General features: G+C 39.6%; 21 protein-coding genes across 31 annotated transcripts in view; 7 read left to right on the top strand and 14 right to left on the bottom strand.

The window, feature by feature from the left end:
- epor (erythropoietin receptor) overlaps nt 1-3062 on the bottom strand; it is a 5843-nt gene extending 2781 nt beyond the window's left edge. Inside the window, exons 1-4 of the mRNA XM_003966385.3 lie at nt 2542-3062; nt 2050-2185; nt 1659-1825; nt 78-229 (exon numbers count right to left, since the gene is read on the bottom strand). Of these exons, the coding sequence (XP_003966434.1) occupies nt 78-229; nt 1659-1825; nt 2050-2185; nt 2542-2644 (558 nt within the window). The 5' untranslated portion in view covers nt 2645-3062. The remainder of the gene's footprint in view (nt 1-77; nt 230-1658; nt 1826-2049; nt 2186-2541) is intronic.
- A 4323-nt stretch (nt 3063-7385) lies between these two features.
- rab3db (RAB3D, member RAS oncogene family, b) lies at nt 7386-15998 on the bottom strand. Its single transcript, XM_003966362.3, has 5 exons — nt 15738-15998; nt 13304-13540; nt 10310-10428; nt 9959-10083; nt 7386-9611 (listed from the first exon to the last, which is right to left on the bottom strand). Exons 2-5 carry the CDS (start codon nt 13538-13540, stop codon nt 9424-9426), a joined length of 669 nt encoding a protein of 222 aa, XP_003966411.1. The 5' UTR covers nt 15738-15998; the 3' UTR covers nt 7386-9423.
- A 1905-nt stretch (nt 15999-17903) lies between these two features.
- tmem205 (transmembrane protein 205) lies at nt 17904-19593 on the bottom strand. 2 transcript variants are annotated; one of them, XM_003966384.3, is made up of 4 exons: nt 19457-19593; nt 18804-18910; nt 18556-18719; nt 17904-18470 (listed from the first exon to the last, which is right to left on the bottom strand). In XM_003966384.3, exons 2-4 carry the CDS (start codon nt 18901-18903, stop codon nt 18168-18170), a joined length of 567 nt encoding a protein of 188 aa, XP_003966433.1. In that variant the 5' UTR covers nt 18904-18910; nt 19457-19593; the 3' UTR covers nt 17904-18167. The 2 variants fall into 2 exon arrangements, with proteins under 2 accessions (XP_003966433.1, XP_011604298.1); XM_011605996.2 differs by lacking the exon at nt 19457-19593 and adding an exon at nt 19294-19419.
- A 2670-nt stretch (nt 19594-22263) lies between these two features.
- Nucleotides 22264-31881, top strand: LOC101065656 (NADH-ubiquinone oxidoreductase 75 kDa subunit, mitochondrial-like). Its single transcript, XM_003966361.3, has 19 exons — nt 22264-22401; nt 23515-23591; nt 23773-23855; nt 24065-24172; nt 25196-25272; nt 25352-25433; nt 25689-25819; nt 26701-26886; nt 27015-27149; nt 27459-27573; nt 27742-27887; nt 28583-28711; nt 29735-29864; nt 29955-30115; nt 30270-30424; nt 30534-30709; nt 30781-30915; nt 31201-31273; nt 31383-31881. Exons 2-19 carry the CDS (start codon nt 23519-23521, stop codon nt 31469-31471), a joined length of 2184 nt encoding a protein of 727 aa, XP_003966410.1. The 5' UTR covers nt 22264-22401; nt 23515-23518; the 3' UTR covers nt 31472-31881.
- Nucleotides 31882-32468: 587 nt separating this feature from the next.
- Nucleotides 32469-40857, top strand: kpnb3 (karyopherin (importin) beta 3). The gene is made up of 26 exons (XM_003966360.3): nt 32469-32627; nt 33802-33882; nt 34405-34597; nt 34676-34778; nt 34882-34978; nt 35066-35170; nt 35342-35464; nt 35586-35706; nt 35829-35916; nt 35999-36105; nt 36198-36322; nt 36452-36541; nt 36717-36890; nt 37131-37349; nt 37427-37510; nt 37595-37727; nt 37808-37929; nt 38010-38106; nt 38428-38600; nt 38667-38778; nt 39026-39081; nt 39160-39282; nt 39359-39578; nt 39651-39879; nt 40001-40142; nt 40502-40857. The coding sequence occupies exons 1-26, from the start codon at nt 32550-32552 to the stop codon at nt 40586-40588; spliced, it is 3282 nt and encodes a 1093-aa protein (XP_003966409.1). The 5' UTR covers nt 32469-32549; the 3' UTR covers nt 40589-40857.
- A 196-nt stretch (nt 40858-41053) lies between these two features.
- Nucleotides 41054-48373, bottom strand: atg13 (ATG13 autophagy related 13 homolog (S. cerevisiae)). Of its 3 annotated transcripts, none has more exons than XM_011605995.2 (18): nt 48203-48373; nt 47590-47670; nt 47423-47503; nt 47207-47326; nt 46969-47015; nt 46346-46486; nt 46234-46274; nt 45990-46086; nt 45788-45895; nt 45617-45707; nt 45394-45492; nt 44746-44829; nt 44112-44215; nt 43914-44037; nt 43721-43798; nt 43469-43576; nt 43181-43309; nt 41054-43101 (listed from the first exon to the last, which is right to left on the bottom strand). In XM_011605995.2, the coding sequence occupies exons 2-18, from the start codon at nt 47656-47658 to the stop codon at nt 43024-43026; spliced, it is 1599 nt and encodes a 532-aa protein (XP_011604297.1). In that variant the 5' UTR covers nt 47659-47670; nt 48203-48373; the 3' UTR covers nt 41054-43023. The 3 variants fall into 3 exon arrangements, with proteins under 3 accessions (XP_011604297.1, XP_011604296.1, XP_003966432.1); XM_011605994.2 differs by having other exon boundaries at nt 43893-44037; nt 48203-48372; XM_003966383.3 differs by lacking the exon at nt 45394-45492 and having other exon boundaries at nt 43893-44037; nt 48203-48372.
- A 153-nt stretch (nt 48374-48526) lies between these two features.
- Nucleotides 48527-51563, top strand: harbi1 (harbinger transposase derived 1). The gene is made up of 7 exons (XM_003966382.3): nt 48527-48596; nt 49016-49187; nt 49272-49474; nt 49933-50020; nt 50106-50313; nt 50385-50560; nt 51306-51563. The coding sequence occupies exons 2-7, from the start codon at nt 49023-49025 to the stop codon at nt 51504-51506; spliced, it is 1041 nt and encodes a 346-aa protein (XP_003966431.1). The 5' UTR covers nt 48527-48596; nt 49016-49022; the 3' UTR covers nt 51507-51563.
- Nucleotides 51564-51565: 2 nt separating this feature from the next.
- On the bottom strand, nt 51566-81431 carry creb3l1 (cAMP responsive element binding protein 3-like 1). The gene is made up of 13 exons (XM_011606027.2): nt 81079-81431; nt 72601-72733; nt 70211-70297; nt 61987-62141; nt 61843-61912; nt 61533-61726; nt 60083-60229; nt 59916-59974; nt 59063-59131; nt 56668-56770; nt 56427-56577; nt 53537-53711; nt 51566-53472 (listed from the first exon to the last, which is right to left on the bottom strand). The coding sequence occupies exons 1-13, from the start codon at nt 81187-81189 to the stop codon at nt 53436-53438; spliced, it is 1491 nt and encodes a 496-aa protein (XP_011604329.1). The 5' UTR covers nt 81190-81431; the 3' UTR covers nt 51566-53435.
- Nucleotides 81432-83021: 1590 nt separating this feature from the next.
- On the bottom strand, nt 83022-86914 carry LOC101070201 (ras-related and estrogen-regulated growth inhibitor). Of its 3 annotated transcripts, none has more exons than XM_029840444.1 (8): nt 86788-86914; nt 86598-86696; nt 85997-86053; nt 85842-85897; nt 85600-85738; nt 85109-85202; nt 84176-84247; nt 83022-83677 (listed from the first exon to the last, which is right to left on the bottom strand). In XM_029840444.1, the coding sequence occupies exons 2-8, from the start codon at nt 86647-86649 to the stop codon at nt 83569-83571; spliced, it is 579 nt and encodes a 192-aa protein (XP_029696304.1). In that variant the 5' UTR covers nt 86650-86696; nt 86788-86914; the 3' UTR covers nt 83022-83568. The 3 variants fall into 3 exon arrangements, with proteins under 3 accessions (XP_029696304.1, XP_003966429.1, XP_029696305.1); XM_003966380.2 differs by having other exon boundaries at nt 85837-85910; XM_029840445.1 differs by lacking the exon at nt 85997-86053.
- A 3475-nt stretch (nt 86915-90389) lies between these two features.
- On the top strand, nt 90390-109520 carry cacnb4b (calcium channel, voltage-dependent, beta 4b subunit). 5 transcript variants are annotated; one of them, XM_029839517.1, is made up of 14 exons: nt 90390-90629; nt 91468-91551; nt 98389-98559; nt 98650-98772; nt 98882-99009; nt 100552-100628; nt 101099-101118; nt 102761-102841; nt 103563-103621; nt 103765-103874; nt 103999-104150; nt 106163-106258; nt 107477-107662; nt 107816-109520. In XM_029839517.1, the coding sequence occupies exons 1-14, from the start codon at nt 90567-90569 to the stop codon at nt 108077-108079; spliced, it is 1614 nt and encodes a 537-aa protein (XP_029695377.1). In that variant the 5' UTR covers nt 90390-90566; the 3' UTR covers nt 108080-109520. The 5 variants fall into 5 exon arrangements, with proteins under 5 accessions (XP_029695377.1, XP_011604279.1, XP_029695378.1 ...); XM_011605977.2 differs by having other exon boundaries at nt 90391-90629; nt 107819-109520; XM_029839518.1 differs by lacking the exon at nt 100552-100628 and having other exon boundaries at nt 90391-90629; nt 101100-101118.
- Nucleotides 109521-112200: 2680 nt separating this feature from the next.
- Nucleotides 112201-119842, bottom strand: LOC101069974 (ETS translocation variant 5-like). 2 transcript variants are annotated; one of them, XM_011605993.2, is made up of 13 exons: nt 119736-119842; nt 117674-117739; nt 117506-117590; nt 117154-117201; nt 116838-116888; nt 115648-115738; nt 115297-115557; nt 114929-115191; nt 114481-114546; nt 114331-114399; nt 114093-114244; nt 113801-113902; nt 112201-113505 (listed from the first exon to the last, which is right to left on the bottom strand). In XM_011605993.2, the coding sequence occupies exons 2-13, from the start codon at nt 117719-117721 to the stop codon at nt 113278-113280; spliced, it is 1464 nt and encodes a 487-aa protein (XP_011604295.2). In that variant the 5' UTR covers nt 117722-117739; nt 119736-119842; the 3' UTR covers nt 112201-113277. The 2 variants fall into 2 exon arrangements, with proteins under 2 accessions (XP_011604295.2, XP_029695811.1); XM_029839951.1 differs by having other exon boundaries at nt 114093-114247.
- Nucleotides 119843-121537: 1695 nt separating this feature from the next.
- Nucleotides 121538-122856, bottom strand: LOC101069745 (gamma-crystallin S-1-like). Its single transcript, XM_011605992.2, has 3 exons — nt 122396-122856; nt 122075-122317; nt 121538-121879 (listed from the first exon to the last, which is right to left on the bottom strand). The coding sequence occupies exons 1-3, from the start codon at nt 122402-122404 to the stop codon at nt 121607-121609; spliced, it is 525 nt and encodes a 174-aa protein (XP_011604294.2). The 5' UTR covers nt 122405-122856; the 3' UTR covers nt 121538-121606.
- A 1390-nt stretch (nt 122857-124246) lies between these two features.
- LOC101069516 (gamma-crystallin S-like) lies at nt 124247-125351 on the bottom strand. Its single transcript, XM_029840960.1, has 3 exons — nt 125315-125351; nt 124840-125111; nt 124247-124577 (listed from the first exon to the last, which is right to left on the bottom strand). The coding sequence occupies exons 1-3, from the start codon at nt 125349-125351 to the stop codon at nt 124302-124304; spliced, it is 585 nt and encodes a 194-aa protein (XP_029696820.1). The 3' UTR covers nt 124247-124301.
- Nucleotides 125352-126317: 966 nt separating this feature from the next.
- On the bottom strand, nt 126318-127625 carry LOC101064696 (gamma-crystallin M3-like). Its single transcript, XM_003966356.3, has 3 exons — nt 127474-127625; nt 127136-127384; nt 126318-126634 (listed from the first exon to the last, which is right to left on the bottom strand). The coding sequence occupies exons 1-3, from the start codon at nt 127486-127488 to the stop codon at nt 126356-126358; spliced, it is 543 nt and encodes a 180-aa protein (XP_003966405.1). The 5' UTR covers nt 127489-127625; the 3' UTR covers nt 126318-126355.
- Nucleotides 127626-127966: 341 nt separating this feature from the next.
- Nucleotides 127967-128907, top strand: LOC101064474 (gamma-crystallin M3-like). The gene is made up of 3 exons (XM_003966355.3): nt 127967-128105; nt 128200-128466; nt 128603-128907. The coding sequence occupies exons 1-3, from the start codon at nt 128097-128099 to the stop codon at nt 128879-128881; spliced, it is 555 nt and encodes a 184-aa protein (XP_003966404.1). The 5' UTR covers nt 127967-128096; the 3' UTR covers nt 128882-128907.
- A 1659-nt stretch (nt 128908-130566) lies between these two features.
- On the top strand, nt 130567-131535 carry LOC101069283 (gamma-crystallin S-1-like). Its single transcript, XM_003966377.3, has 3 exons — nt 130567-130684; nt 130890-131132; nt 131203-131535. Exons 1-3 carry the CDS (start codon nt 130676-130678, stop codon nt 131494-131496), a joined length of 546 nt encoding a protein of 181 aa, XP_003966426.1. The 5' UTR covers nt 130567-130675; the 3' UTR covers nt 131497-131535.
- A 207-nt stretch (nt 131536-131742) lies between these two features.
- LOC105416747 (gamma-crystallin M2-like) lies at nt 131743-132832 on the bottom strand. The gene is made up of 3 exons (XM_011605987.2): nt 132480-132832; nt 132166-132408; nt 131743-132075 (listed from the first exon to the last, which is right to left on the bottom strand). Exons 1-3 carry the CDS (start codon nt 132486-132488, stop codon nt 131800-131802), a joined length of 528 nt encoding a protein of 175 aa, XP_011604289.1. The 5' UTR covers nt 132489-132832; the 3' UTR covers nt 131743-131799.
- Nucleotides 132833-133391: 559 nt separating this feature from the next.
- Nucleotides 133392-138910, bottom strand: LOC101069052 (protein boule-like). The gene is made up of 10 exons (XM_011605989.2): nt 138373-138910; nt 137657-137788; nt 137229-137320; nt 137107-137161; nt 136933-137002; nt 136467-136642; nt 136018-136089; nt 135382-135489; nt 134666-134745; nt 133392-134261 (listed from the first exon to the last, which is right to left on the bottom strand). Exons 1-9 carry the CDS (start codon nt 138394-138396, stop codon nt 134692-134694), a joined length of 783 nt encoding a protein of 260 aa, XP_011604291.2. The 5' UTR covers nt 138397-138910; the 3' UTR covers nt 133392-134261; nt 134666-134691.
- A 7977-nt stretch (nt 138911-146887) lies between these two features.
- LOC101068826 (DNA-binding protein SATB2-like) lies at nt 146888-166462 on the bottom strand. The gene is made up of 12 exons (XM_029840702.1): nt 166329-166462; nt 161514-161740; nt 159141-159326; nt 156679-156805; nt 156185-156308; nt 154380-154482; nt 154188-154238; nt 153345-153853; nt 153064-153270; nt 152217-152366; nt 150537-150725; nt 146888-149310 (listed from the first exon to the last, which is right to left on the bottom strand). Exons 2-12 carry the CDS (start codon nt 161713-161715, stop codon nt 148717-148719), a joined length of 2442 nt encoding a protein of 813 aa, XP_029696562.1. The 5' UTR covers nt 161716-161740; nt 166329-166462; the 3' UTR covers nt 146888-148716.
- Nucleotides 166463-168034: 1572 nt separating this feature from the next.
- Nucleotides 168035-180247, bottom strand: sonb (SON DNA and RNA binding protein b). The gene is made up of 20 exons (XM_011605986.2): nt 180129-180247; nt 179341-179532; nt 178060-178094; nt 177705-177901; nt 177334-177509; nt 176802-176989; nt 174761-175037; nt 174328-174551; nt 173804-173956; nt 173338-173513; nt 173047-173181; nt 172730-172816; nt 171947-172165; nt 171591-171701; nt 170952-171068; nt 170512-170659; nt 170204-170272; nt 169791-169906; nt 169235-169336; nt 168035-168627 (listed from the first exon to the last, which is right to left on the bottom strand). Exons 1-20 carry the CDS (start codon nt 180209-180211, stop codon nt 168550-168552), a joined length of 2883 nt encoding a protein of 960 aa, XP_011604288.2. The 5' UTR covers nt 180212-180247; the 3' UTR covers nt 168035-168549.
- A 5005-nt stretch (nt 180248-185252) lies between these two features.
- Nucleotides 185253-210164, top strand: chrm4a (cholinergic receptor, muscarinic 4a). Its single transcript, XM_003966374.2, has 7 exons — nt 185253-185741; nt 198028-198623; nt 201341-201495; nt 202338-202539; nt 202617-202703; nt 205282-205551; nt 206865-210164. The coding sequence occupies exons 1-7, from the start codon at nt 185687-185689 to the stop codon at nt 207108-207110; spliced, it is 1611 nt and encodes a 536-aa protein (XP_003966423.2). The 5' UTR covers nt 185253-185686; the 3' UTR covers nt 207111-210164.
- The last annotated feature ends 11043 nt before the right edge of the window (nt 210165-221207 follow it).

The following is a 221207-nucleotide window of genomic DNA, read 5'->3' on the forward strand; positions in this document are numbered from 1 at the left end:
ATTAATAATTATGATACTTTAGATTTAAATGTAAAATATTACCATTATTGTATAAAAGGAATAAATTAACATTATACCTGCCACATGTGACTGTCCACTGTGCTGTAGCTGACCTCATACACCATGCTGTCATCCATATATTTCAGAGGTGGCGGCACCCAGGTCACATTCAACTGACCTTGCTTTGTAGTGCTGGTCACTGTCACATTTGCTGGAGGATCTAAAAGAACTTTAGAGGAGATAGACACAATTTAAAAGAAATCCAAGAAAAAGTTGTCTGCTAGCTCGCAAGAAGTGACTGATACCATTTTAAACAGTTTCCTGGCTATAATCAGTCATTATATTCAAATTATACTTTTTTAAAAAAACAGTAGAAAAGTTGATGTGACTACAAGAGTGGACTTGCTCTGTTATCTGAAAATTTAGAGCTTTATAATATGCTTGATATTTTTCCCACACATGGCCTTAATCCTCTTTCCTACAATAATGCTCCATTAGCCTTTTATGCTATGTTGCAAAGACAATTTAATTATATCATAAACACAAATTGACAGATTTCTGTTGCGTTGATGATGTACTAGTTCTAGCAAGGCTATGCAAACAGGCTGGAGAACTCCCATGAGTAGAAGTGCCTTGGACTACCCAACTGCCTCAGCAGCATTGTTCTCTACAGTGACAGGGCCCTGAGTTCAAGTGTGCCAAGGCTGGACATGTTCCTGATTCCTGGGACCCTGTAGTGAGAAATGCCACTTCTACTCTGGTGACTGGGGCCAACTTATTTCCTATAAGTTGACCCCAGTCACCAGAGTAGAAGTTGCCACAGCTGTGCTGGAGGACCAGGCTGCTCTCCTCCATCATCAAGTAGTCGGCCACATCCAGCAAGGTAGGGGAGGGTTTGGCCATGGAACACCACTCTGGCAAAAGGCATCAACAACTGAGCAATAAAACATGGTGGTAGAGGAGGTGCGCCAACAGGAGGAAGCAGCCAGATGTTCCAAAACCATAGCACAAGCAAGTAGGGCTGCTGGATCAAGTGCGAAGGTGTTGAGAAGAAGAAACTCTGGAGCATCAAACCAACAGACTGAGCTTCATCATCGAGCCAGGTAAGATGTGCTGCCCTCTCTGGTATATCTTCAGCAATGGCTTGGAAAGGATCAATCTTGCCCCTGTGTGCAACCCCAGCAACACTCAAGCACATATTGTTTGGCTGCAGGACCAGCCTCACTCAAGGCAGATACACGGGGAGACACATTGGCTTCGTAGCCAATACAACAGCAAAGCAAAGGAGGGTGGAATCAGGACCTTCTTCAAGAACTCCCTGGGAAATTGGGAGTGGTGCAAACACTCTTTCTTTCAACGAATCACTGAACTGAAGAATCTTAATTGAATTGAGCTTACATAACACATAATAAATTTGTTGTGATGACATATGAACAATGTTAGAGCCGTTGTCGTCTCAGCAAGAAGGTGCAGATTTTAATTCCCTGGGGACCAGAGGGTGGCTCCCTTCCACAGCCCAAAGCCACGCATTTGGGGCAAAGGCATATTGGCTGCTCTAAATTGACCTGGGTATAAATGTGTCAGTGGTTGTTTGTCTTTGTATGTTCCATGCACCTCTCAGCAGGCATTATAGCAGAGTTTACAGTCGAAGAACTTACAGACCATCTCTACAAGGAGGCTGCGATTGTAAATCAGCATTCCCTTGCGATGAACTTGCATGTCCATTTGGACAAACATCTTTGGTTGGTTCAGATGGCAGATGAACAGTCGTTTACCATGTGCTGCAGGGATGCTTCTCAGTGGGCATCTACTGCTATTTTCATTCCTGCGTAAAGAGACAAACACAAATGCTGAAGGGTCACAGAGGGCCATTTTATATATATTTAGGCTGATAGAGCATAATAATTTTTGACTCAAACTATTAGGACTCTGATATTAAGAAATTATGGTGTTTGATATTTGCAAATGAAAGGCAAAGAAAAATATACAGTAGACTTTGAAAAGATTTCTACAGATGTTAAACACTATCCTAAGGGAAATGGGACTTACTGGTAAGTGTATTTGAAGGAGTACTGATCCAGTGATTCAGCTCTCTCCTCATCCTCCTCCCAGAAACATGTGAAGTCTTTTCTGCCTTCAGCAAAACATTTTGGAGTTTTAGGGTCTTCTTTCAGCATTATGGACACTGAGGAGATGAGAGCAACAGAATATGACAGCCGATAAGCTTTTCTTTTTTCTTTTTTTTACCTGGACTCGTCAAATATGTTAAATATTAATTACAATCTTCCATACTGGGTATTTTATGGACACATACGTATTTATTGGCATAGAAACATAGTCTCATTCTGTCCTGTGACAGCATATGTACTGTGGGTATAAGGATAATTTCTTTTTTCAATTCTACAAGAACTCAAAAATTAAGTATACAATATGTAATTTCAGAACAGTTAATAAAATAATAATAGTTTAAATCCCTGATTGTTTACCACATCAAAATATCTGGATTAAGTTCCCTGGCATGACTGCAGTTTCAGACTTTACCCTTTTTGCTGAAGTCTCGCGCTCCTTGGACGCTGGCAGATGTTTGCGTGGCGCTGAATATGACGGTGAGGAGCAACAACTGGTTCAGGTGATGGGTTATCATCCTTTTGTCTTCTCCGTGAATACACTCTGGTCCGCCGTTGTCTACAGGTATAACAGCAGGACCGTTGTCCGTCGCTCTCCTTGTTTTGTTTTGTTTGTTCAGATAGCAGAAGAGCGCAGAGCGGTCTCACCGCCTGCTGCTGAGTGATAAGGTGAGCACAACGCGAACTGGATACCGTCTCACGAGGTGGTCCAGGCTGAGGTGGCACGAGATACGTCTGACAAAGTTTGACTTGCGATAGGCGGGAAACACGCGCTCATCGCTGTTTACCACTTGTTTATGATGTTGGACTCATTAACAGCACAGTTAGTGTGTATTTAAATGTGCGTCAATATCGGCGGAAAAAGCATTATTTAACAATACTTAATATTCAAATAAATCAAATAGGAATTACAAAACCTATCTACCTTTATAGTTACCTTTTTTCATTTAGCTTCCTTTCTTTCATATTTCGAATGAAACAAATCTATTTTGGAATTTCTGAGAAAAAAAGAAGAATATTAAAACTGCAGTTGTAATGTGAGCTTAAAAACGCAAACAAATTTTCAAATATGTTGTTAACTCAAATACTCAGTTAAACATTACTTAAATTTGTTTGCCAATTTGTAAATGCTTTGTGTATTCATCCATCTATCCATCAAATTAATCCCAGGAATGAGTTCACAGGGGCCTAAAGCCACTGGGAGAACATGCAAACTCCACACAGAAAAGCCCTTTTTCACAATCCCCGCTTTTCAGGGGGGGAAAAAGCACCTTTAGTCTGTATTAAAGATTCTCAATAAAGTGCAATCACAAATACACAACACGATTACAACACACTGCTAATATATAAAAAGAACTTACAGAAAGAATGATATTTCACTACATTCACAGTCACAAAAATTAGAATAAAATGACAGTGTATAAAGAGAATCACAAACAAGAATCACAAACGTGATAGCAGCAGACACCAGTTTGGTTCCTGCATGTATCAGAGAAACAGAAGCCAACGAGTAAAGGCAAATCCCACACCCACAAGAAGTTGACCATTTCTTATCTATTTGCTGCACTTGTATGTTTTTCTTCATCCATGCCTCATTATCAGAGCTGCAGATGTTCCAAATTTCTTTAACCTTGATAAATAACTATCAAGGGGACTGGTGAGGAGGAGCCCATTCCTATATCTTAATATGCAATCAAACCCATTTTTGCATCATTAGTGATGTGCAGAGGTAGGGGTGTTTGGGGGTTAGTCCACCCATATCACTTAAAATTGCAGTCCAGACCTTCTTTGCATCATTATTGACTGTGAAGAACAGTCTGATAATGCAAAAAATCCAACCAAGAAAACAAATATTTTAACTTATGCTTTCAAAATGTACATGTCCTCATGTGAGAAAAGTAATCATCTTTTTTTTTGCTTCTCATTTTAATAAACCAATTTTAAAAGTACTGATTCAGTTCACTTTTGCATTCTCACATTCTCAACAAACCAGAAAACCATTTAGTGAGACAAAAAATAAATTTAAAAAGAGAAAGAAATCCAAATACAGAGAATTTTCTAAAATAAGGAGTCGTTTGGGTGGGCCTCCCCATGTAATATATACAAACTCCTCCAGCTGCATTCATTGATTCACCCAATAGGTAACAACATGAGCTGCTGTAGCTGAGGTGAGTATTTCACCATTGCAACAGCACATCACCCAGTAAAGATGCTGAAGCCCAAAAAGGTTCATTTAACTGCATCGTGGGTGTGTGAATCTTAATTGGTTATTCATGTGAGTTGATCTCTGCTATCAATGTACAAATGCAGCTATGTGGTCATGCACTCTGCACTATATAAATGCAGTCAATCAAAATCTCCAATAATTATAAAAATTTATGTGTGGGACAATATGAGGCAAAAAAGAAAGAACTATTAACACACGATAGCTACTGCAAATGTAGTTCGAAACAGGCTTTTGGAGTGAAAACTGAAAGCAGAGCTATGTTCAGTTTAAAATGCACCACAAAAGGAAGAATCCTGCACGTGACTGACCTCAGTGCAGGAAGAGGAGGATGTGAAATGTTTTCAAGAACAATGGCAGAGTGTGGTTTCTCTGGTTCCTCAGATAATATGAAAAAAGGCTGGAGATGAATGTTTTGGGGTTAGGAAGTCCTCACCACGTTCATGTGACTGCATGGTGAAAAGGATTGCAATGACACTTCCTTTTTTAAATGACTGATTACATCTATCAGTGGAACATTTCTCTTAACCCTCCATTATTACCATCCTTCACAAACATATAAATAGACATACTGTAGGTTTTATTTGCCAGTCAGATATACACATATACATCTGTTATTTTCAAATTTACAATCTGATAGATGGAGGAAAAAGCTATTCTGCAATCTGGTGGTCCTGCGTCCTGATCCTCTTCCGGGAGGGTGAACACTCTCTGATGGGTAATAACTGATGATTGCTCAGGTCATGCAGTACTTCAATGCAATAACCTGAATGAGGGAAAAAGAAGGGGGAGAGAAGTCCTTGTGATCTCTCCACTGTCCTCTCCATGTTCCTCCAGCCAGAGGCCCTGCAGTCTCTACACCAAACAGAGATACAGCTGCAGTGAGGATACTCTCTATGGTACTCTTGTTGAAGGTGATGAGGATGGATGGGGGCAGGCGGGATCTCTTCATTCGCCACAGGAGATGCAGATGTGGCTATGCCCACTTCAATAATGATGCACTGTTTATAGGCCAGGTGAGGGTGACTGTGATGTACAGAAAATTGGTGCTGTTGGCCACCTTCACAGCCCTGTTGTTGATAAGGAGAGGAGCGTGGCTGGGGTGGTTTATCCTGAGTCGACAATGATCTCTTTTTAATTGTCCATTATCAGATTCAGGTTTTCTCCCTGCACTAATCTAGTAGCTGCTCCAACTCCTTTCTGTAGGCCATGTTGTTGTTGTCCTTATGACACTCACCACTGTTTTTGTCCACAAACTTCACAATGTGGCTTGTAGCAGAGCTGGAGTTGCAGTTTTGTGTTACACATATATGCCAATAATCATAAGGAACCATTTTACATTTTGGAGGGTATGTGAAATCAAGTTTTAGACCAAATGTGAAATCTTTAGCTTTTAAAGCGCACTTATTAATTATAAGTTAAGCATGCATAATTATTGACAGGAAATACTCTTAAACAGTAGAATTACCTTTACATTGCTAGTCTGGTCATTACAGAAAAAAGAAGACTTTTTCCAATTAAAAAAAGAGGGCCAATGTTTTTTCTTAAATGTATAATGTAACCATCACTGTTACCCCAGATGAAGTGAATTCTGACCACACATATCTGGAAGCTTTCTGCAAATGTTAACAAAATACTAATTAAATGATAACAGTGTGCAACAACGGACACCTATTTTTTTGTCTTTATTCAACCCAGTCCTACTGAGGTGCAAAGGCCTGTTTTTCAAAGGAAGTCTCACTCACTCACTTTCTACCGCTTGTTCCTCCACTGAGGGTCGCGGGGGGACTGGAGCCTATCCCAGCACAATGGGCGGAGGCAGGGTACACCCTGGACTGGACGCCAGTCAATCGCAGGGCTAACACATACTGTATAGACAAACAACTATTCTCTCTCACACTCACGGGCAATTTTTAGAGTTTCCAATTAGCCTAATCCCCAATCATGCATGTCTTTGGACTGTGGGAGGAAGCCGGAGTACCCTGAGAGAACCCACGCAGGCACAGGGAGAACATGCAAACTCCACACAGAAAGTCCCTAGCACAACCGGGGATCGAACCCAGGGCATCCTTGCTGTGAGGCAACAGTGCTAACCACCACACCACCGTGCCACCCACTCAAAGGAAGTCTCATCAAGACAATGTCTTAAAGTACAACTAGTTGCAACAAATTAAATCAGACAATACAAAACATACAATAATAAAATGCATAAAATACACAATAAAAAAAAGATCTAAAATGTGTGCTAATTCAGAGCAATAAAAATTAGGTATTGTTATTTGAAACAAGAGCGTGTGTGTTAAGATTCTAAAGCAAGTTTCTTTTCTTTCTTCATTTCTTTCAGGTCCAGAGGAACTCTGGAGCAAGTCTTAGGTGCCAAATGCTCGAGAGAGAACTTTTCAAATTCAGTGCCAGCTATTTAATAGATATGGGCTTTGGGATGTTAAAAATAGAAACTCTGGAATCTAAAAATTAAATACACAAGGATTGATGGTAGGCCAAGGACGCTCTTAGTTTTATTTTTTTGAGCAAATTTTCTATATGGTGTAGTTTATCATATGATATATGTAGTTTATCGTAGTAGTAAAATTTTGCACTGGGGACATTTATCCCAAGGGCATTTAGATTACTACTGAATTTAAACTGAGTGCTAGAATGCACCAGATGAAATATCTGTTCTAGCAGACATCAAATCAAATAATCAATCAATCTTTATTTATATAGCGTCTGTTACAATCAAAATTGTTTCTAGGCGCTTTACAGAATCCCAGGGCCTAACCCCCAACAAGCAACAATGGCAAGGAAAAACCCCCCTTTAACAGGAAGAAACCTTGAGCAGGACCAGGCTCATGTAGGGTGACCCTCCTGCTGATGGCCGGCTGGGTAGAGAGAGAGAAGGGGGGAGGACAGGTAGAGGATAGAATAGGCAGAGACCAACAGACTAATGTTCAATAATCGTAGCTTCAATATATAATAGTCGACTGTTTCTATTTTAAATTATGTCTGAATTTTAAAAAAACAAAAAGGGTTTGACATGCCATTCACACGCAGGAATGCTGAATATTCTTTATTTTCACAAACCTTGACAAATTTTGTTATACTGATACATTTTCCCCAAATTATTTAATCCAACACCATCAAAGCCAAAAATGGTTCTTACCACTAATCAAATGTGATGATTTTTAAGGTTCAGGAAAGTGAAAACTGTCATACTTGCCTGTAATAAAGCACCAATTTCAGGTGGCAGGTACACATTGGTTAAATGCTTAGTAACAATTAACATGTTACCGGAGATGGGGAGGGGGCAGCAGCAGCCATACTTTCACCTTAGCTAAATCTAACTTTGATATCTGATTATTGATCCATCATAATATTCTATCTAAGGTCATTATGGTTTAAACAAAAACTAAAATGTAAAAACTGTAAAATTAAAATAGTGTTATGAGTTGGTTACTGTGTTAATTGTGGTGCCATATACATTGATATATGCTATCAGATATTGCAAAAACTATCAGATTTAAGCAGCACATGCTGGTATGAAAGCTAAGGGATAACAACCGAAAAAGAAGCGACAGTCAGTCGTAAACCCCTATTGCCACGGCATCCAGTTATGGAATAGCAAGCGGTACTGGTTGATACCAGGTAAAGGGCAGTAGTGAGCAGGTGGACAGAAATCAGTTAAGTGGCAATGTATAGAAAATAAAAGCTAGACTTGAGTTTCATTTTTCATGAAGAGAGAGATTCATGAGATTCAATGGCTCTTTCTATTCCAGTTTCGTTGACCATGACATAGTTTTCAGCAGATATGACACAGAAACATTAATATTAACTACTGTGCAGCTTAAAAGGCAAAGAAGATGGGGTGGGGTAGTGGGGCAGAGATGGGGTGTCAAATGAGGAAGGCTTGTTTGGTATGGAATTCAGCTGGTCAACATTTTAGGGTATTAGGTTTTGTTTTTATAATAAACCACTGAACACTAGCCCTGTAAGCACTCAGTCATGCAGTCACCACGATCTATGCAAAGTACAGTTTGATATATATAAGCCAAATAAATAGCAAGAAAAAGATAACATAGTAAAAAAAAAAAAAGGTTTTCTCTGAAAAAGACAGGTGGAAACCTATATTGTTCCACAATCTGTTTCATTCAGCATTAATGACATGATCATAAATGTGTTAGTCATTTGTAATATTAACTACGTGCTGATTATTCCCCTTACCCTCGTAACCCTGAAGGATGCAGTCATGATTTTCACACTTTCACACAAATATTTTATAACCTTTTTAGTGATATAATGATAGAATTAACTCCATTTTCAATGCTGTCAGGTGGCCTAAAGAGTTCAGTGATAGATCATGGCTTTAAAATGTTAAGCAATGTTAATTAAGACACATTACATAACATACATAAATTAATTATTTCTCATCAATAAGACCACAGCAAACACATTCCTCTCTGAACCATTATTTTGGCAGCTGCCTTCAGAATTTCCACATCCAGTCACTGAAGAGACACTGTGTCAGGCTGCGTTTGAGTCTGCAGTTCAATCCTTTTAATAGCTGTTAGTGCCAAAACTTACAACACAAGTAAGTGTTTGCTAACACTCGTCCTCCATGGTTGAGTTTATGGGTAAATTTAATTTAAAAAATAAACTATAAAGTAACTTTAGCAAATGTACACTATATGGATGCCAATGCTTGAGCCCTTGAAAGAGACTTTTTGACAGAAGCTTTTTATTTGTCACCAAAAATGTAAAAGAAATTTATGAGCAAGATGTTATAACCACTTTTTAAAATTGTGACAAACAGACAGAGAGGTCAAGTGAAGTAATATCGGCTTCACTGCACTGGGTTGAAACTACAGACACTCTGCCAAGTTCAAGTTGAGCTGGACTGACACTAAGGAAGAGTTGCAGTCTGCAGCAATATATCTATATCTATATAAACACACACACACACACATATGTATGTATGTATGTGTGTATGTGTGTGTGTGTGTGTATGTGTGCGTGCGTGCGTGTCAGAAAGACCGACCGACCGACCGACCGACCGACCGACCGACCGACAGAAATGGCTTAACAAGCACAGCCCCCAGAGCTCTCTGAAGGCGAGTCTTTAAGGCTTTGCTTCCCTTGGCTGGACAGGAAATTGTTGTCTCCTTCCATACTCTCGCTCATTTTGTCACAGATGATGTCAACAAGACGTTCAAATACTTGTTTTACATTGATGTTGTCTTTTGCACTGGCTTCAAAGAACTGAAAACCTGTGGTTCACAAAAACAGGATTTTACTAAATCGACTTTAAAGAAAAAACAGAAAAATGCCAGCTAAAATAATACTTCAGTAAAGATAAGTTAAACATGCTATTACACATAAAGGTCACCCAAATGTATTTGATATTAAATTCACTTAAAATGATTCTGAATTCTGAAAAAAACTAGTTTGAATCAAATACTACTCTGGTATTTTTTGCAGCAAACATGTTACGAAGAAATTACCGTACACATTGCACAAATATGAATAACACCATTCAAGTATTTCTCTTAACGTATAATGTACGAGGGGCAAAAATTTAGCTTTAAATAAACAAATAAAAGAGAATTGGTTTTACCGAGTTCCTCCGCTAGTCGTTGGCCATCCTCTGTAGGCACCAGTCTATCGTCCTCCAGGTCACACTTGTTACCCACTAGGATCACCTGAGCATTGTCCCATGAGTATGTCTTGATTTGTGTGGCCCTGTAAAACAAAATTTAGCATTCCGTATTACGAAATGTAATTGGAAAAACAACAAAAACAGATAATATGGGTTAAACAAAGAGTCCAGGAAAGGATTGCCTTTACACCTCAGAATCACTGAACAAAAGAACTTCATGACAGACAAGGATGAACAAAGTAACTTAACTAGTTAATGTGTAACTACCCAGATTGCTGAAAAAATAGACATTAAAATTCTGAGACTCACCAGTCCTGAACCGCTTTGAATGAGTCCTGGTTAGTGATGTCATACATGAGCAAGAAGCCCATGGCTCCTCTGTAATAGGCTGTGGTTATAGTGCGATATCGCTCCTGTCCTGCTGTGTCCTATATCAACAAAAACACATGCAGTCGTTTCCGCTTTGAATTTAGTAGGCTCTACCAAGCACCAAAATAAGATCTCCAACAACACACACACACACACACACGCACACACACGCACACACACGCACACACACACACACACACACACACACACACACACACACACACACACACACACACACACACACACACACACACACACACACACACACACACGTATCTATTGATAAGGTATGTGCTGTTTTCCCCTCAGACAGGAGCAGGATGAGGATGAGGCCATGGTTTGGGTTGTCCAGCTAACTTAAGACCATTGACAGTAATGGATGTACCATTCCACCAAGCAGCCAGCCCAATCACTTTATCAAGGAAGAGAGAACCTCCTTGTACAAGATGTTTATCTTATATATGCTCTCTTTGTATATAGCAGTGTCAAATATTACAGTTGTATCTTTAGCTCATACTAAAAGGTCAACATGTGTATTTGCTGCATACTGGGACATACAGTATATCTGTGCTCTAGCCAGTAAAACATGGGCTCCCTACTGTGTGATGTAGATCTTTATATGACAACAAACAGGGAGGGATCCCTGACGTCATTGGACCCTCAACTTAAGCATCGTTTGTTTCTATTCAGGGCATACACAGAGTGTCATCTCCTGGTCTACAAAGCACAACATGTGTGGCTGTGTGCAAAAGGTGAGTTTGTTTGTTTTAGGATTAGAAAATAGGTTTCTGTGAAACAAAAAGTACTGATGTAAACAGTGTGTGCACACTAAATGAGTAATGAGACGAGTCCGCTTTTCACTGTTCACGGGCCTTGTAGTGCCTTATCAGGATGGTCAGTTTTGATGACCCACAATGAGTTATGGGCAGCTAGACAAGTGTATCTCAAAGACCATTAAAAATGGTTAAAAAAAAAACCCTAACATTTCTGCAGCTCAATCAAAAATGAATGTTTGATTTACCTATCGATAGATGATCAATAGAGAGACAGATATAGGTAGATATTTATATCCATCCATCCATCACTGACCATAGAGAATGAATCAGAAAAAGTAAGAGTTAAAGAAGCTGGCTGTTCCCAGTATCCAAACACATCCATCGAACACTGATTGTAAGAAAAATGTGATTGGAAAGGTACACAAGCTACAGGAAAGACTGCATCTTTGAGCATTCACATGGAGTGACCAGACCACACAAGGTTAGGGGTGTTTTACCGAGGCCCAGAAATAAACTTGACAGTCTTTCAGTGAAAGCAAATGTTCCATTTAATTTGGAGTCTGGAGGACGAGTAGAGATGCACAAAAATGAAAGCTGCGTAAAATCCATTGGAAAACTTCCAAAGTCACTGCTCTCATTTGGAGAGCTGTGTCATCTTCTGGTGTTGGTCGACTGTATTTCATCAAGACCAAGGACAAACGCGACAGCATAAGAGCGGAAACAGCCAAGCTGACAAAAGGCAGTTTGTGCATCTTAAACTACTAGACTCAAGTAGTAGGTAAGGACCTCAGGTTGTGCAAGGGTTGATAGGAGCAGGTCAGAGGGTAGGTAAGAAGGCCCAAGAGGATTAAGACATTTAAAAACAAATAAAAGGACACAAAAATCAACCATGAAGTGCACAGGGAGGCTATAGTAACTGAATGCTGCCTCCACACCCCGCCGCCATTTTGAAAGAGACTCCTGTCTGATTAAAACAATTCACCATGTATAACAGTCATTCCTCAAAAAAAAAAAAAAAAACTTTAAAAATGTTTTTTAAAATGGTGTGGGAATTGGGTCTAAAAGCCAGGTGGACCAAGTGTCCTCACATAAACTGGGGCAAAACTCTTGTTTTTCCTCGAGTAAAATCAATGATTCAGTTATGTCAACATTCTTTTTTCGAGATTGTGCTTATTAATTGGTATAAATTGCAAAAAAAATTAATTTGTTGTTGGAAGTAGGTGTGTCAAAACCCAGGCCTTAGAAGGCAGCTAGACAACTTCCCACCTGGGTTCCCACTTGCCTTGGTGGGAGCCTCGAGGACTGATTTAGGATACCCATGACGGAATCAATTACAGATTCACTGTCTGTTAAAAATCTATTGTTACCATTAACTCCATGGAGATGGACAAGAACAATCTGTAATGACCTTAAAATAAGTGTAAGACCTGCAAACATTAACAAAAAATAATGGTGCTAACAGAGGAATACATACTAGAATACATAGGACATACATACTCGTCCCACCCTGTAACTACACTGTTACAACAGTGCTCCACTATATTCTTAATACAAATGCTGATATGGAGACTTCCTCTGTTTCCTGAGTCGTGGAAAATCCAGGTCTTATAATTCTACTTTGTCAAAAGCGCTATCGGCAATTGGACTGGGCACAAACACCATGTTCTCCCTTTCAAGCCCCAGATAATGATACTATTATAGTCATGATCAATCCTGCTCTTCTGCCATCACAGACATGTTCTATCAGCTAGCTTACTGTGTGTTTTGGTGTGTGTTCCTCTGCCGTTGAGTCATTGCAGTTGCCATTTATGCGTTACATGTAGGCTTACTAACTGTTTATTCACATGAATCATCAGTTGAATTGTCTTTTCATTGCATATGGATAGAATTTAAACATACAAGCCATGGTTTTAGCCTTTTAAAATACAACCATAGCATGTTCACGTTGCAATTTTCCAACCTTTTAGCAAAGTGAACAGAATTCAAATTAGATAAAAAATATTAACATTTTTTTGCTCTCTGTCAGATTTTGATAGAAGAAAATATCCACTCTTCTGGAAATGTTGCCAGTCTAAACTAACAATAAATAGAAATATGAATATAATACTTTGTAATATCACAAATGAAATCCATGACTATGTTTCACATTTCCACTCACCCATATCTGCAACTTGATTCTCTTGTCATTACGGAAAACTGTCTTCACCTTGAAGTCAATCCCCACGGTGCTAACAAAGGCAGATGTAAAGGAGTCATCTGCATAGCGGAAAAGGAAGGAGGTTTTGCCCACGCTGCTGTTGCCGATGATAAGCAGCTTGAACATGTAATCAAAGTTCTGGTCTGCTGCATCCTTCTGTGAGGACTGTTGCTGGAGCCTTGAATCAGTTGATGCCATCTAGGAAGGAATTTACAAATGGTTAAGGAGAGAATTATTTAATACAGGATGAATAATACAAATATTAATACTGTGGCTAAGAATTTCATTGTCTCTACAAGATTTTTTTTTCCTTTCTCTCGCTCTCCCTTAATCACTGCTGTTTCTCATGACATCTACTTTAGCTTCACTTTAATCAGTTGTACAGATATATCCTGAGCACTTCATATATAAACAATCAGGTTGGAATCAAGAAAAGGAAGGAGGCCATTGCTTATACTCCTGCAGCAGCGCACTAAAGCCTTAGTGGATCCACAGGCACCTCCTTGAACATGAAGCAAACAGGACACACAAAACACATTAAAGTACATTTTCTGTTTACTGCAACTAATTCCTCATCAGTGTCAGTGGAGGTGCTGGATTGTAGAGAGTATCACACCCAGGACATGTCACCAGTCGCTGTTCACTCCAGGCCAGCTATTAGATTATCTGCCATTAAAACCTTTAGTCTGTACACAGAGTGTGTATCAGCACTGCCTCATCTCCATGGAGATAGGCCTCTGCTACCAGGAGGAACCATCACTTGTCGAAGCAACCAGCACCTTCAGCATTTATTGGGTCATATGGAGATTATTGGAGCAGACAGCACACAAGCACCAAGGCCTATGGCAAAACCAGATGAGTGGAGATGAAAGAATGAAGGACCTGCTCGGAAACACTCGCACGGAGCCATGTTTGGTGATGTTCCAATCAGATCAATCTCACATTTTTGACCTTGCATGTCCATGTGATATTGTTATATGTAATTAAAATGCACTGAAATTAACAGTGCCTCTAAAACTGCCATGTATTTAACAACATTCAGGCCATTTTAACAAAAGTGTTCCTCAAAAGCATTAGTGGTGTATTAAAAAATGTAAAGTTTTATGTAAAAAATCCTAAATAGGCTACTAACCTGAGATTAATTGGTGTGTGTTCAGTATTGGAATTGGATCTACTTTGACATTGAAAAATACCTTTTTTGCACAAGTCTGTGCAATTTTGTGGTCGTTTAAGAAATATCACTTTTTGTACTTTTTCAGGGTGGAAAACAACACAATGCTCTTTCACAATGTCACTGGTCATTCTGCACCAAGGCACATGTGCTTAAACACAGTTTCTGAGAATTACACAAAGGCCTCATTTCCAGGTTCTTTAATCTTTCCAAAACAAAATCTTCAATCACATGATGCATCTGCAGAGTCAGGCTAACAGCCAATATATTCCTGACACCACCACCTGATCAAAAAGTCATTTACATATAGAAACTTCATGAGCACAGCTCCTACGCCTCAGGTAAAACTAGTCGATGTCTTACATGTATTCCCCAACCCATGATGGCTCAAGGCAAACAAGCCAAATTTCATGAATTTTATTAAATGTGGAAAAACCAAAAATCCTCTCTCACTTTTGTATGTATAATAGAAATATTTCCAATGCTTAGTGATCCCAACATGGATTCCAGGATATACTCCTTTAAAGTTCAAAATATATCAAAACATATGGAGACATTTTAAATGTCACACCAAAAAACTCAAACCTGCAATCTACCAACAATATATATATATATAATATAATATAATCTATACCTGAAGATGGTCTGCAGATTAATTGTTTCATAGTTTAATATAACATTTTCCAAATTCTTCAAAACAGCACTTAACATAGAGAATATCACTCTTGCAAGGGCACTATTATCCATTCAAAGCAATATAAAAGACTAATTAGAGAGCCACCTTCACTCGGGAGTTAAAAAGAAGGGCAACAATAGACAGCAAAAAGCCACAGATCTTGAGTGAAAAGAAGCAATCGCCCGAGCAAACCAAATAAAGGACATCTGAGTGAATGATTGTAACGCTAGAAAAGACTGCTGTGCTATCTTGCATTGTTTGCTCATCTGGGAAGCAGCAGCTTGCTGCCCAGCCCGCAGGAAATGACCGGGTACGTATTGATTAGTTTCCAGCTGTCACATCATTGGGGAAGTGGCCGAAGCGCAAACGTTGGCGATAACCCATGAGATTATTCATTCCCACCGCTCCAAATATGCTCACAACAGCAGCCAATGCTAAAGTCAATTAGATGAGGAAAACCTGTTAGCGGACATGGAAAGAAACTTTCTTTTCCGCACCAGACGAAAGCGGAAAAATCATTTAAGCGCATAAAACTTAAACAAACTTACATCCTCGAGGAAGAAAGCAAATATCCAAACTGGTTGTTTTGCGACAGCGATACTGATGCCGGAAAAGCGCAGAGCAAACACCTGAAATATCCTTCCCAGCTCCGGCTCCAGACCGCCTCCTCTGCTCTCTGGTGTACCGGATATTCGCTCGCAGACTCGGGAAGTCTGGCTACGCAGGGCTGCAGCTGGGTCCCTGCGGAGAAGCGACCGCGTCCACGCGCTCGGAAAAAACCGGAACAACCTCGAGCGCTCGAGGACTGGCTGATCAACCGGCCCGCGCGCGCACGCACGCGCTCTCACAGCACCGGCGAACACACCCAGCAGCAGGTGTGTGCGTGCGCGCGCCAGTGCTGACGTCACGTTAATTAGAATATGTGTGGCCAATACATTTCCAGTTTTTATACATGTAGGACAGGGCCCCGCTCCTGTTTGTCTCATTTTATAGTATTATGGACATCAAAATACTATAAAATGAGACAAACAGGGCCCCGCTCCTGTTTGCCCCATTTCATAGTATTATGGACATAAAAACTTTATTTGAAAAAAGTATTGCTGCATTTAAATGTAACAAAACAAAGAAACAAGCAGTAAGTGATTAGCCTAACATAACAGAAATATCAAAACAAGAAAATCCAGCATGGCCCTAGTACAAAACAGCCTTCAGGCAGCACCTTCTTATTGTTTCTCTTTTAACTGTGGCTCTACTGTTCATGTTCGCTTGGAGTCACACCACAAACCTCATCTGCTGCTTTTTTTCTGACTTATACATCCCGCCACTGAAAAGAAAAATGCATATTGCACTGCCTTCAATACTGTACTGTAGGTAGGTTCTTATTAATCTGTGTCTGAGTCACTCTATACTGGTATTTCATATATATTTGTATTTTACATATACTGTACATAGCCAATGAGTGAGTGAGAAATGGCATTTCCATTCTTCTGCATGTCTCTGCACAGAAAAATTGACTATAACAATCCTTTGAATCCCTAAACAGGTGTGAGTAGAAAGTTGCTTGGTGAAAGTTCCTCACACCTTTTATTCTACTTCCTCATGTTTTACTCTTCACAGGAGGAATTTTGTTTTTTCGTGCTCACAGGCCAGATCCAGCCGGAGATATGTTTAATGGTATACAGAGTCCATTTAGCCTCTCTCGCACTATAAGCAGTTGACCTAACCTTTCAGACAGAAAAAGGTAAACACTTAAAAATATTTAAAACCACCACTGAGAATGCATTAATTAGGTTAAAATTGTTATTTCTTTATTAAACATTATGATGGTTAAAGAACATCTCCTGTGCTGTTTCTCAAATGAGTAACTGAAGTAGATTAATAGTTAGATCTTTACACTTATTTAAATTATAATACACATCCTGAGGACTTTCTATGACTCTGTGGTGGGATCAGCCATCTTCTACGGGATAGTCTGCTGGTCCAGTAGCATCACAGACAGGGACAGGAAGAGGATGGACAGACTGGTAAGGAGGGCCAGCTCTGTCCTGGGATGTCCCCTGGACTCAGTGGAGGTGGTGGGAAATGGGAGGATGATGGCTAAGCTGTCATCCATGTTGAACAACACGTCCCACCCCCTACAGGACACCCTGGCAGCACTGGGCAGCTCCTTCAGTGAGCGGCTGCTCCACCCTCGCTGTGTGAAGGAGAGGTATCGCAGATCTTTCCTGCCAGCTGCTGTCAGACTGCACAATAAACATAACACCCGCTAACACAATCTGAATATTATATATTCTGATATGTATATTGTATTCACCCTCTGTACTATGTACAGGTACACAGAGGCCGAGTATCCATTTATCTGGATTATTGTAAATATCCACCCTCTTTGTATATTCCATTTGATTCTATCTTATTTTTTCCCCTGAGTGCTCTTGTTGCTGTTGTTGCACTGTAAATTTCCCCGTGTGGGACAATAAAGGATCTGAATCTGAATCTGAAATATTAGTATTTATTTGTTAATGAGAATTGTTACTTTCAATACTTTTCAAACAAATGAATGCTTGATTAGCACTATCCTTCCAATCTGCAGATAATTTTAAGATGATATTTTATATACTCTAGTAATGAACGGTGCCACAAATTTCATAATTTACTTGTTATAAAACCCACTGCTGGTGGTACAAGACAATTGCTCACAAATGATGATGAACAACTTGGATAAAACTTATTTATTATCACAAAATTGTATTCTCGATATAGAGTATAGTCAGATATTACTTAAAAATAAAAACTAAGTGTAAAAAAAAGGAAAAAAAAGGATTTTGCTTACTGAAATTCTGAGAATTCTGTTAAACCTCATTGTCAGTGATTAATAATAACACTCGTACTGACAGATTTTTTTTCTGCACACATACACACAATTTAGACATATTTTGCCATTTAATTCAAAATGTAAAGATACAAGCAGATCATCTTAGCTAAATATTAGAAAGATTAAGCGCTAGATAAACCAAATTAGTTGTGGTGCACAAGAAGCCGACCAAGTTGCAAAGGCTAGACAGGCCATGGTAACGGCCAAATGAGTTCCTATACCCACGGTACTTGGGATCTTGCTCTCTGAGCTTAGCATAAGCTTCCCTCTGGCTTTTCCAGCCAATCTGATTGCCCAGGCCATGACTCTTCTCTATCTCCATCTTTTGTAGCATCAGTTCAGTGACTGATGGGCCAAACCACTGGGCATTCAGAAAAGCCATGATCAGGGCCACAAAGTATAAAGCCATCTGAAAGAAAATAAAAATTATGGTCATGATTTGATTGTAAATATTAATTTTAAGTAGATTAAAATGTGCACGATAGGGCCCCAACCTGTACACTTTCATGGCCATTGAGCAGCTCTCTAGGATGGTACACAGCGTACAAAGCCAGGCTGATGACGCTGCTGCCCATCTGACAGTAGAAATAAACAGGGAAGAGTTTACTCTGCACTAGGCCAAAGGTGTGTAACGTAACCTGCTGGACCAGCACGAAACCTAAAAGCACACATAATCAGAGATCAGGAAGGAGTGATCAGGAAGGTAAACTGAATCTCATGCAGACATGATTTTAGTCTGTACCTGCGATGAAGGTAACCCAGACCTGCGTTCCCCAGGAGAATGAGAGCACTAGAAGATGAAGCACTTTAGCTGCGGCTGTGGGGTCTCCTTCTGTCACCATTTTGGTGCTGTGTAAAACAGAAATATGACTGATTGATTCTGTATTTTTGTATAGCTAAATCAAAACCTTTTAAGAACAAGTACAATGTACAGCACATTTCATGACAGCGACACATTTCAATGCTACAACTGTAATGTAATTTATAGCTTGTAAATGTTGACAAATGAAGAAATAAAAGATAAATAATGGGAAAATCTATAAATTATGGAGTTTGAGAATTTGTTTTTCTACAGATCAAAAGCAAAAAAATGTTACATTTTCAGTCATAAACAGAAATAACAACAGAATCGGAACCCAAATTAAGGTCTCGTATCTATTCTTTTGCAGCAGCCTATATTCAATGATGACATTCTTGTAGAGAAAAATAAAATAAAAATCCTGCAGCAGCACCTCGATAATATGGTGTGACCGAGGAAAACACACAGTCCAACACTGCATGTTAGCAAGCTAATAAAGAGCTTCGTGGTATATTACGCTTCTCCAACTACTACAAAGTATTCAGACGATTTGTTGCTATTTTATAACTAAGGCAACTTCGCAAATCCGCACTTGCCTTTCTTTTCTTCTGTCGGTACCACAGGAAAAAGTCGCGTAATATTTATTAATATTTATTATTACTAGTCCAACGTTCACTCGCGCCACTTCCGCTCAAGTCTTAAACCACGCCCCTCGAAGAAAGACAGACCAATGGCATCTTTGAAGGCGTTCCTGGCCTTAAACTTAAGATAACAATTCTCCACTTTGGCCTTTTTAGTAATCCTTTAAAATGTCTTATTAAATTAACACTTTCCACTTTACAAATAAGGTGGACCTCATTGTTGATGGTTAAAAACCGACCTAAAAATGACTCCAGCTAGATGTGCAGCAAAAAGCCGACCTTGCCACAACAACCTGAATGAAGGCCTAGATAGGATTCACACCAGAAAAATACATTTCCAGCAATGCCGATGCCAGAGAGAATGGAGTGAAGGATATGGTGGTCATCTATATCAAATATAGCGAATAAATTGAGCAAAACCAGAACCAAGATGTGAGCAACTGCTTCGGCAAAATAAAATCATAGACAAATGTTCAAATTCAGTGGAACAGCCACTCTTGGGACCATATTGGTTTTCTAACAGGATCTTGGTGAACTGCTTCAAAACTAATCTTTCAATGGTCTAGTAAAATGGAGACCAAGTGATAATTTCTCACTTCAATTGGATTGAGGGAGGGCTTCTTGAGTCACCTGCACCCCTTTAAATGTGGATGGAAAGGTGCAAGTGCTGAGGGATGAGTTGGTCATGTGAGTGATTGTTCAGTACCCATCAACTGTGGTTCTGGATGAAAACGTTACAGATTAATGTCGTGTTAATCTGGAATAATCACCAGTCTGCTAATAAATATAGACAGACCTTCATAATCTCAATGAAACCTAAACTCTGTCATGGGTAGAAGCAGGACCCAGAAGCAGCACAGCAGCAATGGTGGAGCACTTAGAGGGAGTTCTTATTTTATTAGGAAACAGTTTCAGTTCACCAAGGAATACAGCATCCAAGTAATCCAGGAAATAATTCCATGGAAGAACTCAGGCAAATGGTAAGAGGCAGGGATCAGGCATGCAGACATGTTCAAATGGAAGAAAGCAGTTTACCAGCACGGGAACAGGACAGGAGAAGTCTTACACACCACTTGGTTCTACCAAGACCTCATCAGATGCTTTACTCACTATTGACCACATAGTTTACTAGACAATTTGTATGTAATGTTTGATGACTTGTTCATCACCCATACTCCTATTAAAAAAAAAAGACCTAATTTTGAAAAGTACTTGGCCTCCATCTAGGAGTCCCAGGAAATAGTGACAGCAGACACCAGAGAATTTTATAATGTGTAGAAAAAATATATTGTGGCTGACAGAGGCAAATGCACTGCAAAAGAGTAAACGTGCTGCAAACACAGGAAGGATGCAAAGACTGATAAAACAAACGCAAGAGGAAAATGTTGCAATCGCAGACATGAAGCAAAGCAAAAACTTGCAAACCCACAAAACAAACGTGATAGAGAAATGCTGCAAATACGAAAACGCATTAAAATTGGTGGTGGTAGCTGTTGGGAACTGGGCTGAGAAGCAGAGGGTTCTCAGTTCAAGACCCAGGTGTAGTAGGTGAAGGTGCCAGAACACCTTCAGCGTACTGCTGAGGTACCCTTGAGCAATGCACCAAACCCACAAATGCTCATTTACCACATTTTTCTGTTACATTTGTTTTCTGTGTTTTTGCAGCATTCCTGTGTTTGCAGCGTCTGGCTGTGTGCAGCTCGTTTGCCCTGGTCGGCCACTATAGGTTCCTATTCTAAGATATATGAGACCATCCTGGAAAAACCTAATAAATACTCATTAGGGATCACAACATTAACAAATTTCTTTCAACATTTAATACGCTTTAAACTTTAATTTGAGGAAGAACAAAACAAATAAACAAACAAAGCAAAAAAAGTCAAAAATGAGATGGTTGTCATGATTGTCCACAATGTTTTGACAGTACACAGATTATATTTAGGGTGAACTTGCTCAATTTAGTCCATAATATAGTTTGCCATCGCCAAGATAAGGCCATAGAACTTGATTAGTAAGAAAAAAGTTAGTAACAAACAAGTTATTACTACAAGATGTCTTCTGCACCTCCAAATCCGAGGCCATGGTTCTCAACCAGGAAAAGGTGGAGTGCCTTCTCCGGGTCAAGGAGGAGATCCTGCCCCAAGTGGAGGAGTTCAAGTACCTCGGGGTCTTGTTCACGAGTGAAGGAAGAATGGAGCAGGAGATCGACAGGCAGATCGGTGCGGTGTCTGCAGTAACGGGGACTCTGCCCCGGTCCGTAGTGGTGAAGAGAGAGCTGAGCCGAAAGGCGAAGCTCACGATTTATCGGTCGATCTTCGTTCCTACCCTCACCTATGGTCATGACTGAAAGAACAAGATCACGGGTACAAGCGGCCGAAATGAGCTTCCTCCGTAGGAAGGCTGGGCTCTCCCTTAGAGATAGGGTGAGAAGCTCTGCCACTGCTCCTCTGCGTTGAGAGGAGCCAGATGAGGTGGCTTGGCCCCTAGTTAGGGTGCCCCCTGGGCACCTCCCTGGTGAGGTGTTCAGGGCATGTCCCTCCGGTAGGAGACCTCTGGGAAGACCCAGGACACGTTAGAGAGACTATGTCTCTCGACTGGCCTGGGGATCCCCCCGGATGAGCTGGAAGAAGTAGCTGGGGAGAGGGAAGTCTGGGCTTCTCTTCTTAGGCTGCTGCCCCTGCGACCCGACCCCGAATAAGCGGTAGAGGATGGATGGATGGATGGATGGATCAATCAATCAAGTACTGTGAAATTGGAATTTTAAAATGTGAGGTTATAACGTTTTAAACCTGAGGGGGCAGTGTTGTAACTATAAGTGTTTTGGCTTCCATACAATTCCCACGAAGAAGTACTACTTACCAGCGTTCTCATAGGTTGTAGAAAAATATCTATAGTCAAAGGTAAGAACGTAAAATACGTATTATACTTACAACTATTTGTAATAATGTGTCATCTAATTTCAAATCCACCCTTAAAGGAGCTTTAGACCTTTGCGACTTCTCTAACATCTCTCACATAACATTGCAGTCCCCGTGCCCTTGAGTAACAGTTAATAGCTCTTAGCTAACCCTGTTAGCCTGGAATCAAAGATCCTCAATTAAAAGGCTTATGTGCGACAACCGCATCTTGAAGCGTCTACAGTCGTTACTTGCAGTAATGACCAGCGCAAATCTTTCATTATAATTGGTTTGACCGCTTTTTAGGTAAATTTAGGGTCTGTACAACACGGGAGTTGCTACGTAGCATCAGATTTAGAATAGTTTATTTAGTAGCAGAAGGTACACACTATGTGTAAGAAATAAGAATTTTATTTTATAGCAATGTTCAGAAATATAGTGTGAAAAAATAGAATTACACGAACAAATAGAAGTCCTAATTGCATAAGTAACAGCTCTGTTCACAATTCCAGAATGTCCAAATACGTAGTAGGAAAATGCATAAAATTATCAGTGTGTCTAATAATATGCAACATTAGGTAGACAGTGTGTAGCAACAAGAAAAATATGTTCAGTGTGTGTGACAATAAATCCAGTCGTTGGACAGATCAGACATGCACAAACTAGTTGAGTTCATGCATCATAACGCAATTTTAATACGAAAAACCTAATAATATTCTGAGGTATTGCACGAGATTATAAAAGGAACCAGAAGCAAATCTAAAATACAATGCATTACTTTAAAATCAGGATTCTGCCACTATTTTACTCTGCTGGTACTTTGCTGTAGCCTACGCTGGACTGAACAATAAACATGAATGTCTCAATTCTAGATTCTCAACCCTTGTTTCTTACTATATGATCAAATGTTTCGTGCAATTTTAATGGCTGCTGATGGAATTTCTCCAGAATTTTAAACTTGCATGTTATGATAATTGCATATTTTTGACAGCTAAATACACTGCAGAACAACAGAAAAATTGAAACAAAAGAATACAAGTAATCATTCATCAGTACTCAAACTCATCAGTAATTGTAAGCTGTCAAAATCTATTTGATCTGCTTTCCTACTTGCAGAGTTATGTTGCGACTGCCGCATGTAGGCCGCACTGTGGCCAGGGCAGCAAAAGGCAGCTTGGCTCCCTTCACTACTGGTAATGTTCATCCCAGTTTTAATTTTTCAGTTCTACATTTACTGTATATTTCTTCATATTGTAATAGATATTGTCTTTATCCTGCTTTTGAGAACAGTGTTTACAATAGTGCTGAATCAATTTATCAGGGTTCCCTTAATTGTCTAAAATATTCTTTGTGTAATATGTTTTGTTTCCACAGGAGTGCGGGCTGCCAGCAATATGGTGGAAGTGTTTGTGGATGGGAAACCTGTGGAGGTAGAGCCTGGAACCACGGTGCTGCAGGTAAGAAAACAGTGCATTATTTTAGCAATGTTATGGTTCTATTGCTTTATGCTGCTTGCTGTAAATTTTAAGTTGCAAGATAATATTGAACTCATTTAAGGGTTTTTCTCAACTATATTATTAATAAATGGCTATTAACAGAAGACTGATGGATGTTGCAAATAAAACTCTACATTGTTTATGTTTCCTGTTGTCTGTTTGTTCCCCAGGCGTGTGAAAAGGCAGGAATCCAAATCCCCAGGTTCTGCTACCATGAGCGCCTATCAGTGGCAGGAAATTGCCGCATGTGTTTGGTGGAGATTGAAAAAGCTCCCAAGGTAACAGTGAAATATTTATTCTCTGTGTAGATTGTAAATGATTATATGTAATATAGTTTTATATTATATTTATTTTAATGAAGATAGCCGTAAAGTGTCGCCAGTGCAACGCCTCGTAAATTGTGAATTTTATCACTATCATGACATGCTTTGGGTTTTTTTGCCGTTACTTAGATTCTTGATGGTGATGGTCATTGTGTTCACTTAGTATAATGAAGAAAGAGTACTGTGTCATGTAAATGTGGCTAGTAAGTCTTCCACTCCAATCTAAACCAAATTGTCAAGAGCTTTAACAAAAAAAATCAAGAGTTGTTGGCAATTTTACATAATTACATGTTGTCCATTAGAACCATTTTCAAACAAAGATTTACTCTTGTGTATTGATAATGACACTACTGAGGCCAGCACACAAGCACTGCACTTTATGTGTTTTATTGTGTTGTGCACGTGGACATAAACTCAGTCATGTAGTTCATGCATTGTTCATCTTAACCTCAGGTTTGAATAGGATTTCTTATCCTGACAAATGTTACAATGACTAATAATGAAAAAATTAAATTGCACTAATATTGCAGATATTACATTTTCCCAGTCTTTAACAAGCAATATTTATTATTTATTTATTTCCTTGCATTGCTCCCCTGTAAAATTCATTAATTCACGTCTATATTTACTGCACTTATTCTGCCCAGATTCTGCGCAATTAGCAGGTTTCAAAAAGGTCTATAAAAGTAGACTAGAAGCCAGCAAGTCTTATCCAGCTCCTCTTTTGATGACCTGTTTTCAGTTTTTCAGGGAGTACTTGAAACCAACCCTTGACAATTTCTTTGTTAATGATACAATGGGGATGTCAGTTGGAAAGGAAAGTATGCAATAGCCTGAACAGTACTTTATATAGCCTATTATTTATAACTAGGTTTTAGTTGCACTTACCTGCAATGCATAATATTTAAGCTTGCCATAGGCAAAATGCTGACAATGCATGTAATTATTGTTAAATGGTTGTTGTCTTGTTTTCCAAAGCCTGTGGCAGCCTGTGCCATGCCTGTCATGAAGGGGTGGAACATTCTCACTGACTCAGAGAAGACACGTAAAGCCAGGTAAAATAAACCTTTCTAAATGTGCTTTGAAAATGATTTATGACATTGCTTAAAACTGCATTTTGACTGTTTATATTAGAGAGGGAGTGATGGAGTTCCTGTTGGCCAATCACCCACTGGATTGTCCCATTTGTGACCAGGGAGGAGAATGTGATCTTCAGGTAGAATGTTGACCTTCAAGCCCAGCTTCATAATCATCGTTCCTCCATGCTAGTGCTCAAGGCATCATGTTAAGTAGAATACAAGACTGTACTCAGTTTCTTTCCCCCTGTCTGGACACAGACACCCCCTGAGTGTTTTTAGATGCTTTTCAGGGATGAATATGAGCAAATTCATGAGGATTTTGCACAATTGATAAATGTTTCTTTGCCTAATAGGTATTGGTTTTCAATGTATTAATTTATTTCTTTATTCAGGATCAATCCATGCAGTTTGGGTCTGACCGCAGCCGTTTATCAGAGGACAAAAGAGCAGTAGAGGACAAAAACATTGGGCCGCTCATCAAAACCATTATGACACGTTGCATCCAGTGCACTCGCTGTGTTCGGTGAGAATATAACAGACATTCATATCTCAGCAACAGTATTAGGTCTAAATAACAATACGGAACATTTTATTCTGACTCTTGACCGGTAATGGTCATCAATTATTCAGAGAGGAGACTGCCATGTACACAGGATGTGCCAGTGTTGCTGTGGTTCACTAAAGAAATTGTGCAATTATTATTATATTATCACATTATTAACATGCCATTTAGTAATACAAATAAATGGTAAATTGTTCATTTAGTTATAAAGCTAAAAAGATGATCGATCATGATCTTAAATGTTTTTTCACAGTTTATATAGATATTAATATTAGAACATAGTAGTAGAGATGGTCATGAGGTCATGATTGATAACTGAAAGATAGTTTGGTGATGCACTAAATATGATAATATACTGCCGGCCTCAAGAAAGTTTGACCAGTGGGAAAACAACTTTCCATTTAGCTTATTCCTGATAAATTCAGCAAAAAAAACCCAAGTTGCACTTGTAATATGCAGAAACTATGTGGAACATTACTACATTCACAGGCATCTGCGTGAAAGAGAAATGGCTTAAAACTAGCAAGGTAATCTTATAATATGTTTAATAGATATTAAACATATTATATTGCAATATTTTTTTATAATCCTCATAAATACAAACATAAGGCACTGTTTCAGAAAGTTAGTTGAATGATGTTCTCCAAGCCATTAGGGATAAAGGCATTTAAGTCCTTAGAAGCCTATGATGACTGACATTTCCCACATCTGAAAAAACAAAAGGGGAAAACCCCCCAATATTTGTCACTTGAGTTGATTGCAACTCAAGTTAATTCAGTAAAATAAACAAGTGGAGAGACCCTTTTACTGAGTTAGTTCCGTTACTGATTTTGTTTTTGAAGGTTTGCCAGTGAGATAGCTGGTGTTGAAGACTTGGGAACAACTGGAAGAGGAAACAACCTGCAGATTGGCACATATGTAGAGAAGATGTTCATGTCGGAGCTTTCGGGAAATGTTATTGACGTATGTCCTGTGGGAGCACTGACCTCTAAACCATATGCCTTCACAGCACGCCCATGGGAGACCAGGTGGACAATATTTGACTTATTCCGCACTGTTACCACAAGGAATCAGTTGCATTAATTATTAGGTTAACTATAGTTTTAGTTTGATATCCTTCTGTTGATGTCATTATTTCTAACTTCCGTTGTTGCAGGAAAACTTCAACAATTGATGTGTTGGATGCTGTAGGCAGTAACATTGTGGTGAGCACGAGAGGTGGGGAGGTGATGAGGGTATTGCCCAGGCTGAATGAAGATGTCAATGAAGAATGGATTTCTGACAAGACCAGGTAAATAGTGCAAGATAAGTGGATCATTTCTTTAACTTTGCAGACGTGCAATATTGAGCTACGACAGGACTTTACAGGCCACCTCTTAGGGAAATTAGATAATGGCGAGTTTACTGTACAGTACGAGCTGCTATCCTTGTGTGACCTTTGCTTATGCAAGATGGCTTGTCAGATGTGTCATGTCAAAATCTACATTTGACACATTCTGTCTCATTTCTTCAAGAGTGACTGACATCTGTGTGGAAACCTACTGGTGTTTGACTAAAATGTGTCCTAGTTTAATTGATTAAAAATGCTTTATGTTATCAGGTTTGCATATGATGGTCTGAAGAGACAGAGACTAACTCAACCATTGGTCAAAGATGCTTCAGGTCAGCTGACCCCTGCAACCTGGGAGGATGCTCTTATTCGTGTTGCTGGAGCAGTAAGTCCAAATCTGTCAGTATGTGTCTGTGTTCCAATTGTGATGACTATTCATTTGGTTTTCTAAAAATGCGATGAAAGGAGGTTATGTGTGACTGCTTTGATTCTTCTGCAGATCACCGGCTGTACTTCTCATATTTAAGGGTTTTGTCCTGTGCTCTTTGTGTAGCTGCAGGGTGTGCAGGGCAATGAAGTAGCAGCCATTGCAGGAGGGATGGTTGATGCCGAATCTCTGGTCTGCCTCAAAGATCTCCTCAACAGACTTGACTCAGAAAACTTCTGCACTGAGGAACTCTTCCCAATGGCGGGTGCAGGGTAAATTTAGAATGGAATAGAATGGGATTCAGTCACTTTATTCTTTAGAGAGACACATGCACAATAATGAAAAAAAAAATTTAAAAATTGGCTGATTAAACACTACACATCAACCACATAAGCTATGACTAGTCAACTCATCTGCTCTAGTGTATATTCCCCTCTTCTGTTTTATGTGTCCGATTGTCTGTTTAAATTGTCCTGTCTGTTTAATTTCCTGTTGGCTGCCCAAAAGGATGGCTCATGTTTGCAAATGTAAACATTTTTACCTGTTTTCATCAGAGTTCAGTAGAGTTAGGTTTTTATATGCTGCATGGTAACCCTGCTAATTACTGAAAGCAAATGCAACAAACACTGGTTGCAGCTGCATCAACAGCACAAATAATTGCAGAATGGCTCGCACACAAAAAAAAAGCAATCCAAATCATTTTTAGAACACTTCACAAGCAACGTGACACACATGTTGACTCATACATTGGCAGTGGATGGCACTGAGTTAGCACACATTGGTTTAGGGATTGTCAACAATCGCAAAATCAGAATTTTGCGATTGTTGACAATAATTTTTCTTTAAAATTCTAATGCTGAATAGGAGAAGACCTGATGGCACAGGTCATAAAATGCACACAATGAATTCTGATTAGAATATTGACTTTGAAACTATTCAGGTAAAAGCATTCATGATCTTTTTGCAGCACTGACCTGCGGTCCAACTACCTCCTGAACTCGCGTATTGCTGGTATTGAGGATTGTGACCTGTTGCTGCTTATTGGAACGAACCCACGTTACGAAGCTCCGCTCTTCAACGCCCGAATCCGCAAGAGGTAATTTTGTGTCCACCCCTGCACACTAGAACATATTATTGTTTTTAGCAGTACACAATGGCCATACACCGGGTTTGCACTGGACACAGTGCCATGAGTACCAAGAAGCGAGGGAGTTTCCTTACGGCTCCCATGTTAACAGATTCATGCCATGAGGCGGACATTTTCGCATCTGGTCTATTTTGTGTGCGAATGATCGGATCAAGCTGGCATCAAGTCAAACCAAGGAAAAAAAACGAAGGAGTCCAGTCAATATTCATAATGAAACTATTTTCAAAATAAAAGACAGGGAGCAACAAATGCGATGATATATTAGTGTGCTTACTCTTCCTGCACTTCAGTGTAAGTGATGTTACTGACTTGAGATCAGTAAGCTTTCTTTATATATGTACATTTGATTTAATTATGGACTCAAGTTAAATTGTAGCTAAGTTGTCTTTTATATGAATTTAGGCATCATTTGGCCTTATTGTAACATAAGCCTAACTTATAAAAAAGAAACCAAGGTAGTTTTCTCTGTCAACTTTACTGTTTTTCTTCTGTTGAAGATGTTTCACCTTCTATCCAGAAGGTTTCTTCAGTTCTGAGGTTCTCCAGAACTGAAATTCTCCAGTTCTCCAAAAGGCGAAACGTCTTCAAGAGAAGAAAAACAGTCCAGTAGACACAGAAAACTACCTTGGATAACTAGGACCTGGATGATTGAGAATCTACACAGACATAAGAAGGAAACATTTATGTATAATGAATCTGATATTGTTTATTATAATACGGACCTTGAACAAATAATTGCATACTAAAGAGCAGTATTATGTCCAGCGGGAGTTTTTGGCATGTGCCATGCCCTCAATGTTGATTACACATCTGTCCATAGCTAAAGAACAGCTTAAGGCAGAAGGAAGGTGTGCAGGAATGTTCTGTAAAACTTGCCGATTACAAGTAGCACAGGTAGTGATGCAAGATTAAAACAAATGAAAAGATAAAATGTAAGATTCATTTTAATGACCTTTCTGTATTTTCTGTCAGCTGGCTTCACAATGAGCTGAATGTCGCTGTGATTGGTCATAAGGTTGATCTGAGCTACTCTTACGACCATCTCGGTGAGGATGTGTCTATACTGAAGGAGTTGGCAAATGGCACACACCCTTTCTGTAAGGTAAAGAAACACATGCAGGATGGATACGTCTGAGAAGGAATTTTGGCACGCTTTGGTTGTACTTGAATTTTTTCTTTTACCTGCCTTCAGGCCCTCTTGGCTGCAAAACGTCCAGTTGTGGTCGTAGGCAGTAGCAGCCTCCAGAGAGAAGATGGAGCTGCGATTTTAAGTGTTGTTTCTACTATTGCTCAGAATGCCAGAAGCAGTGGTAATGTGGAACAAGGGTGGAAAGTCCTTAACATCTTGCAGAGGTATAACCTGACCTCAATTGATATTTTACCGGTTCTCATTTTTTTTCTTTCTTTTGCCACATAAATTTTTTTCTAAAAGGAATTTGACGCATCATTTTTTGTTTATTTTTAAACAGCATTTGAATTTTTAGACTCATATTTTCTATGTGAATAGAGTGGCCAGCCAGGTAGCAGCATTGGACCTGGGCTACAAGGCTGGTGTTGAAGCTATCAGGAAAACCCCCCCGAAAATCCTCTTTCTGCTGGGAGCTGATGGGGGTTGCATTACCAGAGCTGACCTGCCTAAAAACAGCTTCATTATCTACCAAGGTACACGTAGCAAAAAACAGCTTGTATATGTATACAATGCTTGTATGCAAGTGTGTTTACAGGCTATAACCAATTATCAGTTTAACTTCACCCTCCCATTCCGCCCCAGGTCACCATGGAGATGTCGGCGCTCCGATGGCCGATGTAGTCCTACCTGGTGCTGCATACACTGAAAAATGTGGCACATATGTCAACACCGAGGGCAGGAGTCAACATACACGGGTTGCCGTTACCGCCCCTGGAATTGCCAGAGATGACTGGAAGATTATCAGAGCCATCTCTGAGGCAAGCCATGACAAAAGCACTTGGCGCCATACTAGTCATTCATTTTTGATAACACTATTTGCCTATTGCAGCTGGCTGGTGTGACACTTCCGTATGACTCTCTGGAAGAGGTTCAAACCAGACTGGCTGAAGTGTCCCCTAATCTGGTCCGGTACGATGATGTAGAAGAGGCAAACTACTTCAAACAAGCAAATGAACTTGCCAAGGTACTTATGCAGTCATTATTACATTATAACTTGGTCAATAACATTATTACAACACAGTTTTAAAATAGAAATCTCCAATTGGAGGCTTTCTCAGACTAGTTGAAGTCGTAGAAAAATAATTTGTCTTTAAATACCATCAGTAAATAATGAGTATGCCTTATTATCTTGACTCTACACATTGTGTTGACACAATAGTTATAGTTTGAAATGTGTGGAATGATTCTGAACCCTGATATTGCGAAGAGTTTGGCTGCTAGAAGTATATGGTTCATATCTTTGTCACAGGCAGTGCAGCAGGACCTGTTGGTGACTCCCCTGGTTCCACCTCAACTCACAATAAAGGACTTCTACATGACAGGTAGGCTTATCGTGGTTTTAATGAAATGTAGAACAAATCATGTCACTGTAAACGATAAGAGTCCAATCTGACTAATCTCTTTTTCCTTCTTCATTCTGTCTGTTTACAGATTCTATCAGCAGGGCTTCCCAGACAATGGCCAAATGTGTCAAAGCTGCATCAGAAGAAAAATTTGTTGATGACCTTTCGATTTGCTAGAAGAAAAATCAACCTCAAACATTATCACCTTTGGTCGAAAATCCTCTGCCAAAACCCATTAATTTAAAGTTGTTCTTGACGGTTGTCATACAGTTTTATCATTTTCACTTCTGAGGATGGTCTTTATTTAATAAGATGAGAAACATCAACTTAAGAATAAAATGTTAAAGGAGGTTTTACGCTGTGTGATTTTGAAACATCAACTCCTATTGGTATCATGTATTGGTAAAAGGTTCAAATATATAAATGTTACTTGTAATCCAATCACATTAAAACAGAAGATTAAGATTATTCTAACAATTATGCACTACACTATAAAATTACCTGTTTTAAAACTATAGAGGAAAGGGATGAAGGGTTTCAAAGTTTTTGTCCCAGAAGAGGTGTTTTGAATAAAAACATTTCCAGTATCACAATCTAAATTCTGATTCACTTTTGGGAAAATAATTATTATGCACACATTTTAAGTTATGCAGTACCAATCAATAAAAAAAATAGGGTACTAAATGTAGAAATGCCATAAAATAAATGTGTAATTCCAATAATATTGTGAATAACACATACAATACCCACAAAGGTCATTAAATGTACATGTATATGTATAATATACATGTTAAATAGGCTCTAATCAACTGATAGAATAATTGCTGAGGTAGAAGAATCAAATACACAAATGCCTCTAATCTATCCAGCGCTAAAATCTGGCTGGTTATGGGTGGGGAAAGTTACCAACCAGCTATTATGATGCATTAAGACTTAATGCATCATAATTAATAATTAAGTGTTTAAATATCATCAACAGTACTCAAATCTATCAAGTCCCTTCGCACTACAGCCAAGGCTCATGGACATTGTTTCTATTTTTGTAAACCATCAGTAAATTCCCGCGCATTAGCAATTTGCCATTGGGCGATACAGCTGTGACGTACGTTTTGGTCCGGATCTGGTCCAATCAGCAGCCGGATAAGTTAGTAAATCCAGCCAATGGGACGTCAGAAGCAGTGTGTGACCGAGTAAGTGTCTAGCGGGCTCAACTCGAGGCTCGTCCCCTTGGCTGGTCTTTCTGGATCTCACTGCAATGGCGGAACAGCAGCAGTTCTACCTTTTGCTGGGTAACCTGATGAGCCCTGACAACAATGTCAGGAAACACTCAGAGGTGAGAGAGGGGAAATACGGCCGTTTATTTAGGTGGCAACTGGGACGATTATGCTAAAAAGCTAATAGCATCGCTACCCAGTCTTAGCGCGCGCTGTGCATTCGCATCAAGCCCACGTGCATTGTGAAGCCGATGACGAGCTGTAGCCGGCTAATTCTAGCTGCTTCCTCCATGTTGCAGTGATATTTCTTCCCGCTGTGTTTCATGTGATTGCCAACGCAGTTGTCACACTCGTACATTCGTCAAAATCGAAAACCAAACATTGTAGTTGATCTTAATGCAAAATGAGTACTTATGAGACGTGTAGTTGGTTCGCTTAGTTACCAGGAAGTAGCTGGAAGCTAAATAGCTACAATAGTCTTGCTCGTTTTATTAGCTAGCAACGCAAGAAGAGAATGGATTGCGAAAACAATCAAACAGGGTCCTCTACTTTCTTACCGGTCGTAATATCGCCAAGGCAACACAAATTTGTGTGTGATGTCGCCATTTAGATTACTATAAGTGCAGTCAGCAGGCGTTAACGTGTTAGCGTTGATATGTGGTGGCCTTTAGTCACTTCGTTTTTACATGACCGCTAACTCCGTTTTATGGGTGCACAAAAAGGAAAGTTTCTCAATTCCAGGCTTGTCTCACACGGATTGGTATCGGACCATGGCCTTTGGCCGGGCCAGTTGTTCTTAGAAATGGTTTTGTGTGGCGCTCAGTCAGACTTGCCTATTCACTTTACCCACCATGTTTTGTCTAGGCTAACTATTGTTGTTAAGGCCAGCTTAAGCATCCGACTTTCGGATGAGGCGTTTCCTATCACGCTGGCCAGTCAGCGGTTTCCTTTAGAAAGAGTCTGGCTCTTTTATGAGGGGCTGCTCATCGGGACTCAGCGGTAATTCCTGACTCACGCAGGGCACCAACTGGGCTGTCCTCGCTATTATGGAGCATTTCAAACTATTATGTTTTACTGATGCAAAACAGGAAGTCATAAGCTATCAATTAAACCTTTTATCACCTGCAGCAGAACCCCTTTGCTTGTGGTTTTGCTGTATTTTGTGTTGTCTCAGATGTATACGAGAATGCATTTCTTTGTTTGTGGTTTCTCCCAGAAATGCATCCTTATTATCCTTAAATATCTTTTCAATGTTTAGTTTCTTAACTTTTCCACTCTTCATTCTATTTTCAGGAGACCTATGACAGTATTCCAGGTCAGAACAAGATTACATTCTTGCTGCAAGCCATCAGAGATGCATCAGCTGCAGAGGAGGTTTGTTCATTAGCATTTGTGGAGAACCTGTGTTGCCTAAAGACCTTTTTAAGAAGGTGCCACATTGAAGGCATTTCATGTAGTCAATGGTCTTAAGTCATCATGTGTGTACAACCCAGTCTGCATAGTACATAGTTGTGTTAATGGGGATGAAGCTTGCCCATCAAAATTCATATTCTGTCCTAGACGCGTCACATTTATGGGTAGTTTTGTTAAGTTACCAAACATGATCTCTGTGGCATCTCTTCTTTTTCTGTTCCTCAAGGTTGATATTTTTAGTGCCGTTATTTTTAGAGGTGGGGGGACTCAAAGGTTCCTTTGTGATTTATTGACTAGTTTTGTCAGTAGTTAAGTAGCCTATTTAAGTTTATTCCGCTAATGTGTTTCACATTCAATGTCACCTATTTTCAAACCACTGAATTAAACAAGAACTTTTTATTAAGAAAGAACTTTCATCATACTTGAAGACAAAGGGGTTGTCTGTGAATTGTCTCTCTGAAACCAGTGATTTTGTGCAACCAGGTCAGACAAATGGCAGCAGTACTACTGCGCCGACTGTTATCGTCATCCTTCGAGGAAATCTACCCCGGCCTGACGATTTCATTACAAGCAGCCATAAAGACAGAGCTAGTGACCATCATCCAGACGGAAAACGCTCCAAACATTCGCAAGAAGGTCTGCGATGTTGCCGCTGAGCTTTCCCGCAACCTTGTTGGTATGATCAGATGTCTGGAAAAGATAACTGCTTATTGTAATGGAGATTTCTTTAAAATGCTCCTTTTGCTTTACCTAGATGATGATGGTAATAACCAGTGGCCAGAGCTGCTTAAATTTCTTTTTGATGCTGTGAATTCTTCCAATGTCGGCCTGCGTGAAGCTGCTCTGCATATATTCTGGTGAGTCTCTTCTGACATTCTTGGTTGTCCTGGTTTTCATGCATGGCTTGGAGGATCAATTGTATTTAGACGGACGGCAGCTAACCCTTGTTGGCTTTATCAGGAACTTCCCAGGAATCTTTGGCAACCAGCAGCAGCACTACATGGAAGTCATCAAACGTATGCTTGTTCAGTGCATGCAGGACCAGGCCAACCCACAGGTGAGTTTTGATTTTAGGATTTTAGATGATGCTGGGCCGATTTTAGTCACTATTACATTGCTATATATTTCATTCTTGACCTTTCAGATACGTACCCTGGCCGCTCGAGCAGCAGCGTCCTTTGTTCTTACAAATGAAAGGAACACAACCCTGTTGAAGCAATTCTCTGACCTGCTTCCTGGGATCCTGCAGGTACACAATGAACCTTTTCACGTGTACATAAATGTTCACTCAAATTTGGCGATGTCTCCATAGTTGGCACTAGCTTTATTTGAACGTGATTCGTCAGTGCAAACATTCTACTTGCTCATGTTGTGCTGCGACATTTGCACCTGTAAGTAATGTATGGATGTTTTTACACAGGCAGTGAATGAGTCCTGCTATCAGGGAGATGACTCCGTGCTCAAGTCCTTAGTGGAGATCGCTGACACGGCACCCAAGTACCTCAGGCCCAACCTGGAGGCTACACTGCAGCTTTGTCTGAAGGTGAATCAGACTAGTTGATTTATTTCACACGTGAATCCTGTTTGCATAAAGTCAGACACTTGGGCTGTTATTTTTGTTATCTATGAATTGTATTTGACCACTACCTTGCTTACCCCTTTAGCTATGTGCTGACACCAACCTGGCAAACATGCAGAGGCAGTTGGCTCTGGAGGTCATCATCACTCTATCGGAGACTGCTGCCGCCATGCTGAGGAAGCACACAGCAATTGTGGCCCAGTGTGGTGAGATTTCAGTTTACCATTTATTTCTCACTTTTCTCTTCATAGTTTAGAGCCAGATAACATGGGTAGAGTATGTAGATAAATAAAATAAGTATATACATTTCTTAAATGATTATTTTCAGTGCCCCAGATGCTGGCCATGATGGTCGACCTTGAAGATGATGATGAATGGGCCATGGCTGATGAGCTGGAGGATGATGATTTTGACAGGTTCAGCCTTATGACCATCACCAGGAACTGACCCTTGGCCCTATGCACGTTTATTCATTTTGAGTTTTTATTGTTTGTCTAGTAATGCGGTTGCTGGGGAGAGTGCGCTGGACAGAATTGCCTGTGGCCTGGGAGGAAAAATCATCTTACCCATGATTAAACAGCACATCATGCAGATGCTGCAGAACAGTGAGTAAATACACCTTTTTTTTTAAAGGTACAGATTTTAGTTTTAGTTGTGAGTAGTGTCACCATATAATGAATCTTGTGTTCGCCTCCAGCGGACTGGAAGTACCGCCATGCTGGGCTGATGGCACTGTCAGCCATTGGTGAGGGCTGCCACCAACAGATGGAGGCCATCCTCCAGGAGATTGTCAGCTTTGTTCTCCTCTTCTGTGCTGATACTGTAAGAAATCCTGGATAATATGTATGTTTTGCCCTGGTTGTCTTACATTGTCGTTAGAGGACATTGTGAAAAATGAACTGGTGTATATATCTTTAAAAAAGAGATTGAAGTTGTGTTTCTCATGTTCAGCACCCAAGGGTCCGTTATGCTGCCTGCAATGCCATTGGGCAAATGGCCACAGACTTTGCCCCAACCTTCCAGAAAAAATTTCATGATAAGGTGAGTCACGGAACAGAAATGAAACATTTCTTTTTGGGGGGGGGGGGGGGTATTAAATCGAGTATTAAATCCACCCAACAACTCGCAAATCAAGATGAACCATTTTGATGGATTGTTGTAGAATACAGTCACCTCTAAAAAGGTCCCATGTTTCAATAATTCACCCCCATTTTAGGTGATTTCCACTCTGCTTGAAACAATGAAAGACCAGAGTAACCCACGGGTGCAGGCGCATGCAGCTGCTGCTCTCATCAACTTCACAGAGGACTGTCCCAAATCTCTGCTGGTCCCATATTTGGACAGCTTGGTGCATCATCTTCACATCATCATGGAAACCAAGCTACAGGAGGTACATTGTGTTTCAATACAGGAATGGCACTATTGCGCCAAAAAAATCAAAGCCTTGAAGGGTTTCCATTTGATTTGTGTCTAGGATATGTGTGAGACTAAGCTAAACCTATTATGTTAACTACATCTTGCATGAAACGTATGTATTGTATATCACCTGTCAACGAAAAAACAAAACCAAGATGGGATTTTTGGTCTGACTTGCCCAGCCTGAATTGCAAGCATCTTCTTCCCACTCTAGTTGATCCAGAAGGGCACCAAACTTGTCCTGGAGCAGGTGGTGACATCCATTGCCTCAGTGGCGGACACGGCAGAGGAGAAGTTTGTGCCATACTACAACCTGTTCATGCCATCACTGAAACACATAGTGGAGAACGCTGTGCAGAAGGAGCTTCGGCTGCTGCGTGGCAAGACCATAGAGTGCATTAGTCTGATTGGCCTGGCTGTAGGCAAGGAAAAGGTACACTGGACTATTGGCTGCATTTTAAATGGAAATGCCTGCCAAACTGCATATTTGACCTGAATGTCTCCGTCTAGTTCATGCCTGATGCCTCGGCAGTTATGCAGCTCCTCCTGAAAACTCAAACCGACTTCAATGACCTGGAAGACGATGATCCTCAAGTACAGACTTGACTGACTTTAAGCAGTATGTGTATATTGAGCAGATCTTCTCTAGTGTCCATTTTGGTTCTTTTTGTGGTTTAGATCTCATACATGATCTCAGCTTGGGCCAGAATGTGCAAGATCTTGGGCAAAGAGTTTCAGCAATACCTGCCCGTAGTGATGGGCCCCCTGATGAAGACGGCCTCCATTAAACCAGAGGTGGCACTGCTGGACAGTGAGTGACTGAAAGGATGTCTCAATGGCATGTTTCGCGTACCTGCTGTCGTCTCATTCAAATGTGTGTGTTCTTTACAGCCCAGGACATGGAGAACATTTCAGAGGAGGATGGCTGGGAATTTGTCAACCTGGGAGACCAACAGAGTTTTGGCATTAAGACGGCTGGGCTGGAGGAGAAGGCCACTGCCTGTCAAATGCTGGTGAGTGGTCTGATTAAGACTGACAGTGGCTTCACATGAATACATCTATGTAGAAGGTGATGAATTGTGTGGTATTCCAGGTGTGTTATGCCAAAGAGCTGAAGGAGGGTTTTGTGGAGTATACGGAGCAGGTGGTGAAGCTGATGGTTCCTCTTCTAAAGTTTTACTTCCATGATGATATCCTTTATTATGCTGTGCAAAAAAAAAAAAGCACTTAGAGAGCGGACCTTTTGCCAAGGCTACATAATTTGGTTGGTTGATTCGTCAAATTCCATCTGGAATTTGAAACTTCACCAAAACTTAATGAAATTTTCACAGGACAGCATTAAGTCAATCCTAATGTTTTGGTTTATTTTGCTAAAAATCAGAAAAACGCCAGCTATCACATTGCCTTCTTGGTGAAGTAATGAATACAAGGACATGACGGGAAAAAATCTTTTATAGCTGTTGTTCAGAACAAAATGGTATTTTATTTTTTTTGTCCTGAACTTTTTCCACGCGTGCGTGTCGCGGCAGCCGAGTCGATGCCCCTCCTGCTGGAATGTGCACAGGTCCGAGGCCCAGAGTACCTAACCCAAATGTGGCACTTCATGTGCGACGCTCTCATAAAGTCAATTGGAACGGAGCCTGATTCGGACGTCCTGTCTGAAATCATGCACTCCTTTGCTAAGGTGAGTCGATCAGGGAAAACACGCAGGTACCCTTTGGGATTTCATTGACATCATGTTCTTTTGAAGTGCATAGAGTTGATGGGAGATGGCTGCTTGAACAACGAACACTTTGAAGAACTGGGCGGGATTTTAAAAGGAAAACTGGAAGAGCATTTTAAAAACCAGCAGCTCAGACAGGGTGAGTTTTCATTAAAACACTGATAAATTGAAATGTTTCTGCAATTTTTGCTCTGACTTATGTTTAGGAATTGAATATAAAGCTGATAATGTCCCAAACCTTTAAGCCACCTTCTATACAGCATCACTCCTTTTGTACAAATACAATACTACATATCATCACAATTGAAATTTGAGAGGTTGGTTCATTTTTTATTTTCTTGCATTACTTTATTTTTTGTAAAATGAGTTCTTTTTGTCCTTCATAGCCAAGAGAGAGGATGAAGACTATGATGAGCAGGTTGAAGAAGTACTACAAGATGAGGTAAATATTTTATCCTTTGTAAATGTCAAAGCCTTGCAAAAATGGGGGAAAGTAAAATGGGTTTGTTCCGTCCCCCAGGATGAGAATGATGTGTACATTCTCACCAAGGTGTCAGATGTTCTACACTCGGTGTTCAGTAGCTACAAAGAGAAGGTGCTGCCTTGGTTTGAGCAGCTGTTGCCACTAATTGTCCAGCTGATAGTAAGTGTTGCCTGTTTTGGTATTGGCTGCTACGCTAATCCAGCCTCTAACCCCCACCAACTGAACTTGTGTCTAGTGCCCCAACAGGCCTTGGGCTGACAGACAATGGGGTCTGTGTATCTTCGATGACATAGTTGAGCACTGCAGCCCTTCCTCGTTCAAGTATGCCGAGTACTTTGTACAGAGGATGTTGCAATCACTGGGCGATTCGAGCCCTGAGGTTCGGCAGGCCGCTGCCTATGGCGTTGGTGTGATGGCTCAGTACGGAGGAGAAAACTACCGCTCATTCTGTACAGGTATGAAATGACTGTTTTCTGCAGTTCCCCGCTTGGTTTATTCTTCAGTTTGAATGTCTGTCTGTCCACCAGATGCTATCCCTTTGCTTGTTGGAGTCATTCATGCAGCTGATGCCCGCTCCAAGGAGAATGTCAACGCCACAGAGAACTGCATTTCTGCTGTTGGAAAGGTCATGAGGTTCCAATCAGAGTGTGTAAACCTCAACCTAGTCCTTCCCCACTGGCTCAGCTGGTTGCCACTCAATGAGGACAAAGAAGAAGCAGTTCACACATTTGACTTTCTGTGTGACCTAATTGAAAGGTAGACCCTAAATAACTATTGTGCCAGTTCACATTCTTCTGACAAACTCCTAGAATCCATGACAAACCTACCCCAATAGCATTGGAATGATTTGGAACCTTACTGTTCGTCTTCTTCACAGCAACAATCCAATTGTCCTTGGACCAGAGAACTCCAATCTGCCTAAAATCTTCCTCATCATCGCAGATGGAGTGGCCAATGAATCAATTAAAAGTGAAGATGCGTGCAGCAAACGGTTGGCCAACGTCATTCGCCAAGTGCAGGTAAGCTCTTGGTGCTTAAAAACTGGAAATTAGAGGGAAGACCCACCGTTGGAGTAGAAATTGGATGTTTTAATGTGACTCGGGAAAGCAGGATTTGAAAACAGTCATTTGGCATTTTGCTACTAGAGGTAACTCTTGTTGAAATATTAAAATACTTTTTAGATAACTGCTCAGTTGCATCAGCAGAGTACAATAGTTCTGTGAAAGGTGGAATTGTAGTCACAGCCTAGTGTGATTTATAATAAATATATTTGGAAGATATTAGTTAAAAATCATCATCTGCCAGCACTGTCAATGGGTAACACTCTTGTCACCAATCATTTGATACATTTTTCTTCTTCCCATCTGATTCTTTCCAGATGTCAGCAGGTTTGTGGACGCAGTGTGTGACGACCCTCAATGAGACCCAGCAGAAAGCCATACAGGACCTCCTCAACACTGCCTGAGCCTGAAGCCCACCTGGATCCCCACTCTTTAGAAAACCTATAAAGACAAGTTGAACTTCTAGATCTCTTCCATCCACTGTGGGCACTGGCCTCAATCCACCCTACTGTTCAGCGCCATCTCTATTCAACCAAACCGAGGAGCAGGTTGGTCATTTCTGATTGGAGGACATTGGAACACCCCACTACAGACTATTTGCCCTCTATCCAAGGAAGTGGGGAAATCAGTGGCCCCTCCATCCAGGCTCACTGAAGACCGCCCCCCCCCCCCCCCCCCCAAAAAAAAAGGCTGTTAAACATTATTTGTCTGTGTCCAAACGTACCAAACTCATTTAAAGGGTGGGCTTGGATAGAGTGCAGTAAGAGGTTAGGGACTGGACATTCTCATGAACTGAGCAATTGAATGTGGAAAGGAACACTAGGTGACTGCTGCCTGTCTCTTGGGCTTTTTTCCTTTCTTGTTGTTCTGGGGGGGGGGGGTGGAAGGACATGCTGGAACTAAAAAGGAAAGGTCCTGTGCCACATTTTAGAGGGTATGCTTCCAAAGTAATGGCATGTTAAGTGGCTGTCTTTAGCAATTTTGAAATGTTGGGACATTTTCTATTGTCTCGAAGAGGGACTGATTAAAGCTGCTTTCCAGACTTATTGGTCATAGGAGTACAAGAGATGTTGAATAATTTTCAACCCTAAAGGTAGCAGACAAATGGAGCAATAACCTGTAGATGGGAATCTGAAAGAACATTGCCTGTTAAATTGTAGAGTGTCTGTAAAATGTGTGCTACCGCGCTCTTAACTTTATGGTTTTGACCCTTTGCAGTCCTGCAGCTGTATTGAAAATGACAATAAAATTCCATTTGAGAATTAACAAGTTTTCTCTTGATTAGCAAGTGATGAGGGCTGCTTTTTAACATTCGGGATGCAAAGTCGTGTTTTTGTAAATTGATTTCCCAAATCTTAAAATCATTTGCCTATAACAAAGCAAGCAGGAGCAACTCGTCTATATGCAGATTTTTGGTCGTATTCAGAAATTCTATCTAAATGTCCTCATGCTGGGTCACCTTGCAGGCCTTTAGTAATGACTACAGTGGACCTTTTAGAGGCTGAATTGCAGGTTCTGGACACACAAGTTGGTCAAGCTCATGACACTTTGACTCAAAATTGACTAATGGAAATGATTTCCCCCCTCTCCCTTGCCAATACACGTTCTTTATCACGTTCCAGCTTGTTTTTACTTTCTAATTCTTCATGAATACCTGGCCAAACACTGCTTTTGTTGTGTTTCTGCATGAGTGGTTTCTAGGTGATCTGGTTTAGCCATAGGTCCGTGAAGGGAGCATCAAGAAATAATGCAGAATAAGTGTACCTCTTTTGTGAGGATATATGGTCTGAGGGTTCTAAAGCAATGTGTGATGAACGTTACAGAAGGAGTTATGTGCTCTTTGACTCTACAACAATCTGCCATTTCCCTCAACTCAAGATTCTGAAGTTGAATAAATATGGCATTGTTAAATCTACACGATGACCAAAGGCAATGGTTACTACTTTGGACTAATTAACTAATTTCAGTTTAAAGTGCAGCAGTTTGTGATCTTTGAATATTTGACATAAAATGGAACACATTTGTCATTGTATCATTCGCCTATGTCACATGCTTTATAACACACCAATTTAAAGAATTTGGCTCCCACAAATCAAGCAGTTGAAGAGATCAGTCATGCTTTATTAGGACATCTACCCTAGCAGCAGCAAAACATTTAAATTAAAGCCAACCCAATTAAACAGTAATTACAAGTCCTGTGACTCTAGACCACAGCTTTACAAAATTACTAAATATACACGAACGTGTGTATAGCCTGGCAGCAGTGCTTAACTTCATGAATAGTACATACTGTATTGTTTTAGGTGATTAAATCTGTAGGCTGTCCTTAGTCAAACAGGCTCGTCTGAGCAATGTAGGGAGGTTACTTTCACGGATGTTGGTTTACTATCCGAACATTTAACACCCCTTCAGCTTGTCAGACTCTGACTTTAAGTCCTTCACTCTTCTGTGGGGTTACAAACTGCCAACTAAGTGGCCCTGCAACAGTTTTGTGCTGACCAATTTTCCAACATTAAAGTTCAAATCCTAACAAGCTCCATCTAATCAAAGATTCAAGGGTTAATTTTTTTCTTAAGATTTGGATCTGTCGCACTGATGTACAGAGAGCATGAAGAGTGAGAAGGAAAACTGCGTGATGAAAATGATAGGGAAATTGCATTTGTGACTAAACACTGGGAGCCACACGAGTTAACAAACATCGGACAAATTGTCATATTTGGCATACAAAGTATTTACAGAAGTGACTGTCAGGTGGTTTCATGTGACAGAAAGTGTGACCCTCAACTACTGTGTCCAGTCTCAATCTCTCCTCAAACTGCCCCAAATCAGCAGTTCTCATCTACTGGAGTGTATCCACAAAAGCATCAAACTCATCGATGTTTTTCTCATACACCGCCAGTTTTTCCGGAAGCGAGTCCTGCAGATAGGAAAAACAAAATCCAGTCTTGGCAATGGTTCTTTAAATGCTCATTTTAAAAAGCAAAAAGCTTGTTTACCAGGTCATCAGCCATTGATTGGGAACTAATGTCCAGCGTGAGACTAGCTAGTTGCGGGGGATTCTGAAACTCTCTGTAGAAAGTACCGAGATCCATTGGCAACAGATCATCTTTTGAAAAAGCTGGTCGCTAAGGAGACAAAATGTTTAAAATGAACACACTCATTTTTAGGTACATCAAACTTAATGTTACAAATCTTTAAGACTGCAGTATGAAGCCTTTACTGTGCAGTCCGCAGAAACAATTTAAAGGTTACCGGTATATGCTCACAGAGCAGCTGACACTTACAAAGTCCACCATGACAAAGTCATCGTGTGGTCCAGAGCCCTCTGAGCCCTGAGAATGAAGGCTGCGCTGGAGGGGGGATGTGCAAAGTGGAGAGTCTGGCGGCTGCACCTGCGCACAGAATGTCCAAATCACAGTAATAAGCAGCGCGATCTAGTGTTAATCATTAGAAAATAATGGTGTCAATAACTCAAATAAAAAATTGGTAATATTAAAAGACAAACTAAAGTGTCTCATTACAGTAAATCCTGTTACCATAGGATCATTCTCCTCTGAGTCCAGGCCTCGAGGAGCAAACTCAGAGAAGGGCAGGTCCAGATTGGCTGTCAGTGTCTAGACACACAAAACAAATCACATCTCAGAACTACTCTAGAGACACTGTAGCAAATATTCTGGAATAAAGATTCATGATCAACGAATGAAGTACTTGTGTGCTGGGTTTATTTACAAAGGCCCCCGTCTTTCTCGTGAAGGCGTTTATTGCCTGGACAGGGTCAGAGGTGGGGGAACTCCGGCACCTCCCTTCTTCCCTCTTGCCTTCCCCACTTTGCAAGAGGCCGTCATCCTCACCACTGAGAGCAGAGACAAATGTTTCCGTACACACCTCACTGGTTCTGTTGTTATTCTAAAAAATGCGGCTACAAACCTGCTTCCAGGTGTGTTTGTTACATTCTCAAAATGCGCATCGGCTCCATGAGAAGGCTGGGCCGGAACCAGCACCACTCCACCCTCCTTCCCAGCATGCAACATCTGAGGAAGAGCAACAATGCCATGTTAGGTGTGTTCATTGGGAAAGATCACAAAGGTGGGTTCCCCGGGTAAGTTCCTGTCACTGGCTGAGTGGAGGCGCCGGTCAGGAATATACGACAGTGGTCTGCCGTTATTTTTCAACCTTGAAACCTTTCTTCTTTTATTATAATCTTCCAGGAAAAGTCTTGCAATGTTTAGAAGTTGGTGGGCTGGGCTCCTTCCACCTAAGACACTTTTGGATGTCATTTTTTAAAATGCAACTTTAACCCCATTCCTCTTTAAAAGTAATTGGTTAGCGTTATGCAAGAATTGTTCTAAAACGTGATTAGATGCAGGATAAGAAAAAAATAATGTAAGCACACATTGATAATACATTGATATTTAAAAAAATATAAAGGCATGTCATTTCATAATGTAACATTCTTAGAATATGTTTTCATTTTTATATAATACTGCTGCATAATCACACCAAAATAACTGCACTGCATTCACTAGGTGTCAAGGTGCATAGAAATGTGAGGTGAGCTCACCGGGTTTGGATTGGCAGCAGGCTGACAAAGGTCTGCTGTTCCTGCCACGGCAGAAGGCTGGTATAATAATCTGGATGAGTACAGCTGGACAGACAGAAAACATGGAAGTGTTTACATGTCACTGTAATCTCTGGGTGTCGCTGCTGAGCACGGGTGTGATGGAAGTGCTAAAATAGGTCTGCTGCTGTAAACAGGCTCCAGTGGAGAAAGATCTCATCTGAATCAATATAATATTACAGGGAATGGGCGGATGCATCACAATTCCTGTTGCATTTACAGAGCAGTGGAAATGAAGTAGTGCAAGACAAGAGAGCATGTTTTAGGCAGATCAGCTGTAAAGCCCATGTTACAGCCATAGAAAATCTGTTTCAATCCAATGTTTCAGCGGCAGCTTTTGTTGCAATCACACATTAAGATCAATAATCCATTAAAACATCCATTAAGCCGGATTTTTACTGTTTGTGAAAGTGTCTTCCATGTTCTCTGCAATGCAAATTGGGTTATTACTCTCACATTTACAGATCAGCAGAAGAACTCGTCATTCTGACAAGAAAAGGTCAAATCAGCAATTGAGATGCCCCACAGACTAGATAAAAAGCCTTGGTGATGAATGATTGGTTCAGTTATCAGTGGCCAGTATAGACTCACAGTGTGAGTGACAAATCCAGGAGCCAATGGAAGCTGAAGACTATCCAAGGGGGTGGGCTTAGACTGTTTAGAGGGCGAAGGGCTCAGTGTGCACACACACTGAGGTGACAGACAAAGAAAATGAAAATGGAGAAAAAGGGGGAAAATTGAAAGAGGTTGGAAATTGAAGAAAAGTCACACAATATGCAGAGAATCTTTGAGAGGGGATGGAAGTTGATCCAACCTGAGATGGAGGAGAGGTTGAGAAGGAGGTGGTGCAGACCTCCTGTGAATCCTGAACCCCTGCAAATGCTCCTCTGTCCTCCTCTGGAGCTCTAGACACAGACACACTTAGCCCAGTTTCTATATTATAGCGAGCTGCTTATTGTCAAAGGATCAACATTTCCATACATACTTGTAGTTGCAGGGCTGTCCAAAGTTTACTGGACGCTGGTTGCTACAGGGGGGGTCCACAAAGTGATCTACAATGATTCCCATGATGGGGGCTAAACGCTCAAACTGCCTGCATGTTTCAAGAAGTTGGACAATGATGAAATTGAGGTGAAGGCAACCAAAGATTACGTGACTGAAAGCACAATCTGGACCATTTTAAATACCTGTTGGACATGAATGCAAGGTTGGTGCGGTAAGCACATGACAGCGTGACCGTGCCAACTGGGGTACCAACAACACCAACACGCACTGTCTGGAAACCTTAGCACAAACACCATGCACAGCATAACAATTTAACAAGACTGTCTTTTTAACTGCTCGATTCATGAAGAAAGTTTCATTTCAAACAATCAAACATTAGACAAATATCAGTGTTAACTAAATATAAGCAAACTTAGTTTTTGTTACCTTCACCTAATCCACCGAGCTGCACTTCCCCAAAATAAATCCTAAAGCGGACAGACACAAGTGAGTGAAAGAGCACAACACCTACATAATCAGACAGGAAATGTCAACTTGCCTATAGAGTATGACATAGTCATGTCCCTGCTTTCTGGACAGTTTGTACGCAGGTGTTACTCTTGTGATAGCCAGCAGAGATTTCAGAAGGACAGACAGACGATTGTAGACTGTATACGACACTTTAATGTCTTTATCACACCTATGGTGAGGAACAGAACACAGAAACTTGTTACAAATCAGCAGCTTGTGAGTCTCAGCTAGTACCCAGCAAACCTAAGTACACCATGCAGCCACTGCAATCCTAATGAGACATTTTCTGTCTCCTTATTTAATGGCCTCTTAAATCAAATCACATATTGCATTGAGTTATTCCTGTGTGCAGCAATTCTGAATGGTATATAGTTCCAACATCCTTAAGGATTTTGCAACAACTTGTAAAAAGTTATGTTTGAAAGCTTGATGCTCCATTACGAGAAACTCCAAATTTTATGAACAATAACAATGCCATTGAACAATAATGGCATTAACAAACAGAGGCATGCACACAATACAGCAATGACTGCAATAAGTTATGGGACCCATTGTTATTATATCGGTCCCATAACTTTATCCAGTTAATTAGTATTGCACCTCTATATCAAACACAATTCAAAGAAGAAAATAAGTAAAAAATGCACGCACTTTTCATTCATTTCCAGGCACCACGTCTCCAACTCCATGGAGTCTCCCTGATGGAAAGGCAGTGAAAGTGGTCACAGCAATATAAAAATGATATACATTTTAGCAACCTTGAGCATTAAACATGTACTGGACTGAGTAAGCCATGGTCAACAGTAAGCACACACCTGTCCTTTATAAATCATGTGCTGAGTATTTTTTGAATAAAAAATTATTTACAAAGGGAAAATGGAATTTTTACCTCTGATGTTTTCAAGGAGATCTCCACACACATGGAGCGACCTATGCCTGGAAGTTGCCCAGCTAGTGCCTTTTTAGCTTCATGAGTGACCTCTGGAATGTCTTTAATGGCCAGGTTAAACTAAAAAAACAAAACACTGTGATCAAAGCCTGGACAACACTATAAACCAGGCAAAAACTCTATAACACACACAGAATCATGCAAAACCTAGTTTACCCAGTCAGAGCCAGTGGGTGACGAGGAAGAGCATGTGCAGATCTTCTCTCCAAGACGAGCTTGTACAATCACCTGGAAGGTCTACAAATGAGATGAGACCAACTTCAGTTGCACTGAAAAAGGCTTTTACACTCCTCATCACTTGTTGGGAACAAAAGCATTCTTACCTTCAAGGCGAAAAACTTGATGAACTTGTCCAAATCTTTTTTATCTTGAGGACTCAAGCCACTCTCCATGTTGTTATGATCCTTCGGTCAGACAAAACACCACTCAGTGTTGTCATGTGTTCATTTCTTTGTGTAGAATGCGTTATTTTTAGCTATTTAGCTATTTATCCGGCATTTACTTAATAATCAAATCTGGACACAGTACCTCACAGTAACACATTCAAATATCAAATGTAAATACCCGCTGGGAAAAACAATTGGGATGAAATGCGGGGATTACGATTCTGGTGAAAAATTATTTTAATTATTTGTCCATTGCTATATATATATATAAATAGCTACTCCTCCAAACATGAACTGCCATAGGTTGGCCATTGAGGCCTCAATGCTTTCATAATTACCAGGAGGTCACAATAAGCTATCCATAAGCAAAGTACAGAATGCATTGTTAAGAGAAAACAGTGTAGTGTATAAAATGTCATCATCGACGCTAACTGTTCTGTTTCAATAAAGGACAAAAATCGACCTATTAGCGAGCGCACATTAGCCCGTGGCTAATATCTGCTGGCTGGACACCTATAACGCACTTTCAGGTTCTATCAGAAAAACTTACATTCGTCTGTTCCTTAATGCCACAGCTTCTATGAAGTATTCGTGCATTTACAAAGGTCAAGATGAAGCACAGAATTCTCAAACTCGTATAACTTGTAGACACAATATCTACACTGAACTATTTCCCGTTTATCTACTCCATGTTTACATGTTTGGATAACTGCAGTTTCAAAAATACATTTTCGTCATATTTTTCAGTCTACAAATGTTACAAGTTAATCAATAAAAATGCATTTCACACAGTACATCTGTCAATGAAGCTGTAATTTTATTTAATGTTGATTTTATATTTAAACAACGGAAATGAATTACGCTTTTTTGGTGTATCGAATCGGCACAAGCAAGTGGTCAGTTGTGTGTTCCTAAATCTTTGTTGACAAAATGTTACCGTAAAGGTGAGGTAGCTTTCCTTAACATTGCAAAGAAATATTAATCATATATCGATTGTTTTGCATTTACTTAATTATTATTATTGAATACAGGACAAAGTGTCGACCCTAAAATCACACAAAGTTACGTTTTGGAGGGTAATTCGTGCAGCATTTAGTTAGCTACTTAAAGGCTGAACGAAAATCATTGAAATTGATTAAAAAAATGTATCGTTTAATGGAATGTTATTTACTACAGTAGTTTTTCCATTTATTAACAAAACAAAAGCAAACATAGTTACGCCTCAACATTTGAAAATAGAATTACAGTATATCTTGCAAGATAGCGTGTATCTGATTGTAGAGGGTTCTCCTATGAGATAAACCTAATGCATCCGTTACCGTACAAACATTGTGTGAAAGTCAATTAATTAATGCATGTTTAGCCATAGAATGGCAATCCCAATAGCTATCCTGGACTGTGATCTACTTCTACATGGACGTGGTCACAAGACCTTGGACCGCTTCGACTTGGAGTCTGTTTCAGACAGTTTCCTGCTTTCACAATTTGGCTTCCCCAGACAGTTCATCCTGTATCTGATAGAGCTGCTACAAGAGGTGAGTTTTGACCTAATTTATACTTTTTTCTTCTTCAAAAGGAGCAAATACACGACTGTATCACGATAACTTTCTGTGTTTTAGGCTCTCTGTAGACGCACACAACGATCTAGAGCCATCAGCCCAGAGGTGCAGGTGTTGGCTGCTTTGGGATTCTATACATCAGGCTCTTTCCAGACATCTATGGGCACTACTATAGGCATCAGCCAGGCGTCCATGTCAAGATGTGTGTCTGATGTGACCAGAGCTCTGGTAGAGAAAGCTCCACAGTTTATCACATTTGACCTGTAAGTTGCAAAGCTCCTTTGCTACGTGAGGGTCACAAGTAGTCAAGATGGCTCTCTCAGTTCCAGGCCTGATGTTTGTGTGTCTCCTAAAAACATGATTTTTCCTGTTGCTGAGCTTGGGCCAATGTTAAATCTTGTCTTTTTTTACACTTATAGTTCAGACCTGCATTGCATCACAGTATATAGCTATGGTTATGGTTAGAATTATGTTTGTTGTTCATATTGATTTTTTTTACCAGAAAATTGACTTCATTTGGATACAAATTACCTCAACAGTAAATCCTTTGTAAATATATTTGCATCATGTTTTGCATCACCCATCTATTGTGGCATTGTATATATTGACAAAGTATCATGATAATGTAATGTAAAGTCAGCATGTCGGTGTCCAGTTGATGTCCTTAGTGCTGGTACATAATGTTTCTAGTAACCTGTCATACCTCATGGTTTACAAATAGAGATCCTTTGAGCAGAGAGCAGTCCTTTCAAGAGTTTCAGAGGGTGGCAGGATTACCTGGAGTTCTGGGGGTCTTGGACTGTGTTCAGGTATATTTTAGAATGTGTTAAAAATATACAAATATTATTGGTCAGAGCCGTATTGATCTTCTGTTTCTGTTTCTTTTGGCTTTAGGTGACCATCAAGGCTCCAACCATTGAAGACTTATCATATGTGAACAAGAAGGGATTTCACTCTGTTGGCTGTCAGTTGGTCTGTAATGCCCAAGGACTGTTGCTCAGTGCAGAGACTAATTGGCCAGGGGGTCTAAAGGACACTGATATTCTACAGAGCTCCAACCTCAGCAAACAAATGCAATATACTGAGGAAGGATGGCTGCTGGGTGAGGTGTAGATTTTATATTTTCCCAAAAAGGAACACATTAAGAAAACCTTTTTGCATCATGTCTTCCAGGTGATCACCGGTACCCTCTGAGAAAGTGGATGATGACTCCGGTTGACAGCCCAGAATCTTCAGCAGAGCTTCAGTATAATTTGGCCCATGCTGCTACGTGTGAGATTGTAGACAGAACCTTCAGAGCAATTCAGAGCAGATTTAAATGTTTGGACGGCTCCAAAGGATATCTGCAGGTATTGTTTCGCTGTTCACTAAACTTGGATTAAAATCAAACATTTTATTCACATTGCAAAATTAAATGTATCAACAAACATGCAGTTTAGTGTTTCAAACTCCACTGTATATCCCATTAACTATGTATTTTTAAGCCATTGAATCTTGTGCTATATAAGGTATATGCACTCAAATGACTATAGGACCAACTAGCATTCCATTCTTTCTTTGCAATATTATATACATTGCCTCATGAAATGATTAAATTACAAGTATGGTGGATGAAGTATAGCTGTCCTGGCAGGGCTTTTGACGCTTAAGAACTTAAAATGAAGTGACCATCAGCACTTTAGGTCTGATAACTTTGATAAGTTATCTGAGAACTCAAATCTCCTGGCGTTCACATTCTTTCCCTCTTTTTTTCTCTAAAGTTGTACAAAACCAAAATAATACACTGATAGTGTGCCGGGAATATTGAAAGGTGTTTAACTTTGTAACTTTCATCAGAACAGAAATTTTGACGAAGCCTTCGCAGATAAAGTGTGGATAAGTGTAGAAACAGATTAAGGGTTAACAATGTTGCCATTTGTTTTAGACCTGTGTAAATACATCTATTGTGCAAGAAGTTAGATTCAAACTAATATTGAGCTCAATCTGGAGTTGTGAAAAGTATCAGATACATTTTAATGTGGCGTATCCAGCAGGTGGTTGCTAACACTAAGTTACACCATTGATAACAAAGCACCATCATCTGCTTGTCTGCAGTACTCTCCAGAGAGGAGTTCGGCAATCCTGTTGGCCTGCTGCGTTCTCCACAATGCCTTTCTGCAGTCGGGATTTGATGCTTGGGCAGTGGAGAGAGTGGCTCCTGTTGAGCAGCCCGATAGCACGGAAGAGAGAACTGAGGTTAATGACAGCCAAGCAGAAGAAATCCGACGAAGTCTCATACTCAAACATTTTAGCTGAGGATTGAATAAAGCATGGAAGCACAACTGTCTTATTAAAATCAAGCCTGAAGACAAAGGTTTGCTGATGCAGTTTTTTAATATTTTGCTGGTTTCTACTCTACTGACTACACTAAGATAACATAGTTAGATATGGAGGAACATGCAAGACACTATACAACAAGAAAATATGATGCAAAAACACTTTTCAAATGACAATGGAATGTGCTTCAATATTCACGGAGAACACTGAATCATCACCCCATTGTGTTTCATTCAAATTCAAGCATTTCTTATCTTCCCCACAAAGTTCACTGGAATTGTCCTGTTTTTATTATTTTTTTCCTTCTTGAATGTGCATTTTTAATCTTAAATGTCCACAATACAAAACAAGGCCCTTATTTACAACACAAATGCACAACAGGGCATCATTTATGTACAGTAAGACATTCTGACTGTTGACGGGGGTGTATATTTTGAAGTATTGCAGTTTTGTTTTGTTGATAAGTGGAAAATACAAATATTGTTGAGAGCTATTTCTGTGAAGGTGTTAGTTTCAGCTCTGACAAATCAATTATTTTGGTGACGCTAGTCATGTTTGACTTCTGGAATGTATTAATCCTCTGATTTCATCAATATATACACACTTTCTACAAACAGGAATAAATACAAAACACACACTGCTGTCACACAAGCAAATTTTGTTTTAATGGGACTGATGGTAGATTTGTGATGATTGTCTGACTTCTGGGGGCTACAATTTACCCTAGATATTTTATTTTGTTTGTTTAACACTTTGGGAAGAGGACACTGGGAGGATTACATGTGACAGCAGTGAGATTAAAAAAAGAAAAAATTAAAAAAAGACATTGACATAAATCACCTAAAACTTAGAAGCCAAAAGACATTCAGTTTCAAAACCAAGATACATTTTCAATAGGATTTTTTTTCTCTATACTCTGAATATTTAATTGTACTCTTATGTTTTAATGGATTTAGAAAAATCAGAAACTAATCTTGAGAACAAGTTAAATTTTTCTTAGCATAAAATAAATATGCTGATTTTTATGTTTTAAATATATTACTAATTTCAGTTTCATAAAAATACCTTTTTGTCATATAAACCTATCTTCCATAGGACCTAGTTGACGCTGTATATGAATATGTATTATTTCCTGATGTAGAAATTACACTCGAAAGTGATGTATTCACGATTAACCTGTGAATAAATCGCAAACATTTTCGAAGCTAGCCAAACCAAGGACACATCGCTGCAAGTTTTTTTTCGGTCAATTCTCTACTTTTATGGCCTCGTTCCTTTAAATGTAGTGTATTATAGCGTAGATTTGTATGGGCATAAGGCATAAAGGCCAGGCACCTCTAAGTTGCCAGTGAAAATGTGCTAGGTAAACTGATGTGATGTGTTTCTGCTACACTGCCTGGCTAATAAAACTGCTCAGTCTGTTGGGCTTTTTCTAGATGTAAATAATAGACTAAAGGTGCATTTTCCTAAAAAGCAATAGTAATAATAATAATAAGAATGGTCCAGTGTGTATTTAGTGGCATGTAGTGGTGAGTTTGGACCACAATTTTCTGTAAAGGTTTTGGGTTACCACATAACTCTTTGCTCTCTCTTGATTGATAGAAAGTGAGGTCAACAGCAACAGCACACCTCTTCAACCTCTTCTTAGTTGAAATGGTTCTAATTCTGCTTAAATTTTGAGTTACTTTGCACGACCTGTGGTTCCTATATTTTTAAAAAATCATCTCCACCAAAATAATAGCTATCTAATGTGATGAAACGTCCTCTAAGGCATCCCGGCAGGCTGTTGCAGGAGAGAAGTGAAGTAGCAGCAGCACGATGAGGCAGGACAGGACAAGTGCACTGACTGGAGTTCACCAAAAGAAATGGCGAAGGTTAAGTTCTTTTAGGCCCAGTGTCACGATTGCGTCAGAAGAATTCCGATGCTGCATCTTCTGTTGTTTCTCTGTGGGCAGAAGCAGCGTTCAGCTCATGTTGCTTTGCTTTTATTATTGTTGTATTCTATCTACCTGTGGTTTGATTTGGGTGCAGTTGTCAGGTTGCTGCTCATGTCTGCTGTGTATCGCCTTGTCTGGATGTGAGTGTGACGCTGTGCCACCGGACTCTCTCCTTCACCCTCTGATGTCAGTAAACTCTGTTCCAGCGGGGAGTCTTCGTTAAAAAAGAGCAGGCTGCGGGAACGAACTGTAACATAGACACACGTGCTGCATTTCTCTTGGCTCAGTGAGTCATTACAGAGTAAAATTCACATAATTGTCATTTTGCTTCTGTGAACTTTTATTATTTCAATTTTCTGGTTTGTTTTTTACTCTCTTAAAGAAACTGAAGCCATCATAGTTTTCTCTTCTTTGACCAAATATGTATTTTATTCCAGTACCACTGGTGGGGCCATTACTGCAACCAAACTATTTGTGAATGTGTGAAACAATCTGCAAATGCACGTAGAAAAAAGAAATCCGTAATTTAGCCATTGCTAACATGCAAAAACAATTCATTAATCTGTGTTATGATCGTAAACAGCAGTGAGATTTGTTAATACGGGCAAAAAAATGCACACGTTTTTAATAAAGAACTAAATTGGAAAAAAAAATATTAACATTGAGAGATTGTGACGTAACACAAGCTACAGCTGAATGGTGAATCCTTGTAGCAGTAGTGGCAAATGCAAATTCTCCCAACATATTTGCAGTGATTGTGGGCAATTTGGGGATGTACCGCAGAAGAAGTGCAACAAAATTCACACTTAAAATCAACTGATCCTATTAAGAGGCTTCTGGAACTTTAAATGATGCTTCATCTGTAGTAGTTAGATTTTACCACAGAAAACTTTTACATTTAACATTTTCAGACACTTTTGTCCAAAAAGACAGCAAGAGACACAAACAACAGAAAATAATGTAACTAAGATCTACCTTACGGTCGTAAACTACCCAGTATAGGTGCTACTATCACCCAACGGTGCACAACTGTGGTAGGGGAGTGAAGAGCGATAAACAAGAGAGAAGGAGTAAGGAGGTGAGTAAAGATAGGAGAAAGTTAAGTGCTGGTAGGAGGACAGCTGATCTCCGAAGACCTGTGTCTTCAAGAAGGACGAGAGTGTTGCCCCTGGGCTGATAGAGCCTGGGAGGTTGTGCCACCATTGGGGAACAAAGTATGAGAATATTGCTGTGCGGAATGCGCCAGAAGGGCAGCATGGGCTCGAGGAAGATTGTGCACGGAAGAGGGAGCAGATTCAGCGAGTACTCTGTAGGGCAGCATAAGTGCCGTGAATCTAATGTGGGCAGCTACAGGTAGCCAGTGGAGCTCTTATCAGCAGTGGGCTGACGTGGGTCCACTTCAGGTGGTTGAAGACTGGATGCTGGTCAAAGTGTTTGTGTATACGTACAGTTCAATGTGCACATCTGTGGATTTTACTGTATTTCTTTTGCACATCTCCATCTGTGCTCACACTGTAAATGCTTCAGCTACAATAGCAAACAGTGGTAACGTATCAGCTGTTCAGAAATGTGACTTAAATCTCTGAATGCATCCATCCAGCCATGTTTCATAACAGTTATCAGTCATATAATTCCCAATAATAAAGACATTAGGGCTAATCCATGAGCTTGCTGATGTGAACATTTCTAACACAAAGTATTCTGGACCAATTTAATGGATACAATTTTCATGTGAATCATGGAATCATTTGTTACAATTTGTTGATGGTTCTTCACAAAAAAAGATGCTCCTTTTATTAACAGATATCACCAGAGTGGATGTATAAAGTCTACAGGTCCATTTATTACCAGGTTAATAAAGAAAACCCCCTTTTCTACCCATAATGAGCTATTTAATGTGAACAGTTCAAATGAAGAACAAACTGGAATCTTTTAGTCCTTTTTTTAAACCACCCCTGGACTTGATGACGGTACTTGCTTGGTAAACGTCTGTTAACAAGGCACATCTCGACTTGACACTATATAAACACTCTTCTTGCAAAACTGCTGTGAACCTGTCGGAGTGCTGCGAGGGCATTTCCTCTGCACAGCCCTCTGTTCATCCGGAAGTAGGATTGGGTCATTTTGTTAAAACACCATGTATCTTTTTGGAAAATTTAGCCAGGCTTCAATGCTTTTCTTGATTAAAAAAGAGCTTCCATTTGCACCCACTAGCCCAAATATATGAAGAATATGGGAGTTTGCTGTCACAAATATTACATTACACCGCCAGTATATGCTAGAAATCCCTCCAGGTCCTTTAATGGTAATATTCCCATCTATTTATCAATTTTAGGGAATCGGGTTCCAGTTCTTTGTTGTGCCATATTTCCTCAACTTGATGATGACCTAATGCCTTGGGAATTCTTTTGTAACATCTTGACTGATATATTTCAACAATAATATCTTTCTGGTGCTCAAGAAGGCCTTTGTGGACCATGGCTTTTGCTGTGAGATACAACCAAGAACATGTAACTAAATCCCTGATAGAAAAGTTGCACTTTATCTGAGATTAATCAGTCACGTTCAATGATGGCAGGGGTTTTAACAGGAGTTTGAGTGTAATTGGTTACTTCTGAAATCAGCCACATTCACACCAAAGGTGCACGCTTTGCTCATGTTAGCGGTGGAAAAAGCATCTGGCATGTAGCTTTTTATACTCACTATAACTCTTAATAAACTGCATTTTTACTGGATTAAAAATTAAGATTAGGGCATGTGTGTTAAAAAAAACCATGAAGCCATTCTACACTGTTGGGTAGTGTCATATTAATTGTACACTGATTGTGTCAAAATACCTACCTACCTTACCTAGTAACTCAAAAATTAGTCTAAAAAGTCATATGTATTTTTTGTGTTAATCCTGATAAGCATTCACATCATTGAACAAATTAGTATTGACAAAGAATGGTTGTGGACCTACCTTGAGTGGTATAGAGGTCTGCTGATGGCAAAGGTTTAGGGGAGGAGGGACGGGAGGTCGAGGCCAAAGGAGAGGTGTCGGTGGGGAAGGACAGCGGTGAAAGGCAGGACGAGAAGGAGCCCAGTACCAGAACGAAGCACAAAGCCATCATCTGCCAGAACAGACATTTGTCAATGTCCAGGACACGGTTTGTCTTCATTAATGTGCATTAGAAGCAGCCCACCAACCAGGACACACTCACCATCAGACATGTCCCTGTTTGAGTTGAGGCAATTTTACATGAATGGGGAACAACTTTCCCTGAAATCAATGTCTGCAACTTCTGGAGCTGCTGTAGGAGAGATCTAAACACAGAAAATGCACGCAGGACAAACACACAGAGCCAGAAATGAGAGGATGAATGAAAAATTCTCATGTGTCAGAAACATCAAATGCCTCTACGCATGTTAAAAATAATTGTCAGCTGCATATTGATTTTCAAACACGACGGGCAACCATTCAACAGCGACCCTTTCCAGGGTCTTAAAAATGCACCTGGATCTCCGTAGCCCTGGCAGGTTGAAGAGATAGAAGCACTTTGCATATAGTTTCTAACCCCCTCAAACCAGAGATGAAACTCTACACTCCTTTCACATACTGTTTTGTTTCAGGTCCACTGTCCACTGGGATACACCGGCAAACTATGGACTCCAAGTATCATCTGGAGACCAGGGCTCTAGTGGTACGAGTCATCACGAGATGTGACAACACAGTCTTACCACTCAGTGGAGACAGAGAGCTGCTTCCAGCTGTACACGTCTTACATAGGAATTTGGATTTAAGCAGGAGCAGGAGGATGCAACTCAAAGCAAAAGTAGTGAGAATTAGTGTTAGGAGTTCTCATTTTAATGTGGCTGTCTATTGCATACAGGAGCACAGCATGTGAGTGCCAGTCATTTTATCAACGGTGTGTCTCCCCCAAGACCTCTTGCTTTTGAGGTTTACCTCTGATTTCACAGCTGTTGTGAAACTATACAAAAATCATTTATCTTTTCATCTAATTTTAGTTATAAAAGCACATGAACCCCTGTGGAAACTTAGGTATTGGTCAAGTTTTTCAGTCTGGTGCTACAGAAGCACAAAATCACGCGTATTTCTTTTTGTAGACTTAATTTACAGTGTATTTTTGGTAGGTTTTTCTCATTTTCCTGTTGAGAACAAACCAGAATGTTCCAACTAACTACATCACCATGACAACAGACACTTTCATCCACACGTCAGGGCACTATTTGATGTTAGATAATCTAAATCAGTATTAAAGTAATGAGTAATGCAGTATTAAAACATGTGGCTTTTGAAGAGGATATTTTTCCAAGCGCGAGTGGACGTATAATGCCACGAAAACCTTAAAATAAAATAACAACTACATTGCAGCCATGTTTAGGAGGGAAGGGGCTAAATGTGTTTGACTTATTAAAAAAGATTTAGACTTGAGAGACGTTTGTGACGAGTGTGAAGGCTGACTCATGTCTGCCAGTTGGTGCTACTTCATTGTTCCTGCTGGTGGTTTAACATACTTGTGTGTGCATGGGTGGTAACAGAGGGGGTTGTGTTCCTAAATGAAAGCTGCTGTTAAGCTGCAGCTTTAATAAAAGACTGAGGCTGCCACAGACAGCCAGACAGACAGACAGCTTCTCACCCCTTATGTACCACATGCTACCACACCTACCCACTTAGCCCCTGCAGGATAATGGCACATTGGTTATTGTAATAACTGGGTGAGCTTTGAGACTCTGCATTTTGCTTATGAAGTAGCCAGATTTCTGTAATTCTGTCATTGTAACAGACACAACCGTGTATGTCTACACCCAGTCATGGAATGTCACTATGTATATTTGAGGAGTTGAAATTGAGTCGATGTTTGAGGTGCTTGTACCTTTTTGCTGAGTATTACCAGATGTTTTTCTAACTTAAATGTTGTTTTTTAAAATAATTTTTAACTGTGCAAAATTTAAAAGTGATAAAGTGGTCAATAAAATAAAAAGAAACATTAATTTAATGAATCAATATCTAGTGATTCATACTCGTGTCCCTGTATTTATATATGACAAACATGTCCCTGAAGTATGCTACATTATTTATCTGTTACTGCTAAATGCAACATTTACTTCTATTTTAGGGATAAGATTCATGGCTTATTTTTCAAAACATTTTTCCTTTGTTGGACCACATAAAGACTTGTCAACTCTACACATTTAGTGAAAAGCATGAAAATAGATGAAAACAAGAATTCAATATTTAACTTGAGGAAGGATATTGAAGAAAAATTCAATTTAATGATGATAATGAAACTATTTGCATCTTAAGAAATGATACCTGTAAAAGACTGGCATAAAATATGCAGAATGAAATTTCAATTTCTGACAGACTTTAGATAATATTTGAATTTCAGAACTTTCATAACAAAAAGAATATGTGTAGACACTAATAAAGTAAGAGAAAACAAACAGAGCAGACTAGTATATAGTCAATATAATAATTTACGTGTGCGCTTATTCGTGAACAGGCTACATTGAATCTGAATGTGTTTCAATTAGGAAATGAGGACAAATCTGTGTGTGTGTGTGTGTGTGCGTGTGTGTGTGTGTGTGCTTCACCTGTTTGCAGTCTCAAGATTTTCTACTTTTCTCCATAGGTCACTGTTCTCTGAAGTGTAACTCTCCACCCTGTAAAAAATATACAGACATCTGAGCATTAGGTGAACGATGATTTAAAGTAAAATAAAAAAGCAGACGGATTTATAGGGAAAAGTTGGTTTAGCTGTCAGTTGAATTACGAAGGGAGCTCTCAGGTCTGTTACTGTAACATTTCAGTAGTATGTGTATTTGAGAGCATTCAGAAATGTCTATTTTCACCATTTTCGATCACCATGGTGACCTACGCAGGACACATGAATGAGGTTTCTGTTACAAATCCTAATTTTCAACAGTTATAGATTACAGCTGATGAGTAAAACTAATACAGATTAACATTTATACTTTTCTGTTTGTCTATTTTTAGGAAACATCATGGAGTTTTGTTTTAATCTAAAAGCCCAGACTATATGTAATACTTCCTTAATATAAAATAAAGAAAAGTGATTTTGATCTGTACATAACTGTCTTTTCTTCTACTAATCCTATTGATTCCTAACATAAAGCATGACCACGGTGCTGTTGTTCTTGGAGTACAGCACTACTGCTCAGTCATCCCGCTGCTTGATCCTCCAGTAATCCTGTCCTCAGGCCCCAAATAGAAGAACTCATCCTCTCTAACCTAACTGATAAAATATCAACATCAAACAAGCAAACCCAGAAATGACAGGAAAGAATATTCTCTTTATTTTAATTTGGGGTTTTATAAGAATTAGGAGGTTGAGTATTACAGCCAGGTATATGCCGAATATTCTTAATTAGCGTCTGTTTTGACAGACAGAGACTAAAGATACATATAATTTATTTAAAGACTTACTTTTTCTCCAGACATTCCACATATTCTTTCTTTTTCCGCCGACTTTCCTGAGCTGAGATCTGAGCCGAGCACATCAGGTAAGATTAGACTTTCAGTGTACCGCATTTATTTCCGAAGTAATTTGTCTCATTGGTAATTCATCTGCTTATACTTTTTTTTAAGTTTACCTTGTTTTTGATCTTCCGCCGGACTCTCTTCAGTGCCTTCTCTTCACTCTTTGTTAGGGGAAGTTTATTTGGGATGGGATAACCCTCAGCAACCAGAGTCCTCTTCTCTTCCTCTGTGAGCATGAGGGGTCCCGAACCCTGCAACTTCTGTACAATCAAACAATAATTATGCTGAGTTTTCAACATTTTCTCATTTAGGACAAATCACATTTGTCATTTCATTTAACGCCGATGCACAATTGCAAGCTATGACTTCAAAAGCACCTTATTTATACTATTGCATATAAGAAGTTCTATCTGACCATTTAAACTGTTGTGCTTCTGTAATTTTCTGCACTCTGAACACTAAACTTGTTTTCAAACAGGCTGTTCCTGTTTGAGTTCCACAAGTCTGCACTTGACTCTTTCTTTGGATTTTGGTGTCAAAATGCTATATACGTATAGGGTCTGGCTTTGGCCCGTGTATCTAGTCCTGTTCTGCTGGATGGTATACAAATGTTTATATAAAATAATTATTTCTTGAAATTCATTAGAATACACTTATTCAAATCTTTGTTAAAGGTGTTGCATTAAAAAACACAAAAGAGGAAAAGAATAAAATGAAATCCTGATTGCAATGGCATGTTCTGAGTGGAAAAAATGTGCTATCAATTTGAAATATCTCTTTTGAATAAAGGCAAGAAGATAACATAATAAAGGCACGCTTTCACCAAACTCCAAATTAAGTCTTTTATTACATGACTAAATTATTTTTGCTGAGTGTGACCTTGTCAAAAATTGTCAAAAGGCTGCTCCTGACTGGCAGCTGGTTTACACATGTTGTCCACATGGTCCATCATTACCAGATGCATAAAGAAAACACTACCGTCCAGCAAATGGGTTATTAGAAACATCTCATATTCATAAGTATCAATTTGAAAAAGTTACTTCACGCTAATCTCGAGCCATTTGAATGGAACTTAACTAAAAGTAAAATATTAAATGTTCTCAGTAAATTGTCTGGCAAAAATGTCTGGCTACCAAGATCGCTCTATTTCCTGAATTTGAGAGGGAAATACGGTATATCTTCTCTTCCATAGAAAGAAACTGCGCTATTAATTTTAATGTAGGAAGAAGAGCATCAAGCACCTGACAACTTACTGTAATATAGATCTTAAATTTATATTTACATTCCTCCTTGTGACCCCAAAAGGATAAAGAAGCCAGGAAAAAGAAAAAAAAGGTTTTAAATGTACATATTAATATGCATTTCTTGTTGTGGTTTCTGGTTTTATTGAAAACTTCATTTAATAATCTTTTTACTGAACTTACTGAAATTCTGGTATACAGATGAGATAATTGCAACAAATAAATAAATAGTCACATGTGGTACATTCATCTAACTAAAGCCATTTTGTTTCTTCAGTCTACCGCTGCGACATGGCGAGCTGAACAGTGGTGTTGCACTCACGTGTGGTGCAGTGAGAAGAGGTGAAGATGAGATGGCTGAGGAGGAGAAAGAGGATGAGGCACGGCCTCCTGGCCTGTGCTGTGCCTGAGGAGAAGACTGTGGCAGGGGTAGATGAGGAGAGGAGGGAGGAAGGGAACCGTCGCTGTCGCCGTGGTTACTGGTGGGAGGGGTGGGCGGGAGCTGGACAGTGTCATCTAAAGAAGAGGCCACTGTAGATTGAGTGCTTCTCCTTGCTCTAACAAGAGCATTTTCACAAGAGAAAACTTGTAATCATGCAATCTGTGATGGTGGGTGATTGGTTTTTATTTACCACTGGGCAGGTTAAGGTACTGTCCGATCTCTCTGGGTTCATCTTTTATTGACACCGGCTTCACTTCATCCTACGGAAACAGGAGCAGCAGTCAGGCAGAGGAAAGGATCAGAGATATCACAGTGTCCGCTCGCGCACGCTGACCGTGTGTCTCCATGGTAAGGCTTTCCGTGGGGGGGCGGGGCTTAATACAAGAGACGGGCCTTCAAGTGACTGAGGATCTAACCTTGGACCCCCATCAGGTTCCTCCTGCTTCACCAAAATAGCTGACAGGTCCTGATGGAAGTTCCACTCGAATTCTGGGGAAAACAAATCAACAAAAAATCACACAGATGAATGTTACATTTTACAGGATTCACTTTTGACAAGTTTAAACTGTGAACTAAAATTAATCTATGTACTCAACAACAAAGCATTATAAGTGATATAACAGCTATTAAAGTTGTCATATTTAAACTTTTATTCATAATTGAACCATATTTCAAGTGTTGATTCTCCTTCCTCTTTTCCGTGACCTGAAACCAGTAGAAATCACCTGTTCAAGTTAGTTTTTTAATTACACGTTTCAGCAACTAGGGGATGGTATGGATACCAGAAAAGAGAGGAATTACATTAAAGGCAAATTAATAAAATATAAAATAATGACTGATAAACTGTGTGGATTTCATTTGGAAAGCATTACAGCAGACACAGTGGGAAAAAGAAACACCTTCAGGTACTGAGAACATCGATGTAAAGTTATTTAAACCTGTAGCAGATCACATTGATTGGCCTATTTCTTAAATTAATAATTAAAGGTTAAAAATGTGTTTGTCCTTCAGACTGGAAAACTGCCAAGATTAATCAATTACCCAAAGTACAGAAATATTCTCTGGAAAACCTAAGCTTACCACCGGCCTTGAGTAAGAGACTCATGTATGAACCAATCCAAGTGTATCGTTGTACAAATAAAGTAAACACTGTATGGATATAAAACGGGGCACACCACAACTACAGCACTAACTCTGTTGACAGATGGCTGGTGGAAAAGATGCAAAATAATTGTACTATACTATTAGATATTATAGTAGTAATAGTAATAGTATAGTACAATTATTTTGCATCTTTTCCACCAGCCATCTGTCAACAGAGTTAGTGCTGTATCTACTATCTACTATTAGATATTACCCCTCCTGGGCTACCACCTTATCGTGGTGGAGGGGTTTGCGTGTCCCAATGATCCTAGGAGCTCCGTTGTCTGGGGCTATATGCCCCTGGTAGGGCCACCCATGGCAAACAGGTCCTAGGTGAGGGATCAGACAAAGCGTAGCCCAGGATCCCCTAATGAAGATAAATAACATTGGTCTCAAGTTTCCCTTGCCCGGATGTGGGTCACCGGGGCCCCCTCCTGGAGCCAGGCCTGGGGGTGGGGCACGTTGGCGAGCGCCTGGTGGCCAGACCTCTGCCCATGGAGTCCGGCCGGGCACAGCCCGAAGAGGCAACATGAGAACCCCTTCCTGTGGGCTCACCACCTGCAGGAGGGGCCAAGGGGGTCGGGTGCATTGTGTGTTGGGTAGCGGCCGAAGGCAGGGACCTTGGCGGTCTGATTCCCGGCTGCATAAACTGGCTCTAGGGACATGGAATGTCACCTTTCTGGTGGGAAAGGAGCCTGAGCTGGTGCGCGAGGTTGAGAAGTTCCGACTAGACATAGTCGGCCTCACCTCGACGCACAGCAAGGGCTCTGGAACCAGTCTTCTCAAGAGGGGTTGGACTCTCTACCACTCTGGAGTTGCCAATGGTGAGAGGCAACGGGCAGGAGTGGCAATTCTGGTTGCTCCCCAGCTCAGTGCCTGTATATTGGAGTTTACCCCGGTGGATGAGAGGGTAGCCTCCCTTCGCCTTCGGGTGGGGGGACGGATCCTGACTGTTGTTTGTGCCTATGGTCCAAACAGCAGTTCAGCGTATCCACCCTTTTTGGAGTCCTTAGAGGGAGTGCTGGAGAGTGCTCCTTCTGGGGGCTCCCTCGTCCTCCTGGGTGACTTCAATGCTCACGTTGGCAATGACAGTGTGACCTGGAGAGACCTGTGATTGGGAAGAACGGCCCCCCTGATCTGAACCCGAGTGGTGTTTTGTTATTGGACTTCTGTGCTCGTCTCAGATTGTCCATAACAAACACCTTGTTCAGGCATAAAGGCATCCACATGTGCACTTGGCACCAGGACGCCTTAGGCCGCAGATCGATGATCGACTTTGTGGTTGTGTCATCGGATTTGCGGCCGCATGTTCTGGACACTCGGGTGAAGAGAGGCGCGGAGCTGTCAACTGATCACCACCTGGTGGTGAGTTGGCTCCGATGGTGGGGGGGGGGGAATGCCGGACAGACCCGGCCGACCCAAACGTATTGTGAGGGTCTGCTGGGAACGCCTGGCAGAGTCTCCCGTCAGAAGGAGCTTCAACTCACATCTCCGGGAGAGCTTCGACCATGTCCCGGGGGAGGCGGGGGACATTGAGTCCGAGTGGACCATGTTCCGTGCCTCCATTGTTGAGGCGGCTGACCAGTGCTGCGGCCGCAAGGTGGTTGGTGCCAGTCGTGGCGGCAATGCCCGAACCCGCTGGTGGACACCAGCCAGTAATGCACCACCAGTAATGCACTGGTCCGTAGTGGTGAAGAGAGAGCTGAGCCAAAAGGCGAAGCTCTCGATTTACCGGTCGATCTTTGTTCCTACCCTCACCTATGGTCATGAGCTTTGGGTCATGACCGAAAGAACAAGATCACGGGTACAAGCGGCCGAAATGAGCTTCCTCCGTAGGGTGGCTGGGCTCTCCCTTAGAGATAGGGTGAGAAGCTCTGCCATCCAGGAGGAGCTCGGAGTAGAGCCGCTGCTCCTCCGCATTGAGAGGAGCCAGATGAGGTGGCTCGGGCATCTAGTTAGGATGCCCTCTGGACGCCTCCCTGGTGAGGTGTTCAGGGCATGTCCCTCTGGTAGGAGACCCCAGGAAGACCCAGGACACGTTGGAGAGACTATGTCTCTCGACTGGCCTGGGAACGCCTGGGGATCCCCCCGGATGAGCTGGAAGAAGTAGCTGGGGAGAGGGAAGTCTGGGCTTCTCTTCTTAGGCTGCTGCACCCGGGACCCGACCCCGGATAAGCGGTAGAGGATGGATTGATGGATATTAGATATTAGAACAGCCTTCGACATACACACCTGACACATCATTCCCAAATTACTGAATAAGTTAAATTGGTTAACAAACAGCAAGTATTCAGTTTATTTTAATTGTAGTTACGCTGAAATGAATGTGGTGGGTTGGTGGGTGCTGCAAGACAGCTGTCTTGGGCCTCTTTTATTTTCTATTTTGACAAAGGAACTTCCATTTGCATTGAATTCTGCCACCATGGTTACGTACTCTGACGACTCCAAAGTATGTGCACAATAGGAGAGTTGAATGAGGTGTCAGTGTAGGTTCCAGGAACTAGATTATCCCTTAATATGAAAAAATAAATAAATCTATGGTTTTAGGTTCAAAATATAGGCTGAGAGCTGCACTAAACCGGACCCAAAATAGAGGAAATAAACATATGGAACAAAAGACAGAGGTGAAGTTATTGGGATTAATTATTGATGACAGACTGTTATGGAACAGTTACATTGATCAAGGGTGATAAAGACTGCCAGAGTCATGGCAGCAATAAGATACAGAAAAATCTATACTAAGCTTCCTGTTTAAACACCTAATTTAGGTGCGAGGTCTATCAAATCTTGTTAAACGTGCAGACATCTGGTCAAATACAACACAAAGTAATTTGCATAACCTCCAAATAGTCCAAAATAAAGCAGCTCGTATAGATCTGAATTGTCCATAGAAGTGGCACAAAGTCCAATGAGTGGCAGATCAATGCATAATGAACTTATTTTATTGACTATTAAAAGTAAATGACATTACTCACTTGTATCCCAGAAATACTCTATAATGAATTAATATTCTTTTCCATTGAACATCAGTACTGTACTCGGCGCTCGTTTTTTATCATTTCAAAGAGTAACAGAAGTTACTTTAACAAAAAAATTTAAAATATTTTTGTTTACATATGGGATACCTTGAAGACAATAGTGAATTTAAATCATGATCCCAAAATGGAAGGAGAGTTCTGTTTTTGTCTCTTCACTTTACTTTCTGTACTTGTTCTTGTTTTGGGTTTTTTTTTTCCCCAGCCAAAGAGTAAATAATAGAGCTACTGCCTGAAAGGACTGTTAATAGGAATGTTAGGGCACTGTACTGCCTGTATTTGTTCAAGATGAAAATACTGTTTGAAAATGTAAAGAGAGCACCCCAGTTAAGAACATACAAATAAACAAATGAATCCAACTTTAAGGCTGTGCTGAAGGTTTTTTGCATTGAGTGACACCCTGAACACAATATCTGCTAAAACAAGTCAATACAGACTGCTGGATGACATCAACTGTGGTGCATCATTTGTCTACGGTCCCTGGAATGATCCATACTGAAAACAAAAAAGACCACTTGTCATCCTCCATGAGAATAAATCGCTCTATGTAGTAAACAAGTCTAAGTAAATGTGCAGTAATAAGGATAGACGGATTTCTTAGAGCAGCTCTAACTATCATTACTCATTGTTTAGTCTACTGCATCATTAAGTATCTTTAGGAACAGAAACTTCAGGGTTGGTTAAAGAACTCTTGGTTACAGCTGTTTAAAGTGGCCAGTAAGGAGAAAACATTACAGTCCTGTGGACCAGCTTCATTCATCTGCTTGGAAAATCTGAGGAAAACATGGTTATTCACACCCCCGTATACCAAGTCTTGTTTGATCTATTCAATCACCCCCCAAAAAAATATAACTTTAAAAAAAACCCAGGTAAGGGAGAAAGCGGAAAGAGATGGTGGAGTGGAACAAATGGCGTGACATACACAGCTTAAGCTTTCCTTCTTTCCCATCTGTGTCACTGAGACTCAACCTAACAAGACCCTGAGAGCTGTATGTAAGTTAGGTGTTTTGATAGTTTCAAATGTCCCGTTGCTAGCTGACCACCTGAGACTCATTAAGCTTCCCATCTTTATTAAGGCAAATTTAGAAGGGAAGCCCATTTTTAATGAACACCAGACAGTAAGATGAGTGTAGGCAGGTTGTGCTGCCCATATAACTGAAAAGTGGTTATTTAATGACAACAGGGTCTTTATAATGTCATTCCCCTAAACTGAACACATACCAGAAGAAGCAGCAGTCAAGTAGTAGCAGTTTAACAGAAGGGCTCAGAGTTTGCTTGCTGGTTGAATGTTTGCTGTATTCCACATATAGGATATGGATTATCAAGAAAGTGTTGGAGGACCTTTCACCATTTCAGTATCTTCATCTGGTTATGAATCTAATGTGATATGAAGAAAGGTACTGCAGTAAAACCCACAGAGGTTAAAAAAAGTGGCAGCCAAAGAAACCAGCAGTCAAATACGTTGGCAGCAAAGACGTTTCTTTCTAAAAGAGAAACAGTCAGTTTGTATTCAGAAACTTGCTGTAGCAGTTGTGACAGTAATGAGCAATTTTCTTTATTTCTGAGCGAATTATCTCTTTCATCAAAGCGAGTGTGAGCAAACACAAAAGAGACCCGGTGACCTTGGAACTCACCCAGGAGCTTTAAAACTAAACTAGGTGCTGACTTTCTTTGATCTCTGTGGGACAACGGGAATATTAAAATAATGATTGGAGCAGCACAGTAGGAACAGTAGTAAAAAAACAAGAACAAGATCTAAGAGCAAAACCAAAAGTGGAACAGGAATGTTCAAAACTTGCCGCTGACTACAATAATACAAGATAGCAAGCTATCACAAACGCTATAGCTGTCACCGTCAGCCAGTCCTACTTGTTCGTGTTTGTGTTTTTACATTTAATCGTTTGTCTAGTATCTTGTTTTCTAAGAAGAGTGCAGAAAAATGAATATGTTTGCTTAATCATACATCTAACTTTGCATTTTGAGACAATTTGCACAATTTCTGTTTTCTGGTGATGTATTTCTTTGCAAATGAAATCATTGATATTGGAAAAAGTTAAACTTATCACTGCTACATATAATACAACATCATTTAAAACAAGGAAACACATTAAACAAACCAAGAAATTGTGTGTATAAACCTGTATATGTCCACATGAAGGACATACAATTCCACCAAATGCTGCAATCAACACAGTTCTCTCACATAGTAGTGTACTGTAGATTAAAGCTATGCTAATTTGTTTTATTTTGTGATATAGCAAGTAGTTGCCTAGTACTTTATCATATCTTTTACTGTCAAATTATATGTATCTCCTAAGTCTAATTTCAGTTGTCTGCTGTATTAGTTGGAGTGATGTATTGTCTTATCTTTGTCAAGGTAACAGCATACTAATATTCTGTGTACAAAACTGATAAATTTGTGTGACTTGACTGGTTTTTATTTTATTGTAATTTTTTGCAATACGGGCTACCTGATAGGCAAAAAAAAGGGGACTAAACAGATTTAAAATGGAAAGAAAAAACAACAAAGATAGGAAACAGAGACATGAACCAAATGAGAAAGAGGGAGGTTTTGCAGGCTTTGGCTGAAGCCACTGACTGAAAACCATATGCTTGTCATACTCTTGCTCTCACTCTGTGTGAGTGTGTGCGTGCATGTGTGTGTGTGTGAGTGTGTGTGATAGGGTGTCAGGGTTTCGCTGGAGGAACAACTACTCAGCCTGGGATCCTGCTGGGATCCCCAGGTCAAATGGAGAAGAGACAGACAGGTACTGACAGACAGGGAGGAAAACATATTTCTGTGTCATATTGCAGCTGACACCTTTATCTAGCTCGGCCGCTTAGTTTAGACCATCTGGACAAGTTGCAGAATGTCGCTGATTCCAAAGGATGAGAGTTGTTGGTACACTTGATTCAGAGTGACACCGGTCAGTTTGGATTTGTTTGCTAGCATTAATCAAACTGGGTGGAAGGAAGGCTGCCATTCAGTCTGACTAATGAGTCTGTTCAGTCCAGAGGTCTGTGATGCAGCACGTTAAAACATGCACACACCGGTACTTGGAATGGTACAATCGAAAATTTGTCAATTTACACTTCTTCACTATATATTTGCAGTTTCATATATCCACCACTATCTAATCACTACCACTATCTATGCAATTCTCCAGGATAGGTGCATTTCCTGTATTTAAAGACCTGGTTAACATTCATCTTCAATATAATTTCCACACTCACTATCTCCATTCTCCCAGGCTGGTGCCGCTGACTTCACTAAGTGGTGCAACAGCACCCAAAGTTCAACAAGGAATGACACCAAATTCCTCCTGATTCATTTCAGGTTTGTAATAGTTCATAGTTTTGGAATTTCTGAGCGCACCATTGAGGTGATACTAAAAATCCTACTTGTTACCAACAGAAAGAGTCATGGTACTTGGGGCTCTGCTGCCTGTACTCATTAATATTAGAACCAAAGACACATGGAATTTACCGGCCTAAAGTGCTTTATTTTGTGTAATGTGTACATTTTGCAGATACCGGTACTACACCCCCCCACAGTAACATGTTCACCACCCACGTGGTCAATGTTTTAATGGTTGTTCTTACTCACTCCTGTGAATCTCTGGGAAAAGGTCATTAACTAGCTTTTTTCCCCAGAATGCTGCTGAACTCTGATGACCGAGCAGAAAGCCAGTTTAACAAGTCTGATACAGCTTTTTCCAGGATTTACAAAAAATTCTACTACTTCTAAGAAATGTATATAAAGCGTTAGTTTTAACAGCAATAAATCTACAGTACGTCTGCCTGTTCTATAATTTTACAATTGTTAGTTGCACTGCTATAGTTATTTGAATAACTTGCATTTAACTTCTTCAACTTCTGTTTTGACCGTCCTCTACACATTACATTTATATTCACATGCTCTTTTTACTATGGGTTACTGTGGGTTTCTCTAGTTTATTTTAGATGTATTATTCATTAAAGCCACACCATCTGGTGCCTGCCTGGACCAGTTACCTCACAAAATACCACTTGTTTTTGTGATTTATATTTGTATTGTTTGTAACATGCCAGCAAATGTCTCTGTCAAGGTTTTTTAAACTAGTGATAAAACATGTCTGATGTGGATACTAATTATGCCAAGAACTGATATTTTATTCCATGAAGGTTTTATGAGGTTGAAATGCACCTTTTGCAGCGAACCAAACTGGATCTTTCTCAACTCTGTCTTCTACCTTCCACACTCCTCATTTAAATCTAACTCTGTCTCTGCTGAACATTTTTCATCTGGTGTGTTATGTTATCATGTAAATGGATTTATTTTCAGTCCTGTGTGGTGCATGTTGAATTGAGTGAAGGCTATTAAAGAACAGGATGACCTACCAGACTCTTGGTCCATTTTGATTGAGAGTGCTGGGCTCTGGGGGGCGGAGTCTTCGCTCAGAGAGTAGCTGTGTTCTGCTTGAATATCTGTAGGATTCAAAATCCATTATGGAAATATGGCTGCATAATCTGCTTTAGAGATGAATGCAAATAGTTGGTTTTTCTTCCACTGTTAACCCCTGTGAATGAAATCAAATTAGTGTTATGAAGCGGATTTAATGTTCTGATTCTTAAAACAATAGAAAATAAATCTAAAAATGTTGAGTTTTGGAATTTTACAAACTACAACTGCTGTGATTGTCAAGGAAGTCAGCTCTTTCATTATATCTTTGTTTAATTTCCAATTACTTTTGGGACAGAGGGAATTCAGAGGGAATTCAGGAGGACGTATTCATCCATCCTAATAAATCCTTCCAAGTGAATCCCATCGGTCTTGTGTTGGCACATCTTTTCAAGCTTGGACTCAACTGAATCGAGCACAATGCTATAAAGAACACTAATACATTTTTAAAACCACACAACTGCTGGATGAATCCTTTCAAAACTTGTTTTATTTGATTTGATTTGACCAGGGGCAGCTCTGATTATTTCCATTTAAATCCAGCACTAACCAAAACAAGTTGTTTACCTACTCTCTAATATCAGCATGACCTTCTCACCCACAACTCCCAGCTGCATCTCATCTTACAGGCAAATTCAGTATAAGGAGTTTGTTCAACTTACAACAGACAAAGCTCATGTTAGAACTGATTTCTGATGCACACTGTCTGATTCGGATCACCCTGCCTTTCTGCCAGTTAATGCTTCAGCCAGAGCACTGACTGCCCCCCCCCCCCCCCCACCCCTGTTCTTAGCTGCTACCTCATGTCTACCTGCATTGTATTTTGAATTCCATGTTTCACGAGGCTCCTCTGACCACAACAATCACTACAACCATCATCAGGAAGGTCCATCACCTGGTCCCACTCAAGGTTTCTCACTGATAATGGGAATTTTTCCTTGCTTGTTAGGTTTCTATAAAGGGCCTAGAGACAATTTTAATCATAAGAGATACTTTTTAAATAAAGATGATATGAACTAAAGGCCTCAGGCTCCAGGAGAGGTGCCTACTGGGGATAGCTGCATGTAGATCAAATCCAAGATGTTACGGCCTACTGCTAAACTGCAGCCTAAGCTTCCATATCTCAAATCTAAACCTACCGGTAATCTGAAAGCCCAAATAATGCTTTCTGGTCCTTTTTGCTTCAGTGGGATGCAGTCCAAAAGAGTTGTTACGTCCTGTACAGTCTCATTGGTGCTAGCAACACACAAACAACCGAGTAGGACCTTGGCAGGTTCCATAATCACCAATTTTTCTACTAAGCACACCAGGACCATTCTCATAGCTGTTATACGGCTCTGGCTTCTCTGTGGAGGACTTTCCATGGCTGATAGCACTGGCTGGAATGTTATAACCACATACAGTTGGTGTTTGAATCATGCCAAATATAAGATTTACTATTTTCCTATGAGATATTAGCTGAAGCTGAGGATTAGCTGGGTCCTTTGACTAAATTACGTCTACTAAGTGTTGTTTAACTGCCATAGCTTTTCAAAAGCTAGGCAGCTGTTATTAATAACTAGAATAGTTTTACTGGAAACGTATTTCTCCATGTGTGACAGTGAGTGTGATAACTGTTAAGTATTTTACTGCGCCAGAATCTATGAGCAAACGAAGTATTTGCTTGCGTTCAAGCTGATAAAAAGTAGGTGTGATGGTACCTGATAAAAATCAGGCTGATCATGAGCAGCTTCTGTAAAACAAAATGCTTTAATGGAATTAGATATGTGGGTGCCGCTGCCACTTGCTGACAAGAGGCTTTTGAAGAATTTGAAGAACAAATATGAAAATTATGCGCATAAAGGCCAAACAAGGAATACAACTCTGGGTCTCTTATAGACTATCAAATAACAAAAGATGATGCTCCATTTCTTATACTTGAGAGCACTTAATAGTGGGTCATAATCAATATATTTTGTTGTTTAAGTTTGCATACCCCATGTAAAAAAAAATAAAAAATCGAATCCATTTTCTTTAAATATGATGCGTTGTGTTGTGTGGATTGATGTGGCACTGAGGAAAGAACAGAAAGAAGAGCAGGAAAGATGGAAATGTCACCATTCTCTTTGGGAGTAATAAGGATGAACAGGATTGATCCTGTTCATCCTTATTACAGAATAAGAACTAAGTTCTTATTCTTAAGAATAAGAACTTAGTAAGATGTTTTGTAGATTAAACCAAAGAGACCGGATTCACTCATGCAGTCATGAGTAACATATTTATTCTTTTAATATCATATGTGAAAAAATCCTCTGCCCTCTTAATATAATAATATAAAAGTGGAGCGTACCTGGGCTGCTCTCTATATCCATGTGTAAAAAAGAGGTTCTCTCTCCGAGCTGGGGCCGTTCCACTAGATGGTCATCAAAGAAACTGCTGAATAACTCATTGCTGAAGTCCTCCATCTGGTCACCTGAGAAAGGCTGGAAGGTATGAACGGGGTTTATTAGAACACCTCACACTCCGGCGACAGCAGTTTATTCAGCATAATTTCAGAACAAATAATAAAAGTGGTTTTAAGTAACAAGTGAAGAAGTGAAGTAACAGAAGTGAAGTTCACCCTTCTGAGAAATAAGTGACATCATAAGGCTAATTTCACAAAAGGATACTTTTTGTGTATTATAAATGTCCTTATTTAAAACATCCCACCTGCTTTTGTTGCAATTAATTTGTCAGTACACCTCTTGCTAAATAGCCTGCTTTGACTAAAACGAATGTAAAGCTGTTAGCTGGAAGATATACAGTCCAATATGCAAAAGCTGTTGAGAGACTGATGACTGTTTAGACTGAAGCCATTCTTCAGCCCTGGAAGGCACTCAGCGATGATTATCTAAACACTTTATGTTGTTCAGCCATGAAATATTAGACAATGACAGGAATGCACAGTTTTCAGAACAAAACTTGTTGTTTATTTTGTGACTCAATTAAACCCAGTAAACATATGAGGTTGATCTGATGCCCGAAAGATTCTGTAACAGAAATGGCTGGATTTGCCTGGATGAATGACTCACTGCACAGAAAGCTGATGTTCTGGAAGCCTGGGACAGCGTGGTGCTCTGATTTCAGTGCTTCATACACACACATGCACATCATGAGTCACCCTGCTCTTGAGCAAACATGCACACATTACTACAAAACTGCAGAGAGAGAGGGAGGGAGAGAGAGGGAGAGAGAGTGAAGGAGAGAGAGGGGGGAGAGAGGGAGGGAGAGAGGGAGAGAGAGGGGGGGAGAGAGGGAGAGAGAGAGAGAGGTTTCTTGGAACCAATCAACCGCAGACAGACACTGTGACAGAAATAACTTCATTTAATTAACAAAAACTATCCTTTTTTGTTTTTGTTAAAATGAGCTGAAATTCCTTTTCAAAGTAAATCTGCCACCAGTCAGTGAATAAATGTTCATTCAATAAAGTGCAAAGACCGCTGCTGAGAAAACTGCTGGACTGTTGATAATATTTCACAATATTCCCCATGGTACAAAACAATCTTAAGCCTTTGTATTAAGAAGCAAATGTCAACATTTCTACCACATGTCGTCTTCATCTTTAGTGCTGTAAACATGGCACTAAACGCATGCGTCACATGGATGAGTGAGACGACAGGGATTGGTTACAATGGTTGAAAAGCTGCGGTAATGTGCACGGGGGAATAATGGAATAACAATGATCAACGCAGCCAATGAACACTTTCTCCATATATTTTCCAAGCACTAACACGTATTCCCTTGATTGCTTTCATGCAAGGCGAAGCAGTGCACTGTCAACACTGTGTATAGTGGTGATGGTGTGCTGCTGACCTCAACTTGGGATGTTGTGGATCGGTGGAAGGAATAATTCGAAAACCTCCTTAATCCCACCAACGCGCCTCCCAATGAGGAAGTAGGGCCTGGGGACCTGGGGACAGGCTCTCGTATCTCCAGGGCTGAAGTTGCCGAGTTAGTCAGACCGGGGTGGTAGTCCCTCTTTTTAAGAAGGGGGACCGGAGGGTGTGTTCCAACTATAGGGCGATCACACTCCTCAACCTCCCTGGTAAGGTCTACTCAGGGGTACTGGAGAGGAGGGTCCGCCGGATAGTTGAACCTCGGGTTCAGGAGGAGCAATGTGGTTTTCGTCCTGGGCGTGGAACAGTGGACCAGCTCTACACCCTCAGCAGGGTCTTCGAGGGTGCATGGGAGATTGCCCAACCAGTCCACATGTGTTTTGTGGACTTGGAGAAGGCATTTGACCGTGTCCCTCGGGGGGTCCTGTGGGGGGTTCTCCGAGAGTATGGGCTGTCGGGCCCCCTGATACGGGCCGTCTGCTCCCTGTACGATCGGTGCCAGAGTTTGGTCCGCATTGCTGCAGTAAGTCGAACTCGTTTCCGGTGAGGGTTGGTCTCCGCCCTTTGTCACCGATTCTGTTCATAACTTTTATGGACAGAATTTCTAGGTGCAGTCATGGTGTTGAGGGGGTCCGGTTTGGTGACCTCAAGATCGGGTCTCTGCTTTTTGCGGATGATGTGGTCCTGTTGGCGTCATCGGCCCGTGACCTCCAACAATCACTGGATCTGTTCGCCGTCGCATGTGAAGCGGCTGGGATGAAAATCAGCACCTCCAAATCCGAGGCCATGGTTCTCAACCGGAAAAAAAGGTGGAGTGCCTTCTCCGGGTCAAGGAGGAGATCCTGCCCCAAGTGGAGGAGTTCAAGTACCTCGGAGTCTTGTTCATGAGTGGGGGAAGAATGGAGCGGGAGATCGACAGGCAGATCAGTGCGGCAGTAATGCGGACTCTGCACCGGTACGTAGTGGTGAAGAGATTTACCGGTCGATCTTCGTTCCTACCCTCACCTATGGTCATGAGCTTTGGATAATGACTGAAAGAACAAGATCACGGGTACAAGCTGCCGAAATGAGCTTCCTCTGTAGGGTGGCTGGGCTCTCCCTTAGAGATAGGGTGAGAAGCTCTGCCATCCAGGAGGAGCTCGGAGTAGAGCCACTGCTCCAGGGGGCATCTAGTTAGGATGCCCCCTGGACGCCTCCCAGGTGAGGTGTTCAGGGCATGTCCCTCCAGTAGGAGGCCCCCAGGAAGACCCAGGACACACTGGAGAGACTATGTCTCTCGACTGGTCTGGGAACACCTGGGGATCCCCTCGGACGAGTTGGAAGAAGTAGCTGGGGAGAGGGAAGTCTGGGCCTCTCTGCTTAGGCTGCTGCCCCCGTGACCCCGACCCGGATAAGCGGTAGAGGATGGATGTATGGATGTATGGATGTATGGATGGATGGATGGATGGATGGCTTTCATGCTTTTCATTCAAATGTTTCATTTTTTCTGTTTTGAATTTCAATGTCCACTGGCAATACAAATCTCTCCTTTTGCACTAAACTGTGGAATCACATTCCTTTAAATAACTCTGGCACCAGACACAGGGGAATATGTGTCACATTTAAACTGGGCTACTTAAAATAAATAGAGAATGAAATTTCACATGTGGACTAATGTGGGTTAAATTGTGTTGGAAGCAGTGCGGGGAATTTTAAATTGTTTTCAAGTCTTCCCTGGGTCTTGGTCATTGTTCTGCATTTAGTTTGAGCAAATATACCACAGTGCTGGCCTGTTTTGGCGAGTATTATTACAGACAGTTGTCTCTGATGCCTGTGATTGCTCCCACCACCTATCAGCACAGCAATGTTTGGGGAAAATATTTTCCAGATTCCAGAGGAATGCCATTTCTCTCTACCTGATGCCTTTCACAACTTTTGCTTAACAAAGACATGTGCAAAAGACCACATTATTTTAAATGATATTTTCTTTTGATCTTGGAAGTAATTTCAGATGGGGAGGGGGGATAAAATCTTCATTCAGACCACCTGACTCACTCTGCCCTCCTGTCTCCCCGTTTGTCTCTCTTCTTCTCTAGCATATCTGTTAAAGCCATCTTATGTCTATTAGCGTCATCTCATCAGCAGCATTGGTCAGAGATGACACACACACACACACACACACACACACACACACACACACACACATAGTCATATGTGTTTGTGTGTATATATATATATATATATATATATATATATATATATATATATATATATATGGGTACTGGAGGTACTTGCCCTTTATCCATGTTGTGACATTTGAAGTGAAACTTATATCAAGTCTGGTCTGTCTGCATCACATGTGCTATGGAGAATAAAACCATACACTCTCAGACCTTTCTTCCTTTTTGTGGCACTGCCATTCCAAAAGTGATGGTAAGTCATCCAGAACCTGCTTCCCTGTTCTCCTTTGTTCTCCTCTGCCATTCTCACATCAACCTCCCTGTCACCTAAAATTGGTTGTTGACAACCAAGACAAAATGGCAAACAGAGCATTATCATTTACATCAGCATTCTCATCCCAAGTCACAGGGTACACACTGCAGCATGTGTCACATAGCTGATCACAAATATAGTTTGATATGTCAGTTGTCTCTCTTGGTGTCTGAAAGGCTGCTGACGTGACCTATTTTCTGGGCTGTGATATTTACCAATTTTCATCATGCAGCCGTTTAGACCCTGGCCCAGGAAATGGCTTTTCACACTTCACACAATTGTTACCATGTCATCTGCTTCACCTGCCACCTTGGATTCTTTTTATATTCCTGAAGCATAAAATTGATCAGTTCCTGTGTCTCTGGAGCGTGATTCTGGTGGAACTGTTCTTGCAGGAAAAGGAAACTTATTCTGACAGACTCTGAAGACATCGTGTCATTATGTTACAATCCCGTCTGACCCTGTTAAGAAAATTACAATGAACAGGATTTGACCTCATGATCATGTGGCTACAGAGGTTTGGGACAGTTAAGCTCATGTGAAAAACTGAGTGTTTGTGTGTCTGCCTGTCTGCCAGTTCACTACAGCGACCAGTTATCAAAAGCAATATTTCTCAGTAAAAATCGGAATAAAGCTTTTTTCTTGGCTATAGTCTTTCTCATTCTCTCTCTTGCTAACACACATGCACACTTATACACACACCCCACACAAACACACACTGTTTCTTGTTTCCTTATGCGTGCTCACATTCCATTTCGGCAGCTCAGCAGCCAATCAGCAACGAGCATGCAAATGAGGTGGGTGTTTCCTTTTAAAACTGGAGTACAGGGTATGAATGGAGAGTAGAACAGAATAAAATAGAACTACAGGAACAGATTATAAAAGAACAGTGTATGAAAACTTGGTCACGGCATAAAGAGAGGAGAATAGAGAAAAGAGAATATAAAATAGGGCCTGTCAATATAGAGCTGGAGATTAATTTTTTTCTTTTTGTATCAGATATCAAGTGCAGTATTGTGATGTACTATCTATCTATCTATCTATCTATCTATCTATCTATCTATCTATCTATCTATCTATCTATCTATCTATCTATCTATCTATCTATCTATCTATCTATCTATCTATCTATCTATCTATCTATCTATCTATCTATCTATCTATCTATCTATCTTTTCGAGGTGCAAGAGCTGTCAATGCATATCAGAGCAATAAATGCGCTACAAGGTCAGAAGAACTGTCTCTCCAGCACAGTGGTAGCTTTATATTTTGGTTTGGGGAAAGCTTAAAAAAATCGGCTACATTAAAGTGACTCAATTACTAGAACCCAGTGGTCACTCAAACTAAGCTCTACAGCTCCTGAGCACTGACAGGAGAAAGTACCAAAAGTGAACTATCTCTGCGGCACTCCATCAATCTTTATAGCAGAGTTGCTAAATAAATGCTCTTCAGCTGTAAAAATCACATGATCCCATATGGAGATTGCATAAAAGCACCTAAAGATACCCATCAAGTTCAGAGGAAACTAGGCACAGCTCATCACCTGCCCTATCACCCTATACCACCCCTGCGCTGAAGCATAGTGGTGGGGGGGCACCCAGGAGAATATCCATGTGTGCACAGTTTGTGGCATCACAGAAAAGAAGACTGGGGGTGTAATCGCTGCAATACATCTCAATACACAAAAGACTAAATTTAAATAGCTGTCTTATAAAGTTCAGATATGATGCTAAGCTTATCTAAACAAATGAATACCTGCTATTCACATCTGCAAACCTTCAACAACATCGGTCCTCTGTAGTTTGCATACAGAAAATCAATTAATGCAGAAAGACCAAAACCCTGGAGTGATGCTGAAAATCAAAGATGAGTGCAGTAATTCAGCAACACACTGAAATCAGACACTTGTTGCTGTCTTTCCTTCACCTCCACCACCCATTCTAGTGGCTTGGCTGCCTTCTTCAGCAAAGGGACTAAGAGCCAACAAACCACAAGAAGACTGCCGAGCTGACTCGCTGCCGAGAATGGAGATCTGCTTAAAACCCTGGGAGTCACTGCTAAAAAGAACAGCTTACAAATATCGCAAGGTCTGGAAATGACGGATGGATCAGTTTTTATCTTTGCTGTTGTGTTTGTGTACACACATGTATACATCCAAATATTCAATGGAAAGGGTTTTTTCCTTCAATTTCCTTGAAACAGAAGAATTTTGACAGCGATGAGTTTGTACTATTTAACTGATTAAATAAAAGACAGAAATACAAGTGCTTTTTTTTTCATGAGTACAATTTGAGTTGTCTAATGTCAAAAAAGAAGAAATGCACATTTGTATAAAATCTTGTATCCTAAGAAAACCTCCTACAGTGATCAGTGATACCCAAGATGAAGAACACAACAATGCTCCCCTATCAGAGCTTGATAGGATGGACTCCCGAGGGTCCAACAAAAAAATAAGCTATTTGTTGCTGGTTGGTGAATAATGTGGCCAGCTAAGTGGTGTAACAGGCTATCTTGTAAAAAGAAAAAAAGGATGTTATTTGAAGGGTTCTACATCTACACCTTTACTCTGTATGTGACATACAACAAAACATTTGTACTTAAAATGTTTTGCTTTTCCCCTTCATTTATTCATGTTATTAAAGAGTGACTGGTAGTTTTATGCTTCCTTAGGAGGGATACTGCAGACTGACACTCAATCAGCAATCCGCTTCTATGTTTCATTCGGTTCCTAGTAGATCTGGTACGCATGTTGTCATCTTTTGTTAAAGATGTTAACTTTATTTTTTTTAATTAATTAACTAAGAGTGAATTACCACTGATAACTACCTCTGCTTTAGAGGCTGTTGGTCATGTCGGAGGCATCATTCTGGTGAAGCCTTAAATAGCTTATCCAGCATAAATCAGGACAGATTATCAGAATGACTTTATCAAAAAATGACAAAGTGGTTAATATCAGTGAACAGTGCTTCATTTCAGTTTTTTTAATTGCAGCCAATTGTTTTTTTAATGGTATGCTATCCTCTTGTTTGTGCATCGTGCCATTAGATTATTCTTAGCAACATTAGATAAAACACAATGGTATGAAAATATTTTTGTAGAATTATACAGTGTGCTCATCATATAATTGAGCATTATGTTCTGATTATGATAAGTGTTGCATTTTTTAGCTTTTCTTTTTCAGAAATATCCCTCAAGCGGATCTATAGCGGTTATAAATAAGTGAGATTGTTCACAAGCACATTTTTTACCATGATTTATGAATCTGGCTCATCATGAGATTGCATCATTAGTGATCTACACAAGAAAAGCAGATGTCTACTGTCATACATCAAGTAAATAATGTTGGCCTATTGAATAATGGTATTTTTACATTTGTGATATGCACCAAATGATGTAATCGTTTAGTCAATTAAATCAATGGTTGATTCCACCATGACAGCTGGTATATATATAACAGGCTATCTTGTAAAAAAAAATATATATATTACCGATAAAAAAATTAAGACAAAAGGGTGAAGACAGTTACAACACTGAGTTTCAATTATCACAATTGTGCTATTTTTGAGTAATGTAGACAACAATGATGTGTATTTAAGCTATTTTGACACCAGGAACACCAGGGATCCAAGATTAGGACTTGTATTCAGACAATGATGTTTTGACTTGATGGCTAAACTGCCATGATGATGCTCGCACATGTCACACTAGCCTCAAAGAGCAAAGGATACAAGTACAGCTATAACAGTTGGTGTCCCCAACACTTGTGGCTAAGCTTCTTGTCCATCAGCTCCTGCAGTGATGCACACTTCAGGTGCAAAATGGCTACGTCACAACACAAGGAGATACATATAGAACTGTTACCTGGGTGTGACCCAAGGAACCGTTAACTAAAAAGTAAATGGACAGATGTTTCACAGGGCATCTTATGTGTTCATTTTAACAGTTTGAGTAAATGCAACACTGAATTAAGATTTCCTGATTTAACTTTAACTTATAAACCTATAGTTTACTTTCATAAAATTGTAAGATTGCTCTATTCATTACATTATTACGTCTTGCCTTCTATGCTGGGTAGTGCAATACATGCAATACCCCCCCCCCCCCCCACACACACACACACATAAAAACACACGGACATTAATGCGTGCACGATCAACGTGTGTGGTGGTGACAGTGCTAGATACTGGTTTGCACAATTTGGTGGTCAAACTGGATGAAAGGCCCGGATATCACTCAGGATCTGATATTTGCACCGCCCCTCCTAAGGTCCGGCTCCTGGCGGAACAGGCTGTAAGGGTGCGTTTGATTTAAGCTACTCTCGTTTCTCGCAATCGAGCTACAAAACCCCCCCCAAAATCAACAAGAACAACAACAAAAAAAACACACAAACACAAACCAAAAAAAGACATATGTGTTTAAAGGCCAAAGTGATGGTGACGAAAGTGAAAAAAAATAAATAAAAGGAACGTGCATGAACTTACCACGCTGGAAAGGAAATCTCCGTCGCTGAGTTCCTCCAGGTCCAACAGGTTGGTGCCTCCGGATGGATAGAGTTTTTCTGATGCTAAACTGTCAAAGATAGACTCCATCATGACTGTGTGTCTGTCCCACTGGACAGATGTTGAACAGCTGTCAGAACTGTCTTAGCCCCGGCTCATTAAAACCACGCAGTCTGCACTTGATAGTATGACGACACCTGCAGAAAAGACGTCGAAAAGAGTACAGTCGCCTCAGAGAATAAGAACTTCACATGTTTCTAAGTGGCTCTCGCTGCTACTGAGGCTATTGGCATCATTCCGTGCACGCTGCACTGCCTCTCCGCTCCAGAGTATTGTATCCTGTGGACGCTGAATATTGAGACAGACCACGCCCCGTGACGCCACCGATAGACACGCCCACAACCACCTGACTGACATCTTTGCTTGTGCTGCATCTGAGCCTTTTAACCCGTGTATAGTCCCCTCAAACCTCACTATGAGGTTCTGACTCACCAAAATCCCTTTACACAAGTCTTACCATGTTTAACTTTCAACACGTTTCGTATGTGGAAAACCCTGTTTGCTGAAAAAAATCTAATTTCATACATTTTGACTGTGTCAATTATTTTTGTTTTGACTGTCTGACAAAAGCTAAAATCCTGACAGTGAGTGAGAGACTTGTTGAAACTAAGTTAGTGCTAACCAGTTTCTACAAGAAACAAAGTGAAAAAAATTCAAAGTAGTTAGTGGTTAACAGATATCGGGGTAGATTCTCAATTGTCCAGGTCATAGACAAGGTAGTTTTCTTTGTCTACTGGACTGTTTTTCTTCTCTTTTGGAGACGTTTCTCCTTCTATCCAGAAGGCTTCTTCAGTTCTGAACTCACTGGGGACAGAGCTTGAAAATATATTTATTAACAGATAAATGGTGAGATGCTGCCACGGCAGGCAGAACGATCTAGCATTCAGCAGAGTGTTTCAACCCATCAGATGATGAGACTGGAGGAAGACTGGAACTTCAATTAACCTGAAAGGGATTTATTATAACTTTTATTTGATCCTACAATATTGACATTAAAGCTATCTATATAGTAGACAATTACATGCTTTTGATGGATCTAGGGAGACTTCAAGGCCCGCTGGCCCCCCACCACTCACTGGAGGTGCCAAGAATGTGTGTATGACAGAGGTTTCTGATGGAAATGCTCTGGCTGCCGGGGTCCAGAAACATGATTCTGGATTCTGGAAAGCGCCTTGAAACAATTTTGATTGTAAAAGACGCTATATAAGATTGATTTGAGTTGATTTTGATTTGATTTGATTTGATGGAGCAGCTCAACATGTAAGGACAGCATTATTCCTGCCTCCACCACCTCTTCATATTTATTTAGTCATTCAGTCATTTTGCAGAACGATTCTTTAGGTTCATTCTGCTGAGAGGACTTCTTGCTTTTAAATGTTATAGGTCAAAAGAATGTGGATTTCTTTTAGATGATGATATAGAATGTCATATGATTCTTCCAGTAGATTTGCTTTACACAATGCAGACTTCATCGTGGCCCATTTGCTTTTTCTGACTTCCATAGATGTATTCTTCCCTGAGATAATAAAGCAGACCTTATACGTAATATAAAGAACACATTTTACTACCACAGTGAAAACAAAAATCAATTTGTATTATTTAAAAACAATCCAGAGGACAATTGAACAACTTACTGACAAACCCTGCAGGTTTCAAATAAAATAAATTTCCCTGTATATAAAGCCAATACTACGTTGTAGTGGTAATCCAGCTAATTATAGGTATTTATGATGATGAAGATGATGATGATAATGATGATGATAATTGTTAATAAATTATGAGAATAACCATTTTTAAAAAAAACAACAACTATTTATTAACAATGATATGATGAAATGAAATGATAGATTTTATTTCTTGTAATTGTTTTATTGTTTAACAATACTGCCATCTACTGACTAATTAGACACTCATAAGGAAAAGTCTTGTATTTTATTTGTAGTATATTTATTTTAGTAGATCAATCAGAATATAATCTTGACATTATGAACAAAATTAAAACAAAAAATCCTGATCTATTCTAGCATTCTAGCAATAGTAAGCAGTATAATGACTAACCAAGGTTCCAGCTGGTTGTCGCCATTGTGGTTGTGTTTTTATTTATTAGTGGTGATTCCATTGTAAAAAAAAAAAAAAAAAAAAAAAAAAAAAAATCAATACATTAAAAGCGTTGCAATGTGTACTTTATGGGCAATACGAATGTTTTACTTAAAACCACGTGCAATATATTTAAATAAATAAATGTTTCATTTAAAAAAAAATGTTTTTAATTTATGTATATCTAAAAGGTATTTGTAAAGCCCTGTCGAGGCCGATCGAGGTGTTGAAAGTATATACCAAACATGAATGTGGAAATGGCTGCTATTGAGTCGCATTCACTTGACTCAAGAGCCAAGGTAACAGCTTTATTCCTCACCACTGCATTGTTTTAGACCGCGTCAGTTTCCTGGTGAGCGCATGACGAACAGTCAGCATGTAGGAGCGACGGTCCGGCAGAGGGCGCTGTTGATCCAAGACCATCCTGTCAGACAGCAGGAGTAACTATCTACAATAGTGGTATCACTGTGGTATCAATGGCACATAAAAATGAAGTCTTTGCCATACATTTGAATATAACTCTGAAGTTGACTATAACTCTCCAACTTGATTGGCTGGAAGTTAAATGAATTGGCACAAGGATCGAGGAATTGGCTCAATGGTAAGTCGAATATCCGCGACAAAATTTTTGTGACGGATTTTTTTCAGTCTTCTCGATTTAAAAAAACAAACAAAAAACAACAAAAACCCCAAAACCTGAAATACTGAACATGCAAAAAAAGGTAAAATCTTGAGTTGTTTTAAATTGAAAGTCACATATTACAAAAAAAGAATTCATTGTTTAAAATTCATATTCAGATGGCACAAGTTTACTTCCATAAGCACAGCTATAGCTTAAGAATTCTGAGTTATATGTCACAGTTGTTGATAGACCACACATTGTAAATATGCTGACAAAAAGCTCAATCCTGCTGAGTCAAACCTGATGAGCTGAATCACAGCTGCTTCCACAGCCAAAACAGCTTCTGCCACTGACAGCTCCTTGAAACTGCACCTACACACACGCGCGCGCGCGCGCGCGCGCGCACACACACACACACACACACACACAAACACACACGCGTGCATGCAATTTTTTTATTTGTATTTTTGTCAATAGTAAACAAACTAACTAAACAGGGTGTCCATTGTCATGTGATTGATCTCAGAGCATTTCCGAAGTATTTTGAAAGTGTGAGGCTAAATACTGCTAATTATATCCCAGATTACTTTGATCAGGAGTGTAGTCTGCAACTGTAATGCAACATTTTTGATTGATGCTTTCACAGGAATCTTGATAAACAAGCAGACATACTGGGAGGAGTGCTTTGCTTTATCTTACAACCGACTGGATTTAAACTTTAGGACCTGCAGTGTGCCTGGATCTTGTGGCACCAAAATGTTGAATGATTGGTCTACCAGCATTTTAAATCAACAGGGGTGCGGACTGGAATGGGTTCTTTAAGCCTATAATTCAATTCAGCATACTAAAAAAAAATGTAATGACAGGCACTTATGCACCTCAAAAACACAAACAGTCTCTCGGTTCTTTCATTTATTCTCACACACTGAAATCTTATTTCACTTTTGTTGCACAGGATTGGCAACTATTCATAGCAGTGCTTTGTGGTACTACTGTAATGCTTAAAACAATAAAGAGTCCAGAATAAGTACAGTACTTAGCTCTGTTTTGGGCCTAAAAGACTCAAATCAAAGGTTCAAAATAAAAAAGTAATTCCTCGGGTTTGAAAACTTAAATCATTTACAGGGGTTAGCATGGAAATACTGTTGCCTTGACAGTTTTTTTCTTTTACAGTGTAGCTAGGAAACACACACACACACACACACACACACACACACACAAACACACACACACCTTAAGTCCTCGGCCAGTTTCTGTCCTTCCTCTGTTGTCACCTCCCTGCCAATTTCCAAGTCCGCCTTATTGCCGACCAGCACTGTAGGAACAACTGACACACCGAGCATTTCTAAGCAGACTCATATCTAAATATCACAGCTCATGTCTATAAATGCTATATGTCCTATTTTGCCATTTTAGTCCTCAGCGCCAGCTCACTACTGTTTTATTTCTCTTTGTTCTACAGTGTGGTGTCTACTATCAATGTATCCGTGGCAACACAACATAAGCTTTTACCAAATCAAATGTGGCTTTTACTTGGCTGGAATCTAAAACACAAACTCTTTCCCTAAGTAGCAGACACTTTCAGTGTGTAAATAGTATTGAAATTCTATGTATATGCCATTATATTTCCTACAGTGATCTGTTACAGGCAACTCAAAACATAACAGTTCAAACCAGAGGACTTTTGGACAAATTCTGTTTGGGTTCCCATATTATTGTCTTACCTAGACTTTTTTTGGTTTGGTCAATGAGCCTCTTGAGTCCAGGGATCTCCAGAAAACTCAATCTTTGTGTGATAGAGTACAGGAGAAGGAAACCATCTGCCCAGAGGATTGATGACTCCAACAAAGACACAGAATTTTCCTGGAGGTAAGAATATGCCTCACAAGTTAGGAAATGCTAAATATAAAAACAGAAAGCACTTCAAGGTCACATAAACAAAAACTGTTAGTCAAATATACCTTACAAGGTATATCCAAAATCTCCACTTCCACAGTTTCCTGGTCCACCATTCGACTGCATCTGTAGGTCACATCTGTTTTTAAACACAGTTACAATGAATCCAAGGATAATGTGGACAATTGTAATTCTCAATTTAAAAAATGTTCACTGTTGTCTCACCCTTTTTATTGTCATAATCTCCAATAAAGCGCTTGGTCATAAAACGCACACACAGCGCTGGAGACATGGAACAGACAGCAAAGCATTGAAACAAATACACACTTTAGCTTCCACCAAGTGGAAGAGTTTATTGCAGCTCAGTTTTGGAGAATTTGGAAAGATAAACCATGGTTATAGTTGCATTTCCTACTCATAATGGTGATGTGATGTGATGGTGAAAGCTCAACAAAGAACTGCTTCATATGTGTGTTTGTGCATATCACCATACCATCGCACCCAAGTAAATAACCAAAGTTAAAAATTAAACAAATTTCTTCTTGATTAGGCATACAACAAGTGAATAGCACTGAAAAGGTGACCCTTAAGCCTGTGCCCAGTTAATATTAGCTTTACATTGCAAGGAATTGATGATGTTCATCACCTAATCAGCTGCGTCACTGTTTATGTGCAATTCAAAAAGGGCTGCAAATTTTTGAGTTTTATTCTCTATTTTGGGTGAAATATAGGCAAATAATTGCAAAATATAACAAATTCTAATGTACGATGCTAGCAACTCCCATAAATGATACATTTACATAATTACAGAACTGAAGTTTAACACCTGTTTTTCCAGTCTTTTGACTTCCCAGAATGAGGATTTTAACCGGTACCATTTTCCTCTTAGGTTTGTTCTTATCCTCTTTATATCTGCATTGAAACCCTACAAAGCAGAACAAAGATGTCCGCATTCAGTCTTACAAAAAAGAATCAACATTTTAAAAGAGCACACAATAGACTGCAATACTACTGACCTTTGGGTGAGAATAGGATCCTGATATACAGAGGACCAGAATAATAGCATGTTCAGTGTCAGTCTCTAAACAGAACAAGGAAAAGAAATGGGGTTGTCTTCGCTTCTTTACTTGTGTTTGGTTCAAACACATTTCCCTCCTCTCTCTGTTAGGGAACAGAAAGTGACATGAGTTATTGGCTATTTATCTGAGTACAACCTTGGGCACCAGTGTCCTGGTCTGGATATGTTCAAGACATATAAACATTTTTTTTTTTTTTTAAACTAAACCGTTGATACACTTCTTATGTGTTATATATAATATTCAGGTGAAGTTTTTTCAAACTGCAGCCAGCTTGGTTGACAAAATAATTTGACTTCAGTCATATCAGTCATATACTGTATGTCAAATTAATCTTTTGTGTGAAGGAGCAAGCAAAACATTCTCTGATTTGACTGGTTGATCCATGTAGTATTTTGATCATAGTTTTTTGTTTATAACTGGCAACATAACCAACTTTTGAGTATGGATAGATTCCTGAAGTGGAGAATAGGCAGAAGGTCTGCCCTATATAGTCCTTTGAGATGGAACTGTCTTCTGTCATTTGCTTCTGTTTGGTTGTATCTGAGCAGTCCCCCTCTTTCTGAGGGAACGCAAGGTGACATGAGTTTTTTTCTATTTAACACCAGATGTGTGTGTGTGTGCGTGTGTGTGTGTGTGTGTGTGTGTGCTACGCTTATTGGATATTCTTCTCATATTCTTCATTTTTTTCTTCATTCTGGTAAACGCTTTATATAAAAGTTGATGAAAAAGTTTTTTTTTCAAAGAATGGTCCGTATTGTCTATTTATGAATGGCAGAGAAGGTAAGCTAGCGAGCAGACCGAGATGCACCATCAGTCCATTTGCCAAGAATTTGCTTTATCAATCAAAATGCATGTACAAGATGAAAAGGATTGGTCCAAGTACTGAACCTTGTGGGACTCCATGGCTAACCCTACTGTATCATGGCCTGTGTGTTTTTGTGCCACTTGTTTGTGTTTTGTTTTCCTGGTTCTCTCTCTAGCGGGCTGGGTGCATTCCCCTTAGTACCATTCACTGGTGACCGTCACACCTGCAGCTGGTTATCAATCAGCATTCTTCAAAATCCGCTGCCTTCTGATTACCAGCGTCTGATCATTTCGTCTGCTCTGTGTTAAACGTGGTAAATGAGATCTTTCTTGATTTGTGCCGTAGAATTAACCTTCTGCATTTTCTCACGTTTCCGCCTCTCACTCAGAGGAGCAATCAGCTCTTCATGCACACTTTTCACTACTCTGTGCACAACTGTCGTGGTTAATTAAAGTCTTGTTCAAACACCTTCAGCTGTTGTTTGTCCTGTCTGAACCACATTCTAACATTACTATATGAAAAGGGAACATCGTGGACATGAGCAAACTTTTGTCATAAATACGATCTAAACCAGTGCTGTCCCTTTAATGCCAATCACATGCTCCAGTCTCCGTAACAGGATGCTGTGATCAACTGTATTGAAAGCAGCACTTTTGAGATTTTTGAGATAAAAAGAAAGTTGGATATAGGCCTTTAATTTGCTAACACATCTCGTCAAGCTAGAACTGCTAATCAGTGCTAATACACCCTTCATTAACTGTGTGTTGGGATGGGATCTAAAAAATGTGGTGGACTTAGATCTTTGAATTAACAAAGACAACTCAGAAAATTATATAGGGGTAAAGGAGTTTAAGGGCTTGTTGGAGATCCTGTATGTTCCTTCAGTCAACATGTGTGGTGATGGTCTAGCATAGAAAATTTATATGTGAATGATGGTGTAACAGGTGGCCAGGGAGTGCCCCTAGAACAGGGGTCGAAAACCCAAAATGTTGAAAGAGCCATATTGGACCAAAAAAACAAAAACAAATCTGTCTGGAGCAGCAGAAAATGAAAAGCCTTATACTGTATAAGCCTTATAATAAAGGCAACACATGCTGTAAGGGTCTGTATTAGCTATATTAGCCTACTATCGAAATGGTAAGTAGGGTACAAATACATAATGAGCATTCATGATTAAATCCTCTCTTTCTCTTTTTCCCTTTGGTATCCATGGCCCATGACACACCCGCCTGTTTTTTAGCAACAGCCACCTGTCTGGCACCATGCTGAGCTGAAAGAAATGTATAATCTTTGTTGACAGAGATGTTGAAATTAAATATTTATTATACACATTTTAACAGCATTGGAAAACTTTAAGAATTTTTGTCATTTTTTTTCTCTTACAGAAATATTAACACAAAAATATATATTCACACCATCTTTTTCCATTTTCATATTTTTGAAAAAGCTCCAAGGGCCACTAGGGCGGCGCTAAAGAGCCGCATGAGGCTCCAGAGCCGCGGGTTGCCGACCCCTGTACTAGAAGAAAAGCACTGATGTTGTGCATATGGATGGATTGAGCCCTTTGCTGTGAACCACCAGTGTCCAGCCTTGTAAAAGCAAAGTTACATTTACAGAAACATTTGATCTCTGCCTTTATTCTATGTTATACTACATACCAATAAAATTAAGATGCTTTGCAAAAAACAAATTGAATTATTATTATCATTACTATTATTGATGCTGTAATTACAGAGCCTAAACTTGAAGGCCTCTTAGTTTTTGTTTGCTTTTCTTAGTGCCATTTCTATTTTGTCGTAAAATAGCGTCTCTGTTTTTCTTAATTGATATCCTTTTTAGCCCATTGAGCAGTGGTGGCCGTGTTAGCCAGATCGTAACCTGTTGGGTTTTGGGTGGAGGCAGATTAGCACAGCAGAGGTGTGGAGGTCCTATTAAACTTATGTAGGTTTTCCTTGTTTCGTGGTTTCTCTACCCAGCTGTACCCCTGAAGGGCTATTGTGAGGCTGGACTAGACATCCATTTCTTTTCTTTTTGAATGATAATGGCTGTTCATTTTAAACACATAGGAACTATTTTTATCAATTGTTTAATAAAGGTTAATTCACTGTTCATTGTGCCTGTATTCATCTGTGCATTTATGTGTGCGCAAGTGGTCATTGGGAAATCGCCAAGGAGATAACTGTTAAATCTTTAGGTGAAAGTCCTGAGGTGGCATTGTGGACATTTTTGGTTTGGTCCAATCTGCCAGACGAGTTCCACACAAACTCCGTCGCATCAGACCTGCATATTATTAAACAGGAAAGTTACTTATAAAGTGACTATAAACATATCAGTCTGAATTACTTTTGGGACAGAATAACCTCAGTATCAACATACAACACAAGTGCACTAGAAAAACAGATATGCAATTCTCATAGAATCATCTACAACATTTTTTCCACAATCCAATTGCACGTTTTTAAAGCAATTAAAAGTTCGCCTATATTTCAAATAATAAAAAGGTTATTTGATATTATTTATCATTAGAATCAAAAGTCTTACATACGTACATATATCCACGACGTATAGTGTTAATTCTGAACTTATAACATGTTTAATGTGTTTGTGGGCGCGCGAGTGCGCGCGCGCGTGTGCTGGTTGCGTCATCCGCTTTGACTACATCCACCAGATATTTAATTCCATCCATATTGGCGGAAGCTTAAAATAGTTCCGTCCGTCATACCACCGGTGCGCACGTGCCACTGCAAAGCGCGAGCGGTGGTCGTGTGCGTGACGGGATTCCCAGCACGCGCTTGTAGGAAGAGCAGGATCGAAGCTGAGCGTGAAGCTGGAGCACGCAGCCCGCAACCCGACACCCCACCGCTGGGCCGGACCCGAACAGCCCGCCCTCTGGACCGATGTCTTGGCCGAAATGTCCCGACACATCTACATCCGCAACAAGCTCGGCGAGGGGATCCAGGCGCCAATCTTCCAGGTACCGTGTTCACTTAGAAACTAATGAGCTGAAAAGTTTACTAAGCAAGGCCAAAAGTTATATTTTTAAAAAGTGAGGAATTCTAGTGCTATTTCTTTAATAAGATACTCAGCAGTAATTACTGAGTTGAGCCTGGAAATGATGATTAGAGATGATTACAATGACGTAAATAACAAATAAAAAAATTAATTAGTATTAATATAATGAGGTGCTTGTTTCTCAATTATGGATTGAGTGTTCTGTCATTGTATTTTAATAGTTTAGAATATATGGACACAATTAAGTAATAAGTGATCAGCTCGGGATATAGAGATTAGTTTATTAAACATTTAGTGTAATGTCAAAAATGACTGCATAACTCACACAGATGCTATTCATATCTGCATATAGATTTAACCAATTGGTTGATATTTTAATTTCTAAGGAGCTACAGTCCTGGATGATTGCTGGATGAACTGGATAAATTAATGTTACACTGATTATCTCCTAAGTTTTAACCCTCACATCTTTTGGTGGTTTGCAGACAGATGTGGTAGACCATGACCCACATTAGTGGCCCTCTTTTATAAATTTAGGGAAGTAGGTCCTGTCCTTTTAATGTGACATTGTCTTTAACTCCAGAGACCTTGAAAGAAATGGAGCAGATCCCTGGCAGATAATTAATTTTGATCCTCTGAGACCGTTATATTTAGAAAAGAGAGAGAGAAAAAAGGACTCTGTTTATCTGCTCTAATTCTCTGTTTGTATTATAAAACACTTGCATATAAATGTCACATCTTAAAAGGCTCATCACTATATATGCCACAACAGGTCATTTAATTTTATTTTTTCCATGTAGGTGAATCGAGGGACTTATTCCAGGAGGAGCCGACTGAAGAGGTCTGATGGCAGCACCACGTCCACCAGTTTTATTCTTCGACAGGTACAAGCAAAGTAATCTGATTACTCTGTTGTATGTGTTTGTTATGTATGTTTACGTTGATCAAATTTTCTGAATAAAATAGGGGGAAAAAATGCCAATTCTGAATAAAACTGCATTAACGGTCAATCTGATCAAAGTAGTAATACTGTAGTCCTACTGTGCTCTCCCAGACTCTGTCTGACCTTCTTCTCCTTTTGACCTTCATCCATTGGTTCCTGGTTTTTGGTGGTAGGGGCACAATTAACTGTTGAGGGGCCTGTTATCATGTGAGGGTCCTGCTGTAACCAACACCGTCGGGGAGATCACAGTTTAAGTGTAAACTGCTGCGCTTGCAGCTTAGTTAAAGAGAGAAGCAGAATCAAAATTAATGTTTGCAGCAAATGATCTATTGTAGGTCCATGTTGATCAGAGGAGGCAACAGGCTCGTAGAGGAGAGAAGGACAGCATAGGGAGAGGGGCAGGCCAAGGAGCTATTTTACAATGTTTTTTGATCGAAGGTAAAAGCCTCTTCTTTACTGTTTTCAGCAAATTTAAGGGAGAAAGTGTACTACGCTTGTCACAATGAATTGATTCTGATTACCACTATTTAGCATTCATGTAAACAGTGATGAACGATTGTAATCAGACTGTGCAAGAAATGAACGTGTAAATGTGGCTAATGATGGCTTCTTAAAAAAGTTACAACCAACCCAATTCACCTGGGATATTTAATTCCTTTTTGTTGTGTGTGGAGTGGGAATATTTTATTTTAGTCCCAAACATACCAAATGAGCCATATGTTCCTTTTTGAGTATAGAAGTGTACAAATTGCATTGCATTTATGTTTATATTGTTGCCCATATTCATAAAGTTGAGCAGTCACGACAGTAACAAGGCATAGTTCCGTCATGTTATCAGGATTTCTAATACGTACTATTACACCTAACACAAACATAAAGTTACAACCAAATATACACAAAGGAAGCAGTTTGGGAGGTTCAGCCCAAAGAAAACAAAAGTAAAAGCATTTCAAACTAAAAGATGGTTAATAGAAAGGTACAACCTAAAGTCCAGGGTCTACACACAAAATTTAAGAAAACAAATACATGAATGCAAAAAAGTTTGTTCAGGACAATGTGAAAGTGGGTTAAGGCCAGAGGAGACATCTTCTTGGTTAACTGTCCTGACTACATTACCTGTGTACGGCCTACAGAGGGAGTTATTGTGTTGCCAGGAAATGTTAGCAGAAGTCGTTTTAAAAATGGCTTGAATTGTGGTGGAATATAATCCTAGCCAAGGAAGACTGGAGGCAAACACATTCCACATTTTGCAAATAAAATCAACATATGGACAAATCATATGGACTATTAGGTCACTGGTGCAGCTATGGACATCAGAGACATCTCTAGGTTTTAATGGAAGCAGAGGGTTAGCACCCAAAAGATGCATAGGATGTAAACAAGCATAGCACGAGCACAACATTTCATTAAGATAAAAAATATTCTTCTTTTTATTATTATATTAGTTAGTTATGTCATTTATATTACCCACTGATGCTAATCATGCACGAATGACCTCGGTCCCTGTTTCATGGTGTGCATCCAGGCACTAACTGAGACACACAGTTGATGCTCCAGAAGGTAGTGACCCCAAAGAGAGAGGATGGTAAAAAACAGTGCACACTTGATCAACAACCAGGACCTTCACAATACATTTCAGCCTAACAAGCTAGCTAAGTAGCAATGTTCTTTTAGAGCTGGACTGTAGAAGTGTGCAGAAGTGTGCAAGCCAGGTTTGTTTTTTTGAAACAGGGAGCATTTGGGTCATTAATTCCATGGGACTTTCTACTATTAGCTGGGGGCTGGAACTAACAAATTGTTACTACCAGCAGGGATGAATACTTATTTTCTTCTAGTGTGCTTCAAAGGTACACACACGCTTCAGGTACCAGATGCAAATGAAAAGGAACTCTCTTGATCTGACATTGTGAAGTGAAAGGAAATAGATTTTAGCGAGACAGATTTTAGATCATATTTAAGTGAATAATTGTAATTTAAGTGAATAATAAGGTTGTGTGATTGTTCATTTGGACTCATATTCCCACCACCTCTTATTGAATTTGCATGTTTGTGTAAAAAAAATAATTAAACACTAAATTTTTTTAAGGTCTCCTCTAAAACAGAGCTGATGACACCACTGATGGACAGGTTAAAAGTTTTAAGTGGATTTCATTGACATATTTTAATACATATTTTAATAAGGAAAAAGCCCTGATGTGTGATTCTGTTTTCAGGTGATGGATTTCTAAAAGTTAAATAAAAGTAGCTGTTTATTGTTTTTGCATATAATAAATTGTTAGGAATATTGTGTAGGCTTTGATAAATGCAGTTTTTATCCACAAATTTTCAATGACTACTCATTTAGAGCAAAGCTAAGCGTGAGTGAGGGCTATATGTGTAATTATTGTCAAGAGAGCAGCTCATCAAATTATTGTCAAGAGAGCAGCTCATCAAAGAAAAAGCACCAAACTGAATCTTAAATCCCTTTCAAATATGAGACTTATCTTAAGAAGTATTTAGTAACTAATTTTTCATTTCATTTAAATGCTGTTCTTGTTGGATATATTTAATATTTGACATATGTATGAGTGTACTTCATTTCATTTTTATCAATCTAAAGCTAAATTTGGAAGCAGGAAATAACATTTTTTAGTATGTATGGTGCAAAGCTGTTTCTATCTATCTATCTATCTATCTATCTATCTATCTATCTATCTATCTATCTATCTATCTATCTATCTATCTATCTATCTATCTATCTATCTATCTATCTATCTATCTATCAACACACATGCTTGCACACACAAATGCATGCACATAAAGACATGTGCACATTTGGAGCTCCAGTTAATTGAAACATTTGGTGTGTTTGCAAGCCTTGGCTGAATAATCTATGCATAATATAAAGGCAGAAAAATGGAGGATGCCTCTTTCTCTCTCTTTCTCACCCTCCCCCGATCCTTGCTACATCTCTTTACCAAAAAAAAAAATCAAGGAGAGTGTTCATCCAAGCTGAGTGGACAGCTCGGCAGCCAATCAGCTCCTTGTATACTGGCTGTGTCATCAGGCTTGGATATTGAGGAAGGCTCCACTGCTCCACTGCTGTCGTTCCTTCTGTGTATGTATATGTGTGTGTGTCTGCGGGTGAGCAGAAAACCTGATGAAAGGAAATGCCAGGATTGGCCGATCTCTATGGGGAACCTCTCCATCCTCTAATGTAAGGCATCCAACAGCACTGTGGGATCAGGGAAAAGCTGCATCCATCAGGGCCTGCAGGAGAACCAGGAGTGATCTGACGGCAGAGAACATCTCAACAAAAAATATACCTCTCCGCTGTGGAGAGAACGAATTGTCATCACCCCCCACCCCCATCTTTTCTATTCTTTCTCTTTCGCTCTCTCTCTCTCTCTCTCTCTGGTGCCTCCTCCTTTTTTCCCCACCTCCACTTTGATTTCTCCCCTCATTCATCTCGAGGCGCTTGCTGGAATATCAAACCTCCATGTATGACAATTTGTACCTGCATGGATTTGAAGACTCGGAGGTGGTGAGTGTTTGAATGTGTGATTATGCATTTTTGCTCTGTGTGGCTTATTAGAAGTAGCTATACACACACCCACATGCATGCACGTACGCACACACGCACGCACGCACACACACACACACAGACACACACCAACAACCCAACCCCCTTCAAGCCACCATCATGCTACTGTAAGGAAGGCCTTGTCTGTATTCTGTGTGAGGTTGGCCTCTCGTTGCCTATCATGTGGGAAGACGGGTGATTTCCAGAGGGAGAGAAAAACACGTTGATTACCATTTTACCGACACATTACGCAGTTACATTCATTGTCACGTGTCACAAAGACAAATATGCAGGCGCGTGTTTGTCGTCGGAGCCCGAGAGTGCACGTTGTGTAGGCTCAGTTGAAACACGCGTGATGTCATTAAGGGGATTGTGATGTTGATGAGTCATATGCTGAAGCTAGCCGATTGGATAAGACCTAAGACGCAGTAGTGACATCTCAGAGTATTCAGACAAATAGATGAAATGATTATCCAAGGCTCTGAAGGCTTGAAAGAACAAGGACAAAATGGTTGGGACATTTGCACATCGTGTACTGTGGGTGTGTAATGGTATACACATATCGATCTATCAGGGATATATAGTTCAAGTTATGTTAATATTGATTCTGCGTTTTCACAAAACTGGTAGAGCTGCATGATGCTGCAGCCTATAAAATAGTTTTCGTTTCTGTACACCAGCTAAACCACCCAAAAGAAAGCATTTCAATGTTTCTGATTGGATGCGACACCATTCCTGCTTTACAAAAGTGTGTACTTTGATGGCAACGCTTGAGCGGTCTTATGGAAATTAATTAAAATATTAATTAGCATTAGATGCATTTAAATAAAATACGTTTCAAATTAAATTAAGTAAATTCTGTCCAATTTAAATCTAATCAGACGACAGAAGCAAAGGCCAGTGTGACCCAGTGACCCAACCATGACATGAAAAAGAGTAAAGAAACCTTCCACTGGATCATGTCGGTGCAGGCCAGACTCACAGCAGCTAGAGTTTAAATGACCCAGTTCTAACTATATTATTATTATCATTACTATAATATAAAGACTTTGCTGTGATTAAATGTTTTTAAGATTCTATAAAGTAAACCAGCCCTCTGTGAGTACTCTGTACACTATTGGGATGATATGGTGCTAGTAGGTCAGCTTGTCAGGGCCTCATTGGTTTGGAAAGGTCTTTCAAAAACTGGTTCTGGAATTTACAGGCAACCAATGAAGAGAGGCCAATATTCAAGACATATAATCGCTCTTACTAATTCTTGTCAGCACTCTAGCGGCGCCATTTTGTGCTCCAAAGCTGAGAAAGCTAAATGCTTTTAAGGAACCTGTTTAATACGATGATAAAAATGAATTACAGTCCAGCCTAGAAATACCAGATTTTTAAGCATCGCTCTGAGACAGTATGTTTCTAATCTTGACAACATTTTTTTAAAAGCAGTCCTAGAAACCTTTTTGAATAAATACAATAACATAATTTCTTTCTAAGTAAATAAGAAAGAATGCCAAGGTCATTGAAGTCCCTTTAACAGTAAAACACACAAAGATACTAAAAACAAATCAAATATGGTGAGTGAAGCTATGCAGCTGTTCTTCTGCAGGTGGTTGTGTAATTCTGAAAACCTTGATGAAGTGACTGAGATTGTAGTGGTTTAAGGGCTCATCAGAGCTTCCTGGCATTTCTAGTGCAAATGCAACAGTTATAATTTTATTCGTAAAGTGTCTCATGAAGTCTTCACCACAAAGAAAAGAGGGCATACATGACTGCACAGCTATGGTGCTGGGGAAGAGAGACTTGGGTGGTTTACGTTTTCTTCAATTCAAGGAGAATAAAAGGCAGTTTTAGCCTTTCAGAGGACCTTTTTAGAAGCCATCATTGTGTTCTTCTCGGCTAGATGGCGTTCTTTTAGCCTGAACGAAAATTTCCTTGCGATAGATTGCTTGAGTTGTACCAAGGCAACATCCTATAAGTTGCTACTTTCTTTTTGAAAGCATCAGAAGTACCCAGAGCAGTGAGGCTGCTGCGCCTTGGACAAGAGACATCAGCTCTAATTGATTGAGGGATGACCCAATACAATGAAATAGTCCTTTCATGGTAGTCATTCTAATACTAACACCCTGTGTTGTGGTGAATTATCAGGAAGGCTATTAGGAAGGTTATTAGGAAGGTTATTAGGAAGTCACAAGGAGTTATGGGGAAAATAATGCTCATAAACCTATTTGTTACCTTAAATGTATTCATCATCACATCTGAACATGCAACCATGGCAAGGAAAAAAACCCTTTTAACAGGAAGAAAGTTTGAGCAGGACCAGATTATTAAATTCAAAAGGAGAGACGTGGCAGATAGAGGAGAGAAGATACACATGCATCATACATGTAAATGCATTCAGAGAAAACAAAGCTAGGAATCACAGTGATAGAAGAGGAGAGGAGAGGAGGGGGGAGGAGGGGAGAAGAGAAGACAGGAGAGGAGAAGAGAAGGCAGGAGAGGAGAGGGGAGGGGAGAGGAGAGGAGAGGAGAAGAGAAGACAGGATAGGAGAAGAGAAGACAGGAGAGGAGAGGGGAGGGGAGAGGAGAGAAGACAGGAGAGGAAAGGAGAGGAGGGGAGAGGAGATAAGACAGGAGAGCAGAGGAGAGGAGAGGAGGGGAGAGGAGAGGAGAAGACAGGAGAGGAGAGGAGAGGAAAAGACAGGAGAGGGGAGGAGAGGAGAGGAAAAGACAGGAGAGGGGAGGAGAGGAGAGGAGAAGACAGGAGAGGGGAGGAGAGGAGAGGAGAGAGGAGGGGAGAGGAGAGAAGACAGGAGAGCAGAGGAGAGGAGGGGAGAAGACAGGAGAGGGGAGGAGAGGAGAGGAAAAGACAGGAGAATATTTTCAGTCGTGCTCTCGGAGTTTTGATATGAGCGAGTGGAGAAACTCCACTTTGGGTTAATGATGGACATGAGCTGATTTATTCACCTCACCTCTTCTGAATTTAGAGGGTGAAGCCACATCAGTGTAACCTCATGCCAAAATAGGGGGAAAAAACCCATTGTAATTTATTATAATTTTATTATTTATTGTTTTATTATTATAATTCAAATTTGAAATATTGTCCCCTGATAATAGAGAGAGTGATCTTTCATATGCCTGCATCAGTTCACTTGCCCGATAGATTTTCCATATTTGTATCTAGTTGTGAGTTTATATCCAATAAACCTGTGTGCGATCTGCTCACAGGGCTCAGCTGACTCATACACTAGCAGACCATCAGACTCAGATGTCTCTCTGGAGGAGGAGCGCGAGGTGCAGGCCCAGGTCCAGAGCCAGAGCCCCAGCCAGAGCCAGGGACCGGGACAGAATCGACAGGAGAGGGAGCAGCTGGCCACCATTCAGCTAGAGAGAGCTAAGGTAGCCAAGCTGGCAGGCGAAAAAATCTGTGGAAGGAATCTTTCTGACTCCGAAAGAGCTGAATTCACTTCCTGTGCTTCCACCCCACAGACCAAACCTGTGGCGTTTGCTGTGAGGACAAATGTCAGCTACTGTGGCGCGCTGGATGAAGATGTTCCAGTCCCCGCCACAGCCATCTCCTTTGACGCGAAGGATTTCCTCCACATAAAAGAGGTTCGTCTTCTCTTTTTCAACATGACAAACACTTCAAAAACCGATTTCAGCTAACATTAAAAAAAAAAAGTTCCTGAATTCTTTTTGATTTTTCTGTTTTTTGGCACAGAAGTTTAACAACGACTGGTGGATCGGTCGGTTAGTGAAAGAGGGCTGTGAGATTGGGTTCATCCCCAGTCCTCTGAAGCTCGAGAATATTCGACTCCAGCAAGAGCAAAAGAGAGGACGAGTCCAAGGGTAAGTAGGGGAGGCTCATGGTCACAGCATTCAGCAGCTATGGAACATCCCTATAATGGCTTAGCCCATATAGATTCTTACTGGACAGCAGTTTTCATCGCTATTAGAGTGAAGAATGGCTCCCATCACTAAAATCAAATATGCCTGCCAGTCAGAAGTTGCAAGAGTCTTTCAACGATCAACAGGGCCTCATGGACCAGATCTTATCTGGAATCTGTTCTTTGATACAGAAAAAATCTATAAGCTGAGCGGTTCTTTTGCGCACTTCTACATTGTTTTCTTTTCATTTGACGGCAGAAATTATAATAGCTATATAATAGTAATGTCCTCTCGCAGTCACTACTATTTATCATAGTCATCGTTGGTCAGCATCGTGCAACCATGCTGTTTTTCCATAGACTGTGGCAAAAGGGATGAGGGGACTCCCCTCACACACCTGTCTGAGTGTGCTGACTCAGCATATCCTTCATGTGGGATTATGATTTGCTGTTACATGTTATTACTCACTGTAACACACACACTTCTGTCTTTCTTTCTTTTTATACTGATAATAACAACAGTAATACTAGTATATGATCCATTGAAGCTAATCAGAATTAATATTAATAACAGCTGAAGACATCAGGCAGGAGCAGGGTAATCGATTCGACTGGGGGTCACAGCAGCCTACAGAGCTGAGCACAGAGGCTCCAGAGATGAAAGGTTAGGACGTGGGAATTAGCAGGAGAGGAGGGAGATATTTAGTTCTTCAGGCAAAGTCACTGAGGAACAACCTGAAGAACAGGAGGGCGAGAGGAGAGGAGCGTGATAACTGAAATCCCACAGAGAAAGAACAAGTGGGATGATTTGTTGCAGTCATTGTCCTGAGAAAAATGGGATTTTTGAATTGTTACAAAACAAGTGGTAGCATACAGTCCATAAACTGTCCATAAACTGTTTTATACAGGACCTGAAACACAACTGATGCCATCGTAAGCTAAAGTTTGCAGAGATTCTGGAGACATTTCATGAATTTAGCATGCTGCTTTGGGATTATCATTTTTATTTGTATGTGAAACAGCTCGGGCACCTAGCTAGAGACATGTCTTGAACAAGCTTTATGACCCAGTCAGATGCTCTACAGTGAGTAACTAATAGATCTTTCAAATGAAAAAGATGTTTAGTTTTAGTTTATATGAAATAAACATTCATTCTGGCATCCCCATAAAAATACAGTGGACCATCAAGACACTATGTGACACGCAATCATAATAGGTAGGAGCTTAATATTGTTTCAGAGACTTTTTTTATTCTAATTTATAAAACTCCTTTGGGCTGCGAGCTATTCTGTTCCGAAAAGGTTGAAAAGGACCTGTCCACTTTGTTCCATTCATTTTTCTTTCAGCAGTTTTTGCGTGCACATAAGGTGCTCAGGTAAACCCTGTAGCAGCAGTGGCTCCACACAGTGTTTGTTCTGCATGTTTGGTTTTTGTTGACGTGATATTTGTCACATTAATACAAAGGTGTGTTTGTGTCTTTTATTATCCCCTCTTGTCTTTTCAGTAAGTCTGGAGGGAACTCTTCTTCCAGTGTAGAGGATGAGGTGTCTGCCTCTATCCGACCCCTCATATCCTCAGCAGGTGAGAGCATCAGACAGGGGGAGGGGCCCCTTAATAGCACAGGGCCAGACTTCCTAAATATCAATTACTTAGAGGGAATAACAACAAAAGATAGAGAAAATCAGAGGAAAAGACTTCCCATGTCTCTGCATAGAGCTTAAGTTCACTGAGTAGATTTGTTGGTACATTTTTCCATGATCCTCCTCTTCCTCCAGTTGAGGACTGCAGGCGTTCTGAGACTGGGGCTTACCACAGTGTGCACCCACCGTCAAGACTATGAACCCCCCCTGAACTGCACTCATGTGACTTTGTGAATATAACTTTAGGAAAATAGAAGTACTTTTAATACATGTATCATGCTTGATAGGTTTCACTGGCTAACAAATGTGATGGAGCGTCTCTGAGCATGTTTGAGTGTTAATGCTGATGAGGCCACCTCCCGTGGAGCAGTGTCTGACATCGCTATTTCTGTCTTCTCTCTTCCTCCACAGGAAAGCAGAAACAGAAAGTGGTAAGTTTGGTGATGGTAATAACCCTCTCTGGCACCGTTCAAGACTTGTGTTGCTGACAAAAGGTCAACGCTGTTAGCAGAAGTGATTCTATTTGACAGATTAGAGTTAAACATAGAGTGAGCATATCACTGTTGCTATTAGCTAATAGCCCTCCTGCATACAAAAACAACTCTATGTGTCAGTTTGAACCTATTAATTCCTTATAATGAAAAAGAAAAGGCGCATCAGTGTCACTTATTGTACAATTACTGATGAAAAGTAGGGATATTATCTAAATCCTTCAGATTACTTCATATTAATATTACTACCTTACACTTTATCACAGTTTTTAATGTATTTTTCATATTGGGTGTGAATGGTTGTGTCCTACACATAGCTTTATTTGAGATACTATGTAGGGAAGCAATAAGGACTATATGAGTTAAAGCATTCAGATTAATAATTTTGTCCTTTTTTCCTCATTTGTTCCAGTTCAAAGTCACCATGTGTCTATCACCTCTGTGTATTTGCAGCTATCTTGATTCTGGAACACTGTAGTCATTATGTTTTTTATATTGCAGCAACATTTATGTCGCTTTCAAAAAAATCTTCTCTGATCGGTCTAGTGTCAAAACCCCAGAATGACAAAGTGAAAACTAAACCTTGTACTGACAAGCACCTTTACTCAGCACCTTTTGCCCAATGCAACCTTCGTTCATCGTGCCACAAGCTCTGCACACCTGGATTCCAGGTGATCTCCTTGCCAGATCCTCTCAAGACGGTTTGTTGACAGCCATTTCAGTGGGTTCATGCCTGACGTCTCTTTGGCTTTTTATTCTTTATTCAGATTTGGATCAACCCTGACCGGTCTCCCTATCTCAACTGTTAAACCCCCCCCATCCCACAGACTGACCCCCTTCCTCCCAGCATGCTTCACTGTAGGGACAGTACTGGGCAGGGCCTGGTGGCCTCCCTACCTGATCCTTAAACCTTGGTGTGGCGCCTTCTGGCTGCCTGAGTTGGGATGAGTGTGTTGCCCTGTGTGTGGTCTGTGTGTGTAAAGGTTTAGGTGTCTATCAATGTGACTTAATGTGTATCTGTGTGCATATATGTCAGTGGTGATCAACGGAAATCATGAAAACAGAGCTGAAATCAAATTAAAGGCTCTCTAGTTATGTCTATTTTATTATTTAAACAAATATGCAGAAAAGACTATATTTCAGTTTGTCATTTTGGGGTTTGGACTGAAGATTTATTGTAGGATTTTTTTTCCAATTACTTTTTATTTGTTGCCTGTGAAAGGCTGTGAGGCACTCTTGCATATATGTAAAAAATTGCCATATTGATTTTTTTAAATAATCTTTTTTGTGATGTGTTCATTTCTTTTATGTGTAATTATTCTCAAAGAAACATGTGAGAATTTTCTTCAAAAATGTAAAAAAAAAAAAGAAGTAATGGCAGCACCAGTTAAGCAATTAAAACAAGACATTCTGCTGAAAATTGGCATTGATCAGGCATTTTACCTTATATATTTAGTGACATGGCTCAACACAGCAGTACAGCTCTCAACATATACTCTATTCTCAACTGACTCAGAATTCTGTGCAGCTGGCTCACCTGTGAAGACACAAATTGGTGCTTATTAACCTTTTGTGTCTTCAGACCGAGCACATCCCACCATATGATGTGGTTCCTTCCATGAGGCCTGTGGTGCTGGTGGGCCCTTCACTCAAAGGTTATGAGGTGAGGTTCTGATCCTTGTTCTTGAAAATATGGTGTTAAGGATGCCTTCTCCAGCCAGTATGTTAGTTTATTCTTAACTAATTTTAGCATTTTACATGGCATGTAAAAAGTACTCGCTCTGTCCAACCTGTGCTACTGGGATCAAACTTTACATGTTTGTATTGTCTATGAAGAAAACCTTAACTCATGTCAATGGACAAGGATCAGTATTTGTTAATACTATTTTTCTGTAAACTATGAATTTAGCCTAGCTTTTAAACACATTTATGATTTAAGGTACATATTTAATTCAATTTACAGTGTCCTCTCAGCAAAAAGGAAATGGTTCAACATAATAAACATGCTAAATGATAATTGCAGCATTAGTTAGCTATTTGTTGTAAAGTCTATATTAGCTAGCCTGGCTAGTCATGTTTTCCAGCTGGACCTAGTAGGTTAGATTACTTTACAATTGTTACTTTACAATTTATTTTTCTTTATTTTTAAGTTCAGCATTTCTTTTCATGCAGGCGTTCTTCATTATTTTGGACTGCATTATGACCAATACATTCACATTTTGGTCGTCTGCATTTGGGTAGTGAATCAATTTTCACTCTTCTCTGATTCGAAAACTAGTGACAGATGTTTTTAGGATTGAATATTTGCCCATTTTACAATGTAGTCGAGTGGTAGTGAAAAATCAAGCAATTTTGACAATATTTTAATTTGCGTTTGTATGCAGGTAACAGACATGATGCAGAAAGCGCTCTTTGACTTCCTCAAGCACAGATTTGATGGCCGGTAAGATAAATTAATTCTGCTCTATAGTGAATGATCAAACCTGGTGGGGGGATTCACACTAAATCACAATAAACTACAGCTGAAGAGAAGGTGATTAGTGATCATTTAGTAACATGTTTGTGTATTTTTAAATGATTTTTCAGGATCTCTATCACACGAGTGACTGCAGATATATCATTAGCCAAAAGGTCTGTTCTGAACAACCCCAGTAAGAGGGCCATTATAGAACGGTCCAACACTCGCTCCAGCCTGGGTAAGAATGCTTCCTCACATATTGTATGTACATTGTGAGGCCTAAATCAGTGTTCAACTTTCTTTTACGTTGTCTTGAATAAAGACTAAATCCTTTTATTATGATTTTTGTTTTGTCTCATCAGCTGAGGTGCAAAGTGAGATTGAGCGAATCTTTGAGTTGGCCCGCTCTCTGCAGTTAGTGGTGCTGGATGCGGACACCATCAACCACCCAGCACAGCTCCTCAAGACCTCACTGGCCCCAATTATTGTCCATGTTAAAGTCTCCTCACCAAAGGTAGACAATATAAAGAAATTAAAATCTATATGTCTGTGAGTGTTCCAGTATTTTATATTCCAGTATAGTCTATCTTTTCCAACCCTGAGACTTGCATTAAATCTGTGGGTTAAACTTTTAACCACTTGATGGGTAGCATTATGGGAGAGATAAAGGAGACTTATTGCTGATTTCAACTGCTTACAGGATAGTTTTTTGGGGGGGAATCAGGCTTAGTATGTGACCTCCATATTAAGTTGGAAATAAATAGCAAGAGCAGCTACATATGTTGAAGGTAACAGACTCTGTGTGTGGTTGATATAAAGGATCTTGCCCAAGCACAAGTTTTAAAGCCTCTGACTGAAATGTGACGTCAGCACCAGTTATTTGCACAACAGCACCACCGCATGGAAGAATAAGTGTACTGCACATGTAACCACTCAAAAAAAAATGTACTTTCACAGAATTTAGGAAGTAGTTGCAAACATATATAATTTAGAAAGATTAGTTTAAATCCAATTTAAGTTGTGGTTTATTTTAATGTCAGCATTTTATCATTAAACAGCAAAATGCACAGGAGCACACAACTTTTTCCCATTGCTGCAGTGCAGTTATCTTATTTGCAATACTGCCACAACCATTATATATATTGTTTAGTCACAGTATTAAAATTAGGGAATGTTTAATTGGTATTGGTATGTACTGTAGTTGTTTTGAAGCAGATTACATCGACCTGAGTTGCTCAGCCTGTTAGCTGATGTAGCCTCCAGTATATGTAATATTAATGGAGTTCTGTTAGTTGACTCATAGCACCTGAACTGTTTAAGTTCCATGAAGATGTTTCACCTCTAATCCAAGGCTCTTTATCAGCTCTAACTGGCTGTTGGGGAGTTCCAGATACTTATGAGCATGAGTCAACTTGAACTGATGAAGCCTCTCAGATGAGAACTTCTTCACGGAACTTAAACAGTCCAGTTGCTATGATTCAACTACCAGGATTACCATGACCTGGACAATAATAATGGTGCTTTTTTTCCTCTCCTAGGAATGTTTTACATATACTTGCTGTATTTGCAGAACAAGACTTGCATTATTTTTGCCTTTGTTGGTTTATTTGTATCCTTATGATAATGATGATGAAGTAGGACTTGTTCTATCTTTGAGAAGATTATGTGTGTGAGGTGCTTTAGAATGAGTTCTTCCTGCAACTATGCAATATAAAAAAATCACTCAGCAAATGACAAAAGGTGTGGGAGCTTCTTCAGCCTGCTCCAGTAACCACGGATGAGCGCACGAGATCATGAGCATTATGGAAGGGCATCCAGCACTATTGATGCTTGCAGCTATGGGATGAAATTAAAATGCAGGCAAATGATGATCACATGTTTATTTAGAAAAGTGACTGAAATATTTCCTTTTTTATTAATCAGCAGATGTTAACATGTTAAAGAATATACACACGCGAGCGCGCACACACGCACACACGCACACACACACACACGCACACACGCACACACACACAATTCAGTGTTTGTGGGTGCTTTGGTTTTTGAAATAAAGGCGCACTTCAGTGAATGATGATGAAGCACATCTGTTGCTTGGTGGTAGTTTTCAATTTTGCTTCCTGCTTTATTTTCTTTAATATGTAAAGCACCTTTAGCCCCCACATGTGAACATATCAGTGACATCTAAGAAAAGAACTGCAGCATCTTGGCCATTAATATTGGAGCTGGTCTCCTAGTGTTCCGTTATGTCAAATGTTATGTTATGCTATGTTATGTTAAAAGCAAATTCTTTCTATATGCCTGCAAATAAGAATGATACAGTAAAGACCAAGGTTTGCTCCACACTGTGTTTATACTGTATATGCATTCTGCATCTGTTAATGCACAATGCTAACACATGCACACAACTTCAGCTGTTGTGACAGCATAGGCAACTCACTTTAGACTATGTTTTATAACATTCTTCAAAAATTACTAGTTGACTACTAAAGATAACTAGTTGACTCTGTGTTCTGTCTTGTGATCTAGGTTTTGCAGAGGCTGGTCAAGTCCAGAGGGAAGTCCCAGAGCAAACACCTGAATGTGCAGCTTGTGGCAGCTGACAAATTGGCCCAGTGTCCTCCAGTAAGAAGCCTTTTTAATACATTTAAAAATGAAATACTAATAGGTGCAACATGCTAAGTTTTATCCTTTTGACAAAATTAATTAAAAAGAGGTTATCGCAGAAACTATCATGTAAATGTGTATTTTAATATGAAAATGCGAGTGCCTTGAACCAAAATCTCCATGTTAACACACCTGCAGGGAAGGATCCACCACCCACCCCCCAGGGAAAGGGCCTGTGTGTGAGAAATGTATTTAAAGTAATCATAAAATGTCCCTGATATGTTAACAAACATTAGGTATTCATGTTAGTTTCAATTACTTATATCACTGACAAGGGTAGTCCAGCCAGAATATTCTCATTTCAAAGGCAAAGTGGCAGCCCAACAAGTCATGTAGATGATTACATTTCTTACTTTTGGCATCCAGGTTGCCAGTTACCACTGAATGTTCGGCATCACCAATGTCTGAGGTTACTAAAGGCCTCATTATGGTTCCCAAATACATCATGACAAAGTTAGAAAAATAAAGGATCTGGGTTCATTTGAAAGGTGGAGGTGGCTGAAAGCTTAAGTTTCTCATTTTCTCCTGGATGGGTAAGATTCAGCTTAGTTTTGCTAACTTAATTTTAGTTCAAATTGCCCACATTTCAAATGTTCTCTACAAGCAAATAAAGTTATTCAAATTTGTTCATAGTGCACTCACACAGGTGGATCATCGAATTGACTAGTTAATAAACTGTTTGAGACATAAAAACGGCGACCTGTCAACTGACAACCTCTCCTGGGGGGTATTCAGTGCCAGTTTGGGCCGGATTTGTCTCTCAGAATCCTGATATGGGGGTTGTAATCTGAAATCCTCACAATGAAAATTAAATTTTGATAGCTTTGGATAAAATGTTTATGCAAGTCTAAAGGATTAAGGTTAAAGTTTGACATAGGTTTCTGAATTTAAACTAAAACTAGTGTTACACACACATACACACACACACACACACACACACACACACACACACACACACACCTTAATTGAATTACCCACTTGTAAACCCTTCTCTATTGTCAGACTATTTTTGCTGTAATTACAGTAAAGGACAAACTATGTTAATTTTAATCGCAGCAGCTCAGTGATGTAACAGTCCATAATTAGAGAACAGGTAGTCACCTCCAGTGTCAGCATGGAGACCTCATTATGAGCTTCACAGCAACATTTCGCTCTCTCACCATCTGCTGAAAACAGGAAATGTTTGACGTAATCCTGGATGAGAACCAGCTGGAGGATGCCTGTGAGCATCTTGCTGAATACCTCGAGGCCTACTGGAAAGCGACCCACACTTCAATGGCCACACCATTAAACCCCCTGCTGGGACGCAACCTGGGCCCTACCATCCTCACCCCGTACCCGAGCACCATCTCTGGATTGCAGGTACACACCTATCAGTCATAAATGACACCATAGAGTATCATACTGCTGTGTGAATGAAAATAAGAACTGTACAAACTAGAACTAACATCATCCATTTTTCAATACTGATGTTTTTCTTTGTCTGTTTGTCTTTTCTGTGTTCATGTCAATAAGCAGAGCCAAAGAATGCGACAGAGCAACCACACAGGTGACCATTCTACTTCCAACGAGCGGCGCAACCTGATGACATCGGAGGAAAATTTCCACAATGAGCGGGCGCACAAGGGACGCAACCGCATGTCCTCTGGCTCGCAGCATAGCCGAGAGCATCAGGACCCCTACCAGGACTACCAGGATCCCTATCAGGATGCATACAAGCCGCACCGCAACAGAAGTTCACCTGGCAGCTACAGCCACGACTCCCGACATCGGCTCTGAGCCCAGCTCCATTGAACAGCCAGAACCTAGAAGGCCCAGATTCTACCCACATTCTATGCTGCAGCAAAGTCAAGACGTTCCCTGATTGTACATTTTTTTAGGTTGGCATTGTGGTTTGTTGCCCTACTGGTTTCCTCTTTAAAAACGCTTAATTTATTTATTTTAAAGTCAGCTTCTCCACTCATAAAAAAACAGCGGGTGCAGGATGTCAGTTGTAACTAATGATTGAAGCGAGCTTCTTCGTGGGATTGTGCTGACACAGCGTTCAGCCAACTGTGCTCATTGCTAGTGTCAACCAGCCTGCTATACCATCAGATGGTGATAGGTCGCACGTTGCCACCGGACGGACGGAGAAAGTTCCCCACGCACAGACTGAGCTGACCCAGGGCTTTGTAAATCCTCTCTCTTGTAAATCCAACTGCATGCTGATAGATGATCACCTTTGGCGTCGATTTCACTAATTTTGTACTATAGTGTTCTGGACTCTCCAGTGATGAGGTGTGAGATACAAAGGTCCAATTTTCTACGTCACTGGTAGATTGAGAGCATATGTGGCACGCAGACAACACCCTGGCTACTAAAACTGGTGCTTCACATTTCCATATTGGTTGTTTTTTCACAAGGGTAGCAGATGGTGCTGGGATCAGACCTCGATCCCTGTACAAGATGGCAATATGGCTTTTGTTCTTAACAAAAGTTAGCACTTAGAGAAGGTAATGGTCAGAAAAATCTTATCATGAGTGGCTTCTGAGGACCATGTTTACCTGCACAAAGAAAACCTTAAGCTAGGAGAAAAGGCTGCTGAGGGTGTTCTGTGTGGGATACGTTTGCTGTTCAACAGTATCTGCTGCTCACACTACAGTCTAGTTAGGAATAACCTGTCTAAAATTTGTATAGTGTTAAATCATCTTGATTTTATCACACAGCCACCGAATTTCCATTCGAGGTTCAGTATCCTGGATACATCTGCAATTTTCACAATTTTTGAAAATCTTACAGACCGAATGACCCAGTTAAAAGTCGCATATGGACTTTTCAATGGACACAACAGTCACAGCCTTAATACAAATCATGAGAGCAGTCTGGTTGTTACTTGTTGCCATGACAACAACATTGTGGCCAACGACCAATGAAAAGATCCTGAGTAACTTCAAAATTCAGTGTTCCAACAGGAACAACGTTTTAGAACAACATTTGTCCATCAGCCATTAAATAACAACCTGTAGCTGAAGATGCATATCGCTTCTTTTGCCCGCATTTATTATCTAAAAAGAAGGAAAAAACAAACAAAAAAAATGTTTTCTGTCTGTTGGGTCCGTAAAGCACCAAGAATGTGACATGTTGGAATCAGCTGCATTATATACTCTGTATAGCTGCTGCATGTAGTCCTGACTGCAGAGCATGTTCCCTGTAAGTAAAATAGAATTCTGCTGCAATTGATTTTTGTAAAAGGCTCGGGCATGATTCTCCAAGAAAAAACCAAACCGGAGAAGACAAAGTGAATGGTAGGTGAATGATGTCTGGAAGATTTTACCGCAATGCAGGAGAAAACTCTTCCTCATCCAGTGAATTCTTGGTGTTTGAGCATTTCATGACAAAAACAACGTCCTCTAATTCATATCATAATTTGGAGGGTGAACAGAAAACGTCTTTAGTAAAGCAAGAAGGCTGCTTGCTAGAAAGAACCTGTTGAATTGCTAATCATGCTCTCATGGTTTCAACAATCTACATCCCTTTTGATATTGAATATGGATATGGAATGCCTGTGAATAAGATTTTTTTATTTAGAAAATACCACATTAAGTTTAAAACAACACCAAGCGTGTATCCAAGAGGGTTTTTGGACTGTCTGTGACTATCATACATTTGACAGGGAGCTCTTGCTAAAATGAAGTAAAGTGTACCATCTGGTTTACCTGGAAATTTGTCTTTGATTTTAATAAACCATTCTATAAAATCAATCAATCAATCAATCAATCAATCAATCAATCTTTATTTATATAGCATCTGTTACAATCAAAATTGTTTCTAGGCGCTTTCCAGAATCCAAGGGCCTGACCCCAAACAAGCAACAGTGGCAAGAAAAATCTCCCCTTTAACAGGAAGAAACCTTGAGCAGGACCAGGCTCATGTAGGGGGACCCTCCTGCTAATGGGGGGGGGGGGGGTAAAGAGAGAGGAGAGGAGAGGAGAGGAGAGGAGAGGGGAGGGGAGGGGAGGGGAGGGGAGGGGAGAATAGGTAAAGCATAGAAATACATACAGAAATACATTATATTAAGTAAAGTAAGCTAATTAATTAAATTGCAATTAATAGTGTGTATGAAAAGGACAGGGTGAAAACAACAGACCATAGAAATGAATTAATAAATGAATGTCTGTCTTTTGACTGTGAATCCAATATGCAAAATTACTAACTTGAAGTTCCAGTGCTGTTAATCAACAGTAAACAAGCTCGCCTCTGTTTGAATTTTGTAATATTCTTAACCGAAAATGTAATTTGATAACAGTAACTGATAGCTGAACTACTGAAAGGTAAGTTGCTAAAATAATGATATTCAGTATTATAAAAACTGTATGCACAATCTAGAGTGGTATCTATATTCCCTCTTGAAATTAATTACTATATTACTGGTATAGTTTACAGTATATCACTATTGATTCTATATAATTTAAATTTGTTAGGTAAAAATCACTTGCTTTATTCAAATTACCAAATTTTACTACCTCGCTACCCAGCCCCCCATCAGCAGGAGGGTCCCCCTACATGAGCCTGGTCCTGCTCAAGGTTTCTTCCTGTTAAAGGGGAGTTTTTCCTTGCCACTGTTGCTTGTTTGGGGGTCAGGCCCTGGGATTCTGGAAAGCGCCTAGAAACAATTTGGATTGTAACAGACGCTATACTGTTGTGTACTGACCTGTGGCCCCACTGACCCCTCAGTTCAAATATACTGTACATCTTCAGGATAACAAACCTGTATTTCCATCCATGATGCATGTGGCTGTTCTCCCCTTTCTGTCCTCTCCTTCATTGCTCCCTTCTCCTCCTTTACTTGCACACTTTGGGCTTTGTGGTTAGCAGTGCGATGGTTACCAAACACAGTTTGAATTCCTTGGGGAGTGTGCAAGTTCTCCCTGTGTCTGTGTGGGTTCTCCATCTTCCTCACACTGCCATGTTTTGAGGGATAGGAGACCTTTAAATTGTTGTTCTTCTTTGGACGGTAGCCTTTTGCTGACCTGGTGTATCCCACCTCTCACTTGAATGCTGTTGGAACAGTCACCATTCACTGATGAAGCAACCAAACAACCAGACTAGTAAACATTAACACCACATTAAAATGTATCTTTAGAGTTTGGTATATTCTTTAGGGCAATGCATACCTATGATCCAAACAAATAGTGCATTTAGAGATGCAGCATGGTATTGCAACCCAACCCTGAATGGAAATTAACCTCCTCATTTTTAGACCACAAACTGAGAAGAAACTTTGGTTTTATAAGCATTTTGTAACCAGTAAAGGAAAAAAAGGTTTTCCACAACATGTACCGGTAGTAACACATGAAGATTTGCTTGCAGAATAACCACAACATTTTAAACTGCAGCATTTTCAAGTCTGTCCCTTTTAATTATGATGATTAATACTTACTGCCTTCTTTAGTCAGTTCTCATTAGGACAATTACACTCAAACAGTGTGTGGCCAGGAGAAATACAGTACATATTAGTACAAAAAAGCCCTCCGGCTTAACTGCTCTTCCTAACTTTCTAAATTAATCTTCCATTTTCTTTAGTGAAATCTTCTTAAAGATTGCTTTTTCAAATTTTAGTCTATTATAATGCTATAATATTGGTTTTGTGAATTCATTTTGTCTGTAGTAGTTTATTAATGTCATTAATAACGAAGAGGATTGTGATAATTGTAATGGCGATCCCACTCAGCAGTAAAAGGCCAAGTTTCATGTAGAGCCATTCATTCTTGTTTTCAGACTTTTATTGGTGGTATTAATTTCTTCATTAAAAAAACTTTTAATTGTTGTCTGAATCATGTTTAAAGTTTGAAACAAAACTCTTTTTCCGTAAAACATTGCAGCCACAACATCTGCAAAACTATTTAAGAAGGGAAAAAAAATAAAGAAGTAAAATAGTTTTATTACATCAGTAAAGATCAACAGAAGGCACACATAAACTGGCATTTGTCATGGTGTCTTCATTCATACCACCGTCTGATCTTATGACATACAACACCATTACACCATCCACTGAACTGGCATGATCGCAAGTCAGTACGTCGTTCTACAGAGACTGAAAATGATACAATTTGTAGTACACACAAAGCAAATGCAGCCATTTGAAAAAATATATCCGTATATAATTATACACCTTTTCTATATATTGAAGCAAATCAACTATACAAAAGGCATAAAGTCCATGCTTCTTATTAGCATCATAAATGGCAGTGTCACAAAAATCAAAAATAGGAGTAGTACCTTTGTCAGTTTAGAAAAAAACATACAAGCTTATATAATGCCAAAAATATTAGCTTTTAAAGAAGGGAAACTTTACTATACATATTTAGAGGAGGACCGTTACATTTGAATCTTTCAAAGAGTAAGATTCCCCAAACTAATTACCGTGGTAAAAGTATGACATGGCTTTGAGAGATTTTTGGTTGGACTACAAATCCCAGAGTTCATGTCAAGACTACAGCAACAGCCATGCAACTACATTTGGGTCACTGGGGTCACAATGATAAAGGACCAAAAAACCCATAAACATATTCGCAGCTTGATCAATAAAATCTGTAGAACGCTAAAAAGCAATAACATGAGCCTTAATATCAGAAATACAAGAAAGTTGTAAATTTACAAAAGATGCTCTGTTGTGTGCCAAATTGCAATATCATTGTCATCACTTGTTTAATGCTATGACATAATAGTGATAAATTGTAATCTTATATTTGTTATGACATTATGATTGTTTGGTTATAAAAATAAAATGTATTTTTGAAAAGGCAAAACTTTGGAAAATGCTAAAGAACTGTGTTTTGCTAGTTTAAGCCTTGGGCCGAATCTTTTTTATTTAAACTAAACTTTTAGAACAAAACTTCCAGTAGACTTAAAAAATAATAATTTATCTATTCTGTGGCATATATAATGCAGGCGTACATCTCATATGCAGTTCTGCCCAGTAATTAAGGCCGTGGGATCTAGTAAGGATAGCTGTCGGGAAAAGACTGGATGAACTGTTCTCCTCCTTCGGTCAGATACGGACCCTCTTCCTCATAAGTAGGTATGGGGAAGCCATCGTCCTCACTCGGAGGCAGGATTGCATCCACGTCACTCTTCAGACTTGGCCTCTGGTTGTCTGGGAAAGCCATGGAGAAAAGTGCCTCCAGATTACAGACGAACTTGTAGACGTACCGTTCACCAGCAACCTGCAGGATGATAGGAAGCACAGACATTAACTAACAATATTCATCGAATAAATCGGAACGATTGTGAGGCAATCTTTAATCCGCATTATAAAATGTAAAACTGCTGCAGAGTGATGTTAACAAAGCCCTTAATGAGACCCAAGCACGGCCTCAAACCCAGGGAATGTTTCAAGTTGGGAATTCATTTTTTTATTTCATCTTCTTGAACGCTTGATCCCTTTTAGGGCCACATGAAAATTAGACCTGTAAATCAGACAACAGCTCTAATCCAGTAAATATCTTTATCCGCCATTACCTTCTGCATTATGCCCTTTTCGTAGTAATATCGCAGCGATCGGCTCAGCTTGTCATAGTTCATGGCCGGTCGATTCTTTTGGACACCCCAGAGCCGAGCCACCTTAATAAATGGCATTAATAAAAAGCATACATTTACACATCTGCAAAAGAAATTTCATCAATTTTTAAGACGTTATTGGAATTCAAATCTATTTCACATTGATACATTCATCTTTAAAGCTGCTGTTCTTCTCTGTTAGTCCGGAATCCCTGTTCTACATAATTTAATACGGTCAAGTTCATTCTCTCACCTCTTCGGGATCAATGAGTTTAAACTCCATGTTTCGCCCAGTCCAAATGATCAGGTGCCCATTTGAAGGGTTGTCCAGAAGGGTGAGCAAGAACTGCCAGAGCTGCAAGGAGCCCCGGCGCTGGTATGGCAAACAGTCCTGCTTCCCTTTACCTGCTGACACATACAACACATTGAGTCCACAGTGCTACAGTATGTCCCCCATTCCCACCCTTTAAAACCTTCATTGGATGATTTACCTTCCAATCTTTCTGGCACAACACAAGCATCATCATACATCAAACAAGGATCCCTGTCAGGACGAAAGCCTGTGGAGGTTTAAAGGAAGGTAATTAGAAAAGATCATGTTTTTCCCATTAAAACAGGCTCAAAGGCCAACAAGGACTCACCCCTGCTGTTATTCTGGTACAAGACTGGAGACTTCCCGAATGATGATGACTGGCAGGTGTGAACCTCTAGAAAATATAGACAACCAACTGTAAAGAAGGTCTTCATGAATTCAACCAAATGGAGCTTCCTTTCTAAAACCTCGCCTTGGAAAAATATTGACATTGAAGAGGAAAAGTCATAATATCAGTAAAGAACCTGGGGGCAAGACATGCCAGACTCAGTGGCATATTTAGCCAGCCATGAATCATCATTTTGTTTTGGCATTATCCATGTTTAAGGAATGTAACTCATTTTAGCTGCCTTGTACAATTTTGTATCTCTAAAAGCAGACGTTATCTTCAGCAGGTTTTCATGTTATACATCACGCACACCCACCAGTGCACTACTATCTTTGAATGACCTTCCACAGACATAATGCAATACCCTAACACATTCCCAGCCACTCACCTGAGTCAAAAGTAAAGTCTTGGGGCTCTTTTTTGATCGAGACCAGGTGCTGGGACACACTGGGGGCTGGCAGACCGGCATCAGGATAGCGTGGATCTATGAGCTCCTGCTTTAAAACTGGTTGTCCGTGTGGAACCAAAGGCTCTGAAAGGTGGCGCTGGTATGTAGGCCTCTTCTCGTGACTAGCTGGCCCATATGAGACTGTCCCCCTGTTCTCTGGGGTAAGAAACGTCAGGCATGGCTCTGACAGCTGCCGATGGAACCTGGAGGTTGAACAACCGGTAGAGATTGGAGAAAGAGGAACATGAGAGGGCTCATGAGGACACTGCACTGATTATCTGCAGTCAGCAGAAATAATCAGAACCCACCTGGGTTCTCCAGTGAAAGATACAGGAGGACAGCTCATGGGGGGTCGCGGCACAGCAAACTGCTGGCTCCGACTGGTTAGGTGGAGAGCGTGGCGGTAGGAGGGGTTCAGAGCTGGAATGTGGCCTTGGGGGCAGCTACTGTTCAACTGGGGGGCGGAAGGCTGCAGCTGCCTCTGTAGCGGTGGTGGACCTGCAGGATGGGTGGACCCACATTGTGCATGTGGTGGAGCTTTAAGCCCTGCTGGTTTATTGTGATGGGAACTGGGGATAGAAGACAAACCCAGAAGTAATCATTACACACAAAAACGCAACACACAATGTGACACTAGTTTGATTAGAAGCTATATTTACCTGTAAAGGCACGCATTAACATGAGAGGTTGTGCAGGAAGACGCACTGAACTCTTGCTTCACTTTATTGACAGGCGGTCCATGAAACATCACTGCCAATATATTATTAATAATTACATCTTTGCACTAGAAAAATTCATTTTTGTGTTCTAGCTGTTGATTACATGTCAGATGACTTGTGCACATGAAATCTAAATTCTGTTTCTACATAAAACTTCCAACATCAAGCTCTGTAGTTTTCCTCAAGTAGGAGGTGATGAAAAGAGACGTGGCTGTTACGTTTATGGCTCCGTACTGGTGACGAGCAGAGCATCAAAGAACAAACAAAGGCTTCTTATCTGTCCTTTACACTGAAGAAAGGATGAAGGGATTTTTCATAAGGGGTCAGAGGTCATATGTTAAAGTAAATACAGCTGTGCATCTATCCCAGGCACATGTGAGCAGAGAAGCTCGGAATGGTCTTGATCTTATCCCTATAAAATACTTCAATAAATACAAAATAAATAAAATGCATTTTGGCAGAAAGAGAAACCCTAACCCTGAACAGAGAGAGTGGTCTCAAAAAAGTCTGCAGAAATGTGGAATGTAAGTGGGAGTTTTATAATATTTGGAACAAACCTGATTTTCATGAAAACTCCTTTCGCTAATACCTTTGTAGACTGACATTTAAAGATCTCTTGTTGACTCTAATGCACACTCCACCACTGCTTATGGGAACTTACTCTTTTCATCCAGTAAATTTATTCAGTAACTAATAACATTGGGCCATATTGAGTTCTGATCTTAAAGCCCCAACCACAGCAGCGTTAACTGTAAATGTCCTTCCATGAACATCTATGACGTCGATGCATTATAAATCCAACATTTACCTGCCACCAGTGGTGTGGCTCATATCTTTATATGGCTGCCAGTCAAACACTGTGACCTGGTAATGTACGCACTCGATATCAGAGTTGTTGTTGGGGACATGTGATGTATTTAAGCACTGTGCTTCGAAATATTTGGTTCTTTGCTGTCACTTATTGCAGCATACATTTAATTTAGTCAAAATATATAGCAGCACAGCATAGCCAGATTTTAGGGTTGTACATTTAACCAGGAGAAAAACCTGGAAATTGGAAACATTACTTTACAAATTACAGTGGTTTTTAGTTACAATGAAGAATTTACACAACTTTGCTTACTACTTACAGTTGTTGGACTGAAAATCTGGGACAAACTGCTCATCATCAGGAACTTGAGCTGTGAGAAGGAAAAAAAGAACTTTTTAAAATCGTGGTGCAGCCAAACAATCTCCCAACTGGCCCTTTAGCACTCTGGTCACTTGGCTACTGAATTTTGAGGCTTTACTTGAGAAGCGTGTCAACAAGTTTGCTGTTGGGTTACCCAGAGGCCACATTTGGTACTGCAACATTTCCACAGACACCAACAATATCATTCCTGCCAGTGGGCCTACAGAGAAGACTAAAACTAACATGTAAATGCTGTTTTATTCAGCAAAATTCACCTTCTGCTATCCAGATTTCTTGAAGCTGACTTAAATCTTGAAAGAGCTCTGCAAAACAGTGATGAAACGACATTAAGATTTAAGCTGTACAAGAGTCATTTTTAAAACACACGTCATCAGAAATACCATTCTTGGCCTTAATTTCGGTGAATCTATCACAGTGACGTCCATCATTATCCTAATTCATTTTGAAATCAGGTTGTATTCAATTACAGCCAAAAAAATAATTGTCCCAGTGTCTTTTTTCCATCTGGGTGGTATCACATGCTATAACCACATTGGTACTTCAGTTATTAACTGGCATCTATTGCATTGTATCATTGTTTCATGTCATCATAGATGGTGCAGCTACCTTCCGTGTCCTGGGCCAACTCTGTGTCCATGAACTTCCTCTTCCGCTCGCTGAGACATTTCTCAGCAACTTCTGAGGGCCATTTCTACAGTTTGAAGAGCGAAAACTGGTCACACAATCAGCCTCTTTTCCAAGATTGCATATGTGCTTGAAATCTTTGAAACTCACACTCTCCGAAGCTACAAATGGAACCTGCTGGTCATAGAAGCCATCCATATCGTAGGAGTCTTCACCCTACAAAAATATCTGTATGTTTAATCTATTACCATGATTTCTGGGAATTCCCAGGCTATGATGTGTTTTGTGTATCTTGCTGTTTGTATTTCTAAAACCCCACAAAAGGCATTACAGTGGCTATAAAAACTCTGACATCAATCACAGCATTACGCAACGTCTTGACTTGAATACGAGCTGCAGGAGCACTTTCATTTCTTGAGAAGAGAAGCCAGTACAGATGGCATCCATGCTGTGTGGATATGCAGAACAAAAAGTAGCTCCATTAGCTCCATTTTGTTGTTTTAGATATGCTCTCTAATTTTCCAGTTTTACTTCCTTTCCTTTTACATGTCTGCAGCACACCTCTCCCATCCGAGCTCAGGGATCTGCTCTGAATGATGTCATTTTCCAGATCATTGATTGGTCAGTAGGCAGTGCTGTCTCCCTGAACTAATAATGCATGAAACCAGTTAGCAGTAATGGTACAATGATTTTTTTTTCTGTACTGCCAAACAAATTCCACCAAAACTAATTCATACTATTAGATGCTCGAGCTAAAAAGTTCTGTAAAACATTGTTGCCCATGTTTTCAACAAAACCCATTCTGAGATTTATGAAAATTCTCTACATTATGCTGCCACGCCGATAATTAGAAATCTACAGAGCTTATTAGTGACTATTTTCAATACTCCTTTTTTTTGGCTTATTTGGGCTTCTAGTTGCATGAAGCTAAAAATCGTGAAACTATGCAACTGTGATAAACTTTACTGTGTGTGACTGATTTGTATACAAAGAATGTTCTTGTTTGTTGTTGACAGTCAAAAGCATTAAAGACAAAAAGTGCAATAATACAACAAAGAGCACAGTTTTATGCACAACATACACATAGCAGTATTTTATGTTACTGGTAGATAGGCCACCTGGAGATAATACTGTCAGCTGTATTATGCCTTAATTTGTTCTATCCAACTATAGAATTTTGTTATTCCTGGTTTCCTTATATTCTATCAATTAATCTATGTATCAATATCATTAGTACATTTCAAACCTCTTTCTTATTATAAGCAACCATTTTAGCCACAGTTGAATTATAACCAGTCCCTCTTTTTAAATAGATTTAGCACCAACATTTGCACCCAATTCTCCACAGTTCGTGGTGATGAAGTATGTAAATATAATTAACAAATTTTCCTTCCACGCTAAAAATACAATCGCAAATGTACCTGTTGTGCCGTGGTATGCTGCCGTCATGCTAACCTACACATCTACACTGCCACCAACCTGTCCATCTTAAAAATAAAACCTTGCTGACATTTGAATCATCAGCTACCAGTTCCAGTATTAGTGGAGTTATTTTAGGTTTTGACCCAAACTGGTTGCTTTCACTAACCATTCTTTCCAGTTCCATTTAATGTTAAGGAATACCATTTAAGGACTTCATTTCAAATGTTAGTGTTTACGGCAAGCTGTTATGAAACACCGATATAAAATGTTAACTTTAAGGTAAAACTGTCGTCAGTTAGTGCAGATGACACAAGTTTGATGGAAAGCCTCATTTACTTTAAGTCTGCTCTATTTCTAATTAACAGTTGATAATTCCACTGTAACTTTGCTATGAGCAAATAAAGCAATAAACAGATTACATTAAAAAAAATAATAAAGAACGGTGACGCACAGAGGTGGAGAGCACCTCGAGACCTCCTTGTTTTTCTCATTGAAGAGAAACTTGATCCCCAGCGAAAGAAGAGTGGGTGGGGCTTTGTACCATTGAGAAATTAGCCACCTAGCAAATACAAAGAGTCTGGATGCTAAGAAACCTGCTAACGTCGCCCTGCAGCGCAGGCAGACGCACGGGAAAATGGACGCAATGTTGACTTTGATATCCAGAAAATGGCGTTCATCTCTTCCCTGACTAACAGCAACAGCAAGAACATCGCAGCAGTGATGCAATAAAACGGAGAGAAGCGTGCATTCCTTCGTGTGTTATTGTCGTGCGAGAAGAATAGCAACTCACTTCACAGGTAAAGTTTCTTAGTGGTGGGAGAAATTGGACTTGACGCTGGTTTCCTCACGCACATCCCCTGTCGCTCCTCCAGAAACTCTCCCGTGGTTTTTTTCTCAATGAACAAATCGGTTCGCTGACCGGGGTTAAACCGAGCCTTTTGCTGTGCGCCCATTGGTTAGAACACAATGTCAATCAAAAAGTGGCCCAATCACCATCAATGCTGGTCTGACGTCCGTCCCTTGTGGATTTTATGAATGGCTACGTTTTCATTCATGGATTCACTTCTTTCTTAAAGGACCAAAACAGCTGTTGTGTTTTAAAGAAACAAAGTAAACAACATTCTTCCAACCTTCTCAGCTGGAAATATGTATGTTTGTGTTTGTGTGTGTGTCTTTTTGGCCAGTTTAATGTGAAACTAGTTTATATGATACTAGTGGAGGAGACTAATGTTGGCTAATAATGGCCATAAAGTAGTATCAGTCAAAATTAGTGGAGGACACTCAGATGCTAAAATGATAACTGATTAATCTGTTATAATTGTTGTTTAATCTAGTATTTTAAGAGTATGATATGCACATTGTATACTGTTACTATAAGAAAAAATCTCTTCACAATGCAAAGAAGAGTCCAAAGAAGTGAAGTATTTAGATTTTACACTAGTGTAAACGTCCAACCTCTTTGAATAACTCAAGTTGAAGAGGATCTCATGCAACACAGAAACTGCTTGCTCAGCATAACGGGAAGCAGAAGAGACTGGTGTGCTCTAAAAGTTCATCATCTGCTGAAGCCAGCAGCTCTGTTACTCATTTGCAAATCACATGTATACTACTGTCTTCTAATCACATCGGTGCTTTCTATCCCCCCATCACAGCCTATCACACCCTGACACAATGTTGAAGCCAAATTTGCATACATTAGAAATCTGGATGTATTAGCTTATGCTATCTTTACAGGCATTTTTTTTACAGGCACTTTCCCCCACCATCAAAAGCAGGTGAGGTTAATCAGCAAAGGCGGTGAGGCCAAAGCTGCAGTGGCTCACAATTTCAATGACAGTAAAGTATTCTTCTTAAAAGGGAACATAAATGGACATTTTATAGATTTATGACAGTACATCTATAACAGTGTACACACTCCAGGGAATTTTCATAAAGGTATTTTATGGCTTCACACACACATATATATACAGTATAGATAGATAGATAGATAGATAGATAGATAGATAGATAGATAGATAGATAGATAGATAGATAGATAGATAGAGCTATATCGCTCATGTGTTGTGTTACTGACACGTAGAAAACAGTAGAGGTCGTAGTACTGCAACCACTTAAGCGTTTTACATAGACACAAATCACAAGTTAACCCAATGTAGGACGTTATTAAATTTCTATCTAGTAACAATATTTACAAACACATGTTCAAATATAGATGTAGCTTTGATGATAGACAATATTAGATTATTTAAGTACACTATACAAAGACCTCACAATAACTCACAATTCCTCAATCTTTTCCCTTCAGAGGTTGCCATGGTGAACAATTCTCCTCTGTCTTCCCCTTTGTCTCAAACCATCTATTTAACCAGTTTTAACCTTCGGCATCCTTCTACTGTGGTCCTTTAAATGTTTGGTGGCCAGCCAGCCAGCCAGCCAGCCAGCCAGCCAGCCAGCCAGCCAGCCAGCCAGCCAGCCAGCCAGCCAGCCAGCCAGCCAGCCAGCCAGCCAGCCAGCCAGCCACATTTTATTCATGATTCATGAATGATTCAACTAGAGGAACAAATTGAGCAATGAAACCATGTAAAAGTGATCATTTGTGCCATGAATTTATTTTGGAGATGCTCACTTTACACTTTTACATTTTCCTCAGAACCTTTACCATTAATGTTCTGCAACCCGGTGAATGGATCCAACAGCTGGCTGCACACCACCCCAGTCAGAGTAGCGCCGGTACTCGCCTCGCTCCAGCAGGTACTGCCTACCCTTGTAGTTGGGATGCTCATAGAAGACCCAGGCACCTTCAAACACTTTGCAGGAGTGGACGTCACGGCTGTGCCAGCGCTCGTGGAAAGCAGGCATGTTGTCCGCTACCTCCATGGACTGACCTTCAAAGTTTGGCCTCTCCCAAACCTTCAGCCTCCATGAATTTCCCACCTGCAAGAAAATGATGATTATTGCAAATATTTGAAGTTGCAATGCAGAGCTTTAACCACCAGGGGTTTATCAATACTGATGCAACTGAAACAAAGTAATGGATTAGGAAGAAAAATCCACTAGAAAGTCTTTTGAAACCAAACATAATTTTAAAAAAAATGTTAATAATGGAACAATTTGACTTTTATAACTTACATTCCGGATGACGCGACAAGACCGGACAGTGTCATCGATACCCAGCCAGCACTGGTAGTCTGGGTACTCTCCGGGACTTAGCACATACTGGTAGCCCATGTAATTTGGTTTCTCATAGATTACCCAGAATCCTCCTTCCACTCTGATAGAGTTGCAGCGATTGAGATACCCCTGAAGGTCACTGGAGTCATTGTTGGACTCATAGAAACGGCCCTGGAAGTTTTTGTCCTCGTAAAACACAATCTGGAAAATTGAAGAATGGAAAAACTTTAAAGTATCTGTTACAAGCTTGTACCAAATATTAATTTAACTGAAAACTACCTTGTCCATAGTTAATCAACTTTGATATGGTCTAATATCAAACATTAAAGTGGCCACTTCCAATGTTCTCTTTATACAGAACAAGAACAATCAACCAAGCACATGGTTTGCTTTCTGTGAACTGGATCATTCAATCAGCAGTTCAAATATTTATCCAGGCTTATCACATTGTTCTGAAGCAGTCAATCCTGTTTCCCACAACAATGCAAATGCAAAGCATCCTAAAGCCACTGGGTGCAGCGTGGTGTGCTGACCAAAACAAGGCCACTGCAGGACATTTGGTTTGATATTAAATGATTTGAGCTGAGTCAGTTACTGTGAAACCACCGGACTTTATACATCAAACTGCTAAAATGTAACTAAGTGCAATTAGTCTGTACTTGTATTTCCCTTTTATGCATATTTGCATTTCAGCTCCACCACATTTTGGAAATAGTGAGCTTTGTTGACTCTGCAAAACTTATTTGGCAATCGTTTTCCTCGAAAACCTTACAGATTACATAATGCAGGAGGGGTTTTTTTTGTTTTTTTTTTACAGTAATGGCTCACCGCACTGCTGAGTCAGTAATAGCACATGTTTTACATTGAAACTCAACTCGAAAGTGCTTCTTTTTTGCTTATTTTACAGTTTCAGTATTTCAATGCCTTATTTTAGGTGTTTTATGCGTCTTAGGGTTAGGGTTAGGGTTAGGGTTAGGGTTAGGGTTAGGTTGGTGGTTCCACTTGTCACGAAGAATGACCAGAGGCTGTTTAAATATAAAGGGATAGTCTCATTTGGAAAGATCTTCAAGGAATGCTTCCCTTCATGAACACACATGCATATGTGATGCATTGAAGTTTTCTTTTACAGTTTTGTAGGCAGTGTTAACCTGGAAAAGGTTAACACTGTGATTGTTGTTTGGAATATTTGACCCATCGTTACAGCCCATTTAACCTCCTCTATATTATTAGTGTGACAGTTTGGGTCACATGGTTGGTTATAAGTCAGGCTTGTTTCCCATTAGAGAGTCACACGTATTTTTTTTAATGAATTCCGTGTTTTATGGTTGCCGAGTGGCAGAAGTGTCCGGTGCATTTTTGAATTTAGAGATGAATTTATTTGTTTTGTTTTTTAAGTCTTTTCTGTTGGAAATGTACAGTGACCTTCAGGTCGTGCTGATCCGTGCAGCCAAGGGCGAAGATGCTGGGGAGAAGATCAGTGCCTCTAAATCCGATCCATGGGTGTCAGAAAAGGTGAGATTGCTCACTATTATACCCAAATGGTTGGGGTAACTGTTGTCCAAGCAGGGATCCATATCTAAAATTTGTCTTATTGAAACACTGATCCATAAAACATATACAACACCTGAAATGTACATATTGAAGGTTCGTATCAATGGTGTTTACAACAACAAAGACATTAACTAAAGTAAATTGAATCTAAATACAAAGCCTGCACACACAGGAGGATATAAACAGTCTTGGTCTGTCCGCGTCAGAGTCATTGACCTCAGTAGGTAAACTGACTTATAGCTGGGGTGTGCAGGAGGGGTTCTACTGTTCTTCCAATCATCAATATTGTGTTTATTTGAAGACTCTTAATTAAAAACTAGATTCACTAATAACAAACCCATAGGACAGATACATTTATTTATTGACATTCTGTCTGTGTATGAAATGTTAAATTGCATTGATTTAAATTTACAAACTTTTGTAGATAATAGCCTTGAATTAAAAATGATGGCAAATTGTTGGAGAAAAAGTGTTGCCCACCACACTTTACCTGTAAAGATTCCTCTGTCTTGCAAAGTAGTGCTTTAGCACGAGGCGTGTGTACTGAACATCCGTGACAAAAATTCATGATTTGCTTATGATTTATTGTTGTTTTTTAAGTACAGATATCATTTTGTTTAAAGCTAGAGCTTGGTCAAAACTCAGTGATCCTGCGGAAGGAGCCAACACCAGGTGAAGATGCCCCCCAGTCTACATGCTGCCGATACTCTCCCCTCTCCAGCAGATACTGGCGCCCCCTGTAGTTGGGGAGGTCGTAAAAGATCCAGACCCCATCAGTCACCGCACAGGAGTACACCTCGCGCAGCTTGTAGGTGTCATAGACCGAGGAACAATCATCAGAACATTCCACCATCTGTCCACCGAAGTCTGGCCTCTCATACAACCTCAGCTTCCATGCGTTTCCATAAATCTATGAACAAAGCAGCATGTTATTCTCTACACTAATAAGGGCATAAAACCAACCGAGTAATCATGTTTTTGTTTCACGCCATTCCCTTAACCATGGCATAGTAGTTAGGTACAAATCTGGATAGTCATGTAACGTGAATGACCAAAAAACAGCCTAAAATTACCAAAAACAACGTTATAGAATACGTAAACATACAGCAAAAACAAAGTAAAGCTGCAGACATGAATGCCAAAACATCTCTGCCAGTGTGTAGACTTCTTACATTCTTTACAGTGCGACAGGATTTGACATTGTCATTGAATGCCATCCACTGCTGGTTGTCTGCATACTCCCCTGGGCTGAGAATGTACTGGAAGCCCTTGTAGTTGGGTCTTTCGTAGATCACCCACACGCCACTCTCTACCCTGATAGAGTTGCAGCGGCCGAAGTAAGTGTGCAGATCTGCACAGTCACTGCTGCAGTTGTAGCAGCGGCCCTGGAATTTCTTCTCCTCAAAAAATGTGATCTGTGTCAGACGCCGGGGAAAAAAAGGAGCTGTTAAATATATTTAAAACTAGAATAAACGTACCGATGCCTCCTGGTTTGCCCAGGTTTTGGACTTACCTTTCCCATTTTGTTGCTCTGTAAACCTGCAGCTCCATCAAAGTATTTATCGATAAACAAAATGTGCAGAGTGGGGAGAGTCTTTGATACCCAAATGAGCTAGATTTACATATCAGCGAAAGGGTTTGATTTGCCTTTGTTGCAGGCAGATGATGACTCTCTCAGCCACATGCCGGAACAGTGAGGGTAGAGGTGGTCAGCTGGGTCAAGAAATCACACAATAAATTCAATTCTGCATTCCCAGTGCAGATATTTTACTTCATATCTATCTATCTATCTATCTATCTATCTATCTATCTATCTATCTATCTATCTATCTATCTATCTATCTATCTATCTATCTATCTATCTATCTATCTATCTATCTATCTATCTATCTATCTATCTGTCTATCTATCTATCTATCTATCTATCTATCTATCTATCTATCTATCTATCTATCTATCTATCTATCTATCTATCTATCTAATTCTCTTTAGATAACTACACAATTTTAAGGTTGTATTTTCTTGTATTTGTAATACTTTTCCACATCTGTGTGGCATCACTGTCCAATAATAAATTCCTCACTTTCATTTCTAAATTCATTGCCCAAATGTTGTTTTTTTTTCCAAAAGTGTTTTTGTTCAGTCCTCTGCTTGTAAGTGGATTTATTATTTTATTACTAAGTGCCAGTTTTTGAGATTTTGCAAATGTTTTTCCTGCAACTCAGTTGGTAACTTTCATTAAGGAAAAGTTTAGAAATATGAAGTGCTTCTGCAACAAAACAGTGAACAATTGGCATATTTGACTAAAATATGCAAAGTAAAACACTACATAACTGCAGCGGTCTGATTAAATCTCAGTCATTTCTCTGCCCTGCCAAAGTGTACAAAGCATCTCAACTTCAGTTATCAGGCCATTATATGAAAGCTTTTGCATTTAAATACCATCAGGTTTAGCAAATTAGAGTTGTGTTCCATAACAGTCAGGAAACCACTATAGGCCTATTCTGACCCACAGTATCTATTCTCTGGGTAAAATATATGAAACGCTCAAAATTATGTGATCTGTAGGGAAAATCGCTGAGCTCAGCAGTACTGGTAATTTATTTGACAATTGTTCTGTTAAGCTACGATAAAAGGGAGCAATCAGAAATGCTGTGTTTCAATTTACTTTATTTCCATCTCACAGTTTTAACAAGAATCTGTTATGCGTTTGATAGAGCTGATTCTGGACAGATTGCTCATTTCTAGGTCTCGGAGATCTCTGTACTCTCCAGGCCTGACGTAAAGCATCCGTCCTCTGAAGTTTGGCTGCTCGAACATCAGCCAGTGGCCATCCATCACGTGGCAGGACTGGCAGTCGGACATACGGAAACGTTCCATCATATTCTCACAGTCATCCGTGAGCTCGTGCATCTGGCCTCCGAAGTTCTCCCTCTCATAGATCCTCATTCGGAAGGGTCCCCTGTGCTGTAGGGAAAGAATTAATGAAAGAATAAATGACTTAAGGACATACCATGTCAGAAAGATTTCAAGATACAACTATTACTAAATAAACTGTGTGTGCAGGTGTTTAATTAACTCAACATAAAGCATTTGGTTCCTGTAAGATAAAGATCCATTAGTAATAAAGTTATAATAAAACACTGCTCTTTCGTCCGAACAGGCGCCACTGAAAGATATAAATAAAAATACAGATTCAAGTATTTGGCATTGATGCGACAGGGTTTATAGAATGTTAAACACACAGCTTTCACTCCTCTTTTGCCAAAGTTCTACTATGTAGTTACAATGATATAACAAGCTGCAAGAGTTCAACTCTAAACGTGTTGCCAATTGTTTGTATTGGACCCCATCGTTGAGGATGGTCTTGTTTCAGTTACAGAACTTGTTTTTCAGGACAAATTTGTATCTGATTATAGAATCTACACTTCTGCTATGGATAATCCTTCATGGGGCTGGAGAACCTACCGAGGGGATCATGCGGCTGGACCTGATACAGTCACTCATGCTCATTCCCATCAGGTGCTGGTTGTCTGGATACTCTCCCCGCCTCACCAGCATCTGATGACCCATGAAGTTGGGCTTCTCATAGACCATGAAAAGGCCACTCTCCACCCTGCAGGAGTTACAGCGGCTCAGATAAGAAGTGAGCTCTGGGCAGTCGCTGCTGGTTTCATAGGATCGGCCCTGGAAGTTCCGGTCCTCGTAGAAGATAATCTGCAATCACAATTCAAAACTTTAACTCTTTCTTTAAAACAACTGTGAATCTTTGCCTAACATCAGATGAGTTGTAAAAGTTCACTTACCCTCCCCATGGTCATGTTATTGCTGAGCTATTGTCAGATGTAGTTTCAACATTGGCCTGATTCCCTATTTATACATTAGACAACCATAGTGCGTCCACATGGCTTTTACAAGAACACATGCATCATCACTCTATATTGTGACCCACAGGCGCACTATATGGTGGAAGAGTTAACTGTATTTCAGAATCTGCAATAACTATTGTGATGTGAATCACTCAAACAGGAGCCAGCTGCAACATCACTTGGGTTATTCATTTGCCGTCTGACAAAGATACAAAAACGATGCTCAAATATTGAGTCACACTGAAGAAATTAAACTCATATAAAGAACAATCCAAAAACTCTGGCCTATGGAGCGTTAGAAAAAGTTTAAACAGTGAACAATTTATTGAAAAGAACCCCAACAACAAATCACTTTGTTCTGGCTCCACCCAGATGTGACCTTTGACAGCCTCATTCAATATACAATAACCGCTGAGGTGCCGTTAAAGGCAAAAGCAAATCCAGTGATGTGCATGATGAGTCATGAGTTTGCATTTTGACCCGCGCTGGCCAATGTGTCACTCATCCTATATAAATGTTCAGACGGACAGGCATCATTTGTAACAGCACAATCTGTCAACATGGGAAGGGTAATTTACAATGTTGATGTCAAGTCTTTTTAAAATAGTGTATACAGACAATTGATTCCTTCTCCTTCTTCATTCTCATTCGTCTTTCCTGCAGATTACCTTCTACGAGGAGAAGAACTTCCAGGGTCGGTCCTATGAGTGCAGCACCGACTGCTCTGACATCCACATGCACCTGAACCGCTGCAATTCCTGCAGGGTGGACAATGGTTGCTTTGTGGTGTACGACCGCCCAAACTTCTTGGGGAACCAGGTCTTCTTGAGACGGGGGGACTACCCTGACTTTCAGCGCATGGGAAGCATGACTGGCATGATGGGCATGGCGATGATGGACAACATCCGCTCCTGTCGCATGATCCCCATGGTAAGATTTCATATTTGACGGTTTCTCCTTTGGGTATTTTATTTATTAAGATAAAAAACAAACTGATTGAAATGGATTGGTAAACACAGAGTTTACACAGTTGGAAGGAGTAAAAATATATCTTTTACTCCTGCAGCACAGGGGACAGTTCAGAATGAAGATCTATGAGAGGGACAACTTTGGAGGACAGACCCACGAGCTGATGGACGACTGTGAATCCATCCAGGATCGCTACTACATGTCTGACTGCCAGTCTTGCAATGTGCTGGAAGGCCACTGGCTGATGTTCGAGCAGCCCAACTTCAGAGGCCGGATGCTGTATGTGAGGCCAGGCGAGCACAGGAACCTTCGGGACGTCACGATGAGCAACCTAACAAGAATCAGCTCCATCAGACGTGTTATGGATTTATGCTGAGATTTTGTGAATAAAGTTCGTATTTAGAAGTATCTTTGACTTTTTATTCTCTCGTTTTACAATTTTTGTCCCACACATTTACATACTTACTGTTATAGTCCACAAAAGCAGCTTAATTGTTTTAATGTTGTAGAGCTGATAAAATCAAATTTTAGTTGTGGGCTCTTGTATTACACTTTAAGACATCAAAATTAATATATTATGTCATATGTGACAAAAATAAGATGCCATTCTATCTGACAAGTTAAAAAAATGTTTAACAGGAAGTAAAATTAGATACAAAATGTATCTTCTTGGTCAAGTAATTATTCATACACCAATAAGGGGGTGCTTGGGAAAAATATGAGTAAAATTGTTTCAGAAATTTAAATGCATTTATAAAAACATTATACATTTTTTGAATACTAAGAATAAAACACCAATAAAATGTCACCAAAGTTATTAGAAATATGTTGCAGCGCAAATACATTTGGCTTCTGCAAGGAGAGGTGGTTTAAAGCAGCAGTAGTAGAAAGTATGAAGAAGTGCAGCACCACAGCTAAAGTTAGCTGAAGATGGTGTTTGCATTAAAAGGGTTGACAGTCTACAGTGGGGACTGTAGACAAAACTAAAGAAATCTTTCTTTTCTGACTCTTTAAACCACAAATCAAGCAACCAAGCCTCTTTGACAGGGCAGCAGGCGACCAGTGCGAGGGTTTAGCTGGTGATTTTTTATTGTAAATATAGCTCTTGGTCTTAATTTGAAAGACATAGCTTCAGATGGTTGAATAAAAACATCCCACAATTAAACTAATTTTTACAGGTCTTCACAATATGAAATTTCTCTTCTGTCATTCTGATTCTGAACTTGCTATGTTAAATTCAAGTCAAAATCAAAAATAAATAAATCAAAGTAAGGCAGAGCATCAGATATTCCCCCTAACTCTCAGCATTCACATTTTCCTCTTAGGTCACTTTTACACAATCAATAACTTGATGATCCACAGTTTAAATTATGGAGATTACTTCAAAATAATGGATTTTGGAATGTTTTTTACAATCGGTTTGATTTTTGTAATGAATAAAACAAGAGCTTAATTAAAAGTAAATTCCTTGACTTCAGCTGTATACTATAGAGGCAACCTAAGACAGTTTTGGTTAAACAGTTTTGCATTACTCTTTAAAAAAATGAGCACGCTGATGTTTAAACTCTTTTCTTCCAACTCTTCAGATGCTGATTTTTGGACAGCGTTTTTGTAAAAAGCCACAGGCAGACTAAATTGAAAGTATAAACTAGAGTTAATCCATTGAAGGTATTAAGGTTTTGAGGCAATCAAAGGCAAACAAAAGCAAGAGAGAATGCACTAGTGACTCCAAACATTTATGCTGACAAGCTAGTCATTAAAAAAGGTCCTGCACAGAGTATTCAGACAATTATATACAGCAACGTATTTTAGTGTACAAACACAAAAATGTGTGAGATATATAAAACAGCTGACATCATTAAATTGTATTTTTGCAGTTTGTTTCTTGTTTCAAATATATGAATTTCAAACAAAATGTTTACAGACTGGCTTTATTGAACACTGTATTTTGGATGTAGATTTTCTGGTCAAAGAAAACGCGCAGTCTGAGCTCTGCTCAAAAGAATTCGATGTGTTGAGCACACAAAAATAGAACCAAAGATTGTTCCGTGTGAAAAAGCTGACAAGTCCAACCTTTGTTGGGAAACACAATGGCACAGGTCAACCACGGGTTATAAAGGTAGCACGGGGTCCCTGGCTGTTTCTGCTGTGACAAAGGGTAACCAACACAATGGGGAAGGTGAGGGGAACTTTGGGCTGTGCGAAATTTCCAGAAGTTTCTATCTATCTATCTATCTATCTATCTATCTATCTATCTATCTATCTATCTATCTATCTATCTATCTATCTATCTATCTATCTATCTGTCTGTCTATCTGTCTATCTGTCTGTCTGTCTGTCTGTCTGTCTTCAGACAGCTTCAAGACTTGTGGTCCCTTCTTTAGATCACCTTCTACGAGGACAGAAACTTCAAGGGCCGCTCCTACGAGTGCAGCAGCGAATGCTCAGACCTGCATTCCCACTTCAGTCGCTGCAACTCCATCAGAGTTGACAGTGGGGACTGGATTGTTTATGAGAAACCCAATTTCATGGGCTACCAGTACTTCTTGAGGAAGGGGGAATATCCGGACTACCAACGCTGGATGGGTTTCAACGACTGCGTGAGGTCCTGCCGTATGATTCCCACGGTAAGCCTTTTTAAGTCGCTCTCACTATATATTTTTTAATTTACTACAGACTACTGACATTTTTCCTCAGAGCAAAGTTGCTCACAAGATGATGCTGTACGAGCGGCCTGAGTTTGGAGGAAAAGTGATGGAGCTGACTGAAGACGTTCCCTCCCTGTATGAATACTTCAATTCAACTGAGGTCCACTCCTGTAACGTGATTGGTGGCCATTGGATCTTCTACGAGCATCCACAGTACCGAGGGCGCCAGTTTCTGATAAGCCCTAGTCAGTACAGGAGGTTTAATGAGTGGGGGAGCCCGAGTCCTCGGGTGGGATCCATCAAACGTATCATGTGTGATAACCTTTACCAACACACTGTTTAAGCAGTCAGTGAAGTCAATAAAACCAGCCAAATGCTATAATCAGTGTCTTGTTGATGTCTTATTTTTTACAATGATCTATTGAATGGTTTTCAAATTTTAAGGGTGCAATCTGTTTTGTGGGGTTTTTTTTGGCCAACAAATAGAATCATTTTGCTAACTTAATGGACTGGAACATAATGGAACAACATCCCCCCAGCCCCCCCCCCCCCCAAAAAAAAAGAAAAGAAAAACAGCAGACACAAACACAGTTTAAGCCCAGCATGTTTATTGCCAACAAATAAAGGAATCAAGGTCAGAAGTCAGTTAGTTGAAGTCAGTGATCCGCCTGAGGGAACCAATCCTTGGACTGGCGCCGCCCCAGTCACTGTATCTGCGGTACTCTCCAGGCCGCAGGTAGTAGGTTCTTCCCTTGTAGTTGGGCTGGTCATACAAGAGCCAGTGGCCATCCACCACATTGCAGGAGTTAATGTCGGACATGCGCAGGCGGTCTTGGACGTTGGGGCAGTCGTCGCTGACCTCCTGCATTTGGCCGGCCATGTCTGGTCGCTCGTACAGCCGGATTTTGTAGGAACCACGGTGCTGCAGAAAGAACAGAATCAAGAGTGCGTTTGAGATTCAGAGTCTGACATAAATGATTCCACCCCTCCCCCACGCCCGTGTCACGCTCACCACTGGAATCATACGACAGGATCGGATGCAGTCGTTGATACCAATCATGCGCTGGTTGTCAGAGTACTCCCCCCTGCGCAAGAAGTACTGGTGGCCCAGGTAGTGGGACCTCTCATAGACCATAAAGCAGCCACTCTCCACTCGGATAGAGTTGCAGCGGTTGAAGTAGGGGTGAAGGTCAGCACAGTCGCTCATGCACTCATGATGCCGACCTTGGAAATTTCTGTCTTCGTAGAATATGATCTAAAAGAAATGTGAGATTAGCATCAAAATCATTTTCAACCCCCGTTTCCAGTAACATTTCATCAACTTACCTTTCCCATTGTTATATTGGTGGGGGCCAGACTGATGGTTAATAGATGCGCTCTGCGATGCTCTCCTTTTATATTAAGTAGCCGTGTGATGGCACAGCAAAAGGTATTGTCATCCAAATAGGTTTTATAAGTACAGATCTGATTATGTATAGCAGTGCGCCGCTGTGGTTACATATTGTTGCCTGTTTTTCACCTGTTCATCACTATTGATCAAAACACCATAGTGCGCCACAGACACTGGGGGGTCACGGCTCCCGTGTATCAGCAAAACAACCGGCCGTTTGTTTTTCATTCACGAGCGAAGCACCGCACTGACGGCAGCAGTGAAAGTACCAGTGCAGGAACAAGAAATAAAATGAAAGCAGTTTCATTCATCCGCCGCCATGTAGAATTTTTGAGAAAAATGTTTTCACTCTTGGAAATTCGACAGGTATTAGCACGAGGCTCATGGGTCAAAGTGAAGTATTTAGTATTGTGAGACAACTTTCCGCAGAGTTTCACCAAATATGTGTATCGGAAATCGGACTGACAATGAATTTGGATTAACAAACAAAAAAAAAAAATCTGAATTGTATGACTTTACTGAGGTGAAAAACTGAAAAAAAAAGATTATGTATGTATTATTGTTTGTGTATTAATTTCCACAACTTCAAAATAAGACAACTTTTCAGGAATGTGAAATGAGATCTTCCGTTAAAAGTAATGTCCAATTACCCCAGTAGTTTAAAATCAACCAAGTTCTAATGTTTCACACAAAAGTGAGGAGTAAAATGCAGCCCTAAATGATACAAAACGATACTTATTCATACTATTAACACGAGTGATGGAAAATGAGAAACGTTCGCATTCATCTTATAAAAGACAAATTGATAGCGTCTTTCTAAATACCTGAACTTGACAAAATCAGATCGGTTCATGAATGTTGCAAATTTTATTAAAGAATAAAGAAAAACGTATTTTCATTAAATTCAATTCAAATTGTCTTTGGAGACCCACCCAGGCCTTCATCACACATGGAAACATATTTGTTCATCAACTGGTGCACTGGAGGTGTTTGTGTATTATAGTTACCATTTATGAGTAGAATCCACAGCTGTTCCACCAAAGAACATATTTATTTTCATCTTCTAATAACGCGTACAGCAGATGAGAACATTGAACATTGGAAGTGAAAACCATCTTCAGGAATTGTTCAACAAATTCCTGGAACAAGGACTTCTATTATATATACACAAACTATATATCTGTGACGCTATTAGCTAACTGTAAAGTAAAACCTTTGTAAAAAATATTAACAAAGTGATATTTGTATAAGGTCCAGTAAGTTATTAAACTTAACAGTAATTACAAATAAAAGCAAAACTCTATAACGACAACTGTCTTTGGACATGGCTGAATCCCATTTTTTAATCAAAGTGCAATGATGGTTGACCTGTGGCTGCAAGTACAAAGCATGTTCATTAACAAAGAATTGAGATAAATGGAAAATATTGTGCCTAAGTTTATTCCAAGTTCTATCTCCCAACACTGTAAAATGAGCTTTCATCATCTCACTGAAACCAAAAAGCACAGTTTTAGGATAGTAAAAAAAAAAACTTTATAAAATATGGAGAGATAATGAACTTTAGGAGAGGCTGTGATGATGTTCCACCGACACTCTGTCAATGTTAGGCTATGAATGTAACCTCAGAGGGATCTGGCAACTAATTTTTCAGACTTTGGCTGAGCTGCTGATGACTGGATCAATACTTATTTGGCTTCAAACATCAAAGACACCTGATTCTGTAGAAAGAAATATAACTTTAGGATTAAGAAAAGTCATCTGGCTACAGACCACAAAATGCTTGTTTGCATGTTAACATATTTTGTAAGGGTCATGTACAATATTGTATCACTAAACTCCGATAAAAATGTTATATATTTTAAAAAAATTAAAGCTCTTTTGTCTTTTATGGATCACTTCTAGACCTTCAATCTGCTAAACCGTTTTAAATTTTTTTACCAAAAATCCATCTAAACCTCTGTGCTCCGGTAATAGAGCAATGATTTGGGACACAATAAACAAGTGTTGCAGTAGTTCTGGTGAATCCTGCCAAATTTCAGAAAACATCTAACCCAGCTAGTCAAGACAAATTAAATTCAGCTTTGACAATGAAAAGTGTGATTTCAATGATTACACCCCCTACCTTTTCAAGCTCCAGATATTGTTGCTTCAGTGTTCTGACATCACAGTCGAAGAACCTGTCGCAACACTGGGCTCCACAAACTGTAGAAATGTGCAGGAATACAGACATTAGAAAATGTGTAATTACCTATTTAAAATAGTAGAACAGAATGTTTCTTAAAGCCCAGCCAGAGACGGAAGTTGTTAAAAGCTCAATGGCACCACCTTGTGGTAAAACTGAATATGACCAGGTCAGAGGTCAGCATCAGTAACACCAGCTACACCACAGATTGCAAATCACGTGGTACAACCGTGGAGTTCAGTATGGGTAGTGAACAGGTTCTTGGATCTTTCAAGTGCTGGTTTATCAAACTTGTAACAGTCAACTAATCAAAAATAATCAAAGGGAAACCAATACAGAAAAGTCTGGAATTTACAAAGCATTCCTGTTAACTCATCCAAAATTATAAAATTATTATTAATGCATTATCAGACTGAAAGACTGAACATAAACTGTTATGTATAGGCCAGTTCTATCCATTGAGTTGCATATTTTTATTCAACTACAGTAGTCAAAGTAGGCATCTGCAGTAACATCAGTGCACTTTAACTTTTAATTCTGACTTTGATACTGCCACAATGTCACTGCAATAAAACCAAAATTTGCAGCAACTGTCATGGCTTACTCCAAAAAAACATGTAAATGCTGATCCATATTGTTTCACCGCTCACTCATACCTCTTCTGCGGTGTCCTCCATGGGGTGAACAGGCTGGGGGGGGCCTTCGTAAGCAGGCAGGTAGTAGTGTTCTGATGGCTCTGAGTAGAACGCAGGATCAAACTGCATCTGCAGAAAAAAACAACATTCTCAACCGTTAGACTATTGGCAAAATCACCCCAGGGTTTAGAAAGAATTGCATATATGTTTATATGTTTGGAGGAAACTGAAGGGAAAGAAACTACAAAACTACAATCAGGCCATCGAGCTCTTAACAGAAATGAACTATGATCGCTTGTGCCATCCCTGGAAAAGGGATGTGCCAAAGTTAATCAAATAAAATATAGTCTGCAAACCTTTGTATACAATGGCATTCAAGTTTTTCCACTCCGTTAAACTTTTAATTAATGGAAACACTTGAGCCAGTGGAAGATGAAAGGATCTCCACAAAAGGCATAAAGGAATAAAAGGAAACAATCTTTTCCGATATAATAATAAGTAATGTCATTAAAAAGTGAAAGCTGCAGCCTGCAACAGGATGGGAAATCTCTGAGGTCTCTGGCAATAAAAGGTTCTGTGAGGGTGATGGCTTGCTAACAATCAGGTAAGCTGATATATACACACAACCAAAAGCAGGGTAGGAGGCCTAAAACACACCTGGTATGGTGGGTAGTCTAGTGTCTGGTACTGAGGCTGATAGCACTGAGGAAGCACTTGTGACGGACTGATCTGTTGCAGAAAAAAGGGGATCACAAATTAGCCAAGGATCTTAATCAGCTTGTGAGTACTTGTAATCTCTGTAACCTGACATGAACAGAAACCCAAACTATACTAAAGGATGAGTAAGCAATTTAACTGGAGCTAATGGTAGAAGGCATAAAAACAACTAGTGTGATGCAATTCAACTTTCAATCTGAAGAGAAGCCAACCAACATGGCACGGAGATGGCTGACTGTGCTTTTGGATCTTATGCATCAGTCCTGCAGAGATCCTCCTACTCACTCAGATTATTTGGCAGCTGTATCTAAAAAACCATTACACAGATTCCCTGAACCATGCAACCCTAAAATCTGCTAACGCAACGTGTAAAAGGTCAAGCACATTACTTGGTGATGTAGTATGTGGTAACATGAAGGCCACTGGTAGGGAGAATAGGTCATGCGGGGGCAGTAAATGTGTGGCCGTCCACCTTGGCTAATGTAAGGAGTGCACGAAAGGGAATTCTGCTGCAGGGCCCCACAGCAGGCAGGTAAAAGAACAGCAAAGCCGGAGTCACAGCTCGCTGGTAAAAGAGGACAACACAAAATGACACATTACATTGGTATCTGAGACATACCAATGAGCCAATACCTTTTATCTAAACTCAATGACTGCTGCAGCTGTAAATACCTGATTTTAAAGCTAATTAAATAAAAGAGAAATACCCTCAGGGATATATGCATTTTGAGGAGAAAAACTTGTGAAGAAGTGGCATTAACATAATTGTTATTTAGCTAAAACAAAACCAGAAATGTCACTGATAATAGGTCAAATTAACACCAAGCCAGATGCAAATGCAGAGGTGTTACTTACTCCGAGATAGATGTTTGCGGAAAGCCTGACCAACAGTGAGTTTCTTGTCTTTAAAACTGATGTTGTCGCCCTTTTAAAAGGGTTGTCAAGGAATCATTATTAATGCGAAGAAAACCACAACATTATCACTGGATGCAAGCTGAAATATACAACACAATTCATGGCACAACTTACATCCTGAAGGATTTTCTGCACATCCTCTTGGTGTTCAAATGTGACAAACCCATATCTGTCCAAAGGTAACATCTTTTGTCAGGGGCAAAAACTCCATGAGTGAATTGTCCCTATTAACTCACCCCATTGATATTCCTGAGCGACCTGTCACAATCTTTACATTTTTCACTGTACCATGCCGAGAGAAAACCTCACGCAGGTCACTGTCTTTAACCTGGAGACACAGTTTAAGCCATTTAAGTTTGAAATGGAAGAAGGAATTAAAAAAAAAGGTCATACCGATGTGACCCGCAGGTCTCCACGAGGCTGCAAATGTATACTTGGAATGACGTTAGTACAGCTGGACTAGCAGTCGAGCAGTGTAGATCCGTTTAATCAAGTGATCCGTTATTGGTAATTGCCTGGTATAAATAGTATATGCTAGAGCTTTTTAGATAACAAGATCCTGCCTAATTCTTGCTTTTCTCAGTGTAATACTGACAGCTCGATGTCACTAAAGCCCATTTAAATGAAATCTGTCACTATTTGAAAACATGTGGCGAAGTCTCACCGTGGAGCCAAATCCCCCAACAAAAATCCGATTAGGGATCACTTTGAAGGACAGGTGAAAAGTGTGGTGGCTCCTTTGTTGGTCCTTCTGGTGATAAAGTGGTATCACAGCGGGGGTGTCATTGCTGTCATTCTGAGAGAGGATCACAATATGAGCTTCAACAAAGGCAAATCTGTTCTAGCTGCAGTCAAAGCATCTGACATTCACTGACCTTTCCTTTGCAATCATCTACTTTAAAATGAAAAGATCTTAAAAGATAAATTAGCCCTAGCTCTTTTTCTTGATCTACAAAACTCCAAGAAAAGATCCTGGACCATGACCCATGTGAATCTCATGGAATGGCAAAGAAAACGTATCAAGGCTGGTTTGAAGTCCGAACCTAACAACTGGATCTGTGTGCACTCTTAATTCTGTCGCACAGCTCTAAATCCATGGATCTGATCCTGATTCTGTGCACCTCTGGTTTTGTCATTTTAAAAGATACATAGCAAACGTGGTCGTGGCTCCTGATTAACTCCTTGTCAAGGGGCCGTGAAAAACTCAACAGATTGGCGACAGAAATTATCTTAGTTTATAGCTGATGTATTTGTCAGAAATTAGCCAATCTCAGGACGTTTCATTTAAAACGTGTAACTGGGCTGTGACAGGAGCTAAAAGCCGAATTAGCTTCTAGCTAGTTCCTGGTGGGATCTTTGGCCTTCTGGTACTGAACTCACCGTTATATCGCCTTCAGACTCCATCCTCTCCAACGTCCTGCTTCTATTTCCAAATGAAGTTTGTTATTTGGAGTCGTTATTTATTTCTATAGTAGGAATACGTTTAATTGCGGAAGGTCCTCCAGCAGAGGTCGAGTCCCGATCGACGGCGCCGTCTCAGGCCAATTATCACATGGCAGAAACAAACGTCTAATTAAGTTAAATGAAATTAAAGACCTGCCTCTAATCTGTGCAATCAACCATTGTAACGTTCTGCCCAAGACCCATCGTTAACCAGTTGTCTGCAGAATTAACTGTCTTAAGTGCCTAACTGGTAAAACAGCACCGCTAATTATTCAAATAAATTCGATCCAACTTTATTTACAAAGCGTCTGTTACAATTAAGATTGTTTCTTGATACTTTCCACCCTCGAACAAATAACTGTCGAAGACAAACTCCCTTTTAATTACGAGTCTGGAGCAGGACTGAGTAAAAGAGGAGAGATAAGGAGGATAGAAAGAGGAACAGAAACAGAGAGCAGAGCACACGCACGCCATGATGGCTTCCCCCCCTGGAAGCCATCATGCCATCAAAATCAATAACAACAACAATGAGGTTCTAAAAACACAAATGAGTGCGAATAATTAGTAGTTATTGTAAAACGTGCAGCGCTCATGCATTAATTTAAGTTGTCCACACAGTGGGGCAATTACTCTGTGAACCAGAGGGTAGGAACGTCTGAGAGCCTGCTGTGTTCCTCTTCTGCCCAAAACTTAGAGAGAAAGACAGACAGAAAGGAAGGAAGGAAGAAAGAAAGCAAGAAAAAATTTCCCCGAAATTTTAAGCTGTTTTAAAATCACTGATAATTATTGGTGTGAATCAATTAGGTCATAAATATATGGATTGCATATGTTGGCTTTGTTTTTGCTGTTACTAAGAAGGTTGCACATTTTTAAAAGTGTAATGTTTTTTATTCTCCTGCTTGGTTGCTTCTAAAGATGACACCAAATGACACCAAATGTATAAACTGTATCACTGTGCTGCTGGTTTTAAACTACAATTGTCTCTCCCGTGAGAACAATTTTGTCTCAGAGGTCGGACGACCAAAATGCATATTACCAAAAATATGTCCGTCTTGAGAGAGAAGAATCTGATATGGGACAAGTGGAGGTCAAATATCAAGTCTCAGTGAGGAGTTGGTCAGTCAGTCAGACTGTTGTGGAGACAGAGGTTGATGAAAAAATGAGCCATAACAGAAGGGTTTGACTCCTGCTCTGTAATTACTATACAAATCTCTGATTTCCCCTCCTTCATCTTCACACTATTTATAGCTGTTGCATTCCTGTCAGAGAATAAAATCATCTCTTAGAGACAGTACAATGCCAGAAATAACAGGTTTGGACAAACATTTGCTGAGGCGTGGTGGGCCGAGCTGACCATTACTGAGTTCCACTGTGGTTTCAGTCGCCTGTTTTTCCCCATGGTTCATTTATTCATCTGTTATTCTGAATGCCATCGGGTTGCTGGGTGAATAGAAGTGACGGAAAATGTGATGGTTCAGCAAAAGATCCTGTTAAAAGTCAAGGTCAACCATTTCTTGCCATGTCGCAGTGTTCGTAGAGCATACATAAAACCCAGGGCTCCGAGCTCCCTCTGTGCTACACGCTGTTTATGTGGCAACCAGAGGACAAATATAATCACCTCAGGCTCATGTGATGAACACACAATGTCACACGTGTGGCTCTCTGTGTGAACAGGTTTTACATCTGCATCATTAAAAAAGAAGAAAAATCCAAGATAGCCCTCATTCAAATGCACTTTATTTTTCCAGTGTCTTTAGGACTGTTTGGCATGAAGTTTCCATGTACTGTTCCTCTATCTCTCAAATACACCATTTTAGAGTGAAAAAAAGGACTCTTACTGAATATGGATCTGTTTCATAATACATATTAAACATTAAAGCACCATGAAAAAGTTTGTGGATCTGATTAAACATGCGACATTACTCCATCATCAGGTAGGCTTACAAATGTAAATGTCAATTTCATTAGATCAGAAGGTGATTTTTTTGCCTTCAGTGCAGGGCAATGTTTTGTCATCAAGAGTGGATGTTTTATGAATTGTTCTTTTCCGATTAATCAAGTTATAACTGCACGAGATTACCTTGAATGTTGCTGACAGGTGTAATAATCATGAAGTTCATTTATTTTATAAACTCTTTAATGAGGAACATTCTATGAAAGCCTTGGTAGTCGCTCTATACTGGGTCTTTTCTTTTTTCTTTCCTTTTTTAAAGAGGTTGTTTGTGCTTTTCTCAAAAGCCTCAACAAAATGGGCTCGCATTCCTCCCCGACACTCATTGATTTCTATAAATGTAGACATATTATTTATGGTTTTATACGCCGGGGCCTGTAGCCATAGTTAGTGGGTGTGTACACACAGGCAAACAATAAAGACAATGAACATAGCTTTGCTCTGAGCTGTGTCCCTGCTCTTTCTTTTCCATCCTTTCTGATGTTCTTAAATGACACAACTACAAATCTTACGTTGCTTCATTCAAATGCATCTTATTTTATACTCTTCCAAATTCTGAACCTAAAACATGCCGCGCAAATATCAAAGACAGGCAGTTACCGGAAGTCTTGTCATTAATAACCAACAAAATGAGGCCTTGATTGACATCTTTGTAGTGAGTGAAGAAATGTACCTCACAAGTTCTTTAATCATAAAAAGAGGACTCTATACTAACACACCTTTAAGGTGTTAAGGGCAGCATGAGTTCACGCACCTTTGAACATGTTACATTACATTAAATACGCTAAAAAGTGTGCCGTAAACTGTCAACAATCAATACCTGAGACAGTCACTTTCTAATAGATTTGAATTAAGAACAATTGAAGAATTGGAATAAACCAAGCTGTGCTTATTTACATGTTTCTACTGGCATTTTGAATAAAGGACGGTTCATGAGGGATAGTGACATTGAGCAAAGGGATTACATGTCTAGTTGTACTGTGATCACTTTAGATGTTGAATCATGAATTATTTGGCAGGGTGCTAACACTATTTTTGCATTAGATTCATGGCTCAGTGCACCAGCTGATTTTTTAAAATTTTCTCCAAAGCATAAACACGCGCACATTTGTTACACTGTTCCTCCTGACACCTTGTTGTTTGTGTATAAAAAATGTGGGTCAGAAATGTGTGTTTGTGTTGCTGTCTGTGCATGTTAACTGTTTGTGGCAGTGGATGCACTGTGTGGAATAGAAGTCTCTTGACACACAAACAGATATGAATATCTGTACACACACACACACGCACACACACACACACATACACCCACGCACACACACAGAGTTATCCAGCAGTAGGTCAGTTTAATATTTCATTTGGCTGATGGACGGCGTCTGCTGCTCTGTGAGCCAAATATCATTACGACACACTAAGTGACTTAACTCTAATTAGAGCTGAAAATCACATTAAAGCTGCTCTGTGATACAGAAAGTAGCTCACCTTTTCCGATCACTGCAAGTTTGGACTTTATTATTAAATAGAGCTAAAGTGTTAAGCGCCCCCAGGTCAAAATAATGAGGAGAGTTGATAGCGTATATGTGCTGGCATTATCATAAAAAGCAGCTTTTCAGCAATACAAGAGTTACTCTTTGCAACATACATGGTGGCATTGGTTTTAGCTAAGATTACTTTCCAAACAGGTTGAACCAACTAAACTCTAAAGTCATCCCAGTCATTTGACCCCTTGTAAGCGCAAAATAGGTTAATAAATGCTGAAGCTGACAATTTTTCACAATGTCTGTGTCAGTATGGCTCCAAGGAAAAGGCTAGACTGAAAACTTTAATACTTTATACTAATATTGGGACTCTGGACATCATAGAAATAACACTATACTGATATATTTCTGTCAGTAAACCTGCATCTGCGGGCATGATTTACAAATGATAAGTATGTTAATAGCTTCCATTTTGGCAACACTGTTTTGCACTTTGTGTCTGTAGGTCAGATTTCTGATGAGCCATTCATTCATTTCTTTCTTTCTTTCTTTCTTTCTTTCTTTCTTTCTTTCTTTCTTTCTTTCTTTCTTTCTTTCTTTCTTTCTTTCTTTCTTTCTTTCTTTCCTTCTTTCTTTCTAGCTATCAATGTTTAAAGCAGCTAGGATGAACTGTATCATGAGAAAGACCCTTGAAGTTAGGTTACATTGTTAATTATTATAATAAACGTAGGACAGTGGGATCCCAAAGTCTGGATTCCACAGTATGGTGGATTACATTGAAAGTCAGTGCAAGTGAACCCACAGTTTTACCTTATTTATCTAAAAAGGTTTATGAAATGAAGCAATGGTTTAGAAGCAAACTTCAAAAAACATCCACTTTTCTTCCACCCCATTTGCTTCCTGCACAGCGTCAGAAATGTCCTTGTTTTCTCCTCCATCCCTCCACTCATCCCTTGCTGTGCTTGTGCTGAACAGATGCATCCACTCGGTAAAGTCCTCTCTGGAGGGGCTGCCAGCTGCATATTGGTTCATAATTAATGAAATTAGGACCTTTGTCTGCCAAGAAGGCTTGTGTCCCATTGTAGGGTGGATTGTTGCCTGCCAAGAAGACCTACTGTACAACAGAAGAGGTCACTGAAGAAATAAAGAAGAGCAAAGGACAGATATGGTTGTTCATTGACAAGGCCATTGTGATTTCCACAGGCAAACCTTAAAAAAAAGGTGAACAAACTAGTAGGAGCCATCTCAGTCGAGCCATCAGCAACAGTACAAGGCCTGTTGTTCACCTGAGTTTGAGTTCATAGATAGATCGCTAATAATTCATTTATATGCGGTCTGAGAAAGAAAGAAAAAAGCTCTCCAGACTGCAGGATGTCTCTGTTTGCAAAGCATGCTGCTTTAAAAACATAGATCCAAATGAAATATTGATATTGAAATGAATAATTTGGTATATTTGAATGAAATATTCAACATTGTTTTGTGCAGATAATCTGACATTTATCAGCTCAGATCCCTGGTTTTGCTGGAAAATATATATATATATAAAGATTAAATAAAGATTAAAGATTAAAAAAGGACCAATAAGATTATTTCTCAGGAGAATCACATTTGTGATTAATAATTTATTCATTTTTTCTATTTGAAAAAGGTGTCATATTACCTAATACCCTATTTGGGTATGACAAATTCACTTTTGGATTGAGGTCGGAGCTGCCTAGAAGATAAATACTCAGCCAAGCCGTAGTTGCCCCGCACAGTAAATCAGATTGGCCTCCAACATTTCTTCTTTTACAAGCATTCCAGGACCCACTGAGGAGAATAATCGTTGCAACCTGACAACATGCGCTGTGGAGGGGATTGTTTGTAGCGCTGCGCAGAATATGGCGCCTGCCAAACACAGCCTGATGACCAAAAAGCTGCACAATCCCATTGTGGCAAATAACATTCTTTTGACCCAATTTCATTTGACAGATATGGGGACGAAAGGTTTTACAGCGTCCCTCATCTTTTTCAATTGTTTGTAATAATAAGCTCAGTGCAAATTAAGACATATATTGCATTGATCTGGGCTCAGTGGATTGTATAGTGACTTTCTCTTGGCTTATTTAAACTGCTTCCCATCCCTTCTGTTTATAGTTATTGTCCAGCCACTGTTGGTGGTTGGTGGAAATCTGATTGTGGTCTTGATTCTAACAGACGAGTTAAATTTGATATTTAGGATTTCTTTTACAGAACTCTATACTCACTTTTAATAATAAAGCTGTTTCTAAAGAGTCAAGTGCAACTTTAAGACCAATAAATGTATTATAACATTCATTTATCGCGCTGCAACACTGCAGAGAAAGAGAGGGAAGAAAAATCTTGCCAGTTTTTGCATCTCCTCAGCAAGCTATGCTGCAGACCTGACTCTAATTTATCGTGTTGATAAGGCATCTTGTTTGTCTCAAAACTCAGTGTTATGACATTTATAGTGAATCACATTATAAACAGGCAATCTGGCTGACCAATGCTGAACCACTAATTGGTGTAATTGTTAACAGTTGTCTGGAATGTTTGGCCTTAAGAATGTGCCTGTGTGCATGTGTGTTTGTGTTTGTGTGTGTGTCTGTTTGTGTGTGATATACAATATACATATGTATGTTTTGTGGTTACTGCTGAATAGCAGGCTTCATCTATATGTTTACATCCCAGTTAGCCTTCAGCCATGACAGGATATCAGAAAGTCAGTGAGGTGCAAGGAAAGAAAAGAGCATAAAAGATAAAGAATATACCCATTTTGTATTTTATTTAATGTCAATATGTTTGAGTGAGTAAAAGATTAAGATGACTTTTTAATTTAAAATATTGCTCATTTAAAATATTTTTAAAAAAAAACTAATTTCCATCCACATATAAAAATTTGCCGGTGATTGTGTTCCCACTGACATCAGAGCTGAACTGAATATCACTAGTTGCTCCCTTAGAACGCCATTTACAACAGATTTAATATAAGCAATGATAAACAAAATACCTCCAAAGAAATGTGAATATGATTTAATGTAAATGTAGTATTTAATATTATTTTATATTAGAGTAGTTGGTCACATGTCTTGGCAAACAATCCTAATCATGTTCATGCTCATAAACAATGTGTAACTATTTTAAGAATTTTCAGAAGTGACTTCAGAGGTATTTGTTCAAATAAGACAGTGAATCAGACCAGAAAATCTGAGCTATAGGGCCTTTGGTTGCATTGTGACCAACAGTCGGCATTAATTCAACCTAGCAACGATTCAGCAGGCTGCACTGGGAAACAGCAGAGGAGGAAGGAGTGGGAAATCCCCAACTGGTGGCTTTCTCTGCAGCTGGTGTTGAGAACAGGGGGCCAGCTGCGTCTCCTCAGTGGTTGCAGCAGTTTGAAAGGATGATGTTGCAGGAACAGCTTAATGTATCCTTGGTGGATTCAGAAGCCATTGACTCTCGTCACAGGTCTCTTGTGAAGGGATACGCAGTATAGCTAAGCACAGCCGCTCCACACTTTTGGGTTTACTTTAGGTAGTTTCATACAACATTGCTTTAATTTATTACTACAGCTACTAGTTAAGCTGAGCCTAAGGAGCACATTTTAAAATGTCTCTTTCTGAAAAAATGTTGACCAACTGGATTTTGTTTAAGTATTTTTATTACTGCCTGGATTATGTGTAGTGTCTTCTGTAGGCTTTAAAGCTCTCCTTGATCAATATGGTATGTAAAAAGAGTATGGCCAAATGAGCGAATTGCGCAATGACCACATTATATCCACAGCATGAATCAAGCTTCTTCTTCCTCACATCTTCAGCAAATTCTAATCGATGCCCAGTGTGATGCAATTGTACTGCCGGCCATACAGCTTGTGATAGTGTCACAAAATAATAAACCTTTGGTGTGGGGTGTTACTCACTACAAAGAATGTTTACGTAGCCAAACAAAGGTGGCAAAGTGTGTTTGAAAGGGGCTTTGGAGTAGACTTTTACTTATCTTGCATGGCTCCCTTGCCTCTTTTTCCTACTCTGGACATATTCCAACAACAGACTGTGAGCTTTGTCAGCACTACTGTGGATTGTATTCAGCGGTGTGTAAAGTGCTGCCCATGCGAATATTAGCCTGTTTATCAGAGTGTGTATTAACGTGCTACAGAGTGCGTGCAAAAATGCCAGCAGGGGATCACAGGTGTGTTTGCCAGTTCCACAGAGAGCATTGCCTCCAACTCCCCCACACCCTGTGCATCCTGGGTAATATCAACCCAAGGAGCACCTGCGCCCATATGCACCCCCCCCCCCTTCATGGCCACACACAGACACATCCTACACAGCATAATCCTCCTCTATGCCTGGGACAGCCAGCTGCGTGAGCAGAACTCCAATGAGCTGTAGTGTCAATTGTAGTGTTATTTATTGATAATGAACGCAAACAGCTTAATAGGGTCAGTTGGTTAGAGAAGAATATTTCTCAGAGATATACATTTTCTGTGTCAATCTGTTGTGGATAATCAGTTGGTGTATCTTTCACTTCCACTGACCTCTAAATGATCAAGCCTCCCAAATGAGCCAGGTTATTCGAATATCTGAAATACAGAAAGGCATACAACAATTCGCACCCAAGTTCAATGTAGAATAGCCACTTCACCTATAATGTCACCCAAATAATGTCTTTGGACTGTGAGGGGCAATACCCAGAGAAAATACACACAGGCAATGGCTGGAAAACTCCACAAAGAAAAGCTCCAGGCCCTCCCAGGGAATGAAAACCCAGAACTTTCTGGCTGTGAGGCACCAGTACTTACCACTGCACCACCGAGCCACTCCACAAAAAAGTTATTGTGGCATAAAGTAAAAACTAAGGAGAAATACACTTATATGTTCACAGGAAAATACAATTAATCAGCTGTTGAGGTTTGTGGGCATCATGAATCTCAGGGCATAATTCTCCTTGCTTTATTTTTTTAAGTGTAATTAAGTACTAAAGAAAAAAAAACATTCTAATGGAAGTGTTTTGAGATAATAATTCATGCTTGAACGGGTTGGTGTATATGAGACTTAATTTATAGTCCACAAAGATGGTAACAGAACCTCACAAAGTAGTTTTAATATATTTATCAGGGTTTTCATTTCAGATCAGTTTTCAAAGTGGAACAAATCAGAAAATGAAACTGGTACACAGTGTTGAGTGACAGTGGTGACATTTCATACGATAAACTCAACATGTACATGACAAAGCATTTAAATATGTAAAAAAAATCCTTTTGGATCTATATATGTCTGATTTACAAATATCAGCACAAATGTATTGAACATGGACTTAGACTGACTTGCCATTTTTGGTATATTTCCATTTTTGTTCAAATAAAAACATATAATCATGAAAATGATAATGAGATTCAAAAGACTGTAGAAATAAATATTAAAGTCAGAGTAGCTTTGAAATGATCCTGAGCTTTTTTGGCTCAGATATTTTAGTGTGGAGGTAATATAGGGACTTAAAGTCCGACCTACTATCACCTCTACATTTTGATTGTACACAATGAAGAGAGTCAATTAAAGATTGCGTGAGGTGATCTTTGCAAATACTGTAAACTATAAACTTCTTAAATTGGTATCGATTATTTCACCTGTAAACATAAAACCACACAAAAAAAATCTCTCAATTTAGCATTTCCCAGAAAGGAAAGTGTATATTACCCAGTTTGGGGTTTTGGAAAAGTAGCCATCCGAGGTTGAGATGTTCTTTAGGTCTTTTTCATGGTTGAGGGGAAAAGAAGAATTAGAGACTGACAGGTAGATCAGTTAATATGAACTATATAGCATTTAGATGTGGGCTGAAAATAAAGCTGAACAGGAAGGCTCAGTTTCCTGTCCGCTCCATATTCTCACTCATATCTATGGTTGTGAGCCTCAGATTTTGACTAAAAGAATGATATTTTGAATAAATGGAGCTGAAATATGTGTTGTCTGAAATAAACTGAAGGATTGGACATTTTGGAAGAGCCACAAGCACAGCTGAGGCTCCTCTGAATAGAGAGGAACTAGCTAAAGTTTAGCCATCGGAGGTGAAACGGAGCCCAAAGCAGACCTCCGTTATGCTGTGGCGGTGAAATTACATCACGCATCTGTCTGGAAAACACCTCAGAATCCTCACACACAACCTAGTGATAAGGAAACGGTCATGAGAGGATGATCTGAGGTGTCTCTGCTGAAAATGCCTGCTGAACCAGTTTTAGATGCTGATTTTCTAATCTGATCAAATCTTTTATAAATACACATTAAAAAAATAGTTTCTGTTTAAAGAATGATATTGTAAGAGCTTCATTCTCATTCAAATTCAAATTTGGGATCCCCTGATACGTGGATTCATGAAATTGTATACGGAGGTTCCAGCCATAAAATTCATACATTGCAGCGTGAAGTTATTCAAATCATATAGATTCCATAAGTTTTATATGGCTCAAAAAGTAACTGTATGGCTATCATCTCAAAAAACAAAGGCCGGAAGTTCTGGTTGAAAGAACTGGACCCTATGCTAGGTGCCAAATTGAATTCTTAGATTTCACTGTTGAGATGTTGGAGTTCTGCTAGAAAGGTCCAGCTTCTCCTCATGTGGCGAAAAACTGTCGAACACAATGTTTACTTAAAAAAACAACCTGAAACTGTTTTTCTTGGCATATTTTACTATTATTTAGTTGACTGAAATATGTGGAGGGAAAAAAAGAGGTCCCATGTTCATCAGCAAACATATTGCCTTATCAGTCCTGACTTATTTCTGATTTTCCCTGCCATTAATAATGTAAACAGGTCTCATTGTGTCTGGGCTTAAGGGTTCGTGTCCTCCGTTTCTGTGGTATTATCTCTGTTGGGGACTGTCCATGCTGCTGTAGGGAGACATGGATGCTGGTCCGGAGCCTTTTTCAATATCATCTTCCTTGTCCATCTCCATTATCACATCTCCTTCTTCTACATCTCCTCCCTCGGTTTGCAACGCTGCACATGATTCTCGCCTGTCCTTACTCGGCTCTTCACCAGCGGAGAGAGGCTCCTCCCCACGGATATCTGCGGCATCCTCACTGAGGCTCGAGCTCTCTTGATCATCCTCCCTGAGGGTCCCCTCTCTGGCTTGACTGTGATGTTTGACGTTGTAGCGCTGGTTCTGGAAGAACTTCACAATTGTGTGCTTAGGTAGATCTAGTTGGGCTGACAGCGTGTGAATGGCTTCCTGGTCAGGGTACAGCCCCACATCACCGATGAAGCTCTGCAGAATTCTCAGAGCCTCAAGTGAAATCCGAGTCCGCGAGCGAGACTTTTTTGGACCAGCGCCTCCACTCCCAGGACTCATCCTCCGCTGAAGATGATCTTCTGAGCCATGCAAAGGGATGGGCTGTGGGTCTTCAAGAAGTGTAGGGGGGGCAGTCAACGATGGTGGGTGCTGTCTTTGGTGTGCCTGATAAAAAAAAGTAAAGTTGTTGTTACACGGATTTTAAATTAAGTGAACGTATATAACAATTATCTTTTCATTTTGATCACTCAAAGCATTTCACCCTATGCTCCACAGAACCCTCCTGCCATGTTACAGTAACATATCCCATAACTGCCTATTGTGCGGTTGAGATATTTATCCCTTGTATCCATCAAGTTTTTTCACAATTTCTTAAGGATTATTTTGTTTGATGACTTTACATAGGAAGTTAAAACCAAAGCATTCAGCGCACAGCTCTACAACTTAGAATTGAAATGTGTTCTGTGACACACACGTGCTATTCTGTTTTTGGCAGAATGTGTGAGCTGCATTATCAAGGTCGGTGCGTCTTACAGTCTATGCTTATTAGATATTTATAGAGGTCTTTCAAAATGCATGTGGCCTGGGTGGCTCTGTGCAGCAAAATAAATCATCGCATGAGGGCTCCAGGTGGACCTCAAATTAGGATGAATAAGTCAGATATTTTCTCAACTAATTCTGTAAATTTCACAAGAACGTGCCAAGGCTGATCTCAAAACATACGGTTGTATTTTTTGGGGGGAAAATAGAAACATGTCCTGATTACTGTCTTGTGTATTTCTATCAGAAGACAAATCAAACATTTAAATTGGGAGGCTCAGAAGCATCTATAACCTACTATAGTTGCCCCTATGCAGTGTCATCAACACCACACATACACACACACACACACACACACACACACACACTTCCCATTCTACTTAAGCTCATTAACAGGGTGGGGTAGTCTGTACAGCTAAACACAGGAGTTCCTGAGACCATCAATCTGTGACCCATCAAAATGAAAGAACCTAAATCAAGATTAAATCAAATCCTCTCCTCTGCATCAATAATTACAGGCCATATTCTAAATATTCTAGGTTGGAAAGCAAGAGTGAGGGTGGTACATTATCAGGAAATGTGTGGGCTGTTCATTTGACTTGTGGGACACCGATATGACAGTGTAGGACCATGAAGGACAGCAGGTGGTGGGAGCAGAGACTTGAAACTTTCTCAGTCTTGTTGCAACACTTCTAGGAGTTATGTTAAATGTCTTTATAAACTGTCTTCTTTTGCTTAACAGTTACAAAGACAGATTTGAAGACACAGTTCAGCCAAAGTTTCAGAATCACTTCATATCTGCTTATCAAACTTGATGCTTATTAACTGAAAGGTTGGGCTGTTTGTACCACCTGGTCTGGGATGTGAAGCACACTGTGGAGCCGGTCACTGTGCTGTTGTCTCGACTCTTCCTCATACACCTGGTCTCTGTCGGCCTGCGGTAACTCCAGGAATCTTCTGATGGTGCACAGGTTCTCCCAAAGTGTACGGTTCTCAGGGTTTGGGCCTTCTTTCCATCTGAGCAGCTCGCACAGCCAACCCTGAAGAAGAAGATAATCAATTTTCTTATCTCCAGCTAACACAGCATTAGCATTAGGCTTTAATCTGGTCCCTGGTGGACTGTTCTGGGGTTAGTGTTAGGGTTTGTTGTTTTTAGAAGTGGAATCATAAACAGTCACGTGATTCTGGGATAAAGATTATCCCTTAAAACCAGTTTTCTGTCTTCTACCTGGTTGCCAACACAACTTCACTTTAAAGTTTCTTTAAGAACCACTCAAGAGAAATAATTAGAAACTATGAGCCATGTTTTTTTAAATTACTTTTCATACGTCGTCATTGCCATTGTGGCAATAGACTAAACTGTCATACCAGAACCTCTCCCCACCCCTGAGTTTTCAAACCACATTAAACGAATAATCTGTCCAAAATTTTCTGTCTGTTCTTAAGTGGTCTTACAATATTATTTGTGAAAAAAAGGTTTTATCTTGGACAGATTAGACAACCAGCTGTTTGTTGACGAAGCCACACTGCTGTGACCTAAGCTATTCAATAGTATCAAATAGCAGGAGGACCTATCGGAAGTTTACTTTAACACAGAAAAAAAGCATTACCAGCATTATTTGTGTCAAGTAATGTGCTTTATTCTTTACCTATGCTCTTTATTATTGGACCACACTGCAATCTATATGTAATTCTCAATGAACATTTACTTTTTAACTTTGTTACAAAGTAAATAAACTGCTATTGAGTTTACCAGATGCACTACATTGTATTTTTATTTGCTTTTACTGTAAATCATGATTGTAGCCATTGCTGTTATTTGTTCCACTGCATATCACAGCATCCTTTTTTATTAAAAAAAAAAGTTGTATTGATTAAAGTATTGAGTTTATATGCATGTGTGCACATATAGCAAATCATAATTTGTGGTTTATTTAATCAACAATAATAATTTAAGAGTGTATATATTATCATTCCACTGTCCAAAACAACTTTTTTTTAAAAAAAAGAAGAAATGTGAGACAAATACCCACATGATCTTAAAATGCCTGCATGCAAGTGTGCACATGTGCAAATGTGCATGTGTCTAAGAGTGCATGCACCCATGTCTGCATTAAGATTTGATTATTTCTGCCTGACTGACAAAGGATGTGCCACCAGCTGTTGTTTATGCCGAGCCTTCATTCTGAAAATGGCTGCGGTAATAATGTTATCATCCCTCCATCATCGTGCCTCACTTTTCCTCTATCATGTATCCTTCTGTTGTTCCATCTCCAGTGGATCTCTCACTTAGTTATAGTCAGTACATTTACTTCTAACCCTTAGAGCCATATGAAGAGACATCTGTCTTCTCAAACAAACAAATAAATAAATAGAATCAACAAGAACAGAGACATTGCTTTTCAGTTTTTACCAGAGAAATGCAGATGTCCCTAAAACATGTATTTCTATAACCTGCCCACTTAGACTTTGCAAATTAATACACGCCGCGTGTCACTATTTCTTTGCTAAATTGTCAGAATGGAACTGACCTGACTTTTATTGGCTGCCACCTTGGCAAACAGAGCCTGGGACACTTTTGCTCTCTTCATCTCCTGCTGGATATCCTCATAAATTCCTGATGTAATGGTTGCCAGTGAGTCAAACGTCAGTGACAGTTCAGCCCCAGACATGACACACTTCTAAACAGGAAAGGGCACAAAACACCAGAGAAAAATTAGTACTTTGCATAAAAGTTCAACTAAATCTAGTGTCAAAATGTGACTATGTTTTTAAGAAAATCCTACCCAAACAAATGGGATGAAGCTAATTAAATAATACAAGAACAATTGGTAGGCAGGGTAGCCAAAATTGTTGTTTTTTTTCTGCAACCAAAGTGAAATATTTTCATCTTAAGTCTTACAAATGAAACTATACTTTAACAAGCAACTTGTTCTGCTCCTGTTATTGGCCTGCCTCATGACTTCTACACAACATAATGCACAGTTTTGAATACCAGTATATGTTTTGGTGGCAAAATAGGTACCGGTAATATAATATTATACTCACATCATTTAATCACTCAGAGTTATGATGTACTAACTTAATATGTAACTTAGACTTAAAACTAGCTTACATGACCTAAATATTCACCCTAGCTCCCCAACTATAACTAGGTCTCTGATATCGCTTCTTGTCTTTTCCATTTTACATGGAATTTTGGCATGACTGATTGAGGGAAATCTAGTTAAGAAGTCCAAGGTAGTTTTCTCTGTCAAATGGACTGGGTTTCTTCTCTTGAAGACGTTTCACCTTCTATCCAGAAGGCTTCTTCAGTTCTGAAATCGCTGGGGAGAGAGCTTGAAAATATATAGCCCAGTTAAGAAGTGTGTGTTTTACCTGAGCCGGTCTCTGTATGTTGGTGATGAGGTTGCTGGAATGATTGTGGTTGGCGCTCAGACTCCTCTCTCTCTCCTCCTGGTAGATGCGGTCTCGCTCCCCCTCTGGCAAGTTCAAGAAGCTCTGCATGGCCTTCAAGTTGACCAACAGGGACTGTGAAGCCGAGCGAGGATCCTCTTCCTTCCTGAGGATCTCTGACAGCAACCCCTACAGGCACACGCAGACATCAACAGTCTATTTAAAAAGACACAGATTATTTAGTGTTGTTTATTTAGGGTTACCTGGGTGCGGTTGAACGCCACACGGGCAAACACGGCCTGGGACACACTGGCTCGCTTGAGTTCATTCCGGACCTTCTGGTAAATGTCAAAGGAGACTTCAGTCCCTGAGCAGTTGATGCCCAACTCAGCATTGATGCCAGAGCCCTTGCAGGTACGTGAAATTGGAGGGTGATTAAGGAACTGCTGGTTAACTCCTGGGGGGTGCTGGTGGGTGAAAAAGCGGCTCACGGCCAGCTGCTGGTTAATAAGGTGCGCCATTGCGAGCTGTTGATGCATGAGCCGAGGGTGCAGCTGAGGGGACAGAAGTCTGCTGTGACCCAGGAGCGATGTAGGAGCCGTCGGACACAGAGGAGGGCTGGCATGATGAGGCAGACAATGAGGCTGGGTGGGCATCTGAGAGTCTCCATGGGGCAGAGCCGCAGTGCTGCCCATGGTGCCCAAATGGGTCGGAGATGGTAACAGTGAAAAAGGACGCTGGTGGAGGACATTAGAGTCCAAATCCCTCTCCACTGTGTTAACACACAAACAACACATGAGCCACTGTACAAGAATTCGATATTGACAAAGCGTAGAACCTTTATATTAAATGTTTTTAGCAATATTTTTTATACAATATAATTGGATAATAAATGTAAAACATAGATTTGATTTGTGCCATCTTCCTCTAGTCGTAGCATGGTCTTATTCTTTTTAATGTTTATTTTTTAAGTCTATTTCTAAGCAATGCATTTTTTGGCTGCGGTAATTTTGCTTCCAAATAACGGTGCCTAAAACATTTTTGTAACACCATATTTGTCCTGCTCTTCATTAACAACTGTTTTCATGACAAGGAGTCAAACATACCTTTGATATCTGACTTGTCGTGCACCGACCACATCTTTTCGATGCATTCACCTTGCGGAAAAATGAAAAGAAATCAGAGTATAACGCTGAGACCAAGATCAAGCCCAAAACTGTGTGTAAGTGTGATTAGAGAGGATGATGATGAATGTGTTTTATTGCATCAAGAAATATTGACAATTAGCGAACACTTACCTTTGCTGCGTTTGTACTTCCTGTACCAGTGTCCAAACTCCTGGCATTTGGAGGTGGAGACGTTGACGTAGTAAGAACTGTTCACTATCGCTGAGATCGTGCTCTAATAAAAACAGATGTTTATAGAACGTGAAAATAAGATTCACCCATCGTATCCACTCACCTCTACTGTAAGGCAGAGAAAAGTTTTGTCCGTTGGACTCCAAGCTCAATTGGGAATAAAAAACATTGCTTTAAGATATTAAAACTCTTTCAACTCTTAAGACACTCACTTAGGAACAAGCAAAATACAAAACAAAATTGAATCATCAGAATATCTGCTCTATGAAAATACACTTTATTTCGCAACCTGCCCACACGACAACGACTCCCAAAAAACTTACCATGGGAAAAGCAGAGGATTAAACTCACATGAGTCAGGCTGCAATCACACACCACCCACACACTTCCCCTAATCACTAATTACATTATGACTAAGTCCTGTGTATAAATCACAAGTCCAAATGACACACTAAGTGTAATGAATGCAGGGTGTGTGAGCAACATAATTGAGGTGTGTGTGTTTGCATCCTCTCTCATGGCATCAACAATTATATGTGTGAGAGATGCTTGGCAGTCTAAGTGTGTGGTGAACTGCAGATGAAACCTCAAATTCTTAGCTGTCTTTGCTGTCTGTACGCGCTTGTGTGTGGGTGTGTTTGTGAGATATTGCTACAAAAAGAACTTACAAAACATTCCTTATTGATCAAATTTCCGTGCATCGTTTCTCCATCAAACCCACTAAAGCATTTTCATCAGTTTAAAACGACCTCAAATAAACTCAGACATCTGAGTAAACTACTAAGTAGTAACTAAACACAAAGTGATTGTAACATTTGATTTAAACAAAAAATCCCCCAGACAGACTTGAATTCAACATGTATTTGCTTCACCTGAATGGACTATATTTCGATTTCTTTAAGTTTTTTTTCACCAAAAATAAATATATTATATCTTGCAAACAGGGAGGTCTTCGATTATGGGAGTGTTATGGGAGTGGTTTTCAAATTAGTTTATTTTGATAATCCTCTACATGCACCTAAATTTACCAAATAATCAGCCTGAGCAACAACAGCCTTAACAGACCTTATGGCCTTTTTGTTATTTTGTTAGGAATGCCCCAGTTCAACAACATTTGGAAGCTAATTCAAAAGGTTCATATCTAATAAAGGTTCATACCCACTCAACCGGCAGCTTATTCAATATTCAATATAATGTATTTTTGTATGTATTTCTCCTCTCCTCTCCTCTCCTCTCCTCTCCTCTCCTCTCCTCTCCTCTCTCCTCTCTCTTTACCCCCCCACCCCCATCAGCAGGAGGGTCCCCCTACATGAGCCTGGTCCTGCTCAAGGTTTCTTCCTGTTAAAGAGGAGTTTTTCCTTGCCGCTGTTGCTTGTCTGGGGTCAGGCCCTGGGATTCTGGAAAGCGCCTTGAAACAATTTTTGATTGTAAAAGATGCTATATAAATAAAGATTGATTTGATTTGATTTAAAATCTTTTTTTTCCCCACCAAAAATAAATATATTATATCTTGCAAACAGGGAGGTCTTCGATTATGTATGTATGTGTTGATTATGGCAGAGGAACACAAGGACGTCCCTGTCTGAAGGTGGGAGGACAGGGACGATGTTGTCTTGTGATGGGTCAAAAAGACAACTACAAAACTGTACTCCATATATTCTACAAAGCCATCATGTTTGTACTAGTGAGGAACCAACAAGCGGCTTTGGAACAGACTTTCTGGCATCAGCACTTGGATGTGTTACCTGAGACAAAGGACACTCCTTAGCAAGCGTGCTCTGGTTGGTCTCTCGGAGGAGTTCTTTTAGAGCGTTCCGCACTGTGCTGTGGCTCCACTGCTCTGACGGCAGCTCCTCAAGCCTCCCAAAGCTGCACATTGGAGGAAAAACTTTAACTTTTTGTTGTCATTTTTAAATTGATTGTCATATGAACTGCCCCAACAAAGGAAGCATAGGCTGGTCACAGTCTGCCCATAATTGTCAGAAGAATGCTTTTAAAATGAACAAATTCAAATTAACTAAAATATTTTTTTATTGTTGATGTTTTTATTGATTCTGAAAATTAAATCTATTTATTAAAGTGCAGCAGACCGCACACTTCAATAGAGACAATAACATTCACAAGAAACCAGTGTTTGGAAATTGTGTTTAGTTGAATAACAGCATTGATATAAATGAAAAATAGTAACAGTGAAGCTAAATTATGCCATGCAAATGACCAGCAGCAGGAATAAACACACCTGTGTAGCAGAATTTGCAGCGTAACCATGTGGTACACATCCAGCAGCATGTCGGCCACTGTTGCCTCTGGAGCATCTGTTAAAAAGTGGATGGGCATCGGCTTCCAGCGGCCCACTTTAATGATCCCTGGGTCAAACGCAAAACGAGTACACAAGTTAAGCATATTTTAGGAGGCATTTTGAACTATCTGGTCAGCATCATCATCATCCTCGTCTTCCTTATCCTGTACAAACGCAGCGACCTTCTGACAGCTATTGCTTTAAGTGAAAATCTAAACAGATCTAGTCACGTTTGTGATTGACATAATCATCTACTACAGGCTACTACAATTCAACTTCCCTACGGGGATGAATAGAGTAAATCTTGAATCAAAGCCAGACACCTCATGGCCTTGGTCTACCAGACGCGATCATTTAAGTATCCAGGACACAAGGAGGCAGCACCCCAATGCCCCCCTCAAGACTCTTCAGCTAAATGATGAGAAGAAAATATCAAGTCTGATCAATACCAAATTGTTAAGTCATTCTATATACTGATTGACCTCATCATTTCTGAGCTTAGCTTGTCACATATGAGTGGTACATATTCATGGATTGTGCATTAACACACCCAGACCTGTAGATCATCAGCTGGAAAGTTGCTGTATAACAGAGATTGGACTTGGTGGTGTCACAGGTCCACCATGCAGGTTCTGAATCACGAGAGGATTTTCAACAGCTACACAGAAAACGTGTCTCTTAGACCCGTTTACATGCATGGTATGTTTATTTACTAGGGCAATAGCACAGTAAACATCCCAAAATGTAACCTACTTTACATTTTATACTATTTTTTTATTCAACATTTTATTCAAATCCACAAATTAGTAACTGTGTAAAAATAAGAAATTGCCGTTTTTAATAGGCCATAATGTGCAAGTGAAATAAGAAAAGGGTCCTCTGGTCCAGCCAAAATTATGCAAGAGGCAGTTCAGCTGGAGAAGAAAATAGTCTCTGTATAATTTTGGTCGTGACCACAGTGCAGAAAAAATGCACGACTCTAGCCAAAAATTATTTATTTGAAAAGAAAAAGGCTTAGTTCTCAGAACAAAACCTAGCCATTTGGGAAAGGTGGGGGGGGGGGGGGTCACAGGGCGTCATCCACTTGGTTAAACTGGCCTGTGTTTACGGGACACACCACAAAATGTCAGCTACCCTGCTCTGTGTATTCTTGTTTTAATAGAACGGTTCTGATAGTGCTGCAACAAGCACCGACACAGATTTAGTTCTGGTTTAACCTTCACGGGGAGTTTCATCATCAAAATTATAATTCAATGTGTCCTCTCAAAGTGAGGTTAATCTGTCATTACCTTTTATGTAAAGTACAGCATAACACAGTTACATTCTATTTTACTTTGGTTTTCAGAACAACCATTTAAATCTAAGGTCATGGGGCGTGTAGAGTAGGCTGCCAATACAAATTTGAACCTGCAACATTATAATTTTTTTTTTCAGGAAACAAACACATTTCTAGGCCATGTTAGCAATGTAATAAAACCATATTATCTGCCATCTGCTTTGTGTTTTGCATCATATTTGTTTGATTGTTTTAATTACTTAAACCAAGAAATGAAATAGAGCACTTTTACATTTATATATAATTGATCACTCTCAGTTTTATTCACTTTTATTGCTGTGCAGATGACACCCATGCTAAGTTTTAATTAAAACCATGTGAAGTTAAGTTAAGAGAGTTGTGTCCCAATAAAAATAACACAAGTATGAGCTCAAAATTCTTGCTACTGAGAGACTATGATGCACTGAACATCTCTAATGCTCTTGTCCCTCCATTTCATCACATCAATGCTTTATAATCCCTTTCCCTGCATCTTCGTGCTCTCTATCAATCTAACAGCTACTGATTGACTATGGCCTGATCAGCTGAAATGTGCCCACCTAAAGAGATGTGAACATTGTGGGTCACCTGAACACCAGTAAAGTGTCTGGCCACAATGATGCTAATATGACAAGGAGGATGAGGTGTGGTGTACTGACGTTGGATGACAATTCCTGCATTTTATAGTATTAGATATTATACAAAACTTGGTGCCATAGACTCAAGTGCTTAAATAGTGTGGGGCTATTTTGTAGAGGGTAGTTGATTAGCCTTATTGGGGCAGACATTAGCTACTTGCTGTAGCTAGTGTAAAGTTGTGCGACTTCTGTTTTCATTGCTTTCTCTTTCTCTCTTCCAATCCCTCCCAAGGTTTTGATTTTGCTTCTTTTTTTTAAAAAAAAACTGAGGTTTCCCCCTGCCACTGACTCTCCTGAGGGGTGTTGGGTTGCTACTTTTGAATGAAAACTTCACAAAACACCCAAGAGTTTGGTGAAGTGAATTAATACAATAAGAATTAGATTGAACTTGCTTGAATACGCCTTTGTCAAAACAAAATCTTTTTCGAACTATACACAGTGTTCCTCACCGCTGGCCTGTACCGCTGAGCTGCGTGAGTATCCAAGGGCGACCAGTGCTGTCTCCACAAGCTGCGTGAAGAGGACATCTCTCCGCACCAGCACAAACTCGGCATGACGGTCCCTTTGGCTGTCAAAGTCACCAGCAATGCCTGCATCTGCATGCTCCACCACGCAGTAGACTGGGATCATCAACCCTGTCCAGGAAACACAGAGGCACTTCATTAGACTTGTGTTTAAACAATGCACCCTGATTATGTCAATCAATCAATCAATCAATCAATCAATCAATCAATCAATCTTGATTTATATAGCGTCTTTTACAATCCAAATTGTTTCAAGGCGCTTTCCAGAATCCCAGGGCCTGACCCCAGACAAGCAACAGTGGCAAGGAAAAACTCCCCTTTAACAGGAAGAAACCTTGAGCAGGACCAGGCTCATGTAGGAGGACCCTCCTGCTGATGGCCGGCTGGGTAGAGAGAGAGGAGAGGAGAGGAGAGGAGAGGAGAGGAGAGGAGAGGAGAGGAGAGGAGAGGAGAGGAGAGGAGAGGAGAGGAGAGGAGAGGAGAGGAGAGGAGAGGAGAGGAGAGGAGAGGAGAGGAGAGGCATAGAGGAGAGGAGAGGAGAGGAGAGGAGAGGAGAGGAGAGGAGAGGAGAGGAGAGGAGAGGAGAGGAGAGGAGAGGCATAGAGCATAGAAATACATACAAAAATACATTACCGTATATTGAATTGAATTATGTTCACCAACTCCTTTATTTTTGTTGGATTTAAATAATGATTGCAAGGTTCCTACAATATGACTTTGTCTACACAAGATGGCAGCAGCTTTCACTGAACTTGCGTTAAGGTCATTAATGCTGCTGTAGTAGCCAGATGCTTGTTAGAGTTGCAGCAATTATTTGTCTGTGCATGAGAAATTAAAACCAACAGAGGATACAAATTGTTTCCAGAAACCTCTTCATCATATTATCTGTACCATTTAACACTGGTGGTGAGACTGATTCCTTTCGGTCTGTTCTATATCGGGCAAACACAGAGAGATCCAGTCTGGAAGCATTCACACCCTGCTCCATCCCACAGGAACTGCTAATTAACCAGCAATATATCCATCTGAAGAGGCAGCGACACATCAGGCAGAGCCAAAGGGCATGCTAAGAATCAAACAGCCACGCAGTCGGAGGATGTGGGAGACAAATGAATGTGATTATTAATTTGTGTCTGCATACTCTTCAAGTGTTTCTGTCGTGCATACAAATTTATGAGGGAATGCTGTGGGTTGAAGATGCTGCTCTTTTTGTGTGTGTCTACTCCCTCTGTGTGGTCCGACCAACTTTGCTGGTCGGTAACATCCTCGTTACAAGTTACACTGAAGACTAGTTAGGGGTAAATTCAGTGGTGAGGAAAGAACTAATATGAAGATAAAGGTACCGGTAGGTAAGTAGCTACAGATTTAAGTAAAGCCCCCCACAAAGTAGCTGTAGCTGCTATGTTACACTGAAACTGTCCTGGCTTAGTTCAGCTAGTGCACCTGGACTATTCCTCCAGGAATCAAACATGACAAATTGAAATCATACGACACACACATGATGCTTTCGGACTTGAATATCACCTCTAGAATCATAGTAAAATGTTGATCTATGCACTGCTGTGCTGCTCAGCAGATTACATGTAACTGCAATGATAGCAGCTCCAGCATCCTGATGTGATGTGGGTTTTTTTTACCCCCAATAATTCTTTGGGAGTGCTATTTAACAAAGGGAGTGTGATTAAACGATGTATTAGGATGCCAAATAAAAATAACACATCCATAAAGAGTAATTAGTGCTGCAAAGCAATATTTGTTATTTGTTGTCACGTTATTGTGCCTATAATAATCCACATGGTAGTCAAATATAATCAACACACAGTTGGATAGAATTAGCCACACACGAATGGAGAGACATTTACATATTTTACATGTAAACACATTATTCAATTATATTTAGCAACTTACAATTTAGGTTCATTTTCTACATTTTTTGCCTCAATAGAGAGATTTCAAAAAAGGTTTGTTTGATATTTTATATGTACAAATTGAATATCGCATATTGTTAATATTTATCATTTCATAACCTTTAAGGAGACATTGTTTGTTTTGCATTTTGAGAGATTAAAGGTTGCAGAACTACACACCCATCACAAGTCTATCCTGATGCATTTTAACCCTGTTTATCATAATTACGTTACATTGAATTACAAATGCATCCAGACTAGGGTGATGTTTTCATTAATAATGTGACAACAGATCATTTTGTTCACGTGAATCAGAAGTTTCAACCTGTTTCACATTAAAGAACTAATATCTCTCCAAAAACCACATTTATTTTATGACTATGCCCCCCACCTCCAAGCGGTTTCAGTGGTGTGCCGTTCTGTCTATTTCCTGGAGCTGCGGGGCTGCCATTGAGTTCCAGACGGGAGGATTTGCTCAGCAGGGCTCCACTGTATAACAGGCTTTCCCCTCGCTCCTCTCTTTCCCGTGGGCTGATGCGGTCCTGATGCCCGGGGCTCTCTGTTCCCCTCACTGCACCTCGGAGCTGCTCCATCCCTCTGGAAATGCTGAGAGGAGCCCTGGGCACAGCGTTTGAAGCAGAAAACAAAAATAGAATATTATCTTTGGTCATTCTTGACAAGAATTCGGTAATTTCACATCAAGATCACAACAACATGCATCTCAACTGCAAACCATTGAAAAAGGCCAGAAAACTGTATGTATATTCAGAAACTCCTGATCTATATATGCACACATTATACATGTATATTTCTATTTAAGGCTAAGTTTATTTATTTAGTTCACTGACCAGATCAGTGAAAAACTAAAGATGAACACCTCTCATGTAGCTCTTAACGGGTAAATACAGATTTCTTTGCTATACACATAAGGAGAGGTGGGTACAACCACAACAGAGAGCTGAAGCATCTGGGACGAATCACAGGTCAACAACTGCTGTTCACTCAGACTAAACACAACCCAGCAAATTATTCTCTGTTTAGACACATAGGCCTAAACAACATGCAATAAAGAGACGTGTGAGGTTGGACGATGATGCGCACTTTGTATTATAAGGAAGAATAAGTTGTCTGGATTTTGTTGCGCTGATTAGAGAAATATTTCACACGTTTTATCAAATGTGTCACGCTCATCCTGAGTAGATTGATGTGGCCCCAGTCAGTTATGGGAAGGGGAGGTTTTATGCCATATTTACAGTTGGCATCCTTAGTAACGGTCCATAGTAGCTTTCCAGTGACTTAAACTGTCAATATGAGAGCATATGTGGAAGATATGGTCTGTGGACCAGACTAAACCTGCTAAACATCTTAGGTTGTCAACGCTTTATGAATTTTGCAGGATTTCTTCATTCAGAACTGTTTTTTCTTGCGAGTTCATCTCTGCCAGTGGTGAGTGAATAAGTGATGTACAGCGCTGTGGCCAAAGATGACACCACAGATACTGTACATGTAATGTATAGAAAGGTGATAGTAGTGTGCACAATATTAAGTCTTTATTAGGTGGGACAGGATGAAAGGATGTGATGCAACTGGGGGGGAATGCTCCTCAAAAGCTCCATTTCCACCAGTTGCTTGAGGTCTGCCAGTTCAGTGTAAATCTCTCTCTCTCTCTGACTTTCTGTGTCTCTCTCTCAGCCCTTGTTCCTGTTGCTGTTGCTGCCCCACAGCTTCACTATCAACATATAGCCAGATCAACCTCATGTGGTGAAAGCAGCAACTGAACACATTTGAATGTATTCTTCACATGAGAATAACATGTGAAACAGTTCATGTTTGGTTTCAGCCATGTGTTGCTCAAAGCTGCTTCATTTCCATTCAAAACACCACTTTAAAGGACTACGTAATTTGTCCTGTGTCAAAAATAAATTCCCAAATTCTCAAAATCTGCATTCATGCCCGACTCCAGAAACCCTGCGGAGTATACTCGGGACATTGACTGTTCCCTAGTTTGTGTATTTCTTCACCCTGTGGTTTTTCACTGGTACGATAATAAAGTCAGCAGCAAAGCAAACAAACAACATTTTTTTAAAAAGAAAAAAGAATAGGAACCCAAAAGAAACACAATAAGATGCGTGTGCAACATTAAAGACTATTGAATAGGCCAACGCAGAGAAGCAACCGAGACATAAGTATGAAAGACAATGGAGCTTTGTTTAAACCAATTTAAAGGGAAATAAAATAAGGCTTAACTCCATTTAGTCTGTGATGAATGTGCTACCCCAGACCCAATAGGCAGACAAGGTGTCTGGTTCTATTCCACCACAGTTCCTATCAAATCACTCTCTCATTGTAAAAAAGTAGTTTTGTGTCATTTTGTCTTTTTTTATTTTTATGTTTCGGTAAAAAAAAAAAATGGTTGTGTAAATTTCATCAACACTGATTTAATACACCACCCAGCCTTCGTGCTGAATCAATGATGCAATTTTAGCAAAATAAACTTAACTTTGGATGAACTTTGACCATTAGTGCCTACATGAACCGTTTAGTGAACTAGATCTGTATCGGGTGAAGAGAAATACTGATTGGTTTGTTAATGTGGATTTATATATATTTTATGAAAATTCAGATGAGAAATATTTTGCATCAAAAACACTTTTTGGATGTTTTTTTTTGACTGCCATGACTAATTTGTAATGTAAAAAACAAATAGATTTTGCAATCAAATAATGCATTTCTATTATTCAAATGCTAAAAACAACCCTCACAAAATACATATGTTATTTTCTAGCTGTCGTTTCTTCTTTGTGCACCAGTAACACAACATTATGGAGTTAAAATAATTGAACCGATTCTCTGATTTCCATATCTCTGCTCTTCTGAAACCCTTATAAGAATGAAAAGGCATGAAAGACAAAAACAGTGCAGGAGCTTCTCACTTATAGCTGGGTGTCAGATGTCTCTCTGCCGCCTTCAAACACGAAAACCCTTTAAGCCTCATGTTCGTAGGTCTGGAAGCCAGGAGACCACACACTCCTGACACGCAGATGGAGGCCAAATGTTTCATTTGGTGGCCCCTGACAAATCACACTGAGCCTCCACTGGCTGCAAACACTACAGCTGGTTATTGTAGACAGGCTCTAATTTAGAGGGTTTTAATAGCTTTTAAAGTGTTCACTCAAATTAAACTCAAGTCTCGAGATACTCCCCTGAGAACCTTGAAGCTAGGATGGAGTAAATATCAGGAGAGAACTGTTCTGAATGCCACAGAAAAGCTTTCATATGACACCGAGGAGCTTTATGGTATATCACACACACAGTCTGTGGAGTTATTTCACTGATTCAAGATGCAGGTTCAAGAAATGTTGTGCCGTTGATATTTTTACTCGTGATCTTTATTTTCTCTGGAATTTTGTGTAATACTTTATATGTAGAGTCGCAGCATTTTATTTTAGAGATTTTAAGAAAATGTGTTGGGGAGAATGAACTGACACTGTAGGACCCCCACCCCTACACACACACACACACACACACCTTAAAGTGACCTGGATGAATATTACCCACGTGTTGCTTTTGTTGTAAAAAGTTTAGGTCTGTCTCTCAGTGAAATCTATCACATACAACAGCCTTTTGTACGTGACTTTATGCAGTTCTTGTACTCCTAATAAAACTTTTATGAACTGTTTTGCAACTTCAGTTGGAAATAGATTAAACAAAAAACAGATTATTTTCATATTTCCAAATGTAAAACATACACATTCTCACATTTCCAGATATTCAACATAATCTATATTTTAAATATGTACCTACGACTCCTGATGTATGCAAATTTAAGGAGGCGTAAACTTGATAATGTCGCCCCCTGCTGTCATTTGTGTGTGTGTCTAATATAATTGATGGCCTAACTAAAACACTTGAGCAATTCCTTGAACTCATTCTTCCCTTCCAGCTACTCAAACCCCTGTCCAGCCATTTCAAAAGTGGGACTATGAATCAGCAACAATCCCATGTTTAAACACAACCAGCCAATCAGGGACCGTTCAGCAGTTGTTGATTGAAAATTTACCTGCAAAACCAAAGTACCGCCATCTGAAAGATGCCAGTACACAACAAACAACAGTAATGTAGCAGTGGTTATAAAATCCACTTGCAGACTTTCTATGTAAAGTACCATAGATACAGCAGTAAATACATCCTATCACCATGACTACAACAGCACAGGCGACAGTCCAACTGAAAGCTCATTGGGAAGTCATTTGTCCACTTTTAAGTATTTATTTAATACTAATTTGAGCAGATGTACATAGAACACGAAAACCCAGTTCTACTGGATATTTTGTCTGATTATTTACACTCAGGTGTGAGTCTAAGCTTCTGGCAAAATGATGGATATTTTCCTTTTTTCCACCTGACATGTCACAGCAGGACAAACACAGGTGCAGATAATACAATCAGGCCAATGGTGGCTTCAGATGGTCCCACATGAGGTGCTGCTGATAATGGAGGCACTGATCTGAAAAGTGTCAGCAGCTGTTTGGTAGCATGTGCACATCACTCATTCGCTGCTTTGGTAATAAAAGCAGCATTATTATTAGCAATTATTGTTATTTGCTGTTATTGGTAGGAGTGGCAGTTGTAGCATGTTATCCGCATGACCATGAAAATAGAACAGGATTCATTAGCATTAATAAAGTGATTATTGAAATCGCCTTAACTGCTCCAGTGCAAAAATCTGAACGGTAATAGGGGAAGAGTTTCAGGGTAGACCTTTAAACTTCAACAAAGTTCAAATATCATCAAATGGTCATACGTGATAACGGTCTTAACATTTAAAAGTTAACTTTTAAATAAAAAAGGGACCCAACAATCTAAATAAAAGACTACACAAACCTGTGTTGCAATGACATATTTCTTGACAATAATAAGCATTTTTATCTTAAACATAAATCAATGAATGAAACTTAGCCTATTTTCAGCCAAGAGCATGTGGGAAATTTTGAGCATTCAAATATTATTTGGAATTAATCAATTTATAAAATTTAAAGAAACTTTTTGGACACAAAACAGTTGTATAAAATTTGCAGTGAATTTACTTCACTAATTCCACAAAGTCAAGTGTCATTAATCTATCAATATTTCCACTTGTGGTTTCATTTTCTCTATGAAATCATTGTTACTCTATTACAGTCCTTAAAAGTGGAAGTTCACTCACTTTTTAAGAAGTCACCGTTCTTGCAGGCTGATAAACTCCATCCATTGATTTAAAAAAAACCGAATGATTCCAGTCTTAAAGAATATAATTTTCCTGACCTTTCTCTTTGGTGGCAAAATATAAAGCTGCAGAGCTGTACATGGAGATCTAAAGAGGAGGAGTGATGGGGCAGAATGCTGCCGCCACAGAAAAGAGCTGTAAAATGACACATGAACAGAGGGAGGGAGGGGGCGGAAGACCCGGAGACAGATTGGCACATATTAAAAATAGACAGAATTATTTCTGGCTGCAGATCTTGCAAGGTGAAACAATACAAATCATCAATAGCCAGATTTTATAGAATTTTATTTTAATAGGAACGGCGGGGGCAGGATGTGAGTGGAAATAATTGTGTTCGCAGCTTAACATTGAAGAAGCAATGCAGGATGGATGGATGACAAAGATGAGGAGAGGTGGAAGGAAATAAAGGAGGGAAAATAGATGATTTCTATCCGTTTTTTCCACACTGGGTGCTTTCGTGCCACTCAAAAGAAGTCTGGGATGTTAAAGTTGCTAAACATTAAAATAGAGATGAGCGATAAGATGACTAGGCTGCCCTCTGATGGACAGAAATCCAGATGAATCAGCCCAAAAGGGTTGCTTTTGGAATGGCCGTTTGCGTTGAATCATCCTATTTAGTTTGCATAATGAAAAGAAGAGAACTGTAGATCAAAGAGGTTGATGCACCTCTGGTCACAGGTCAGCTTTGTTGGGTTGATTACATTTTTTCCAATTTAATATTGTTAGTTATCGGGGGGTTTTTTTATCTAAAAGATATATACAGAGAGAAAGAGTGTGTGTGTGTGTTCTATGTAATATCAGAGAATATTAACTTTCTTTGATATGACACATGCGGACCTGCAGACGCTACTGTCCTAAAAGCTGAATGGTCCCCTGAAGTGTTGCAGTTCCCGTTGCTTGTTGGTATGTAGTCTCCTGCTCCCACCTAGTGGCGAATATGAAAATTACACTGCCGTAATATCAAATTATCTGTTGGTCTGTGTAAATTCTCAGTCATCCAGGTCATTGTATCCAAGGTAGTTTTCTCTGTCAACTGGACTGGGTTTCTTCTCTTGAAGACGTTTCGCCTTCTATCCAGAAGGCTTCTTCATTCATCAAATTATCTGTTGTAATCCAAATTAATCCACTTTATCCACTTATTCACTACTTTCTGGTGAATACAAACGACATCTTATGTTTATACTTTAAAGAACCGCGGGTCCTACGTGACACTATGTCCAGCTGATGGTGGCAATTGCAATGGTTAGCTGGGGCATTTAGGTTCCATCCCATATGCAGACTAGTGCTACACACTGAATATGCTCCCAGCGTGTGACTGGCACGTCACTCTGTCAGCTGGAGGCACTATAATATAATTCATGACATTCTGACGTCACACTATGCACCACTATATCGTAACTCCTTTCTATCAAATCTCTTAATGTAACCTACATTGTATAGACCTCTTCTGAGAAAATAATAAAAACTTTTTTTTGGTTTATTTATATTTAACATTTTTAACATATTTAACATTCTTACTGAAAAAATGTGTACTGTAGAATTTCAACAAAATCTCATTTTGTGTTGAGAAAGTGATGAATGCAGACTTAAGTAGAAAACATTTGTAACATTTTCATTTTAAAAATAAACATGCTTGGTTTCCCCCCTATTTAACATAAATAAAATATTTATTTCTATACATTTCCAGGTGTTTTATCTTCTCACTTGGGAGAAATATTCAAAATGCTGAAAATGTAGTAACAGGACAATAATAATCCAACAAAACATATATATTTTTTAAATTAACGGACAACCATAGCTTGAATTTCCTGGGACTGAAGAAAACTTCCTTTTACAGTCTTTTAAAGATTTTTTTAAAGACCTCATCCGTTAATACTCTCTCTATGAGGTTGAAAAGGTTACAGTTACATACATATCACCATAGGTACATACCTTTTTTACATTAAGAATTTTTACTGATTGAAATAATTTACCACCCAGTTGAGATAAAACTGTATTTAAGGGGTTAAAAAAATATCAGCCACATATCACCTCAATAAAAAGTGTCTTCTGATAGAGTCTCAATGGTGCTTGTGATCCAAAAGTATTGTTTCTATCAATAATTTGCCATGATGGCAGCGGGTGTCCAGAAATATGCTGAGTGTATCAGATGCCAGTATGGTTACGTGGAGAACAGAGGGCCAGTGGAAGCAGCAGTGAAGACAGGGCCAGTGTAAAGTCCCGGTCCATCAACAGGGACCTGTAAGCAACAAATGTAAATATGTCAATTGAATGGCAAAAATTCAAAGTTTTCTGATAAGATAATTTCAAACTTCCTAAGCATCTTTCATCAGAAATATCACATGATGTGACTGTTGATAAAATGGGTCCAATATGAGAAGCTGTGGAACAAATTCATATTTCTTAGCTTCAGAATACAATGGTGGACAAAAGTATTAGAATCCTCTGCATGGGACATTTAAGGAGTCTGCAGAAACACTGAAAATGAGTCCAGATTTCTACCACATTGTGCAAATATGGGACAAGTTAAAAAGAAATCCACAGATCCGCTGCATGTTCAAATAAAAGCTTTGGGCTAACAACATGTTGAAGTTGTGAGGAGACACACGAGTGCTATGCACATGTGCAGCCGTCATCGCTGCAGAGGACGGACATACTAAATATTTAATTACAAGGTGAACAAAAACAGCAACCATCTGCATTTTTCATAAACATAAAGAAATTAAATCATGATGATTTAAGCAACTTTCAAATTGAAAGGCTACAAGACATCAGAAATAAATATTGCTGATGTTCCAAAGACAGCAGGGATAGTGGGCATTCTTTTAAATCAGTTCTTCTGTTACCTCTCCCAGAGCTTGCAGGGCGACCGTAGCAGCCATGGCCTTGGCGTGCTTCTTATTTGGACTCGGTGCCTGTGGTTGGTAATCCACACCATTTACTGTGACCTAGATAGATAAAAAACAAAAAGAATACAGATATTCAAGAAAAATCATCTACTCTGTCATATTTGTATTACTCTGGCCTCCAGTAATCTTCCCTGCATTATTTCCATCATGACAGGTTTATAGTCATTTTTAAAACAATAATAACCACAATGTGTTTTTTTGTGTTTAATAAAAAAACATAAACAAATCTTTACGATTTTCCAAAGGGAAACAAAAGACTGAGGTTGTGTAATTTTAAAAATGTTTGTATGAGACATGTTTCCACAATATCAACAATAAAAAAAGAAACCTTATGTCCTTGAGGGTGAGAACTCCATTACCCATAATCCTCAAAAATGACCCATATCTCTATGTGACACAGTGTAATCTTTGTATTTAAAAGTGTTACAAATAGGTTACCTAAAACAAATATATAGTAAGAAAAGAAAAGGCTGAAGAAAAGAAGCTAAGTGACCTTAAAGAGGAAATTCTTGCGGTGGTCTGGACCACTATGGTGAACCATGACAAATTCTGGCTGCAATATCCGCTGTTTGTTACACAGTTCAATGAGAGCAGAAACAGGATGCTTCCCTGCACGGGAGGAAAAACATGAGAAGAGGACGCATTATTGAACAGTAATATAGTAATCGTAATATAGAGTGAATAGTAATATAGAGTGCAATTTAATGACTAGCTCATAATATTACCTCTGTCAAACAGCTCAAAGGGATTTCAGTGCTATTTTAAATGGATCTGAGATGACTGTTGAAACCCTAATGCTGCATCCTACTTTTTTGATGTACAGAATATTGTTTTGCAACATGACAGTGTCAGCGGACTATAAAACTCCATTTTTCCATGGTACATAATGTGCATGCTGTATGTTACCCATTAGATCCTTGGTTACGACCAGTCCCCCTGTTTGCTTTTGCGCCTTTTCTCCCTCAGCAACTAATCCTAAAACACAAAAAATCAAATAAATAAATCCTAATCAGCTGCAGTAGCATATGCATCATTTAGCCAACAATGATTGTAATAAAGTATCCTATTTCAGTTATTATTTTAAAGACATCACATTTTAGAGCAGAAATAAATATTAAAATATTATACAACAGGTGAGCCGAATTTTTCTCCTCATGAGATGCGTCTAAACAACCACAAGAGAGAGTTATTGGTTCGGGGTTCTTGCTTCACACCTTTGCGATCCACTTTGAAGTCAATAATGATGGGCTCCACAGTACCCTCGCGGTTCCTCCCCAGGCCCTCCCCTGTCCTCCAGCCCATTTTTCTCATGAGGAGCTCCCCCACACCTCCAGACACTGGAGCTGCCCTGAGAAATTGATCCTAACCAAAACACAAACACAATGGGACAGAGTCAGAAGGAGGTTTTTTCCAAACTATTAACATTTTATCATATAGTTGTGTTCTCCAAGCAATTTACTGTTTACATCACGTCTATTGTGATTTTCTTGTCTCCATTATAATCTGACTGTAAGGTCAATGGATATCCACAACACTCTATAACCAAAAGAACATACTTTGTGGTTGTTTTGTAGTCAAAAGATGTGGTTTTATTGTCACATGTATCAGCTCAACGTTAGGAGCTGGCCTCTAAACCCTTGAGGTAACCTTTTACCTTCTTCAGCCATGCTTGTGGTCCACTGTTGGAAAGTTCTTCCGAGCTGAGGACCTGAGCACCAGTTGATCCAGTGAACAGACCAGGAACAGTGTTGGACTGAGCCCACGCATCCACCTATCACACAAACCCATTGCATTAGCACAACAGACAATCTATTTGAAGACAGCGCATATAAACTACCCAAGAAAAAGTCCGTAGATACTACCACAATCTATATAGGTGTGTCAGGCTTTACCCTTGTTGCATCATATCTTTTTTCACAATGAGAGGTTACGAAACTCAGCCCTAGTAAGAGCTTCAGATTAAATAATCAGTTTCATTTCACATGGCTTTTTTGTATTTTCAGCAAGATGCTTGGTGGACGAAGCACAATTAGTCATCTAGATCACAGAACAGGCACGTTAATAGATCAACATTCTTCCACATTTCAGCTTTAAAAATGAGGTTGGAGGTGGCGGCAACTTTTAGTAAAAGTTTAAATTATGGCAAAAAGCCAAAATAGTTCATAAATGCTATCTAGTATTTCACGATGTATGATGATTAAAATAATCTACTCATAATCATCATACAGAGTGGAAGTTGAAATCATTGAAGCTATGAACTGTGACAGACGAGGTAACAAAGTTGTGTACTGACCTGCTCTTGTGCACGGCTCAGCATGCAGATGGCATGGACATCGTAAGGGTTCTCAGCCAATAACCGCTGAGCTTTTATTCTCTCAGTGACAGCCTGAGAGATATCTACCGGCTGCAGATTAACAAACTTTGTGTCAGTTTACATTTAAACTGTTTTTGCATTCACATACAAATTACAAATCCCAAACTCCATCGTAGGAAACATCACATACATAGTAAACATCCAGATAAATAGATTTTAGAGTCCCAAGAGTAAATAACAATTATAAATCCTATCTAGGATTATACTATTATGCTTTAATAATAGCACATAAAGACATACAGATATAATTATGAATAGGAGACTGTTGTTTTCACCTGCAGTATGGGATCTGGAAAGACACTGTCAGCGTCGGCCACACAGACTGGCTTTATTTCAACAACCTCAGCTACAGCTGCTGTCATGGTTTCATTTGTTGATGTACTGGTGGACACCGTAGCAAAAGAAGCTTGGAACTTTCGGGGATCGGCCCCATCTTTGTCTGATGTTTTCTCAACAGGAACCCATTCTCCATACGGATCGAGAACTTCACCCTCCTAGGAATCAGAACAAATTTACTGTCACAGAATGGAAGTGGAAATTAAGTAATGTTAGCACTTTTACGGCAAATGAGCAACGTGCAATGATATTTCTGATTACAGGACACTGGAACCAATCTGTTTGTGAGTCAAACATTCATTTTCCAATGACTCTGGAAACTAATCGTGTCAATTAGTGTCGAGAGAAGACCTTCTACGATCAATGTCTGACCTTATATCAAAAAGGAAGAAATTATGTCTATAGTCTTTACATAGCAAATATTCAAGTGTAAACAGCTAAGTGTGGGGGTTTCAAAATCAACATGAGATTATTTATTTCTGGAAATAATGGGAATATCTAAATGGATATATATATCATTTGTCATCACATTCCCACAGGAATGAGGAGAAAACTTGCTGAACTTTCGGAACTGTGAATTGTCTCATTATAAAATGTAATGACCAGACAGTCCTAGCTTATTAGTACTTATCCACCATCAACATTAGTTGAGTATGGATGCAATTAAAATGAGGATATTAAGATTTTACCTAAGTCAACAACATGTCTACCGCATATCTGACCTTCTTACGATGTTGGGATCCTGAGGACACGGGGAATTCCTTGGCAATGCCAGCATCACTTCTTCCAGTGGGACGAACTGTAGTGTTCTAAGAAAAATAAATGGAATGTGCTTTTCAGCAAGAAGTCTAAATTCTTACACCTTATTTAAATACTGGTGCAAAACTGTGCTTGAAAACACAGCAAGGGTAAATACATAACACATGTATTAATAGACAAAAGCAGTGTTAAATGCATAGAAGTATAATCCATGTGTAGTAACAAAGCTGAATAAAACAGAAATATGTAATTATTATGATCTTTTTCTGTATGGTTTTACATTGATACTGAAGCTGATGGCTTTTGGTTCCCGAAGAGCTGATCCTCCAAAGGGGTTTCCATTATCCTCCTCATCGGATACATGAGGCAACGCCACTGGCAGTTCTCCCTTACTGTCTACAATCATCTTGCATTTCTACATAAACACAGACACATAAACATACAACAGAAATGTCTTTATCCCATCCTGAAACAATTAACATCTCATTTTTAAGGATCTTTTTTGTAGTCAATTTAAAATGTGCAACATATGGTTAAAAAAATCCAACTACTATTATTTATGTAATCTTACATCGGTAAACTCCTTGATGCTGATGCTGTTTGCCTGTTTGGCTACCATCCTTTTGGCCTCCTCCAGAGAAGACACAATTGGTTGGGATATGGCAGGTGGTGGCTTGTTGGTGATGGAGGGCAGTGGGAGCAGTGTCGACAGAGGGCCCATATTAGATAAGGCTGCTGTCATGGTGGCTATGAAATGAGAGAGATCCAAACAGGAGCCCATTAGGTAGCAGGTAATTATCTGGGCTAGGTAGAGTTAATGGAGATCAAGACTCAGTCTTTGTTAGGATAAAGTGATCAACACGTTGTTGTGGAGGTGTTTGCTGTGTTTTTATAGGTGCACACTACAGGTTCATTGGTTGATTTTGGTTTTCACTGTCAGGTGCTACACAAATGATACAATACACAAAAGGGAGGATTTTTTTTGTTGTTGCTCGTGAGAAGCAGTTTTTAAAATAAAAATAAAATTCAAATAGTACCTGCAGTCATACTCGCCATGGCAGCATTCATGGCCATGCTCGGCAAAGCAAAGGGAAGTGCCGATGTCCTCAGGCTAGCAGGGATGGGCATACCTGCTTTGGCACACATGGCAGCAGCATTTGCCTTGGCTATTTCCAACAACTGCTCCTTGTCTGAGAAAATAAAATTCATTAAATCTTGAATGAGTTGAGTTATTATTATGATAATTGTAATAGTTATTACAGTTGTTCATTGTATATATGTATATATATATATATGTATATATATATAGTTTTCTCAGTTATTGTGATGTAGATTAGTGCTGAATAATAAAATGCCAATTGTGAACATCGATACTCCAAAGAGCTCATATGTGACAGATTTTCAGGCTGTCTAAAGAACTTTGGAGAAACATATTATGGCTGGTTTTGTGTTACTGTACTCTGAATACAATGTAAAACAGATTTAGTGCCATACTGTTTTACAATTCTATGATGCAGTAAATACCGGTAATTCAAATGACATGATTGAATTATTTTCTGACCTAGTTCACTGATGCGTTGAGGGCTCTTGCTCAAGGTAGAGTGTTTCCGGGTTGGGGATCTATTTTTGCGGAGGACGAGTATAGGGGAGTGACTAGGCTCTCGTTTCCAACGGTCTCTCTGGCTGTATGCTGCCCTCCTCCGACTCCGTGACACTGATCGTGAGTGTGAGCGTGAGCGCGAGCACGAGCGCGAGCGAGACCTCCTTGATCTCCATCCACGTGACCTTAAAGATAACAAGACAAATGCCAGAACAGGAGCAATCATTAAATCATATCTGCAAAAGTGTTGATACTCCCCCAAATCAAGTTTTAATTAATTCCCTTTCTCTATACTTTTTAAATAGATAGACATAAAGTAAAATACTTTTTTATGTTTTCCAAAGGGTTTATCTGAGGCTTAGAGTCAAAAAAAAGGCACAACAGGTTACTCTACCTCGATCTGGACCTCCTCTTCTTTGAGCTGGTCCTGGATCTTGATCTTCTTTTGTGCTTCCGACTCGATGAGCGGGATCGTTTGTGTCTCTTTGATGGCTCAGATTGTTTTTTCCTTTGTGGAGACTTTGAGGGTTTCCTTTTCTTGACTGGGGATGATCTTACAACACTGGCTAAGGAACTGAGGTATTCTGCACTGCTCTGTGGCAAGTTGGTGTGTTCAGTCTTGGTTAGTATGGACTGGTCCAGCACCGACTCAAAAGTATCAAAAGATGCATCTTTAAATGACAAAAAAGAAAATTTTGACACAATATAGATTTGATTCTGAGTAAAAGATAGTTACACATATAATGTCTCTAAACAACAACACAAAGAAATGTCTGACCCTTCAGCAATAACCTGGTGAGGCATCATTCATATAAGCATGTTCTTGAAAAGTAAACTCCATAAGGTTGGTTGTTTTTAATGAATGAAATGTACAAATTAATTTATTTAACAAGACTCCAGGTACTCTAACATTCTAAGACTCGGCTCCAATTAGCTTTACTCAACAATATTAACTCAAGGATTCACATATTTGCCTTACTAGCATTAAGATATCTTATGGTTGTTCAAACATGAACATATAAAAATCAAAAATGTTTGCGTTATAATTTTAGGTATATTATGTTAGTTGATACCTTCCATTTAAACTCAATGACAGTGTTATTAGGTTGCCTTTTTTGCCCTTTTGCCTTCAGAACTGCATTAATACTTTGTGGCATAATATCACCAGTGTGTTGAAACATTCCTTTAGAGATTTGCGTCCATGTCGTATTGGCTTTGTGACATTTTTCTGCTGGAAGCAGCCATCAGAAGATGGTCCACTGGGGTCATAAAGGGATGGAAGTGGTCAGCATCAATACTCAGGTAGGCTGCAGAGCTTAGACCATGCTCGGTTGGTACTAAGGGGCCCAAAGTGGGCCGAGAAAGTCTCCCCCACACCTTTATACCAGCAGCAGCCTGAACCGTTGATACAAGGCAGGATGGATCCATGCTGGCAGCTTGTTTATGCCAAATTCTGCCTCAATCATCTGAATGTTACAAGAATACACAGACCAGGTAATATTTTTACAGTCTTCTATTGTCCAGTTTGGTGAGTCTGTGCCAATTGTAGCTTCATTTTCCTGTTCTTTGCTGACAACAGCGGAAGCCAGAGTGGTCTTCTGATGCTGTAGCCCATCTTCTTCAAGGTTTCACGTGTTCTGTGTTCAGAGAGGCTATTCTGCATGGCTTGGTTATAACAATCTGAGTAACTGCTGCCTTTCTATCATCTCCAACCAGTCTGGCCATTCTCCTCTGACCTCTCACATCAACAAGGGCTTTTCATCAAAGCTCACTGGATATTTTCCCTTTTTGGGACCATTCTCTGTAACCCCTAGAGAGGTTGGTGTGGAAATCCCAGTAGACCAGCAGTTTCTGAAATACTCAGAAAAACAACTGTGCCTCATTCAAAGTCATTTAAATCCCCTTTCTTCACCATTCTGATGCTCTGTTGAAACATCAGCAAGTCTTGACCACATCTACATGCCTAAATGCATTGAGTTAAAGCCATTTAATTGGCTGATGATCTATTTGTGTTAAGCAATTGAAACAGCGCAATTAATAAAATGGCCAGTGAGTGTAGATGAGGTTTATACATTTAATGTCAATTAATGCATAAAACATGAAATTACAAAAGGCTTGCATGCCTTTGTGAAGCATTGATGTTTGAATGTTATTATCATAGGATCATTACAATTGATCAATTAAAGAATTCCCAAAGAAACATAGAAACATTGCTGAACGTGTCTGGCCTATTTCCAGATTTAAAATAAATCCTATTGTTCTGTATTTTTGTACACTGCCCACCCATCCACTGATCCTATTTAAAAGCACCTTGCACTTGATTTTTAAGACAGCACTAAAATGGTTATAAATGTTTTTTTCCTCACACACACTGTACAAGTACAGCTAGCTATATACTGTATAGTGTAAGTACAAAATCAATGAAAACGCCCTACTGTGTTTTGATGTCATTCCCTCTTCCTTTGTCTCCGGCGGTTTTTCACCCTGCAGTTCTGTGTCTGATGCTGTCTGGTTCTCAGCTCTGAGAGGAGGACTGGAGATCGATTCACATGGCTGGAGATTTCTGGATATATCTCGATTCTTCTTTGAGGAGTCATCCAAGACTTTCATTGCCTCAGAGGAACTTCAGATAGACAGATCATGGAGATATTAGAGATAAGACTTGTGCCAAGTCGGTGGGTGAGATGTGAGTGAATAACAGAACAACGGTATTCCCAACTCCCTTGGGTTAATATGGACTGTGTGAGCTGGTGCCTGAAAAACATCACTAAAGCAAGGCTGTCAGAGGCCGGCTGCTTAAAAAGGTAAGTGCAGCTGCATCTACACAAAATCACCAAAACACTACATTAGGAGACTTTATGCAAACGAAAGAATGTGCAATACTACTGCAATCACAACTGTTTGGAGTAATTACACAAACATGAAATGGAGTGGTATTCAAGAAATCAGGACTGTTGGTCTGCATACCTGCATTCTATTCCTGCAGGATGTGACCTTGATAGGGAGCAACTCCTGGACCTGAAATGGTGTTGGCTACACCTCACTGAAGTGTTTCTCCTCTCTGAGGTGGAATGTGAAGGCAATTGGGAATGTGGAGGTGAAATGTTGCTTTCTTCATCTCTTCTTGCTTTATTGGAGCTGTCCTGTTCAGAAAAAAATTAATAGAAATTGTTGGTTTTAGAAGAGTTTTTCCTGTCTGCCACCTTTAAATTTTATCCCACAGGATCATTAAGACAACAGTAACATGCATACTTTACAGGCTCCCATTAATTCAAATCAATCAGAGAAAACTTATATGTGATATCAAACAGTTTGACCTTGTTTTTGTATGAGTTCACCTGTTTTGGGATGATGTCAGGCAACTCCACTACCAGCCTTGGTGATAATCTCTGACCTAATTTACTGTCTCTCTGTGTTGATGCACATTCTGTGTCAGAATCTGAAGAATCTTCAGCTTTTCTTCTCCTCTTTTTCTTTTTCCTTTTTCCTGATGTGTGGTACTTGTCAGATTTGAACTTCTTTTCGCTATCATCACCTGGAAAAAACAAAGTGTAGCAATGTTGGGGCAATTCTACAAATTATGCGCATCAACAGTTCTGTCAAGAGAAATACTCTGATTTCAACAGGAAATAAATGAAATAATGTTTCCATTAAATGACACATTGTACTGTATTAAGAAAACTAAAAACATACCTTGTTCTGTATCTCTTTCTGTTGATGTTCCTCTTCTATGAATCAAAGATAAAACCTGAGTTAGGCACAGTTAAAAAGCAGACATTAATAGTACTATATATTGATAGTATGTGTTACTGAATGTTTAAAGGCGTCTATGCAAAACATAAAGAGCACAATATGGTCTCTTCAAATATGCAGACTGACTCAGTGGAATAACACAGCACCCTGCAGGTGCACTTACAGTAGGAACAGAGGAATTCAAAGCATTTGGTGTACGGCCTCATTTTTAGACAGGTGAAGGCCTCATGTGTTACTGCTCTGCTCTCTGAATTGTAAATCCCTTAGGAAAATCAAAATTACTTTTCTTTTACTTTCAAAGTTACTAGCAACTGAGGACTGATGTCTGACCTTCCTGCTTTAAGTATCACTGAAGTGTAATTCATCCATAGTTTTGATAGACATAGCATTAGTTATTTTGCGATAAACAGGCATGAAATGAAGATTATTACTTTATCAATAGAAATGGCCCAGTTATTTTCCTGTGCACTCTAACCAAGCTAAATCTGATTCCACTTATATGTGACTTCCTTAAGATTAAAATAGGTAGAAAGCAAAATCAAATACATTTTAAAATAAACTCTTGCAATCAAGAGATTAATTCCATGACCAAGTACATCAACATTGTTTATAAACCCAGAGGTGATCACTTTTTCTGTCTATAAAAGAAAAACTGACAGGCAGTAAAACCCAGTTAAAGCAGTCTTTTCTTCATGTTGGTATTATGTGTTGTACTAAACAAATATGTGTTGTAGCAAATTTTCTTCCTAAAAAATAGGGATAAAAAATCTAAAGACTATTAAAATATTATAAGACTACTTCAAATAATAATGCTTGCACTGTATTAGTTAATCACAGCAGTGTTTGTTATGCATATTGTGGGTGGGAAAGGAAGTGTGTTACTCAAAAAGAAATAGTGTTCTTTCTCATGAAACCTTTACAAATGCTTAACTGATATAGTTTGGTAGTAAAAAGATGCTCGACTTCCACCATTGTGATTTAGCCACTGACTACCACTGTATTGTATACAATTGCAGAAAACACTCAAGGTAAACGGAGGTAATTACGGTATGTAAAACTGCAACATTAATCATTTACTTGAGCTCATACCTCCTACATACCTATACCCTGTACCCTAAGTACAGGGTATAAGCTTTGTTTTTATCAGGAAAATACTGCAGACAGATGTTAAATATGTTCTATAATATGTTAATAAAAATGTGTAACTTATTCAAGGTTTACCTTAACCGATGTTGGGTTCCTCTCTCACAACCTGAACTTATTTCCTTCTCTCTATCTTGGTTTCTCTTCTTCTTCTTCTTCTTCTTCTTACTTTTATGTTTTTTGTGCTTCTTGTGTTTCTTCTGTGAACTAGTGGTTACATCTTCTTGTTTTCCCCTCTCTGAAGCAGGTTCCACAACTCCAGGTGTTTCACTTTCAACACACAAATAAAACCACTTCCTATTATATAATTGCAAAATGAATTTTATGTCATGAAAAAGGTAATATATTTCCCAATTAAAGGCTGACCCCACCATGATACACATGTAACTCTTAACAGGGCTAATTGCTGCATGATTGTTCGTGTCTACGTTTCCTTCTTACACTTAACACAAAAATAATTTACGCAGCGCCGACGATAACAGTCAATATATGGTCTAATCAACCGATAGCCTACAACCTAAATTCTACGATTAAATGTTATAACTGATGTAAATCTAAACACATTTGTCTATTCACCTCGCGTAAGGAAATACGATGAAACAGATCTCCATCAAAACATTCTCAGTATGTGCAAATGCGACACTATCATCTGTTTACTACAGTTGAAAAACATTAATAACCAAAACTATTTGCATCCTGAAGCATAGAACCGCATAATTGCATAGCTAACATTATCTTTTATGATGCATTGGTTAACAAGAACGAAAACTAGGTACAACAACTATCGGATTTTGCATCGTATTCTCGACCTCAATAAGCGTAATTCACTTTCAGTAGTAGGAATACCAAACAAAGGAGTGACATACGTTTTGTCGTCATTTTGGACTTCAATTTCTCTGATTTTATTCAATATAAATTCTTGGAAAATTTGGTCAATGTTGGCTGCCATTTTGAATGTACAGCTCTTGTAGGTCCGTGTAGAAACTGATAGTCGACAACTTTGGTTCCTCTTTGAGAAAAGCGTGTAAAAAAAAAATCTAAAGACTACTTAAAATATTATGAGACTACTTCAAATAATAATGCTTGCACTGTATTAGTTAATCACAGCAGTGTCTGTTATGCATATTGTGGGTGGGACTATATATATATATATATATATATACTGTATGTGTGTGTGTGTGTGTGTGTGTGTGTGTGTGTATATGTATATGTATATGTATATGTATATATGAAAAGAGGCTCAAGACACACCTTCTTAATCAGGCCTTTAATTGATTTTCCTTTGTGAGGCACTTTGTGCTACCTAGTGTATGAAAAGTGCCATATAAATAAAGATTGAATTGAATTGAATTGAATTGAATTGAATTGAATCGAATTGAATATGTATATGTATATATGTGTATATATGTAGATATGCGCGACTGGATAGGCCAGTGGTTTACGCCGCTGACTTTGGTGCGGAAGGTTGTCGGTTCGAATCCAGGCGAGCCCTTAGGCAAGGCTCCTTACGCATGTATGTAGCGGCACACCAACCTGTGCACTGCCTGGATTGATTACAAGAAAGCCTATGACTCAATGCCGCACACGTGGATATTAAAGCTGTATAACATCAACAATATAAAAAAATCTCTTCCTCGCCCTCCTGGGTGCCTCCTTCCTTCAGACTTGGGTCCTCTACCAGAGGCCTGGGAGTCTGAGAGTTCTGCGCAGGATCTTAGCTGTTCCTACGCTAGGCGGCTCCACAGCAGCTAGCTTCTCCTGAGCGGCATAACCTGCACTGAATATGAACTGGAGGTGAATATGAACTGGAGGTCCCATGGTCCAGATCCAGACTGACAAGATGGTGGTCGCCAACCAGCCTGACATAGTGGTGGTGAATAAACACCGGAAGATATATGTAGCAACACCGGTGATATATGTAGCAATCCCGAGTGATAGCAACATCAGGAAGAAGGAACACGAGAAGCTGGAGAAGTACCAAGGGCTGATGGAGAGGATGTGGGGGATGAAGGCAACAGTGGTCCCAGTGGTGATCGGGACACTAGGGGCAGTAACAGGCACCTGAGAAGATGGCTCCAACAGATACCAGGAACCACACCAGAGATCTGTCCAGAAGAGCGCAGTCCTAGGAACAGCTAAGATCCTGCGCAGAACCCTCAGACTCCCAGGCCTCTGGTAGAGGACCCGAGTCTGAAGGAAGGAGGCACCGCCCAGGAGGGCGAGGAAGAGATTTTTTTATATTGTTGATGTTATACAGCTTTAGGCACTCTAGTATCCATGTGTGCGGCATTGAGTCATAGGCTTTCTTGTAATCAATCCAGGCAGTGCACAGGTTGGTGTGCCACATCCTACAGTCCTGGGCGATTGCCCTGTCGACCAGTAGCTGGTGCTTGGCATCCTGTGGGACTTCCAGATCCAGCGGCCATTTGCTCCTTATGGCTATTCATGCTCTTCACTACCGTTGGATTCGAACCGACAACGAAGCGATGACATGCGGCTAAACATCTCATCGCTGGCCAGATTGGGGAGGGGACCAGAGAATGCTACGGAGTCCGACATCGTTTTTGCGTAGTTGCACACTGACTCTATGTTAATTTTGGTGACCTCTGACTGACGAAGCCGGGTGTCGTTGGCTCCGACGTGAATAATAACTTTACCAAATTTACGTTTATGTCTCGCCAGCAGCCGTAAGTTTGCTTCTATGTCGCCCACTCTGGCCCCCGGAATGCACTTGACTATGGTCGCTGAAGTCGGCTTCACGTAGCGCAAAACAGAGTCGCCAATTACCAGGGTCGGTTTCTCAGCGGGTGGGGAAAAACGATTAGCCACGGGAAGCGGTTGGTGGTGCACCGTGGGCCTTTGTTTTGGGCTCCGCTTCCTGCGAACCATCACCCAGCCGCCCTGGCTAGCCGGCTGCTGCCGGGGGACCGCTAGCTGAAGCTACGCTAGGCGGCTCCACAGCAGCTAGCTTCTCCTGTCTACTCCAGCAACTCCAGCTAACTCCAAGCTGCGGAACCGCGTCTCAAGCTCGCTAAGTCTCGCCTCCAACATTTCACATGCTGAACAGACAAAGACACCGGGTGAAACAGACGGTGAGGCCATGCTAATGCTAATAGTCGGCGAAGCCCTGTATTTGTTTAATATGGGTTGTTTCTCACTGTTGTTATCAGGTGACTAGAATGTCCCAAGTGTTTAAATTTTAAGTAAAGTGAATACAACACACCAAGTGTTCAATATTAAGTAAAGTGAATACAACACCCCGTGCACAGTGCAACCAACGAACGATTGAGAAGACAGGAAGTGACGCAATACGTTACCAGCAGGGAACAAAGGTGAGCGAGAGGGGAATGCATGGGGGTGCATAGTTTGCATGGGGAAGCAAACTAGCAAATCTACCCTGGAGAGAGACTATTCAAATTTCCTTTTTGCTGGTCTCATCCATCCATTCTTTACACATGCTTTTTCTTTGTGGAGAAGAAAGACAAACCTCTGTATCTGGGCATGGATTATCGGGTCCTACCGGGACATATCTGTTAAGAATGAATATGCTCTCTATCTTATTGCTTTTGCATTTGGAACTCTGCACCAAATTAGACTTGTGCAACACTTACTATCTAGTCTGCATCAACAAGGGAGATAAATGGAAAATGCCTAACCTTCTCTTGGGGCAATTGGAATACCTGTTCATGCCATTTGGTTTGATGAATTTCCCTGTTCTTGTTCAGGCCTTAGTAAACAACTTGTTAAGAAACATGCTTGATGGGTTAGTTTTGCTTTAGTTTATTCTTTTTTTTTCTAGGAATCTGAATGAACACACTCACCATGTCAGATTAGTATTATTATGGGGGAGGGGGCAATCAATCAATCAATCATTGATAATATTTGCAGGGCACCTTTCACCCAATATATAGCACAAAGAGGAGGTTATGTGAAAATTGGTTTGTTTGACCAATATAAAAATACTTTATTAATAGTTTTACATTTTTTGGATATGTTGATACATTTTAGTGATATTCTTGATTCTGGAGGGGATTTTGATACACATACAGCAGCCTGTATAACCGTGTATACCATCACTACTACCTTCAGCCTATAGTAGACAATTAAGTCTGACAAATGTTATATAAAACATTTCTTTGAGCCTACTGACTGCATCACACTGCAATTTTGGTTAAGACCATAATCAAAACCCCTCAGCAAAGATGCTATTATTAAAAAAAAGATAAAAGAAGCTTTATTGCAGAGTGAAATCTTGGTTGTCTAAAATATAGTAAAAAAAAAAAACTAACAAAAAGAACAGAGAGTCTGTAGTTTATTTATAGTTATAGATAAATGATTGTAGCTGCATCTTAAACGTTTTTTCATCCTTGTTACAATATATTTTATAATACTGTAATACAATCTATTTATTGTAATAGCGAGGTATTAACCGCTAGAGGGCACAAGCTTAACAGGTTTAACACAACTGACGTGTGTAATTCAAATGGAAAATTTGATGGTTACCTATTGATACAAACACATAAACAAGATTAGGTTATCATGTGACTGTCACGGGAAGTACAGTCGAATCCATGTCTGCGCTGTAAATCATTATATTAAAGACGGTCAAATTTAGGAGATATTTGATGGGGGGAAAAAGAGAAAATTATATTGGCTGGTTCAGAATTAGACACTTCATGATAAAGTTGCACGGCCCTGTTGACAGAAGTGGAGGACAATAGAGCACGTTTTTAAAAGTGTGCAGTTTTAGTAATAGCTACAAATTGATTAACACAAATGATCAAGTGGTTTCTGTTTTTGCATGTCTCACTCACTCTCTCTCTCACTCACTCACTCACTCAATCACTCACTCACTCACTCACTCACTCACAGACAGACAAACAGACGGACGGACGAAGAGGGGAAGGTGGAGAGACAGAAACAGAGGAGAGAGTGAGAGAGGCAGAAAGAGTCTCTTCTCTGTAGTGGGTTGTATAAGATAATGACTGAGCCAGAATCAACGGCTTCAGCCTATAATGCACAGGGTGCGTGTCCATGCACGTGTGCAGGTAAGGTTTGCAGCTCAACCATATAAATAAAGTGTAATGCCCCCACTCTTCTTTTTCTCATTCCTTTTCTGTTTGAAGAATCAATATTCTTCACACACACGTTTTTGTTTTCTTATACATCAATTAAATAACTTTTTTCCTTTTTAGTTTGTGATTCATTGCTGGAATAGTTACAGGGGTGCTGATTTGTAAGCTGTCATACGATCCCCTTTCCCACCATACAGTAATTTCTAAATAGGATCCTTGGTCCTAAAAATGGTGATGCAATGCATGACAGTCACCACGGTAAATCTGTTACTATCAAGCTAATTTCTCAGATTCACAGAAAGTCAAGTGAAGTTTCCCATCAGCTCCATTCTTTCAACCTCTCTTTTTTCCCTGTTTTTAAGAATTTTGTGATTTACAGCAATGACTAAAAACAATCAGACCCCAGCTGTTTGTCAAGGTGGACTCTTTAACTCGAACAGAAATGAACAGAAATGAGGTGGAAGACACAGAGAACAACCACGTCGATGCAAATTGTTGCCTTCTGTGTGAGTGCAACATTTCCCCTGCAGTTCTGAAGGGTCAGCCATGGTAGCACAGCAGGGGTCCCCCTACCAAGCCGCAGTCTGCACGGTGCCACAGTGCTTCTTTTCTCAGTAGGGAAAAAGGCTATTTTTGACAAACAACGGATACAGAAGAGACAGAAAACATGCTGTGAAAACATGGAATTCGTGTTGACACCGAAATCACATCCACAGATGATATTCAAATGATGGCTTTTTTGAAGCAGAGGAAAATGACATCACAATGCATCTCTCTCTCTCTCTGCCTTGATAAATCTCTCTCACTCTCACTTTCTCTCGGAATAAGCAACTGTTATTCCCCCTCTCTCTCTCCATCTCTCTCTCCCTCTGTCTATCTCTCTCCATCTCTCTCTCCCTCCCTCTCTCTGTCTCTCTCTCTTCCTCTCTGTCTTTCTGAAAGAACGACGCGCTCTGATGCCCGAGAAAAACGTGCCATGCAAGCTCTTTTAACATTATCTGACTGAATCGATAAGTATACTTGATAACCAGCCACTGGTCATTTGCGACGTGTTTTACACGGTCGGAACAGAAAACAACCAGATTGAGGCGCAGGAAAATGAATGCAATAAACAGGTGAATGTGATTTGAGGAACAGCGCTAGAAGACACTCCAGTAGACGGAGGAATAACCAACCCCCACCCCCACCCCACACACACACACACAGACACGCATATACACGCACATAAACAGTCAATTGGAATTATTGAAGAAGAGCGCGGACGCATTTTTGGTGTGGAAAACTTGAAGAAAGGACTCCGGTGGAGGGGAAAAGCGGAGAACTAAGTCGGAGGTGTTTCAACATGCAACATGAGTAATGACAGTAACGGAGTTGAGGGGCTTCAGTCCCTCTGGAACTTAAATGGTGAGTGAACGCATCATTTCCGAAGCTGTTATTCATTCAATCAATGTTAGACTTTTTATTGCAATTAGAATGGGATGGGATTGTAACGTGGTGGCGCGCCTGGTTTGAACTGGTTGGTTTTGGGTTTTTTTTATCTTTAAATCTTCTCTTAAAAGTTTAATTTGGTGTCAGGTGTCTAACAGTTAGAATCTTACAAACATGTACGTAAACGAAATACGTTTTAAAAAATAAAAAACAATTTCAACAACGTGATCAAAGTAGTGGTGGTGGTGATGGTGGTGGTGGTGGTGTGTGTGTGTGTGTGTGTGTGTGTGTGTGTGTGTGTGTGTGTGTGTGTGTGTGTGTGTGTGTGTGGAGGGGAAGGGGGAGCACAAGTGTCAAAAAAGGAAACAACTGTGAGAGAAGAACAAAAACACATCAAAGCCTGCTTAAACTCCCTGTCTACTGTCTCGAGCATTCATTTATGAATATTTCTGGAAATATTACTGCTTCTTATATTTCTCATCTTTTTCTTTGAGTCAGTTAAATATACTTATGTAAATGTGCTGAGCGAATGAGAAATTTGCCTCAAAAACACGATTTGATGTTGGAGAGTCTATATTGTGGTTTTTATTGATTTATTTTTTGCTGGGTGCGTTATTTGTTCCTGATAATAGAATAAATATGCATTTTGCTCATACAAAACATACATACCAGCAAAAAAGACAGACGTTTTCTGCATTGACTGGACATTGTATAGATAATGCCAATATTTAAAGGGATTTTCTAGCTTTTTTAAAAAATTCATCTTCCCTTCTTCAGTAACCCTCCTGTTTTATACACTTTTAGAATTTTATTCTATTTTGTCTCCTCCAATCTACCACCAGCTAGAAAACTTTCAATGTGTTCAATGACAGAAAGACTTAAACACATCATATACATATGATCTTTGAGGAACAGGCTGTCATAAAGAACCCTTTCCTGGTGCTTCCTCCTTCAGTATATTACAAAACACATCCACCCATCATAATAATCCCAAAATAATAACTAAATGTTATTACAATCCAATTACTCACCCTACCATATATTGACAATTGTTCCTAATCAGGGTCGTGGGGTTCTGAAGTCCATCCCATCAGTCACCAGATGAGAGGCCACCCTAGACATTAATTCACACACTCACACCGAGGGGTCGGTCTCCAATCATACTTAAGTGTGTTTTTCTGGATTGTGGGGTAGACAGAGACAATCTAGACAGGCACAGGGACAAGATGTACGCTCTGTCTAACCACAGGTTCACGATGGAGTAACAGCGATATCTTGAACTGATTACAGACCAAAAATGGTGGGCCGTTTAACTGGAACGTGGCAGTGGCTCAATCTTTTGGGGGGTCAGGATGTTTCTGGCTTCAGTGTTGATTATGGAGCCCATAATCAACACTGAAGCCAGAAATGGGGAGGACCTACTCATTTTAGCCCATCTAAAGTTCATAGAACAAAACGACTGTTAAAAAATGTACTGGTTCAGATAATTGCTGATGGATGCTGCAAAATAGTCTTCACAAAAATCTTTAAAATAATCACAAGAATTGATTTATTATCTCAGGGCTTTCTTTTGGTATAGGCTATCATGGGTGCTAGGCAACCGAGGAGACGATAGCAATTTGCTACCCCGAGTGAGTAAACATTGTAGCACATTTGGTTCTATTTTTTTTAAAAGGCAGCTGCCTTTGCTCTCACCAGGAAACAGCGCGCCAGGCATGGATTTCATACACCTAATGTAGATGTTCCCATACACACTCCTAACACATACTTCATTTCTTTTTCTTTTTCTCAAAGCTGAAATTCATTTGAAAATGATGACGGTAGATTGTCACTGCTGCAATCTTGTGAACAGCAGATATTTTTACAAAGTCGATCAGGAGAAGCAAGTATTTCTCTGGCTAGAATAACGAAGGATTCACTTCTTAAGCTGGTCAGCAGGGCGGCGGCTGCCCTCTGAACAGTCCTGCAGTGTGGACTGGACCTTCAGTAGCCACAAATCATAACTGTATAATCAATCCTAAATACATATGTCTGAGCCAATGAAGTCGTATATATAATTTAATCTATTTTCTGTTCTGATGTAATCAACCCAGATGGTGAAACAGTGTTGTGCTCCAAGCTTTACGCAATTTAAAGCCAAACGTCCGATTCTTTGTGCAACATGTTTTCTTACGGGATGTGTTTTTCTAAATTAATACAGTCCTTAATTACATTAACAGATTGTTTAATGAAGGGAGCCAGAAGGGAGCCAATATGCTACTTACACATGTCGTCACTGACAACATATTTAAGGGCCCTTGAATAGACTCCCAATGACGGGGGCGTATCCTGCCTTCACCCATATGCAGCTGGGATAGACTTCTGCCTCCTCCAATTGACCTCGAAAGGGATAAAACTGCCACGAAAACAACAACAAAAAAGTATAAAAGACTGTTGAGTTGGGTGTGCACATTAAATATCTAATGAATTTTGTGTGTATTTAATCACTGGTATACAGTATTTGACAGCAAATACTGGTAAAACAGTTCTGCTGGGAAGAGGTTGGGTTTTTTTTTTTTTTGCCAGACATACACATGAAATGAATGTAAAGGAGAATGAACACAGTAAGTTAGAAGCTGCTGTAAAAATGTGCGTAATACTGCATGTCATATTCATTTCAGGAAAATGTACATGTTAATTTATGTTAACGTGTGCCACCATTTTTTCCAAAGTTGTAGTTAAGTCCAGTGTTTGAAATATTCTTTCATATTTTTTAGCAAAGTGGTGTAATTGGGGTTGAAAAGCTCTGACAGCCTTGGGGGGAAATTAATGCTTAAATATTTAATATCACCAGTGTGAATTGGGAGGCTGAGATCTTTAGACTGCAGAATCCCAGGCATCTTCAGACAGCATTAATGAAGCTAGCCTGCAAGCCAGTGTAGGCAGTCAACTGGAGGGGTGCTGTCACATTCTACTGCAGCCATTTTCCTTCATATAACTGTACATGAACACACACACGCATACAGTAAATATATATATATAGATTAAAACTGTGCAGCATTAAATGGTGAAAGGCTTTGAACGTCAAATGACCTTTAAAATGCTGTGCAACTGTTAACACAAACTCGCACCATTTAGTAGATAAGTCGTTTTAGTCTGGACAGTTTTAATTGCATCTTCTTTATTCAAATGTTATTTGAGCAATGCTACATATTCCTTTTGTTATGCTTAATTAATTATTTTTTTTTAAATGATAATATACATTTGTTTAGCTTTGGATTTGTAACGTTTATCATTTCCATATTTAATTAACAGTCTCTATGATTACTAAGTCTAATCCTGAGATACATTCTGACCACAGAAGTCAATGATCCCAATATATTTGATAATCAAGTAATAGTAATTTATGCAGCCACAAAAACTGGGTGGAACCTTTAATTGGTCTTGCATTGTGAATAGAAATCCAATATAAATGATTAATATTTACATTATTTATGTCCTGGTTATATTATTTATTATTTATTGCCATTTAATAATATGAAACTGACGTACTTTGGCATTGTTATAGCCATGCTCCTTTAACCCATTGAAATACATATTGTATATTGTCTCTGTCATGATCTGTGGTGTATAATTATCTGTGCACGTGTGGTATGTTGGGTTTGAGAGCCTGAGCCCAGCAATTAGCCTGATGTTGTGGTTTGTTTAATGGGACCTGTGGGCTTAGTCAGGCTTTCCTTTAGTCTGAAGTTTCAATAACAAAACAGCAGGAGGCCCATGGGGAACTGTTGAATCGAAGGACTATTCTGAAATTGTGCCTATTCTTATTTATTTATTTATTTTAAAAATTCTTTTGCTTTGGTTTTACTACATAATAAAGGCTTGCTGCATTATGAAGGGACAGCGAGTGTTAAAAGACCACCAAAGGGAAGAAAATGAAATTAAGCATTAAAATGAAGTTGCATCAAACAATGGGATACATTTCTAAAATAGTTAATAAACCATCTTGCTATAAAAACATGAGAACAAATCAAAGACAGACTGCCAATTGGCTGCTCTGAACATCGCACCAAATGAACAAGTTCATGAATTTGCAAGGCTGTTCACAAAAAAAGTGATATTATGGAAAAAACAATTAAAATTTGAAGTGTTTTGTTGTATCGCTAAAAAGCAAAGCATATTCTTTTATACCCTGTTCCAGAATGCCTTTTGACATGGTCTCATTAGAGATGCTACATTACATCATAGCGATAGCGGCGCCGGTGAGAGCTTCTTCTTTCCAACGTGCCTGTTCCTCTCCATCTTTAGTCAAAACTGTTTTCATTTTTCTTCAGTTTTAGGGTGTTTTAAATATACAAAGTGCTATGCCCCGTGAGCCAAAATTCCAGCGCTCCGAAGGCACCACGAGTCAGGGAAGCATCAATGACTTTGTTGAAACACAGAAAGAATTAATGTTACATCTAGCCCCCCCACTTCTCAAAAGTAGAACAAATTCTGGGATTCCAAACATCGTAACATCTTTTGATTTCTCACTTTTATGCCTGCTGCGTTATTTGTGTGATGGTGAGCTTTATATGACTATAACTGACATTGCACGATGTGGGATTCTGGATACCTTCTGGAATATGTAGATGTTATTTCTGACATGTGAAAACCTTCTTAATATAGAAAACAAAGTGCACCGCAACTGATGACATTAAAAATGAAAACTGATCAAATTAAACTTGATTGCCAATTTCAATGTTTTGTTTTCAGTAACTCGAAATGACTTACCAAAGTCCCAATAAATTAAATACAGTATAAAACAGAATGGAACATTGACAGTTGTATAATTCAGCATACTTCTAATTCCAGATGAATATTTTAACTGCACACTGGCCACTAACTGGCTGTGGAGTATGCAAATACACGCGCATGTTAGCGAGACTTTAAATGTTGCAGCAGCAGCAGGGAGCTTAAAGTCTTGTTGCTGACAGTGTTGCATATGATGATGATGACGATGACGATGGCAATGACGATGATGATGATGATGATGATGATGATGATGTTGATGAAATCAGTAGCAATGTGTATCATGTCTGTCTATGTTCTGAATTTCACAGAATATCCAAATCAGTTCTTTACAGAGCTTTTATTTTTATTTGTTTTTACCTTTTTGGCTTTAAAGTTTACATTCAAACGTAAAACTCACAACAGTAGTACTTCAAAATATGCCCCAAACAAGAAACTTATTTGTCAGTCTGGAGACCAGGTACAGTGTCAACATCAGTAAACAAATAAATAAATGATTGATGAAAGATTTATGAAATATCATGTCTCATCGTGATCATCTGAATATTTCAAAAGAAACAGTTTCTTAGGATATTTGGAAAATGTCAGAATTCCTCTGCCTCTCTGGCTTTGCACATCGGACATCACGTTACACTTAAATACATTAAAGACGCCACATGTACAATGCGACCATTAATGTGTGCTGTACAGCTCAAACATGCCTAAAACCTCTGACAGTTGTTACGTTCCTGCCATTAAAGCTCCAGAGCAGATATGGGTGGAGTGGGCGAGCAGGAAGGCCTGAAAACAAACAGAGGTTTGAAGGACAGTCCAACGTTTCCTGCAAACAAATGGCCAATAGAATAACTCGCTCTCAGATGTCTGCTAGGCTTGAACAGCACCGCAACATATGTTATGAGTGATTGAAATTGAAGATGTGATGATGACAGAAGAAAGCAGAGTTGCGTAAGAGTTTCTGTGTGTGTGCGTGTGTGCGTGTGTACAAAAGAATGAATTCATTTACCATTAAATTATGGTGTTTATACAACATTGCACATGGGTTCCTTGCCTACCATGCAGTATAGTGCTCAGGTCTGACCAACACATGGACATGATAAAGATGTTCAGCTGACCCATTTTGCATCATCCATGTTCAGTCTCAGACGTTAAAGATGCACATTAAAGATGAATGCAATGGGAAGCATTCTACCAGTGCATTCCAGTTCATTATTTATTTTTTGCATGCAAATGCAAGTTAATGGTATGAATACTCAGTAATGTTGCACACATCACATTTGCCGCCTGCAGGGCTCTGCATACATGCTCCAGACACAGATGTGTGCATGTGTTCCCGGTATTTGTTAACTGTTCTTCTATAATGACTCTTTGACTGTTGTTTCCCAACAGTCTGTGCAAAACTTGCACCGTATAAGTCAGACTTGAACCAGACCAAAATGTCCTGCTGCTGTTGTGTTTGTTTGGTTCAAAGTTATGACATAAAACTCAGTTAAATTGTTGAATTTTACATGTAGCTGGGAAATGCTGATAAAAGAAATGTAGAAATTTTCAAGCACCAAATAGAAACATTGAGGCAGGGGTGAGGTAGCCACTGATATTGCTTTTTAGATTGTACTGAACAGGGACGATCGGCTTCACTACCACTCTGTAGGAATACATTAATATTATGCATTTTCTCTGCCATACCTTAGCATGTGTAACCACCCAGAGTTCAAATAAGAAACAATTACTTTCAATCTTCTTGATAACCCTGTTATGACAAGGAGCAGAATTAGTTTAAATTGATCCAACACAAATATTGCATCAACTGGGTGAAAATGTCGACATGCTCAGCATTACCCTCCATTATACTGACACTGGAACTCTACAATAAACACACGCTGTCAGCCATTAGCTTCTCATTTGCCCAATGTGCACATATCCTCTGGTGCTTGGTACAAATTGAAACATGCCAACGAGGCACCAGGGAGACAGGACAACATTGGATTTCAAATTCCTGAGCATGAATTTTTGTAAATGGTCCAGAAAAGTGATACAATGAGCTATACAAGTCTGTGAATCATAGTAGGTGAAAGGTATAAGATAGAGAAACGAGCAATTCAACCTCCAAATTACTACAAAATGAAAAAAAAAATGCTACAATCACGTTAATGTCAACACCACTATCTTATAAGCATAACCTTTTTGCATTTGATCACTTGTCATTGAATTTTATTATTGTATGTTTATCTGTCTAATGGAGATGTGTCTTTTTAAAAGAGATCTTTAAAATAATGTTTCAATTGTTAATTTTCTTTAAACATTCCTCCTGGTTTTTAGGAAAATATAGTTACAAGGATAACAACAGTAACCAAGTGTAATTGTAATTACATATACACATATTTACATATTTAATTGTAATTAAATATACACAGCTACATATTTCAAGCTTGTGTCATTTCATGTGAATTATTTGTGTGACTTCATCTGGTCACTCATCAAAAAGGTGTGCATGCTGGTGTTATCTTTCTATATGCATTATTGTGCTCATGGAATTGACCATATCCCACTTGTCTCCCTAATGTGAAGGCTGGAACTGCCTGCCTATGGCAAATTGGAGGGGAAAGTATCTACACATTGTCTTTGCGGCCATCCTAATTACTCACAGGGCTTCAGATTTAAAGTCTGTATCCATTCACATTCACTTCATATATTGGTGCACAAAAATTAGCTCATCGGTATGTTTTGAATATATACAGTATAAATGCTGTGTAACTCTGAATGAAGAAATCATTGTAAAGGGATGGATGGATGGATGGATGGATGATGAGTGGTTATGGCTGGTGTTATGCACAAAAACTAAACATTAGGGTAAGTTCTTACATTGCTGATGAAATTATGTTTTTGCATTAATATTTAGTTAGTCAGCCATGTAGTAGATTCCACACTCCTCCTCAATGCTGTTATGCCAATTTGATATTTGAGACAGTTGATCATTTCTTAACCAACCAGAACAAAGCTGAGTAATCAGGTTTTTGCGAAAGTATATCTTTATCTGACTGTTTTTATATAGATTTAGTTTACAAATGTGAGCGCACGTGTTCTGTATTTTATAATGTTCCAGATTACATGGTGTACAGTGATCCCTCGTTTATCGCGGGAGTTGCGTTCCAAAAATAACACGCGAAAAGTGAAATCCGTGAAGTAGTCAGCTTTATTTTTTATTTTTATTTTACAATGCAATACTGAACTATAGAATGAAACCAATCAAAACCTGTTTTAAAGCCCAAAATTTGTTTAAAACAATAATTTTAATCTAGTAATACAAGGTTGGAAACATTGTCACTCGCGTATTTCACAGTCCCAGCTGTGCCTCTTCGCCCTGACTCCGCTCCGCTGGAGCGTCTGTTTCTACTGAAGGCGCAGGAGTCTTTCTCCGAGAGAAGAACATTGTTATGGGTAGTTGTTGGCGCTCTTTCTTTTTCTGAGCAAGAAGATTTTTATAAACGGATATGCCACCTTCGATTATATTTGAGAACTGCAATGAACGACTCGCAAAAAAAATCCGTGAAGCAGCGAAGCCGTGAAAGATGAAAAGCGATATAGCGAGGGATCACTGTAATAGAATTTTCATTGATCAGGAAAACCTTCTAAATGTATTTATTTTAAATACTGTATCATACCATCAGGATTATATATAAATACAACAGAATGATATAAATAATAAAATCACCGGTGCTTTGGTGAAAAGTGGCATAAATTTGACGGGAGTATAGTCATTAGCTGTGATTATTTATTACATTTTCTTTGTGTATTGGAGCCAAACTCACAATTTTAGAATTAGAATGAGATCTTTTTGTGGCTCTGTTTTCCCTGTCTGTTGTGTAAAGACAAGCTGACACGGTGATTGTTGCATGTAGTGACACTGTCAGTCACACTATCATCATACTAGCAATTCAGCGCTAGCTGTGGTCCTGATGGAACAGGAGATGGATGGATGGATGGATGGATGGATGGATGGATGGATGGATGGATGGATGGATGGATGGATGGATGGATGGATGGATTTTGCAGAAGATTTTATTGTCTCTTTCCAAGAGAAAAGCAACAACAATAAAAGAAGACTGAGTAGTAAAAAGAAACCTTGAATGCTTCAAACTGTCAACACATAAGCTTGCAGTTGTGAATACAAATCCATTTATAACAGCTCCAGCTAATTACTGGAGTCCACTTTTGCTTGTGCTGTTTGGGGGTTTGTTTGTAGCTCACATTTAGTGGAATTTCAAGGTCTCAGACTCAAGGAACAAGGTAACTGTTTCACAGATGGCAGTATTGTAAGCAATGATCAAGGTTAGCTGCTGTGCCCAAGCATCTGAATAAACCTCCAGGTTTGCTCATTTCCCATGGGATGATGTGCAGCAAATTGGATTTGCGCTCAGGATTTTCCTTCTGCATAGTGTATTCACTGTAAAACTGAACTATAAGATAACATAATCTACATGTGCGTGTATGTATGTATGTATGTATGGATGGATGTATGTATGTATGGATGGATGGATGGATGGATGGATGGATGGATAGATAGATAGATAGATAGATAGATAGATAGATAGATAGATAGATAGATAGATAGATAGATAGATAGATAGATAGATAGATAGATAGATAGATAGATAGATAGATAGATAGATAGATAGATAGATAGATAGCCTCCCACACCTCTTCTGCATGGACCACAACCCTTGAGCGAGATCATCACTGAGGGTGGCTCTCAGTGTTGAAGTGTAATGGCGTCCTCTCCTAGGATGTATGGATGGGATAAAAGCTGTCCACCAACACTGAGGGACATTTTGAGTCACTGATCTGCATCCACAGAAACTACTGCAGTGACACTATGATGCCATTGGGTGTAAATGCAGTCAAACAGGTGTTGAAAAGAGCAACTGAAAGGAATGAAGTAGCGGAACTAGGCAGGATAAGGCTATTGAAATAATTTCAGAAAGTATTATTATATATTCCTACATTTGCTCATCATGGTCTCTCAGTCTGAGCATGAAGAAATGTTTGTTGCCTGGAATGCAGCAGTTCTGAAGGTCCTTAGGCTTTGTATTGAGACAATAAGGCTCTTTGGGTACATTGGGAAGACCGGAAAGAGCTTATAAGATCTGCATGTTATGTAATGTTGGACACAGGGATGGACGAGTGTGACAGAACAGCCAATGAAAAAGCTACCTCTGTCTATAATAAAATACTGCCTCTTCAGTTTGTTCAGGGCGCTCTCCTTCACTTCACTTCCTGGAAGGTATTGTTGTCTCTTAATCACAATAATATATCTTACGCTTCTATTTCTTGGTTTTCTGTCATTATAGAATGTCTTTGCATGTTTTCAGAGTTCAATTTCCATGTTAAACATGTGCTATTTAGAGATAAATGAGGCGGCTGATGAAAATCAACTGTACAAGAGCAAAGTTGCCCTGGATACAGTCCAGCATGTAAGAGCTGGTTGTAGGAGGCACCGTTAAGAACAGGCACATAGAGTATGTGGTGAGGACAGAATGGAAACAATTATTCCATAATTGTTGGAGAATTGAATGAACTGAGGTTCTGGACAACTATAAACTAAAGTCTTATAGAACGAGTCGATTCAGACCAACAGAATAATGGATGCTTAAAAATATAAAAAAGGGCTGATGAAGGAGTAAGAGAACAAGTGGAGGTGATCACATCAAAGGTTTTACCAAATCTAAGCTTGTGCACACGTAATCAGCTCGAACTACATACAGAAATGGAATTTGAAAATAAAATAAAATGGAATAAACAATTGAATTGAATGTGGGACGTTTGCGGTAAGATTAAAATGAAAATATTCTTGCCTGTATAAAGATTAGACATAAACACAGTATGTGATGTCAGACAATTGCAGGGATGGGCCAGAAGGCCAGGAGACTGGCCAGGAGACTGTCACACACTCCCAAAATAAAACATTGAACACTGAACAAAAATCTTAGTTATTACAAACTAAGAGTGCCTGACAGCAATGCCAAGAGCAGGGAGGCTGTCCTGGGGAGTCCAGCTGTCCCTGAAAGACCAGGAGGCTCACGGGCTTCTGGGATTGGGGTGTTCTCCTTGACACCACTTCCTGTGAGTGTGTGCGTGTGTGAGAGTGGTTATTTCAGTGTGCAATTACGGAGGAGGGGAGGGAGGGCTTGTCCTTTTCTGCTCAAAATGTTTTGCTATTTTGTGCTGCTTGTTTTATCTCTATAAATCACTTTCTGTGGTTTGTTATACAAAAGTTACTGTACAAGTAAAGTGTTTGATTTGAGTGCTTGATGGCTTTTAAAAATTATAATTATTATAATTATTATAATTATTATTAAAAATTATTTTTTTTAAATTATTTCGTTGTCTTATTTGGCTCAGTACCGGTGGTATTTGATTTGACTAAACATTACTCTCAGCCCAAACTCCCAATGCAGGTTATTTATAACAATGTATTAATGCCTCCCCACCATGTGATCCTTTTTTTGAATAATAACAGAAACTGTGCAGAAGAATCTTTTGTCAGTATTTTGTGTATTGATGTGAGCAGTCTGAGATCAAGCCTGAGGAAACCCGATTTCCAACTGTGGGAAGTTTCTTTGAAAATCCCAAATTCAGTCTTGCCTTTCTAAAGATACAAGGATTTTACTCTTGCTTTCGACTCTCCCAATATTGGCCCAGTTGCAAAGACAAGTCAGATTGCCTCTAGGAGTTTTAAACAAACACAGAATCTGACCTTTAAAAGAGCAGTTTCAGGCAAAGAGCAGATGGATGAGTAGGCGACGATAAAATAAGACATTTACTTTGCTGCATAAGGTCTTTGCTGTGAAAGCAGTTTCACAAAAAGGAGTTCTGCTAAACGACTTCCTCAAATCACATCCATCAATTACGTATTATGCTGAACATCAGAAATGAAGGCACACATCTCTTTTCTCAATTATTAAAAAAAAAAAATTATAGTTATCATGTAAGTGAACATCAAAGTTATGGTCAATTCAAATTTACTCCAAATGTCTTAATGCTTTTGTTTGAATGCCGCTGCTACTGGAGACAAGGTTGCTCGTTCTCACTGAAACCAGTTTGCTGCACTGAACAACGTCAAATCCTTTAAATCAGGTCCAACCTTAGATAGCAGACTTAATAAAACTCCATGTCTCTGACAGAGGAATCAGCCAAACAAGGACTTTGAAAAATCTTATTTAAACTAACAGCACAAAATAAGGAGCAAAATCTGGTTAATATGTTTTGTTGTTTATGAATAACATTGCTAGAATCCTGTTGTTTGTGGTCATTTAAATCTAAACTCAGATGAATTACTTTTCAGTCTACATTTTTATTACTATTTAACTAACCCCCAAATGCTGCCCCCGTACAGGGTTGCTGCCCACTGCTACTCAGGGAACTAATTTCACCATCCAGTTTTTAAAGATAACTTATAACTTCTGACCAAGTAATTATGATATCATCTCGTTTCCAGGGTCGTCTGTCACAACCGACCTGTTCTCCAACGCATCATGCAACGTGTCCACCAATGACTCAACAACATCATGTTTCCGTGTGGAGGACAGAATGGGGAGAGCAAGTCCATACAAAGCCCTGGAGATGTTTTTTATTGCACTTGTTACAGGATCTCTGAGTTTTGTGACTGTTACAGGAAACATTTTAGTCATGCTCTCTATCAAAGTAAACCGCCACCTACAAACTGTCAATAACTATTTCTTATTTTCATTAGCCTGTGCTGACTTGATCATCGGCGTGTTTAGCATGAATTTGTACACAGTCTATATCATAGTGGGCTACTGGCCCCTCGGTCCTGTCGTCTGTGACTTATGGCTAGCACTAGATTATGTTGTGTCAAACGCTTCAGTGATGAACTTACTAATCATCAGTTTTGATCGCTATTTCTGTGTGACCAAGCCCTTAACATATCCAACACGAAGGACAACAAAGATGGCAGGATTAATGATTGCAGCTGCCTGGATCTTGTCCTTCATCTTGTGGGCTCCTGCCATTTTGTTCTGGCAGTTCATCGTTGGAGAGCGAACGGTCCTACCTGGAGAATGTTATATTCAGGTACTGGAGTTTTCAGATTTCACTGCTTGTCAACTTAACTAACATTCTTAAAGTACTGATTAACAAAAAAACTCAACATTAAAGACATTAAATAACATTTAGGGAGCTACTTCTGCTACATTTCCACTCCATTCCATACACGGACAGCTCATGTATTCTACTTTTACTTAATCCCATTTATTGCTAATTGCTTTGCAGGTGCATGCTGCATTAGAGCCAATGTACTACATCTATTTGAATAAAAAGTCATGCAGCGGTGCACTCGGACCCCAGAATGGGTTGGTAGGCTCCCTGGGGGCTGCTAAATGAAGAAATTTATTTATTTATTTATTTAATTTATTGAACTTTGCAATTCTATGCTGACCCACCACATTGTGTTCATCATGAGATGTTGTTTTTATAGCAGAGGAATACTGTAAGTAGAGGCGGTAGTGAAGTTACCGTAATCATTCGTAGCGTGAAAGTTGATGGTGTGATCACATAAAAAAAGAACATTCTAATATTTGATGCCAGAACAGATTTTAATAGCATCCATGCAAAATCATGATGACACAATTATAACATTGATCCCCAACTTATGACATGTCTTTTAAATAAAATGTAGTAAAATTAAAGGCTATAAAAAGATCTTAATAAATATAGACACCATTAAACACTGTTAAGCCATGCACAAGATTCAGTCCTACCATTTTTGAATGTTATATCTGGAGACAATGTACTTATTTCATGTAGACTAATATTAGAATAAAATTCCTTTTTGACCTGGGCGTGTTTCTTAGGTTACGGATGTTTCATATGATTTGAATTTCTTCCTAAGAGCTGCTGGTGTGCCAATAATTGGTTTATTGTAATTATAAGTCACTATATGCAAACAAAAATACAATTATTGCAAAAACACATTTGGAAAATTACTGGCCTATGTCATACAGTGTGTAGGAAAAAATATTGTGAAATATCTTCTTGGATTTCACTGTCGTTCATTTTGAGTTGATAGCATATAAAGTCAATTATCAACGGTCTATTATGTGGAGCACCATTTTCTACCATAATTACAAAGAATCTATTCTTCACAAAGCTTAGTACAGCCATTGCGTGAAAATTGAATGCATTTCAATAGATTACAAGACCTGATTTTTCTATATGTGTGACCATTGCAGTCTTTATTAATGTTTTTTCCCTGTAATCCTGCCCATGGCCTTCCATATGTGTGTTTCAGAGTGTGTGCATGTATCCCTCTTCCTACATTAAGCAGAGCCAGATGCAAATATAATAGCTATGAAACGAACGTCAATTTAAACTTAAATAGCGAAGGATGGCACTGAAATGGTGCAATTATGTGATTATGTGAGAAAAGGGCTGCATGTTTTGTTTTTCTTTACGTCTCCTCACAAGGAACTGTCTGGCATCATCTTCCCAGCAGGGAAGGCAATTTTCTTAAGTATCTTGTGTTGAGGCATGACAGAGTCTGTCCTCTGAATGACCACATGGTCACATCTTTGCAATGAGAGAAGGTGCCTGGAGTGCCTGACTGGGACATGCTGCCCAGCTTTTCCGAGTAGCTCCAGAGACACCTTCTGTCAACGTATATGGATCTAAGTTACTCAGTTTCTTTGAGATCACACTTGAGAAAATGTCACGTGCGTTACAAGAGCAGACAATTCATCCTTGTTATATCTTCATCCTTGTCTTGGTGTTTGGCTGATTGTCAAGTCCACTGACTTACAATAAGTAATTGCCATTAATCAAAGCAATCTTAATTCAGTAAGGAATTCCAGGTGTTCGACAGTGTAAAGTGGTTGAAGACGTGGCAAGAACATGTTTCAAAACCCAACATCTCGCATTTACTGAGCAGCCTCAGTGTTACTGGCCCAAGTGCTTCTCCAAAACCATCAAAGTCTCAAACACATGTTTATGAAGTTGAACAAAATCAGACTTTCCAGGAAGATCCAAGCCACAATTCTGTCACAGAGTGATTTTTTGCCGGGCATACATAGATTGCATTGGCTTCTCCACCGAAATGGTGCAGAAAAAGATATCATATCATGTATAATATATATTTCCACCCCCTATTCCACATACACATTTTTATTTTGATATGTGCGCTGGAACTGCACTTTATGACAAAAGCTTCATGACTTTGAGGTGCCTGGAGCTCTCAGTAATGGATACACATTCACATTTCCCACACTGAAAACCATCTGCATTTAAGTTCTTCAGCTACCTTTTGAAAGCGACAAGTAATGAAGAGGTGTTTTTTTTATTTCAGAATGATTGCATACACTGAGTGAAGCGCTGTAAAACATTCCTCTGAAATGCTGTTCCAAATGCTGATCCAGACAGTCATTGCCAGAATCTGAAATTTTAATTATTCTCAGCCTAATCTCAGGGTAAAATGCTACCTCTCCTACTCTTAAAGGCTCCATAACCTATCAAAATAGTCTCAGATCTGTATTTCGCTTGCCTTTCCCTGACACTCTTTCCAGACAATATGATGTTTATTGCTTGTGCAAGTTTACAACTAATTAGTGGAAGTAATCAAAGCCATTTGTTGCATAAGCAACACTAAAAACATTTTTAAAAAGTATTTTGGGTTTTAATGATTTTTGAACTTTGCTATACAAAAGTGTAGCTAATTAAAAATGAAATATGTCTGTAGTATACTGTAAAAACAATTGCCTGCCGGTACCCAACTGATCTATGTCTCTTTTTTTATTTAGTTCCTTTCTAACCCTGCAGTGACATTTGGGACAGCTATAGCAGCATTCTATCTTCCAGTCATCATCATGACAGTCCTGTACATCAACATTTCTCTGGCCTCCAGAAGTAGAGTTTCCAAACACAGGGAAGAGAAGAAAGAGAAGAAAGGGATAAAGTAAGGTCATCAGTGACACTAAATTAATCTCTCTCCCCCTCTCTCTCTCTCTCTATCTGTCCACACTAACTTTATGTCTTTGTGTCTGCTTTGAAATGTATTTAAATTAAAAATATAGATTTGTAAAAATGTTTTCAAAACGCTTTTAAAAAACCATTGTCATTGCTTTTTTTAAGAACTGTTAATTACCCAGAAATTCCTTCAAGCTGTTTTCAGAGAACATGACCGACATACCCATAAGCTCATCAGCAATAAGGAGAGAAAACCTAATCCTAATTAGTTTCCTGAAAGCTTTTCAGCTGATTTCTTTTTCACTCTTTTCGGCCAGTTTTTAGGACAGAGGTGGTTTCACAGTCACATTTTCTGGGGGTCGGGAGGACGACTCCAGTAGTTACAGTTACTAGTCCAGGGGGAAAACTGATGATCTTTTGAGAAGAAATGTTTCAAACATTGATTGATTGATTGATTGATTGATTGATTGATTGATTGATTGAGTTTTCTCATATATCTGCATGGTGTCATGTTACAATCTAAAGTTGATTAGAATATTTAACAGTTTTGACTATAAAAATAGTATTATAGTAAGCAACAAAGCAATGATAGTAACAATCGTAACAATAATGGCATAGGAATGCATTATTATTATTATTTTCCTGTAGTAATCATTGTACTGTTACTTGCCAAATGAGATTTAAAGTCATTTTTGGATTTATTTCAGCTGCAGATGCTACATGTACACAACAGGCATTATTTGTTCCAAAAAATAGTGACCAAAAAAAATGAAAGTTTTGGTAGTTTGTTTGCAAAATTTTGTAATCAATGTGTTATTTGTGCTTTTCTAGAACTCCCAACTTGATTAAAAGTCACCTGTTAAAGCAGAACAACAATAATGAAACCAGCCCTCATGCCAGTCCACGCTCCAGTCCCAAATTAAGTCTAGACTCCACAATGACCGCAGTAGACACTGTAAAGAATGGTAAAGTTGACGAACCAAAACCAGTTCAACAGCAGCCTCCAGCACAACCCAGCCCAGGGCTTACACAGGTACTGACTCCTACAGCCTCAATAAATAGCAACGCACTCATTGTTTTTATGGCTCACGGCTTATCCAATCTATCCAGGAAAAAGAGAGCTCCAACGACTCATCCACAGCTTTTATCACCCCCACAGAACCAAAGGACAACAACAAAAATGATGGGGTACCTCAGGTTAGTAGTTTATTTTGACATTTCCTGCTTTTAAAAACATTATTAAAATGCTTTTGAAGTCATCGTATAACGCTAAATATGACATTTTTTCACAGACTTTAGAACAAGCGTTTATCCCTCTTGTGTATAGACTGATTTTGTGTGTAGCCAAGCCATCCTCCTTTAATTCCGTGTTAATTTATTCTTATGAACTTGTAAACAGCCTTTTTTTCAAAGACAGCATACAGTGAACTGTTTTGATGTAATTTCAGCTTTATCCCTTTATTCTCTTAAATTTTTCTCTTATGATCTTGCACCCCTACTCATAATCACTGATGTTTTGTGGTCTGACCACAACGTTTATGTATAATATCTGGGCAAGCCAATCTATTTCCATGCTATAGAAACAACATGCAAATTTTTAAAAGAGAACACATAATCATCACATCACTAGCTCCAAGTCAATGATATTTTGGACAACCTTCAGTTTCACCTGTTTTTGTTCAAATGGGACAAACAAATGGATGTAACGGTTAGTTAGGCAGTTATTAAAGTGCAGCTTCTCCAGAATGGCTGTGGCCATATGTCCCTGGACAGGCCATTTTCTGTGTATCCCAGCATAGTCTCAAGCACACAGATAAGATATCAGTGGACAGACAAGTACAACAGGAGAGGTCGAGGGGTCATAGGAATGCAACATCCCAGCATCAGGATCGCTTTTTGCTCCCTTGTGTCCAAGTTTCTGCCCAAACTGCCAGAAACAGACTCCATGAGTGAGGGCCTTGCTCACGGCCTGGCAACAGCACACTGGGTTCCTGCTTGTGCGCGACAATTTATGTCAGCAGCTGCTGGCTGACGAAGGCATTGACGTTATTAAGTGGCCTGCCCATTTTCGGCATTCAGTCTAGCACATCTGTCAACCCTGGACTGTCCAGAAGCTTACTGATGCTCTAATTAAGGTCAGGGGGGCGTTTCCCTCCCCCAGAGATCAACTGTCGTCTCAGAAGCATGCCCATACATTATAGGGAGTGTTTGGATCATTCTGTGATCTTATATTTCCTTTGATTTTGACTGTGAATCCAGCCGTCAGCCTAGTTAATGATTGGGGATTTAAAGGAGCATAGATCCGCATGTTAAATTTGTTAAAATCAAAGGACCAAATTATGGTAGTTATTTTTCATCACATGCTGGCACTTTTGCCTACTTAAAGCACTGTGTGTGTTTACACTGGCGGTGTCCTTCAAGTATAGACGTTCTTGATACGCCTGAATTTTCAAGTCTTTTTGACATGCCACGTTTTCGAGACTATGAAAAGGAGACTTACTTTACAGGACATTTATTGTTGTTGAACTCACCAGTGGATTCTATCTCTTGGATAGATTTAGGGTTAGGGTTAGGGTTAGGGTTAGGGTTAGGGTTAGGGAAAAGTATGCTTTTCATTTTTATTCTGATGAAAAGCATACTTGACTTCATTGAAAATGTATCACCATGAACAATAGGTCCCACGGGTCGTTTCAAAACTTTTTAACTCCTTCGTTTCTTGAAGTAACAAGAGAACAGGACACAATGTGCCCAACTGGGTGTGCTTCAGGCTGGGGATTAATGAGCATGACAGCCTTATTTTAGGACGAGACACAAAAGATCAAGGAATATACCGGAATGTTGGCCCCTGGTGATAAAACCTCAGGCAGCAGAAATCCAGTGCAACAGCAGTGAAGATTTGATGGAAATACTGCAATAAGTGTCATTTTGATTAGGAAAAATAAAGGTCAAAGGCATTGTAAATAATAAATACTAGTGCTACACGGTGTCGTATATGGACCACAGAAGTCTAAATAATAAATATTTTAATTAATGATTGCTTTCTTTTAGACATTTGTACATGAACAACTTCAAAACTAAGAAACTGTGTAATAAAAAAGTTTCTTCACGGAGGAGGAAGAAAAATGGGTCATGAGTAGCCCCTGCAAGGTACCAATATAAATCTCCTTGACATTGCCAACCCGTATTTACTCTTACACTCATCGAATTATTAAGCTGGGTCAAGAATCAGCCTCCCCCAACCTTTTTCATAGGCACTCTTTCAGCTGCTCTCTGAATGACATATGCATGTATGGCAGAGGTGGATGCATGATAAGTACAGAAGTAGTTCAGCCCCTGTCAGAGTCCTAGATTGCTGGAATGTTGGTGTTCACTTTCTTCTCTTCTAGGACACAATAACCAGTACGTTCAGTCGTTATTAACTTTTAAAGATAAAAAAAAAAGCCTGGCAACAACAACTACGCAGTGTTGTATCTGTCCACCCTGATACTTTTAATAATAGACCCTGAACTACAAAACATAGTCTATTAATCAACTTATCAAATTGACCCAGTATCCAAACACTAAACCAGTCTATTTACAAACTAAGGAACTGGTTACAATGCAGAGATTTCCAATGTCTTAATCAATTTGGTGGGACTTAAATTCTACTTTCTTTAAGTACATAAAGACTTAATATTTTATGCTACAGCAGCATTACTCTAAAGGTTTTAGTAGTGTTTATGTTTTTGAAAACTTGTGTTGTATTAACGAGAGATCGCTTTTGGATTTTGTACAGGTGGCAACACATTCCAACCCAGTTGCTACAGCAACAGTGAATCCTGCTGAACCGAAGATCAGCTCCAATTCAAAGTGGTCAAAGATAAAGATTGTAACGAAGAGGGCTGGAGATGAATGCATCACTGCTTTGGAGATCGTTCCTCCTGTAGAGGGAGCTGAGAGACATTCAATCCCCATCAGTCGTCCAAGAACTGTGGCAAGAAAATTTGCGAGCATTGCGAGAAGCCAAGTGAAGAGAAAAAGACAGATGGCTGCCAGAGAAAAGAAAGTATGTAAATATCTTCTGTGGATATATAGCCGATATAAACAAATCACTGGAAAGCAACAAATGGTTTCACATTATATGAACTGACTGTGAACAAACAAACGTGAATCTTCATAATTGACTGAGACATTATTTTACACTCTTACACATGGCGGGCCCCAGCAGGTTACCAGGGACAAGGGCCAAAAGGCCAGTCCCTTTGTGATCAGGACTTTCCAAATGCGAGAGGGTCCAGCACCTATCCTTGGTAGGGGATCTGGTGCTTTCTGGATTAAGAAACAGGCGAGTTATGGAATAAGGCCTTTCTGGTGGAGAAGGATGCTGAGCTAGTTTAGGAGTCTAAGAGATAAAAACTGGTCAGATTTAGGCTTACCTCATCATAGAGTTTTCGCTTTTAAACCAATCTCCTCCTGAGGGGCTGGACAATTGTTTTTGCAGGAGTTGTGCTCATGCATGAAACGGGAGTTCAGGATAAGCAATCATTTTGGATAGCCTTGAGCAGGTGTTGGAAAGCACCAATATAAGCAAGTTTATGGTCTTTTGGAGGATTCAATTTGATTGAGTGGATTATTTTTCCCAAACCGACCGACGACTATATGTTTTGAACATTCAGTAGTCCAGGTTTGATGCCCTTGCAATTCCCTGCCAGTTTTTGCAAGTTATAAGCACTAACCTTCAACTACTGTTGCGATTTGCAGCTCAAGTGAGTAGGATGAATATTTTTGGAAGTACTCATCATTTCCCCCAAACACGTGAGCTATCACTGGAAATGCCAAGGTGCACTTTATTAAGCACAACAAGAGTTAGTGGGGTAGCTCAAACGAGTCAAAAGATGTAGAGTGTCCTGAGAGTCAATCTTTTAAGGAGGACTAAATCAAGGCCAACCCAGTCCTTCAAAAGTCACAATCCAGCAGGGATTCATGACATAGCAGGTTAAACAACTGGTGTCACCTGTCCTACCTGAGCTAGCTTAATACAAAACAGAGGCACCCAAAAAATGATATACCACAAAGACATAGGTGACATGGAAGGCAAAGGTCCTAAATCACTAGTCGCAAATACAAACATCTAAAGTTTCCTTCAGAGGTCACTGGGCTTGGCAAGCGTTGGATGGATCATGTTGCTAATCTTGCCCTGAAAGCCTTGGCATTCTTACCAAGGAGCTGCAAGAGGCAGCTGGGATGAGGATGGTCTGGAAAGGATGGTCCGAGGTTATATGGAGCTTTTACCTGTATACAGTAGCATGTCCTGATTAATCAAGAATTGGTTTTATTTTTTAACCCTCCTTGTCATACTTTTCCTATCTGATGTTACAGGTGACCAAGACCATCTTTGCCATCCTGTTGGCTTTCATCATTACGTGGACACCGTATAACGTCATGGTGTTGATCTCAACCTTCTGCCAGTCCTGTGTGCCAGACACTGTGTGGGCAATTGGATATTGGCTGTGTTATGTCAACTCTACTATAAACCCGGCTTGTTACGCACTGTGCAATGCCACGTTCAAAAAGACATTCAAGAATCTCTTGCTCTGCCAGTATAAAAACATAGGTACGAGATGAAATGGGAAAAAGATGAAAATGGAAAATGAAAGGGAAGGGAAGGGGTGTTCAGTTCAGAGGACATGGGACTCGTGAGAGGAAAGAAAGCTGGAAGGTGAGAGATAGAATCGAGGGTAAAATAAGTGACTAGTTCTTCTAAAAAGAGGCAACTGCTGGGTATAAGCGACTATATTATTCTGCAAACGGATGATACACATCCCCATTGGTCGATGAAATTCCCAAAACCAGGAATTCTGCCCAGGAAAATAAATGAATTAGTAAATCAAGCAGTAAAGCAAGCTGTCAGTACTGAAGTAGAAAAAAGTTAAATACAATTTTAGATTCACTAAATGGATGGATGGATGGATGGATGGATGGATGGATGGATGGATGGATGGATGGATGGATGGATGGATGGATGGATGGATGGATGGATGGATGGATGGATGGATGGATGGATGGATGGATGGATGATCATATTACAGTGTTTCAAGCATATTGGTCGGTTTTTCTATGCCCTCAATTATTTTTAGTACTATTTTCTAGATGGGTTCTACTGCTAATACATGCTATTCAGATTATAGGTCACATGGTCTAAAAGCCAAAAAAAAGTTAAATGATTTTACAGATGTTCTGAAATGAACAGATGCTGATCACATGAGAGAAATAAGTGCAAAGTGTGTGAAGACAAATCATCATTTTGTTGTCATCAAAATTACACCATTTCCAATATATTTGGCATCTATTCCAGAATATTTTAAAACCTGACTTTATAATTCTAAGGCTTTGGCCAGCATTGATTCTCTGACAGTGTGTGGGCTCCTGGCTGTGTGGCCTAGCTTGATCTAAACCCTACTGTGCAACACCACATATCAGAAGCAACAACCTGCTGTTGTGCCAATATTTTGCACTGTATGCAGAGTGATGAAAGAAAGGCCTTTGGGGCTTTGGCAAGAAAAGGAGACGGGGGAATGTATTTTACAGATCGTAATCGAGTTTAAAAACCTGGGAGACCTCAGATATCGAACTACAACTGGTTTTGACATTATTATCCTCTGAAACTCTAGACCGTGTGGACCGACCTCAATATCACACACGTGCTATTGCGGGTCGCAGCCCTATCTGGAATCGATCTGGAATATCAGAGATGGTGTGGGGCTGCCTTCGACTCCATCACACATCTTAAAATCATTAGCTGTGTTGCCAGCTTAATTATGTTTACAGTAAATGAGGAGGGGATTTCCTTAGTTCCTCTAAGATAGAATGAATAGTTTCTTCCTCTGTCTGTCTGTTTTAAGTTTACAATTTTACCTTAGGCCATCTTAAATGATTTATGGATAAAAACGATCTATTGCCATGTTAGGTCGACTTATGATATTTTCTTTCTAGAAATGACTTTCCACAAGTGCGATACATTTAGAAAAGCAGATCTACCACTATGAAATTATTTTGGGTAGTATCTGAGCCGAGGAAACAGATGGAGCCTCACAAAGAGAAAATCAAAGATGCAGAAGAGGCAGCAGCTGGATGGGAGCACACGTCACAGTGATAGAATGGGGGTGAGGGAATTAGGAAAAGTGTACTTTACAGGAGATTAAAAAAACATGAACAGAGTAAATAGAAAATAACTAGTTACAGACAATATAGGAATTTCTTGTTTAGTCCTAATCCCTAAACTTTAGGATTTAATAATACTAATAATCATTTTTGAAATAATGATTTTGGTAGTTTTTTTTAAAAGAAACATACAATATTTTTGTTACTTCCATGTAGATGACACATTAATCTCCATCTGATATTAGAAGATCAGAGTTTAAGAAAAAAAAGTAATGTGAGCCTTTTTCTCCTGGTCTACTTGACTCATATAATCGGCACCAAAAGAAAAAAAACGAGGCCCATTTTAACATAGTCCTTACCTCAGAGACATGAAACATCTGTTAGTCCACCACCAAGTGCTAAAAGAAGTCCTTGGTGACTCAGCGACTTGTGTGTTGGATTTGGTCTACTTATAATGTGACTGTCAGCTTAGCATGGCTCAGGCACTTGTCAACTTATTGCTTACACTAGAGGAGAAAAATAGAGAAAAAAATGAAATTGTGACTCCCTGTTCATGTACCCTGAGACTGGGAAATACTCGCTCCAATGCATGACTCAGGCTGTTTTTTTTCCCCCCTTCGGTTGAATGGCACAAAATCAGTTGGTAGTAAGAGAGAAATTGAGGATAGTGCACATTTATTCTGATCTAATGTTTACTCTTTGTCTGTATACCCGCCTTTTACTATCTTAAAAATATATCCAAGACTTGATACAGTATTAGCACTTCTGATAAATTTGAAGTTTAAAGTTGAAAGGACCACACAGAATTCAGGAGAAAAGTGCATGTAATTAAACTAAGCTGTGTGGGTGACTCAGCTCTGGATGACTAGAACAGCGCTTCCATTTCAGGGGCAATTTCCTACAGCCTTTACACTCATCCACTTAAACGACCTAAACTGGATATGAAAAGTTCACGTTTAAATATGTTTCATCAGCATCTCCTCCCTTCAGCTTAACAACCTTTGCATAGCTAGGAAAAAAGCACCCAGAGAGTGCAGACCTCTGCCAAACAAGCACGGGGACAGAGAGATTTAAGGCTGTCTTCCGTCAATGGAGGTTATTCAACTTTAAAATTAGTTGATCAGCACTAGTATAGCATAAGCAGTAGCATAATGGGCTGTCCAGGCAGAGACTGACGCACATGCTATGTCAGTATAAAGGGGCGTTTATTAAAAACTCAGCATGATGGTAAATCCAGAAGCTAAACCACCAAACAATAAGTGCTGGAAACTCCAGGGAGAGCAAAAACCTAAAAACTGCTGCAAGGGCAGGTAACAATCTCTTTAAGAGAGGCACCAAAAAAAGAGAAACCACAGGTGACGGGTTCTTTAAACTGACTGGAACGCCCAACAACCATGCTGCAGCTGGCACAGACCAAAACATGCTGAACTATCTGGAACTAGACCAAAGCCCTGGCCAGTCTTTTAAAGAGAGATGATGGTTGCAGCTGGGTCAGGTGAGGCTAATGAGAGTGACAAAGAAGGGGAGAGAACAAAAACAAGGCACTGGAGCTAAAGGAAACCCAGGACCATGACACACAATAACACAAGGTTTCATAACAGGATTTGCTTTAGGATCAAAAGCCCTTCGCTTTGATCTTCATAAGGTCAAAATCCCTCTGAGAACATCACCTAAATTTAATAACCTGTTCCTTCACCCGTTATTAATGCTTCTTGAAAATTCCACTAAAGTCCATTCATAACTTTTTGTTATTTTGCTAACTAACAACTGTCTCAAGGTTAAGCTAAGTAAGGACTGGAGATGCCTTAGCCCCAGACTTCAAAGACCTGGCTTTGACCTTTTAACTCCTTCTTTAGAAAGGATCAGCACTTTTGTTTAGAACCCCCACAAACTATACAATTATTAATTGCCAACCTTTGGAAAACTGATTACATTTATGTGTGAAATGCAGTGGTTAGAAACCACAAGTTACTATGTGTATCAACTGTCTCTGACAATCATATTCTTTGGTGAGATACCAGATTACTGGTCTTATAAAGCAGGAATTCCATCAAAAGCTATCACTGAATGTTTGCTTTTTGAAAATTTTATATGAACTTTTCTTTGCAAATGTGATCCCAACCTGTTGATAGTTCACAGTATATCTCTAATTAGAAAGCTCATGTTTTATTATTTATATCAACCACAGGAAACAAGTGAAGCAGATGCCTTCAAGGATGTTTAAACTGGCTAACTAATTAATGTATGAACCTTTCTTTTTGATGAAAAATGAATATATAACTTAATGGGAATATAAAATAGGGAGGAAGAGAATAGTCAGATTTTTCTAATATTTGATTTTCTGTAAATACGCAACAATGAATATTCAAGGTTAAATTAATCCAAAGAGAAGAGAAGTCCTTGTGTTCTTTCAAAGTATATGAAATATATTTACCTCCTAATGTACAAAGCATGTACTTTGTAGTGATAAAAGATATTGTGAAATGTACTTTTACCTTTTGTCAAAGTATTGATATTAACGGATTATTGCAACGGCATCTTTTAAGTGAAAATGCCACATTTACACTGTATTGAGGAGTGACTGCATCATGTCATTTTTTATGTTAAGAGTACAACCAAAACTTTGGCAACATGTTTTATAATTAAAGCTTGAAATCTGTTATAATAAACACACATACAGGGCTGTATCTTACACTGTTAACGTGGTAGTGATACAGAAAGCTTCGATGTAGATCATAAGGTTGATACAAGGGTGGGACAAGATCCCCCTTCTGCCTTCAGCTGATTATTTGGACTCTAATATCTAAAGAAAGCATTTTCAACTTTCTAACTTAAGTGTAAGATAGGGCCCATATTGTCTTAGTAGTGTTTCCCTGCTATTGTTGCTAATCACCCATATATGTATTGTGGATGCTATAATAAATCTCCCACACTAGAGCTTGAGTTCCCAAAGGCACATGTGATTACAACAAAAACACTCTTTAAAGAGTAAATCAACAGCTAATGTAGCACAAGTTTTCTGTAATTGGCCAACACAGGGTACAAGACTGCTTATGTCCAGCGTTTATGGGTTTTCCTTTTCATTTATTGTCCACGGAGTCTACAGTGTTTACACTCTGCAGTATTTAGACTGCGTTCACACAGCAGGGAGAAAACAGTTCAGCTCATTTTACAATTTGCAAGCGCAGAATATAGCACAAAAAACCCCACTATTGCAAAGAGCAGCAAGTCCAATCATAGTGGTAATAGCAAATGAGTTCATCTTTTGGCCAATTTCATTTGTCAGGTACAGAGATGAAAAATTAGAGACATCTAAAATCTCCAAGAAAAATAATCAATACAGATGCATAAATGAATTTTAACAAACAATTTTTTATGTCATTTAAATGTCATTCTCACAATTAAACTTTATATTTTATGCATCGCATATTTATGTTATATCTAGTTTAAAAAAGGTTTGCATTTCATTGTTGATGTATATACAGTATTTTGTAATATCCAACATTTTTATACATAATGTTCGAAAATAATTTTTAAAGTACTGCAAACTATAATTTCCCACTTTGGCCATTTGTTGAGGAGCTTATTGTCCTGGAGAAACCATGGTTGATTTACTCTTTAAACCCTGAGTGCCATCATCGTAAGGTGCTTCCTTTGTTTCATCTTCCAGTGGTGGCTTTGGGAAATGCCACTGCACGCCACAGTAGCGTTTTCCCTATGTAACGCTTTACAGCTGCTATACGTTATGTCATGTGTGATCATGTAAACTTCTATTTCAATAGATGCATATTTTTCAAACATAGAGCATTGCCTGGCATAATGTTATTACTCATTCTTAAATGACATGGTTAAATAACATGTGTTCAAGATAAATTTGATGTTAATGCAAACCTGTTGCTTATGCTAATAAAGACTTGTCAAAAGGTTTTATGTGCGTTGTGTTGTATTCTTAATGATATTTTATCATCATTATTAGATACATGTTTTGCAACTGTATTACTATGATGGATGGATGGATGGATGGATGGATGGATGGATGGATGATGGATGGATGGATGGATGATGGATGGATGGATGGATGATGGATGGATGGATGGATGGACAGACATGTTCATACTTCTGCTGGATCACTCCTTATGTGCTGTCAGTTCTGCTTCACTCTCTTGAATCACAGGCTACAGATCTTCAGCCTTCTTCAGGTCAGTCCACCATGCTTCCATTTATGTTTTTGAACAATACTCTGCAGCCTCTGAAACAAAGAGCCCCTCAGCTGGCAGGCTCGGGGTTAGATGGTTGGATATCAGGTCAGAGGAATTACTAGTGAGAGATTGTTTATTTTTTCTGTCACCTTGACAGAGAAGGTGCTCTGTGCTGTTTGTAGTAACTATATTAACAAAGCAATCAAAAGATGAACTAACCCCCGTTTTGAAAAAATTTAAAATCAATTAGTCCTCTGACGCTTCAATAAAAACTTGTTATTTTGAGCTTTTCATCTAATGTTACATCCACAAACTTAGCTAGTTCTGGTTTCTGCTGAGTCAGCTGGCCCTTCAATCACCTGTTCTCCAGAAACCCATCGCTCCCCCACTACCCTATGGGGTATGACCATTTTGATTGATCAGTATCTCAGACTGTTTTATTCAGTTCATCCTGTCTCCTAGTGGCTTTCACCCTTCATCAAAGTAACTGTGGGTTGGTCCTTGGGACCAGACACCAGTTTTAAACCAGTGGAGAAAGAATTCATCCCTAAACTGATGAAGAAACCGCTATGACACATAATTTGTGCTAGTTTTCACATCACACTTGGCATTATTTCACGATCTTTGGGAAGGAAGAGTCTCAAAGTGGATCAAATCAAGCAAAAATAATCCATGAGAAATAATTATAAACACAAAAGTATTGAATAGGAGATATACAGACATCCATAAAGCTGTGATTATTCTCAGCAGTGATGGTGGCAACATGGGGTCATTAGGATCTCATCTGTGTCTAGCTATGGAAAAAAATGTCTCAAGCAGACAGAGACCAGGCTTTACCCATCTGGAGGAAAGACTATACACATACATGCACATGGAAGAGAAGATAAGTGGGAGCATACGGAGAGCAGGAAAAATAACAAGCCTGATCCAAGGACCCTCACAGCACTGACCTCTGCAGCTGTGGACAAACAGGTCCTTGTACGCGGAACATGGTGTCCGAGTAAATAAGCTAAAGCAGAAGCTGATGTTTGCTGATTAGGAGATTTCATGTGATTTTCAGGTTTAAATAAGCTTAAAAAAGACCACATAGAAGCGCTTCTTTCAATTTGATAGGATTATGTATGTATGCATGTGTGCGCGCGTGTGTGTGTGTGTGTGTGTGTGTGTGTGTGCATGCGTGTGCGTGCGTGTGTGTGTGTGAGTGTGAGGATTTTAATTTAGGCAGGTATTTGTGTAAAAGGCAGAAACAGCTCCACTCCTCTTACTTTGCAACTGTCTAATGCCATCACACTACCACACTATAACCATAGCAACACAGAAAGCACCCACCAGAGTCGATTGAAAACGAAACAGAGATCAGAGCATCAGAGCTGACCTACATTGGGAGGAGCAGCTTATTAAAAGTCGACATTTGAGAAATGAATCAGTGGCAAAAATGAGCAGAAGTTGATTGGGGGACTTCTATTTTTTACGGGAAACATTTCTTTTTTTTCCAGCAGCGGCGAGAAAAGCTATATTTTGTGAGGCTTTAAGCAGTTTGAATACTTTTAATGGTATTAAAAGAAATGGCTGTGTTGCCATGGTGAAGCAGTGCGGATAACAGTAGTCGTGAGACACGTCTCTCTCATGCATGCAGACACAGACACACCAAACAACGTGGAAGAGATCATGGGGAAAACATTAAATAATACATTTGCTGTTTCTATTTTTGGACCTTTTGTGGGACTTGAGTTCAGGGGTGGGGGGGTGGGGCGCATGTTTGGGCTTATGTTTTTCAATGTTCTTAGTACTTGCTAAACGCCCTCTGAACGTTCACTGCTGTTCAAGATTCCTCCTTATTTAAGGTGCCCTTTCATGTATAAAAATCAACATTATTCCTACACTGAAATATAAGATAAGCAGTCTGACCACCTGGGGAACACAAAACACTTTCATCTGGATTCCTACAGTCTGTTTCTCCAAAACAATTGTCTAGAGTCGAGACATTGTGTTCATGGATAACATCTGACTGATATATTACTGATTCCAGAGCCTTGAATGGGAAGTTGCTCAAAATTAAAAGAAAGAATATCTTTGTATAGTGTGATTAGTGTACAGTTCAAAAAGATTTTAAAAGCCTGTCTTATGCTACAATGTAAGTGCCAAGTAGTAGAGGTGGTTTCTCTAAGTCTATTTGATTGATATGTTAATGTAAAAGTGAGTTTATCTTTAGCAAATGTTGATAATGTGCCAAGGAGTTGATTACATTTTGGTGGTGTCCAGATTCTAGAGGGACACCTCCAAAATATCAAAGACCAAAGGCCAAGATCAAAGGGGTCTGCATTGAGTGCACCGATGTGTTTTTAGAACTTATTAAGACCCCTGACATAAGTCAGGGCAGAACCGTACCGGCTGGTTTACGTCCTGATAAAGAGACTCCATATGTGGTCCAGTCCAGATATCTGAATTAAGAGCGAATCCTCTTTGTTTATCTCTGCATGCAGCACGGAATCTAAAATAAAAACCACTGCAAACCAAAATAAAAACCACGTATTCAATGAAAAGAAAGAATACATTTTGTTGTCAGCAAGATTTACATTGTGGAGAAAAAATAGGCCCGTTGGACTTTTTGTGAGAGTGTAATAACGGTGATAAAGTAAAACCTGATATTTTGATGCATTGCATTAAAGTTCTTGTTTTATCTCTATAATTTAACATCCTTGACCCAATGGGGACCCGAGACTGGGGGCCATTGATGCCACACGGACCAGCCTACAGACTGAGATCCTTGGATGGGTACTATGAAGTACCATAATAATACTAATACTATTACTACTACTACTACTACTACTACTACTACTAATAATAATAATAATAATAATAATAATAATAATAATAATAATAATAATAGCCTTGGATTTAAGAATAATAACCCACAGCTCTTATGAAATAACTGTCACAGGATTATTATAGCTGGTTAACCATTAAGGACAGGTCGTTATTTGAGTTATTTCATGTTAAATCATTATCTTATCCTAAAATCACCACACTGACACCCTATAATAACCCGATAGGGGAGCTATTAACATTGGTTGCCACGCAAGGAAACTGAAGCATTATTTTATTTTGATAAATCCACTGTCACTGCCTGCTGTTCTGCTCTCGTGCTGAGGTGGAACACTCCACTCACTCTGCCACGCCCCTCCTCCACACTCACCTGACCAGCCTTCATCATGTTCACCTGTTGCTCCATCTTAGGCCTATTTAAGCCACTGCTGGACATTAAGGCCTTATCGGGTTGTTATTGCTCCATGCCCGACTCTCCAGCACGTAGTTTGATTGGACTTATTGGTTTTGACCCTGCCTGCCTTGGACTTTTCCTCTGCGTCTCCCGTAAATCTGGCAACCTTCTGTTCCCGACTAAGAGTTTTGTTGTGTGTTTATTCGGACCATTGTCCGCCCGGAACCGTGGCGTGTTTAATCCATTCCATGGAGGTCTGTGCTTACTTGTGTGCTGTTACCCTCAAGTACTCAATAAAGCCGTTTATTAAAACTGTCTGGATCTGCCGTATGTATGTATATAAGTATGTATACTTTACATTATATCAGAAGTATCTACGTATAAAATGATACATAAAACACATTTTTGACCTTTGGACCACAGTTTCTTTTTATATTTGGTTATGTAGCATTCAGCGTCATTGCTGATAATTTCTTAGGGGTTCTTAAGCTGTAGTTCACTAATAACAATATTTCCATTTAACATCTTGTGGTGGGATAATTCCATCATCTACCTACAACCCTTCTCCTGCTTCAGCCTCTGAACATCTTGCTCTTAGGCAGGGCTAGATGACAACTGTAATCCCTCCAGCATCTCCTGAGTCTGCCTCCGGTTCTCCTCCCAGCTGGAAATGCATAAAACACGTCCGAAGGGAGATGTCCAGGAGGTATCCTGAATAATGGCAACGTAGACGCCAATAAAAAAGCCCTCTAAGCACCAACAGAGCAGAGGATTAATGCAGAAAATAATACACACCGTGGAAACTAACCATTCTGCTGTGTTAGCTGGAGAAATGGGACCTTCCTCTGTGATATACTGTGAGGTCCTCAGATCACGTTGTGTTGCTTCTGAGTTCCATCAGTGTTACACTCGTGCATTGAGATAAGCTGCTGTAAAACCAGTATGAGAAGGATGGGTTTAAGGTTGTTTGTGCAAAGTTGCAAAAGTCTAAAATGACAAGGTCATTGTAAAACCCAGTAGGGATTTTTTGTTTTTGAAAAAATCGTGCATTTATCCAGTCCTGCAGCCTGTTTACTGGCAGACACAGCCTAATCCCCAGCACACTACATACCTGCTGACTCCCTCTACGACTCTTTTATTCTTATCTACAACATACCCAACACTCCTAAGACAACCATGTGATGCAGATAATGAAGTCTTCAAAAAATATCTTGTAATTGCAATGATGCATAAGCACATCTGACCAAAAATGTAGTGTTTAACTTGAATTTAAGGTCCAGAAGAGGAATAAATAACCACTGCTGGTGCTGCAAACAGCCTATAGCTATTAAAATGTAGTTCATGCCTCTGGGGTTCTTGCTTCATTGATCTAGAGCTACAAGCCTGCTGCATATCATATTTTGCTATTTTAAAAGGCCCAAGAAAAAGATGGATGCCAGAAATATTTTTCATTTCAAAAAAGTTATTTTATCCTTCAGGAAACTCTGAGGTTTAATGCATATATTTGATAGCTGACAGACAGGATGAACGCAGAGTTCATCACCATCAGTCTCAGGGTTGAGTGCTTTGATCATTCATTTTTTAATAACATTTGTCTTGCGTATGAAGAAATATCAAGCAAATAAATGTTCACATATGTTTATTAACACATTTTTAAAAGGAAAACGGAACAGGCATTAAGTAATCCCAATTTATATAATGTTTAATGAGCTTCAACTATTGCACCCGAGTAAGTCAAGATGAAACCTTTAACAATCTTTCTCAGACTTCAAAATTGTTCTGCTAAAAGTGTTAAGGTGCAGCAAAGCTATCAGAGCGTGGTGGAGTCAAGGGTCCACACACTGAGCAGACAGCAATTATGCACTACAGTCCTATTAACGTGTCCAGAGGTTTGGGCTGAAAGGCACCGTCCTGTCATCCTATGAGCAGAAACGCACCAAGGCTTTCCTGTAAGTAGCAGAGGAGGAAGAAGAACAAGCCTCAGCTTAAAGGTTAATTATTACCTCATCCACCTTATCAAAGACAAAAACACGTCTCCATATCAAAGAAATCATGACAATGGTTTGTTTGGGGCTTTTTGGGGGGTGTTTTGGTGAACATGTTTCACTCTGACCCGGGGCTGGAAGGGCTACGGAAGGTGTGATACTCCTGACTGTTGGCTAAAAAAGCTCATTTTACTGTAGCTACTAACAAGAACACCCGGAATTCAAAGAAACAAAAAGATACTCTACCCATTTAGAGAGTACTGACGCACTGAAATAATGATTTAGAAGATGAGTGAACGGATGAATGAATGAATCTACTGGGTTTTAAAGACACTGAATCCTTATTCATGACAGGAAAGTAGAAGTGAACTTTGAATTAAGATGCTGTCAGTAGAGATCCTGTTAATAAATGGAGAACAAGTGATGCACATTATTTCGCAAAATCAAAATCTGTATTAATACATGCATCATTTGAAGATTTGAACAATTTGTTCTAGATAACAAGGAGGAAGCACGATCAGCCGCTGATTTCCCCACATGGGAGTCACACTGTAATTCCTATCTGTCGGCAGCAGAAACTGTTGTTACAACAGTCTAAAGCGGGCCTGCTTTCCACGTTTTATTGTCTCTGCTCTGATTATCTGTGTCACCGCCAAGAGGTCCATCTGCTGAAAGAGACAACATAAAAGCACCAAATCCATCCTAAAAACCGCATTGTAGCATTCTTCTGAACATGAAAGCGGGGAGAGATCTCTTCAGGCTCATTTCAGAGTGGAATGATTGAGGAAGAGAAGGAAAAAGAATGAATGCTTTCCTTCCTCTCCGCTGCTTTAAGTGTTTACAGTGATGCTGTGGAGTCATGAGAGATTTACTCTTGAAAGTGTCTGTCTGTCTGTCTGTCTGTCTGTCTGTCTGTCTGTCTGTCTGTCTGTCTGTCTGTCAGTCAGTCAGTCAGTCACAGGGTTACATAACGTAGAATGTTGCTTTGTGATCAAAGCCCCTTCACTTTGAAAGATGAAAGCTCCTCCAGGTCATCACCACTTCCTTGGTTCGTTAATGTTTCCTGAAAATGTCACTAAAATCGTTTCGTAACAGGGAGACACAGACGTAACCTCGTGGCAGAAACCATTTCTATATAATGGTTCGAAACTAGCATTTGCTTACAAAATGGTTTAGAGTGAATCATAATTGGGTAGATTAAAGAACTGTGGGGTTTTTTTGTACTGGTGTAGAACAAAAGTAAGAAACGACCCTGGGAAGAAGAAAAATGAAACGGTTTCAAACGTACTCAAGACATTGTACATCCAGAATAACGCAGACACACATACACACACATACACACACACACACACACACACACAACTGCGCTGGCCAAAATGGTCCGGCTAGTAAAATTAATTATTGTGTTCAATCAGCACTAATCCTTTCTTCACAATGTTTGATAGTTTCCATGGTTACCGTGTGTGGCTTTTCTCTCCAGTGTGAAGAGAAGGTTTACAGCCTTCTGCCTTCTTCAACAGTTTCAAAACTCAAAACTTTGGGGAAAAAAGTAATTTACTGAGGAAAAAAATGTGACTCCAGACCTACACAAGCAAATTTAAAAAGCACAATTAAAAAAAAGCCTTCAGTAAACATTCTGTCGTAACTTTCTAAGGATGAAAGCTATGATTTAACAAAAAAATGACATTCTGTTTTTGAGTTTGGATTCCAACATTTAAAAAAAAAAAGAGGTTGTAGAGAGCTGTTGATTTGTCAGTGTGTGTTTTAAAGCTCGCTCTAACAGCCAGGCAACTCAACACACATGATCTGTCCGCCTTGAATCTGGAATTAGGGATTTTGAAAGGAGGCCAAGCTGAAGTGTCCCTGTGTGCCCGATTAACAACAGCAGAGAGGCAGAGCCACTGAAGGAAGCCTGAGGAGCGCCATACGTATGTGTACATCCACATTATATCACGGTCACTGCAGGTTTCGTGTGCTATTCAGACGGCAGAATAAATTCGCTAATATGTTAATAGATTGTGTTGTGTAGAATAAAAGACACAAATCATTAAAACACACTGATTTAAAGGTTCTCTCTTTTTGTTGTTGGGAAAATAACCAACAATTTTCCCTGTGCTTCCTTGTGCCTGCCAGTGCTCGCTGTTCTTGACAGCTCACTCTTATTCTTAGACACAAATAGTCTTAATTAAATGTTTTAATATTCTACAATAGCAAAACTATAATGCCTGCACAGTTTCCTTCATTTAGCACACACAACCACACACACACACACTTGAACATAAAGTGTGTGTATAGCGGAAAGCCGTCCTTGAAAGTTTGTGGGGAATGTTCTGGAATCTAAGTGGAACAATTACCAGAAGGCCAGCAGGAAGGCCATGATAAGTATGAAACTAGAGGATTATCAAAACAGCAAATGTGTTTCATATAAATGTGAAACATTAGCTTCTTTATGAACCTGCACATGAACACAAACTCATTTGGAGTCTCGTTACTAAGCAGAGGCCATTTGGAAGTTTGATTTGGCTTTGTAATTTACATCATTCTCTGTGTAACTGCACTTTCAAATAGTTCATATTCAGTGTTGCTGAAAAACTAAAGAAGTGTTTGGTTTGTTGATTTTTCCTGAGGATTCCTCCCCAGCTGATCCAAGCGTTTCCGCCCTAACTTTGATCATCATGCATCTTGCGTGATAAGATTCACGGAGTTTACGCCTCCGCTTTCATCTGACGGATATCATCCGAAATTGATCTACATCTAGACATTCCAAAGCCATACTATAGGAGTGGAGCGATAACAGCAGAGAAACACGCGGATGAACAGCTTTGATGATGTGTGAGTAGGCCGAGAGGCATCAGCAACGCACCAAGGAGAGTGACCTGAGTCAGTAACGCTTTTCTTCCACTTACCTTGAGAGTAGACACGTAAGAATCAATTGAAAAAGTTCACTTTCCAGTGTTGTGCACAGTGTTTGATCATTTTGCCTGAGAAATAAAGCTCAGGCTTCCCAAACATTACATAAACCCAGCTGACAGCGACCCGCACCTCTGATCAAAGACGCTGAAATAAAGTCTGAATTAACGCTTTCATTATTCATGAGAAATGAACTTGTGCTTGTCAATGGAAAAATGGATCCAGATTTCTTGGGGACCAGAGCAGC

Source organism: Takifugu rubripes, chromosome 8, assembly GCF_901000725.2.
Source record: "Takifugu rubripes chromosome 8, fTakRub1.2, whole genome shotgun sequence".
In the NCBI taxonomy this organism is placed as follows: Eukaryota; Metazoa; Chordata; class Actinopteri; order Tetraodontiformes; family Tetraodontidae; genus Takifugu; species Takifugu rubripes.

Coding starts and splice junctions, on each gene's coding strand:
- creb3l1 (XM_011606027.2), bottom strand. CDS start 81,189: ATGATGGAGTCTATCTTTGACAGTTTAGCATCAGAAAAACTCTATCCA. Junction 61,913..61,986: donor CCTTACCATGGAGACACACG/GTCAGCGTGCGC, acceptor CTGTTTCCGTAG/GATGAAGTGAAGCCGGTGTC. Junction 60,230..61,532: donor CTCTTCTCACTGCACCACAC/GTGAGTGCAACA, acceptor TTGATTGTACAG/AAGTTGCAGGGTTCGGGACC.
- LOC101065656 (XM_003966361.3), top strand. CDS start 23,519: ATGTTGCGACTGCCGCATGTAGGCCGCACTGTGGCCAGGGCAGCAAAA. Junction 27,150..27,458: donor TGGATTTCTGACAAGACCAG/GTAAATAGTGCA, acceptor TTATGTTATCAG/GTTTGCATATGATGGTCTGA. Junction 31,274..31,382: donor AAAGGACTTCTACATGACAG/GTAGGCTTATCG, acceptor GTCTGTTTACAG/ATTCTATCAGCAGGGCTTCC.
- LOC101069516 (XM_029840960.1), bottom strand. CDS start 125,351: ATGTGGCTGAGAGAGTCATCATCTGCCTGCAACAAAG. Junction 125,112..125,314: donor ATCATCTGCCTGCAACAAAG/GCAAATCAAACC, acceptor TATATTTAACAG/CTCCTTTTTTTCCCCGGCGT. Junction 124,578..124,839: donor CCTGTCGCACTGTAAAGAAT/GTAAGAAGTCTA, acceptor CTTTGTTCATAG/ATTTATGGAAACGCATGGAA.
- LOC101064696 (XM_003966356.3), bottom strand. Junction 126,635..127,135: donor CCAGCCGCATGATCCCCTCG/GTAGGTTCTCCA, acceptor CTTTCCCTACAG/CACAGGGGACCCTTCCGAAT.
- LOC101069283 (XM_003966377.3), top strand. Junction 131,133..131,202: donor CCTGCCGTATGATTCCCACG/GTAAGCCTTTTT, acceptor ATTTTTCCTCAG/AGCAAAGTTGCTCACAAGAT.
- sonb (XM_011605986.2), bottom strand. CDS start 180,211: ATGGCAGCCAACATTGACCAAATTTTCCAAGAATTTATATTGAATAAA. Junction 177,510..177,704: donor CTGACATCATCCCAAAACAG/GTGAACTCATAC, acceptor TTTTCTGAACAG/GACAGCTCCAATAAAGCAAG. Junction 173,514..173,803: donor CATGGCGAGTATGACTGCAG/GTACTATTTGAA, acceptor CTCATTTCATAG/CCACCATGACAGCAGCCTTA.
- LOC101064474 (XM_003966355.3), top strand. Junction 128,467..128,602: donor CCTGTCGCATGATCCCCATG/GTAAGATTTCAT, acceptor TTACTCCTGCAG/CACAGGGGACAGTTCAGAAT.
- LOC105416747 (XM_011605987.2), bottom strand. Junction 132,076..132,165: donor CCTGTCGTATGATTCCAGTG/GTGAGCGTGACA, acceptor TTCTTTCTGCAG/CACCGTGGTTCCTACAAAAT.
- LOC101069052 (XM_011605989.2), bottom strand. CDS start 138,396: ATGGAGTCTGAAGGCGATATAACG. Junction 137,789..138,372: donor AGTCTGAAGGCGATATAACG/GTGAGTTCAGTA, acceptor ATCCTCTCTCAG/AATGACAGCAATGACACCCC. Junction 135,490..136,017: donor TAGACTACCCACCATACCAG/GTGTGTTTTAGG, acceptor TTTTTTCTGCAG/ATGCAGTTTGATCCTGCGTT.
- LOC101070201 (XM_003966380.2), bottom strand. CDS start 86,649: ATGGTACCGGTTAAAATCCTCATTCTGGGAAGTCAAAAGACTGGAAAA. Junction 85,203..85,599: donor CCAAACCAAAAAAAGTCTAG/GTAAGACAATAA, acceptor TCGGTGTGTCAG/TTGTTCCTACAGTGCTGGTC. Junction 84,248..85,108: donor AAACTGGCCGAGGACTTAAG/GTGTGTGTGTGT, acceptor GCGTGTGTGTAG/GTGCAGTTTCAAGGAGCTGT.
- kpnb3 (XM_003966360.3), top strand. CDS start 32,550: ATGGCGGAACAGCAGCAGTTCTACCTTTTGCTGGGTAACCTGATGAGC. Junction 33,883..34,404: donor ATGCATCAGCTGCAGAGGAG/GTTTGTTCATTA, acceptor TTGTGCAACCAG/GTCAGACAAATGGCAGCAGT. Junction 39,283..39,358: donor CACTAATTGTCCAGCTGATA/GTAAGTGTTGCC, acceptor ACTTGTGTCTAG/TGCCCCAACAGGCCTTGGGC.
- chrm4a (XM_003966374.2), top strand. CDS start 185,687: ATGAGTAATGACAGTAACGGAGTTGAGGGGCTTCAGTCCCTCTGGAAC. Junction 198,624..201,340: donor CTGGAGAATGTTATATTCAG/GTACTGGAGTTT, acceptor TTTTTTATTTAG/TTCCTTTCTAACCCTGCAGT. Junction 202,540..202,616: donor CCAGCCCAGGGCTTACACAG/GTACTGACTCCT, acceptor CAATCTATCCAG/GAAAAAGAGAGCTCCAACGA.
- LOC101069974 (XM_029839951.1), bottom strand. CDS start 117,721: ATGGATGGCTTCTATGACCAGCAGGTTCCATTTGTAGCTTCGGAGAGT. Junction 116,889..117,153: donor AGAAATCTGGATAGCAGAAG/GTGAATTTTGCT, acceptor TCCTTCTCACAG/CTCAAGTTCCTGATGATGAG. Junction 113,903..114,092: donor AACTCATTGATCCCGAAGAG/GTGAGAGAATGA, acceptor CCATTTATTAAG/GTGGCTCGGCTCTGGGGTGT.
- atg13 (XM_011605994.2), bottom strand. CDS start 47,658: ATGGAGAGTGGCTTGAGTCCTCAAGATAAAAAAGATTTGGACAAGTTC. Junction 46,087..46,233: donor GCTCGGTGGATTAGGTGAAG/GTAACAAAAACT, acceptor GTTTGTGCTAAG/GTTTCCAGACAGTGCGTGTT. Junction 44,216..44,745: donor CTGCTGCCAATCCAAACCCG/GTGAGCTCACCT, acceptor GCTCTTCCTCAG/ATGTTGCATGCTGGGAAGGA.
- rab3db (XM_003966362.3), bottom strand. CDS start 13,540: ATGGCATCAACTGATTCAAGGCTCCAGCAACAGTCCTCACAGAAGGAT. Junction 10,084..10,309: donor TTCAAAGCGGTTCAGGACTG/GTGAGTCTCAGA, acceptor TTTGTTTTACAG/GGCCACACAAATCAAGACAT. Junction 9,612..9,958: donor ACGACTAGCGGAGGAACTCG/GTAAAACCAATT, acceptor TGTGAACCACAG/GTTTTCAGTTCTTTGAAGCC.
- tmem205 (XM_003966384.3), bottom strand. CDS start 18,903: ATGGTGACAGAAGGAGACCCCACAGCCGCAGCTAAAGTGCTTCATCTT. Junction 18,720..18,803: donor CTGGGTTACCTTCATCGCAG/GTACAGACTAAA, acceptor GTGTGCTTTTAG/GTTTCGTGCTGGTCCAGCAG. Junction 18,471..18,555: donor ATGGCCATGAAAGTGTACAG/GTTGGGGCCCTA, acceptor ATTTTCTTTCAG/ATGGCTTTATACTTTGTGGC.
- LOC101069745 (XM_011605992.2), bottom strand. Junction 121,880..122,074: donor CTTGTCGCGTCATCCGGAAT/GTAAGTTATAAA, acceptor ATTTTCTTGCAG/GTGGGAAATTCATGGAGGCT.
- harbi1 (XM_003966382.3), top strand. CDS start 49,023: ATGGCAATCCCAATAGCTATCCTGGACTGTGATCTACTTCTACATGGA. Junction 50,021..50,105: donor GGGTCTTGGACTGTGTTCAG/GTATATTTTAGA, acceptor TTTTGGCTTTAG/GTGACCATCAAGGCTCCAAC. Junction 50,314..50,384: donor TGAGGAAGGATGGCTGCTGG/GTGAGGTGTAGA, acceptor CATGTCTTCCAG/GTGATCACCGGTACCCTCTG.
- cacnb4b (XM_029839517.1), top strand. CDS start 90,567: ATGTCCCGACACATCTACATCCGCAACAAGCTCGGCGAGGGGATCCAG. Junction 101,119..102,760: donor GAAAGCAGAAACAGAAAGTG/GTAAGTTTGGTG, acceptor TTGTGTCTTCAG/ACCGAGCACATCCCACCATA. Junction 103,875..103,998: donor CAACACTCGCTCCAGCCTGG/GTAAGAATGCTT, acceptor TTGTCTCATCAG/CTGAGGTGCAAAGTGAGATT.
- LOC101068826 (XM_029840702.1), bottom strand. CDS start 161,715: ATGGAGCAGCTCCGAGGTGCAGTGAGGGGAACAGAGAGCCCCGGGCAT. Junction 159,327..161,513: donor ACCACTGAAACCGCTTGGAG/GTGGGGGGCATA, acceptor TTTCCTGGACAG/GGTTGATGATCCCAGTCTAC. Junction 156,309..156,678: donor CTGCAAATTCTGCTACACAG/GTGTGTTTATTC, acceptor TCCAATGTGCAG/CTTTGGGAGGCTTGAGGAGC.